Here is a 288358-nt window from a genome sequence, read left to right on the forward strand (position 1 = left end):
CCTCCTCTGTAGGTTCCACTGTCAGCGCTGAGACACCTCCGTTGGAGGTAGCCGCGCGCTTTATAAGTGCACTTGACTTTACTTGACATCATGACATGATGTTGAGGTACATACATTACTTGTCATTAGTGTGACATGTAAATTGCGACCATGTGAAACGTACAGTGTGTTTACAAGGACATGCTATCATCTACCAATTTGGTGCACATCAAATTTTGTTTATGCATGTTTTTTCTTTACTCTTCATAGAATCTGTTTTTGCTATGCAAAAACTAGAAAATTTAATATTTTAAATGTTCTTTCATATCATGTACATTTGTTTGTTTGACAGATTGACCACGCATGTTTTTGGTTCAGATGGGCCTTTATGCTCTGAAACCGTGGCACTTACACATTGCATTCTGTGCTGTGCATTATTGTGTCCTGAATTTACTTCACATGTGACTTGGTGAGTCAAAGTGTAATTTCTGTGACAGTTACATGCGCTTAGCTGTCTGCACACTGGATGTAGCATTTGGATCTATACAGAGTTGGCTGACATGTGAGGGATGTTGTGGTCATATGGCTCCATGCATTTTGAGGGTGCATGCACTGACTATCTACCTGTTAGGTAATACAGTGGAGGGATATTGCTGCCACATGGCTCTTGGGTGGGGGAGTGTTCAATCCTGCTCAGCTGTACAAGGGTGCCTGGTGGGAGTTGGAGTGCTGGCTGCCTATCCACAAACCTGCCTACCTGTTGAGAAGGCTACCTACCTGTACGTTTGAGGAGTGCAATGAAATGGCTGCCACATGGTTCTGGGTGGGGGAAGTGTTCCCTCTTGCTCAGCTGTGGGACAAGGGTGCCAGGTGGGAGTTGTAGTACTGGCTGCCTATCCACAAATCCCCCCTCCCTGTTGAGAAGGCTACCTATCTGTAAGTTTGAAGAGAGCAATGAAATGGCTGCCACGTGGCTCAGGGTGGGGAGAGTGTTCCATCTTTTTTTATTTATTTATTTATTTTATTTTTACATTTTCCAATTCATAAACAATCAAGTACAAGTCAGAAGTTCATCAGTGGGCTCACAAAGTTCAAATTGGCAGCACAATAATATATACTATTCGACAATGGGCAGGTGCATAATTGATACAACAGTAGAATCACATCATAATTAATAGAATGACAAGGCATAGTGTAATACATTAATCATCAGTCATGGCAAGCAAATAGGATGTCAATGGACCCCAGATATCATGTGGTTTAGAAGCACTAGGGAGTTCCTCCGCGTAGCAAGCAAGCTGCTCACGGCAGTACGCTAAATCCTGTAGCCACTGTTTATGTATCGGTGCCGGTCTGCCACCCCAGCACACAGAAACTCTGCGCTTGGCGAACAGGAGCGCAACAACACTAGCCTCCTAACCAGAGCTCGGATAGTGGATACAAGTCCCAACAAACATATTTGTGGGGTGCACGCCACGGGCGTTTCCCACCATGGTGGTCAGGCTTCGTGTGACCTGTATCCAAAATTCTGCAACTTTCAGACAGGCCCAAGCTAAATGTTGCAAAAACCTGCCTGATGGGCATGACACCTGACACAGCTGGCAGAGTCCTTCAAGCCATATTTATTTAGTAGAGCAGGCGTATAATACACCTGGTGCAGGTATTTAAAATGTATAAATTTAAGATTACCATTGGCAGTGAGCCGCTCAGTTAGTTTACAGATTTCACGCCAACCTTCTTCGGACAGTGGGTCAGGGAGAATTACATTCCATTTTGTCAATGATGTTACTCATGTAACTAACCCCTCTCTCTGCGAGATGTGGTATAGTCAGGTGATGAGGCGTGCCTTAGTTTGAGTAGTGTATATGAGTTGCAATGCATCCCGTATCAGCGTTGCCCTCGGAAATTGTGGGTACAATGTACTTATCGCAGCCCTTAGTCTCACCTAGATAACGAAACTCATGGCAGCATTGCCTCCCTCCCCTAAAAATGCTTCAGCTCGTATAAAGTGGAAACACATCCCCCGTCGTGTGCACCCCTCTCTCCTGAAGAACTTGTAGCACACCTTTTTCACCAGATAGAGAAATGGACGATGATGCAAAAGCGGCATGTCCGGCGCATGGAGCGGTAGTTTCTGTGCTCGCTTCCTGAGTTCCTGCAATGCACCGACAATGCATTGCACCGTATCTATTTTGCCGTTCTCAAAGACCGAATGCCACGCTGTGGCAGTGTATAAGTAGGTCATGGAAATCGAATCAAAAGCCTTGGTGGCATCTAATAGAACTGCCACCACAGGCAATGTGGGTTCTAGCACATGCAACGTGGCAAACAGTATGTGTAAATCGAGCGCTCAGGCATGAACCCAGATTGATCTGGCAGAACCATAATAGGTAATAACAATCGCAGACGGGTAGCCAACACTTTTGCTAGAATTTTAACATCAGTGTTCATAAGCGATAAAGGCCGGTATGAGTCACAACTGTCTGGCACCTTACCAGGTTTCAGGAGCGCTATAATTAGTGCTTCCGTCATGGTGACTGGCAGACATTTTTGCTCATATGCTTCAAGGTATAGTTCATGCAAGCATGGTGCCAAGAGGTCAATATACTCTTTATAAAACTCAGCGGGCAAACCATCTGTGCCCGTAGACTTCCCATTCGGGAGCGCTTTAATAGCATCTCGTATTTCATCAAGCGTGATCTGATGCATTCAAAAATCTTGCTGCCCTCGTGAAAGCCAGAGCATCGCAATATCTTCCAAATAGCGCGCAATGTAAGCTTCCTCCGCTGTCTTACGGGTTGCATACATGGCCTTATAGTAGCATACAAATGTGTCAAGAATCCCTGCTGTGTCATAGTGTATGGTACCTTCATCCTCTACAATCTTAGCTATATGTGTTCTACCCCAGGGCTCTGCAATTTTGCTGGCTAACGCTCTTCCTGGTCTGCCCCCTTCATCATAATATCTTGCCGTCCAGAGGCGGGACAAATGGCGCACCACCTGATCAGCTGTATCATTGTACTCCGTGACCTTACTCCTAATAGTAGCCAGAGTAGGGGGATCCGCCCCAATCTCATATTCACGTTCTAACCGACCCAGTTCCTGCTCCAGTGTTCTCATAGTGCCACGCAAAGATCAAAGAACCCCAGCTTGTAAACCTATGCAGGCGCCTCGTATGGTCACCTTGAAGGCCTCCCATAGAGTTCCCAAACTATCTACAGATCCCTTATTATGTTACAAATAATCAATTATAGCTTCTCTCACACCTTCACAGAAAACCAGGTCTAGGAGGGAGGAGGATTGTAGTCGCCAATGAAATTGCGTAGGCGTGTGCGTGGGTATGTTCATTTTGAGGAGGACAGGGGAATGATCTGAAAGTGTCTTGGGCAGGTGGCGAACATCGATGACCCACAAATGCACATCCGCTGTCGCTAACCAAAAATCAAGACGTGACCAGGAATGGTGCACATAGGAGTGGCATGTGCCTTCCTTTGGATTGCGCAGCCACCACACATCCAATAGCCCCAAGTCCTTCATGCCATTAGTGACAGAAAGCGATGCCTTTTTGGGCGCCAATTCAGCTGAGGTCATGCGGTCCTCCCCTAGCACCAGCACTACATTAAAATCTCCCCCACAAACAATAGCAGATGGAGCCAATTTATGTATTTTTCCCCACAATGTCTCAAAAAACCCTGGGTCGTCTGTATTAGGCCCATAATGGTTTACAATTGTCACACGTGTGCCAAATAAAATGCCCTGCACCAGTATATATCTCCCCATATCATCTTTATCCACATGCAAAATTTCAAAGGGGATGCCCTTCTTGATCAGGATCATAACACCCCTCGCATTGGAGGAGTAAGTAGATGCTATTCGCACACCCGCCCATCTAGAGGCCACTGCCTCTGCTGCATGCGTCATGAGATGGGTTTCCTGCGACAGTGCTATGTGCACTTTGTGATGGTCTAAGTATCCCAAGACCTCCCTCGTCTTTTTGGGATTAATCAGGACTCTAACATTTCATGTCAACCATGATACAGTAGCATTTTTAATTTCTACCATTTCACATACTACCTAAGGCATCTGTCCGCCATTGTATATAGCCCAATCTTGTACATGCCATTGACAATTCAAACAAGGTGCCAAACTCATTAGCATTCGTATATAGTTCCCCAACAGTTCCCCCCTCCCACTTCAGCATCCCAATTATGCTAAGGAAACCCCAGCAGACAATAAACACACAATCATGTCGCAACATGACATAGAACGTCAAAACAAAAAAAAGAGAAGAAAAGAGACAGCGTATCAAATTAAACCCACAAAAACAAATTAAAAAAAACAGAGATCAATAAGGCGTGCTCCCTACCGGGCATCACCAGTAGCCACCAACCCCGAGATCAAACCAGGGGGGACAAGGTATGCATATAAATCCTACCCCCATCCAGGGACAACCACCAGAGGCATCGCATAGAAAAAGCATTAAATTTTGCAACCTGACACTATGCATTAGCAAAGCATTAATCATTCCTGGACATCAAAGTTCAGAACAGCAGAGAAAGAACATTTGGCGTTTAAAAAAGATAAGAACAAAGGCGATCAACATTTCAAACTTTGACCTAGCAATCAGCCATTTTGATAAATTAAGCTCCATACGTGCATCCTATTAGAATGAATTACAAATGCACCACACTCGTAACAAAGAGCTCACACGGTCAGTCCTCAGTGTCTGCATCATCATCGGTCGCTCACTTTGTCTCCGGCTTCTCAATGTGGCGTGCACATTGCAGAGCATCCTTGGGTGTCGCAAAGATCTTGGCCTTTCCCTTGCAGTGAATACGCAGGCGCGCAGAATACAACATGGCGTATTGGATCTTTAGAGACTGCAGCTTCTTTTTCACCGGATGGAATTCCCGTCACACCTGTTGCACCGATGTGGTAAAATCAGGAAATAGGGCGAGTTGCATGCCTTGATACGAGATGGTGCCTTTTTCCCGGGTCAGTCGCAGCGCCACATCCCGGTCACAATAATTGAGTAACCTGGCAATCATGGGACGCGGTGGCACTCCAGGCACTGGTTTGGGCCCCAAGGATCTGTGCACACGCTCCACCACCATCATGGCCAAGAAGTGCTCTGCACCAAGCGTATCCTTCAGTAAACTCTCAACTTACAGTTCCATGGGGCCCATATTCGTTGACTCTGCTACACCAGTAATCCGTAAGTTGTTACGGTGCGATCTGGCCTCAAGATTTTCATTCTTAGCCCGGATTACTGCTAAAAGTTTCTCCATACTGGTGCATGTTGCACTGACCACCTCCACCCAGTCCTCAGTAGTTGTGATACGCTGTTCTGCCTCAGAGATAAGGGGCCCATGTTTATCAAGCTTAGATTACAAGCTGTCCATGCACAAGCAATTTTACTGTCGATCGCCTGCAGACTTTGTTGCATAGTGAGCATCATCCTCTCCAACCAACTGCTAGTACCCGCACCCAACTCCAGTTCAGTGTCCGACATCGCAGGAACCTGCGATTTCGAGAGGCGTCGAGTTTCAAAATTAAGCTTTGCCTGCTGCTTATCTGTTTTGCCCATGTCTGCCTCAGGACCAAGGCAATATACCAGTCAGACCAGTGCACAGCTCAGCACATCAAGTGTCACCCAAGGGGCTCAAAAGATGTCCAGCCTGCAAGCACCCACAGCAGTTGAATGCCTCAACTCTCCACAGTCGGGAGATCAATGCAGTTCCGGTATAAATCAGCGCCCACCAATCCTGTATACTGTAGGAGACACAGCCCCACTGCTCCAGAACATGGACAGACAACCAATCGGACCCTGCAACAGAGCAGAAATAGCTCACTGACGTAGCGCCTCACCCTGCTCACAATATGAACAATAATGGGGCACTGACCGATACCCCTCGCACACCCCAGTCAGCAGCTGAATGCTTACAAAGGCAGTAGTATAGCAGGGAAGGAGAAGTAAGCCTCAGAGCCGCTCAGCAGGTAAATGGACACATGCAGCAAGCAGGAGCAAACAGGAGGGCAGCACCATCTTCTGGACAAGGGCAGCTGAAGCACGGCAAATCCCAAAAGCGTAGAGGTAGCATAGGAAGGAAATGGTAGATATGTGAGACATGTGTTGGGAACAGTGTATTGTACGTACGTGCATTTAGGTTTAGGAAGTGCAGCTTTCTAGTTGTGCAAGACAGTACATGGCAGTGTGATGGGAGACATTTGTTGGTACTTACCAGCCTCCACTTCCCCGGATATTCCTGTGAGACTCTCTGAATGCAGTATGGCAAGCACCTTCTCCTCCCATTCAGTGAATGTTAGTGGTTGAATGCGAGGGCCACCACCAGTCCTCTGAGCTGCCTCATGGTTCCTGTTGGCACGGTATTTCACCCTGGTCTTGAGGTCATGCCACCTCCTCCTGATGCCACGCATTGTGCGCAGGGTGGTCCCTACTGCATTGACTTTGTTGACTATCCTTTCCCAGATTTTATTTTTTCTGACTACTGGTGCCTGTTGGACCATGCTTCCAAACAAATGTGGTTCTACTCTGATTATCTCATCTACCATCACTGACAACTCATTGTCTGTGAATTTGGGCATTTTTTTCTGTGCCATGGTGTGTGATGTGCAAATGGGTGACAAGTGCAGGTGGGAAGGTGGTTGTGGAGATGTGTGAGGTGTGTGTTGGTGTTGTTGGTGTGGGTGGTTGTGATGGTGTGATTATTTGCCTCTCCTTTCTTCTGTGGTTTTTGGCCCTTCACTTTTGGAGTTGTGAAAAGGATGCTGGCCAGGGAAGGGGCTGGGTTTATACTCAGCTATGTGGGTGTGTCCAAATGGGGTATTCATGTCAGGTGTGTTTTCTGTGTTGACCTGGGATTTGTATTTTTTTCATGCCATGGGAGTGTGTTATTGGGGTGTGTCAAATGTTTTTGGAGGCAGCAGAAAACAATCAGCCACACTTGGTAGCCTTGTTGTGTTGTTGCATTTGACTGCCATTCTTCTATCCACACAACCACAGCTGTCTGAACGCAATGATACTTCCACTAGCTCTGCCATTCATCTTTTCATGCGACCGCGGTGGTCGGCAACGCCTGATCGTTCCGCTTGCTCCACCATCTTATCATAATTTCACTTGCGGTCATTACGCTTGTTGAGCTGCTTTTTTGGTGCTTTTGGCAGCATTTCTGTCTGCCGCTGTCGGATTTTCTGGTTTTCCGGATGTTGCAGGCAGAGTTTTGTGGAATCCGACAGCTGTGGTTGGATTTTTCAATCATTGCATCGTAATGTGACCTCCGGTTTTTCTTCGGAACATGCAGGTTTTTTCTTTCCGAAACTACGGCGGTCAGAGTGATTTTCTGTCTGACCGCGCCCAAAAGCGCGCAACTCAACCCGCGACGTGGGATTTTGCCACTTCTGCCACTGCTCCAGGGACTTCAGGCCTCACAAGACACTGCTGCCTGAGGAGAGGAGCTGCCCAGACGCCCACGCTCAAAAGCGCGCAACGCCATCCGCGACGTGGGATTTTGCCGATTTTGCCACTTCTGCCACTGCTCCAAGGACTTCAAGCCCCACAAGACACTGCTGCCTGAGGGGAGGAGCTACCCATACGCCCACGCTCAAAAGCGCGCAATGCCACCTGCAATGCGGGAAGTGCGCGGGCCAAGGGCGGGCCCGTCCTAGCCCTTCACAGCCAGGAAGAGGCACGGCTGGGCCACCCCCTGTCATTTCAGTTCCCGTGTAAACATAAGGCAAAGCACGTTGAGAAAATCTAAGGTACTGTACTCCCTTGTTTCTCGACTTTTCTGTGCTTGCCTTGGGACTCCCGGACTAGTGGGCAGTACATCTGACAAAACTAGTTTTCTTATTGTTATTTGTATAGTTTTCATAACGCATTTTTAAATTCTGTATTTCTCCTGGGCCTATTGGGGCCCAGTAGAAGAAGCAGGCTAGACCGGGCGACTAGCCACCCTAGTGTAGCTAGTGTTCGAGCTATTACATCTAGGCCAATGGGGAAGCGGAAGTCACTGGAAGAAAGTGAGGAGGGGAGCGAGGGGGGGGGTAGACGTGACACTAGGAAAAAGGCAAAAAAGTCACGGAAGGCTGCAGCAAATAACTGTGTCATGGATAGAATAGATACGCTTATTAGTGAGTGTGAGGATATTCTTGAATCAACCCCTTTAAAGTGTGTAAATAGCAGCACCAAATCCAACCACAAAGAGAAGTTACCTGCAAAGCATGTAAAGCCTGCTATCCCCGATATGTTTTGCAAGGCTAGAAAGAAACAGCCGTCTACTACTTGCATCGGGGCGCAGGACCAAAGTGCTATTTTGATCAACTGTAATAGAACATGAGTTGGGTGAGCTCTCACTAGATGCTGATCATGTAGCCCATATAGATCCAATTGTTATCTGCGCATATAGATTCCAACCACTTGTAGACATACAAATGCATAATAGGGAGCGGGACGATAATTTAATGCAAGTACATACTCAAACCCAAACAAATAGTGTTCCACATGAACAAATTAATGTTGCAAGAGTACAAGTGCAGTCACTACAAGATATGTCACAAGAAGTAGCGATATTGAGAGCTGAGGTGCAGGTAATGAAGGGCTCATTGGAGGAGATACTAGTATTGGTTAAAACCCTAGTAGCGGAGGTGGGGCCTTAGGGAGAGCATAGCTTACAGGGTGCAAACAACATGGAAACCCGCCTCGGTCCTCCAACTAAAGATCCTTCGGGCCCTCTGATCAACCCATGTTTACATGTTAACAAAGCCTTGAGAGGGGCGAGTGTAAATTTGGAATCTCGCCCAGCTAGTAACGGCTTTAATGGCTTCAATGCTCAACCAGAGAGGCACATAGTCCCCGCCGTAGGCACCACTAACACCACTACATTGCAGAGCACACAACTAGACAGGTCGAACTTTCAGCCCCCCCAGACACAAAGCCCACGCAAACGGGGGCTTAATGCTCCCAGGACTTAGTCTGGGGCCAGATAGAGAGCACAAGCTCTACTTATCAAACACTCCAAAAATCTATATGGTAAATGTCCCAAAACGTGACCCTAATGGTGGTATTGAGAATAGGGACTCCTTAACCAACAAAGCCATTCAATGGATAAGGCATGTGAGAGGTTGTTACTCTGTGGTTAGAGAAGACATTTCAGCCGTGCGTAGGATCTCTTCCCCTAGCCATCCTTATGACAGCATTGAACTTACTATGAACAGCACTGACCTAGTTGAGAATCTTTTTACACTGGAGTTCCGCACTAGCCCCCCTGGGAACTCAAAAATAAAATTCAGACGCTTCCTTCCTGGCCATGACATCATGGCCTCCCAGAGATTGCCTAGATCACAGGGCTGCTCTACTCACGAGAATAATGATTGACTAATACCTAAAGAATTTGCAAGGGTACATAGATACCCCATTATACCATCTTCTAGGGAGGCTCCCCCAAAGAGTATATTCCCTCTTAATACGGTTGTGGTTCCATCTTTAGAAGCTGAGGGTGTGCTAGGATCGATCATCTCACCAGCACTGAATCAAACTACGACTCAGTTTGGGGGTCTTTCATCTCTTGATAGTAGAGATATGAGTGGGAACTTAAGTAGGGCTTAATATTCATTTGGGCACATCTGTAGCAAGTGTGGCTAGCCCTCCAGTTCCGCTTATTATATTGCCCCAGAGATTAGAAATTCCTTCATCAGAAAGTAGCATCTTGAGCTGGAACATCGCAGGTCTTAATTCTAAGAGGAGCTCACTTGAATGGCACACATTTGTGAAGACATATGATATCTGCCTTTTTCAAGAAACCTGGGCCGAAACACCCCAGTTTTGTGTTGGGTATCTGAATTTTATTGTAGCTGCAGATAAGGCAGCAAAGGGAAGGCCCTCTGGTGGCTTATCTATCTGGGTTCGCCAAGAGCTTGAAGCCAACATTAAGGTCATCCCCACTCAAAGTCAGGACATACAGGCAATCAAACTGACCACGCATGTTCATTTATCAATAGTGACATTTAACATCTATGTTAGGGGCACAAGGGGGAATAGATCGAGAGTTTTAGCGGCCCTCGAAGCCCTCCTTGATATGCAACCTGATTCTTCTAAAGTGATAATAGCAGGGGATTTTAATACAACGTTTGAACCCCTCACCCTGGAATATGGTTATTGGACAGAGGTAGACGATAGCAAATGGGGTATTCCACTGCTAGAGTTGAAGCGTATCGGGAAATGGACTGATGTGGTCATCCAATTAAATAATATTTCTATGGAGAAGGGCCTACGGGCTCTAAATGGGCACACCAAATCAGATAAATAGGGAGCAAATACCTTTAATAATGGCTATCATGCTAGTAGAATAGGTGATATATTGGTAAGACAGGACTTATGGCACCTGGTGGTGGACATGAAGGTCATTGATAGGCTAGAAAGCGACCACAACCCACTATGTGGAACCCTGCACTTGATTTGTCAAGTGGCGGATTCACACTCCAGGAATAGGCTTCACTTAGGTGAGGTTGTTCCAACCAACGATCTAAGAAGGCTTAAGTGGGTAAAGATTATAGAGTCGCCAGCCTTACTAAATAACATTGCTCAGAGTTTGGATTACGCCACTAAAGAACTAGAGGCCTGTGTACAGCAAAAAAGAGATCTAGCCACTGTAACAAGCACACATACCAAATTTTTTAAACTCTTACACTCCTACTTTTTTAAATGGGGAAAGAATTCTAAAGTATCTGTCCCGAAAGAGGTGCGTTGGTATAATGTGGATTGCCGGCAGGCGCGCCAGACCTTAGGGAAAGACATAAAAGGGGGGGACCCAATAAAGGTCCGTGAAGCAAGGTCACTCTATAAGCGTACTCAGTCAAAAGCCAATAAATCTTGGGAGATAAAAGATGCCAGGAACTAATGGATGCCTGCGCCACGAATAACCCAAAACAATTCTGGTACGTGAATAAATGGTCCACCGGGGGACAGGCTGAGCGCCCCCAAAATCATGTCTCCCAAACTGACTGGGTAAACTACTTCAAGCCACAATATGCTTCTACCCCATACAATGGTGAAGCTGAATTTACAAGTATGTTGTACATGAAGGAAACTTTCACCAAGGCCGAAGTAGAGACCACATTGAAATCATTATTGGCCGGAAAGGCTCCAGGGCCTGATGGCATCCCAGGTGATGTCTTTCTTCATGATAAAGCCAGATGGTGCAAATATATTTTTTTATTATCGAATGCCATTGCACAAGGAGCCCCAATACCCGCCTCTTGGAAAAGTGCGGAAATCATCCCTGTCTACAAGAAGGGGGACAAATCAAGCCCGGGGAACTACAGGCCCATCAGCCTAATCGATTGTCTCCAAAAAATAATTGGTAGGATGGTGCTAAATAGACTACAGGGATGGATCGAGGACTCAGGGGTTTTATCCCCGTTGCAGGCTGGTTTTCGAGCATTCATAAGCACCATCGACCAGGTGTTCAGATTTATTCTGATACACTGGAAGATTGTGACGTTAGGAAAGGGCAGTCTTTATGCCGCCTTTGTGGATCTCAAGGCGGCATTTGACCTTGTTCCCCGCAGGAAGTTATGGCTTGTCCTTCAACAGCTTGGGCTTCTGCCGGATCTCCTGACACTGATTGTAAGGCTTCATGATGATAATAGCGCCCAAATTAGATGGGTGGGCAGGGGGAAGTTACAGAACTATTCCCCATAGAACGCAGTGTGAGACAGGGTTGCGTTATGACGCATACGCTATTCTCATTATATAATAACGGGATAGTAGATTATATGGGGGTAACGCCAACTGATGCCCCCACATTAGCAAGAGTAAAAACACCAATACTGATGTTTGCTGACGACACGTTGATCTTGTCCAAGACCCCGAGTGGGCTGCAGAAAGCCCTCAAAAATTTTTTTGTAGAGGGGCACAAGCGGCCCCCGGCCCCTACTTTGAGTATCATAGCTGTACAGCATTGCGGCTGCTGAGCATCATGGCTTATATTTTTGTTTAAAAAAATATACATATATAAACACCATTATGAAGCCAACTGTGTCATTTTGTAGGAGCATGCCTATATGCATGCCTACAAAATGCAGAAAGTACTTTTTTTATTTACCAATATCTTATTGTGTGGTAATTGCTTTATATAGCGCTTACTACCCCGGATGAGGGAGAGGCGTTGAATCGCTTTTTCGGCGAGTAGCACTCTACTCCGAAACCCATAAAGGATTAGTGATGAATTAGTATAGTGAAATATGAAAGTAATTTGAGTGGTGGATATGATAGTTAATTATTTGGATTAAAATGGATAGTGGAGGGATAGAAGAGGGAAAAAAGGTTTTCATTTATATAGCGCTTGCTACCCCTGTTGGGGTGTTGAAGCGCTTTTTTGGCCAGTGCTATTCCGGAACCCATAAAGGATTAGTGGTGAATTAATATAGTGAAATGTGAAAGTATTTTGAGTGGTAGATATGTTAGATTGGTAAAAACAGCACGAAACGTGATTTGTTTTTACTTTTAGCACAAAGGTGCTCAAAAGAAAGAAAACCAGTAAGGAGGTCCGATAGAGGTAGAATAGAAGAAGTGAGATAACTGATCCCTGAGGGTCACTGCAGAGTGGGCTGTGGAGAGGGAGTGAAGGTGAGTGGGGGCCTGTTTTCTGGCGTCTGTCTTTGAGGTAACAGGCGATTTCTGTAAATTTCAAGGCTTTCCAGCCTGAGAATGAGTGTTTGGCGATGGGTTGTATCAGAAAGCTTATACTAAGTCCATAAGGCAGCAGTGGAGTTGTTTTGTCCTCTGTAAGTTTTAAGTTCTCCAAGCTTTTAGGTCATTCTGATTTTGTGCCTCTGGCTGGTGGGAATCCTAATGATTCCTCTGTCCGCAGGTCGTTTCCCAGGGTGAGGTTAAGGAGATGTGCTAAGACCTTTTCTAAATTAGCTTATCCAGGCGTCTGGAAACTGGTCTGTAGTTTGCAGGTTTGGAAAGTTCAAAGTTCATGGTTGAGAAGGGTTCTCGTGTAGGAGGCCTTTTGCTTGGATTTTTTTCAGGCTGTTACTTATTACCGATTTGGCACAAGTATTCAGTGTTTGATTCACTCACATCTTTCATTGGTTGGTCGTGGGGTGTGCGAGTCACACATGCGTTGTATCTCGTGCTCCTTCACAAGAACATGCTTGCCTCTCTCTCTCGCTGTCAAAGCGCTTAGAAGTCACATATATTTGGTGCATAACTATGTATAGAAACAAAGTATTGTGTTCTCTCCTAAAGCCTGCATCCACTTCATTCATACTGCAAGTATTTAAATGTCTCACTCATTGCTCCTCTCAGTAGTTTGCTCTGCTGCAGAGAATCCCTATGCCGGCTCCGGCTTTTACCATCGATCCGTACTGTCTTTCTAGCTGATAGACGAGCTTGCCTTTAAAAACTGTGCCTCCTCCAATCGCCTGACCAGAGCCTTACCATACGAATCTGTGGTGCACAGCATGCCGGGAACAGGAAAGATATCAGTGATGAACCCGATAATAATTGTCTTTTTTTTGGAATTGAAAGTGCTGAGAGAGTGGAATTTTGCAGCTGCTGCAAGAGCCGGAGAAGGCGATCTAGATATGACGGAGGTACTTGTGGATGCTGTGAATGACAGCGGTGGAACAAACGAAGCAACAATGAGACACCCCCTGTTGAAAAACTGCAAGGGCCACGTAACACGTGCAGCAACACGCACGCAGACACAGGGGGCGGCCACACACACGCAGACACAGATGCGGCCACACACACATGTGACACTCATGTGCAAACAGGCAGGGGCGGCTGGTGACATTCGAAAGTGGTGGGGCGTAAACTAATTTGCATATTGCACCGCAGCGAGCACAGCGAGCGAGCCCGAACCACCTTGCATCCATCCATACATCATTCATGCATCCACCCATCCATCCATCCACCCACCCATCCTGCATCCATACATCATTCATTCATTCATTCATCCACCTATCCATCCATCCATCAATTCTGCATCCATCATTCATGCATCCACCCATCCATCCATCCATCCTGCATCCATCCTGCATCCATTCATCCATTCACCCATCCATTCATCCATCCATCCTGCATCCATCATTTATTCATGCATCCATCCATCCATCCTGCATCCATCATTCATTCATGCATCCACCCATCCACCCTGCATCCATTCATCCATCCATCCTGCATCCATCATTCATTCATGCATCCACCCATCCATCCACCCATCCATCCTGCATCCATCATTCATTCATGCACCCATCCATCCATCCACCCATCCATCATCCATCCTGCATCCATTCATCCATTCACCCATCCATCCATCCTGCATCCATCATTCATTCATGCATCCACCCATCCATCATCCACCATTCATGCATCCACTCATCCACCCATCCTGCATCCATCATCCATCCATCCACCCATCCATCCTGCATCCTTTCCTGCATCCATTCACCCATCCATTCACCCATCCATTCATTCATCCATCCATCCATCCTGCATCCATCATTCATGCATCCATCCATCCATCCTGCATCCATCATTCATTCATGCATCCACCCATCCACCCTGCATCCATTCATCCATCCATCCTGCATCCATCATTCATTCATGCATCCACCCATCCATCCACCCATCCATCCTGCATCCATCATTCATTCATGCACCCATCCATCCATCCACCCATCCATCATCCATCCTGCATCCATTCATCCATTCACCCATCCATCCATCCTGCATCCATCATTCATTCATGCATCCACCCATCCATCCACCCATCCATCATCCACCATTCATGCATCCACTCCTCCACCCATCCTGCATCCATCATCCATCCATCCACCCATCCATCCTGCATCCTTTCCTGCATCCATTCACCCATCCATTCACCCATCCATTCATTCATCCATCCATCCATCCTGCATCCATCATTCATGCATCCACCCATCCATCCACCCATCCATCATCCACCATTCATGCATCCACCCATCCACCCATCCTGCATCCATCATCCATCCACCCATCCATCCTGCATCCTTTCCTGCATCCATTCACCCATCCATCATTCATTCCTGCATCCATCCTGCATCCATTCCTGCATCCATTCATCCATCCATCCATCCATCCTGCATCCATCATTCATTCATTCATGCATCCACCCATCCATCCACCCATCCATCCTGCATCCATCATTCATTCATCCACCCATCCATCCACCCATCCATCATCCATCCTGCATCCATTCATCCATTCACCCATCCACCCATCCTGCATCCATCATCCATCCATCCACCCATCCATCCATCCATCCTGCATCCTTTCCTGCATCCATTCACCCATCCATCCTGCATCCATCATTCATTCATGCATCCACCCATCTGTATGCGTGTAGTTACACGCATACAGATGGGTGACGTAAATGCTACTATTTCCTCAGAAACCCACATTCTTTTTCTGTTTTATTTTAAGTTCCGTGATTTATTGAAGCGTAAATCTTTGCTCAAACTGAGCCCTATTTGTCTTGGTAAATCGGGCAGACTCCTGCTTATAAAGTCCAATAAGAGTAACAAGGTGAATGAATAAAATGGCTTTGACAAGAGTGTGAACATCCTTCCGACTACAGCGTGACAGTGATAACCGGCCTCAATTCATACGTCTGATTTCCACCTGAACTTCTTTTCTTGCTTTGCTCTCTGAAGCGTCTGCTCTCTGAAGCAGTTCACTGCCGACCACATTTTTAATCCCATTGAATGCTACTTTTCACGATGATACAATGACTCTTCGAGTTTAAATATGTGCCAATTCTTCTGACACAAATCTATACATTCCCCTCCCATTTCACGATTATTTACAATAAGAGGCTCGAACCTGGTTTCCCAGCACCAAAGTCGGCCGCGCTAACCGTCAGGATTGGCTGGGGGGGGCACCATGACTCCTCGCCCAGTCCCCCTGTGTAACCCCGGGGGCTGCGGCCCGCCCCCAGGTCCTCTCTCTAAGGGGAAATGCACAGGGAATCAATCTGCGCATGCGCGAACATGATTCTGCCCATACATCAACTTGCGCAGATGCAGCAGGCCCATCCGCCCCCCCCCCCCCCCCCCCCCCCGGCACGGAAAAGTCGGGTGTCTCCCGTGACGACGCGGTGGGTCCATGGGGCTTAGTGGGGCTACGCCCCTACGCCCCAATGGACGCACCGCGCCTGCAAACAGGCACCACGTGCAGCCACACACACATACGACACTGATGTGCAAACAGGCACCACGTGCACGTGCACCGTGACACTTATCTGCCGACAGCCACACAATTAATTAATGCACTCACATTGGCACAGATGCATGCACAGTGATACTTGCACAAGCAGACTCTGGGACACTCCTACACAACGACACGAGCAGCACTACTAACGCACTCAGCGTGTGTTTTCTACGTAGGGCCCGATTCACAGAACTAACTTAAGACAAAATCCTAAACTTACTACTTTTGGTATTCACAGAAGTTAGGATTTTGTCTTAAGTTTGTCTTGTCCCATTTCACTGTCGAAGCAACTAAACGCTGGATGGTGCCTGGTTGCCCAGGGTGGTCACTCCTTGGTCACAAGGGAGATTCTTCAGTCTTCAGCTCAGGTGAATTTCGAAGGGTCCAGAGTTTCGTCTCGAGTCGATTCCAGGATTAATCAAAAGTCTCCTGGGTCAGCTCCTACCTCTATACAACTAAAGGGGGCTGGTTCGCTAACTAGGTCCCTCCTATGGGTGGGACCAGGAAGGGCGGTGGTTACACCCCCTTTCCTTTGTCCAGTTTGGCGCCAGAGCTGGGGCTATGCATGGAGCACCTAGTGTGCTCCAGGCAGTGTCTGTTTCTTGTCAACCCTCCCTGTCCCAATACAGAAAGTCCTGTCTGGGGTGGTGCTCCCACCTCTCCAGGCAGGAAACCTATTGTCCAGGCCTCCGTTGCTGGAAGGACACCCAGCAGCAGGAGACCAGACTTGTGTCTGTGGCAGCATCCATTTTGTGATGCTGAGGCTCTGGTTAACTTTAACCGGGTAAGTACGTTCAACATGTCTTCTCCCTCTAGAAGGGTGGAATGCTACCCCCGTCACCAGAAATTGGCGAGGGGGTAGTATTCCAAAGTGTATGACACCTTACACGACATGTTTCGATAAAGCCAAACCAAAGTTAGCATTAACCGCGAGGATTATAATGCACTTAAGAGTATATGGTAAGGCGATATCATAGAACAGCTATAAGGACATGGTTCTGAAAGCTGCAGACAGGCTCAGCTCATGCTAGAGCACCATCTCACATATAACCAAGCACTCTGCCTCCAGGATCGTTAAGGCCTGCCATAGGAGTGACTTATACGTTACTATGAGTCTATATATAAGTAGGTATAGGGATACTACACCTAAGCAAGGGGTGATTACACGACCTTGCCCCAGCTGAGTGATCAGCCAGTTGTGTCTATTTGAGTGACCAGCCAGGGGTGGCATAATACATGCTGCAGCCCCTGGTAGGCCTTAGTTACACCTATGCCCTGAGTACCTAGGGTACACTTATTACAGGGGCTGACAAGGTGAACCAATTCCCAATTGTGGTTGTACCTAGGGTATATGTTGAATTTAGAGAGAGTGCATCTGTGCTGGGGGTCTGATTAGCAGGCCCACAGCCATATCTAAGTCGAAAACCAGTAAAGCAAAAGCAAAAAGGGGGTGGCCATAGGAAGCAGACCCTACTCTCCTACAGTGCATAATTAATATAGCACTGTATACCCCTGGCGGGGATGTAAGGCACTATCGTCCTCGCTCACTCTTTTTCTACCCATCGTTTCCTCTTTCTCTCTTTCTGCCGCTATCTCTTTATTCCCTCACTCTTCTTCTTTCTCTCACTGCTTCGCACTCACCCCCTCACTTTGTTTCTCTCTGCCTCTCCCAATCGCTTATCTCTCTTGCTCTACTCCACTTTTCAGTTTCTCTGTCTTTGCTTTTCTGGCTGTCTCTCTGCCTTCTCTCGTGTTCTTATTCTTTCTCTGCCCCTATCCCTCAACCTCGGACAGTTATTGGTCACTTGACTTGATTTGTTCTGTATTGCAGAATTAATGTAGCACTTTATACCACTAGCGATGATGTAAGGTGCCCTCTGATTGCCAACACAGTCCTTATATGGTGTGTTCATGGTACATGACTGATGATCGTCGGGGTCCGGTTTGAGGGTTCTGCAGGTACACAGATGGTGCCTAGCATCAAGGGCGGTGTGCCAATTACGCTTCCACCCCCCTCCCGTGACCCATGGTGTACCATGAACACACCATATAAGTGCTGAAGCCTCCTAAACCAGGAGTAATTGGGAAGAGAACTCTCTCCCCTTTTTTTTGCACTTTATTTTACTAATTTTCACTCTTCACGTCCCTAGGTAAGGGTGGGCCTTAGCGCGCCCATACCGCCAGGGTTTAGTACACCTTTTTAAGTCCTGATGAATGCCTGGTAGCTTTACACCGTTTCAAAGGCAGAAACATGTTGACTGACAAATAACTAACTTTGGAAACAACCACACAATTATTTGTGGACTACTTTCCTACACTTAATTTTAAATATATGTCCTAGTGATCTGATAATAAATAATTTTGATACACTAAAGATATCTTTTTAATTCCCTCACTATATAATATAATTTACTTTCACTGCACGCCCGAACTCACAAAACCTGCTCCGCAGTAATTCTGGCGTCGAAGCACACTAAAGAGGCACTCTGCCTCTTTAGTGGGGCCCAATGATGAAGCATGTCACCACTAGGTGGTGAGTGAGGGCTTTCCTAACTGATCCAAGTGAGGTCTGTTTCCCGTTCTCTTGCTCCTGTTTGTGGTTTCTCAAACATCAGAGAACACTCTTTTGTTGCTTATAAGTGTTTAGCCAGAGATATTGACTTTGCCTATGTCTTTAAGCTGTGCTGTACAGAAGTCTGCATCATTCTGAAAAATTATAATAAAGAAGTGTCAGAAGCATTTTTGTTACCGTATATTTGACCAAGAAAGCATTATGTACAACTGAACAACCATATTAAAAAGTATTAACAATAAATAATGTATAGAGGTTTTTTTGTACTTTCAATGATGGCAACTCCTATCTGCCTCTCCCAATGGTTGCTTGTTATGGTTTTTTAGATATGGGGGGGCATAAATAAATAACAGGAGGGTGAAGGTTGGGAAATAGTACCTGTATAACAATCAGTGAGAGAGTCTGTCAGTTAGTCAGTCAGTGAGAGAGTCAGTTAGTCCGTGAGAGAGAGTGAGAGTTAGTGAGAGAGTCAGTCAGTGAGAGAGAGAGTTAGTCGGTGAGAGAGGGAGAGTCAGAGAATCAGTCAGTAAGAAAGAGAGAGTCAGACAGTGAGATAATGAGAGAGTCAGTCAGTGAGAAAGTGAGAGTCAGTCAGTCAGTGAGAGAGTCAGTCAGTGAGAGACAGTCAGTCAGTCAGCGAGAGAGAGTGAGTTAATTAGTCAGTCAGTGAGACAGAGTGAGAGTCAGTTAGTGAGAGAGAGTTAGTCAGTGAGAGAGAGTCAGAGAGTCAGTCAGTTAGTGATAGAGTCAGTCAGTCAGAGAGTGAGTCATTTAGTCGGTCAGTGAGCGAGAGAGTGAGTGAGTCAGTCAGAGAGTCAGTCAGTCAGTGAGAGAGTCAGTTAGTCAGTGGGAAAGTCAGTCAGTCAGTGAGAAAGTGAGTGAGAGTCAGTCAGTCAGTCAGTGAGAGAGAGAGAGAGAGTGAGAGAGTCAGTCAGTGAGAGAGAGTGAGAGTGTCAGTCAGGCAGTGATAGAGAGTGAGAGTCAGTCAGACAGTGAGAGAGAGTGAGAGTCAGTCAGTCAAACAGTGAGAGAGAGTCAGTCAGTTAGTTAGTGAGAGAGAGATTGAGAGAGTCAGGCAGTCAGTGAGAGAGAGTGAGAGTCAGTCAGTGAGAGAGAGAGTGAGTCACTCAGTCAGTCAGTCAGTGAAATAGAGAGTGAGAGAGTCCATCAGTCAGTCAGTGAGAGTCAGTCAGTCAGTGAAAGAGTCAGTCAGAGAGAGTGAGAGAGTCCGTCAGTGAGAGTCAGTCAGTTACTGAGAGAGAGATTGAGAGAGTCAGTTAGTCAGTCATTGAGAGTCAGTCAGTCAGTGAGACAGAGTGAGCGAGTCAGTCAGTGAGAGAGAGTCAGAGAGTCAGTCAGTGAGAGAGAGAGTTAGTCAGTCAGTGAGAGTCAGTCAGTGGGAGAGTGAGTCAGTCAGTAAGTGAGAGTCAGTCAGTCAGTCAGTGAGAGAGTCAGTCAATCAGTCAGTGAGCGATTGAGCGAGTCAGTCAGTCAGTGAGAGTCAGTCAGTGAGAAAAAGATTGAGAGAGTGAGTTAGTCAGTCAGTGAGAGTCAGTCAGGGAACAAGAGTCAGTCAGTGAGAGAGAGTGAGAGAGTTAGTCAGTGAGAGAGAGAGTCAGAGAGGCAGTCAGTTAGTGAGAGACTGAGTCAGTCAGTCAGTGAGAGAGAGTGAGAGAGTCAGTCAGTGAGAGAGTTAGTCTGTCAGTGAGAGTCAGTCAGTGAGAGAGAAAGTTAGAGTCAGTCAGTGAGTGAGAGAGTCAGTGAGTGACAGTCAGTCAGTCAGTGAGAGACTGTGTGAGAGAGTCAGTCAGTCAGTTAGTGAGAGAGTCGGGCAGTGAGCTAATCAGTGAGAGAATCAGTCAGAGAGAGAGAGTGAGTCAGTGAGAGTCAGTCAGTGAGAGAGTGAGAGAGTCAGTCAGTCAGTGAGAGAGAGATTGAGAGAGTGTTAGTCGGTGAGTCAGTCAGTCAGTCAGTTAGTCAGTCAGTGAGACAGTGTGAGTCAGTCAGTGAGAGAGTCAGTCAAGGAGAGAGCGAGAGAGTCAGTCAGTGAGAGAGAGAGAGAGAGAGTTAGTCAGTGAGAGAGAGAGTCAGAGAGTCAGTCAGAGAGTGAGATAATCAGTCAGTCAGTGAGAGAGAGAGGGTTAGTCTGTCAGTCAGTGAGAGAGGGAGTGAGAGACTCAGTCAGTCAATGAGAGATAGAGTGAGTCAGTCAGTGAGAGAGTCAGTCAGTCAGTGAGAGAGATTGAGAGAGTCAGTCAGCCAGTGAGTCACTCAGTCAGTGAGAGTCAGTAAGTGAGAGAGTCAGTCAGTCAGTGGGAGAGAGATGAGAGTGTTAGTCAGTGAGAGAGATTCAGTCAATGAGAGAGAGGGAGAGTCAGTCAGTGAGAGAGAGTCAGTGAGAGAGTCAGAGTCAGTCAGTGAGAGTGAGAGAGAGGGTTAGTCAGTAATAATAATTCTTTATTGTTGCATTACTTAGAATCTTACAATTTGACATATAACATCTGCTGTAATGTAAAACCACTAAAAACAAGATAAAAAATGCAACATCAAATTCTAAACCAGATACAATAAAAATATACCAAAAGTGTAAACACGGTTTCCTACTGTGCAAAAGTTTTCTTAATTATAATCTCCCAGTTTTGCTTTTACTCTTAATAAAAACTTTACAAAAGCAGAATTCATACATATATCATTAGAATGCGGACACCTTATCAAAGCCTGCCTACATGTCCTTATTCCTTGCGCATTAAAACATGTTTTAAGTAAAGTTTTTCTTTCAATTTGGAGTTCAGGGCAGATACATAACAAATGGACAGTATTCTCCTCTCCGGTTTTACACAATCTGCATACTGTATCCCCCTCTGACTTCATCCATGGGGGAAGATGACTTAGTCCGGGAGTACATTAAATCTTGCTTTTATAAAGATTTGTTTATTTTTTATTGTCCATGGTTTTTCTAAATTGGCTTGAATCTGCTTTTTTGTAAACCCATTAATTATTGGCCATGCATGTTTTCTTTTGGCAAATATATCTTTATTTCTTATGATTGATAGTTGATCTGTTGATTGCCTTTTTGAACAATTCATTGTTCATTGTATTGTTCCAGATTGGCATGACAGCAAATTCTTCCAACGCTCTTTTTAGATAATTCCAGGCTTGTGATTTTCTGTTGTTATTTATGTCTTGCCATAGTAACTGAGGCAATTGATTGTCTTGATCATTTTTTATCCTGTTCCATGCTTTGATAAATTGACCCTTTAGTGCGTACAACTGGTTATTTAGGCCAAACTCCAGTCTTATTTGTGCAGGTGATGCATTATTTGGTAGATGAAAAAGGGATTTAAATGTTTTTGAGACTGAAATATTTATAGTCACAGTATCTTTCCCAGTTAATGCCTCACTACCATATGTAAGAGTGGGGAGGAGTTGTGCCGATATAACCTTTAAAAGGGGATGATAAGTAAGATTTCCTAGTGATTTCTGCAGTATCCTGAATGCTGCAGTCAAAACATTTCCCTTCCTATGTATGTCAAATTTTTGTGGGCGAAAGTTTCCTTTTTCATCGAATAGTACTCCTAAGTACCTGTATGTTTCAACTTGTTTTAGTTGGATATCCTCCATAAACCATTTAGATGTATGTTTTAATCTTACATTTTTAGTGATAACCATAACTTTATTCTTGGTTTAATTTATCACCATTCCATTTTCTTTTGAGTATGAGGATATTCGATTTATTAGGCGTTGTAGTCCCACTTTTGTTTGGCTTAAAAGGATGACATCATCTGCATATAGCAGATTGGAAATTTGTTTGAAGGCTAGTTTTGGTGGATGTGCTTTTATTTTTCATCCAAGGTCGCCGTTAAATCTGCTAGTGTAGTGTAGTTCCTATATTCCCAATAGGCTCTGCGCATTGGAATAGTATATCCTGTAGTTTAGACGTAGGACTGAAGTCGACTAGGTCTCTACTGAATATACTAGACTTAATTGTGTGTGTGCCAGCTAGCTCAGAGGTCACTAGAAACTTTCTTGAATGAACAAGAAGGGATTAGTTTCTGACAACCGCTTAAAACATGACAACTTTGTTTCCCAAGAATAAGAAATATATCTCTAGAGTCGCGGAAACAATAGATAGCTATTTCACTCAGTCAATCGTGCATGCTTCGTTTCACCAGAAGTGCAGAGAAATAGACAGACGGGCGTTTTCAATAAAATATATTTATTGAACAGTCTTCTTTCTCAGGCATAAGAAATGAACTACTGCAATCGTAATACTTGCGGTACAGTACAAAGGGTACAGTACGAAGAGTATTATTAAATAATATTGAAAAAGCATGATATGGTTTCTAAGCCATAAAATACCCAAAACACATACAGTGATAAATAATGACTGAAAGTACTCAACTGGTGTTTCTAAAATACGCCTACCCCGGTGTACCTAACCTAGGTCTAGTACAAGGGAAGAAGTAAGTAAGGTGTAGCCTAGTTTTAGTATTTTTTGCCAAGAATCTAATCCAAGAATTCTCTTAGGGTCTAATCAGCTCTGTACCTTGGTTTTAGAAAGTGGGAGGTCTGGTATCTCTCTCTCAGGACTCGATTTCCCACCAACCCGCAAGGGTAGCCTGGAAACACCGGAGCTGGATTTCTCGGCTGGAGAAAGTACAGCATCTCTCAGTACGTCAGCTGGAGGGACGGCTTCCTTCGGCACTTGCTGCAGCAGGGCGCGTCGGGCAAGTAGATAGTAGAACCATGTGTTTGTTTGGACAAGTGTGGGCATATTTATACCTTGAATGTGCCGAGTTTGGCGTAAGATTGGACATAATAACGTCATAAGAGACTTAATTCTCTGAAAACTCCATGAGTTCTTGGATAAATTAATATTCATGCAGGGGGAAGTCCCTGACTGCTGAAGGTGGGTTTTTCCAAGAAATCGTTGTAGATTTTCGGAACTAGTGGAAGTAGCCAAGCCGTATTAGGACTACTTGAGCAATGTCTTAATATGGTTATGATTTCTATGCCTACATAAGGATACGATATTTTATACCTATATAAGGGCATGAATCGGGAAAATTACACTAGGGTCCTAAAACGCTATACAACACCCACTCCACGTATTATGTCTAATATTACTAAATCTATAAAACAGAACTAGAGCATGTGTTCATAATCCCACCCAAAATAAAAGAAATGCATCAAACATGGTTCATACACATACATGAGTATTCGTCTTGCACGTATTTTATAAGCAAATAGCTGTCATAAAGAGTGTTATCTAAACGATTTATGAAATGACATTTATGAAATGGCTCTTAATTTACAGAAGAAAAAAGTCGAGACCATTCCATAGCATAATATATAAAATGCCAAATATTTTCTATAGGAAGTATCAAATGAATTTCTTGTTCTCTGAGAATAGTTCTACTTCAAGCAGATTACTTTGTGCCAAGTGAAAATAAATTCTTATTCTGGGATGGAGAGAAAAAAAAAATTCAAATGTAGATTGTAGAAACATAGAGTTCCCAAGTTAGAGGGTTTGTTTTGAAAAACCGAAGGCTGAATTTCAGAGTTCATGGAAAACTGTGTGCACTTTCAAAAGTTATTCTCGGTGTTGGGAGAAAACATCAAATCATCTAAGCTGGCAAAAAAAAGTCTACCACAGTTAGTGAAAGTGGAACTACTTCATCAAGTAGATCAAATGTGCATGGATGTGAAGCATCGCCGTCAGCGTCATTCGCATTAGCAATGCTCGATGTACATGGTACCTATGTGCCTGTTGTTCGACGTACCTCACCAATAGCTGGATTCACTGGTGAGATCTCAATGAATGCCGTCATCAGGATTGGCAGCCGTTGGGGCAACACGATGTATGAGTCGTTACAGGACCCAGCAAAGTGTCTGTTGGCAGTGCTGATGGAAGTGTAAGACAGATGTCTAACACGCACTCTTCTCCCCAAAGCAGGCATCATAGAACAGGTAAGATGCAATCTTGCCAGATTGGTCTGAATGAAAGGAACCAAGTGGTATTCAGATCTCTTAAACGAGCCAAGCCAAGAATCTGTGTAATTCTGTCACGATACCGCATGGCCAGGAGAGCCCGTTCCATTGTCTGGGCATCATTGGTGGCTGGACTTGCCATATCGGAGCAGGAGAAACAAAAATAGAATTCCTGCTACGAGTCCCAAAATGAGAGGCAGGCCGCCGAACACAGTGCATGAAATTTGGAAAAATGCTGAGGACTGCTTCGAATGGTGTTAACAGTCCCGAAAAGATTGTCTTAAATACATGTGCGATGCCACTGGTATCAGACATGTTTAAGATTTGACCTAACATTTCTGCGAAATGTACTGGGCAGTTTGTTGATAATAATGCATGTATCTCTGCAGAAGTCCTTGCAGATCATACGTCTCTCTAGACGAGGTCAGTGGCACAGTTTTTTGTAAAAGAATGACTTTCATTCTGCTTAAAGTATCAATTCGTAGAGATATTCAGTGAAGGCCATAACGCCGTCTCCCTGTCTGTATTACTTTTTGGATACAATACTTGCATACAACAAGTGACCCTGGCAGACACACTAACTAGATAGGCTTTTCCTGGCAACATGCCACAGCAGCTGTGATCATTGAGCATACCGTAGCTCCGATTGGATAGCTGCCTGAAAATCGGGTCTATCACGGCCGCTGGAGTACCGTGCATGTGGCAAGAAAGGTTAAGAAATACCTCCTTCCCCCACTCCAACATTTGTGTGTGTATGGTAAATTCCAGGTTGACTTAATGTATCCTTTACCCAACCTTTTATACAGGCCTGCTGGTACATGCTGTAGACAATACTGAAATTGGAAAATTGTCACTGGTATCGTGATGGTGCCATGTATTATCCATTCAACTACAGGTTTCTCAGAAACAGTTAATGGTAATCTTTCCAGTTTTTAAATGTTCAGCACCGTATAGTCTGCTCCTCTTTGTGCCAAAGAGATTTGTTAAAGACAGTAAACAATGACGTGGTATTGATTAGACGCCATGGCACGTAGCCTGAACGGAGATTTTGTAACGTCCAGCCTAGCAGCATTATAGAACGAAGTTTAGACTAGCCATGTTGTAACATTAGCAAGTCCTGCTCTATTATGTCAATGGCAGATGATACAATGCTGTCCAAAGAATACATTCTGGAGGACAGAGTCGTTAACCCATTGTCCACTACAGAGAGAGCTTTCTCTAAATTAATACAATCTATTTCTTGTATTTTTTCTGAAGTTTTCATTTGCGTTATTTTCCAAGCTTTGTTGTACGCTCCGTATATACTGGCGTATATGAAAAGTTTTTGACGTTGTTTACGTGGCCCAAATAAGAAGTCTCGTAAGTCAAAGCCTCCTTTAAGTAAGGTCAAGTGTTGTTTAATTTCTGGAAGTGTGGATTTCTGTAGCCAATCAAGGCATAGTTTTCCTACACTGTATGTGGTGACTATCCCTGGATGTTGTCTCTGGGAGTATCTTGGATCTGGCCTATTCATTTTGAACCCTTGTGTTCTGTTCATGAATCTATCTTGACAGTTGTTCGTGTTAATGGGCCAGATTAACCATTGTTTCCTATCAGTATTGGTTCTGTTGTGTTTTAAAATCTGTTTTACGTTTACCTCCTCATCTGCAGTGCTATTACTGTCAGATGTGAGCTTAGGTATGGACGGTCTGTTTAAATCTTTTATCTTAGCTAAGTCAAGATGTTTGTTGTAATTGCAAAGATTTTAATTAATCACGCAATAAAGATTATTATTATTAGGATGTTTGTTGTAAAGTGTAATTTAGAAACATTATTTGTTCTGGGATAATGCAGGCTCTGAATAAGGCTTCTAAACCTTGCACCTGCCAGTCTTTTGTGCCCCAGACAGTTTTTGTCTCAATGTTGTCTTTCCAAAAGGTAAAACCTAATGTAGACAGCTGAGCATAAAAGTTTGCAGAATAAATTTGTTTAGTATTGGTCAGCATGTTTTTTGTTCCTGTCTTATTCACATTTTTGAAATAAAACGTTTCTGGGTTTGTGACATTAAAACCTGAGAAGTATAGAAATTTTTCATAAAATGTTTTTGAGCTGCCCTTTGGCGGCATTGGACAATGTTCCCATTGATTATAAGTAAAAACATTTCTAGGGTTTGCAGATTTGTTCAAGTAATGGTGACCATAATGATTAAAACAATACATTTGTTCATAATCTGATAAACCTTCTAAGTATTCATGTTTAGTGAATTTAGCTGACATTTTTAAGTCTGACATCATATTATTAACAGTTTCAAAGTCCCAATCATCATAAAAAATGCTTGATGAAACAAAATCACTTAAAGAAACCTTAAATTGGTGTAGAATTTTCAACAATTCCACCGGGCCATAAATGTCATAATCAGTTGTGTCCCATGCTATTCCACCAGGTATAGGAACGGCTGTGATGTTCACTTATGACACGTCTCTTCGCTCACGATGCGATGATTTGTAAGGGTGCAGGAGCAAGTTGATGTTCTTACTTGCTGTGTCCATTGTACTGTATTTTCCATCTATCATCTGTCCCGGACTTAAAATAAGAATGAGCCATAGCAGCAGAAAAAGTACACCTAATCCTATCCAAAATTCAACCCATGGCGAAACCAGATATGTTTTCTCAAGTTGATGAAAGAGTTCGGTTATTTTTTCTTTAAAATGTTTATTTGCTGGCGTTATTTCTGGTTCACTGGGACCCTCAGAATAGTTATCAAAGTTGATAAAATAGCCAGAGGCAGTTCTGTCAATAGTTGGTATTGCATCCGGATTTTTTGAGATCACTGGAGTTGCTTACTCCTTTGACATGTTTGTATAGTCAGATGCTACATCATTGTAGACAGGAGTTTCTTGACGAACTGATATTTAGGTATCAAGAGGGACGAGTTCCATGGCTGTGTTGCAAAGTCCTTCTTTTCTCACTGCAGGTTTATCAAAGGTGATATGTCTTTCAGTTTGAACCTCTTGAATAGTAGCCAGATTTGGTTGTCTGCTACTTCTTGGGAGTCCACTGGGCCTACTACTTATTATCGGCCACATGATGTGGTTTTACCAGGTCAATTGATACTGTTCTGTTCTCCCTTTTTCCGGCAAGCGGCGGTAATAACACTGATCTTGTTCCAAGAATTGCTAAGACAGGTACTGCTTTTCTATAAGAAGGCCCAAATTCCTTCTTTACCGCAATCTTTTCCCTGACTAGATCCCCAATCTTTGGAATCCAGACAGGTCTTGCTGGGAAAGGTGTTTTTTCTTCAGTGTTCGTTGGGCTTTGTGTTGTGTTACTCAGACTTCTTCTCGTTTAATTTAAGTCCTGTAAAACAGACAAACGGTCTTTGATATCAAAGGGTTTCTGTTCCACCACTGAAGTTTGACAATCAAGATCCTGAATTAGCATTCTAGTACCAAATAATAATTAATGTGGAGTGATTCCCCCCAGAGAATTTCTTGGCAGATTGTTAAGACTACTTTGGACACTAGTTAGATGTTTGACCCACCCATCACCCGAACCTAATACCCTAGCTGTTATAGATTGCTTTATGTCACAGTTTTTTCTTTCCACTACCGCATTTCCCTCTGGATGGAAGGGACTTGAAAACCATAATGCAACGCCCAAGCTGGCCATGGCCTCCTTGTAAGCTTTGGAGTTAGCAGGACCCTGGTCAGAATGTAGCGTGCCGGTTGCGTATGTGCCGATAAAGACTCGCAAATCTTTTATAACAGTTCTGGCGTCAGCCGAGCGCTGGGGCCGCATCCAAATTAATCTTGTCTTACTATTTGAGGGACCGCATTCGTCTATACTGACGTCTGCGTGTAGATAGTCTAATGCTGTCTAACAATGGTGTCTGTACTGGGATGGCTACACTGTAGTCAGGAATTTGTTTGTTTTCAAAGCTATGATCCTTGTGACAGGTATCGCAGTCAATTCCAAATTCATAGACTTGGACGCTCATTCCTGGCCACCAGTACCTCTTTTTAGAGACATTAAGATCCCTTGATGTATCAGACCCTCTCCCATATGTGCCTTGTAAACCAACGCATCTCTCTCGTTCCTGTTTGGAATTACTCTATCCCCCACTCCAGGGATTCGAGCAAATGGAACTCAGTTTGCATCAATTATGTATGTATTACCGAGTGAATAATTCAGTGGTAATGCTGCATAGTTTCCTTTCATTGAGGAGTTGACTGCTAGCATTGTTTCACCTTCTAGTTTCGTTTTTGAACGAGTGATTGCAGCTACGGAAGGCGTTTGCACAGCTGCTTTCGTGGTCTCATCATCCAATGAATTCCCTTCAACGTGAACGCCATCACGCTGATGACTAAGTGTATGAATCACGTGAGTCTTTTGTAGTTCTTTTTGCAAAATAACTACTTGTTCCCATAGCAGTTTATGCTTAATTGTGCCACCTTTAGCATCTTTGAAGCCGTCTGAGCCCAGTTCTGCAAGTATTCATTGTAAGATTGGACGCAGTAATACGAATCACACACTATGAGTGTGGGGAATTCGCGATCGGTATTTTCAAGCGCCATCTTGAAAGCCTGTAGTTCAGCTCGCTGAGCTGTACAGTCTCCGAGTGATTGAGTTTTAGTGACCATGGGTCTAAATTTACCTTCGCGCCAGCGACCTTTAACAATCTCGCTCGCAGCACTGTAAGCTTGTTTACCCCCAATTGCGGACTGTGCTGATCCGGCCGTAATGTTCGAGTGGCAGAATTTCAGTCGGCAGAGGACATTCTAATTCATATTGTAGGAATTCTTGTGTTTTTAAATACGGGTCAAAAACGTTGCAGCAAGAGAATTAACCCATTGTATCCATCTTGGATGTAAAGCTTTAGCATTTGGAATGCTTGCCTTTGTCACTGCCTCTAAGGCAGGTACAGGTGTAACGATTTTAATGCGTTTACCCTGTGCGAGGGCTCTTTCTTTCACTACAGCAGTCTGAACCACTGTCAGTATCTTTTCTGTTGAAGTGAATTTCATTTCAGCTTGTGTGTAAAAGTGTGACTTGTATGCTATTGGTACTGTCTCACCTTCGTTAAAGGTTAGGTAAGTGAATCCGCATCTTCCTGTGATTATTCGGATCACTAGATAGCGCACTTTGTCGTGTGTTTGTAACTGTGTTTTTGCTAACATGTCTGTTTGTACTGAACGCAAAATGTCTGTGTGTTTTTGTGTCCAATTAGTAGGTTTGAAATCAGGTTTTATCAGTTCGTGGAGAGGTTTAACCCTTTCTGCGTAATTTAGAACATAAGTTCTTCCAAAATTCAGGAAACCTAGAATTGACTGTAAGTTTTTCAGCGTTTTTGGAGGTTGGAGCAGCGCACATTTCTCCAACAAGTTTGCTGCCAGGCTTTTGCCTTCACTTGATAACTCATATCCCAAAAATAGGACGTTGAGGTGGGCAATTCGTGATTTCTTAAAATTGAATTTATACCCTTCAGAAGCGAATCCCAGTATGATGGTGTTTACTCTCTTCAAGTGTACGTCCAAATCATCATCTGTAAGATAGATGTCATCGACATAGGATAATGCCTCATCATCATACGTTTGTAGTAACTATGTTGCTCTGGCTGAAAATAACCCTGGACTATTCTTGAATCCCTTGGGGAGACGTCAAAATTGTCACTGTGTCCCCATAATTGAGAAAGCGGTCAAATACCTGCTTTCCGGTGCAATGTTTTGACAAAAAAAAACATTTGAGATATCTAATGTAGTTTTATATTTTTGGGGCACTATGTTATTCATCAGTGCCGCACTATGTGCATTTTGTACTGCAAAGGTTTTTCAACAAGAGTTTAGATGTCTGTAATCCAAAACTAGACGATATGAAGTGTCCGGTTTGGAGACAGTAAACAAAGGATTGTTCATTGATGTGGTGCATGTTTCAATCACCCCTTGGTATTCAAGTTGATTTAAGATCTCCCTGGCCTATTTTTTAGCTTCCTGTTTTACAGGATATTGCCTTTGCATTGTTGGTTGAGTTTTCAATTGGATTTTATGGTGAGGGGAATCATCATCATATCCTACATGATTTTTGTACAATGCTGGGGCCTGGGCTACAGCCCATTTCCTGGCATATGTGTATTTTTTATGAATTGGAATGTGATTTGAGAAGGCTGGCATAATTATATCTTCGCCATGTGGGCACTCCCTGACAAATTCAGGTGGCCAGTCTTGTTCAGCTAGTAGGATGTCATAACCCTTAGAGAGCTCTTCCCAAAGGAGTGCTCTAATTTTTCTTGGTTTGTCCCCCTCCATCCGGAGTGTTACTTCATATAACTTATGTGGTACACTAACCTTGGTATCTGCAGTTTCAACTTGGATGCTTTCATTCAAGTCCACTGTCTCCAGATGATCCTTCAGGATCTTGCGAGCTATGGTTATCCTTGCTGGGCTGTCTAACATTGTCTGGGCCCACTCCCCGTTCTTGAGTTGTGTCCTCAAGATCCTCGGCATGTCTGATCTTTAGACTTGCTACCTTCTTTTTGGTGAATTGAGTTTTCTTATCTTTTGGAACGTGCTGTTCGTCTTTGGACTTCACTCGTTCTTCTTTCTGTTCTGATCGTCCTCTTCTTTCGGATTTCTGCGAGGAAGTCTGAAAGGTACGAGAGGAACGTGTATCATTATCTTGATATCTATCAGGTTTTCTCAAATTATCCCTATTTCTAAAGTTGTATCTTTTTTCAGAGGGCTCCTGTTGAGGAGACCTTCCTCTCGTGTTTTCCGTTGGTGTGGGATCTGCTGTGGAATTCTTAAAGCTGGTTGGACTGTTAAAGTCTGCATGACATATTGAACCAACTGCCTGTGTATTTTAATCAGCTGTTTTAGCTGAGCTAACAATTCAGGAGCTGTTATTCTTTCAATGTCACGGTGTGGTGTATAGCTGGCTAGTACCGACTATGTGGCTCCTGGTCTACCTAGTGGACCGAGCCTGGTAATGTGATTTTGATGTTGTAGGGCGCCATTAAACCAGAGCTGATGCTCTTGGTAAGTTAGTGGAATTTCGCCGTCCTCGAAAGGAACGTATTCCGCTGGTGTTTCTCTAATTTATAGTAGTGGAACTCGTGTGTTACTGCATTTGCTGCAGGAAATAGAATCCATGAATAGAATACCTCTGTCTGCCGATATTCATGTGCCTCTATAACAAATATTACTTTACCACCTCTCGATGATACTCCATTTTCTATAAGTTGTATAGTGATTGTTTTCCTTATATTTGCCGGGATGAGTATGGCATCCGCGTCATTTTGTTGGAGATTTGTGTCGTCTAAAACTGCCTGAGCTGCTGCTGCAGCTCTATCCCTTTCGTCGTCACTCATTGTGTTGATCGAAAGTTTGCAGAGCAAGTTTCAAGGAAACAAAGATTAGGTGCACAATATTTTTGGAACACTGTATCCTTCAACGTTGAACAAACTAAAAACTAATATATAGGATTTTCCCGTCCTACTTAGCTTAAAGCGGATATTTTATCCTTTAACCCACTCCAGACGTCTATTGGAGTATTTTTACGGGAAAAAGGGGTCTGTGTGAAAAGCACGACTGAGTTACTTCTAGTATGTAGCGTTAAATTATCGCCTTACCAAACGTTGGGCGCCATGTAGGGTAGTTCCTATATTCCCAATAGGCTCTGCGCATTGGAATAGTATATCCTGTAGATTAGACGTAGGACTGAAGTCGACTAGGTCTCTACTGAATATGCTAGACTTAACTGTGTGTTTGCCAGCTAGCTCAGAGTTCACTAGAAACTTTCTCGAATGAACAAGAAGGGATTAGTTTCTGACAACCGCTTAAAACATGACAACTTTGTTTCCCAAGAATAAGAAATATATATCTAGAGTCGCGGAAACAATAGATAGCTATTTCACTCAGTCAATCGTGCATGCTTCGTTTCACCAGAAGTGCAGAGAAATAGACAGACGGGCGTTTTCAATAAAATATATTTATTGAACAGTCTTCTTTCTCAGGCATAAGAAATGAACTGCTGCAATCGTAATACTTGCGGTAAAGTACAAAGCGTACAGTACGAAGAGTATTATAAAATAATATTGTAAACGCATGATATGGTTTCTAAGCCATAAAATACCTAAAATGCATAAAATACATACAGTGATAAATAATGACTGAAAGTACTCAACTGGTGCTTCTAAAATATGCCTACCCCGGTGTACCTAACCTAGGTCTAGTACAAGGGAAGAAGTAAGTAAGGTGTAGCCTAGTTTTAGTATTCTTTGCCAAGAATCTAATCCAAGAATTCTCTTAGGGTCTAATCAGCTCCGTACCTTGGTTGTAGAATGTGGGAGGTCTGGTATCTCTCTCTCAGGACTCGATTTCCCAGCAACCCGCAAGGGTAGCCTGGAAACACCGGAGCTGGATTTCTCGGCTGGAGAAAGTACACCGTCTCTCAGTGCGTCAGCTGGAGGGTCGGCTTCCTTTGGCACTTGCTGCAGCAGGGCGCGTCGGGTAAGTAAATAGTCGAACTGCTCCAAACCACCGTGTGTTTGTTTGGACAAGTGTGGGCATATTTATACCTTGAAGGTGCAGAGTTTGACGTAAGATTAGACATAATAACGTCATTAGAGACTTAATTCTCTGAAAACTCCTGAGTTCTTGGATAAATTATTATTCATGCAGGGGGAAGTCCCTGACTGCTGAAGGTGGGTTTTTCCAAGAAATCGTTGTAGATTTTCGGAACTACTGGAAATAGCCAAGCCGTATTAGGACTACTTGAGCTATGTCTTAATATGGTTATGATTTCTATGCCTATATAAGGATACGATATTTTATACCTATATAAGGGCACGAATCGGGAAAATTACACTAGGGTCCTAAAACGCTATACAACACTAGAAACAAGTTAAAAAGTAAGGGGGCCAGTACGCATCCCTGCTTAAGACATGCTGTTGTTATTATTTCCTTTGTTAGTGTGTGGCCATCCCCTATCCGCACTCTGACCCATGTATTGAGTCAGTCAGTCAGTTAGTGAGAGTCAGTTAGTGAGAGTCAGTCAGTGAGAGAATGAGAGAGTCAGTCAGTCAGTGAGAGAGTTAGTTCATGAGAGACGTCCTTTCCTACTTACCTCACAGTGTGTTACCCTTCCTTAATGAGTCACTCACGCAGGGCAGGGTCCCTTCCGCTTTTAAGAATGCTATAGTCGTCCCCCTTTTCAAAAAACAGGGGGCTGACCCTGTGAACCTCTCTAATATTCGGCCCATCTCTCTTCTCCCTTTCTTGGCTAAGATCTTAGAGGCTCATGTGACTAAGAGCCTATCCAATTTCATAGAACGGATAGACTACTTAGAGCCGCATCAGGCAGACTTTAGGCCTGCCCACCCTACTGAGGCTGTAATTCTGGCTATGCTAGATACTATGAGAGCCAATGCCGACAAAGGTGACGTCCAGGCGTTAGTGCTATTAGATTTGTCGGCCGCTTTCGACACGGTCGACCACAAAATCTTGCTGGACGGTGTCAAACAGGCCGGCATCCTGGGCGCTGCCTACAACTGGATCAAATCCTTCCTCGAGGGTAGAACCCAAGTTGTTCGTCTCACCCCCATCACTGCTCCTAAACTTGCAACTTCATGCGGAGTCCCACAGGGCTCGTCCATCTCCCCACTCCTCTTCAATCTGTACCTCCGGCCTCTGATTCATTCTTTTAAAAATATGAAGGTTACCACTTTCAACTACGCGGATGATCTCCAGCTGGTCTTTACCCTGGATAGTTCCACTGACTCCATCCTTCAATTCCAAACTACTATGCTCTACATTTAGAGCTGGATGGACCTACACCATCTAAAACTCAACCCGGGCAAGACTGAACTAATCTTGCCTGGGAAGAGCGAACTTTCCTGGGGCCCTCACTATTGGCCGGTGCAACTGGGTCCCTCTCCTGCCCCCTCCTCATCGGTAAAAAGTCTTGGGGTCATCATCAACGCCGACCTCTCTCTTAGAGGCCAAGTGGGGGCAGTGGTTTCGTCCTGCTTATTTCAGCTACGCAGGATTAGGAAAATTGTCCACTTGCTCACCCACTCTGCTCTGATACAGGTTGTGATTACCCTGGTTTTGTCTTGCCTACACTTTTCCAATTCCATCTATCTCGGCCTTCCTTTGGGCCTACTTAAGTGTCTCCAACTGGTACAAAATCAGGCCGTGAGGTTAATTTACAAGCAACCCAGATGGCTATCTGTTAGACCTCTGTTGGACAAACTTCATTGGCTTCCTATTGCCCAACGCATCGCCTTTAAGTCAGGGTGTATAATCTTCAAAGCCCTGCATGGCAGTAGCCCCAAATTTATCAGCTGCCGAATAGTTAGGCATGCACCTCTGCGCAACCTACAATCCGCCCATCTCCAGCTCTTGTCTATCCCTACCTTCAAGCTCAGACGCCAGGGAGGGTGTAGGTTCTCTTATCTCGCCCCTAAATTTTGGAATTCCCTACCACTAGCAATCCGGATGAGCAACAATCTTCTGGCGTTCAGAAGAATGCTTAAAACCTGGCTGTATGAGCAAGCTCTTGGGTAACTTCCCTTTGATGTGACTCCTGCCTGACTAGCGCCATGAAACCTCTGGGTGACCGTGCGCTTTATAAATTCCTATTAAGATAAGATAAGTTGAATCCAAAGACTTTATCCACATAAAGATGTATCCATAAAAGTAAAACATATAGAAGATAAAAACACACTAGGAAAATAAATAGATAAGAATGTCCAATCCATGAAGAAACAAAAACAGCAAGCATAGGTAAAGTGCATATTGTGAATAGTAAAATACGAATTACTTCATAGGTCGCACACAGATTTCCATGCACCCGTGGCTACTCTCAAGAAGGTGCCAACGCGCAAGATCAACTCAACATTGCCCAATTTAAGTATACAGTCAAGAGCATCTGTTAGATTAACAGGTAACAATTTTCTAAAATACGGGATCAACAGCCATTTTGTATATTTCATATAATAATTACAAAAGAATAAAACATTTAAAAGTGTTTGGCCACTATGACCATCACATGGGCATGGCAGGGAGTCACGTTTTGTATTGTACCAATAAGGAAAGCAAAGCAAATATCTTACTGTCCCAGCTCTTACATGGAAGAAGAGACCTCTCTGCAATTGGGACATCGGTAGTACAATATAACTTGGTGGACAATGCTCAGGGTATTCAATGGATATGAATTTCACAACAGTTTGTTTCTTCAATTCCCTTTCTAATCTTTCCGCGCTATAAAGTGCGTACAGTGCTGTCTTTAAAACTTTTTTGTCCATTGTTACAGCTATGTCAGATTAGTAACCAGTCTACCAAAATTAATACTCTATAAATTCTTGGCTACCCCAGCAAGCCATGGAATGTCCATTCCTTTCTCACAACAAAGACAATTGTCTATTATATCCCTTGTGAGAGAAGCCTTGGGATTCTTCATAACGGCTAACCAAAATAGTGCAGGGCGAGCCCTTATGATGTCATCAATATATCCTAATGTCAGTTCGCTGTGGCATATGTACAGAGGGGTAGAGATTGGAGCGCCCAAGAGTTTTCTACAACATCTATTTTCCTCTAATTGGACGCAGGAACATTTAGCAATCCCCCATACCCCTGCCCCATAGGTAGCTATTGGTACGCACTGAGTCTTAAAAATCTTTAGAATAGCTGGAATCGTCCCTGATCTTTTAGTGGGGGGGGAGACTGTGGATTGAATTAAAGGCCCTCGAGAACTTACTTTTGCAATATGCCATGTGTTCATACCAAGTACCGTTCGCAGTGAAGACCCTCCCCAGAAAAGGGAAAGTGAAAGTGCAAGTTAATTTTTGATCGCCCACGGAGATACAATTTAATTGACTTTTCTTTGGCCCACAGGACATTATAAAAGGTTTCTTAAAGTCAGTGAGAGAGAGAGTCAGTCAGTGAGAGAGTGAGTCAGTCAGTGACAGAGATTGAGAGTCAGTCTGTCAGTGAGAGAGAGTGAGAGAGTCAGTCAGTCAGTAAGCGAGTCCGAGAGTCAGTAAGTGAGAGAGTCAGTCAGTCAGTCGGTGAGCGAGTCAGTCAGTCAGAGAGTCAGTGACAGTCAGTGAGAGAGTGAGAGTCAGGCAGTCCGTGAGTCGGTCAGTCAGTGAGAGAGAGAGTCAGTCAGTCAGCCATGTGTTCACACCAAGTACCGTTCGCAGCGAAGACCCTCCCCAGATAAGGGAAAGTGACAGTGCAAGTTAATTTTTGATCACCCACGAGATACAATTTAATTGACTTTTCTTTGGCCCACAGGACATTATAAAAGATTTCTTAAAGTCAGTGAGAGAGAGAGTCAGTCAGTCAGTGAGAGAGTGAATCAGTCAGTGACAGAGATTGAGAGTCAGTCTGTCAGTGAGAGAGAGTGAGAGAGTCAGTCAGTGAGCGAGTCAGAGAGTCAGTAAGTGAGAGTCAGTCAGTGAGCGAGTCAGTCAGTCAGCGAGTCAGTGACAGTCAGTGAGAGAGTGAGAGTCAGGCAGTCCGTGAGTCTGTCAGTCAGTGAGAGAGAGAGTCAGTCAGTCAGTGAGTCGGTCATTTAGTCAGTCAGTCAGTGAGAGAGTCAGTCATTGAGAGAGAGTGAGAGAGTTAGTTAGTGAGAGAGAGTCAGAGTCAGTCAGTTAGAGAGAGTCAGTCAGTCAGTCAGTGAGAGAGATTGAGTCAGTCAGTGAGAGAGAGAATCAGTCAGTGAGAGAGTCAGTCAGCTAGTGAGTCACTCAGTAAGAGTCAGTCTGTGAGTCAGTCAGTCAGAGAGTCAGTGAGAGTCAGTCAGTCAGTAAGTGAGTCAGTCAGAGACTGAGAGAGTCAGTCAGTGAGTGAGAGAGTCAGTGAGAGCCAGTCAGTCAGTGAGAGTCAGGCAGTCAGTGAGTCAGTTAGAGAGAGTCAGTCAGTCAGTCAGTGAGAGAGATTCAGTCAGTCAGTGAGAGAGAGAATCAGTCAGTGAGAGAGTCAGTCAGCTAGTGAGTCACTCAGTAAGAGTCAGTCTGTGAGTCAGTCAGTCAGAGAGTCAGTGAGAGTCAGTCAGTCAGTAAGTGAGTCAGTCAGAGACTGAGAGAGTCAGTGAGTGAGTGAGAGAGTCAGTGAGAGCCAGTCAGTCAGTGAGAGTCAGGCAGTCAGTGAGTTGGTCAGTCAGTGAGAGTGAGTGAGAGAGTCAGTCATTTAGTCAGTCAGTCAGTGAGAGAGAGGGAATCAGCCAGTCAGTCAGTGAGACAGCCAGAGAGTCTGTTAGTCAGTGAGAGAGAGATTGAGAGTGAGTCAGTCAGTGAGAGAGAGTGAGAGTCAGTCAGTCAGTGAGAGAGAGAGAGATTGAGAGAGTCAGTCAGTCAGTAAGAGTCAGTCAATCAGTGAGAGGGAGATTGAGCGAGTCAGTCAGTCAGTGAGCGAGAGATTGAGAGAGTCAGTCAATCAGTGAGAGAGTCAGTCAGTCATTTAGTCAGTCAGTGAGAGTGAGAGTCAATCAGCCAGTCAGTCAGTGAGTCAGTCAGTGAGAGAGTGAGTCTGTCAGAGAGAGTGAGTAATTTAGAGAGTCAGTCAGTCAATCAGTCAGTGAGCGCAGGTGGTGGAGGGCACAGAGAGAGGAGGTGGTGGAGGGCACAGAGAGCGCAGGTAAGTACATTTATTTGCATAGTTAATAAAAATCATTGTAATACAAAAACAGCAAGGTTCAAAGCAATTCAGCATACAATGGAAAACAATTATTTAAGTGTGCCTTTTATTTTTTTTTTAATAATTTCTAAAAATTAATAATTTAAACATCCATAAATAGAAATGCTGTTGAGTTAGGATACCATCTTATAATAAATTATAAAACTGGTGTTGGCATTTTCTTTTCCACCACCCTCATGAATTTCACCAGACTGCAGTTCAACTGTGGGCCATTGGGTGCAAAGCAGGCAAGAACCGCTTGTCTTCGTGAGCGTAACCCACGCTGATTAAAATGGTATTTTAACAAACACTTTCGTTCTTCCAAGAGTTCATTACAGGAACATAACAGATGCAGCAGATCCTCTGGCGATGACCCGCATAGACGGCAGGCGGAGCCCGCCTTATCCTTTAGCCAATGCGGAAAGTCCTGAATATAGGGTAATAGGCCCTGTCTGTACTTCAGGAACTTCATTTAAGTAGTTTTAGCATAGCCCAAGTTGAGGTAGTTCTGTGGTGCTGGTATGGAGTACGTCTTCAGGGTCATTCAGCCATGTGACCTTTTTGAGAGGGATGCCTTGTCCTCGACCCACGAGAGGTGTTTAACTGTCTTCCTGACCAGTTTGTTATGCATTGAGTGGTTTGTAGGAGTATCCCAAAGTTGGTTTAGGCCAGTATTTGCCAGACTGCTTTAGAGGAATTTGGCAGATGGTGAGGCAAAGAGCGCAGGTGGTGGAGGGCACAGAGAGCGCAGGTGGTAGAGGGCACAGAGAGCGCAGGTGGTGGAGGGCACAGAGAGCGCAGGTGGTGGATGGCACAGAGAGCGCAGGTGGTGGAGGGCACAAAGAGAGGAGGTGATGGAGGGCATAGAGAGAGGAGGTGGTGGAGGACACAGAGAGGAGGTGGTGGAGGGCATAGAGAGAGGAGGTGGTGGAGGACACAGAGAGGAGGTGGTGGAGGGCACAGAGAGAGGAGGTGGAGGGCACACAGAGAGGAGGTGGTGGAGGGCAGAGAGAGGAGGTGGAGGGCAGAGAGAGACGAGGTGAAGGGCAGAGAGAGAGGAGGTGGAGGGCACAGAGAGAGGAGTTGGAGGGCATAGAGAGCGCAGGTGGTGGAGGGCACAGAGAGAGGAGGTGATGGCGGGCACAGAGAGACTAAGTGGAGGGCACAGAGAGATGAGGTGGAGGGCACAGAGAGATGAGGTGGAGGGCACAGAGAGGAGGTGGAGGGCAGAGAGGGTGCAGGGGGTGGAGGGCACAGAGAGAGGAGGTGGTGGAGGGCAATGAGAGAGGAGGTGGTGGAGGGTACAGAGAGAGGAGGTGGTGGAGGGCACAGAGAGAGGAGGTGGAAGAGGGCACAGGGAGAGGAGGTGGAGGGCACAGAGAGATAAGGTGGAGGGCACGGAGAGAGAAGGTAGTGGAGGGCACAGAGAGCAGGTGGTGAAGGGCACAGAGAGCGCAGGTGGTGGAGGGCACAGAGAGCGCAGGTGGTGGAGGGCACAGAGAGCGCAGGTGGTGGAGGGCACAAAGAGGGCAGGTGGTGGAGGGCATAGAGAGAGGAGGTGATGGAGGGCATAGAGAGAGGAGGTGGTGGAGGACACAGAGAGGAGGTGGTGGAGGGCACAGAGAGAGGAGGTGGAGGGCACACAGAGAGGAGGTGGTGGAGGGCAGAGAGAGGAGGTGGAGGGCAGAGAGAGACGAGGTGAAGGGCACAGAGAGAGGAGGTGGAGGGCACAGAGAGAGGAGTTGGAGGGCATAGAGAGCGCAGGTGGTGGAGGGCACAGAGAGAGGAGGTGATGGCGGGCACAGGGAGACGAGGTGGAGGGCACAGAGAGATGAGGTGGAGGGCACAGAGAGATGAGGTGGAGGGCACAGAGAGGAGGTGGAGGGCAGAGAGGGTGCAGGGGGTGGAGGGCACAGAGAGAGGAGGTGGTGGAGGGCAATGAGAGAGGAGGTGGTGGAGGGTACAGAGAGAGGAGGTGGTGGAGGGCACAGAGAGAGGAGGTGGAAGAGGGCACAGGAGAGAGAAGGTAGTGGAGGGCACAGAGAGCAGGTGGTGAAGGGCACAGAGAGTGCAGGTGGTGGAGGGCACAGAGAGAGAGGAGGTGGTGGGGGACACAGATAGAGGAGGTGGTGGAGGGCACAGGGAGAGGAGGTGGAGGGCACAGAGAGCGCAGGTGGCCCTCCATTAATATTAAGTATCTATTTTGCATCTTCTAAAAGGAAGAGGGTCAATCTTTTCCAGATTAAATGTGTTAAAGGTTAGAGGTCAGTGCAAGCAGCATGGAACTGGGTTTAAAAGGGAATAATAATTTCAAGGGATGCTGCCATCAAACATCTGTTTTTTAAAAACATAAGTGTAAAACGAAGTTAAACAGTCCTTTGCGAATTGTAGTTATTTCAAAAGTATTTATTCATATTAGAAAGCTTGTATTTTCAAACATATTATTCGAAATTAATGTTTTTCTCACTCTTGTGTTCAGATTATGGCAGCGTTTCTGCCTGCGCGTCCTTTGCCCACATCTTTTTTACCGAAGCTCACTTTCTTAGACGTGTGACCTTGTGCATCTTTGTGTTTTTGCAGCTTTTCTGTTCATAAATCACCCAGCACAATGAAAACAAGATCCCCACAAGGTGCGGGAATTCCTCACGGCGCTGTGCGTGTAACCTGACCCATGAGGAGAGGGATGCAACTGCTAGCCTGCATGCCCCTGCTCGCTCCCGCAAGCAATAGGCTGTGGGAGTGAACATTTGGCAAAAAGGTGGGACATGCGCCTGGCTTTAGCCATTTGCAGGCTACAATAAGAAAAGGACACAGGCAACAGCCAACCCACTGCGTGGGGGGAGTCAGACCCACACATAGAAGTTTTAAGTGCTTACAAGAAGCCTCGCAGAGCGTCGCATGGGCGCTGGCTCAGGCTCGACCTATAGACTGACACACTCTAAGGGCCCCATTCTTGACCTTGTTATCTCCAAAGTAGATATGCTAACTGATGTTTATCCTATACCAATATACTGGTCTGGCCACTTTCTCGTTCCCTTTTCTCTGCACCTATCTCATGCTGTTACTCTTGGCCAACCTAAAAGAACTACTACCTTTTTCCACAACAACAAAAACATCGACCTGGACATTTTATGCAACACAGCTTTGAGCTCTCTTCCAATCTTAGACCCCTACTCTGATGTCAACGACCTGACCACCCAATGTCTCACCAGTCTATGAGCTGTAATTGATAATGTAGCTCCACTGTAAAGTAAAAAGAATAGACCTACTCCTCCTGCTCTGTGGTTCAATAAGTTTTTCTACGAAGAAAGAAAACACGTGAGGAACCTTGAAAGATTATGGGGACATTTTCCTTCCACCACCAATCTATTCAATCTCTGCCTCGCAAGATCCCGTTACTATAAACACATCTTCCATGAAAAAGCGATGCACTTCAGAACCCTCCTAGATTCTGCCAAAAACAGACCTAAAACGTTATTTGACCTTATCAAAACCACCATCAGCTCTCCCTCTCCCACTATATTTGACGACTCCCCCAAGATTGTGGCAGAATTTGCAATATTATTTGATGAAACAGTAAAATCACTTGTGGATCACATTACCCATCTTACCCCCCCTGAGGACCGCAAATCCCGAGTCATGTGGCAGAACTTTGACTTCATCACTGAAACAGCCCTCCTTGAAAGCATTCTAGAAACTAAACCCTCCAACCCTTCTATCAACCCCATCCCCAATGATATTGTCATTGACCTTTACACCCACACACTACCCTACTTGACCAGTCTGATAAACCTCTTCCTCAACCAAGGCTCCCTTCCTGCAGCCCTTAAAACAGGACAGGTTACCTCAATTCTTAAGAAACCTTCTGCTGATGCAAAAGATCTCAACAACCTTCGCCCTATCACTAACCTTCCTTTCCTTGCTAAAATCACACAAACTTGTGTGGCGAAGCAACTTTCCAAACATATCAAGGTCAACTCCCTCCTTGACGAACTCCAATCTGGTTTTACCCAAAGTTTCAGTACCGAAACAGCCCTACTTCAAGTGATGGATGATACCCTGCGAGTACTTGACTCTGGTGAATCTTGTCTCCTGATCGTTCTTGACCTTTCCGCAGCCTTTGACACTGTTAATCACAACACTCTTTTGAACACTTTAAAGCCAAGAATGGGTTTTGAAGGCACAGTGCTCAAATGGTTTGATCATTCCTCTCAGGCAGATCCCAGATGATCAAAGTAGCTAATTGTCTCTCCACTTCAATGGCTGTTGGACAAGGTGTCCCTCAAGGCTCGATCCTCACGACCACTCTGTTCAACCTCTACATTGAACCGCTGAATAATCTCCTAAAAAAATCTGGGATCCATTATCACCTATATGCAGACGACATCCAAATCTACCTAAAGGTTTCTTCCACTCATGACATTTCAACCCTCAACACCACACTCAAATCCATCCACCACTGGCTGTCTACTCATCAACTAATACTGAATCCTTCCAAAACAACATTCCTTCTCTCTACCTCACTATCTCCTCCTCCTACTCAATCTTGGATGAACAATCTGAACATTCTCAACTTGAAGCTTATCATTGTTGACAATGCTAAATCTCTAGGTGTCATCCTAGATAAAAAGCTCAACTTACAGTCCCATGTCAATTCCATCGCCAAGAATGCACGTTATCAACTGCGCCTTCTCTGGGGGTTCTGCGCTTCTTTCACAAGATCTAAATACCTTTGTCCAATCATTGGTTCTTTCCAGATTGGCCTACTGCAACTCTTTCCTTGTTGGCCTCCCCAAATCCCACCTTTCCCCTCTAAAATCCATCCTCCACTCAGAAGCACGCTTCGTATATGGGGCTAAAAGAAATTATTACATACCACCCATACTGTTGCCTCTTCGTTGGCTTCCTATCGAAGCAAGGTAAATATACAAGACTGCCTGTATCACCCACAAAGCCCTGCACACCTCCACTCCAAGCTATAAACTCAGAATCTCAGAAGGCTCTAGACCTTCATGGAATGCGTAAAACGTACTGCTCGAACTTCCTGCCTTCAAAAGGGAAAGATTTATGGCTCAATCCTTCTCTGGGAATGTGACCAGAATCAGGAACTCACTTCCTCCATCCTTCCGAACTACCACCTCTTTCCAGACCTTCAAAATATATCTTAAAACTCTCCTCCAGCAAAGACAGTTCCTGTAGTCACTCAACCTGTTACTTGACCATCTAGCACTCACATGAGGTCTACTGTGTAAATATGTATTTTACTTCTGTTTCAATGTAACACTGTCATATTTCATAGGTTTACAATATGAATATGCAACCTGTTAGCATTGTAACTACATATTTGTAACATGTTAGAGTGATCAGCCTACCTTGTGTACCTGTAACTGTATATATGTAATTTGTCAGCGTGTTTAGTCTATCTTGTGTACCTTTTGTAATTTACCTGGCACTCATTTGAGGTCAACTTTGTAAATATGTATTTTACTCCTGTTCGAATCTAACGCTGACACCTTTTATATTTATTACAATATGAATATGCAACTTGTTAGCGTTGTAACTTGGGGAGAGGGGTTGGCCTAACGGCTAAGGCGCTCGACCTCGGACCGGGGGATCTGGGTTCGAGTCTCGGTAACGACGCCAAAAACCTCCTGTGATTCTAGGCAAATCACTTAATCTCCCCGTGCCTAAAAAAAAATATGAAAGTATGTCCTCATGTAATGTAACTGGTGCTATGTAAAGCGCTCTGATACCTGATTCGGTTCGGGTCTAGTTCGCGCTATATAAAACTCTGCAAAAAAACAAATGTAACATTTTTGAGTGTTCAGCCTATCCTATGTACCTGTGTCCCTATATATGTAACTTGTTAGCATGTTTAGTCTATCTTGATTACCTTTTGTAACTTACCCGGTAGTTTTGTAAAGCGTCATACATGCGTCCTCTAAGCTTAGGGGACGACACTCTGGGCGCTGCAATTTTGATCACGTCTGCGATTTCTACAGTTCATCAAGTTATATCCTCAATGATTTATAAAAAACAATTGTTCATTGATAGTAGGTTTTTTATTCATTTTATTTCATGAATATATCCTTTTGTAAATCCAATGTTTTAATCATCCTCTGATATTATCTGACATTCTTTGGCGATGTTCCCAATGCATTTTGTGCCTACATCGGCACTTCATCAGGGGGAGTCTATATGAAAATGAAATTAATTTAACTAAATGAGGGTCCACATCCTAAAATATAGCAGTCTCGTTCATTCATTATACAAATTGTGGTTGCTGTGTGAATTTAAACTAATGTTGAATACCATGCTTTTGGATTAGTATCTTGCCAAATGCTGAGGTTAAAAATAGTGCAAACATGCTGGATACTCTCGATAAAAAATAATGTGATTTGTCAATAGTGAACAAGAAAATCGTCGTGGTGCCGAACATGCTGATATGTATACACTGATTCTAAACGATCTAATGAGAACTAAAAACTGGGTGAATTGTTGCGCATCTTGAAAGCAACGTTGGTGATAAATTCATGCAAGTTTAATGTGAATGCGGTCTATGTGTTGTTTGGTCAATAAAGTATCCCGATGTGCAATGCGAGTGATTTAAAGGTTATGCTGTGTCCGTGGTTCTGAATCTAAGGGATAGCAGAAAAACGTTCCGCTCCTCATAGTTTATGCTGGGGTCTTACCTGTCGGTGGATGAAAAACTCGTTCTAGCAGTGTGTTCGCAGTTCTCATATGAAACGCCATTCAAATCTGGCGTCTATCTCAGATATTAAAGATGGGCTTGCGGTCACGTGACCCGTTCACAGGAATGCGAATGAGCGCCATCTTGTAATGGGGTATAGTGGCGTCTAACATCAGACTAAATGTGATAAATGTGTACCTTAAAATCAATCGCTATAAAAGCAATGATTCTGGGTGAAAAAACGGCTGTTTTAAGGATGAACAAAACGGCTATTTTGTAAAAATGGTTATGTGAAAAAGCGACAATGTAAAAAAAGTTTATAGTGATGTATGCTATGTGATGTATCAATAAATTTGAATTTCATGTTAAAGAGGGTTATGTTAGTATATTTTACATCACAAATGCAAGCAGATTTTTTTATATGTTATGTGAAAAAAGTGCACAATGTACAAAAGTTATGAAAACATATTTCCAAGCATACATGGCAAGTTCATAGTCCAAAAATAGGAGATCACAGGTAACACGCAAATTCCAAGCGGTCATTGAGACCCTTAGGTTTCATTGAATCTTACCTGTAGATCCAATCATTCTCTCTCTGTAATAGAACTTTGTTATTGTCTTTTGTTGATGGTTGCAACAAATCTTAATGAGTTTTGAGAGCACATTTCATCGCTGCTTGTTGAAGTATTTTCTTCGGGTATCCATGTTCCTGAAAACAACATATCATACTTTCAGTCTGTGTCTGTAATTCAGTGTTATTGGATACTATTCTTTTTACTCTCAGGAGTTGTGAAAGGGGTAGGTGGTTTCTCAATGGGAGCTGGTGAAAACTTCTGTAGTGTAGGAGATTGTTGCGATCTGTGGGTTTTTTGAATAAGGTAGTTTCAATTCTGTTTCCTTTCCTTGTCAAAGATACATCTAGATATGAGATAAAATTGTTATCAATCTGATAAGTGAACTGTATTTGTTCACAGTTGCCCATTGAAGTGCCAGTTAGTTGCAAATAGTACTCATCTTCCCATCTAAAAAAGCTCTGATATAATGTGAAGGTTAAGAGTTCCATCAGGAATATTTGAACATTTATGTTCAGTTTGGATCCTAGGAGGATCTCTTCCACTGCTTCAATCCCCAAGTTGTGGGGGATGGAGGTATAGAGGGATTTCACATCGATGGTGCACATCCATACTTCTTCATTTTCTGGTAATTCAATTTTTTCAATTTTATTTAGGAAAGCCGCGGTATCCTTAACGTAAGTATTCATCTTTGTTACGAACTCTTGCAGATGTGTGTCCAAAAATGTACCAATTGGTTTGTGTGTACTTCCTCTAGTTGTAACTATCGGACAAAAAGGTGGATGTTTAAGGTCCTTATGAATTTTTGGAAGCATATATAAAATTGGTGTTCTTGGATGTGATTGTATTAGACATTTTTTGGTTTTCTCTGTTATTGTTCCTTCTTCGCAGGCCTTGGCTAGAATCATATTTAGTTGTTCTTGGAAGAGTTCAGTTGGATTATGACCTAATGGGATATATGTCTCCCTGTCTTTAACATGTACGTTGACTTGCGATTTATAGAAACTTGTATCCATTAGGACTAAGGTTCCTCGTTTATCTGGCGGGTGATGTCAGGATTGTTCGAAAGTTTTTTCAGTGTATTAAGTTCTTTCCTGGACAGATTTTGCAATATAGAGCGTTTTTTGAAATTTAGCTTCATGATGTCATTTTTTACCAAATTTTCAAAAGAGTTCAACGTCTTGTGACTTACAGGTGCTTGATAGGCGCTTTTGCTTTTTAGGCTTTTAAGTTGTTTGTCTTCTTCTTTTCTTGAGATTGTACAATATTTTCGAAGAAGTGGCGTAATCTCAAGTTCCGCATGAGTTTAAATAGACTAACATCTAATTCTAGCCTGTTAGTGTGATGTGTTGGTACAAAGGAGGTACCTTTTTGTAATGTTTGAACCTCTATTTGATTTAATTTATAAGTAGAGATGTTGATGACTAATTGGTTGTTATTCAGGTTGTCTTCCCCCAGTTGTGTTTGCCCATTTGTATGGGTGCTTTTGAATTTGCGGTTGTTTGATCTGTGCCTTTTGCCCCTCCTGGGTCTTGGCTGTCCTTTTGGACTTCCCCTAAAAAAGGGACACTTGTAGTTGGTTGTGCAGTTGTTGACAGTTGATGGTTGTTGGTTGTTCCATTGTTCCCTTTTGTCTCATGGTTCTAGAATCATCTTCTGAAGAGGAGGTTTCAGTTTCTGTGTTCGCGTTGAAAGGTTTGTTCCGTCTTCTCCTGGCATATACTTCCGTCCATAAATAAACTTCTCCCATCTTGTAATCGATGGTGTCCCTTTACGTCCTATTTGTGAATTTTTCGTTTGTTAATTTCTTCTGTGTTTTTTTCCAAATGTGTGTTTTTTTATCTTCAAGCATTTTCTGCCAGTCTTCTTTATCCATCATTTCTTGTAGCTCTGTTTTTGATTGTGCTATTTCTTTATTGAGATCCTCTAATACTTTGGAAAGTTCTTCTATTATAAGTAGGATTAGGTCTAACGAACATTTATTAAGTATGGCTTACCATCGTTTGACAAATTTAGAGTTGTTCTTGCATAGTAATGGTTTCAAAGGGACTCTTAATCCTCTAGGGATTCGTTGTGCCCGGTGATATTTTATCAAAGTGCTGGTGTGCAGCCGTTGGTTAATCTCCCTCTTCGTGAGGTACAGTAATTGACGTAGGCGTGTTTAGGTACACATTTAGTCTGATGTTAGACTCCAGTATAACCCATTAGAAGATGGCGCTCGCTCTCCCGTAAACGGGTCACGTGACCGCAAGCCCTTCTTCAATATCTGAGATAGAAGCCAGATTTGAATGGAGTTTCACATAAAACTGAGAACACACTGCTATAGCGCGTTTTTCATCCACCGGCAGGTAAGACCCCCAGCATAAAGTATGATTAGCGGAACATTTTTCTGCTATCCCTTAGATTCAGAAACACAGACACGGCATAACCTTTAAATCACTTGCGATGCACATCGGGATACTTTATTGACTAAACAACACACAGACCGCGTTCACATTAAACTTGCATGAATTTATCACCAATGTTGCTTTCAAGATGCGCAGCAATTCACCCATTTTTTAGTTCTCATTAGATCGTTTAGAATCAGTGTATACATATCAGCATGTTCGGCACCACGCTGATTTTTTGTTCACTTTTGAAAAATCACATTATATTTTATCGAGAGTATCCAGCATGTTTGCACTATTTTTAACCTCAGCATTCAGCAAGATAATAATCCAAAAGCACGGTATTCAACGTTAGTTTTGCTCTTCTCTGTTTAAAGTCATGCAGCAACCACAATTTGTATAATGAATGAACAAGACTGCTATATTTTAGGACGTGGACCCTCATTTAGTTAAATTAATTTAATTTTCATATAGACTCCCCCTGATGAAGTGCCGATGTAGGCACAAAATGCATTGGGAATATCGCCAAAGAATGTCTGATAATATCAGAGGATGATTAAAACATTGGCTTTACAAAAGGATATATTCATGAAATGAAAAGAATAAAAAACCTACTATCAACGAACAATTATTTTTTATAAATCATTGAGAATATAACTTGATGAACAGTAGAATTCGCAGACGCGATCAATATTGCAGCGCCCAGAGGGTCGTCCCCTAAGCTTAGAGGACGCATGTATGATCTTATCAACACTCCATGGTCAAGAGAGTGAAACTTCCGTGGCAAGCGACACATTTCAAACCAAATACAAATAAGCTTGTGCGCAGCCAACCCTAATTTTGGTTCTTTTGTAAAGTGCTTTGACACCTTTGGGTACAGTTTGCGCTATATAAAACTGCATTAAAAAAAATGAATTAAATAAATACGCACACTCACCAAAGTAGATGCTTGCTCACACTGCTACCACTGTGAATATGCATATGGCAAACTGCCACACAGCCGGGCCAGAAACAAAATTGACTCGCCCGAAGTAGGATACGCCCACCAGTACTTTAAAAAGAATGAGCGATGCTGTTTAAGAACGAGTCTACTAGAAGCTCCTTTATTTTTTTTTTTTTTTCACTTTCTCTTTTGTCTCTCGACTTGTTTAGATATTTAAAAACTAGATGTTGGGGTCTCCTAAGAATGCATAGGAACAGTCTCCAATGTGAAGATGAAAGGTCACACAAGTTGCAGTAGATAGATTAACTCTTTATTGTAAATTACAATCCAGAGACCCTATCCATCACAGGCTTGACCACTCCAGCTCAACCGCTGTCTCTTTGAACAATCCCATTCTAATCCTGGAGTAGTCATCGCATACAATTCCATTACATATGGTTCCATCCTAAGCATAACCCCATGCCACACATCCCTTCATGTTGGCACTTTCCTACTGCTATCAATCCCCAAATTTAGAAAGCCTTGGTGGGCAGGGTGTAGATGGGGGGGGGGGTTCTCTTTTGATGCCTCCTCCGTTTGACATGCACTCTGGTTTGGCCTGTACAAAACAGAGAACCATTCTATATTTAAGTAGGCTCTTACACTTAATATATTTTATTCATTATCTTCATATTTTTTTCTAGACATAAGTTCAGCCTTAGGTTGTTCATTGTACACTATAAGTAACAACTCAACTCACATCTTGCTTGAATAGATTTTCAATATATTTAGTGGGTGTCCTCAAACATTAAACGCAGGGCCAGTGATAATTTTAGAAGAAATTATGATGATGGAGCACTGTAACCTGAGGGACAGCACTGGTGTCTGATGCCTGGTATATGGATAGACTGAGAGATAGCTCAGCTATACGAGGCCTGAACATATAATTTATGTCTAACCAGAAGCATACATTTACTGTCTAATCAAACACCTCCATAATCAGTTTCCAAGAGTGCACTGAGAGACAGATGTAGAATTTTCTTTAACGCATGCCTTGTATAAATATTCTCTGTGATGAAGTCTATGTAAAGGCTGTACAGCAACACTCCCTTTGTGTAGGCACTGCATCACTGTGTGCTGCCTTGTCAAAGAAGTACAGTCTGGCAGCAAAATGCATGTGATGCTATATTCTGCTGTCAAACTAATCCTGGGTGTTTCAAAAGCAGCATAACCCTGATATTATCTATAATACATCACCAAAGCAAAAGCACTGCATAATAAAAACACTACTTTGTGAACTACTTGTTCCAGTATTACAATGAAAAGCTGATAACCAGGTTGCCTAATTGTTATACTTAGAATAGACATTTAGGAGACTATGGTCTTTCTTCTCAAAGGAATTTTGGAAAAACGCGTGACATCGGATAATGCACACTGCCCTTAAAAGATATATTTTTTAAACATTGATACTTTGGTGCAGTGCTTCCCAAACGTTTTAGAACCTCAAACCAATTTTTACAATGACAACCTTTTGCGACCCACCTACCATTAATGTGCATAAAACAGGCATTTTTTAAATGTAACTAAAGCATTGTGTGGTGGAGAACTGCCAGTTACAGACAGCACATTTGCCATTGAAATTTCCACTGAATCTGCACAAATATAAATATAATGTACACAAATGAGAATTTGTTGATGTTGCAAAGTCATCCTGTGCCCTGGGCACTTCCAACTTTTTGCTGACTGGTACTGGTGGTAACTGACCCTGGGCTCTTCCTAGCCAGGCCCAGGACTATGCTGAAAGAGACACTTAGAATACAGTGAAAACACCTACATACACTAGGGTACACTATGGGTTGGGGTAACCCTGTGATTGGCAAGGCCTACCCTATAAGGCCCTGGTACATAATAGGGCAGGGGGATTGAAACGACCTCCAAGTGCCTAGTATATAATAGGGCATGGCAGTTAAGAGGCCAGCAGCCCTTTCTGCACTTGCATGTGTGCACTGCTGGAGCCTGAGGTCCGTTTAAAAGTAGCTCTGTGTTGCAGGATTGCTGTTAAAAAGTAAATTGTGCCTAAACTTGACTTTGGTATTTGGGGCACTGAAAAATGGATAACCTACAATGTTTGGGCATATTAGGTACCCCCAGGCTCTCCCCTAGGTGTACCAGGGGTGGGGGTGTCAGGTATTTATAAGGAGGACCCTTATCAAATGAGTGTTATATGCTATGGGTTAAGAGAAATTGCACATTTCACTCCCCACATTGTGATAAAGTGCTGCACAAACTCGACATTTGTGCTAGGAGCACTGTGGAGGGAGGATCTGCAATATTTCTAGATAATCAGAACCCCTAAAGTCTCTCCTTGGTGCTCCAGGGGTGGGGGTCCTGTGGATATAGGCAGGGTACTTATAAAATGTTTTTATACGCCCTGGTGCTGGAAGAATCGCCCAAGTCATTTTTCACCTTGCAAATCCCGTGCCACATAGGTTAACATGGCAAGAAGTTATTAACTAATAGATCCTGCTAGGAGAATAATAAAAATAGCATTCAAAGACTACCCAGAATGGTATTGATAAATCCAACCACATTATATTGTTGAATTTCTCCTAAAATGTACAGACAAGAAGTTATAAGACTTCTTGTCTGTCAGTCCAGATTCAGACTTCCAGTGGTCTGTCCTGATTGGTCAGAGTTAAGTGGATTAGCCAGGCTCATTTAAAGAGGTGATAAAGAGTCCCTGGGGTTAACAAGCTCTGCTGGGAGGGCAGTGTTCTGCTACACAGAAATGCGAGAGCAGGGGGAAGAGTGGTAAATAATGGACTTCAATGGAAGGGGAAGACACCAGTGTCATTTACAACTCTACTCTTTTCAACCCAGTCAGATGCTAGGCTTAAGGAAGGGATGAGCAGATGCATGGGGTGAGACTATGAAGATTAGCCATCCGAGAGATGTGTTTAGCCAGCTCCTCTCTCCCTGCTGGAAAATCCACCATGGTGCATTTGGAAGAATTGGTGCACGCTGGGACAAAATCATTCCAACACTCTTAAGGATATTGTTATATCTTGGGGCATTACCCTGTCCCCCATTGGACAGGAGTGCCATCCTGCTTGACCCAGAGAACTTGGAATAAGTATCTGAGAGGGGCAGAGCCGCTCAGATCTGCTGCTTGAAACCAAAGAAAGCAAGAGGGCCATGCTGAGAAGCTTCATGTGCAATCACTAAGGCCTGCACTCTGAAGATTGTGCCTTCTGCACCATCTGGAACTACTGTCCTGTGGACTACCTTACTGTAAAAGTACTAAAGAGTGGACTCCCTGCAAGCTACAGTTTAACAGAGCTCACCTGGAACACCACCACCAAGAATCCTCAACCTGGAGCATTACCAGTGGAATTGTAAGGGTTTTGTTCACGTGGATTGTGGGAACTGAAGTCCGCAACTTTCAAGGACCATCTTTGAGCTCCCAGACCCTTGGAGTAAGTTTGAGACACTTTGGAACCCTTCAAAAAGTTCCTGAAGTTTGGTGCAACTTTGGGAAAAAGCTTCATAAGTGGACTGACTCAACCTGGCCAGAAAAGCCACCTGCCTTCAACCATGAGTCGGCCTACCATCCAGGTTTGTCCAGCTGAAAAGCTCCGTAGGTCCGACTCCTAGCGTTTGACCAGGAGTAGGCGAAATCTGAGGCTGGTGAACCATCACCGAATCTGGCCTGGTGAAGAGCATCGAGGGACCCCGTAAGAAAAAGCTCTGTAAAGGTTCCTAAGTCCGCACGAAGAAAAGGTGACCAGGAGCAACCACAAGAGTCAAGCCGCCTGCCTTTAACCGTGAGTCGGCCTGGATCCTTGGTTTGTTCCGCTGGAACGCTCCGGAAGTCAGACTTCCATGAGTTTGACTGGGAGCTCGCCACAAGGCAATCCGGCAAACCCACACCGAATTCGGACTGGCTGAGAGCTTCGAGAGACCCCGGAAAGAAACGCTCCAGAAAAGTTTCTAAGTCAGAAGGTAAAAACTTTGACTGAGACCTACCGTGATAAGTAGCCGCGCAGGGCTCCATTGTGGTCGGCTGGAAACTTTGACCTGCTCTATCGCGACCAGATGTCCCGATAAGGTGCTATAGGTTTCTATTAGCTATATAATGCTAATTCTTTAAAAATTCATATCTACGGTTCCCTACATTGGTTTTTTGTCGTTTTGGTGTCATTTTAAAGATAAAAATATTTCCTGTTTTTATAAATTGGTGTTGGATTTTTATTGTGCGTTGTGTCAATTATTTACGGAGTTGGTGTTTTTAAATGCTTTACATACCTGTCTTTGAAGTTAAGCCTGCCAGCTCGTAGCCAAGCTACCAAGGGTTGAGCATGGGAATCATTTTCTAAGACCTATTCTGAGCCCTACACTGCGTTCGGGCCTTATTGCCAGTGCCAGATATACATTTGCCCCTACTAATAATCCACTTTCCAACAGTTGAAATCCTGTTTCTTAGCATATTTATCAATTGAGCATCACCAGGTAAAATGTCTTGATTTGTTTTGATCCTATTAAAATCTTTGTTTCCACAACACTTCAGAATTACAAAAAAAGTGCTACATTTTTGTTTTCCTAACTGCTCAATGTGTACAGTTCATTTGAAGATATTTACATTTTGTAGTGCGTCATAAAAAATGACATGCCTTTCCTTTCAAAATTCATGCACTCCAGCAAGACTGCTACATAATTCACTTGACTTTTCTTTCTCTGACTGCAACGTGAGACGAGTTTGTAAACACCATTCCCCATGTTAAAAAAACTAAGAAACAATTTGTCATAAGAAGTAGCCAGTTATTTCACCTCTGGCTTTGAATCTCAGCAAATGTAACAAGATAAATACAGAATTTAAAGGCATCGCTATTTATTGTTTGGAATTTCGCAACCCACCAAAAATCAGCTGGCAACTCACCTGTGGGTCACGATCCAGTAAGAACCACACTGCTTTAGAGATAAACAATGTATGTGCTGCAAGATTCATAACTGTATTAAAAGGACAATATTATTACAGCACATGCTACTAAGATGCCCTATTTCTGTTGGAGTGGCCAATTTTCAGGACCCTGCTCCTCAGCCACACATTGTATGTTTTCTGGAACTTGAAGGAATACTTGCATCCTTTGCATGCTAGAATGATATTCATTGCAAAATTATTTCAAGGCAACTACCTATTTTGCACGTTCTTTAAGCTCATGGATGTAGTTCTGTCAGCTCATAAGAGAACTGCTAAATGCAGGGTTCTAACAACAGCTATTTTATTTAGAATGGCATGAACTCCTGGCATTCGTTAACATGTAGTAATACTGTCATTTGTTTGACACGCACTAATTTTAGACCACGAGTTAGGGAAGATGCATTAGAAATTAAACCGAAGACTTACTAGTCACACGTGCTGAAATAGGCAAGTTCATCCATTACTGTTAATTTTCTGAGACCTGCACGAGTGAAGCCTCAAACAAGCATATGTTACAACATCACTTCTGACCGTAACTTTGGTCACCAGTCATGTGTCTTACCAAAGAAATAATTACAAATATTTTATGAGCTGATTGTTATTGCACGGAAGTAATTTCAGAGATTGACATAAAGGGGCATCATCTTGTAACAACTTGGTAAAAACTGGTTAAGTGCATCTGTATTGAAATCTGTAGTAGCTGCTTTGTTAGAAATAAAACAACTTACTCTTTGCCCTTTTAAAAGATCTCGGACCGTAGACTAAAAACATTGCCATGTCCATTAAAACAAGTCTGTTATAACGTATAACCATATTAAGCGTGACCAAACAGTTTCAGATGGACAACTTTTCTCACTCTATATCGCTTAGCAACCTCTCGCGCCTAAGGGACATGCCCGGTTGAGAGTTGTTAAGTAGGCAAGTGACGGTCCAGCTATAGTTCACTTCTATCACCTGCAGCGCGGCATTAGTGAAACTTGAACTGTTTACCCCGAAACACACAATCCCAACCCGGTAAATTAACTAATTAACTAGGATCAGCTGAGATTCCAGCTAAACCTTAGTTAGTCCCAGTCACTCCAGGAAAGGTGGACGCATCCAACACGTTCGGACTCAGAAGCCAATCAGCACGTAGGAATTCTGTACGACGCACTAGGATTGGCTGGGGTGCTCCTAATACTCCAATGCTAGATAACTTTATACATTGGTGGTACCGCCCATTCCCAGGCGACTACTGGAATACGTTGAGCCTTGAGATTTGCTGTTAAACGTGACCCGGAAGTGCTAAAATTACGGACAAATGACATCCTGAAGATTAGCTATAACGGGTGGATAAATACATGGTTGGTTCGCCTAAGTAGCGGACGGTTGGTGATTGTATTTGGGATCCGCTGTCCTTGTTTCGAGTGACACGTTCTTTTCCGATCCCTGCGCTGTTTGCGCAGGGATCGGAATTACAAGTTTTGTGGTAATTACCTGATAATCTGCAATTTTCCATAGGTAAACATTGGCATCTAAAACCTGCCCAAATTTACCCAGAGGGGAGGAGTGGCCCCATAAGTACCGGTACATGCAGATTTTGATATGTAAAACACCAAATTCGGCATATTTAGCCTCGTTTAAAGAACACAACTTTAAATCGGTTTGTTCCAGCTTGTAATAGCCATGGAAAGGAATGTGGGATCTGCCCCTTACGGACACCAACTGCGGGAGTCGGTGCAAAGGGTCGCCTCTTCTCCGCTTTCCAAGAAGCAGACTCCGTTATAGGTGAGACTCGACTGTTTTTATCTATCATGAGGAGGGAGGTGGTAAGGCTACGTACTTTATTTGCAATTCCTAGCTTTCCATTGGCACGCTGTGTATCTTGGTTGGTTATGCTGTGTCCTCGTCTGTATAAAACATGGGGGTGTATTTTTATAGGTGAGAACAAGTGCAACAAAAAGATGTTCATTAGATTGGAGTTGTAGCCTGAATGTACACTTACGCTTGTGTGACTGTCCAGTGCGCTAAAGTTTGCCATCTAAACAGCCAGGGCAACTGGTGCTCCTTTATGTGAAATTGCAGCTTGTTTTGAGAGTATGCTGCCACAAGCCCTCCTGAAAGTGCATTTCGTTTAGCACAATTGAAACTCTATTTCAAGTCGAGTCGGTGGCTTTTTTTTTTGGTTTTATTTTTTTAACCTCACATGTGATCTGAGAATGCTTTCCGTCTAGTTGAGTTAGTATTTTCATTTACAGCACACTGGTTGAATACCTTCTCCCTTTATGCTTATCCACTCCCTATTCGAGGCATTCTTCTTTGAGATTCACCTGAGGCCTCACTCTTCGTCCTTTGAAAGACATTGCTGCGTATTGTTTGTCCCTACTTTAAGGCCCTCCATCTAATAACATGACCGGTGAAGTATTTTCATAGTGGTGTGTAATTAAATTAGAAAGGCATTGGTAAGTGAACATGGACGGAAAGACCCACCCAAATGTAATTACAAATGGCGGACACTTGCCTTAAAGACTGTGCTCATATACCCAGTATACCATATTTTGTGACCATTTTCTACAGAGTGGGCCTATTTTGTTTATTTGTTGCAAGCTTAATTCTAGACATTTTTAATATAATGAACCATATAGATTGTATAAAGTAGTGTTTTTACATGACTATTGATGATGGAGAGATTTTCTTTGTCTATTTCCTGTTCTGCTTTTTTGTGACTTCAGTATTTGGCGAAGGGGCCTTTATGCCCTTCATTTGAGACATTTAACATATCTATATTTTTTAAGGTGGCTATGTTTAAATGCATGTCATCTGCCTCATTTGCGTGCTTTTTCTTTGACATCTAGCAGACCATACCTAACCACCTTTATTTTATTTATTGTGTAAGACATTATTTTTCATTCTTTACCTTGCATGCCTAATCAAGTGCTTTTTGCAAGTTTATATTTAAGTTCTTGTTGCAGGGCAGGCATTTGGTGGTATGGTTTTAATTACCATCATGCGATCCGTTTTTGGATTGGTGCTAGGGTACCACATCCGCGGGTGGTAAGAGATACAAACAGTACAGTATGCAAGCCGAAATTTAAATGTTTTGAGCAGTTTCATATCTTTAAACTGCATGAAATTTCAAAAAGTCTCCCGCACTAAATTCCTAAAACTGTGCACGAAAAAATTGACAGTTAAAGCTTTTGATTATTTCCCCATCCTTTTTTCCTATTAAATAACCATGCCCTCGGCACACTTTACACTCCTATCAGTCGTTTGGTTGTTTGTCTTACTCTCGATAATTGTATTTATGTAATTTCTCACACCTCACCTCGTAGATCACAACCTCTTTCTTTCACCCTTGCAACCATATCTCTGCAACCCAACAGTACGTGATCTCCTCTGGCCAGAGTGTTCATCCAGCAGTTATTTGAATGATCACGCTTAACTCCTTTACTCCTGACAGAGAAACTGGAGAAAACATATGGACTGGTTTCCTTAAGAGCACACAATTAATACTAGTAATCACTGGATATCCATTAACCTTGGGTTCTTGCAGCTGCGTGCTACCTGAATGCCGTATCAGGGATTGTACGTGTATATATGCAAGTGAAATGCATTTCTCTCACCTTTTTAAGCTCTGATGTTAAAAAGGTGCAGTTTGTATTACATCCTGCCACTCTTAATGCACGCCTTATAAATGTTTCAAAGGCTGCTAACATACATTTTACTTTGTTTGCTCCGCAGTGATTGGTCTGTTGCAGCACTTATGAATTCTTCTAGTGGTTTGCCACGGTAACTAATTTGACTTGATGTTTCCTCTGCTAGAAAGGCCTTTCCCTACGGTTTTGTAAGATGACCAACTGCCAATTGAGATACATAACACCACTGAGACATACCGTACGAACCAGGTATGCAAATGCTTAAGAATTTCACTGTCTACTAATTCAAGGTAGATTGAGTATATAGGACACTTGGGGGCAGATTTATGAAGGCCTTGCGCCGCCGGTGCGTCATTTTTAACATGGGAAAAGGTGACGCACCGGCGGCGCAAGGCCTTCATAAATCTGCCCCTTGGTCTTGGAGCACATTCTCCTTTCACTTTCTCTAGGTTCCGGGGCGCCACTTGATTATAGATTAGATGATACTTTCTCTGAGCAAAGAGCAGACCTTTGAATGGATGGCTCCAGTCTAATATGTGGTAGCGTAAAAGCAAGCAATGAACACATTGGCCTTGCATCGTAAATTGTTTGAAAGTGAACAATTGGAGTAAATTCTTACGCAAATATCTTGAGATAAACGCCTTAAAGAAGAGCAGGCTTCTCCACTCACATTGAGGGCTAAACTCGCTGATGGCTTCATGCACCAAACAAAAGCATTTACATTTAACTGGATCTCCGACCTTTAGGCAGATAAGATTGGATCTTCCCAACTCACTAAAGAGGCGTACTCCTAAACTATTGGCCAGCGCGACTCATCTACAAATAGCCGCCCGCAGCTGCCAAGTGGCTCAGTCACGCGTGGCACCTTCAGCCTACCTGGCGGGTTAGAAAACGGCTGCTTTGCTTGTACCACAATTAACATGGCCTTAAATAAACACTGTAACATGAGCAGTGCTGGCTAGAAAGAAAGCTCGCACTGAATGTGTCGCACGTGACGCCACTTGAAGCGTTGTTGGCCGCACGAAATGATCTTGAGTACATTTTAATCAGTCCTTTAAAAGCGGCTTGATTTATTTGCTACAGTAAGTGGTTTTCAAAGGATTTCCTCCGTATGAACCGAGGAAGATATTGAAAAAATTGAAGTTCACAGTAAACGCGCTATTTCTGTGACTTTGAAACTGCTCTTTTTGGTCCTATACCAAAGATTATTAGGTAAAGAATGAGTGTTCGCATTCTGAAGGTTATTGCAAGATCAAGCAGCGCCTCGTCTACAAACTGGATGAATGCAGAAACACTGCAGGGAGGGGAGGAAATGCCCCTGCAAAAAGATAATTAGAAACCTGCGCCGGCTCCTGCCTGCCTGAGAAATGTTCCGCAGTGTCGGGGGAGGGGAGCGGCGAGGGCTGGCTGGCAGCAGGATTCTTCCACTGAAGGCACCGCACAATGAGGAGAAAGGAGTCCATTAGATTGCACTAGCTCGCTGTAATGAAGCCTCTCCGCGCGCAGGTGATCCATCATTGCTCTGCTGGGCTGTCGACAGCTGATTCCCGGCCTGTCTCGTGGCTGTCTGCCGCAGCTGTTCATGCCGCAAATGCAGATTTGTCCGGCCTTTCTTCAGTGCTTGCGCAAACTTACCGAGCCATCCCTGCACCAGCTTAGCTACTTGACGTACGTCCGTGTGTTAAATATCTGTATAGCTGTCGTGCAGCTTGAAGGTTTTTGATGTTAACCATGGGCACCATGCCACCAGTGTTTTCTATAGATATGTCATACCGACAAGTGTGGGTATTCTCCCGTTTGTAGTAATGCATTCTTCCTGGTACTTTCCCTGTCATGGGGAAGCAATTCAGTACGGGCCCTAATAAAGCTCCACGTGCCACCAAGGGTGCGTTGGGTCCGTCCCAGGCTTTCTTTTAAATTCATAGATATGAGGTGTTTAGTTCGATTGGTTTAAAAGAACCGAGCAAGGACTATAGCAACCTTCTGTGCATTAGTTTGCGAAATGAAAACCCAAGACTGGAGCACAGCGAACTTGGGGACGTGGAGTCGGATCTGGCAAATGTGCGAAATTAGTGTGTAAAATCCCGCAAAAAAATGATGCTAAACACAAATCTAGTATTTTGCACATTGATTTTATTTTTATGGCTATGTTCGTCTTTGCGACCAAAATTGACAGAACGACACACTTCGTGCTAAAAGAAGTAAAAAAAAAAAACGCCAAAAGCATAAGTGCCATGAACAAGAGCCTCTTGTGTTCTTTTTAGTGATGTTGCTGCTTACCCCCTCATTTAAGAAGCATAGTGCTGGACAGGTCCGGCTTTAGCGCTTGTGGTGCCTGGTGCGACAATCATTTTTGGCGCCCCATGACTGCCTCCTCGGATTCTCTCACTACCACGGGGCAAAAGTGCCCCTCATCTCTCCAATCAAAAGTTATTGCTAAACACAGTGCCCATCCTGAGAGCAGCGCCCCCTTCACAGGTCGGCGCCTTGTGCGGCCGCATCGGTCGCACTGCTCTAAAGCTGGCCCGTGTGCTAGAATTTGCATGAATTAAGACGGCTTAATAGCAAGATCTCTCAGACCTTATTAGTAACATTGTGAAGGCTGTGCTGAAAGTCAATTTTTAACAGCGAATGTAGTGGAGTGATGCTCTCTTCTATTGTATGTTAGTAATAGCACAGTGTGGTCAGTGACCGGAATCTGTGATATTGGAGGAGAAGGTGGGGAGAGGGCTATGGGGAGACTGTCATAGTTTATTTAGTCGTTTTCCATGCTACTATTATCAGCCAGTAATGTCTCTGGGTAGTAATGTGCCATAGGGTTAAAACGTGAAATTCCGTCTTTCTTATAAAGCTGTGCACACTTTACCAGATGTGTTGGTTATTTATTAAACCATGTGTTGTTAACTGACTTGGAAGACTCAAGTCATGCTTGACTTTACTGGTGAGACTTACAAAGTGCACTTAATGAACTGAAACGCCCCTAGACACGCCTCATCCAGTGAATATACATAATATTTTGACCTGTCTAGTTTACCCCACCAGCAGTTGGTGTCCTATTAGTAATGCATTTCTATCTTTCACAATTGGATATGGTTGCCATCACTCTAGCTTCATCCCATGACCATTTTTTTTATCCTAACCCATGTGGTGTAGTCCAGTTCAGTTCTGTGCTACTCATAGTCCATGACTGTCTGTTGCTACACATGATGTTGGTGAGTAGCTTCTAATGAGCATATTAACTACAACTGGTATCCTTAAAAATTTCTAGAAGCATTACATTTACAAATGTTTTGAATCAAACCAGGTTAACGCCCATCATCTATGGCAGTGGTTGTTGACTTTTTTGGGCGGTGGGGCTTGGGAGGTGACAGGGAGGCATTTTCCATGACTGTTTATAACATTAAATAATAATTACTAGAGTGTATATAAACAAAGACGCAAAATGTACAAATGATAATTTGAAAACATCCCTGTAATTGTGTAGGAAATGGAAAGCCAAAAATTAGTATCCTAAAATTAATTAATGGAAGTAGTGCATGTGCATCGAACAGAATTCAGTATGGACGATGATTGGTCCCAATTAACTTTGGAAAAGCTACAACCTTCCTATTAAAATGTAATTTTTTTTCACATTTATTTATTAATTAATTAAAATATTTCTTCATTTGTGTATTTGTTTGACGAATGCTTGTTTCTGAATTTTTGTGTGTATTGTTTTGCAGTTCAAATCATTGAAAATGCTTAGTTCGAGGAGGAGCCAAGATGGCGATCAGTGTGGCAGTGTAGGCTCCCGGCTCCGTAAGCTTCTAAGCCCCGCACGATAATCCTGTCCTTTATCCTGGCATTGCATGGCGGCGGGACGTGGGTGAAAGCGCGCAGATACCGATTGTGCGATCCCGGCACCCCTGCCTGCCTCGCAGACGGAGATATTCACGAAACTGCTTGATGGCCTGAATTGACCCGGAGCCGAGACCTCGCTTGGTAAACATGGCCGGGCGCTGATTCCTTGTAGGCGGCCAGCGGGACCTGGGCGGAGTCGGCCCGCCGAGAGGTGACAACCCCAAAGGGGAATTTTCTGTTGGTGCCCTGGCGATCGTACGGTGCGGCTGGATGACATCCTTGATATGAAGGCTCGGTGGATCTCCTCTTGATTGCGGAGAGCGGGAGGTGAGCCTGTCGGCTTTGTCTTTGTTCTTGCCCGGCTATTTGCGGGTCACTCCCGAGTTTTGAGGCTGTTGCCGAGTCGGTGAAAGGATGGCCGCGGCCGTGGACTGTCTTTTAGGCTTTTATTCTGTGAAGCCCCGGAATCCCGTCTGGGGTCTGCCTGAACCGGATTTGTCCCTGCCCTGCCTTTGTTCTCACGACCAGTCGGACACGCCTAACGGGTGCCTGCATAAACGGGAGAGCAACACCCTGCCTGCTGAGGTACTGTGCGAAGGTCCGTATGAATCACCGAGTAGCCCAGTGATGGGGGAAATACAGCCTGCGCTGTCCTGCAGTGATATCCTTGCCGCTTTATATGACTTGTACTTCACTTGGTGGGATGGCTCCCGAGCGCTTGGGGAGAGGCTGGATGCTGTTGTGCTCACACTAGGACGGACGCACACGGATGGCCCCCGGCTACGCAATGAATCGCCTTCATCTACGACTATGGATGGTACTACAATGGTATTTGGATGTGGAGGGGACTGGATGATCTCGGACAGTGTGGGTGCCTGTGTCGGGATGCCCGTGCGTCTCTATTGTTCGGACGGTTGCCTTTCCCAGCGTTTGATGGTGGCCCCGTCCATACTAGCGCCGCTGAGGACTCGTACATTGATCCAGCTATGGTTGCCTCCTGTGACTGCTTCCTTTTTCCTCGCCCTGGTACTTTTGTTGGGTGACGTGTCCCCTGACTTGGATCTGAGAGTGTTGGTCTTTTGTGGGGGGGACTCTATCGGTGGTCTGTGGCATCCATTTTGTACGTGCAAATTGCGCCTCCTCCGTGCGTGGACATTTTGTCTTCATTTATCTGCCGAGAGGATATCTCCTTTGTGGGCATGCCACGGGGGATTTATGAGAATGGGCCAGGGCTAAGTGGTTTTCTTTCATGTTTGATGTCTGTGTGGCGGGTGGGTGGAGCGGGTTGGTGAGTTCTTACATTATACTGAACAGCGCGATATGTAATGTTTCGCCCCCATTTTTATTGTACGACGTGATTATTGTTTTCTTATCGGGTCTGGGGCGGAGTCTACATTCATGGTAGGGGAGACCGGGAACCAAGTGGGATGGCCCTCCTCCGGTATTATTATATTATCTCTTTTTTTTTTTCCCTTTCTCTCTTCTGTATCTAAATTTCGGGTTCTTTCTCGGGCGACAGGCACACTGCTAGGGGGGGGGCAGGCCATAGTCTCTGCATGTGTGCTGGGTGGGGGGTTAGGGGTGGGTTTTTTGTTTCGTCCTTGTTTCTATGGGCCTCTTTTTTCTCCTCCTTTTTCTGGTTCTTTCTTTTCTTCCTTCTTTTTCGGGCTAGTGTGATGCTTCAGTGTAGCGTTTGCTTCTTCTTCTGTTTTTGTGATCCTGGTAATATTAGTTAGGATGTTCCACGTTCACGATATAGGCAATGACCTGTACGTATTGTGCATGCTTGTTTTTTATCCTGATCAGCGTGTTATTAGCTGAACCTCCGATTGTGCCTCTTGGCTTCGTCGATATTCTGTTGGATTCATTGCCCCCTCTTTGATTGCTACGGAATGCATGGCGACTGATCCTTTTATTTATAAAACTTTAAAATTAACCTGATTTATCCTGTTTTCACGGTCATTTTTCCATATGTGTCGTTTCGAATATTGGCTGCCTCTTCTCTGGAGACTGTGAACCCGTTCTACTGATGCATTTGTGCTACGAATTGATTTTGAGGCCGGCCAGAATGGTTGTAGGCCCGTGTCTGTATTCTTTTGTTGCTCAATAAAGGTTTAAAAAAAAATAAAAAAATGCTTAGTTCAGTATCCTCTGTTTCCAGTAATGACTCAGTTGGGGTCACTGGGTTCCAATTATCATTCAGTAAGGTTCCCCAGGCTCTAGTAATGATTTTAGTAGGCGTTCCAGTAACGATTACGTGGGGGGTCCACAGAAGTCAAAAGGTTACGAATCATTGATCACAGAATAGTCTTCTTTCTTCTTTTAACTCTCAACACTGATTTTTCACTCTTAATATTTTCAGTCTTTATAAATGGCATGGCTTATTTTTCAAACATTTTAATTCTGGAAACAGTGAACGAAATTATTAAAGATTAATTGTCAGAATTGTAAGGAAAACACTTGCCTAGGCCTAGTTAATCTATTACAGGATTCCGAAATGAATGAAACGTTCCTGACATTTAGTCCTCTGCAATAGCCTATGCCTCTGAGGATGGAACTCTCCTCTTCAGTCTTGCTAAGTACACCTAGCTAGTGCTTTAAATGCTAGCTGAGAGAGGGCAGCAGTGAGCTATTCCCCCCCCAGTACCATAAACGCCTTTGAGTGCCAAGGCCCACACTTTCATGCAATATGTGGAATACAGGAAATACAATCAACTCTTTGAGGCTCTTTAATCATACCCATTTAAAAGTAAAGCAGCAGGTATATTTTTGCCAAACACCTGGGAGTGGTGCGGAGCAACACGTAGAGCACAGGGGCCAGGTATTTGAGGGCAAAGGGATGAAAGAGGTAGCTGAATGGATGACGACCAGCCGCCTGAAACTGAACTCGGACAAGACGGAAGTCCTCATCCTGGATCCTCACCCTCCGCCTGGGACGACTCCTGGTGGCCCCCCGCCCTAGGCAGCGCACCCAAACCAACAGACCACGCACGCAACCTGGGCTTCATCCTGGACTCCTCCCTCTCCATGACCAGACAAGTCAACGCCGTCTCCTCGTCGTGCTTCAACATCCTACGCATGCTACGCAAGATCTTCCGGTGGATCCCCACTGAGACCAGGAAGACGGTCACCCAGGCCCTCGTCACCAGCCGACTGGACTACGGCAACTCCCTCTATGCCGGAACCACCGCCAAACTCCAGAAGAGACTCCAGCGGATCCAGAACGCCTCAGCAAGACTCATCCTGGACATCCCCCGTCGCAACCACATCTCCGGACACCTGAGAGACCTGCACTGGCTCCCGGTCAACAAGAGAATCACCTTCCGTCTCCTCACCCACGCACACAAAACCCTGCACAACCAAGGCCCAGGATACCTCAACAGCCGCCTCAATTTCTACGCTCCCAAACGCCAGCTTCGATCGGCCACGCCCTCGCCGCCGTCCCCCGCATCCGAAGAGCCACCACAGGGGGAAGGTCCTTCTCCTACCTCGCCGCCAAGACCTGGAACTCCCTCCCGACCCATCTCCGCCGGACCCAGGACCACCTCGCCTTCAGGAAGCAGCTCAAGACCTGGCTGTTCGAGCAGTAGCGGAACCCCCCTCCCCTAGCGCCTTGAGACCCTCCGGGTGAGTAGCGCGCTATACAAATGCTTTGATTGATTGATTGATTGACTAGAGAGAGATCAAGAAAACATATGCATTCTTGTAGTGCTGAATGAAAACTTAAAAAGTACTTTCTTGATAAGGAACTGATGCTTGTTGGGCGCATTTTACTTCTATAGCGCTAGCTCTGAGACACTTTAAGCGCTTTTTTAAAAAAAATCCCGTTTTTGCTCTTTTCATTTCTTTTTATTTTCCTAGCACAGTTTCCCCCTGTTTTAACTCACCGCCCGCATTTCCGCATGTAAATTGTTCCCTCACCGCTGTTTGGCGGCTCTGACCCGGCTCCTCGCTTCCTAGAACTGGTGGGCGCCATCTTGGGTGGGTGTGGGTGGAGCGCTGCACTTCTGGGCGCTCTAGTAGGCAGGCAGAGTAGCTAGAGGCCGTCCCGGACACTCGGACTTCCCCTATAAAATCGGCTTGAGGTAGGAGCGCTTTCTTGTTGGGCGCATTTTACTTCTATAGCGCTAGCTCTGATACGCTTTAAGCGCTTTTTTAAAAAAAATCCCGTTTTTGCTCTTTTCATTTCTTTTCATTTTCCTAGCACAGTTTCCCCCTGTTTTAACTCACCGCCCGCATGTCCGCATGTAAATTGTTCCCTCACCGCTGTTTGGCGGCTCTGACCCGGCTCCTCGCTTCCTAGAACTGGTGGGCGCCATCTTGGGTGGGTGTGGGTGGAGCGCTGCACTTCTGGGCGCTCTAGTAGGCAGGCAGAGTAACTAGAGTCCTATTTAATCCGGACCTATGACGCGCAGCGTGTACGCGCAGCATGTCCGCCGCAGCCACGCCGGAGTCACGCCAGAGTCCAGCCCGTCTGCGCCCGTCCGCGCTAAGGACGGGCTGGACGGCTGGTGTTCTGGGCCGGAACCACGGGGAGGCCCTGTGCTGAAATACTCGCTACAGGATATATTACGCATCCGTCCCGCCATGGCACCGTGCTTCCATAGAAGCACTCCCGACGATCTTCTCCGGCCTTTGGGCTGTGGGTGTTCTCGGGTAGCTACCGGAGTTTGGATTCCTGCCCCCCCCCCGCCTCTCCCCGGGAGGTCCGCCCATCTGTGGTATCTAATGACCTCAGTGTAAACTGCCTCCTCCTCAATGCGCGCTCGCTCATTAAGAATAACATTGTTTTTAAAGAGCTAGTATTGGAGAGGAACCCTACGTGGGTTTTTATTACGGAAACGTGGGCCAAAGACTCTTCAGGCCCAGATCTCATTGAGGCAGTCCCGGCTGGGTATTGCCTGACTAGGCAAGACAGAATAGGTCGAGTTGGTGGTGGATTGGCTATCCTACATAGAGACAGGTTCCACTGTCATATTATGCCCCTATCGGACCCTAGGGATGCTATCCAGGTACTACATTTCTCACTGTGCGACTCCTCTAACTCTCCATTCAATGGGATCTTGGTGTATCGTCCGCCCGGTCCTAGGACCGATTTTAGCCTCAAATTGCTTCAGTTCCTGGAACCTTATTTTGGTCGTGAGAATCTAACGATTCTGGGTGATTTTAATTTTCACTTGGAGCTGTTGGAGGCTCATGATACCTCTGCCTTGTTGGAGGCACTGACAGCATGCGGACTCACCCAACTGGTGACTGGACCTACTCACCGAGCAGGGCACACGCTCGACGGGATCTTTTCCAATGACCAGAGACTGTCCGTAACAGATCCTTTTGTTCTTTCCTGGTCAGACCACCTGGCCGTTCCTTTCACCGTGGCCTTCCCTAGCCAGGAGTCCTCTAGGAAAATCCCGAGTACGTTTGAAGTACGTAGGAATCTTAAAAACATAGGGGAAAATTCCTTTGACCCCTGGATTCCTAGTCTGTCCTCAATCCGGGAGATGGATCTTCCTCTGGCGGTGCCGCTCTACGAGAAAATTCTTACTGAGGCCTTGGATGAACTGGCGCCGGCTCGGTCTTGTTATTCAGCCAGGAAAAGACCCTCAGCGCCCTGGTTCTCTGAACAGCTTAGACTCCTTAGACAGGATGTAAGCAGGCAGGAGCGTCTATGGCATGCTAGTTGGGACCAAAAAGATAGGGAAATCCATAAAACCCTTCTTAAAAGATATAAGCTTGAAGTTATTAGGACCAAGCAAGATTACTTTGTGGCCCTTACAGCCTCGCTTACATCTCCCAAAGAGCTCTTCAGGATTGTGGACTCTCTTACATCGCTCCAGGTCCCCGATCCTGTAATTTCATCCCAAGAGCTCTGTAATGACACAGCGCTCTTTTTTCAGTCCAAAATATCGGACATCTACACCTCCTTGGAGTCACAGAGACTCCTCACGGCTGAGGCACCGGGTTCAGTGATCACGGACACTGTATCGGTAGAGCCTACTTCGACCAGCTGTTTGGACTCATTCCCTCCGCTCTCCTTACAAGAACTGGAGACGCTGCTTGATAAAACTAAGTCAGGGTCCCCGCTGGATGCATGCCCTTTAAAGATCTTGAAGCAGTGTAGAGGATCCCTTTTGCCCCCTCTGCTTGACATCATGAATGGGGCAATGAGGGAGGGTGTCTTTCCTCAGCAGTGGAAAAATGCGGTGGTTAAACCACTGCTTAAGAAACCCTCCCTCGATCCAGGGGTACTGAAGAACTTCCGCCCCATCTCACTGCTCCCGGCGCCCGCAAAACTGCTTGAGGCCCATCTGAACAGGCATCTTGCTGCTTTTGTGGAGAATTCTGGCTGCCTGGATCCTTCCCAGCATGGGTTCAGGAGGGATCATAGTACCGAGTCTGCCCTCACCCTGGTGCTCGATTCCATCCGTACGAGTGTGGATGGGGGTCGGACATCCCTCCTGATCCTTCTTGACCTCACGGCTGCCTTCGATACCCTTTCTCCCCGTGTTCTTACATCTCGACTGGGTGAGATTGGGGTCCGAGGGGCAGCCTTGGATCTGCTCTCTTCCTTTCTGGATCACAGAGAGCAGAGGGTAATGCTGGGAACATTTCTATCTCCATCCCTGTCTGTGCAATGTGGGGTCCCACAAGGGTCGGCGCTTAGCCCTACCCTTTTTAACATCTATGTGACCCCCCTTGCCAGACTTATTAGATCTTTTGGGATGGAGGTAGTCTCCTACGCGGATGACACCCAGATCCTCGTGTCTCTCTCTCAGTCTACCGAGCTGACAGCCTCCAATTTTAGATCTTGCATGGAGGCTGTCAGTAAGTGGATGATTTACAATTCACTGAAATTGAACGGAGAGAAGACCGAGGTTATGGTGTTTGGTGGAAAGGAGGAGATCTGGTCCATGGAGTGGTGGCCAGACTCGCTGGGTGCCTGCCCTAATCCCACATCTTTGGCCAAAAATCTAGGGGTCATTATAGATCCCAACCTCGATATGTGCCAACAGGTCAGCAGGACTGTTTCCACCTGTTGGGGTATAATCCACATAATGAGGAAAATTAGGCACTACCTCTCCCCGCAGGCAAGAAGGCAACTTGCTGTTGCCCTTTTGGGTTCCCGCCTGGACTACTGCAATGCGCTGTATGCTGGACTCAATAAGAGCCAGCTGCAGCGCCTGCAGGTAGTCCAGAATGCGGCGGCCAGATTTGTCCTAGATCTTCCCAGCCGGTCTTCGGCCACGCTAGCTAGGAAGCAGCTTCACTGTCTTCCGATCAAGGAGCGGATAGTTTTTAAGTCCATGTGCATGGTCTATAAGGCTTTGGCGAGAAATTGCCTTACAGGGATTGGATCTGCCCTGTTTTACTATCATCCGGGCAGACACCTCCGCTCCTCCCATCATCTTTTTCTCTGTGTCCCGCGGATCCGGAAAACCAGATGGGGTGGTAGGGCCTTTTCCCATCTGGCCCCCAAATGGTGGAATGATCTCCCGATAGAACTAAGGTCCCTTCCCTCTTTACAAAGTTTTAGATCTGCTCTTAAAACTCGTCTTTTTGTTCAAGCTTATGAGTAGCTGTGCCCTGCATTTTTTATCTTTTTGTTAGGCGCCTTGACACCTTCGGGTTGAGTTTTGCGCAATACAAGATGCTAAATAAATAAATAAATAAATGAAGGCTATAGGTTGCCAAATTAAAATAATTGTAACGAAGCTGTACTCAACGTGAGGAATAAACAAGAGTAAGAAAAGCAATCTATTAAGAAGCAAGCAAATGACTGTGACAAGAAAGCCAACTAAAAGTGAGCAAGGGACTGGTCCAAACCAGACTACGTTTTGGTCCACAAGAGGTATTTAGACAGCAGACAGATGTCTGTATGGGAGACCTAAAAACTTTCTTTAACCCAAGCTAACTACTTACCTTCCCTTTTCCTCATTTCTGTGCACAATCTATTAACCACTTTTGTGTTGGGACCTATTGGAAGTGTTTGTACAAGGTTTCCCCCTCCACTATCCCCTCAATCATATAGACCTCTAATTTGCTACTAAGACTGACGCTGAATAGACATTTAACCAAAAACATCTATGCGTTGTGGAGTCACCAGATTGGTCTTCTCCATTTTATTTCAGACCATATACTACAGTTTGTCACATCCCTACTATTTACTTTGTTTTCAATACTGTGAATCCTGCTTGGATCCAGCCCCACTTACTGTGAGCTGAAACCTCTGCACCACACCTCTTTCCATAAGGAATACCCCCCTCTCTCGCATTGTGTATGCTGCAACTCTTGAGTGTCTTGCGTTCTTCCATACATAACATGCAGTCATCTTGCTTTTGAGACTGTCCTCCTCGTTCATCAGTTCTCAATCATAACCCAGGACTGCTTTTTCTGTTGTTGTTGTTTTGCAGATCGTACTTGACCACCTTTTTATCTGATGTATACTGAGCAACCTTTTTTTGGTGTTCTGACCATTAAACCTTACCTGCATGGGAATGAACAAATGTGCTTCAGCCAGTCCACACTACTGGGTACAGATCTTGTATTAATTGAAAGTAAGTGTTTTAGTTAAAACTTCCCACAAATTTTAAATTTAGAAGAAGCTTTATTGGAGCATCCACATAGTCAACAGACCTTCAAGCAACTGCTTTAGAATGTGGAACTCCAGTTATATGAAAATCGCTCGATACAAATAAGATGGTTGCTAAGCTAGGTTGTGGTTTACAATGCACAGAAACTCAAAAGAATGCAGAATGCTTAACATGAAATATTGTAAGTACAATACTACACACCTCCCGCCTAAAATACCATCTAAACCTATAAATACATGATTAAAATGTAGAAGCAAGATTGAACTAAACTATGAGTAACGAAAGTTGCTTGCTAGCGTGATTATAACTTGTAACATCAATACAATATAAAATTATCAAGTCTTTTAGGTAAAGATTTCTTGCAGTTTAAGACTATGTAAAGATTCCTCAAACATACAGTTTGGAGTCCCTACGTTTTTAACCTCCACAGTGTCACTGATCAAGTCAGTAGCACTACAATTATAACATTTATCTTGTGTGGAGATATTCACCTTGGCCAAACTGGACAAACTCCACCATGAACTATTGCTTAAATACTCCGATGTGTTACCCACTTTCAACACACCAGAAAACTTGGAATAACCTTTCTTCACATGTATAGGTAACTTGATTTTAACATTATCACCTACTTTTAATCAATTTTGTCTACCAACTCTTCACCTACAATGTCCTTTTCCTTGGCCAAACAATTTTCATCAACCATCCTGTACACTTTTTTTAGGTCACTCAAATCTTCTTCGGGCTTCAACCAACTTGGATTCAATTTTTGTCTAGGATTCCTTCCTTTTTTGTGCAAATGATTTTATTTCAAAGTATTTTATTAAGAATTTTACACATACATTTTAATAATCGCTCTTCGTGGGGTAGTAATAAAAGAAACCGTGAATATTTTGTTGTACAATATGGTGAGCAATGATAAGACCACATAAGATCTGCTACATGTTTTTTAACATTCATGCCTGCTTTTATGGCCAATTGAATACCTTCAACCAAAGTTGTATTGAACTTTTCAACTTATCCATTCATGTTTTGTGAATACAATGCTGTCGTCATATGTTGGATGTTGCCTTTCTTAAGAAATGATGTAAATACTTAAAGTGAATTGTGCCATTGTCCGATACTAAATACTCGGGTAAAACCTTCCCTCATGAACATCTTGTAAAAATTCAATAATGGTGTCTGAATCAACTCACGACACCCATTTATTTCCACCCATTTCGAAAAATAATCTATAACCACAATGTAGATTTTGCCATTACAATCCTTTCATAAGGCCCCAACAAATCGATAGCTAACTTTTTCCATGGCTTTTTTTGGATAGAAGAACTAACGTGTAATCTGTTGTGTCTTGAGAACTTTATCAGAGTTTGCACATACTGAACACTCTTTTACAAAACAACAAATATCATGATCCATGTGTGGCCACCAGAATTGCTCCCTGTTGGAACCTGGGATGTCAGGTCACCTAGGGTAGCCTGGCCTAGGGTAAGACACAAATACTAGAGGCACATGTGCGAAGGTTGCAAACCACCCAGCAGTAAATCAACGCAATAACACCTAAAAATGACACACACCATTGTTGGAAAAATACGTGCTTGTTTATAAAAATAATATACTCTGCTTTATACCGTTGGAAATTACAACTCAGCACATACAGTTGTCATGAAATTTAGTGATAGCACTTTCAGAAGTATCAACTTATCTCATTAATCAGCATCAACAGTACATTTCATTTAGTCAGGAATATTAAAAGACTTTCTCAGGTTCACAGCACAATCCCCTTGCTGCTCCATTTTCAGATGCAGAATTACACTTCCCACCAACTCCACTCCTTCTGAGGACAAGCTGCCACAAATTGTCAAGCACCAGAGGCTAGAAGAGAATGTCACAGAAGACTAAATAAGCCTCAGTCTCCTTCTGCCCCTCATGAATATCTTAAGTTTCCTGAGACTGTAGTCTTGGCAGATGTGCGGTTATACCAGTTCCTCTACCCCTTTCCAAGCGCAGGAATCAGTTAGCGCTGCACCACCTTAGTTAGTAGGGAGTTGAACGACCCAGGGCACAGTCAGCTCTCCTATGCCACCCCCTTGGGCTTCCCTGCTTACTTGTCAGTGGGCCGGAAGGTGCGTTCCACTGTAACACCCCCTCGAGGTAGGGTTATTTCTGGGCAGAAATCGGGCCTCTTCGCTCCCTCACGGAGGAGCGGAGGCCCTTGTCAGGGAAACTTGAGGCACTTCGTCAAACACCAGCCGCTCGGCGGAGCCGCTCCTTCCTTGGCGCTCTCTCGCAGGGCCTGCCGACGGTTCTCCCACCAGGGCGCAATCGCGCATGCGCGGAAGAGAGGCGTCTCAGCCTCAGAGACTGCTCCGGCGTCCTGCCACCAAGTAGCGTCTTCACCGCGGGCCTGCTCGACCCTAGGCCCCTCCTGTGCTAACCACTGGCTCAGCTGAAATCATGCGCAGTAGCGCTAGAGAGAGTTGGTCAGCTTGCTAGCTTTTCCCTCTCCATTGGAGGCGCTGACACGGAGCGCGATCAATGCCCCAGGGGTCCCGCTCTCAGTTTAAACAAAGAGAACTAGATCCTAACTCCTCACTCTTCTACCTCATAGGATGAGAGGCTTGCCACACGCCACAGGACCAGTCACTAGTAAGGAAACCTCAATATCATTTAGAGGAGGTGCTTCCTTCTCACACTAGAGAGAGGAGGGGGGAAAAGGGGGGGCTCCTCCAGGATAGAGCCACAGAGCTCTTCTATAGCACTAATCCTCTAACCCTCCTTACTGGACAGACTTAGGGGCACAAGGGATCTCTTAGTTCAGTTCCCAGTGCAGGGTCCTTCTCAGCTCCACAGACTACTGGAATTAACCCCCTCACCTAACTGTCCAGGGTCAGCAGGATGAACTAACTTGGCTAGGACAACAGGAATGGGAGGTAGAAAAGCCTTGACAGAGGGCTACCCTTGTAGAGCAATCCACCCTTCAGGATCCTACCCCTACCAGTCCTCAGCCTTCACTCTAGCTGCTCCTCACTGACAGACAAAATGGCTGTCCAGCATTCCGCCTTTTATAGGCTGACCCTCAGAGGTCCAGAAGGGACCAGAAGGTTCTGGAACGCCCTATTCTACTCTATGGGACAGGTTCTAGGTTTGGCAGTTAGGACAGTTGGTAGCCACCATTTTGTGACTCCAACTATTTCCCTGTCAGAAAAGGCCTCTAGGCCTGAGGTGAAAAACTATGAGAGGGGGAAGAACACCTATCCCCTTGACCAACACCTTGAAAAAGCTAGTGGACACAAAAATTAATAAAGGTTTGAGGGGCAAAAAGGGGACAAAATAAATAATAAATTGGAGGGACTACGCAAAAAGCCAGACAAGTCTAACACGCGTCCCCCCCAGCTGAAAGTGGGGAGAGCTACCCAACCCCTTGGGAGTCCTCATCACTAAGGCGGAAATACCTGAAGAGACCGTCTGCGTTGGCCTGGTCCATTCCAGGCCGATGTTCCACCCGGAAGTCCATTCCCTGTAGGGAGATGGACCACCTCAACAGCTTGGGATTCTCCCCCTTCATCTGCATTAGCCAACGAAGGGGGCGATGGTCAGTCTGAACCAGGAAGTGCGAGCCAAACAGGTATGGCCGCAGCTTCTTCAGAGCCCACACCACCGCAAAAGCTTCCCTCTCAATTGTACTCCACTTCTGTTCCCGGGGAAGCAGTCTCCTGGATAAGAAGACCACAGGCTGATCCAGGCCCTCTTCATTTAGTTGCGATAACACTGCCCCAATGCCATGTTCTGATGCATCTGTCTGGACAATGAACTCCTTGGAGAAGTCTGGGGCCCTCAGGACCGGTGCTGCACACATTGCCTGCTTCAGTTTCTCAAAAGCTTGCTGACAAGCTTTCGTCCAAACTACCCGTCGAGGTTGTTTCTTTGAGGTGAGCTCTGTGAGGGGCGCTACAATAGTGCCATATCCCTTCACAAAGCGACGGTAGTAGCCTGTGAGGCCCAGGAAAGCTCGGACCTCAGTCTGTGTCTTGGGGGGTTCCCAGGCCATGATTGCCTCAATCTTTGCCTGCAGGGGCTGCACTGACCCCCTACCCACCAAGTGTCCAAGGTACACAACAGACCCCTGCCCAATCTGGCATTTGCTGGCTTTGATGGTCAATCCAGCTTGTTTCAGGGCCTGGAGAACTGCTTGCAAATGTTGCAAATGGTCCTCCCAACTGCTACTGAAGACAGCAATGTCATCCAGGTAAGCAGCAGAGAAACCCTCCATTCCAGAGAGGACCTGGTTCACCAGCCGCTGAAATGTGGCAGGGGCATTTTTGAGCCCAAAGGGCATCACGCTAAATTGGAAGTGTCCTTCAGGCGTGGAGAAGGCTGACCTTTCCTTTGCTCCATCTGTCAAGGAGATCTGCCAGTACCCTGAAGTGAGGTCAAAGGTACTTAGATATTGGGCAGCTCCTAGCCGGTCAATTAATTCATCCGCCCTAGGGATCGGATGAGCATCAGTCTTTGTAACTGAGTTCAGTCCCTGGTAATCCACACAGAACCTCAGTTCTGGTGTGGTGCCTGGTGGAGCGGCTTTTGGCACTAGCACCACCGGACTAGACCAAGGGCTATTGGAAGGTTCTATGACTCCCAGCTCTAGCATCTTGGCAACCTCTCCATGGATGCTAGCCTTCACCTTGTCGGACAGCCGGTAGGTCTTCGACTTCACTGGTGGGCTGTCCCCTGTGTCCACATCATGGGTACACAGGTGAATCCTTCCCGGGACAAGGGAGAACAACGTAGAGTACTGCTCCAGTATCTGGTGGCAGTCCTCCCGCTGCTCAGGAGTTAGAGTGGGAGAGAGAATTACTCCCTCCACTGACCCATCCTTCTCTTGAGACGAGAACAAGTCTGGGAGAGGTTCACTTTCCGCTTCCTCTTCCCCATCAGTCACCATCATCAGGATGACCTCTGGCCTCTCATGGTGGGGTTTGAGGCGATTGGCATGCAGCACCCGTAGGGGCTGTCGAGGGGTCTTAAGATCCACCAAGTAAGTGGCCTTACCCTTCTTTTCCAACACCTCAAATGGGCCTGTCCAACGATCTTGAAGGGCACTTAGCTCTCCAGGTTCCATCACCCACACTTTCTGGCCAGGCTCCAACTCCACCGGGTGAGCATTGTGGTCGTACCATTCCTTCATTACTGCCTGGCTGGCCTCCAAGTTGTCAGAAGCTTGCTTCCACAACTTTGCCATTTGGCTCCGGAAGGCCAGCATGTAGCTCACCACATCCTGAGGAGGCTTTCTGGGAGACTTTTCCCATCCATCCTTCACCAGGCTAAGAGGTCCACGCACAGGGTGCCCGTACAACAGTTCAAAAGGGCTGAAGCCCACTCCCTTCTGCGGCACTTCTCGGTAGGAGAACAGCAAACAGGGCAGGAGGACGTCCCATTTCCTCCGTAGGCTCTCAGGCAGACTTCTTATCATGCCCTTCAGGGTCTTATTGAACCTCTCTACCAGTCCATTGGACTGGGGGTGATAAGGAGTGGTGAACCGGTAAGTCACTCCACACTCCTTCCACATCGCCCGCATGTAAGCTGACATAAAGTTGGTCCCCCTGTCGGACACAACTTCCTTGGGGAATCCCACTCGGGTAAAGATCCCCATCAGGGCCCTAGCCACCACAGGTGCAGTGACAGTCCTCAGAGGAATGGCCTCTGGATACCGTGTGGCATGATCCACCAGAACCAGGATAAACCTGTGACCAGCTGTTGGTGGATCCAATGGCCCTACAATGTCGATGCCCACCCTTTCAAAGGGGGTGCTAACGACTGGAAGTGGTTCCAGGGGAGCTTTCAGCTTCACCCCTGTTTTCCCACTGGCCTGGCAGGATACACATGTCCGACAGTAAGTGTTGGACGCCACTTTCATTTGAGGCCAATAAAAGTGGAGGACAAGCCGAGCAAAGGTCTTGTCCTGACCGAAGTGTCCTGCCAAGGGTATAGCATGAGCCAATTCCAGCAGAAAGGCTCGGTATTGTTGCGGGACTACCAAGGCCCTTGATGAGCCAGGTAAGGGTGCCTTGGGTTCACTGTAGAGGAGTCCATCCTCCCAGTAAATATGGTAGTATCCCGTAACATCACCTGCTGCCTGGGCTTCAGCCTGACGCCTCAGTCCCTCAAGGGTAGGGCACTCCCTCTGCCCCTTACAGAATTCCTCTCTGGTAGGTAATCCCTCCACATGCCACTCAGCAGGGATGGGTAAATCCTCCAGAGAGTCTACTTCCCCCTCCACAGACTCCTGGTCCACCACTGCAGGTGGCCGATCCGTCACATGGGGTGCGGAAGCCGAAGCAGGCTCTTCCTGTCTTCGGATCTGTCCCTTTTTGGCAGCGGGTTGGGCCATTGTTCCAGGCTCCAACCCAGGCAAACTCCCTCTCCGGGCAGCCGCAGCCCGTGTGCTCACACAGGCCCAGTCCGGTGTACCCAGCATCGCAGAGTGCGTCCGGTATTCCACCTCTCTCCAAGTGTTGTGCTCCATGTCATTCCCCAGCAGACAATCGACTGGCACGGCAGGGCTTACGGCAACTCGAAGTGAACCTGCAACCCCTTCCCACTCAAAGGGAACCTCAGCCACTGGATAGTGGCCCATTCTGCCGTCAGCCATCGCGGCGGGGTGGAGTACATGGGGAACCACCTGCTCTGGAGATACCAGTTGACTTCTCACCATAGTCATACTGGCTCCTGTATCTCTCAGAGCCTCCCCTCTCTGGCCATTGATGGTGACCCATTGCCCATACTTTGCAGTATTTGAGGGCACCTGGATCTTAGGAACCATCTCCCGTTCTCCCAGGGACACTAAGGTGACACCCGCCCACTCACCCCCCTTATCTAAGGGCAACTCCTCCCCGAGCGCTACACTAGCTACTCCCGGTGGTTTTCCTCCGGTGGGAGGGGGTGGTCTCTTTGGGCATCTGACATCTCCCTTATAATGTCCAACACCACCACACTCAAAACAGTGGAGAACCCTTGGCTGCTGGCTTTGGCCAGGATTAGGGTTTCTGGGCGGGTTTACCTTAGGGGTGAAACCTGTTCCCTTTCCTTGGAAATTGTTTTGGGGACCTTTAGAGAACTCCCTCTTTTTATCTCCCCCCCCTCCTTCTTCTGGGGGGCGCCCTGTCCGGCCTTTTGGGAATCCCCTCCAGTCCCCTTTGAGGACACCCGGGTACTTGCCCAGATGTCCGCCTCCTCTGCAAGCTTCCGGGGATTGGTCAGCTTGCTGTCCACTAGGTGTTGGCGCAGCTCGGGAAAGCATTTCTCAAGGAGGTGCTCTTTCAAAAATAGATCATACAACCCCTCATAGTCCTTCACCTCACTGCCCTTTACCCAGCCCTCTAATGCCTTTCTTGCATAATCAAGGAAGTCCACCCAGTTCTGAGTGCTTACCTTGTGGCTCCCCCGGAACTTCTGACGGTACCTTTCTGGGGTAAGCCCAAACTTCCTTACTAATGCTAGCTTCATGGTGGGGTAGTTGATTTGCTCCTCTGGTTCCAGGGCCAGCAAGGTGTCCCGGCCAGCAGGAGGCATGTATTTATACAAACCACCCCCCCCAGTGCTTCTCCTGCACCCCATGGGCTCTTAAGGAGACCTCATAGGCAGCCAACCACTTGGCTATGTCATCTCCCTGACTAAAGCTAGCAATAAGGTCTTTTAGCAAATAGGGTCTGGACTCCCTAGCTGTTTCTTTGGATTCGCTGCCACCATTTATTACAGGAGAGGGCCCCCTTTGCAGGGCCTGGAGTTCCAACTCTTTCAACCTGAACTCATGAACCATCCTCTTCTCTTCCTTCTCCTGCTCCAGCTTAGCCAACTCCCATTTTAATTGCCTCTTTTCCCTCAGCGAGCTCTGCTTCGGTTAAGCCTCCCCCGGAAACACTACTGCCTTTCCTGGAGTAGGACCCTGGTCCTGGGAGTAGGTTTTCCCCCTCAGAGTGGAATAATCCATCTATCTCCACAACCGGGTCCCGGTCTGTCCCTTCATCCTCCTCCTTCCCTTCTTTGTGTGCCTCCACCCAAGCCCTTAGACTGGTCTGGAGTTCCCCCTTCTTGGCACCATGCTTAAAAAATACCCCCATTTTCTGGCAGAAATCTTTCAGCTGAGCCACAGAATAGGTGTCTAGGTTTTCTAGTGCAAACTCCATTTTACAATAGGCAATACCAAGTTATACACACAAGGAAATTTGAGTTGCAAGGGCAACCTGAAGCTACCTCCACCCCACCACGAGGAACAAATTTGGAAAAACAAAAGCACAAATTAGGAGGGCCGCTAGGAGAAAACTCCTGGTGTAGTCTAGTGAATTACGCTCAATTACCACTGAGTAGTTGCAACCACAGTCAGGATCCCACTGCTAGACACCAACTTGTTGGAACCTGGGATGTCAGGTCACCTAGGGTAGCCTGGCCTAGGGTAAGACACAAATACTAGAGGCACATGTGCGAAGGTTGCAAACCACCCAGCAGTAAATCAACGCAATAACACCTAAAAATGACACACACCATTGTTGGAAAAATACGTGCTTGTTTGTAAAAATAATATACTCTGCTTTATACCTTTGGAAATTACAACTCCGCACATACAGTTGTCATGAAATTTAGTGATAGCACTTTCAGAAGTATCAACTTCTCATTAATCAGCATCAACAGTACATTTCATTTAGTCAGGAATATTAAAAGACTTTCTCAGGTTCACAGCACAATCCCCTTACTGCTCCATTTTCAGATGCAGAATTACACTTCCCACCAACTCCACTCCTTCTGAGGACAAGCTGCCACAAATTGTCAAGCACCAGAGGCTAGAAGAGAATGTCACAGAAGACTAAATAAGCCTCAGTCTCCTTCTGCCCCTCATGAATATCTTAAGTTTCCTGAGACTGTAGTCTTGGCAGATGTGCGGTTATACCGGTTCCTCTACCCCTTTCCAAGCGCAGGAATCAGTTAGCGCTGCACCACCTTAGTTAGTAGGGAGTTGAACGACCCAGGGCACAGTCAGCTCTCCTATGCCACCCACTTGGGCTTCCCCGCTTACTTGTCAGTGGGCCGGAAGGTGCGTTCCACGGTAACACCCCCTCGAGGTAGGGTTATTTCTGGGCAGAAATCGGGCCTCTTGGCTCCCTCACGGAGGAGCGGAGGCCCTTGTCAGGGAAACTTGAGGCACTTCGTCAAACACCAGCCGCTCGGCGGAGCCGCTCCTTCCTTGGCGCTCTCTCGCAGGGCCTGCCGACGGTTCTCCCACCAGGGCGCAATCGCGCATGCGCGGAAGAGAGGCGTCTCGGCCTCAGAGACTGCTCCGGCGTCCTGCCACCAAGTAGCGTCTTCACCGCGGGCCTGCTCGACCCTAGGCCCCTCCTGTGCTAACCACTGGCTCAGCTGAAATCATGCGCAGTAGCGCTAGAGAGAGTTGGTCAGCTTGCTAGCTTTTCCCTCTCCTTTGGAGGCGCTGACACGGAGCGCGATCGATGCCCCAGGGGTCCCGCTCTCAGTTTAAACAAAGAGAACTAGATCCTAACTCCTCACTCTTCTACCTCATAGGATGAGAGGCTTGCCACACGCCACAGGACCAGTCACTAGTAAGGAAACCTCAATATCATTTAGAGGAGGTGCTTCCTTCTCACACTAGAGAGAGGAGGGGGGGAAAGGGGGGGTCTCCTCCAGGATAGAGCCACAGAGCTCTTCTATAGCACTAATCCTCTAACCCTCCTTACTGGACAGACTTAGGGGCACAAGGGATCTCTTAGTTCAGTTCCCAGTGCAGGGTCCTTCTCAGCTCCACAGACTACTGGAATTAACCCCCTCACCTAACTGTCCAGGGTCAGCAGGATGAACTAACTTGGCTAGGACAACAGGAATGGGAGGTAGAAAAGCCTTGACAGAGGGCTACCCTTGTAGAGCAATCCACCCTTCACGATCCTACCCCTACCAGTCCTCAGCCTTCACTCTAGCTGCTCCTCACTGACAGACAAAATGGCTGTCCAGCATTCCGCCTTTTATAGGCTGACCCTCAGAGGTCCAGAAGGGACCAGAAGGTTCTGGAACGCCCTATTCTACTCTATGGGACAGGTTCTAGGTTTGGCAGTTAGGACAGTTGGTAGCCACCATTTTGTGACTCCAACTATTTCCCTGTCAGAAAAGGCCTCTAGGCCTGAGGTGAAAAACTATGAGAGGGGGAAGAACACCTATCCCCTTGTCCAACACCTTGAAAAAGCTAGTGGACACAAAAATTAATAAAGGTTTGAGGGGCAAAAAGGGGACAAAATAAATAATAAATTGGAGGGACTACGCAAAAAGCCAGACAAGTCTAACACTCCCTTACTCTTTTAGGTCGAGCAGTTTATTGCTCGAAACCTATTACATGTGACCAAACTCTCTTGAACAAGCCTCATTTCCTACAATGCATGTTGTGTACTGGAGCGTAAAAGCTTCCCCAGGCGCGTGCTTGGCCTCACTCACACCCCATATGCCTGCTCCGCCTCGCACCAGACTCTCCCGCCGTTCGCCATATGCTTGTTCCCTCCCACTGGCAGCCTGCGGCCACTGATCACAGTAAGGCTTTGATCTATCTCACACCCCTCTCCCACTCCCTCCTCCCACTTGCTCCTATTGACCATGTAAAGGGGACGACACTGGAACAATGGCTGCCTTGCCAGGAATGGCCTTCTGTCGACTCCTTCTTACATCCTCCAGACATAGCTGAGGCAGCTTCTTCCTGCAGTTTGTTCTTTGGGCGAGGGTATTCCTGGGTGTGGCAGAGCTGCATGCAGTGTAGGTCCATGCACACCACAACTTCGCCTTGCTTTGTTGTATTTTTACATTGTTAATGTTCACATTTGTTCGCATTTCGCCATGTGCCATTCATTTCTGTCTCACTCTCTCCTACCCCTTCACTGTCTTGGCCTCTCCACTCTTCCTCTATTTCTGTACACTCTCTCCCACCCCTTCACTGTCTTGGCCTCTCCACTCTTCCTTTGTTTCCGTCTCACTCTCTCCTGCCCCTTCCCTGTCTTGGCCTCTCCACTCTTCCTCTATTTCTGTCTCACTCTCTCCTGCCCCTTCCCTGTCTTGGCCTCTCCACTCTTCCTCTATTTGTGCCTCACTCTCTCCTGCCCCTTCCCTGTCTTGGCCTCTCCACTCTTCCTTTGTTTCCGTCTCGCACTCTTCTGCCCCTTCACTGTCTTGGCCTCTCCACTATTCCTCTATTTCTGTTTCACTCTCCTGCCCCTTCACTGGCTTGGCCTCTCCACTCTTCCTTAGTTTCCCCCTCACTGTCTTGACCTCTCCACTCTTCCTCTATTTCTGTCTCACTCTCTCCTGCCCCTTCACTGTCTTGGCCTCTCCACTCTTCCCCAGTTTCCGTCTCACTCTCTCCTGCCCCTTCACTGTCTTGACCTCTCCTCTTCCTCTATTTCTGTCTCATTCTCTCCTGCCTCTTCACTGTCTTGGCCTCTCCACTCTTCCTCCGTTTCTGCCTCACTCTCTCCTGCCCCTTCACTGTCTTGGCCTCTCCACTCTTCCCCAGTTTCCGTCTCTCTCTCCTGCCCCTTCACTGTCTTGGCCTCTCCACTCTTCCTCTGTTTCTGTACACTCTCTCCTGCCCCTTCACTGTCTTGGCCTCTCCACTCTTCCTCTGTTCCGTCTCACTCTCTCCTGCCCCTTCACTGTCTTGGCCTCTCCACTCTTCCTCTGTTTCTGTCTCACTCTCTCCTGCCCCTTCACTGTCTTGGCCTCTCCACTCTTCCTCTATTTCCGTCTCACTCTCTCCTGCCCCTTCACTGTCTTGCTTCTGTTGATTGTATTTGCACATATCTAATATCTTGGTCTATTCCTTTTCAATAATCGGGCATTTTTGTTTATTAGGTGTTTATGTTTTTGATGGGTTTATTTATAGGCACTTTCTATCTATCGCCCTCACTCTATCGCACTCACTCAGCACCACCACTCAGGGGCACCACATCATCAATCTGTGTAACCATTCAACAACAACTGGTTCAAATATGTTCTCTCAATATCTCAAACTTAATTACAAATGTCACAAAAAGATGTTAATATTTCATTTCTGTTCTAGGATTTTCGTCACAATAAAATACACTCAACACAATCTTCACAAAAGTTGTTTACAAAAGAGTAAGCTATTACAATAAGTTATATTTAAGTATTAATTATTTAAAAACATTAAAAGCCATTGTTATTTGTAATAGCAATACATCTAAGTCACGTAAATACAACACATATTGCATTCCAAATGCTATCGGTGTCACATTTGAGAAAGTTATAACTAGTGGCACTGTAAATGACAAAGCTATTAATGTAGCTATTTTTAAAACCGACACAGAAATAAAAAAATTGTCATTTTAAATACCAATAGCTCCAAATTTCCTAATGCGAGACCTATTGCATTGCAAATGCTTGTTATGGTATTGGTTTGTCCTAAATGTCCCAAATGGGCAATCAACATCAGCTTCCTCCTAATTCCAACCGGAGGAACAAAAACTTAACCTCTCAGTACAACATCATTTGCCACAGATAGATCAAGTCGGACTTTCCAATAAACAGACAAATCTTTGGATAAGTGTTTCTCTAGCGGCCAGCCATTAGTTATGTTATGTTAATAAATTTGTTAAGCGCACGATTATCCGGGGGTGTCTTGGAGCTGGTTTGTGGACTATGCCAGTTTCTGTAAAGATAAAGATGACTATTTATCAAATAGCCATGTTTTCAAGGCCTTCCTGAATGCAAGTTGAGTTGGAAGGGATCTGATATCAAAAGGGAGTTCGTTCCAGAGTTTGAGGGCAGCTGCCCTAAAGCTACTGCCACCCCATGTGACCATAGACTCTCGGAGTTGCTATCAGTTTAGCTCCTTCGGAGCGTATATGCCTTTTTAGAGTGTACCAGTAGAACAGACGCGTCAAAAAAATGGGGCCAGTAGTCTGGAGTGCTCCGTAGGTAATGCAGAGATTTAAAAATAATGCAGTTCCTAACTGGGAGCCAATTCAGTTTATGCAGATGATTTCTGACAGATGGATGCTTAGGAATACCCAACAGAAGACGCGCCGCTGCATTTTGAGTCATCTGCAATTTATTGAGTTGTTTCCCAGGTAGGCTGATGTAAAGACTGTTCCAGTAGTTTAACTTGGCCAGGATCAGAGAAGGATCACTGTTTTTCTGCTGTCATGGGGATACATGGGAGTACTTTTGTGATTATTTTTAACAAGAAAAAACATGATGAATAGACAACATTTACCTGTGATTTAAAATTCAGTTTATCATCAATACACACGGCAAGGTTCTTAGCCTTGGTGACTGGAATCGGAGCCGATCCCAGTTCATCCGGCCACCAGCTCTGTGACCAGTTAGGTAGGAAATTGCCATATGTGATGACTTTTGTTTGGTTTGAGTTTAATTTCAGACAATGAGAGTTCATCCATGAACTGACTGCAAGCATGCAGTCCTTGAAATTTTGCATTTGTGGTCCGGACTTTTTTGATAAAGATAAGACAATTTGTGTATCGTCTGCATAAGATGTCACTGCCAGGCCGAAGGTTCTTACGAGTTTAGGCAGTTCCGATACATAAATGTTGAATAACGCGGGGCTTAAGGATGATCCCTGAGGGACTGTAAGCTATTGTGTAAGCAATCTTCTGAGGAGTCTGTGGAAGATTATATAGCATCTCTAAGAGTTTTAGCAGAGAAATGTGATTTTGGCGCTAATGTGGATATTTTCATAAGAGATCAATTTGTTTTCTATTGTCATTCTAAGAAAATTCAAGAGCGTCTTCTCACTTCTCCTAATCCCGCTTTAGCTGAAACAATTGATATCACCAAAAGCATTGAAAGATCGATTGTTACATCTAAAGTCTTATCTACTCATTCCAATCAAACCACACTTACTCCCACTCAGTCTTCCGTTCCGTCCAATGTAAGTTTGGTTTCTGATGATAATACTGTGTGTGCTATAAATACCAAACACATTTGTAACAAAAGGCCTTATAAAAATCAACTGCAAAAAAGCCAATTTGTTTTTTCGACCTGGTTCTAGGAATCACATAGGAAACAATCCCAGCTGTCCTGCCTTTGGGGGAAAAAATGTACTAAATCCCAGAAATTTGGACATTTTCAAGGAGTATGTAGGAGTGGTATGTATTCTTCATCTAACAGAGTTAAAGTTTCAAACATATCTTTGGACGCTCCTGATGTCCAAGATTGTGCCTCTCAATATGCTAATATAGTAGTTACTGTCGAAGTTCCTGAATCTTCAGACTAACCCATTAAAGGACCTTTAGTTTACATTTCCATTAACAGTAGAATCATTTGAACTATGGCTGATTCAGGAGCTCCTGTTACTATTGTAGCAGACAAAACTTTTTACAAATTTTGGCCTAACACCATGACTCTTCTTAAAATTAACCCCAAAGCCTTCGGGGAACAAGATATTGATCTCCTGGGTTATTTTGGGGATAAATTGGAGTGCTTTGGAAGATCTGTTAAAACCAAAATTTATATAGCCATCAAAGGAAGAGACATTATTGGCTGGAAAGACCTTGCTCTTTTGATTATCATTCTACGTCCTGACCAAGACCCTCCAATTATTTTAGGTGTTCTACCTTTTAGTATTCTATCCGTCAGTCAACCAGACTCCGTTGTTGAAGATCTGTTAAAATCTTTCCCTAATGTATTTAAAAATGCTGTTAGCACTGTCAAGGGATATGAGCACACCATTATGTTAAAGGAAAATGCTGTCCCTATAATACATAAGGTTAGACCAGTACCTCTTAGCATCAGAGAGGACTTGAAGTCATTACTTGATCTCCAAAAAGAAGGTATAATTTCTCCTATAGATTCATCAGAATGGATTTCTCCAGTCATTTTACGAAAAAAAAGACTGGGGACTGGAGGCTCTGTGTGGATTTAACTCCTTTTGGGGCTTTTAAATATTTGAAACTTCCTTTCGGCCTCAGCCGCAAGTGTTTTTAAAAAATGTATAGATGGTCTATTTGGTGATTTTTCCCAAGTGCAAGCATTTCAAGATGATATCTTAATCCATACAGAGGCAAAGGAGTAACATTTACAAATACTTAACAAAGTACTTAAAATTTTACAAGACAAATGTATGACAGTAAAAGCTAATAAGTGTAAATTACTTGTTCACGAAGTTGAGTATCTGGGTCACACCATCTCTAGCAAAGGTATTAAACCCACATTTTGCAATGTAGAAGTTATACGCATGCCCCTCCTCTTTATGACAAATATTCTTTCCGTACGTTTTTTTTACTCTGCGAATACTATGCCAGATTCGTACCTGATTACGCACATTTAGTTTAACCACAAAGAATTCTTCTCAAAAAAGGTAGGTATTACATTTGAATGGAGTGGCACTCTATGCGATACATTTGAGAAAATAAAATTATTAGTAATCCAGGCTCCTGCGTTACAACCGTTTGTCTCCAAAGCCAGTTCTTTCGTGTCTGTAGATACCAGTCAAAAAGGTCTTGGAGCAGGTTTTGATGGCAAAGAAAATACTATCGCTTTTGCCTCCTGGGCCCTAACACCTACGGAATGCAACGAAAGCACGATTCAACGGGAGACCCATGCCATTGTAAGTGTGGCAGGGTATGCTCAGACGTGAGTCCCTTGCTCACTTTGCCACTGGATTCAAGCAAGCCGGGCTGAAGACGGCTGGAATGCCCGAAACCGGTCCTCGGAAGCTTGTTTCCGGTCCAGGGAAGACATGGCTTGGTAGTTCGGGCTGGACTGTTCCCATGAGGCACAGGGTCAGACTGATTTGCATATAGCCATGTCTGAACTGGGGTGGCAGAGTGGGCTAAAGAACGGTGATGGATTAAACCCAGATCTTTTGACTGGGTGTGAGTGTTTAATTGATTCAGATGCTCCGTCCATCACCACCCCCTTTTGTACCGCATGCCATTGTCTGGGCAGTTCAGAAATTCAAAACTTATATTTGGGGTACTCAGTGTGAGATTTTTACTGATCACAAACCTTTGGTCTCCTTGTCTGGCAGTGGTCTAGATAAATCCTCGGCAAGGCTAGTTAGATTACTTTCCAAATTACAAGAATACAATTTCATTGTAAAATATATTCAAGGAGGTAAAAACATCCGAGCTGATTGCCTTTCCTGTATTTCTCTCCCTGATTGCAGTGAAGGTGAAAATGATATCCATAAAGATTGTGTGGTTGGTCTTATAGATGCTGTTTCCATGTGCATGGCAGCATCTCAAAGGATGAATGGGCATCAGCCATGGCACTTCATGAAACTCTCAAAAAGGTGGAGGTTTTCATTAAAAGTAAATGGCCTGCTAATACAAATATGAGTAATGACTTGAAGCACTTTGCACAAATTAGTGGAGAATTATCTTTTGAAAATGGAGTTTGTGTGAGGAATGGTTTGTTTGTACCTCCCATTTCACTTGGAGAAAAGATCATCAATATTGGCCATGACGGCCATTTAGGCATTTCTGCAACCTGCAAAAGAATAAGATATTTACTGGTGGCCAGGCCTAGACAAACAAGTACCTCTTTTTATAGACAAATGCCCTAGTTGTGTTGTTTCTGACAAGCATTGGAAAACCAACCACAAGCCTTTGCTTCCTGTTCCATTTCCTGATTCTCTTTGGGACAAAATTGCCTCTGACTTTTCAGGACATTTTTAATGTATTACCTTCAGACAATAGGCACTGTTTAGTTGCTATTGACTATCACTCCAAATGGATATATTATTCATTTGTACAAGCAGCCAACTCCTCCACTGTTATTTCATTTCTTCAAAGTATTTTTAAAGGTTGAAGGTACTCCCAGTTGTGTTGTCACTGACAATGGCCAGCCTTTCCTTTCTCATCAAGTCACCAGATTCATGGAAAGTTATGAGATTAAACATTGGCAAGTTGCATTGTATAGTCCTTCTAACAGACTTGTGGAGAGGGCCAATCGTTTACTTAAAGAAGGGGTCCAAACCGCTATAGCAACCAATCTTGATGTAGGTGATTTTATTACAAAAAAAAGTTTGGGCCTATTTAACGACACCTCATTCTACAACTGGTGTTACACCTTTTAAGGTTCTCAGGGGCAGGGAAGCTAGGTCCAAGCTCATGCCACAATGGTTCACTGATTTGGCGGTAGGTTCTGCTTTACATCACAAAAGAAATGCCCTGGCAGATCCTCAAATTGTTCAAACCAGAGTTGCTGCCAAGGAATCTCTAAAAAAATCCTATGATGGTCTCTCCACATCACTTGGCCCTGATATCAAAACCAATGATTGGGTTCTCATCAAAAAACCCTACAAAGTTTGCAAGGGCCAATCTAAGTTCATACTACCCGTTCGGGTTGTCAAGGTAACCAAACCTGTTCTTTTAGAGAATAATATATAATATTAATATATGTAACAAAGTTTATGCCTACAGGTCTGATGAAAATGATACTGATTTTACTTTTGGCCCTGGTTTTGATTTCACAAATTTCTCTAATGCTACCAATGTTAGCCCCAATTCTTCATTTTCTTCCCCGAATTGCTCTAACATGGTTTCACCTACTCGTTCTTGTATGTCACCTACTATGGCACCTGTACGTGATCAGCGAGTTTGTAGAATGCCTATCAAGGTTCATGATTATATATTGTATTGAAGTATTTTCTGCATTATATGGGGAAAGGGAATGTAGTAGGTAGTGTTACTTTATTTCTTTAGAACCTTATACTTTAGAATGCTGTTATGTTAGGTCCTTGTTCATGCTTTGCTTGCCTAGTCAGTTGCGGTTTGATTCCTGCAACTGCTTATGTCGTGGGCTCCATCTCTTGTGTACTACTACAATTAAATAGTAGTCTGAATTCATCTTACAGAGTTTCCTGTTTTCCTTGGGGTTCCCTTCCTCCACTCTGGTGTGCACGTCCGAAGACTCTGCCGAAATCAAAGATGGCGGCACATACGCAACGTAAGTATGTGAACGTGCATTAACCATAGACTGGACCGATGTGAACTTCACCATGGTAAATCCAAGATGGCGGCTCTTCATGTGACGTCACCCGTTCCTACGTAATGCTTGCCGAGATCAAGCAACATGCACGTGAAGAGATGGTGTTCTCGTGTATGCAAGGGTCGCCGTTGATCCTAGGCTACCTGACAAAACACCCCAATACACCAAAAATATCAGTGGAAAATATTGAGGGTGTAAGAAGGACTGGGTTGGCCCCCCGCTCACCGGAAGATGCTCTGCAATGCTGCAAGGACTGGAAAAAGTAGCGTAACACACAGCACACAGTCAAAATGCTCTCCGAAGCCCAGCACACAAGGTAAATGCTCCTAGTCGTTGCCCAAATTGTTACATCCACTCTGACTGTAGAGGTTAACTTCTTTATGTAGTGAGAAGGAGGCACGGGCCAATACGTTCAGTCAGGCAGAGCAGCAATCCAACTGACCACTAGAGAACACACACACCATTCTAAGGAACAGAATGCATTCTAATAATAGACCCACATGCGTTCCCTTGAGCCCCAGCTTAGATGAGAGTGAACACAACAGGTACACATACATCACCATGTAAGGGACTTTTTTCTGTCCCAACAGCCAGAAAAGAAGTGTTAAGCAAAATGGAATAAGAATCTGGGGTCACCCTACAGAAGGGTCACATTTCAACTGGATTTGCTTAATGAAACGGCCCAGGAGAGCTGTAACAAAATTATTGCCCCTTGTAACAAAGCAAAACGAAGGTAGATATGTTTTTTTGTTGTTTTTTTTACTTCAGGTTTTTTCTGTGAAGACAAACTCAACAAAGTACACTTCAGATGCTAATCATGTAATCATGCAGTGCCAGGGGTCAAAGAGTAACAGTCTGTAAAACCAAAATTCTTAGTTAAATCCCGAACTTCAAATCGTGTTTAAAAACACTTGAGTATCAGAAGATGATTATGAATTGCTTCCTAATTATGTTCCTTAGCTAGGCTTGTTCAGTGCTTGGCGTCATAATTTAGTTTTTCTTTGCTGCTTACCACTGTCTCAGGTTTTTTGCTTTCTGCTTTATTTCATTGTGTCCCATGGGCCTATTCTACGATAGATTTCTTCATTTCCAAGTTCGATTTTATCCCTTCTAATTGCCTAATGCTCTTTCTACTTGTACTCTTTCTTTTCAAACCTATATCCCTTGTCTTCTCGGGTGTGCTCTTTTCCAGTAGATCCTCAGTACTCTCATAAAGTAGGAGCTCCTCTGACACATTTGAACGTGTAGTACTTTTTGGTTGTTTTGTGTCACTCAAGAATCGGATGTTCTGTTTGGTTAGATTTTCTGCAAATTTTGGTGATTTGTCTTTTAACAACGTAATGAGATCTTTATATAGCTCGCTCTTTCTCTCATAGTTGATTTCGTTAACTGCCTCTGGTTTTCCTCCATTTAAAAAGACACCATAAGCACTGCAAGTGATAAACAAATGCTCAGTATCGTGTGTTGTAACAGCCAAGTAACAGATTTCACCATGAACCTGTCTCCATGGTGGGGCAGAAAATCCATTTGGGTACTTGTGCCCCCCAATGTATTCAATGTTTTTAAGTACTGTATTTTCGCCTTCGCCACAGTAGCGCCAAAGTAAACTCACTTCGTTTGTTACAAGAGTTGGGGTTAAATGTGGTTCTTTGGTGATGTGTTTCAAGGAGTTATTGAGCAGCTGCACATCCAGTTGATGAAGCAGGAGGAGGATTTTCATTTTAATCTTTGCTTCATGACCATCATCTAGCTTTATGGTATCCAGTAAGCGTGAGCCTGCCCGATCGTCACCTTCAATTGTAGCAAATGCTGGACCAAGAATCTTTGCTATCGGGTCTTTGTTGGCCTCAAGACAAGCTTGAGCTTCCACTATCACTTTCTCCTTGGCAATCTGTAGCACGTTAGCAATTTGACCCAAACTCCGTACCTTAATAGTAGATGACGATAGGATAAGCAGCGGGTGCCCTTCTTTGTCTTTTTCCTTTGATTTTACAGTATTTTCAATTACTTCATAATCTGAATTAAATGCCAATGGTTCCAAACGTGTTTTCCATTCCAGTGGTTCCTTGAAAACAAATGCAGCCTCCTGAGCATGTTTAGAGCTAAACGTTTTCATGTATGTTATGATGTCATTTAGAATGAACTCATTCATAGGTGTGATTTCTAGCATTCCATGTGAATAACCAGCAGCAGTCCACTCAGAGGCTCTTATCAACGTCGCTCCCATGATGTTAGTTGATGTTAATGTTTATTGCAAGTCTATGAAGCATAATTTGCCACTCTGCATAGAGCACATTACATCACAGAAAGGCCTGTGATTTTTGCCAATAGCTTATTACATGAATGCTGAGCTCACACAATCAAACATTCCAACTGGAAGGAAAGAAAAATACACTTTGCTCTTTACTAATTGAAACTACCCACAGGTATACTTGGTGTATTGGCTCTCGCTCTGGTGCGAAACTGGACAAAGGACAGGTGAGTATCCACCCCTTTGTTGAGCCCGCCCTTGGAGAGGGACCCCTGAATCACCCAAACCCTTTCCTTAGGGTACTTAAGAGCTTACTGGGGGGTGGGTCCCTAGATTCGTCGTGGGACAAGATTAAATTCAGACACCACTTCTTCAACCGTCTGGTCACTCTGAGCATCAAGGCTGCAACTGGGAAGACTCCTGCTGCTCCCGATTTTGTCGCCCTGCTAGTCTGTTGCACTATACAGGAACCTTCCAAGGCCTGTGGGCATCCAAGACAGTTGACGGAAACTCCCTTTAAGTGAAGGAGTCACTTCCCTGCATCAGCATGCACCGCAACTAAGCTGACCGGTCTGCTGATCCTGGGCTCCCATGTACTCCGAAAGGTTCAGCAACACGGGTGGTGGTTCTTCACATCCCTCGAGGCCTGCCCTGTCGTCTCACCAAGTTTGACACCAGAATCACTCGTTGGAGCCGCAGGAACCGAACCCCTGTGCACCGCATCGACTCGCAGTCGCAAAGGCTTGTTTGCATCCTTCCCCCAAGATCTTCAGTGACGAGATCTTCGTCTTCACTGTATCACTTGCTTGGTCAGCGCGCTCGTTTTTTAATTCCTGTTTTGTATTTCTGTTCGTTTGTTTCTCCTTATTCCCTGTTTTTACTTGGGAGTGCCCCCTTACCTGCATTTAATAGTCTGCCACCGCTGTTTTAGCGGGTCCGGGTCTGGGGCTGTAGGGGTTCTGGAGCGCTTCCACTTTGGGCGCCATCTTGGGAAGGTCAGTGACGCTCTGGCAGCGCCATATTGAGCGTCCTCGTGGGGCGGTCTGTACCTCACCTGGAGGCCCTATTTAAACCTGTCCTTATAGCGCAGCGGGAACGCGCAGCGGGATCGGCCTCGCTTTGCCTGAGTCTTGCCGGGGTCCTGCCCGTCTGCGCCCGTCAGCGTTCCGGAGGCGTTGGAGCGGCGGGAGGGTCTGGGTATAGAGTCTCGTAAGCCGCAGCTGTAAGTATGATACACTATTCGGCGTTGGAACTACGTTCATTACAAAAATCTTCCTCTATCTGTCATACAGTTTTCCCTGCTCGTCATAAGGGCAAGAGGCACTGTCCTGGTTGCGGGTGATCACCAGGGTATGCTCCGACCACTTCACTAGAGAGAGAGAAGTGGCCAATGTGAAACATCTTTGTCTGCTCCTGAATACTAGATCAGTGCCCAGACATGCTCAGGAGATCTTTGATCTCCTCGTTATGGAAAAACCCCTATGTCGTATGTTGACTGAGACCTGGTTAGGGGATCTGTCCAATCCTGATATTGCTGCTGCTATTCCGCCGGACTATAATATATTCCGGCAAGATAGACTGAAGGGTAGGGGAGGAGGGGTGGCCCTTGTGGTGAATAAGCTTGTTACCTGCTCTGTTATTCCTATGGATATTATCACAGGCTCTGAATCCCTGGCCTTCTCTATTTCATTGGCCCCTCATCTAGCTCTTAAAGGGCTGCTGGTCTATAGACCCCCCGGACCGGCTGGATCCTTTTTTGATGAACTGCAGGCAGCTATTTCAGGGCTGGCCTTGAGTACTGAGCATTGTGTACTGGCGGGAGATTTCAATTTCCATTTGGACGAGGGAGAGGATCCGGATGCGAGCAAACGTCTCGATATTACGGCCCCCCTCGGCCTTGTCCCGTTTCTTGCCGGCCCAACACACGATAAAGGTCATACCCTGGATCAGGTTTTTTCCTCGACCCCCTTAGAGGGTATTGAACTTCTTCCGGTACTCTGGTCCGACCATAGGTTGGCTAGGTTTTATGTTCCGGGTTTGAAGAAACTCCCTTGCATTGCGCCTAGACAGCATGGACCTCTCTCCAGGGCATTGCACCGGGTGACTCCTGAGATGTTAGCTCAGGCATCTCTTGACCATCCTTGCCCTCTTTCGGGCGACCTAGAGCGGGATCTAGAGTCTTTACATGCGTGGTTGACTGATAGGCTAAATGATTTAGCCCCTGTGCTAGCCCCTCGGCTGACCTCGAAGCGGGTTTCCGCTCCATGGTTTACGGAAGCACTGTCTGCATCTCGCCGGCAGTCCAAGGTGGCTGAGAGGGCCTGGCGCGCACAATATGATCCGTCGGCCAGACTTGTATATAGAACGGCGATTAAAATCTATCACCGCGATATTCTTCATGAGAAGAGGAGTTACTTTGCTAGGAGGATAGAGGCAGCCTCTAATTCATGTAAGGAGATCTTTACTATTGTGAGGGAGTTCACGACCCCTCGGACTAATCTCTCCCAGGCTGCTTCCTCGGATTCGTGGGCGTGTGACTTGGCCAATTTTTTTACGGCTAAAATTAAATTAATTCAGGAGTCTTTCCCTGAGAGGTTGGTCGAAGTCCCCACCAGTTTTGAGGAGGGGTCTGCACTGCTGGCCACTATGGACCCTGTTTTGGCTGTTTTTCCGCCTCTTTCCATCTCTGCGTCATTGGCATCTTTGTCCACTCTTAAATCTGGGTCACCTTTAGACCCTTGTCCGGCCAAATTCCTGGCGAGGATGGCGGCTGTGGTCAACCCGTTGGTTAATCCACTTTAGAACCTCTCCTTGAGTGAGGGGTTGGTTCCGCAGATCTGGAAGCAGGCGATGGTGATCCCCCTTCTTAAAAAGCCTGGCCTAGACCCTGAGGCGCTAGCCAATTATAGACCTATTTCTCTCCTTCCGGCACTGGCCAAAGTCGCGGAGAAGCACGTGCAGAGCGTGCTCTCTGCCTTTCTGGAGACCAATGACCTGTTGCACTCCACCCAATCTGGCTTCCGCCCCAACCTAAGTACCGAGACAGCGTTGTTGGAGGTGTCCGAAGCCATTAAGGAGGTCCTGGATTCAGGCGGCAAAGCCATGCTTGTTATGCTTGACTTGTCGGCGGCCTTTGATACCGTCCCCCATGAGGGGCTCCTCGCCAGACTTCATGACATCGGTCTGAGGGGGACGGTGCTCAGCTGGTTTACATCTTTTTTAGCGGGCCGTCGACAAACGGTCTGGGCCTCTCCAAGCTCTGCTGAGATGCCGCCATTGGGAGTCGGCGTTCCGCAGGGCTCTGTGTTGAGCCCGACCCTTTTTAACATCTTTATGACTCCCTTGGCGGCTCTGGCTGAGTCCTTTGGGGCCCAGATAGTTTCCTACGCCGATGATACCCAGCTCCTCTTTACGAGTAAGAAGGGTGTGGAGTTTGACGGAGAGAGCATCGGAGAGTGCCTGGGGGCTGTCTTCAGGTGGTTTCATCTGAACAGCCTCAAATGCAATTCAGACAAGTCCGAGGTACTGTTTTTCGGCTGTGCCTTGGACCCTGATTGGCAGACATGGTGGCCAACGAATATGTCCCCCCCCCCCCCCCCCCCCCCCCGCTCGCGCGTCCCAGCTGGCCAAAAATCTGGGCATTAAGATCGATAACGGTCTGACTATGAGATCTCAGATCCGCGGTCTTCGGGCACATGTTTCGGCATTCTCAAGATGCTCCGGGAGTTTCTTCCCTTGCTCTCGGAAGAGCACAGAAGGATCACGGAGCAGCACCCTAATAGGCTCCAGATTGGATTACTCAAACGTCCTCTATCTGGGCCTTCCAGAATATCTCGTACAACGGTTACAAGTGGTGCAGAACTCCGCTGCACGCGCCATCTTTGGCCTTCATAGGCGAGCCAGAGTGTCCGGCCTATTGCAGTCGCTTCATTGGCTGCCTATCCGGAAGCGGATAGTTTTCAAAACGCTGACACTGGCCCATAAGGCGCTCTTCGGTTCAGGAGCGAAATATCTTCAGCGCAGGCTGGGCTTTTATCGCCCGGTCCGTGTCCTACGATCTGAATCTTTGTTCCTTGCGACGGTTCCCCGAATAAAGAAAGCCCGTATTGGGGGGCGTTCCTTTAGGCTTGGGGCACCACAGCTCTGGAATGCCCTACCATTGGCCTTACGTGGTACCTCCAACCTGATGTCCTTCAGGAAGGGCCTAAAAACTTGGCTCTTTACCCTCTAATTTGTTCCTCTGCTGTCTGTTGCTGCCTCCTTTTCTTTTGTCTTGTGTTATGTTTCTTGGTTATGAGCCGCCTATTAAAAGCGCCGGGACACTCCAACGGAGTAGCCGTGCGCTATAGAAATTAAAATTAACATAACATAACACTTGCATCGTGGGCTTGCATCTTTGGTGAGCTGCTCAAGGTCCTCTCGGGTCTGTGGCTCCTCTTGAGGGTCATCTTTGAATTCTTTGGGCTCCCCTGATTGCTCGGGGCCTGTCCTGACTCCCCTGCTTGTGGTGAGTCTCCTGGACCTTGCTGGTCTCGACATTCCACCTTCCTCAACTTCCACAATGGTTGCAGTTGCCAAGGCTTGTTGGTACTCCAGCTGGACACTGACCCCTCAACTCTCGACATACCTCGTGGGTCTGCTCGTGTACGGCTCCTGGTCTTCCACATTGTCACCTGGTCGACACAGCTGCAGTTTCAAGCCACGTCCGCTCTCCTCCAACACTCTACATAGGTGGGCATTCGTATTCCGTGCCTCCTGGTCACACCTGAGTGGCATAGACTCTGTCCCCTCTGCTTGCAGGTTCTTCACATCCTGAATCCACCTTTGGGTTCCACCGGGCACGTTCACCTTCTCCAGCAGCGGCATCTTCCTGAAGTCCCCTATTGAGTTTGTCGGTTTCTGACCCCACTTCAAACCTATGCACCTAGCTTCCCTGGTGCAGGTATCCTGGTTCCTAAGGTATCCCCAGGTGGGGTGGCTCTCCAACCTTCTGTCTTTCACAGGGTTTCCTGAGGGTCCACTGGGAAGTGTTGTTTAAAATTGCAACCGCAACTTATCCATTGACTTGCATTGATCCCGCTGTCGTGTTCCCATTCTTCACACGGCCTCCGTGGGGCTCCTGATTACTAACCTTGGGTGTTTCCTTGGGTCCCCGGCACTTCTAAGTCTTCTTGGTATAGTCTTGACTCGAGTTGTGGTTCACTTACCACTATTATAGTATATGGTTTGGTCTTTCCCTAGTGACCACTGTGTTTTACGTGCTACTTATCTGTTTCTATTGAAAGTATTGTGTATATCTCAATCTAGGAGATATCTGTATGTGTTAGTGAGTGCCTTATAATAAATACATATTTTTATAAATATAATGTGTGGTTCTTTTTTCACTTAATCTATAGTATACCTATAAGATTATGTTCTGGTAAAACAAGCTGTGCTAATCTCGTTCTGGACTAAGCCTGAAGCTACTGCTTAGAGAGCTTTCTGAGGTTGTCCAAGACCACTGAAATCACAATAAGGTTTGTCTGGATTGGTGTAAGGTGCCCACTTACACAAGAGTACACCATATAGCTAGCTAGCTTCTCACAAGCATCATATATCAAATCTATATTTAGCAAAACAGAACTCTTTGTAGTTTATACTGTTTTGTAGCTACATTAATTCGCTCGCATAGAACTTTATTTTATCCCTCTTCAGTATGGGAGGTCTAACTTCAACATCTTCCCGTATTGCGATCGCCTATGGCTCGATAAAGAAAGCAAAAAGGACAAGGAGCAACCCTGACTCATTAATGATAATCTTTGCCTGTGCTTTCATACATTTTCTTTATCGACCTTGTGATATGGGGTGTATATTAAATCTATCCAGAGTACTAAAGAGTCTTCCAGACCAACAGGTCGAAAGCCTTTTTGGCATCCAGTAAAAAGATCGGAGCAGGAATTTGATTACCAGATAAATAGTTCTGCACTTCTGCTAAATAATGCATGTTTGATCCTAGCTGACACCTGTTGTAAGTAGTTCAAGACACTTCCATTTAAGTTACATGTAGATTTCTTTATGGACACAGCTGAGCACACACCTCACCAGCTGACCAGACCATCAACTGACCAGAGGGGAACACTCCGGTACAAGTTAAAACACACAGGTATTCTGAGAGGCTGAAGTGGTAAGAACACAAAGCAAGGCCTAATGACTACAAGTGGCCATGTTGAAAGAAGCACAAATATACAACACATCTTCCTCCTTTACAGAGAAAAAGAAGTAAAGGAACAAAACACAAAATGAAGCTTAATGTATGGGCGACAACAACAATAATAATTAAGACTGGTAAGAGGTCTACGACAACTTGAACCTTTTAGTTCATGGAGGCAAAGGAGCGTTTCAGGGTTGAGGGTGAAGAATGAAGTGAGGGACACCAAAGCAATCGACAGGCATCACCACCACCTACTCCCCTTAGACTGACAAACAGGAAAAGACAGTCTACTTTCTCCAATCTGTCCTTGTCCAGCAAAAACAGGAAGAGACGGTTTACTTTCTTCAATCTGTCCCTGTCCACCACCGCTTTCCACTCCAAGTTGAAGATGAACAGCTCAATAGATGCCTCCGTGCTTTCGATTGCGAATATCTGGATTTAATGTTCCAGAAAAACTTGTGGAAGCCATTTCTTTCTCTGTCATAGTTTTGAACCAGGTGTCCCAGTTCTGATTCTCTTTCTCAGGTTCTAGGCGTCTTTCTCAGGTTCTAGGCGTCTTTCTCAGGTTCTAGGCGTCTTTCTCAGGTTCTAGGCGTCTTTCTCCGGTTCTAGGCGTCTTTCTCCGGTTCTAGGCGTCTTGCGCTGGTTATGGGCTCATTATCGTGGTTCTCCATCGTGGTTCTGGGACCTTTGCCCCCACTTGGTTCTGGGACCTTTGCCCCCTCCTGGTTCTGGGACCTTTGTCCCCGTTTTGACCCAGTCCTGGACTTTCCATTCTTGTTTTGGGCTCCTTGACCCGGTTAAAGGTCTGGGACATTTGTCCTCGTTTTAGGCTCCCAGCCTTAGTTCTGGTTCCTTTTTTCCCCATTTTGACTCAGTTCTGGACTCTCAGTCCTAGTTCTGGGACCTATGTCCCCGTTTTGACCTTGTTCTGGGCTCTTTGTCACAGTTCTGTGGGCTCTCCGACCCGGTTCTAGTTGCGGGATCTTTGTTCCCGTTTTGGGTTCTCTGTCGTGGTACACTGTGTCAATCCTGGGCTCATGGACCCAGTTCAGGACTGTCTCTCCCTGATACCCTGTGCCAGTCCTGGGCTCTCTCTCTGTCCCTGATATTGGGCTCTTTGACACAGATCTGGGAGTGCGTGGCAATGTAGTAACAACACAACATCTGACAGACTCTCCACTTTGATATGAATCTTTAACTTTTGACATAACAATATTAAGTATTCTTCTCACTTTCTCTCGTGCTGCCTTAATTTGTTTTGACTTTCAAATGCAGATTCATACTGTGACATTCCACACGTAAAACACTGTCTACATTTACATTCTCCGTGTCCTCTTAACTGCTAGATGCTATAATTTGCGTGCCACCGCTTACCGCAAAGAAGTTTTTGTCCATAATTGCTGTCCAAAATCCAGCCACAAGAAATTATAGTGTATGATTGCGGCGGTGCGGTGAAAAAAATTACACACAAGATAGCAGCATGATGTAAAAACGCCTGCTGGGTGGCTGCGGCCACGTTAGTGCAAAAAAAGTCTATAAGCAGCACAATTGATATCTTCATCATGAAAGACAAGTAGCTCCTGTACGCAACCGTCATAGAGTAGGTCAGCTTAGTGTTGTAAATAGCTTTAAAGTGTTTAGTCTGTTTTCACTGTTTATTACCTGGAACTCCTAGTGTGTTCCTATGTTATGATTCTAGTTAAGAATTATAGCTTGGTCAGTTGATGCTTGGCCAGATGGTGTTATGCTGTTTATCCTGTGCTGCGAATAAACTTGTTCCAGACAAGACTCAACCTGCTTCAATCATCATTGTTACTTTACTACATTTTGGCGACAAGGACTAGAATCTGGCCAGAGGATCTGCAGCGCAGTGGGACCCATAATCAAAGGTTTACAGGATAAATACGGTTTTCACCGCAAAAGAACTCCGTGTGCATCTAGTGAATCATCGCTATCTCCCCTCAACAGAAAATTGAAATTGCGTTAATCATTTGGAAAGGTGAGCGCTTATCATAAGCTTTGAAAATTCAGCTCATACCGTAGACCTTTCTAAACGGTTGCCGCTGTTGCCTAGTTGCCGCGAGCGTCTCGTAGTCTAGATCCTCGTGACTGCTCCTCGCGCAAGCTACTTCCAGCGCGGTCCTTACCATACGGACCGCAGAGATCACGTCACTCTGGAGTCATACGCTGCTCGTCACACGCACGGTGCACGTTGCTTGCGTGTCAGCTGTCAGTTTCATTTCAACGCTACTCGCGTTGCGCTTCCAGTCACTACTACGGAGCCAGTAAATTCAACGTGATCTCGCCGTGTGATAACATCACATGTTATGCAAGTTCCTGTGAACGAAGAAAATAAGTAAGACTAACATATTACGAGCCTTGTTGAGTTTAGTGTGGAAGTTCATCACTAGAAACGTTTATCAGCCTCAATTAACGTCTGTTGTACATTACCTGTGCAGTTTTACTATCACTTCAAATTTATTCCATTACAAACTACGATGTCACAACAGGTCAATGTTGCACTTCCTCCACAATTTCTAACTGAACCAGGGAATCCCTCCACTTCCTGGGAGGATTGGATTGTAATGTTTTACAATTACATCGAGGCATTGGATGGAGAGGACTTTTCTCCTAAAAGGAAAAAAGCACTTTTGATGACGACATTGGGAAAAGAGGGTCAGCGAATATTCAAATATCTACCCCAAATTTTACCTTCTGGTTCACAGTCCCCTCTTGATGAATATAAGGAGGCCATCGCTAGACTTGAGACTCGCTTTGCCAAAGAGGAGAATCTTGTTTTACAAAGATTTAAGTTTTACAAAAACAAACAACGCGAGGATGAGTTCATAGATGATTTTGTCGCGCGTTTGCGAGAACTTTCTGTAAAGTGTAACTTTGGCCAGATGACAGATGAACACATTCGCGATCAGTTAATTGTTCAATGTAACAATCGGAAAATACAGGAACGCTTATGGGCAGCAAAAAACCCGACTTTAAAAGTTGCCATTGAACTTGCAAAAATTGTTGAGGAAAGCGAGAAATGTATGAAAGATTTACAAAAAAGTGGTATTGATCTTAAAGTTGCAGAGGTTTCCAACAAAACAGTCTCTAGCGACAACAGTGATACTGACAGTTATGCTGTTGCTCTTGTTAGAAAGAAAGGGTATGCTGTTCAGAATTATAGTCAGCAGTACGCTAAGTCGCAATCTAAAGTGTGTTCTAGATGTGGTAGTGATACCCATTCCTCAGATGCGAAGTTTTGTTTCGCCAATAACAAAGAATGCTTAAAATGTGGCAAACAAGGTCACTTTGCTAAAATGTGTAAAAATAGAAGCAACCCTAGAGTGACTGTTGTGAATGATTATAGTGAACTAAATTGTGACGTCAACAAATTGCTAGTCCTACATGATTCAGTATTTACTTGTCAAGACAGAAGAGAAAGGATTGCGCAAGCTGAATTTATTATTCAGGAAAAACCCATTAGCCTTATGGTAGACACAGGCTCTAAATAGACTATCATTCCCTTGTCATTAGTTAAACAACACTGGGGTCACAAAACTTGACTAGAGTGTGATATATTCACTTCTGGTTATCAGGGAGAGAAGATAGATCTTCTTGGATATTTCAAAGCTGAAATCCTTTTTAAAAACAGATCAACACTCGGTAAAGTTTATGTGTCCGTTGATGGACCGGCAATATTAGGTCGTGTTCATCAATATGATCTTCACATAGTCATAAATCCCAGAGCAGAAGATCCCGTAATGGTTGTGGATGATCTTAGTGTGAATGACATACTTTTAAGTTTCAACAATGTCTTTAGAGAACAATTGGGGGAATTACAAGGCTATTCCCATAAAATAATATTAAAAGAGGGTAGTATTCCCATCCAGCATAAAGCAAGAAGGGTTCCATTTACAGTACGGAAGGAAGTGAAGGCTGTTCTGGAAGAAATGCTGCAGGGCGGGATTATCGAACCTGTCGAAGCATCCCCGTGGATTTCTCCTGTGGTTATTTCCCAGAAGCCCGATAACAAAATTAGATTTTGTGTCGACCTTAGGTCATTAAATAAATGTGTCGTTGCAGATGTTTTTCCTTTGCCAAATATTGGAGAACTAGTTTCTACCTTGAAAGGAGCCAAATACTTCAGCAAACTTGATCTGAAACATGCCTACCACCAGATTCGGCTTGAAGAAGGGTCTAAACATTTGACTGCTTTTATTACTGGTGAAGGAACGTTTCAGTTCACGAGATTACCCTTTGGGCTAATTTCAGCCGCGAGTGTTTTTCAGAGAATGGTCTCTGAGGTATTTAAAGGGTTGGAAAAAGTCATCTATTTCCAAGATGATATTTTAATCTTTGGAGACTCAATTGATGAACACAATAATGTTCTTCAAAGGGTCTTGCGCAGAATAGATGAAGCTGGTCTTACCTTGCGGAAGGATAAGTGTGCATTTTTAGTGTCTGAGATGAGTATTTGGGTTTTTCTCTCTCAGCTGAAGGTGTTAAACCAAAAAGAAATTTGTTGGAGGCGATAGACCTTGCTCCGTCTCCTGTAGACAAGGACCAATTACGATCCTTCATGGGTTTAATTGAATTTTACTCCAAATTTGTGAGGGACTTTTCTAGTAAGACTGCTCCTTTGAGAAGCTTACTGAAGAAAGGGGTAAAGTTTTCATGGACCAGTGAACAAGAGGTTTGTTTTAAGTCAATTAAGAGTGAACTCTCTTCTGCTAATGTTCTCACTCCTTTTGATACCAAACGTTTGTCAATTTTAATGGTTGACGCTAGTGGAGTTGGCTTGGGTGCTGTACTTTTCCAACGGCATGGGAACGAAGAAAAGACCATCGCTTTTGCCTCCAGGCCTTTGACTGTGTCAGAATCCAATTATTCCGTCATTGAACGCGAAGCTCTTGCTGCTGTGTGGGGCACCTATTATTTCAGGACGTACTTATGGGGCACTAGGTTTGTGTTGCGTTCTGATCACAAACCTCTAGTAAATATTTTGGCTCCTGGTGGCACTGGCAAGGGCTCACCCAGATTGGCAAGGTTAGCATCACGCCTACAAGATTTTCAGTTTGATGTGCAATTTGTTCAAGGATGGAAGAACATTCAAGCTGATTGCTTGTCTCGTTTACCCATGAAGTCCAGTGGTAGTGAGAAGTCATTGACGATACCCCTGGATGACTGTGCGATTACCTTTACACAAGACGTTTTGTTTCTGTGTGCAGAGTCATTTTCGCTTGATGAGTGGTCTAAGGGTATGGAAACGGATGTCGTTTTGAATCAGGTTGTGGATCTCATTATCAAGGGGTCAAGAAGAGAGAGTACCGTTGAGCCCTCTGTCAGGCCTTACATTAGAGTCCTGGATGAATTGTCCGTGTCTGACAACAATGTATTGATGCGTGGTGACGGGTTTATTCCTCCTTTTTCACTTAGAAAAAAAATACTTGATTTAGCTCATGAGGGTCACCTAGGCCAGAGACTCGCCCAACGAAGAGTTAAAGAGAATTTTTGGTGACCTTCCATTGACACTGATGCTGTGGAGTGTGTGGTGCAATGTTGTTTTTGTAAAGAGGGGGAGAAACGCTTGAAAGTGATTGGTTCTCAGAATGAAAGTAATATTTCTTATGAGAATTTTCCTTGGCACGCTGTGTCTCTAGATTTTATTGGACCCATGAATGAGTTGCAGTTCAATCAACGTTTTGCCATAGTAATCATTGATTGTTTTTCAAAGTGGCTCACAGTTCGGTTTGTTAGAGATATCAATACCGATTCTACTATCAATTTCTTGAAAAGTGTGTTCTTGGATGAGGGTTTTCCTTCTGTGTTAATAACGGACAACGGCACACAACTAACCTCTGGTAAAATGGTTTCATTTTTAAAAGAGTGTGGGATTCGCCATCACCGAACCAGTTTATATAACCCACAGAGTAACGGAATGTGTGAGAGGGTCAATAGGTTAATTAAGGGGATTATACAGATGTCTGAGTTTGGTTGTTTTTCTAACGATAAAGTTCAAGAACTTGTTTGGGCATATCGTTCAACTCCCCACAAACATGAGTGTAAGTCCCCTTTTGAGTTGATGCGTGGTCGTCCTCCTATAACTAAGCTGACACCTTCTTGGTTAAGGAATCTGGACAAGATTTCCCCGGTGAAGCCTTCATTAGATGGCATGTTGTAATAAAGGAAGATGCACAGTCCACTGTTTGTCAAGATCCTTTATTGTAAGTTCCTTCCAAGATAAGTACAGAAGTAAAACCCCACCAGGAGCCAGCTGTTAGCAGCTCAGCCTGAGTTAACCAACTGCCACAGTCGGGTAGAGAGAGACCCTGTGAGCCAGAGAGTCACCCAGGCATTCTATGATGTCACAGATGACATAGTACAGTCTATCTAGTGAAGAACAGTGGAGAGGACATTTACTACACATCCTCTTCCCTTATGGAATAGGAACAGAACATAGAACACAATAGGCAAAATACCTCAAATGCAACATCAGCAGAAAAGTACAAGAATGAACCAAATGAGATGTACACAGATAACATTAGCATGAGGTATCATTAGCAGAAATGTGAACAAAGAAAAGTAAATTTAATACTAAATGCCTCATCCCCCTCCCTTAACGAACCAAAGCAGCTAAGCTAAGTGGTCCCACTCAAAACCTCCCCACACACATGGGTACACCACAGGGTAAGCACCCTAGAACAAAAGTGAGTGTAGACAGAGACGCTAGAGAGAGACACAATAGGGGTAAAATTTACTCAAGACAAAAGAGAGCAAACCCCTTTCACAAAAATTCACCACAGATAAACAATCTTTTCAAAGAACTAGAGCTTCCCCTGATAAAGACGTGCTGACACTGAAGATATGATAAATTCACAGCTCAAAGTCTTACCAACGTGAAACCCTGGCCACGAGTTACAAGAAGATAGACTTAGAGCAGAACATAGTGCACAAACAGTCTACACCAAAAGCAGGGGACAGCGTAGAGTATGAGGAATGGACTACCCGCAAACACCAACTTCCCCTGAAAAGGGTACACCGCAGGACAGTAATTCTGGGAACCAAAAATGGGGCGTGGACTACCCGCAAAAACTCAACCTCCCCTGAGAAGGGTACACCACAGGAAAATGGTCCTGGGAACAAACATGGGGCATGGACTACCCGCAAACACTCAACCTCCCCTAAGAAGGGTACACCGCAGGACAGTGGTCCTGGGAAGAAAAATGGGGCATGGACTACCCGCAAAGACTCAACCTCCCCTGAAAAGGGTACACCACAGGAAAATGGTCCTGGGAACAAACATGGGGCATGGACTACCCGCAAACACTCAACCTCCCCTAAGAAGGGTACACTACAGGAAATTTACACTGAGAACTGATATGGGCATTGACTACCCACAAACACTACCACTTCCCCAAGGTAGGGTACACCACAGGAAATTAACACTGGGACCAAAACTACAACATCCCCTACATAGGGTACACCATAAGGTTCAACATTTCCGTAGGAAACAGAAATGGGCATGGACTACCCACAAGCACACAACCTCCCTTAGGCAGGGTAAACCTACACTGGATATACAACAAAACTGGGAAACTAACTGTCCGCTCAAGACACTGTTATACACTGAACACATACCACCAAATTGAAGTATAGTGGTATACAGGTCATGAATGATGAGAACAGACGTTGTAATCACAAAGCACTAGTTAAGCACCGGTGAGCGGTATCTCACCCGGGATCCATACACACAGACCATATACCAAACATGACATGCATTATGTCAACTTGCTGTGTGTTCCAGTAAAAGAAAACTGATCTTCATACAGTTGCTCGTGTAGTCATCGGGAGCAAAGTGAACTTCAGCAAACAAGTGCAGCCCAACCTCGTCAAACAGCATAAAGTAAATACCACGGGAATTGATTTCTCACTTATGCTCCTGTTACTTGCGAAACAATGTCCTTTCTTGTGCCAAATAATTATCCTCTGTCCAACTGGTAATCCCGGAGAAGTGCGCAAAAATGTTGGAGCCAAGGAAATCGTAGGAGGACTGCCATGATAAGGGTGATTGGCAAGCAGGCAGCGCAAAGAACATGTACCGTCAATTCCAAAATGGCAGCACGCTGCCTCACGCCGTGCCGAGTGGCTCACGGCACGTTTGAGCAGAGGAGTGTTGGTCAGCAGCTGTTAGTATGTGAAGACAACGAAGTGTCACTGGTGATGTCACGAAGAATGGCAGTACGGAGGTAGGGGCGCGCGCTGTGGTATGAATAAGAATATTTGAAGAATGCAGCACGTGCTAAGGATTTGAAGTCAAACCGCTTCGCGGAAACGAAGCTCTGCATACACCATGCGCAAAATTAAAAAACAAATTTACCTTGTTAACACTGTCCAGGTCACACAGCCACTGTCACTGCCTTTCCAAATACGTGCAAGAACTCACCATAAGGACCGTTCCTTAATAATAAATGTTCCGCTTTCCCCCACTCGCTGTACAACAGCTGAACACAGTTCATGGACAAAAAACGAGCTTTCCCACGACGCCGGTCCCCGAATGAGCTCCCCCAGAAATGCGCTGCCAAAGTACTAAACCAGTTAGAAAGCACTGGAAAAGTACTGAAGGACCAGTAATCGATGTCGCCACATTTATCGCAAAGTGACAAAAGCTGCCACGCTGTTTACTTCTTCCCACTAACTCGAGCAGCTCACCTCTCGCCGGACACAATGCCTTCCTCCAAGGTGCAGGGACAGTGCGCCGAGTCTAGACAGGATGCCTCCCAAGTGAGCGCCCGTTTCCAGACACAGGGCAGACACAGGCAAAGAAGGCAGAGGCCGTGGGAAGGTCTCCTTCCACAGAGAAAGTCGATCACTTTGGTAGAAACTTTGATGACAAGACTAGCTGTTGAACAATGACAATTCCCACACAGGTTGAAGTGTATAAATGGATTCCACAGATATGTGACAGCAAAGTCTTGAGTGATGAAACCACAAACGCCCAGGTTGCAGGCTGTCCTGGTAGTATAGGACACTGGTGGGGTTAGCCGGGCGTTACTTTTGGGTTTCAATTGAGGTAAAGAAAATCCTTAATGTATTCAGTTCCTTGGGTTTTGGTTCCTTAGTTGGCCTTTATCCTTAGTTCACGCGTAGGTTCATCCTTTTAAGAAACGTCGCCAAACTGTAGTAAAGGAAGATGCACAGTCCACTGTGTATGTCAAGATCCTTTATTGTAAGTTCTTTCCAAGATAAGTACAGAAGTAAAACCCCACCAGGAGCCAGCTGTTAGCAGCTCAGCCTGAGTTAACCAATTGCCACAGTCAGGTAGAGAGAGACCCTGTGAGCCAGAGAGTCACCCAGGCATTCTATGATGTCACAGATGCCATAGTACAGTCTATCTAGTGAAGAACAGTGGAGAGGACATCTACTACACATGTCTGTGTCAATTGGTGTGGGGGATTTGGTCAAAGTAAAGCCGGGGAGGTTTTCTAAGGGTCTCTCGAAGTTTAGGGGTCCTTTTTCTGTTAAGCTTGTTGGTCCTCATAGTGTTCTTCTGGACAATGGCGAGTGGTAGAATTTTAGGAGGGTAGCTTTGTACAGGAGGCTGTGTGAGGTAGATGTGAAGACTACTCTACCTTCTGTTTCTTCTAACAATGGTTACATGTTATCTGCCCATTGTGATTGGAATTCTGGTTCGCAAACCAGTGTAAGGGGGGAGGTAGGTAGTGGTGATACTTCTTCATCTTCTGTTTCTGTTAATGACGTGTCTGTTCCTACACTTTCATGCTCTGGTGACACTGTCTCTTCTTCTACACCTTTGCTTTCTAATGAATCTGTTTCTACAAATGAGATTACTTCTAGAAATGTTAGATTTCATCGTCCGCCTATATATCTCAGTGATTATGTCCAATAGCTGTTTTATTTGTTTTCTTTATGGGTTTAAGGGAGGGGATTTCTTTATGGGTTTAAGGGAGGGAGATATGTTGTAAATAGCTTTAAAGTGTTTAGTCTGTTTTCACTGTTTATTACCTGGAACTCCTAGTGTGTTCCTATGTTATGATTCTAGTTAAGAATTATAGCTTGGTCAGTTGATGCTTGGCCAGATGGTGTTATGCTGTTTATCCTGTGCTGCGAATAAACTTGTTCCAGACAAGACTCAACCTGCTTCAATCATCATTGTTACTTTACTACACTTAACACGCTTCAACTGGCTCACGCAACATAATTGAAATGGCACAGTGACAGTTAAATTGTCCACAGCAGCAAAGGGGTATGGAGGAGCAAAAAGTTTAATCAAAATAGCTCATAATATCTCCCCACTGACATTTCCCACGGTCACAGCTCTGAAAAAGCCTGTTACTTTCAAAATGAACTGTAGATAGATGCTCAAGAGAGAGGATGAAAAGTGCCAGAGTCGCTGATTTGAGAAGTAAGTTCTGAGCTTTGCCCTCACTTTTCAAAGTAGACATACCAATACATTACCCTGGGCCCGGATTTTCGCCCTGATCAACACTTAATAGCGGGACCCGATCACCATATTTAAGAGTGTGAATCTTCAAAGTGGTCAGCACTTCAAACCGGGGTACAATCTTTGCCCCTGATAAACCCATTTTAAGATATAAATCATCCCTGTGAAACACCATTAGATAACACCGGGGCCCAATCTTTGCTCCTGATCAACTGTTTTTCACGGTGTCAATCATCACTGCCAAACAACGGGGTCCGATCTTTGCCCTCGCTCTGCATTTTTTCCAAGTATAAATAGACCAGCAGTTGACTCACAGTTGGAGCGAGTGACGTAAGAGGTACTTGCTTCTTCGTTTCTTTTCTTGGTTACGTTTTTCCTAGTTTTCTCTCGTTTCTCAGGTTTCTTGTTTCTTATGCTCACGTTACTGGCAGCAGATGGGAGGACTGCCGTGGGTTCTTGGTGCGAGGTGTTGCTCGAGGATGTGCAGGGGACGTTCCCTCTCTGGTCTTGTCAGCCAAATTGTCGCCAAATTGTTGTAAATATATTCAGGACACTTTCATTTAAGTTGCATGTAGATTTATTTAAGGACACAGCTGAGCGCACACCTCGCCAGCTGACCAGATCATCAGATGACAAGAGTGGAACACTCCAGTACAAGTTAGAACACTCTCGGGTATTCTGAGAGGCTGAGGAGGTAAGAACACAAAGGAAGGCCTAATGACCACACATGGCCATGTTGAAAGAAACACAAATATATAACACCATCCTGCAATAAAACCATTCTGATCATGGTGTTCGTGTGTATATTGATGCGTTTATTGATAAAAAATGAACTATCATCCTTATTGATGGAATCACCCGTCCCAAACTCTACATCTAAGTCGACACCCAAGTATGTAGTCAGACAGGCCCTGCAACCAAGGCCTGGGACAACTGATTGATGGGTCACAGGTGGGAGTCTACACAGCTGGCATGCAAACACATGGGCAGGAATCTCTTGATCAGTCCCACAGATGGGCACAGCGTTACTACAATGGTCTAGGGAAATTTCCCCCAATAAATCACACATGGCCCGAGGTGGTACGTGCGCTTCTTAAAACATCAAAGTCAGACACCACATGAGTTAGGAACACATAGCTAATCGGGACCTAGCACACACCGTGATCACACGCTTCCCTTGCAAGATATCTGGACACATACAGCACAGGCCACACTGTGTCCACGCCACATCGATGCCCACCTACAGTAAACATTTGACCATTAATTTATGACTTTAAGGCAGCAACCAATATACCTCACCATATAAGGTACTACAGAACCGTTTATTACTTGTTGCAGAGGTGTATACAAGATGTACGTGAACCTAATGTAAATTGAGACATTCCTCAGACATTAAGCCTGTAACGGTTCACCCGGCCGCATTGTTTAAAAACACGCTGTTCCTGTTTTGCCAAACACCTCTTGTCTTCTGTTTTTTGTTTTTTTTAAGGTAAATCGAAGCCCAAAAACATTTTGGCGAGACAAATATCAGCATCAGGTATCTATGACTACCACCTTGGTCTAGGGGCGGGGAGTGGCAGACTATTCAGCTCACTTAGGAATGTGTTCCACGCTAGTCTTCTCTTGCTAGAGGATAAATGACAATGAACAACTAAGTTTTATGTTTTGGGCAAAGTCTTTTTTTTTTTTTTCTGTCGATCATTGATGAAACCCCGGCAAGACCGAATTAGTCCTCAACGTCAAAAGCCAACTATTCTGGGGCCCACACTATTGGCCACCAGAGCTCGGCTCCCCTCCCACTCCCTCCACCTTGGTCAAAAGCCTGGGGGTGTCCATTGACCAAGATCTGTCACTAAAAACCCAAGTGAGCACGGTAGTGTCCACATGTTTCTTCCAGCTCCGTAAGATCAGGACGAATGCTTACCCAGCCAGCTCTGATCCAGGTGGTGATAGCTCTCGTAATGTCACACCTGGATTACGCCAATTCTATCTATCTGGGCATCCCTATCGCCCTCAGTAAGTGCCTTCAGATGGCTCCAAATCAGGCCACCAGATTGATTCATCGATTGCCACGCTGGCAGTCAGCAGGGCCGCTATTAAAACAACTTCACTGGCTCCCCATTCCCCAACGAGTCACATTCATGATGACAGAATGGTGCTTAGGACCAGGGCTGCTTTTCTGCCTAAGGTGGTAACTCCCTTCCATCTGGGGCAGTCCATTACCCTTCGTACATTTTATCCTCCCCCCTCACCCTTCCAAGGAGGAGGAGCGGCTTCACCGCCTAGACCCTAAGAGGGCGGTGAGTTTCTACCTCGATAGGACTAAAGACTATTGTGTGGACGACCAGCTTTTTGTTGGATTTGCTGGCTGTAAGAAGGGTAAAGCGGTGCACAAGCGCACGCTGTCGAGATGGATTATCCTGTGTATAAAGATCTGCTACGCCCTGGCTGGTAAGGAACCTCCAGAGGGTATAAGGGCTCATTCTACTAGAGCAAAGTCATCAACATCTGCTTTGGCTAGAGGTGTACCTGTAGAGGATATTTGTAGAGCCAGAACTTGGGCCTCCCTCCACACTTTTGCGAAGCATTACTGCTTGGATACTGAGGTGAGGAGGGACGGCCACTTTACGCGCTCTGTCCTCCAGAATTTCTTGGTATAGCAGAGTGAACACCCTCCTCCGGGAGTGGGGACTGCTGTGGGATTCTATTCACAAGGTGAAGAATCCTCTGGCAGATGGATCTATCAAAAGAACAAGTTACTTACCTTCGGTAACGCTTTTTTTGGTAGATACAGTATCTGCCTGTAGATTCCTCACTGACCCACCCGCCTCCCCGTTGTCCACTCTTCTATTCCTTCTTTGTGTATATTTGAATGTTTTTTATAATGGATGTATTATATATTCATGCATATTGCATTGTTTTCACACTATGTGTGTTGGTCTGAATACTGTGTACTATGTATACTATTACTGTTTGTCGGTCCGTCCGTGTGCCTCGGGGGCACGGAAAAAAAGACCGGAACTGACGTCATCACGCCGACGAGGCCCTGTTATGGATCCAGTGATGTCAGCGTGGTCGCGAGCGGAGTCGTACCCTCTGTGACGTGGTCCATGACCTCGCCGGCGTGGAGAGCTACAAAAGTTTCCGATTGGCTGCTGCGCAGGGGATATTCACAAGGGGAGGAATCCACAGGCAGATACTGTATCTACCAGAAAAAGCGTTACAGAAGGTAAGTAACTTGTTCTTTTTGTATTGAGTGTCATTTATTAAAATCGTTTTTATACCGAATATGACCCTTGCGGGTATCAGACCCTTTACAAATTTACAGCGAGCAGAGTAGTAGAAACAGTAATATCAAATTCACTATGTTGTAGCATAGACATGTTGGTCCTCAATAAATCTCTACTTCAATAAATCAAGATATTTTACCCCAGAATAACCTCCGCTACCATACTAATCTTACTAGGTCCTCAGATGGATCTGGTTCTGTACTGGAAGGGACTAGAGTTTTTAGGGGATGAACTATTATCATATTCTGGATTAAAAAGGGTAGTGGTATTGAGAAATCAACCATGTAACTATTGGTTTGTATGGCCACATGAACAAAGGTTAATAAAAAGAGTTTAAAAAAAAACAATTATCATACGAGGACGTGGAATAAGATAAGTTAGCATTTATTCATTACAAAATGGATTTACTTAGGCAAAATCTATCTTTGTCTGTGAATCTTGAAAGTGGATAAACTATCCACAACAAATTGAACTGAATCAGCAGAATAGTTATCTCAGTTGATATCTTTATCGCATTTAAAGAAACCTGCATGGCGAAATAAATGTGCATCTTAAATGAATTTCATAAGCATTAACAAAAACTGTTAGAATAAAAGTTGAAGGGAAATGTATCTTCCTCCGCCTAGGGAGATTGTATCCTGAGAAATGAATACTTTAAGCAACTAACCCTCAAACAAACCCTATAGTATAGAGGAAAGTTCAGTAATCGCAAATGACCATTTCCAGTTCGTCTGCCCCTGACCGCACGGCAGCATCAATGCCGCCGCTGTTGTTGGAAACCTTCCAGTCGGAAAGATTCCACTACTGCCGGTAGCAAAGGCTGAAATTCGTCACAGTTCGCGTTAGTTTCTGGTAGTCCAAATTATCAGTCTGTGTACTGCTAGGAGGGTTGAAAAGGTGGACAAGACCGGAAACCGCCCCGTCTGCACTTTGGGCAATTATACTCCATCGATTTCTGGTTTACACCCCTGGACATCACCAATTTGGTCAGACCACTCTGTTCCATTGATTGGTTTTAGTATGAATGAATTGATGGTGTGAGCAAAAAGTATACAAATCCGGACGAATTAAGTAATCCATTACTTTGTATCTCCTTAAGACCAGTGTCCTCAGTCATACGATTGGTTGGGTCATCTAGTAAATAGGCGAGTCCTTTCTCTCATCCTTTCAGTTCTTTCCCAAGCATGTGTTTTTCTCCAAGTACAATAGAGTGACTACAAACATGAAAGGAATCATTGATTGTTAGAACATAAGTAGAAACTTTACGAAAGTTTCCCATAGGCCTCAGACTATTCAGTTCATAAGTTCATTCTAGGAAAGGAAAGCAAGTTTTAGGCCTTCATGAAACCGCTTGTGCACAATGAATTTATGCTAAAATATAATTTTGAAGTTATTGGAAACCAGGCATTAGTTCTTCAATTTGGCAAGCTAATGACTCACATATATATCCTGCAGTAAAAAGTTCCATTTCACATTCTATTCAGTAGTTTTCTATTTCACGTTCTAGGTTAATACATCACTTAAAATTCAAAAGCACATTTAGAATATACTTTTTCATAACGCAAATCATTATAACATCTATTTCTCTTAACTGTCAGTGTTGGTATTGCACGTTCTACGGTTAACAACCATGTTCATAACACATTACATTTTTATTCATTCATAGATTTTTCTACGTTATCTTTTATTTATTACATCCATTTATGCATTGAGAAACCTCTTAATATATTTGTTTAATTTTTCATTAGTTTGTTTACGATTAAATGTCATCAAACTCCTACATCTAACATTGTGCATGCTTTTACGATGCAGTACCTAAATCCAGTCTCATGTGTGTTTTTTCTTAAACGTGGTAACCTAACATGCAATTGTCATGATATTCGAAAATAAATGTCATCATTTTTTCTACGGTGAATTTATAGAGATAGACAGAAGATAATATCCATGCTTTATCAATTTCCTCTTTTGTGGCGAATCGGGCCATCACACTTCTCTTTAGCTGATGTTACACTTATAAGGTGGATGTCTTCATTAGTTTAGCCTGGTCTGTTCTAAGGCTTTCAATTCATCGTAATATCCACATTATCTGGTAGTTCAATTCCTGCTTTCTTTCACTTTATTCCCCTAGTTTATTTTAAAAATTTGGTACATTTGCAATATCTAAAGATTATTATTAGTATTCGTATGCCAATAGCAATAGTTAGTATCAGTGTTAATATTTTTCCCACTAATCTACCTCCCAATGTTGCAAACTGTTTTCCCACTGAAGTAAACCCTTTTACAATAGATTCCCATGCACCATCAGCTTTCAATTTGTTCAAATCTTTTCCCAATTAAGTGATCTTGCTGATGTATCCGTCCAAATCCTTTATTTTGTCAGGATTAGAAGTGCAAAAGGTCCCGTCCAAAGAAATATTTACAATAATATACATAGAGATCAAATAATTTCTATAACTTTAAAGAGAATCAAGTAATGCATGAATTTAATAAATAATGGAAACAAACAATTAGATAAACAGAACTCCAACATTTACAGAGTAGCTCCACAGACACTTAACTGTTAGTGGCACTAGTTCTTTATAAGGTACCAATGTTATCCTTCTCAAGATAAAGAATGTTTGCAATAGTCATAGTACTTGGTGTTGACGTTTCAATCCCTCATTAAGATGTGGGAACCATCATCAGGACTGGTAATATATGCCTGAGAGAAGAAATGCCTGTTCATAAAGAAATTCACAGAAAACAAGGAGTACAAAATGTAAGGGGGGGGGGGTGAAAAAATCAAGGTGAGAATCGTTAGTAAAATAATTAAGATGATAAAGGGTGGCCTCCCATACCATGAGCACACGTGTAAGAATGACTTGCATCCATAGACTATGAAAGTGAGAACTGCTCTTGCAACCTTGGAACATGCTCACATGTGATTAACTTGCCCTGCTGTGAGCGTGGAGTGGGTGGGTCGCTATACCAGGACTGCGAGAATAGGGTGCTAACCTGTGAGAGGAAATAATCCAATTGGGATTGACGGCAAGGCAAACAAAATTGCAATGCCCAAGATAGGTGCTGCTGCGAGGGCGCCGGTTCTGGCATCCAACTGTCCCCGTCAATCATACTGGGAAGGAACGAATGGAAGGTTGTGAGCAAATACTTAATGTACGTGAGCTCTATTCCCACCAGGATGGGGGCATATGGCTTGACCTTACCAACCAGTTGCTAATGGCGTCTGTGATATGCGATCACGACATGAGCAGACCGAGGTCCTGGAGGATGGTAGGTCCATTGCGGCTGGTGCGATTGAAAGGGTCATGAATTAATTACTAAGGTGAAGAAAGACTGCGTCGCTAGGTTAAGGTAGCCGCATGTGACAATTAATCTTACCTAGTTGGGCAGAAATCTGTGGCAGCGAAATGCAGTAGCCATATGGCTTGCAGAGCCGAAGGGTGGCAGCAGCAGCTGTGATCCGTTCCCTCCTGCAGTGTCGGTGGATAAAGTCTCCTAAAGGTTACAGATACGCAGGGTGGGAGCAGAAACGTGGGTCTAGAACAGCTGTGTGCAGCTCTCGGCCGATGCGGCAGTACTTCCAAGCAGTGTGTGTGCAAGAGCGCGCTAGTAAAAGCCCGTAAGTGGGCATGACTGCGCATGTATAATCCGGGAAAACACGGAAAAACAAACTGTGTCCCAGAGTGGGAAGGGTGGCGAACATCTGAAAGAGGGAAATGGATATATCCATGATGGAGAAGAGGGGACCATAATTAGTACTTAAGTAGGCAAACAAGACAGTGTACACATACAGGATACATGTCCATTTAATGTGTGGATAGTAATGTACAATGATGTAAAATGCAAGAAATGCAGTCAAACCAAATGTATCCTAACATACTATGTTTTTGTGAATGCCAATAAAAATTTCAACTAAAAAAAAACAGTATACACTAATTTACATAAAATTACAGTGGTTGGTTTATTTATTAGCAGTTTTATATAGCGCATACGTGACCCATGGGTATCAGAGCGCTTAACATCATGTGGTATAGAATACATATGCAGTGTACAAAGAGCAGAAAAACATGCTGACTTAGTAAATGGCGATTTAGACATATTAATTACTAAAGGTTAATATCTTGATAAGCAACATGTAAGGTATTGATTCAAGACCTGAGTAATAAAATTCTGAGGTAGTTTTTTTGAGGTTAAATCAGATCCTATGGTCATAAAATCCATGATAAGTCTTCGGTTTCGAAAATCTTGTTTATGGGAGGAACTTGCTCATAAGAAAGATCTTTATTTCTTTCTTGAATGTTGTCGTGTTTCTAATTTTTCTGATGTTTGCAGGGAGGGAGTTCCAAATCCTGGGAGCTACGCCTGAGAAAGTCCTTACATATGGTTTTTTTCTTCTTAAAGATAGGAGGTTTCAGGAGCAGATAATTGGCATTCCTGACAAGTCTGTTTCTTCCTGAGATTTCTATTTTGTGGGCGAGATATTTAGGTGTGTTGTGATGAATCGCTTTATGGGTTATACAAGCCATTTTCATCTGTACTCTGGCTTAAAATGGAAACCAATTTAAGGCCTTCAAGTGAGGTTTTATGTGGTCAAATTTCCTCGAGCCTGTAATTCGCCTTGCCGCTGCATTGAGGCAGGCTTTTAGGGGTGCAGTTGAAATTTTTGGTAGCCCAGTCAGTGTAGTACAGCCGTATTAGATCCTGGAGATAACCAGTGAATGCACCGCTAGTTTCAGATCTGTCTCCGTTAAAAAAGATTTCATCTTTCTCAGATAGTTCAAGTGGAAACGAGCGTTTTTGCCATGGAGTTAATGTGCGTTTTCATATCCAGGTTCTCATCCAGAGTGATTCCGAGAGATTTCGCAGAGTCCACTAGGGTTGGGATGCAATTTAAAGCTGTAATCATTTTGGACCATTCTTTCACTAAGGATTGATTTTTAAGTGGTGAGATGAGCAAGAATTCTGTTTTGTTAGCGTTAAGCTTGAGATGATTGTTCGTTAACCACTTCATCGATATTTGGTTCCATTCTGTGTATATCCATATAGAGACCGTTAATTCCAAGAATTGTCAGGAGCTGGTAAGTTAGTGCACAAAGGTAACACCTCAACTACCAAGCCTATAATAAAATACGAAAAGTCACCATATTAAGAGAGAAAGTTACATTATTCCCAGGAAATTGTATTGTCCAATGCAGAAATAGATGGTTATAGCAGAGTTGTCCAGTCCTCTGATCGGTTTAGCCCGTTAGGTAGGCTGTTGAATCCATTCAGCTCTTCTTTGTTCAGAAGCAAATTAATGTCAGTGCCTCTCGGTGGGGTTTTAATCTCCACGGTCACCTGCCAGTGTAGATCATCCTCTGTGTGGCCTTTGAGTTGAAAGTGATCTGCCAAGAGCGCGCCGCTCACTTTGCGTCAAATGCGGCCGCTGTGTTGACAGACTCGTATGCATACTTTTAGGTTGTCTATCCAATATAAATCAATTGACAGGGTCAGGTGATTGGTCGAACACAATGTTAACATGGTAATAGGAAAGGTTTTTAGTTTTGGAGGTGAATGGACAGACACTACAATTACCACATTTGAAATGCCCCACTCTTGGTGGCAATCCCCAAAGCACTGGTAAATTACGTGATATTTTGATCGGGGGAAGGCTAGCTCTTACCAAGTGATCTTTAATACTCTTATTCTTGCAAAATGCGAAACACAGTTTTTCCAATTGCAATTTGCCTGCATTGACAGGTGGCCAATGTTTTAGTTTGCATTTTTTAACTTGATTGTATATTGGGGAAATGGTAGTGACACAGACCAACCAATTTATTTTTGACCTTTTTCTTGGGATAAGTAGTACCTCAAAATATTTTCAATATGTATTAAATTCATGCATTACTTGATTATATTTAAAGTGGTTATAGAAATTATTTGATTACTATGTATATTGTAAATATTCCTTTGGAAGGGATCTTTTGTTCCGGTATAAAGAACTACACCCATGGTGGCCCTGATACAACTTTAGGTTCCCTTGTCTATGACAACAGGGATATTAGTACAGCACTTTTGAATTTTCAGCATGCTACAGACTCCGCCCTCTTTTACGAGTAGGATGTATAATGCAAGTCAGTTTTATAATACCATAGATCTGATAGCAACCATTTCAGTATCTATAACAGGGAAACCTCCTGCTGTATCAGTTGACAAACGATCAACTACAGTAGAGAGTTTTCGAATTTTGTGGGAATTTAGAATGACCACAGCTGATGGTGTTATCACACCAAAAATATCCCCAATTATTTCAGCAGCACTTTTTCCCCTTTCTTAAACGAGTATGTTTAAGTTTGTTGGTTCCACTAGCCTGATTCACATTATAAATTTTGGGAAGTACTATTCCCATTTAGCAACATCCATACCATTGTTTTGGTAATCTATAATAGGCATTTCTCCCACAAATATCGTACACCTGTGAGAAAAGAGGATCAGATCCTCCGAGATATAAACACCATTCTCCCACAATTTGGAAAGTATGATCACACTCGCTAGAACCGACAAATTTATTGTTAATCTGTTTTCCGGAGCCTAGTCGCGCAGTGAAATGACCGCTCAATAGAGGGGCTCCGCCGGCTGACCTCAGAATCCTCTATAAATCTCTGCCCACTGGTCCCCAGTGCCACGACTACTACATGCCTAAGTGAAAGGACGAGGCTGCATACAGGAGCAGCCCAGAAAAGGTGCGACATACTTGAGCCGCTGCGGCGAGAACACACTGAGAACCTGTGGGCCTGGGCAATGCCATATTGAGGTTCCTGCCAGCCGCAGCTGCTGGTGACGCCTGCTGAGGCGTGGCGGTGCGCTGAGTGTCGTGACACTGGACCCCATCTGTCGCAGCGACCGGAGCTGCAGTGAGCCTGGCCGGCGATCCTTGGGCGGCTGGGTGGACTTGGTGAGGTGAGGAGTATGCGGGCAGACCTGGGCTGACTGGCTGGAGCTGAGCCTGGTAAACACAGTAAAGTTGAGCGTCTCTCGTGGCACACTGGACTCATTGAACTGCTGCGGGGGCTGCTCGTCCACTTCGGTGCTGTTGCGGCCCACACTGGCCTATACCGTATACACACTGCGCTCCCCGTGCTGGGCATTTGCGCTTGGGCCTCCCGGCACTACTTGACGTGGATCCGTGGCCTTTACGCCAATGGGCGTTGCAATAGACCTTGGGCCGCTGATTGTGGGAGCGGACCTAACGAGTCCTGCGGAGTAATCTGCCCCAGCTCTACCTGGGAAGCCCTGAACTGTCTTGCCTGGAAGGTAGGCTGGGGAAACTAGGGCTGTTTGGTTCCCAAACCTCCCCCCTCCCTTCCAAGACTACACCTCTGGGTCGAGTCAGAAGGTTATTGTAGGAAGGGGGAGTCTCTGGTTGGCGCAGTGCAACACTGGCGACAAGCAGGGCCTCTCTCTTCCTCGTCAGGGCTGAGGGTTACCTTCAAGACAACCTCTGCTTACCCTCTAGGTAGTGTGGCTTAAGCAGTCTTAGGCTAATCTCTGGGGCATGTAGGGTTAAACATTTGCAATATCATACCATCACAACCAACCCACCACACAATGACACCAAACTGTATTTGTAAAAATATATGTTCTTTATATAAATCTCAAGCAGGCTTGTAAATACAGTCTTGGTTACTTCAAATGCAGGTTCCAGTTACTCTTTATGAAAAAGGCACAGTTCTTGAATAAATGCGGTCTTTTGGGCCTTCTGCCCAGCTTTACGAAGGTTCAAGGGTCTTAGAGCGCTTCTAGGCGCTTTCCGCTGTCTCAGCTGCCGAAATGAGCTACCCGGCGGGGCCTGACTCGGGAAGAGGGGGCCGCGGGCCTTCGGGAGCGTCAGGCGGGGCCTCGGGGGCCAAGAGCAGAGCGAGCCTCTGCTTCAGGGGCGGCTCGCGCTGCCAGCGGTTGTGCGGCTCCCGGGGTGCCGGAGATCAGTCAGCGCGGTGCGAGCTCGGGTTGCAGGACGCTCGCACCGCGACGGGCCAAAGACAGTACCTTGAACTTCTTGGGGTGATCTTTGAAGAGGACGGCTGCAGGGGAGGGAGCTGTCCCACGTCGCGTTGCTTCCTTGACGGGCGAGGCGAGCTGCGGCTCGAGGCAGCAGGTCACGGGTCACCCGGGGCGGCGGTGCTCGATGGGGTCTCAGGTCCTTCGCTCAGTCTCCTCTTCGGTCCTGACGGCGGCGGCTGGGTGTGGCGCAGTGGCAGTACGGTCCCCAAGTGCGGGACGTACCCAGCCAAAGTGCCGGTCGCGGTGCTGTCCCTTCAGCGGGGCGGCAGGCCAGACGCTGCTAGTGAGGGAGATGACAAGGGCGGCAGTCCGTCTTTGCGGGGGAATCTACGGCGCTTGGGCCCAGTAGACTTCGGTGCTTGGACCGGACGGGTCCTCCGTTACTTTGCTCTCGTGGGGCCAGGTGCAGATGCCGTCACGGTGTTCAGTCCAGCGGCGGGCTGGGCTTCACGTTGTTATGGCGATCTGCTCACCCACGGTCACGGTGTGCAGGGGGCTTGATGCTCTTGTCTTCCTCAGACAGCGCTGCAGCGATAAGCAGCACACACAGCAGATGCTTTGGTCAGGGGTTAGCGCTCACTGTTCCTGGAGCGCTGGTCAGGGGGCAAGTTCAGCAGCAAGCCCTTGGAGATCTTTTTAGCAGAGTTTGGCACAAAGTTCAAAAATACAGCAAAAGTCTCTTGTAGTCTTTTCTTCTCCTCTCCTTTGGCAGCAAGGCACCAGACACAGGCCAGAGTCAGCACTCCTCCTTGTAGTCCTTCCAGGTCCTTCTCTTCGGGCAGAGTTTCTCTTGTAGCACAAACAGGATCTAATTTACAAGGAGCAGGGCTCCTACTTTTATACCCAGTTTCTTTTGTTCTAGCAAGCCAGGGGGGCCTCTGCATAACTGCTCCAGTCTCTGAGTACTTGTTGTGGGTACTTGTGACTTCTGCATTCAGTGTGAGGGCAGGCACATCAGCCGCTCCCCAGGGGGGCGGAGCCGGCATTGAGAGGGCAGGAGTGGCCTGAGCACTTTGTTTACAAGCTTCGGTCCTTCTTGGGCCAGGTGCAGGCTGAGTCATCAGTCGCTCCCCAGGAGGGCGGAGCCAGCATTGTGGTGGCAGGGGCACAGCCTGATGCATCATTCAGGGGAAACTCCCACCACCCATTAAGGGGTCCTCCTGCTAATCACTACCTGTCAACTCCCAGCCCTGTCACTCACACACACCAGACAGTCAGATCCACATCCAAGCAGAGGCGGGCTGAAATGGTTAGGCAAGCAAATGCTAACTTTCTAAAAGTAGCATTTGCAAACACAGGATATTAAAATAAACTTTACTAAAAGAAGTATTTTATTATTCTGAGTTCAGGCATACTAAACACGAATCTCTACCATGTTCCCTGAGCCTGCTGGGATTATAGAGTGTAATAATTCCAGCAGCTCATCTGGCCTAGAAGGGAACAGGTAGCCTTACAATAGTGAAAAACGAATTTGGCAGTAATTCACTATTAGAACATGCCACACACATCAGGGCATGTTCTACCTTACACTTACAATGCACCCTGCCCTCTGGCCTACCATAGGGGTGACTAACATGAAGGTTAAGGGAAGGTTTAGGGGCTGGCAAGTGTGGGCACTTGCCCAGCCAGGGTGACAGTACCAGACTGCACGCAGGTTCTGCAATGGCAGACCCTAGACACATTTTAAGGCTGCTTCTGTGGGTGGCGCAACCAGCGCTGCAGGCCCACTAGCAGTATTGGCATTCACAAGCCCTGGCACTCCTGGTGCACTTTACTAGGGACTAACAGTAAATCCAATGAACCAATCATGGACATCAATCATATGTACACTTTACAGTAGGGAGCACTTGCACTGCGGCACGGGTTGGCCGTGGCGCAGCGCCCTGAGTAGCAGACACCATCAAAACATTGGAGGCACAACAGCAAAAAGTGGAAGGGAAACTCACGCCAAGGTGCCAGGTCTAACAGTTATTATTGTTCACTTCACCTAGGGCAGAGCCCGCCCCTTGCACAATGGCAGGCTGACGAACTGCCATCTGCGCCAAGTGACCCCCTACTATGTTCTTGGATGCAGTGTAGCATTTACTGTACTGTTCTCTTGACTATCGTCCTAGTTTATAAATTTCAATCCCACTCATTTCGTCTTATCATTATTACTAGATTAATAAGCATTCTGGTTCACAGGCTTATAAGTGATAGTTTTGTTTTTGAAAGATCATGCATGTAATATATACTAAATATATTAGGTACATATTACGATAACCAGTAGTGCAAGCGCCATTATCCTAAGAAGGTGGAGTATCTCCAAGGAAAATGCAAAGTCAATTCATTTGTGCCAAAGCCTGAAAATGTCAAATGGTTATTAAGCACACGTGTTGACTGTATTTGCCACACACACACACACATGCTTGGTCGATTCCTAACATACAACAGGTCCTAAATTCTGATGCAAAGGATACGAATACTGGGCATGCTTGGCTAAAAGATGTTTCTTGCATCAAGGCACAATCACTCTGTCAACCTCACACAGGGTGATCCCTGTGCACACTATATGCAATGTGAAACTGTGGCCAGTGGATATGTTGGACATACATCACACTTGCCTGTTTGTTGTTCTGAAAATTCTGGACTCGTGAATAAAACTTCGTCGTAGCATGACGATTTTTTATATCAAAGACCGAAAATGGCTAGTACACTATGTACAAGCATTTTCGTCATATTCGAGTGACGATTTCACCTCAATCGTCATTTTCGTCTTGAACCCTTGGCTTCCATTTTGTGTACGGCAGCCATTTTGTGGGTTGCCCTCACATAGGCTTATAATACAGCTAAATTCGATATCAAAGGACACGTACACCTTGATTGACTTTTCTCTGACCTGGGCAAGCTGAAACCATTGTCTCAGGCCGAACCTGTTTGGTCAGTTCCTCTTCCAGTGGCCGAACGAGATAGCATCAAGGCACAACATGTCATAAACCCTTTCCATCGCACACACACCCTGCCTAATCTTGCTCCCACCTGTCCCTGTTCCTTTCTCTCTGACTTGCTTTACGAGGAGGAGGTGCCCGTTTTTATTGGGGGTCCACCGATATCTGATGAAACTGTTGGGCCTTGCCGGGTAATTTATTGTGGGCTGAACAAATTGGAATGTGGGCTTGTCATCATGACTCTGCTTTTTCTTTGTAGTGAAATATGTGAATAGTCTACTGTAAATGTAAGAATGTTTGCCTAGAGCTGAATATTTTGTATAAAAAGAGAAGCCTGGCTTTGTAAGATTGAGCAGTCACCTGAGAATATACATCCTGTGCTGTTGTACTTGTAGGACGCCTGTTTCTTGGTTGCAGCCAATAAAATCGATCCTTGACTTCACCTAGAAGACTCTGAGTTTCTGTGGTCTAAATCAGGAAAGTACTCGAGGTCTTTGGGTGTTTTCCCTGACACCACTGGGTTACCGGTTCGGTACCGGTTCTGAAAAACCCAGAACCTCAGTTGGCGCCCAACGAGGGGCGATACCAGCGGTACCGGTCCAGCCAGAGGTTCGTGAGGAGCTTCGTGTGAAAATTCTGGAGGAAGGCCAACCACTTCATCGACCCCTGCATGTCGACGTGGTCCGAAAGTCTTTGCTGCGTGGTTCCCCGCTTCCCGACGGCTACAAAAGGACTGCTGCCCTGGCTATCGCCCTGATTTGGACCCTTGAAGTTTGGTAGAGCGAAACGATAAGACGAGTCTTCTGGTGACTTCATCGATATCTCAGTTAAGTATAAGTGGAGCGTCTCCCAGTCCTTAGTTGGTCTTAGTTTGGGTATCCCCTTTTGGGATCACTTTGTTTGGAACTTGCAAGTGCCAAAGCCGAAGGACTCGTGTATTCACGAGAATATCGTAATCGATAATCCTTTGAAGTTTGAAGCTAGACTAGAGAGCGAAGATGCCTGGTCTTAGCAGACTTGGAAATTTGTTTTGTCTTGGTTGTAATAATAGGGATTCCCGATTGGAGGACTCGTGTCCGGTTCCTCCGATTGGAACTCCAACTTATGAATTGTATGTGAAACATGGAGTAGGCCCCATCACGTATAATGAAGTGTGGATCAAATACACCAGAAAAGATGGTGTTCTAAAATGGCCCCAATATGGTAGCTTTGACACGGAAATCCTAGATAACCTTGAAGTTAAACTTTTCAAGAAGAAAGCCCGGCCGGCGATGTTTGACTCTTTCCGCCTATGGCGTAAGGATGCCAAACAGAAGGAAATTAAATTAGCGAAGAAAAATAAGAGAGAAAGGGGTATTTCGATAATGCAAGCTGCCATGCAGTATAAAGACAATGAAGAAGAACAGATGAGTGAGCAGTTGCACAGGCAACGTAAAATGGTAATAGATAAATGTTATCCAGTTTTGCCGCCTCTTCAGCAAGATGCAGCAAAAGAGCTTGAAAAAGATCCGTTAATGGCGCATTTGTTAAGTTCGCCACCCCCCTATGCGCAAAATGCTACGGCACCTCCGCAACCTTTAGTTGCACAACCCGTGGTTGCATTGCCTCCTGCTCCTCTACAGCACCCACCAGCTACTCTTCAGCTGGCTCCTGCTCCTCCGGTGCAGCCTCCTCAAGGGCCACCGGCTTTTACATCTGCTCCTCCTTTACTTCCTACAACTTTGACTACTATAACGACTACCACTCCTGGTACTCCTTCTGATACTGCCGCTGCATCTGCCTCGCCTCACCCTGTTTTTCCGCTTGTTTTTTCATCGACTTCTCCTTCTGTTCGTCAGAGTGACTAGTACTGTTTCTAGTCTTCTGTATCCTTTCTTTGGTGCAACAAGTTTAACTCCTGACACAGAGCGTAAGCAATTGCGTAGTCAACTGCCTGATTCTAGGGAGAAGGAAACGTTGAATTGTTTGGCACATAAATGGGTTGCTGACCCGGAAAAATATGATTTAGAATGTGTTATGGATGTCTTCACCCAGTGGGAAACATCGAAGCAGAGAAGTTTTTGAGAAAATGTGTGTTTTCCTGTGTGAGGATTTAGAGGACAATGATTTGGACTCTAATCCGCCCGAGTTGAGCCATGTACGGTTCGAGTTTTCAAAAGGCGCAATTGTGGGTTCAGATGTTAAGAAAGCAGTTGCGACGTTATCGCTTAGGACTGAAGGTGTTTCTAGGTCGTTGTTTGAATCTGATTCTTCTGTTAAGAAGAAGGGAAGACAATATCCCATGAGAGAAGTTCCCCCACAATGGAGGGAAGGGGACCTACAAGCGAACCCACCTATTCAGCCTCATTTTTAGCGTGTATGGGTACATGTCCCATGGAAGCGAGCTGAAGTTTTGGCCCTTAAGCAGACATTACCTGATCCCCGTAAAAATCCCGCAGGGTATTACAAAGAGTTGTCAGACTGCTGGGTCCTGCATCATGAATTTAGCGGATATAGACATGTTGTTTGGGAACGTTGTTCCACAGCCTTTATGGGGAAAGATCCGTCATACAGATCATGATCAGGAGTTGGGTGACTCATGGGCTAATATTGCTGCTGCAGATGCCCTACAAATTGGTGGTGCTAAACCTGAGCCTTTAGTAGCTGAACTTCCTGGTAAGATCATTGATTACATGAAAACTATAATGCCTGTAAATTGGGATAAATTGTCTGCGTGTAAGCAGAAGAAAGATGAAACGGTGTCAGATTTCTTCACCAGGTTTGAAGAAACGTTTGTCGACCACAGTGGTCAAGATATGAGCACAGAAGGTGGTCAGCGATTGTTCGTCGATAAATTTGTGCACAATCTGCTTCCAGAATGAGAGAAGGTTGATTTTATAATAGAAGAAAGGGTGTCTCAGAATAAGGGCAATCCGTAAAGTCCAGAGGGCCGTGGTGGGCCGCGAACAAGCAGAAGTATCGAACACAGGAAAATTCAAAAAGAACAGGTACATTTTGGCAAAGGCAGAACGTGAGTCCCACAATTATAAGCAATTGCAACCGCTGCCCAGCGCCCTCCCACCACTACGAAAACACACAATAATACACAAAACTAAAATTAGGCTTGCAAAACAAAGAGCCCTCTGCCACAACAACCCGGGGGAGAAAAGAAAAAAAGGTGGAGAGGGGAAAAAAGGAAAAAAAAAAGGGGGGGGAAAGGACATAGGAAAAAAAAAAAAAAGGGGGGAAAGTAAGAACGCAGCATCACTGCACGCGCCCCACGGCTAACGAAGCACTCAAGAATAGACCAGTACATGGAACCAGTGGTAACAGGAGGAATGAATGCGTAGTAAACCGTGACGGCAAGAATACCAGAAGGCCCATGCTAGCAAAAACACCCCAGGGGGCCACATGCCGACACCGCGTCTTGAAAAAAGGGGATACATAAGAGCCATAGAACCAAAAAAGAATGAGGGGAAAACACAATATGACAGACCCCCCCCCACCCCGCACATCCCACCCTGCAGAAGGCTATGGCCTACCCCCCGGCAGCGTGCCTGTCGCCCTAATCAGAACCCGAAATATAGAAGAGATAAAAGTAAGAAAGAACGACAAAGACAAAAAGAAGAAGGGAAAACAGGGAAGTAGCAACGGGAGAGGAGCCATATAATCAAAACCCCCATCAGCTCCCACCCTCCCGTCCGAAAATACTCAGAGCCCACGGGAAGATAAGAAGAACAAGGATAAGCTCCAGGAACATGCAGGAGAATCGAACACAGTCATACAGTTACAAACGGATCATCCGACCATACCGCAAGATAACAGTCCACCGAGGCAAGTTCATCTCAACCCTGTCCTTGTTTATCCCAAGCTGTAGTCGTCCAACGCACAAGGAACCAGATCATGTGGAACAGGAGGTGAATAACAGGGAGTCCGATCGGCAATCCACACAAGTCATATCGATTGCGACCCGGATGAACAGGAAAGGACGGCAACCACCTCAGGCAATGCAGGCACAGTTCCGACGACAATATGAGGGAAGCCGATCCGGCGGAGCAATCACAGGATCTTCGTTCGGCCATTCGAGGCAAAAAAGGAAAGGGAGACCCAACAAGGCCGGTCCGGACGGGACCCGGCCGGCGGACCCCCTGCACAGGGGGGAGCACAGGATGAAGGAGGGCAGCGGACATCCGTACACCCACACCAACGGCAGCCGCCGGGCCCACGACCTCCAGGAAAGTTCCAGCAGCACACAACAGAGATGAAGCCGCACACACCGGGGGGGGCTCAGCAGGCCCGGCAAAATGATCCTCCTCCAGGTCAATGATAGGTGCGGCCATGGGAGCACTCCAGGAGCGCAAGGCGGCGAGGATGTCGCCAAGCGTAGGCTCACCTTTACGGTATTCAGCAAACGTGCCATGCGGCGGACCAGCGTCGCCAGTCTCGGCCAGGCCGAGAGACATGGGGTCGGCCGCCATCTTAGAAGCCCGGCGGGGCCGCGGCAAACTCCGACCCCCGTCCGGACACCAGCGGGGCAAACAGGATACAGCCGACCACCAGCAGAGGCACCACCAGAGCAGGAAGGCGGGTCGCCGGCTCCCCACACGCTACCGGCTCCGTTCTCCGAGTCCGGGCGGAGGGACTCAAAATGGCCGGACCGGAGAACAAAGGGGAGACGAGCCACATACACAGTCAACCCCGTCCATGGAAGGCAGCGCCCCAACACCAGGCCGCACGACCGCCGGATCAGGCCCGGATAGCCGTAACCGGTCTAATTGCACATCGGCCTCTCCGACCGAACCCACACCGCCACCAAGGGCCGGCCACAGGGCTCCGTCCCGCCCGGGCGCCGCCAAGGAGTGTCAGGCCCGCTCGCTCCGGAGGCCCCGAAGCAGACAAGGGTGCAGCTCAGGATCCGCGGCACCCAGGAACAAACGGATCAAACGGTAAGTGCCTGTGAAATGTCGTAGTTCCATAGTCTATCAAAGAATACTTCCCGGGGCAGGATAAAACACAGGATAGACGTTCCAGACAGGACAGCGAACGGAGCCGAGCTAAAACGCGGCCATCTCGGACGCGAGCTTGGCTCCTCCCCCCAGTAGGGATATTTTTGGCTTCAGTTTAGGAGGACGAAGCTTCCGCCTTAAACGCGCTCCACAGGGCTACTGTGAAAGTCCATCAATATATAGTCAAGCTCTAAAAACACAGCTTGATACGATTGTTTTACCTGATGGCGCTACCCTCATTCAGTATGTTGACGATTTGCTTGTTGTTGCAGATACTGAGGAAATCTGTAAAGAAGCCACGTTGTCATTGTTGCGTCATTTGTGTGATTTGCATCACAAAGTGTCTCTCTCAAAATTGCAATATTGTCGACAAGAAGTGACCTACTTAGGTCATCTCTTATCGAAGGAGGGAAGGAAACTGACCCCAGAAAGAATTCAGGCAATAGCGAAATTCTGTGTGCCAAGAACACAGAGAGAAGTGCGTGCTTTCTTGGGCATTACATCATATTGCAGGCAATGGATACCATATTTTTCGTTATTAGCCAAACCTTTGGTAGCATTAACGTGTAAAGATACACCCAATCCCGTTCCTTGGTCTGAAGAGTGTCAGAAAAGTTTTTTTGAATTGCGCACAGCATTATGTTCGGCTCCTGTGTTAGGTACCCCCAACTACAGTAAGCCCTTTACATTGTATGTCCATGAGAAAGAGGGTTGTGCATTATCAGTGTTGACTCAGTTGTTTGGAGACGAGCAGCGTCCATGTGCATATTTTTCGTCGACTTTGGATCCGGTAGCTAAAGCATTGCCAAGTTGTTTAAGAGCAACAGCGGCAGCAGCTGTTTCTATTCGACAGTCTGCTGGTCTAGTGATGAATAACATGTTAGTTGTGATGGTTCCACATGCAGTAGACACGTTGTTAAACAGAACCAAGACACAGCACTTAACTAGTGCTCGATTGTCAGGTTACGAATTAACCTTGTTAGCGAGTCATGTGCACATAAAAAGATGCAACACACTCAACCCAGCTACGTTGTTACCAATTGTAGCGGAATTAGATGATTCAGAACAGCATGATTGTTTTCTTAGAACAGAAGAAGAAACGAAAGGGAGAATAGACCTCCAGGACACTTCTCTTGCAAAGTGTGATGGTACATTATGGGTGGATGGTTCATGCTTCAAGCTTCCGAATGGTGATACGACTGCAGCATATGCTGTCACGACTTTGCATACAATTGTTGAAGCTGCACGTATTCCACATAATTCAGCTCAAGCAGCAGAGTTGATTGCACTTACGAGAGCATGTGTGTTGTCAAAAGGAATGAAAGTGACCATCTACACCGATAGTCAGTATGCGTTTGGAGTGGCTCACAGTTTTGGACGATTGTGGAAAGAACGTGGGTTCCTGACTTCGCATGGAGCTAAGATTCAGCATGGTCAGTTGGTGAATGAGCTTCTTGAATGACTGACCTTGCCTCTGCAAGTGGCGATTGTGAAATGTAGTGCTCACAAGAAGGTGACTGATGATGTTGGTCGTGGAAATGCATTTGCTGACGTTATCGCAAGGAATGTGATGAGCCGAATGTATGTTGCAGGCCCTGCAAGATGGGTTGGTGATGTTGGAATGTGTGAAGACACGATAGAGTGTGAAGTCTATTCAAGCTGAGGCTACAGAGAAAGAGTTGAACATGTGGAGAGAAAGTACGGGTAAAATGGATGCCAATGGTTGCTGGATTGAATTGTCAGAGCATCAGAGATGGTTGTTACCCGATGCATATGTGCTTGCAGTGGTTACAATGGCTCATGGAATGGTTCATATCAGCGTGAAAGGGATTTGCAAGTTGTTGGCTCCAGTATGGCAAAATTCAGGAATTCCCAAGTGTGCAGAGAATGTTGTCAAGATTTGCATGGTGTCTGAAACACAATCCTGGTAGGGGAACCCCAACTCCAGCTGCACCTCCTACGTATCCGTTTGAGGTTTTGCAGCTAGATTTCATCCACATGGAGAGGTGCAACAACTTAAAATACGTACTCGTTGTTGTTTGTGCCTTCTCAAGATGGGTAGAAGCATATCCCCTAAAGGACAATACTGCCTTGTCCACAGCGAAAGCCCTTGTGAAAGAGTTCTTCCCCAGATTCGGAATGCCTAGAATGGTCTGGAGTGACAATGGAAGTGAATTTGTGGGTCGAGTGATGAAGAAAGTATGCGAAGGGCTAGGCAATCATCAGAAATTTCACGCTGGAAATCACCCCCAATCAGCTGGACTAGTAGAATGCTATAATGGCACGCTAAAGTTAAAATTAGCAAAAATTCAAGCGAGCACTGGTCTTAAATGGCCTGATGCTCTACCCTTAGCACTCCTATCAACCAGAATGACTGTGCATTCGCGAGTGGGACTTGGTCCATATGAGATAGTTTTCGGCCGCCCGGCCAATATATGGGGAGTGCCAAGGCCCACAAAGTTCAGTGAAATCGAACACCCTGTTTTGCTTGACTATTTGTACGAATTGACGGCTAAATTGCGTGTTTTACACCAACAGGTCCATGACACCCTGCCTCCGGTCTCTGAAACTCCAGGTCACCCCATCGACCCTGGATCCTGGGTTCTCGTGAAGAATTTCCAGCGAACCAAGAACGACCAGCCCAGGTGGACCGGACCGCACCTCGTCCTTCTTTCCACTAGATCAGCTGTTCGAGTGGAAGGGAAGAAGCACTGGATCCACGGAGTCCACTGCAAGAGGGTACCTTTACCTCTGCCGTACGACCAGTGGGTCCAGAAGGGTGTCGCCGACTCAGAGACTGAAACTGTGCCTCGTTTTCTGCCTTTCAGTGATGCACGAGTAAAAGGAACACTTACTGAACAAGAGAGCGACAACATTTTGCAACCAGCTGTATCACCGTCAAATCCATTGGACACTACAGAGCCTGAACTCCTTTTCCGAGATCATACCATACCTGGAAAGCAAAGATACAATTTGAGGCCGAGACCTATGGACAAATAAAATTCTTTTTTCTCCTCCAAGTACTATTTTTGAAAGCGCAGCTCTCCCATCTGAGAAACTTGCTTATTTTTTTTTTCGAACCGCCATCCGGGTTCCGCTGCTAGGGCCGCGATTGCCCAAAGTCTTTGGGGTGCAGCTGACGACGTTAGGTCGACAGTTCTGGTTGGTCCAAGGGAGTTGCCCTAGACTGACAGAAGCATTCCTTAGCAGAAACAACCTCCCATCGCGGGCAGCACTTTAGAGAGGATGGAGTTTTTCGAGATGGAGAGACCTGCCAAAACAATGAACTTTAAAGCCAGGATATGTAAAATAATGACAAAGAAAAGCTTTTTGATATTGTGCATTTTCATGTTATTCAGTGTGATGATATTTTTAATAAGTTATGTGTTATTCTATTTTCGAGTAACATTTGCACCCACTACATCGCCTATACCTCCTCCTTCTACTGTTTCCCCACACTCTTTCCAACCCCTTCCTGAACACGAATCCGCCAGGAGATTAGAGTTTATTAATAACTCCTTTGTTCAGCTTTTGCACCAACACCAAATAGTAATGAACACAACTAACTGTTGGGTGTGTGGTCTTATGCCTCACACAACGGATAAAGGTATCCCTTATCTGGTCCTGCCTTTCAGCCACAATGGTTCTGTGTGGGCATACAGACCAATGTTCATCTATGCACATGAAGTCTACCCCCTACGTTCTGTGGAAGACAATCCTAAGAATAGTGCTCTAGTCAAGGGTATAGTAGACATGATTAAGGAAGATATTTCCTACGAGACTATCCCTAGAGATAAGACACTAGTATACATAGGATGGAACGTAACCGGATATGGAGCTACTCTGAGTGAGAAACAGCAAGCTAAGAGATCTTCCCCGATTTGGATTGTACCCCATCAGGGTCACCTGTGTCTGCAAGGTACTGGCAAGAATCCCAGAGCTCAGCTAGGGAAAAGCATCTGCACTAAAACATATGTTTTTGCATCTCAGACTTCCCCTCCGTTCTTAGCAGCTAAGGGTACCTATTTCATCTGCCATGATAGAGCCTATACATGGTTGCCCCCTGACTTTTCGGGCACATGTTTTGTTTCGTTCCTGCTGCCTCCCACCTACACAGCGGCGGCAGATTACCACAAGACAAGGATAGTTAGAGGTGTCTTCAGCGAAGAAGACACTGCAGGACAAGAATTTGGGGACTTCGTAAACATTTGGGGACTTCGTAAAGGGTTTTCTGCCGTTCTGGGGACCCATGGTTAACAGCAGGAACATAAGGCAATTGACAAGGGTGGTTGAGTCCACTGTAATTGAAACTGCTGGTGCCCTTAGTAACTTGACTGCTGAGCTCCAGTCGGATCGTCGTATGACCCTTCAGAACAGGGTCGCATTAGATGTCATACTTGCAGACCGAGGTGGGGTATGTAGATTGATCCAATCGAGTTGCTGTGTTTTCATTCCAGATAACGCTCCAACAGTGTACTAGGCCATCTCTAAACTGCATAAGATTTCCGAATCTATTCATGTGGATAAAGGAGATTGGTCTTTGATGGGATGGTTCTGGGAACTGATATCCGGCTGGGGATGGAAAATTCTGATGGTCATTGGGATGGTCTTAGCCATTCTTTTCCTGTTCTGTCTGTGCGTGCAGTGTGCTCCTGCAATATGTGGCCTCTGTGCTACATCATGTGTAAGGAAACCTGTATCAAGAGACGAGCTAAGTACTAGAATGATGTTACAGCAACATCTCAATGACTTTAGGAATATAGACCTGGACTCAGATTAGCATGAGATTAGGTTAAATTGCCTATGTGAGGGCAAAAGGAGGGTTTGTAGTTCTGAAAATTCTGGACTCGTGAATAAAACTTCGTCGTAGCATGACGATTTTTATATCAAAAGATCGAAAATGGCTAGTACACTATGTACAAGCATTTTCGTCATATTCGAGTGACGATTTCACCTCGAAATCGTCATTTTCGTCTTGAACCCTTGGCTTCCATTTTGTGTACAGCAGCCATTTTGTGGGTTGCCCTCACATAGGCTTATAATACAGCTAAATTCGATATCAAAGGACACGTACACCTTGATTGACTTTTCTCTGACCTGGGCAAGCTGAAACCATTGCCTCAGGCCAAACCTGTTTGGTCAGTTCCTCTCCCAGTGGCCGAATGAGATAGCATCAAGGCACAACATGTCATAAACCCTTTTCATCGCACACACACACACCCTTCCTAATCTTGCTCCCACCTATCCCTGTTCCTTTCTCTCTGACTTGCTTTACGAGGAGGAGGTGCCCGTTTTTATTGGGGGGTCCACCGATATCTGATGAAACTGTTGGGCCTTGCTGGGTAATTTATTGTGGGCTGAACAAATTGGAATGTGGGCTTGTCATCATGACTCTGCTTTTTCTTTGCAGTGAAAATATGTGAATAGTCTACTATAAATGTAAGAATGTTTGCCTGGAGCTGAATATTTTGTATAAAAAGAGAAGCCTGGCTTTGTAAGATTGAGCAGTCTCCTGAGAATATACATCCTGTGCTGTTGTACTTCTAGGACGCCTGTTTCTTGGTTGCAGCCAATAAAATCGATCCTGGACTTCACCTAGAAGACGCTGAGTTTCTGTGGCCTAAATCAGGAAAGTACTCGAGGTCTTTGGGTGTGTACCCTGACACCACTGGGTTACCGGTTCGGTACCGGTTCTGAAAAACCCAGAACCTCGTGTTAAGACAAACTACCGTGCCTTTAATGTTGGATACTGTTGCAGAGCTACCCAGCAGCCAGATCACTCCCTGGTAAGGCTATACCCTGGAGCGCTAGGACCCTTTGGGTGGAGTTTGAGCTAAGTGAGCTGTTTCAGACCTTGACAAGTCAGGTACCTGAAAGTTGTTTTGCCCCGAATCCATTCAGGGTTTTGAGTTTTAAGGGGTGTATCGAGAAAGGGGGAATTTATTTTTATTTTTTATATTGTTTTAAAGGACTAGAATGTGGGGGGCAGTTTCCCATCAGTGGGAAGTGTACTTTAAATGTGGAGCATAGCAGTATGAAGCTTGTTTTCCTATTTGTTAGCCCTTCTATAGACTGCTTTTAGCTATGTGTTGTCAAAAGACCTATTGTGCACAATACCAATTTTGTGTATGTTTTTGGTGAGCCTACTGCTCATGATCGGTTGTCTTTGCTGTTTTTGTCCTGCCTTTCTTGTATATCCCATTTGCTTGCTTTTTATTAAGGGTTTTCCCATTTCTCTTTTTGTTTGTCCCTTCCTTAGAACATAATGTATCCTTCAACTGCTTACATTCAGGGAACTACCTTTTTCATGTCAGTGCGCTATGAGCTCCAGTCTTTATTTTGGAAAGATGCATTTAAACGAGGCAAAAAAGGCTGTGTCAGCATCATGGCGTATGTGAACGTTTTTGCCCTCATACATAATGTCATTAGGACCATTTTGAGGTCCTCCTGCCTTCCCAACCCCCTGATGTTTAACATTATCAGCAAAAAATATGTCTTCCGTATTGTTGAGGCGTTTAGCATCAGCAACAACATTGGTAGAGCCAAGAAACCTCGAATAACACCTTTTGAAGATGAGACCTATTTGCTTTGGTGATGCTTATGCCTTTTTACGAAGGGAATCTCCTGCTGTTTTCACTTGCTCTTTGAAAGGAATGGATTGATGCAGACTTGGTATTGTTGGAGAGGGAGGGATGAAGTCTGCCAGCTGCACATTATATCATTCTTTTATCTGGGGTTAGAGCTTGCATGTTTTTGAGAATTAACTCTGCAATTCCCAACTTCCCACAGGCAGCCAAACCCATGCTGTGCACTGCATTTGGCCATGCACCGGTTAAACCCCTAGCAGGCTGCCAACACCACACCATGAACAGCGTTTGGCGTGCGCATAATGGTTGGCCTTTGGCCCCGGAGAACCCATCCCCTGGGGCCAAAACATGTATATTATGGGGACGAGGTGTGCTAGCCCCTCCCTGTCCCTTAATTGGCCCCAGGACCCAGTCCCCGGGGCCACTTCCAATAAATATGGGAGTGAGTCCGTATGGGCTCTCCCTTTCCCTAGTCTTAAAATGCCCGGCAACCCTATCCCCCGGGGCCAAATACAATTAAATAGGGGAAGAGGGCATACAGCTTGCATCCCAGAGCCTTAATAGGGCCCAGTCCATTTAATATGGGAAGGTGGCATGCAGCCCCCTCCCCAAGCCTGTTTTGCCCCCCCATGGAGCCCATCCCCCTGTGCCCAATTTACTGAGTATGAGACTCACTGGGGCTCACATCAGTACTAGGTGGGTGCTCCGGTGCCCACCCAGGGGACCCACGAAGCACATGTTTAAGGCCGCTTGGGAGTCTCAATGCCTCCACAACCCCAGGCGGCTTCTCGTATGGTGCGGGAGCCGCATTGCTCCTGCCCGGAAGCAAAAGCGGTTTATGTTGCTCCCTCCAGGCGGAGCAATCTGTAATGTTTCCCTGCCCGCATCAGTGCGGATTCATCAAAAAGAAAATCATATAGGTCTGAACAGTTTTGCGGCGATTCTTCAAAGGGGCGGAAAGTTATTAGGAAGCAAAAATAAGAGTAATTCCTAGCTCTTGGAATCATAACTATAACTACAGTGGCAATCGGATTTAATGTAAATTTTATTTTTGATCTATTGTATTTGTTTATTAATTTACATAATCAAGTGGCCATAAATGTCTTTTAGTTGTTCATGTAGTAATTCTGAGACTACATTTACTGTTTAGTTTAGTTTTTGAGCTTCCTTACTACTTCTAAAAGTATTGTGCTACATATGAAACGCAAAGTGGGCAACTATCATGTTCTCCATATAGTAGTTTGTGTAGCTCAATGCTAGATCACTTTTCCATTTTGTTGCATGTAGGAGGAATGGGCGGATATATGGTTGCTGAGGCTTTGTTGATTTGAATCTTGATATTTTATTATCGCCGTAATGAATTAACAATTGAGGGTATCAAGGGTACTTTTTCCAGACTGATGATAGAGGACGTTTTGATGATGCAGGTTTTCTCTCCTTCTCTGTAGGTCTTCAAGGAGGCTGTCGCTGCCAGTAACCTAAGAAAAACAGGTAAAAGGACGGTAAGTATTGTGATCTGACTAATACAGGTTGTTTTTATTCCCTTCACCAACACAGCCGTGCTTGATTAACTAAACCCCCATACAGCAAGGGTTGGTCTCGTGTCCTAAATCCGGGGTTGTTGGAAGTGCCCCTTTCCCTTGTTACAACCTGCATGTCCACTAACAAGGCAGTTTTTAGGATCCAGGAATATTTATAAAGAGATTCCTTCCTTTGTGTAAGGTGGAAAAACACAGGCCCTTGCATCCAACATAGGGAACACACCATGTCATGACGGTATAGTGCACACCTGCGTCCATTATCAAAATAAATGAGACACATTTACAATGACCTTGGTTCTCCCCCCCTACCCCTTTTAGCAAACCCTGTCCATTCCCTATGATTGTATTAGTGCGCCCTCTTCCCTGTTGCACTCAGAGCTGACAAGTGCTGAGTTGTGGCAGGCAAGTAGGCGTCCTCCGGCAGCACCCACCACTCATCCGACCACGTCTTCTGGAACTTCTTGGGATTTCCAACATCGCTCGTCCGAGCCTCTGACTCTTCCTCAATGGCCTTCACACGTTCCCAATACCTCAGGTCGTCTCTTCCTCTGGCGCTCCCTTCTGGCACTCTTTTCTCATACTCGTTGGCATCTCTTTGGGATTCAATTGCGCACCTTTCCCTTCAGCCAGCTGTCATTTTGAAGATATATATGAAGAACTTAACAAGTCCCAGTATTCAACTCTTGAAAAGACCTCTTATATATACCCCTCATAACTCAAGATACCAACCACATAGAAAAGTATACAATTTTAACCATACTGTTTTTTTTAATTCATTGTTTATATTGTACGTTTAAAATTGTATACTTTTCTATGTGGTTGGTATCTTGAGTTATGAGGGGTATATATAAGAGGTCTTTTCAAGAGTTGAATACTGGGACTTGTTAAGTTCTTCATTTCTACCCTCCTTGTCCCAAATTGGACTAGTAAGGAGACCTCCCTTCTTTTGTTAATTTTGAAGATATAGCCACCACCCTACCACAAAAGAGAAGTACTTTCTCACGATGTGTGGTGTGTCTCTGTTCCAGCCCCTCCTCTGCCTGATGGTCTGTTTTCTCCGTTTTCTCCCAGGTTTGTCGGCATTTCCTATCTTCGTAGCATCGGCACCCGCTGCTCCCCGAAAGTAAGTAGAGGGGTGGTTCTCTCCATTGCACCAATGCATTTTCCATAGACTATTGTATTCAATGTAGCACGAGAACGGCTTAACAGATTTACATGAAATTTGGCAGATTATTTATGGTGCCCAGATGATCCTTTTAGACAACTTTAGGTAAGTATATTTTAAGTTATTAAGCATTCAAAGTTTGTGATAACTGTGACTGTGGTACTTATGTGAAATTTCCTGAAATATTGCGTAACTATCCCAGTACATGCAGATGACAAGTCATTATCAATTATTTGATTGGATAATACCTGTCTTTACAAAAATTGAAGGCAGCCTTGTTGTTTTAAAGCCACCTTATCTGTGTAATGGCTTGGGGCCTGTAATATAGGTAAGTATTAGGTTTTATATTTTCCCCTACCTATTACCAATTTAGGAAAGTGATAATAGGTGGGAAAAACTAATTGTAAGATTGTGTGTGTGTGTGTGTGTGTATATGTGGGTTATATGTATGTATGTATATGTGTGTGTATATATCCAAACTTCAAGTTGCCCTGATACAAAAACGCCTCCAACAGGAAAATGCTACAAGCCTTTTAATGTCAAAACCGGCAAACACAGCTTCGTGAAAAAATGTTCTCCTTACGCGTTTCAGAGCTCAATGGCTCCTTCGTCAGAGGATGACAGCTGGTAAACTGATTCAAGCATCATTAGCAGCATGCATTCAATTTCAAGCCCCTCCTGGCTCTCTCAGGTGAGTTTCCGGGTTTTAGCATGCTGGTACCTGTAGTTCGAAAATCGAAAATGTTGCCACAGTGGGCTCAGTGTGATTCAGTGTCCTTTAAAATTGATGAATAGCAATAGCCCCAGTGGGCTCCAGGGCAGAATTTCCAGTTCAAATAAATGACCTTTGCTGTGCCAAAGGCTCCGACCTCTTCGAAGCCTCTGAGGCCCCCTTCACAACTCCAGGGGTGGGGCGCTCTTCACGGCCAGGCTGCCGTGTATTAAATCCAAACTTCAAGTTGCCCTGATACAAAATAGTGTGTGTGTATATGTGTATATGTATGTATGTATGTATGTATATATATATATATATATATATATATATATATATATATATAGTGTGTGTATGTGTGTATATATATATATATATATATATATATATATATATATATATATATATATATATTTTAGAGAACCACGTTACTACCTAGAAAGCACCACATTGCGTAAAAAAATAAACATAAATGTTTTTTAAAAATGTAAATCTGATCGAGAAATCCAGCCGCAGATTCCTTACCTTTGGACTTCAATGCGTCAGACTGGATCCGGAAGATTTTTGATAGCAGAACCCCTGTGCGCTGATGGGTGGTGTTGGTCGAATCCACATGACTTCACATGAGGTCGTAGTCATGACTTCCGTGTCATCTTTATGGTCTCCCCCTCGGCACGCTTTCAGTTCTTATTTTTTCACGCCAGCCAACGCAGATCCATCGAAGAGATCTACCCCCTGTCACTTCAAGTTTTTGTCGACTACGTTTTGTGTGCAGCAATGTCTAGTGAGAAGACCTCGGGGTTCAAGCCGTGCACCGCTTGTCACCACACCATGTCGGTCACAGAACTCCATTTGATGCGTCTCTGCTGCCTGGAACGTGACCATGACAAAAAGTGGTGCTCTGATTGCCGGGCCATGGCGCCGAAGGCTTTGAGGTAGCAGTCCCTATATCTGATCGCAGCCTAGCGCCACGGAGGTCACCTCATCGATCTTGCTCTCGGTTCAGAGGAAGGTCTGAGCAGCGCTCCAGGGGTCCAAATCTTCTTCCTCCAAGTCATTGCGGTAAGGTAAGATGCACCATAAAAAGCACAAGAAGTGGAAGCATGGGTAGACTTTGTCCTGTCCGCCACGAGATGGAGGAGCCTTGGCGTTTGAGGCCTGCTTCTCAGAGCGGTTACCTGAGTAGGCTCCTGTTTCCCTCTTTCTGGAGCTGGGAGTGACCCCCGCCCAATTGAAAGAATATTATGACACTATGTGCACCATATTTGGGCAGCTTGGCCCTGCCGGTGCGCCTTAGAGCCCCTCAGGCTCAGCTAAAGGAGATCCCGTGGGTTTTGCTTCTCCGACCTTCTCTTGGATCCGGACCAGCGCTGGTTATCTCTCTGCAACCTTTCCCGGTACTGCATCAGACGCCGAGGCCCTCTGCATCGCTGGCACCCACCTGTGGCACCTCCCCATCATTCCAGACGAGGTGGGCCCAGTTGGGCATCCACCGACGCAGAGACTAGCACCGACCGAGCCGTACAGCTGCCTTATTCTGAAGGGATAGGCGTTGATGATTAAGATTGGGAGGGGATCCTGATCCCTTATAAATCCTGCAACCCAATTAAGACCTGGACTGGTATGAGGACCTGGGTGATTCCAGTGGCCTGGACACTTCTACATATTCTGGCATGCTGTTTCCCCCTAACCTGGCTCTGGAGGAGAGAACTTCGTTTGCAATGGTGGTGCGTAGGGCTGCAGAGGTCTTGGACCTGCAGCTTCCTACAGTGGCAGTCCCTATGAACGTCTTGACAGAGGCCCTGCAGCCTGGTGTCTCCTCCTCGGAACCCTTGCTGCCCTTCGACAAGACCTTGACTGATGTTCTTCTGGGCACCTGGTCCAAGCCCAGCACAGGGGCTCATGTGAACAGAACGATTTACCACCGCCCTGCACCGGGCGACCCAGTTTTCCTCTCTTCCCACCCCACAGAGCTTGGTGGTCCAACCCGCCACTTCCCATAGCACATTCCCATCTGCACCTCCGGACAGGGAATCCAAAAGGCTGGACAGCTTCAGTAAGAAGATCCTTTCTTCCACAAGCCTAGCATTGTGTTTGGTAAACACTGCATGCCTCTTAAGCCATTACTCTTATTCAATATGGGAAATGGTTCCACAAGTGCTGCCCAGAGTCTCAGAGGAGGACCAGGCTCTCCTGTCCCAAGCGGTTACAGACAGGAGAGATGCAGCAAAGTTTGCTATACAATGTGGCTTGGACACAGACTTTCTGGGCAGAGCCATTTTCTCGACAGGGGCTGTTACGCACCACGCCTGGTTGAGGACAGCTGGCTTTTTGAGAGAAGCCCAGACTAACCTCATGGACATGCCCTTTTATGGCTCCCGTCTCTTTGGGAGACAGGGTAGATGCATCGCTTGAGCGCTTCGTGGACTCGCGTCCTGTCGTCCAAGTCCCTGGGCCTCATCGCCTCATCCTGGCATATGTGTGCCTCTCACCCCTTTCGTGGCAATGGAAGGGGCTTCCAACTGTGCCAACCCTATTCCAGCCTGAGGACCCCGGAAGACCAACGACCTCTGCGGGCCGTGGACGCCGTTCACCCCGACCTCGCGGGTCAGGTGGCCAGAAGTCCGATCAATAATGAAACAAACCGGGTCTGGCGTGTAGCACAGTAAGGCTACGCCAATTCAAGTAACAAACAAAACAAGATGCCAGTACTGTGCAATTTTTTCAATTTTTAGTTGAAGAGCTACTAATTGCTCTCCCGACAATGACCACTCTTTCAGTCCAACCAGTTTATGAAAACATAGTTCTTTATTTTTTTGTTAATTTGAGCTGTTTTTTGGGGATTTATTTAGAAAAAACATGTATTTTGCAGTGTTTATTCTGCAATATTTTTCGAATACATCAATGTACTTAATACAGAGGAGGAACAGTAAATTAAACGCAGAACATGATAAATCAATTGATTGTACAAAAATTTTAAACAATTAACACAACACATAGACACTGGACAACATTGAACACTCATAGATATCTAAGAGAGGTTGGGGCGGTGGGGGTTGGTGGTATTTCTCTCAAACTGTTTGTCATGGAACAGTAGATTTAAACTTAATTGAATTTACAATTTGACTTATTTAAACTCAAATCATAATTAAATCTAGCTGGATAATTACTTTCATTAACCACAGTAAAAGATCAAGTCCGATCAAGCCACAACCCCCTACTCCACCGCAAACCCTCCTAGTCCGATCATTCCAGATCATGGACACCCAGTTGGTGGCAAGATATGCCATCACTTCCATCACTGGCGAGATCTAGCCTACGATCGGTGGGTGCTGCAAAAAGTCCAAAGGGGCTACTCCTTCCCCTTCGACACTACCCCTGCCTCCATCTTGCGATCGGCTGACGGAGGATCACCTTGTCCTACTCTGTAAGAAAGTCAACACTCTTGGCCCTGGGCCAGAAATAGGCTGTGGTTACTATTTTCGCTATTTTCTGGTTCCAACGAAGGACTGAGGCTTTGTCCTATCCTAGACTGTACAAAGCAGTCGTCGTCCACCTCCAGACTATGGCGAACCTTCTGCAATCACTGGGGTTCATTATCAACGTGCCGAAGTCACGCCTGACTCCCTCTCAGATGCACCCTTTCATCGGAGCAATTCTGGGCACTACAGTTTCTGGCTTATTCTTCCGAGTGGTGAGTCCAGGCTATTCAGGCTATGATACCGATGTTTCAGCCTCTATCCTGAATTTTGGTGAGAATGACTGAGGTTGTTGGGCCTCATGGCTTCCTGCATCCTGCAAATGCGGGCTCTACAGTGGGACCTGAATTTCCAATGGGCACAGCATTGGGGGAATCTCACGACCTAGTTCAGACTTCGGAGTAAACCGCGAACCACCTGCCGTGGTGGCTGACAAATCGTGATTGGGTCAGAGCCAGACCCCTCTCTCTTTCCCACTCAGATCTCATAGTAGTGACAGAAGTGTCCCTTGCGGGGATAGGGCGGCCATCTGGGAGAGGTGGAGATCAAAAGACTTTGGTTTCCAGCAGAAGCCAAACCTCATATCAACCTCCTATTTGAGCTTCGTGCGATTCAGTTGCCACTGAAAGCTTTTTTACCATCCCTCAAAGCAAGGCTAGTTCAGGTGTTCAGACAACACTGCTGCCATGTGGTACTGCAACAAGCAAACGGAGTGGGGTGTGGACCCTCTGTCAAGAGGCCCTGCGTCTCTGGTCTTGTCTGGGACAACCGGGCATTTTTCTGGTGGTTCAACATCTGGCCGGTGCTCTGAAGACCAGAGCGGACAAATTCAGCCACCGGTGCCTTACGGCTCACGAGTGGCGTCTACATTTGGAGGTTGTGCAAGGTCTCTTTCAACAGTGGTTAGATCTATCAGACTCCGAAGAGTATGCGGAATATCAGCAGTTTTGAGTGGAGTTTTCAAGGCGAGACTCTGCAACGCTTTTCGTTGCTAGTGAGAGCACAGGCCTCTTATACGTCTTTCTGCCCATATCACTCCTGCTCAGAGTGCTCACGTGGATCAGGAGCGGCCAGGCCCCAGTCATCCTTGTGGCTCCGGACTGGTCATGGAGAGATTCTGCAAATGAGCACCGATCCTCCGGTCAGGCTGTCTCTTTGGGAGGATCTTCTGTTGCAGCAGCAAGGGAGGATCCTCCACCCAAACCTGTCCACTCTCCGGTTTCCTGGGCAAAGTAGTGCTCCGCACTAGGTCATCTTTTCTAAGTAGTAACACCTTTCCATCTGGCTCGGTCTGTTACTTTGCCCACTTTCTATGCACCTCCGCATCCTTCCAAGGAAGAGTAGCGTCTCTACCGTCGAGACCCTAAAGGAGCATTATCGGTCCACCTTGATCGTACTAAAGCGTTCCGTTTGGACGCCTTTGCAAAGAAACAACCTCCTGAAGGCCTTATGGCCCATTCTTCCCGGACGAAGGCATCCACCACCGCTCTTCAGCATGGCGTCCGGTTACTGACATGTGCCAAGCGGCCATGTAGCATCTCTGCATATGTTTGCCATACACTACTGCCTGGAGTCTCCGGTCCGCAGGGAGGGCCTCTTTGGCCGCTCTATCTTGCAGGACTTCTTAGTCTAAAACCTTTCCGCAGTCCCTCCTCTGGGCAATGGTATTGCTTGGGTATCCGTTAAAAGGTAAGGAATCTGCGGCTAGATGTCTCTATCAGATGGACAAGTTACTTACCTTCGGTAACGCCTTATCTGATCTAGCCTCAGATTCCTTATCGACCCACCCACCCATCCTCCCCACACTGCGGAATGGTTTAGTGTCAGGGCTGTTCCCCCCCCCCCCTTCAGGGCCCTAGTTTTTGGCACACCAGTCAGTCACTTCATGGCCCGCGCTGCTGGCGTGGAAAGTCATGAATTGTACTGAAGTCATCCCACCAAGGTGGCGCCTATATAGATTAATCAGATGTCACAACGATAAACCCGACACCACGCAGAGTCGACCGACGCCACCTATTGGCGTGCAGGGGTACTGCTATCAAAAATCTTACGGATCCAGCCTGACGCCTGGAAGTTCAAAGGTAAGAGGTCTGCAGCTAGATCATGTCTCTGCCAGATAAGGCGTTACCGAAGGTAAGTAACTTGTCCAATACTGTAATACACCATTTAAAAAATATAGTATATTTTATTTACAATTAACACCTATAATTCAGTTAAAAAAAAGTACTGCGGAAATACCTAAAATATACCACTTAATATATATACATATTTTTTAAAGCAAAAAATAAGAATCCTTTCCTAAAACAATATGGTACTTGTTAGGTACTGGCAGAGTGTTCCATAAACTTATTTAAAAATGTTTAAAAAATATAATATTTCACTACCTTTTTACCACTTCTTTAATAAAGTGCTAGTAGGTGGAGTACTACAATAAAACCTACTACTTACCTATATCTAAGGCCCTAACACGGTCATGGTGTATTAAAAACAATATCACTGGCTTTTCATTTGCTAAAAACAGCCATTACCTAATTACTAATTATATACTGGCTTGTCATCGCCTTGTGCCACAGTATACCACAAAGTTACTGCGGTATAAATTGGCTCAAAACAGGACTAAGGCCTGACTATATTATTGTATTATGTGTCCCTGCGTTGATTGTAAATCTGGGGAAACGCAAGGCAGTTTGTGGTTTTGCGATACTCTACACACCATAATCTAAATTTCACATAGATCTGTGCGCCGCTCCACTCTATGCACTCCACTCTATGGTATTCCAGTCTATGCCACCCCAGTGTATACCACTCCTCTTCACTATACGCTATTCCACTCTACGCCTCTCCACTATACTATACTAAACTAGACTCAACTCCACGCCTCTCACTGTACCCCACTCCATTATGACACTCCACTTCAAACTACGCTATTCCATTGGACACCACTCCAGCGTACACCACTCTACTGTACGCTATTACGCTCTACCCCACTCCACTGTACACTTCACATGCTTTAATTATTCCCGTCGTCGTAGTGGGAGATCCACAATATACATATAAAAGCAGTAGATAAAATTACCATAGGCTACCATGCAATGAAAAGTCAGTGCAATAGCCTATCCACCACCTTTAAAAATAAAATAAAAAAATAACCAAATCCAACCAACAGCCAATCAGGCGACTGCACCCTCTAGAACAATCCCAAGAAAGGCTAGGTTCCACAGATTTTCTACCGCACATCATATGAAAGGGAGTATCCATGAGCTCTGCTCAGTTTTCTCTGGCTTTTAAGGTCTCGGCTAGCGTAGGCTGCGCACATGCGCAGTCTCGCTGGCGAGATTTAATGACTTGGAGTAGCGAGGTTAAGCCCCGCCCCTCTTTTCCATTGGCTGGCCTCCTAAACGGTGGCAAGCCATTGGAGAAGAGGTCCCAGTGACGTTCTTCTTTGGATCCAAGCCCCGTCCTTTTCGCATTCGGGGGGCGTGGTTTTTTTACTTTCTTTCTCCCCTCTTCTCCATTGGTTGGAATGTAAACGACCGTCGAGAACACGCCCCCCGCCCCCCCCTCATCCGTCGATCTAGAAAAGGGACTCATTATCAAAGGCGCTTGCTGTAGAGTAGTTTCAGACTTGTGGATGCTAGGCGTGCATGTCAGAACGTGACTGTAAATGTGCAACAGTTGTTGCGAAAAAAACAGAACGTCGTTTAGAGAACAGAATTTAGATAATGTATACACATCAACATGCGTTAATAAGTGGCAGGTATCTATTTTAAAAATGTGGAACCTTTTAAAATGTATCAATGTTGAATCGTTATATACCTGAATATAACTAATTAATTGAAGTTCAGTTTATTTGATCTGTAATTTAATAAAATATTTTGTTTGCGTCTGTTGTCGATCATTGACTTTTTAAAGATGCCGCCTTCGCAGGGGAGAACAGTGGCTGCAGACAGGGCTCTAGTCCGCTCTCTGTCTACATCGTGGGCTCTACTCTAAGTGTTGTCGGTTGGGGGTGTGCTCAAGCGCTGGGCCCGGTCTTTGGTGGTTGCGAATTGGGCACGGGGTCGGGTACTAATGGGAGAGGGCAGGAGCGGATACCCAGGGGAGTGGGCCACTCCGCACTGACGAGCGGTGTCGGTTTCAAGGGGGCCAGAGCCAGCAGCCTTCAGGCGGACATTAACGTATCCCACTGCATGTGCAGGATGAGAAGTGACCGAGAGAACGGGGCGAACAGCATCTTTTAAGCGCCGCCCCCTGCCGATGACTGAGCCGCCAGCATAGCCGTAGCCATATCGGCTATCTCTGCAGCGGAGAAGGTGGACGGATTCACACGCAAATCTGTGCGCAAGGCGCAGCGCCAGAAGCGCTCCCAAGGCTCGTCGCAGTTCCCCAGTCAGGGCAGTGTGGTGGAGCTCTCACCACTACCGCAGCTCTGAGGTGAGGGGGCCTTGTGCGTGTACTGTGCAGTGGGAGAGGAGGCTTGAAAGGCGCTTCCACTTAGTATAATAGTATCATTTGTACGTCCTCTCCAGCACTCTTTAACATGTAAGCTCAGTATGTGATGTGTGAGTAGTTTATCCAGTTGTGTTCTGGTACCTATAGTTTACTGCCACTCTCGGTATCAGTTACAGCCTGTCATTTCCAAAATACAGGAAAGAGCAGAACTATGCTCTATCAGACCAACGACAATTTGAGGATCAACGGGATTATTGACGCAATTCTGGCATCCCCCGATTTTGATTCGAGGGCTAACAGGTCAATAAAGAACAACTAAGTAACTGGACGAAATTTTCTCACCATAGGCTTAAAAACCTGCTGTATACGTCGAGGTTTGTGCTTGAGTGGATGGGGATGTCAAATCATGTGCTCATGTACAGGCTGACATCGTGTGTGCTAGATACAATTAGTTTTTATAAATGCATGTATAAGTGAATATAAGTTTCTGCTGGGTGACGCCGTGTTCACTCTTCTGTCCACTTAGGCACAGACAGGCCAGTAACACTTTGTGTACGAGATTACTACATCATCTGTGTGGCTCTGTGTCTGTGTGGCTCTGTGTCTGTGTGGCTCTGTGTCTGTGTGGCTCTGTATGGCTCTGTGTCTGTGTGGCTCTGTATGGCTCTGTGTCTGTGTGGCTCTGTGTCTGTGTGGCTCTGTGTCTGGGTCTGTGTTGTCTGGGTCTGTGTGAATGTGGCTGTGTGAATGTGGCTGTGTGAATGTGGCTCTGTGTGTGTGGGTCTGTGTTTGTGTGTGGCATTTGCGAGAGATTAAGCTATTGGCATTGTAAATGACAATGCCATTTATTTATCTGTTTTCAAAACCAACACATAAATAAAAATGTTGTCATTTACAATGCCAATAGCTCTAACTTTTGCAAAGGCGAGACCGTTGCATTGTAAATGCTTGTTCCAGTTTTCTAGCATTATTCTCATCAAATATGTCTGAATCTTCAAAGAAAGGTCTCTTCAGGTTGTGTGGATCATGGGAGAAAAAAGAGGCTGCATGCGAAGGGTTCACAACAGAGCTGCATCTACTGCCTTTACCCTCAACACAAGGTAAAAGACTGCAAAATCTGTAGAACTTTCCCTACAAAAACCCTCAAAGATAGGGAGGGTAGATGATTGATTTGGCTACAAAACTGAAGTCAAAATCTGATCTTCTCTCTGAGGATGAGGAGACCTCTACCTCGCTGGCTTCCAAGGAAACACCTAAAGGGAGAGAGAGATCTCTTGAATCTCCTGAAGTTTCCAAGAAAAATACATCAAAAAGGTCTTGTCATGAAGAGGAAGGTACCTCACAAAAAGGAAAGCTTCCTTTTCCTACTGAGGAGAAAAGCCATAAGAAAGATAAATATTATTCTATCCAATCTATAAAGCTATCTGTCTCAAAGAAGCTTGTACCACCGACTGTGTTAACTTCAGGATCACAGTCGACGAAAAAAACATCCTCTAAACCAGTTTCTCCTTCCTCATCGTCGAAAAAATCTCAGACGACGACTATTGCTGTACTGCTGTCGACCTCATCGTCAACGGCAACACAGACGACAACTACAACCTTTTTGTCAGTTCAAAACCAGGAGGTGGGAGGGAGTGATTCAAAAGTCAAAGTAAAAAGCACACTTTATTCGATTTTAAAAAAACCATAAAAAGCACATACAATACATATACATACATTAAAATCACAGTTCATTTATATACAAAGTCAGTGTGGGCCATAATTTAGCTGTACTGCGTCTAGTTTGGCTCCTAGAATTAAAATCTTTAAAACAATACCATATTTACTATAAAATGTTCAGTGGTACACGTTTGTTCCTAGTTCTAAAAGCTTCTGCTAGAAAGCTAGCAACACTAAAAGTAATGTAAATATTGCCCAACATCTGGAGGTAGATTAATGCGGGTCTGACTTGAATAAAGCCAGCCTCCCTCAAAACGTGTGACAGGTGTTTTTTCCTAGCGGCGGTATAGAACCCACAAAACATCATAAAATGCATGGTATCTTGCTTTGAGAAGTTATCACACTCACAAGGGGGGGGGGCATCTTTTGTTTTTTCCCATGATGGGTAGCAACCTAAAGAGAATTGAATCAGATTAAACCTGAATCTTACTAATAGGAGTCTGTGGAGAGGTCTTGTAACAAATTTCAGGTATGGTTCCAAGGAGGGAGTAGTAATTAACATAGAGTGTGCTCTTACAGATGGTTTCATTATTTCCTTCTCCTCTCTGTTAAGACGGACTCTCTCCATAAAATGGACCTTGATCCACTTTACATCTTCTCTCCTGATATTAGATGGAGATCAGAAAAGTTCAGGTCTACCTAAAGCTGAAAATGTGTTTTTTAAATACTTTAGCCACGGTATTTTCATGGCATGGTCCAAAGAAGTGACATCCTCCAGAATAAGATGGTTCAAAGTTAACTCTGGATTTAGCCATGTCTTTGCCCAGAATAGAAGGGGTGCCAGGTTCAACTTATCTATAATGTAAGGCAGACCCACTTCCTCGTGGATGGAAAAGGTAGGGGTCGATTTGGGGACTGAGAGCAGTTGTCTTAATTATCCCATTTTCTACCCTTTGGATCTTATCTTGGGTAGCGTAGCCCCACAAGGCGGCCCCATAGGTGGCGATGGGAATACACTTGGTGTTATAAACTTTTAAAAGCGCTTCCATCGGCCTAGCCCCCAACCTTTTTGTAAAACCCATCAGTGCAGATGTCGAGCGAGCCAAGGACAAACTCTTCACCTTTATCTTGGGGGCCCAGGACCCCCTTTCATCAAAGAGGACCCCCAAGTAAGGGAAGACCGGAACCCTTGAAACCATCTCGCCCTTACATATGAAGGTTTTAGATCTAAACTTTCCTCTCTGTTTACCCACAATCATAGAATGAGATTTTTTGGCATTTACCTTCAGGTCAAGGTTTTCCATAAAAGAACCAAAACGATCCAATAATGTCTGTAGACCGATACCTGTGTGGGCAATCAGTACGGCATCGTCCGCGTATAGGAGGGCCGGAACCTGCAGTCCTCCCACACGCGGAGCGTCTACCCCCCCCTCCTCTAGATGTTTTCCCAACCCGTTTATGTAGATGGTGAAAAGGAAGGGGGCCAGGATGCACCCTTGACGGACCCCTCTCTCCGACCTAAATGTGTCCGTACACCTCCCCTCATTTGTGACCCTAACCTTGGCGAATAGCTCCTGATGTAAAGAGGCCATGAAGGTGACCAGGGAAGGATCTATTCCCATCTCTAGAAGGATTAGCCACAATTTGGACCTATTTACCAAATCGAAGGCCGAGGAGAGGTCCATGAAGGCCAAATAAAGAGACCCCTCCCCGGCCACCGCATATTTGGCGATTAATAGATGCAAATTCAAACATTGGTCCAGGGTACCTCGTTTCTCTCTGAAGCCGTATTGTATGTTTGAAAGCCCCCCACAGACCTCCAGATTTCCACTAAGTTTAGACAAGAAGACTCTGCCTAGAATTTTGATGGCGAGTCTAAGAGGGAAATTGGTCTGTATCACCCCGGGTCCTCCCGTTGTCCCTTTTTAAAAATTGGCACTATAATGGAGGTTGCCCAGGTATTGGGGAACTCGTTATCATTTGCTGCCCTAAAGACTTTAGTTGGAACCTTGGACCAAATTATCGGAGAATGTCTATATAGGTCTGCAGGTACGCCATTGGCGCCCGGCGCCTTGTTTTTTGAGGTCTCCAAAATGGCCTTCAACACCTCCTCCTCCGAAAACTCTACCGGGGGACACCCGAGCAACCATTTGGCTGCCCGGGGCTGTACTATTCTTGTCACCATAGACGTCTTTGAAATGAAGGACCCACCTCTCGTCCGGAATGACGCAGTCAGTGGCTACATTGTGAGTCCCGGCAAAAAATGGGTGATTTATGATCTCCCAAAATTTCTTGCTGTCTCGCAAAACGTCAATAGAGAGAAGTTTGTCCCACGCTTCACTTTTAATTACATCTTTTCTCCCCTTTAGGGTCAGTTTATATTCCCTCCTCAAGTATGCAATTAGAGCCCTATCCCTCGGTATGGCTTTTAACGCACGCCTCAGACGAGTATATATTCGTGAACAGTCGGCGTCAAACCACTTTGATGTTCTAGGCAATCTCTTGGTGGGCTTGACTGTCAGGTCACTCGATATTTGGGCACATATAGATTCAAAAGCCTGTATGATTGTACGGTTGGGTGCCTCCCGATTTAAGCATGTCTCTGTCACCCTCGATTTTGGGCAATAAAGTTGCCATAAAATCATCTGGGATCACCTTGCCCCACTTGAGCCGCCTACCTTGAGCAATAGGCGCAAGTACCGCCTGCACATGGGGGCGGCCCAAGCCCTCACATTTGAGGTCTCCCCAACACATCACCAATAGCACAGGATTATGATCACTATAGGATGAGGGAATTGTCCTATAGGTTTTCACCTTGGTGTTTAGCCCAGGGGTGGTAAATATATAATCAATTATGGACCCTTGAGGCGTTCCTTTATAGGTGGGGACTCTATTTCCCCCCCCCCCCCGCCTGTGTTGAGGTATTCATAGAGATTAAAACTGGCCAATAGTACTTCCAGCGCTTCACCTGCTTTTGTATGTTCGAAATGGGGGATAAATACCCCTAAAGGTCCCGCGTGTTCACCTATATAACATGGAAGATTACATAAATGAATATTAAAATCGCCCAACACAATGAGCTCAAAAGAAGTGTGCTTATTAAGACTGAAATTATATAAAAATTTCTCTAGGGGTGCAATGTGATCAATGTCCATAGCCCTCTCCCAGGAATTCTAAAAATTAATAAGTATGTTTTTTTGTTTAGCACGCAAAGATTAGAGCAATCATACATACACTGGTTTTAGGAAAACACAAACAAAGTTTATTATATCAAAAAGAAATATTTTTTTTGCTTTTTCTTTTTGTTAGGTTTCTTTTTCGTGACAAAAACCTTAATACAAACATATTTAAAACTTTTTTATGACAATTTACTTGAGACTATGTACAAAGACATCCCAACATGACATACATTACGTAAATTACATGAAACTTCATCTGGTTACTTTTTGAAAGTCCTACTTTATTTTTAAAGTATTGGGTTATGTTAGTTTATATATCCTCAATACTGTGATCATTCCCAGGTCCAAAGTGATGAGGTCAGGGAGAACCTGTCAAAGTTCATATCTGGCCTGTCTAAATCCAGCCTAGACTAGGTGTCTTTCAAGGTCTGTGTGGTTCCAAACAGGGAGACCCTTGCCCTCCGTTAGGGGGGTGCTGACGTGTTTCGACCTTCGTGGAAAGCAGTTTCCCTATTCGAGCGCTCGTCCATTCTGAAACGCCGTCGGCTAACCAGAAGCAGCGAGATACTGCAGACGGAAGATCCAAAAACCAAGACTAAACCGAAGAGGGTTTATCCCCCAACAGACAAGCAGTAAAAAGCTCCCCACACTCTCTGGATCAACATACCAGTTTAAGATACATGATGCCACCCCTGAATGTCCTACACATAACCATCCAGCACTGAGGAAGACCCTCTGAAAATCCTCACGGTCCCCACACGAAGGTTTTCGAGGACTTAGAGTCACTCCTTTGGGACTCTGTCGACTGTCTCGGTCGCTGTCTCTCTTACCGCCTTCAGAGCTCTTTTTTTTTTTTACGGCCTGGGCGTGTGAGTCCTCGTCGCCCTTCTGCGTCGACGTTCTCTTCCTCACTGGAGAGGCCCAGGTCTCGATGTGATGGTGGTGATCCTTGACCCTGCATGTTGTAATTCGCTCTCCTTTGACTTTCCCTCACCCTCAAGGTCTTCGGGGTGAATGCCGAGCACTATTGCAGTCTTCGGATCGGTGGTTGAGCGGCAGGCAAAGGTTACAGACCGGCTGCTGGTCCTTCTGTGCGTACTTGTGGTGGCAATTGTAGCAGCATTTGAATGGTATCTTGTCCATTACAGCGCCCAGGGAGCCCCCTGTGTGCCCATTCTTTTATGGACATCGAAGTTGTAGTGTTCTTTTCCTCTTCTCTGCGTCCCGGCTCGAAGGCTGGTGTCTAAGCTGTTTTCCTGTTCTTTTAGTTGATTGTCGTGGATTCTTCTCTTCAAAGTTCTGGAGCTCCTCCCATCTCGATCCAGATCCAACGGTGGGGAAAAAGACTCTGAAGATGGCGACCAAAGGTGGTAGCTACCGGAGGAAGCACGTCGACGTCACAGAAGGACACCAAATGGTGGTATGTTGACGCCCACCAAGCCAGGGGAGAAAAAAAATAAAAATGAAGAAATACTACAATTCCGGACGCAACAACAGATGGCGGAATAATGCACAGCATAGTGAATCCAGAACAGATTCACGCTGCAAAACCACCACCGTCGTTGATGAGGATGCCGACGAAAAGGTTATAAAGCAATGAACATGTGCCTCTTGGACCATCAATACTCTATTCTTTTAGTCTCTCAGGGAATCTAATCTCACCTGCAGGTACATTTCAATTAATGAACTTCATTTAACACATTTTTGTTTCGAGCGCAAAGATTAGAGCCATCATACATACACTGGTTTTAGAATACACCAATATAAAGTTTATTTTATCAAAAAGAAATATATTTTTTTGCTTTTTTCTTTTTGCTGGGTTTCTTTTTTGTGTCAAAAACATTTATACAAACATATTAAACTTTTTTCCGACAATTTACATGACTCTATATACAAAGGCATTACACCATGACAAATATTATGTAAATTACATGAAACTTCATCTGGTTAGTTTTTGAAAGTCCTACTTTTTTTTTAATGTATTGGGTTTTGTTAGTTTATATGTCCTCGATACTGTGATCATTCCTAGGTCCAAAGTGAGGAGGTCCGGGAGAACCTGTCAAAGTTCATGTCTGGTCTGTCTAAATCCAGCCTAGACTAGGTGTCTTTGAAGATCTGTGTGGTTCCAAACAGGCAGACCCTTGGCCTCAGTGAGGGCGATGCCGATGCGTTTTGACCTTCGTGTGGGGACCGTGAGGATTTTCAGAGGGTCTTCCTCAGGGCTGGGTGGTTCTCAAAGTCCTCAAACAGCACCGGCGTCGGAAATTTCGATGACCGAGAGCTCGTCCAAGGAGAAACAGTCTGTTGGTTCCTTTGACAAAGACTCCCAGGCAGCGAAAACCCCTGACAAGACTGTCATCGAAGAGCAGTCACGAGAAGGACTCTTCGATGTCGAAGAAAGAGAGGGTGAAGCAAGCTTCTACTTCGACAAGCGCCAAGAAAAAGCCCGAAGATCTCGACCCACAAGCGCCAGAGCTCAAAAAGAAAAAAGGAGGCTCAAAGTCGAAATGGCAAATATCTTGCAGCGCAAGAGAGATTTCGACGAGACAATGAAGCACTTCAAGATTCCGCAGAAAACTTCGCCCCTTCCCGAAAGAGACCTCGAGGAACTACAGGTTCCTGCAACCCCAGAACCGGCTGTCGAAGAGGGGAAAAAGAAATCTACTTCGAAGCCGAGGGAGAAAACGAGGGCCAAACCTATCCGGGATCGGCAACCTAGGAGACACAAGACACTCAGTGGCAAGATCTCAACGCTAACTTGCCAGAAGAAGGGGTAGATACTTACCCTTCGAGGCCCTCACCCCCCGACGACATCGGGATGTACAATCCAGTAATCAAGAAGACTGCTGACACCTACGGAGTACTGCTAGAGGAGGAGAAGCCACATTCATTCTTTCTCTTAGAAACCTTGCTGCCCACACAAACAAGAAGCCAATTCCTGCCCATGCTCCCAAGTGTGCTGGACCAGGGAAAAAGAAGCTTTCAAGGAACGTGCCACATACAAGGCAGTAACACCAAGGGGTGAGGAAAAATACACGCTCTCCTCCTAGGACCCAATGTACATCGGGGGTTCAGTGCCTGCTCACTCAATAATAGCTTCCACAGCTAGTAAGAGGGCTAATGTAACCACTAATGTGAGCTCACCACCAGACCAGGAGAGCAAGAGAATGGATCTCACAGGAAGTAAAATAGAATGAAGTGCCGCGGTTCTGTGGTGCATAGCCAACTCAAACGCCTTGATCAATAGGCATGCATACCAGCACTGGGAGGAGGTAGGCGAACTGCTCAAAAATCTGCCAGAACAGTTCCAGAGAAGGGCTAGCCAGTTGGTGGAAGAGGGGAAGAACATGGCCAATACATGTTCAAAATCAGCCCTAGATGCTATGAAGACCGCAAGAAGGCAGATGATGATCGAAGTTACGGAGAGAAGACGTGCTGGGATACGAATCTCAGGGTTCAAATCAGAGGTTCAAAGTAACATCTTGAACTCTCCGTTCAATGGATAACAACTGTTTGGAACAGCTGTGGGCGACAAGCTAACTCAGCTGAAGTAAGAAAATGAAACCACAAGGTCCATGGGGGCTCTAAAATTCAGAGGTATATGTAGGGGGACACCATTGCGGAGACGCAACAGGCTGGGGGTAACCACCAGCCAGTTACCCACACACCAGACCTTTCAACCAGGTTAACAAGGAGGGAACCAGGGTCCTTAACAGGGTCAACAACAGCAAGATTGGTAATACCAACAGGGGAGGCAATCCTTTCAAGTGTGCACTCGAGGAAGAGGCCAGCAGCAGAGAGGGGGGACAGTAGCCCACCTCCAAGTGACTGCACTGCAACCTGTTTGTGTTTGAGAATATCAAATGTGTATTGAGAGAATTTTCCAATTGTAACACCAGCAACTTGATCTATGCCATCCTGTGCCTGTGCAACAAGATCTACTTCGGCCATACACTAAAAGTGCAGATCAGGATCTGTCAACCTAGGAGTAGTCTACGCTACAACATACCTAATGCCCCTCTAGTAGAACGTTTTCAAGCCATGGGCCTTACGGAGGACGACATACGCTGGACAATAATAAGCGTTATCAAACTACCACCACGCGGAGCAAATTTGTCCACTCCTAAATAAAGAACTGAAATGGATCCTGCGCACAGGTTTGAACCGCCTCGAGGACTGGACCACATTTATCTAATGAGTCATTTAGTCACTGCAATCTACAATTCTATCAATCTTCTTTAACTCCAATGAATTTTGACTGTATATATACCGCACTTTAATGCATCATCCAATTGTTCAAATGCCCTAATTCTCCCACAGTTTATTTAAATTGTCTCTTAATTTATGATGTCATATTGCGTTGTTATATAGACAATGTTTATTTTGGCTATACTTCGTTGTAATTGGCATACCTTCCCTATACAACTATTATTCTTTGCTTTTCCCTCTCTATGCTTTCTTCATCAATTACTGCTCACTTGCTCTCTGACGTCTAGCGTTACCTTTACGCCCTATTCAATTTTTCCTCCCCAATATGGCCGCCACGCTAGTCCGATCACATGACCACGGATTATTCTATTTTATTCTTGAGCCAGTCGGTTTTCCGTACTTTCGAGTCTGGAGAAACTGGAGCCATTATGCTGCGCAATCACGACTGATCGGTAAGCACGCTATCCCTGGGCTTAGTAAGATATCTAATCCAGCACACACCGGATTACTTCCCATTGGGCACACCTCATGAGACTTGCATCTACTTTCCTTCTAGGTTATTCCAACCTTGTGCTTGCGTATTCTACACCAACCCTGGACCCCCCTCCAATACCACAGCAATCTCTAAGGGTGGGTCACGATTAAGGTTCGCCTCCACTTATTACGCAGGAGTCGCTCTCACTACACTTACCCAACTAGGTAAAATTTCCCGCAATCTACTTCAGTATTTATTCCGTCAATCGTTGGCACCCCGTTAACCAACGGCCATGCTTCTTCACCAACAGGTTCGAGGGTTGCTCCCTGTGAGCACCCAAATCACGTGTTCTCCGACTTAACTGCCATACACCCTCCAGCCAGAAACTAGGTAAATTTGAAACTATGCTCAGGTTACGTTACTAGCTGCGTACTTGTAACACAAGTCAATTATTTCGTCCGCACCACGTACGTTTTAACTTGGAAATCAACCCACGCTCACTTCCTGGATAGTTTCTGCTTTTCACCCACCTCATGTGGATTAGTATTTTCACTTCCAAGCGGCATGCATCTTGGCATATGTCCCCGCGTACAGTCTAACTGGCCCTCTAGTCTTCATAGTCTGGTCTTTTAACTGTGTTGGTCATCTGATTAAAGCCCTCACTTACTATCTTAGTTTATTTCTCTCCCTCTTCCTTCCCCAATTATTTGTACTTTCTTTTCTCTTGCAATTAATAAATTCAGGCAATTGTTTTCAGGCACCATATTCATGCAGTCCTGATGATGATCCTATAACCCCTGTAAAGGATTGAAAAGCCGACAAGTTGTCAACCTTATACATAGCAATTTGTATGTTTTATTATGTGTAAAGGTGACCTTTTTCAAAAATGTTGTTTGTTTTACCTTTACCATGATTACTCGATGCAGACAACCACATGCTGCCTGAGCCTTATTGTTTTTGTTTTCCCTTTTATGTGAGTTCAGGGATACAGGCTTGTATCCCACTGTAATTAATTCATTTGTTTAGTTTTTCATTTATCTGCATATTAAACAGCCCTTGTCCGGCTGGATAACGGCTAAAATATAGAAATATAGTACCGATTGGGGCTATATTTATTTCTTCTTCACTTTTTGTTTTCTCAGAGACCACTGTTTCCTATAAAAATGCACTGCAACCTTGGCGCACACTCTAAAAAGATCTCAGAGGGTGCAACAACCAATAAACATACAAAAACATCAGGTCACAAACAACAAGGAATACCTCCAACACCAGTGGGAGGAAGAATAGGAAACTTCTTCCAGGAGTGGAAAAGGATTACATCTGGCAAATGGATATTAAACTTAATTCGATACGGATACTGCATAGAACTGGCAAGACAACCGCAAGGCGGACAAACCAAAGAACAAAGTTCATTCAAAGAGAGAACTGTCTCATTTGCTCAAAGAGGCACAAGAACTTCTACACAAGGGTGCCATACAAGGGGATGTATTCAACGTACTTCCTCATATAGAAGGTAGACAGAACATTAAGATCTATACTATACTTAAGGTTCCTCAACAAGTTCATAAAAACTCAAAAATCCAAGATTGCACCCTTACAAGAGGTGATACCTCGGATACAGGTAGGGGACTACATGGCAACTATAGATCCAAAGGACACTTTCACATCCCCATGAACAACAGACACAAAAAACTACTCCGATTCGTAATCCACAAAGTGCACTACCATTTCACAGTGCTAGCGTTCTGACTCGAGTCCGCACCAAGAGTGTTCACAAAATGTCAACCACCAATAGCAGTCCACCTAAGAAGGTAGGGAATACACGTTTACCAATACCTAGAAGACTGGTTAGTAAGGGCAAGCACATACAACCTTTACAAACAGCACATAGAGAGGGTCATAGAGACCTTATTTGAGCTTGGTTTCTCAATACATTGGGAAAAATCATCAATAACACCAGAGCAAGTGAAGATTTTCTTAGGGGCAGAAATCAACACAACATTAGAGAAGGTGTTCCCAAGCTCAAAGAGAACAGTAGCGATTCTGAAGGAGACACATCTTTACCGCAAGGGGCAAGCGCTGACAGTGGGGAAACTACTAGGGATGGTGGCGTCAGGCATTCATCTAGTCCCAAACATTCGACTGCACATGAGACCATTCCAGGAATCGATTCAGCAACAGTGGTCACAGACAACAGGGAGATGGGAGGAGCTAGTGGTTGTTACACAAACAGTTATTCAGGAGATGACATGGTGGAATAGCAAGAGCATAACACAGGGGAGACCTCTCTCACAACCAACTCCAACAGTGACCATTACAGCAGACGCGTCCCAATGGGGTGGGTAGCCCACATGAACAACGTCAGGGTAAGGGGTCTATGGACCCAGCATGATGCGATCAAACACATCAACTTCCTAGAATTAAAGACTGGTCCTAGCCTTAAAAGCCTTTCAGAAGGAGCTTTACGGAAAGAGGGTGTTGATTCAAAAAGTTAATACAACCACAATGTTTTACATCAACAAGCAAGGAGGAACACAATCATTAACACTGTTAACCCTAGCCCAGTAGCTATGGAGATTGGCTAGCCCAAGAAACATAGACCGATAAGCAATCCATCTACCAGTGAAGGACAATGTAGAAGCAGACAGACTGAACAAACGTCAGCATCCCACAAATTGAGATGAATCGATCAGAAATTCTGAAAATCTTCCAAAAATGGGGGACTCCGGGGGGGGTGTGGCCAGCAGCCGAGGAAGATGGCGGCGTAGTCCCGGAGCTACGCTAGCGACCTCATTCTAACCCTCACAATCTGGCTAAATCTGTGCACCGGAGCGGCTGCAGTGGACGCCCGAGGTGGTAGGGGATGTCCGGCAGCTGGCGACGGCGCTCTACAGTTACCTTGAGCGCCCTGAGACGATGCAAGTGGCCTGGAGGCGCTCGGCCGAGTGCACCTAAAATGTCGGCTGCCCGGGAGTAGTAACTTGCGGCTCCCCAGGATTAAGTGACGGGCAGGTGCACCGCATTCTGCTGTGAGGGCCCCAGCATCGAGGCTTCTTTGGGAACATAGCCGCTATTTACATTGGACCGGAGCCTGGTGGAGAGCAATGCCTGCCGCAGGGGGGCTCTGACGTCTCCCGGTGCGGCTGCGGCAAGCAGGCACAGGGGGCCTGTGAGCGAGGAGCGGCACTTTGCTGACGGCCAACTTGGAGCCTTGGCTGGACGGACTGCATCCGGAGCGGTCACCTCCGACGTTGCTGCCCTAGTAAGAGTCGGGGTGCTGCCCTGTGGACTGCAATACTACAGCGGTGAGTGGCAGCAACGGCGCGGGGGTCCCAGGTGGAGGGCTGCACTCTGGAAAAGATCAGTCTGGGAGGCAGCCGCGGCTGGGAGTTAGCTGGCGGTCTGAGACCGAGTGGACGCCCATAAGCAGGGGAGGCCCTTCCTTGGCACCTGGTCTGGGGCCCTCCGAGACGGGCTGCAACGCGTTGGGCGCAGGAGTGGAACCTAGTGCCTTGCGGACTGGACCTGATTAGCGGTCCCCTCGCTGGAACACCTGTCTTGGCCTCGCTTGCACTGGTTGGAGTGCCTTTGTGGAACGGGGGTTTTGTTAGACTAAAGAGCCGGCCGTGGAAATCTGGTGGGGAAAGGAGGCTGGTGACTTGGAGACTTGCGAGAGGCGCCTGGCGTGAGCGGCCCCGGAGGGTCTGATGGCGGCGAAATGAGTGGCTCCCTGGACAGTTGGAGTCCTGGTGTGGTGGGGCAGCTACGCAACAATTGGGTGGAATAGAGGGCTGGGCCAATCCAACCAAATTGAGAAATATACAGTGGCGTTGACCTGAGACAGGTGGCGAACACGACATTGATCAAGACAACGGGGGCCCGGACCGTCCCTGAAGGGCATCATGAGGGCCATTAATGATTTTCGGGGCACCATGGAGCCGAAACTTGATTCGGTGACGGAGGAGGTGAACCTTCTGCGGGCGGACTTCCGCAAAATGTCTGAAAAAGTGGCGGCGGCGGAAACCGGCATCGGCGGGCTACAGGCAAAGACGAAGCGACTGGAGGAACAGGTGGCCGTGCTCACCAGGAACCAAGCCGACGTGTATGCACGACTGGAGGACCAGGAAGGCCGTGCTAGATGGAACAATATTCGCATAGTGGGTGTGCCGGAGGGAATGAAGGGGCCCTCGACAGACTACTTTGTGGAGGACCTCATTCTGAACCACCTGAAGCCGAAACGCCTCTCAAACTTCTTCTCTGTGGAACGGGCACACAGAGCCCTGGGTGGTAAGCCAAAGCCAGGAGAGCTCCCCCCCCCCCCCCCCTGCTCACGATCATCGCCCGCATCCTTAATTATCGGATTTCACACTACAGGTGCAGTGACAGCGGCGCTCCTTTGATGAGATAAAGAGGGCGCGCCGAGATAAGGGGGTGAAGTATATGATGCTGTTCCCGGCGCGACTAAAGGTTCTTGATGGAGACCAGTCTTATTTCTTCGACACGCCAGTAAACGCTGCCGATTGGATGGAAGGATGGCGCACGGTCCGTCGATGTGGTCACAATGTCGGGGGAGGGGCACTTGGGTTGCATTGCATGTGAGGTGGAGTGATCCGTTATGGTACATATGCATCTTCCGTTGGTCAGCAGTCCCACATTTCCTCAAGCATGGTTTTTGTTGTGGTATCGGGGCGACGGGCACTCTGCATGTTTTATTGGCAGGTGGTTGGAGGCTCACAAGGCAGGGAGGTCGGAGCCTACAATCACAGGTTAAGGTCTGGACGTGGAACGTCAATGGTTTGGGCAACAAGATTAAAAGGACCCTAGTGCTGCAACATCTGAAGCGACACTCCCCTGACGTGGTTCTCCTGCAGGAAACACACCTGCGTGGGAACAGATGCGTGGGAACAGACGCCAGGCACTGGACCGCTTTGGGTACAAGATGGCTGCTCATTCGGGCTTCACGTCTGGCTCCAGGGGAGTGGGCATCCTTTTTGCGTAAGACCTTTCCTATGGTGATCACCGGGACATGGACGGATGACTCTGGTTGCATGGTGGCAGTGGCGGGAGGGTGGGAGGGACGGACGGTTGTGTTTTGTTCATGCTATGTCCCGCCGGACCTACATTCAGTTACTTACAAACGACTGGGTTCCTTTTTGGCAGAGCTCTCCCTGGGGACACTCCTGGTGGGTGGGGACATGAATGCTGTTCTGGCCGCGGACCTTGATAGGTTGGGAGGGGGCAGGGTCATCGGGGGGAGTGGGGGTTGAAGGGGTGCCTGGAGTCTTTTGGTTTGAGTGACTTATGGCGGGCACACCACCCTTCCTCGAGACAATACACATTCTACTCGGCCAGACACGGGTCCTTCTCTAGATTAGACCACCTGCTGACACGTACTGATCAATTGGGGGACTTTTCGGAACCCCAAATTTTGGCCAGGGGTCTTTCTGACCATTCCCCGGTGGGTGCGATCCTGAAGGGACTGGTGGTCAACAGGGCGGCGTTCCCTCGGATTGATCCGTGGCACCAGCGGGATGATCCGATCGGCGACAAGCTCAGGGAGTGCTCTTAGTTCTATTTTGAGGAGAACCAGGGGTCAGTCACGTCACATGTTACACTCTGGGAGGCATACAAGACTGTCTTAAGGGGGCAAGTACAGGCCCTGATTGGAGCCAAAAAGGAGTCCTTGCAGATTAGGAAGTTTGAGGAGGAGGTCACTGAGTTAGAGCGCAGGGTGGACGTGGAGTCCTCGCCAGATAGTCGCCATGCTCTGGCCCTTAAACAAAGCGCTCAGGGCCCTAGCGGAGGGTGAGGCGAGGGCCTTTGTCCTGGCCACGCAACGCCGCATATATGATGTGGCGACAAAGCCCTGACGCTCCTGGCTTGGCTGGAGCGTAGAGATAGGGAGCGTTCTTGGGTGGCTGCGGTGCAGGATAAGTCGGGCTCCCTGGTCTCCACCAGTACAGACATTGCGGAGATGTTCGCGACGCACTTCGAAGAGGTATACTCCCCGGTATGTACCAGGATGGAGCAGGACTGCGAGGAATTCCTCCGCGATTTTGCGCTTCCCACTCTGTCACAGGCCCAGAGGGATGCGCTGGAGACAGCCTTATCTGGTGAAGCGATAGGGGTGGCGCTCAACTCCTTGCAATCCGGGAAGGCACAAGGTCCCAACAGGCTCCCGGTCGAGATCTACAAGAGGCAGTTGAACACGATTACAGGGCCCCTTCTGCGCACGTCCGGTAGGATTGTTGCCACCATACCAGAGGGAGGTCACGATTGTGGTGATCCACAAAGACGGAAAGACGGTCGATTGTTGCTCCTCCTATCGGCTGATTTCTCTCCTAAATGTGGAGGCAAAGGTGTTGGCAAGCTTCTTGCAGACAGGTTGATCCCAGTGCTGCCCGACCTGGTACACGTATACCAGTCAGGTTTCATGCCATGTAGGAGCACGAGACAATCTGTGGCGCCTGTATGGGCTAATGTATATGATGGAGGGTGAGGTGGACACACAGACTGCGTTGATGGCGCTGGACGCCTCCATGGCATTCGATAGCATCGAGTGGCCTTACCTATTCATGGTCCTGCAGCGACTGGGCTTTGGTCCGACTTTTTGCAGGTGTGTGCGCCTCCTGTATGAACGGCCGATGGCATGCGTGCGGGTCAACGGCACGGTGTCCGGAGCTTTCCAGCTCCTGCAGGGCACGAGACAGGGGTGTCCTCTCCCCCCGCTTGTTCGCTTTGGCGCTGGAGCCATTGGCCAATTGGGTAAGGAGGGACAGGTCGTTCTGGGGCCTGTCATTGACCGATGACTGGGAGGAGCGCATTAGCCTGTACGCTGATGACATAGGGCCTTGCCATATAAGCACAATCAGTTGATGGCGCAAGCGCTGCACCTTTTTGAGCTCTTTGGGAGCTATTCGGGTTATCGTATTAATTGGGCAAAGTCGGTAATTTTTCCCCTCTCAGGCCCTCCTCCGCAGATACCGTCCGGGTGCCCTGCGAAGGTGGTGAGTGATGGTTTCAAGTACCTGGAAGTCTTCGTCACCAGAGACAGAGCTGAGTTCCTTGCCAGAAACTTTGAACCTCAGTTGTTGCGCCTTCTCACTGATGTCAGTCATTGGCGTGCACTGCCTCTGTCTCTGTGTCGTGCCGCGATGTTTAAAATGTTAGCGTTACCTCACCTTTTGTATGTCTTGCAGAACACACCGTATCAGATCACGCAGGGGATCTTCAAGCGAATATCTCGGGCAGTGAGGACGGTCCTATGGGATGGGTGCAACCCTCGGATTGCGTTGCGGAAGCTAACAAGTGGGGGTGTACGACGGTGGGCTGGCCCTGATGGACGTGCAGTTATATTATTGGGCGTCTCAGCTACAGGTATCCTCCATCGGGTATAATACCCTCGCACCCTACTACATCCCTAGGGAGGGTGCCAGTCTGCTTTGTGCACGCGCGGGTGTGTGGGAAAAGGGTCCTTCTACCATATACTGTGGGAGTGCCCGGAGATTGGACTAGGGTCACGGACATAATGGCGGTGGTGGTGGGCTCTCCGGTCCAGAGGGAGCCCAGATTGTTACTCCTAAGGATAAAAGGCCCCACTGATTGGACCAGGTATGGAGAACTCTGGCTGGCAATGGCGGCGGGAGTTGTAAAACGGAACATTGCCAGGGCCGGGAGGGCGTCGGCTCCTCCACAGTGGGACCAGTGGGAGCGGGACCTCGATTGGTGTCAGAGGGCGGAGGAAACCATTTACAAAAGTAGGGGGTGCCCCAAAAAGTGTAAAGATGTGGGGGCCCTGGAGAAGGTACAGGGGAATGGGGGGTGGTCTGGGATAATGGTTTCCACATTGAATGTTCAGTTAATGCTTAATGGTGACTATCCTGTGCACTGTACACTTCCTATTTGTCTGATGAAATGTGACCAATGGATTGACTTGTCAAATGAAATGAGCAATGTTAATAAAAAGAGTTAAAAAAAGAAAAAATTTAAAATGGGGGACTCCGCAAATCAACTTATTTGCAACTCCCCAAAATGCCAACACTTCGCATCCAAACAACCACGCGCACAGTCTCTAGGGAATGCGCTATGGATAGATTGGTCAGGGACATGTCCTTATGCTTTTCCCCCTGATACCTCTGCTGCACAAGGTACTCAACAAGTGCAGAATTAGCCGCATGACTGTAATCCTCATAGCACCACAGAGGGCCAGGCAAACCTGGTTCTCACTGATAATGGAAATGGCGCTAGGCGCTAGGCACAAGGCACGAGATCCCCAACAGGAAGGACCTCCTAACTCTGTAAAACGGAAAGGTGCTACACTCAGAACCAGAAAGCCTAAGCCTAAGCCTCGCGGCGTGGCTCCTGTGGACTTAGAATTTTCTTACCTCAAACTACCGAGAGCACAATGGCAGTACTCTGAGAAGCAAGAAGACCTACAACAAGAAAGTGTTACACAGCAAATTGGAAACGCTTTTCACTTTGGTGCCATAGGGTAAAACCTTCAAGGAAGATCACAAGGGACTCAACAGTACTAAAATATTTGACATATTTGCTACAAGAGAAACGAAGCTACGCGTGTATAAGGGTACACTTAGCAGCAATCGTAGCTTACACAAGAGGAGAAACAGGAAAGAGTTTCTTCACATCACAAATGGTCAAGAGATTCCTGGAAGGAGAAAAATGAGTAGCACCTCCAAAGAGGGTGCCACCACCCACATGGAACCTCAACGTGGTACTTGCTCAAATGAGGGCGCCATTCGAGCCAATACAAAAGGCAACTTTACACATGCTCACCCTGAAGACAGCGTTTTTAGTGGCAATAACATCACTACATAGAGTAAGTGAATTGCAGGCTCGAACATTACAGGAGCCCTACTTCCAAATACATAATGACAGAATCGTCATGAGAACGGATCCACATTTTACGCCAAGGTTCCATATTAACCAAACGATACAAATACCAAGTTTTTTCCAAAACCGAAAGACACAAGCAGAAAGAGCATTGCACACCCTAGACGCCAGAAGGGCTGTCATGTACTACATTGAGAGAACAAAGGAATGCAGAAAAACAAAGCAATTCTTTGTTTCGTTTGCAAACAGTTTTCTGGGACAACCAGTCACAAAGAATACCATTGCAAGATGGATCGCACAAGCCTTACAGTTGTGCCACAAACAGTGAGGTCAAACCTTGCAAGGAGCACCGCACCCATACTCAACAAGGACAAAAGGATTAACAGTGGCTTTCCTCGCAAACGCATCAATTCAGGACATTTGCCAAGCAGCAACATGGTTTTCAGTGCACACGTTCACAAAGTACTACTGTTGGACATTCAGATGAACAAGGAAGCACAAGTAGGACAGAAGGTCTTACAACATATATTCACAAACCAGTGTTCATCTTCCACCCAGCCACCACTGGACTAGCAAACCGCTACAAAGTCTATGCACAACATAGTGAATCCAGAAAAGATTTACGCTGCAAAACGTATAGTTTCTTACCTGTTGGTGTAGCTTTGCAGCTGGAAGACTTTTCTGGATTCACTAGCGAACCCACCCACCTCTGCCAAGAAGATGACACCGGAAGAATAAACAAAGAGAAACTGAAAAAAAAGGAATCCCGAGATGGCAACCAAAGGTGGGAGCTTCTGGAGAAAGCATGTCGACGTCACAGAAGGACACCAAATGGCGGTATGTCGACTCCCACCAGGTCACGAAGAGTAAAAAAAAAAAGAGAAGAAATACTACAATTCCGGACCCAACCACTAGATGGCGGAATAATGCACAGCATAGTGAATTCAGAAAAGCCTTCAAGCTGCAAAACTACACCCACGGGTAAACTATAGGTTCCATCGATGACCTAGTCTACGACAATCTTGTTGACGATGCGGACAATGACTTCATCTTATTCGATCATGTCCTTGGAGATACTAGTGGGCCGCAACAACATCCACATACCTCTGATGAGGTACAGAGTTACATCTTCGATATGCCGTTTGATGGTGAAACACTCTTTGGCAAGCATATTGATGACGGTTTTGCAAACCATCAAAACAGATATGGACACGGCTAAGGCTCTGGGAACGCGCCAATATAGTGTGGTGTATTTATTATGGGTACTGTATCGATCCCCCTGTTTCTGACCCTTGTCTGGTTAATAATTAACTAGCAGCCATTCAACTGCACAGAGATCCGTTATCTGATTAGCCACACAACGGCACAGAAGCCCGTTATCTGATTAGGTCATAGCACATGCCATCTCATTAGGCAAGCACTATTCCTCCAGCCCCCTAATAGGCATACGGTGTTATCAAAACAAATCAAACCTACCACGATCTGGGAAATCCCCACAGCCATTGTTTTGATTTAGCCGAGAACTTCAGTAAAGAATGTGCGAACGATCAAGTTAGTATGACATCTTTATTGACGTATTTATGTCCATCCTTACGTCAATCCCGGCACCTTTCAGGTATAAATAATACCGACATTGCCTTAAGCAAACACACGAGGTGGTGACAAGATTGGAGCAGCGAGACTTGCCGCGGAGCCCAGCTGACAGCGAAGCCCACAGACGCTGCCCCTCCTTTCTGATGCGCTGAGAGAGAGAGAGAGACGCTGCCTTTTCTCCTGCCGAGAAATCCAGCTCCGGCGCTTCCAAGCAGCCCTCGCAGGCAGCTGGAATATCAAGACCTGAGATAGAGATACCAGCCCTCCAGCCTTCTAAACTCCCAGGTACTGAACTGAATCCTCCTTTGTAGAGAATTCTTGAAGCAGACCCTTGGCAAAACAAACTTAACTTAAACTGCTACTTATCTACTCCCGCCACGTATTAGGCTTAGTTCAGGTACATTGGGGTAGGCGTAGTTAGAAGCACCAGTTGAGTACGATTAGTCAATGTATATATGTATGTATCTATTTTATCCATTTTAAGTATCATATGGCTAAGAAACCATATCAATGCTTTTACAGTATTTTATAATTCTGTTATTACTGTATGCACTTTCCTTAACTCGAAGTATTGCAATCATAGCGATTCATTTCTCTTGTATGAGAAAAGAGACTGATCAATAAATAACATCTTTTTATTGAACACGCCCGTCTCTTCCTTTTCTCTACAATCTGGTGAAACTAAGAATGCACTGAACTGACTGAGTAAAATAAGTTGTCTTTTGTTTTCACACGACTCTAGAGATACACTCTTGATTAGGGGAGAGCAAAGTTGTCATGTTCTATGGTTGTCAGAAACTAAATCCCTTCTTGTCTATCCAAGGAAGTTAAACTCCTCCTTGTCTATTCGAGAAAGTTTCTAGTGAACTCTGAGCTAGCTGGCAAACACTAAACTTTAAGTCTAATATCGACAGTAGAAGACCTAGTTAACCTCTGTCCTACGTCTATACTATTGAAGATATTATTCCAATGCGCAGAGCCTATTGGGATGATAGGAACTACACTACATGGCGCCCAACGTGTTTGGATGGGCGATAAATCTAACGTAAGACATTAGAGTAACTCAGTCGTGCTTTTTCACACAGACCCCTTTTCCCCATAATACTCCAAAGACGTCTGGAGTGGGTGAAAGGTTAAATCCGCCAAACTTAGTAGGAGGAGACTCCTATGTATGGTTCTTGGTTTATTCAACGTTGAAGGATACACTGTTCCAAAATATTGTGCATCTAATCTTTGTTTCCATAGAAACCTGATCTGCAAATAAACAAAATCTTCTTGACATTAGAATGTCAGAAACTGAAGAAGAAAGGGAGACAGCTAGAATAGCAGCTGAACTCATAGCAGCTGACAATACTCTGCTGCAAAATGACCCGGAGGCAATACTCATCCCGGTCAACATAAGGAAATCTATAACTTTAAAACTTATAGAAAATGGGCTGACACCGAGAGGTGGTACAGTCATATTCGTAATCGAGGCACACGAATATCGGCAGACAGAGGTATTCTATTCATGGATAAACTTTCCAGCAGCAAACGCTGTAACAAAGGACTTCCACTATTACAAAATAGAGGAACCTCCTAATGAGTACACTCCTTTCGAGGAAGTGGAAATACCACTCAAATACCAAGAGCACCTGCTCTGGTTTAATGGCGCCCTAAAACATAATAATCACATCACCAGGCTTGGTCCACTAGGTAGACCAGGAGCAACGTGGCCGGTCCTATCCGGATACACACCACATCCAGACATTGAAGAAATGTCTGCACCAGATCTTTTAGCACAGCTAAAACAACTAATTAAAATACACAGACAATTAGTCCAATATGTAATGCGGACTTCAACAGTCCTACCAGCTATTAAAATTCCACAGCTGATCCCTCACCAAGGGAACACAAATAAAATTGCACCACAGAACATACAGTCCTGTCTAGGTAAAGTACCCACAAAACGGGAACAAATTCCATTCTGGTTAGCACAAAAAATCACTCAAATAGAGGCGGTATTTCCAGATGCCACCCCGGTTGAGAAACACCGGATTCTGACTATCTGTCTTCCAATGGGAATCGCACCACATGTGGAGGACTGTGACACTTGGGGTACAGACTTTGCTTCCATTTACACAAAAACACATGGTGTTCCATCCATGTCAGTAATACCAGATGTGCTAAAACAAATTCAAGATGAATACGGTCCAGAACCTGCTTTAACTCTTGGTATGAAATTACTAAAAGACTTCAAGCAGGTCTCGGCAATATTACTAGCCAATATAAAGGGAGAAGCAGCAAATGTGGCGATCCGCCAGAGGTTGAAAGAGACAGATATAGCAGACCAACCATTTGAAATTGCCAGAATCATAGAAAAATCCTATGAAGAACTAGGAAGAGATAGTTTGGGTGGAAAACCGGTGAAACCCCAACTTATTGAAAAACCTGAAAAAATATTTATTAAAAATAATCTAAACACTTCAAAAAAGAGCTGGGATGGAAATAAACAATCCACTCATAAAGAAAAAAGATTCCAGTCCAGAGGAAGGTCTCCTCGGCGGAAAGAAAGCTCTCCGGACCAAGGACACAAGTCTCCCCAAAAGGAGCCCTCTGAGAGAAAAAATACAACCTTAGAAATAGGGATAATCTGAAGAAACCTGATAGATATCAAGATATTGATACACGTCCCTCTCAATCTTTTCAGACTTCCTCGCAGAAATCGGAAAGGAGAGGACGATCAGAACACAGGGAAGAGCACGTCAAGTCCAAAGACAAGGAACCTGCTCATCAAAATAAAAAATTACAGTTTCCAAAAAAGAAGGTAGCCAGTATTAAAGTAATCAACCATGCCGAGAATACTGAGGACACAGCTGAAAAACGGAGAATGGGCTCAGACAATGCTAGACAGCGCAGCAGAAGTGAGCATAGCTCGCAAGATCCTTATGAATCATCTGGAGACAGTGGACATGAATGAATACATTCAGGTGGAAACTGCAGATACCAGAGTTAGCAAACCTCATACAATATATGAAATAACATTGCGTATAGAGGGGGATAAGACTAGGAAAATAAGGGGTCTCTTTTGGGATAATCTCTCCAAGGGCTATGACATCCTTCTAGCTGAAAGAGACTGGCCACCAGAGTTTGTCAGGGAGTGCCCTCATGGCGAAGAAATAATTATGCCTGCCTTCTCAAATCCTATTCCAATTCATAAAAAATATACACTTGCAAGAAAGTGGGCAGTAGCCCAAGCTCCTGCATTATATAAAAACCATGTGGGATGGGATGAGGACTCTCCTCCTCACAAAATCCAGTTAAAATCACAACCTACTGCACAGAGGCAGTACCCAATTAAGCAAGAAGCTAGAAAACAGGTAAAAGAGATCCTAGATCAACTTGAATACCAGGGGGTGATTGAAACTTGCACCTCACAAATGAATAATCCTTTGTTTCCTGTCTCCAAACCAGACAATTCATATCGTCTTGTTTTGGACTACAGACACCTTAACTCATGTTGCAAAACCTTTGCAGTACAAAACTCGCATAGCGCTGCACTAATGAATAACATAGTGCGCAAAAAATACAAAACAACATTAGACGGGGAGGAGCCAAGATGGCGACTGAGACGGACGTGTAGGCTCCCGGCTCCGCAAGCCTTTGTTTCCCGCAACGATATCCTGACCTTCATCCTGTGATAGCGCTGCAGCGGGACGACTATGAGAGTGCGCTGTTGTGGTTCGCGTTCCTCCGGTGTCCCTGCCTGCCCGATAGCCGGAGATATCGACGAGACTGTTTGGCGGCCTTTGTAGCCCTGGAGCCGGGACCTGTGCTACCGTACGCCGCCGGAGGCTGCGGGGGTGACGACGGACGGTCGAGCCGGGGCGGAGCTGGCATCTTGGGACACGCTGCCTGCTGTGGGGGAAATAGATGGACCCTTCTGCTAACTGTGCACATCGGCCGAGTGGGAGTTCATTCTGTTCCTTTCTCCTTGTGGAACGCTGAAGGTGAGCTGTGCTGTGCTGACCACATTCTGGCGCTTGCCTGGCTACCGCGGATCACCCCCGAGTTTGCCCCCGTCTTGAGCCGCAAAGGGGATGACTCTCACTGTTGGTTGCCCATTATTAGCGTGTCCGGACAAAATCGGCAGCTTTCACTCCAGCCTCTCGGTGCCGGTTTCGCCCCCACGTTCCTGTGAATCCCCTGACGGGGTGGCAATGGCGGCTGGCTCCTTGGTTGTGAGGGTGAGTGTCACATCGATTCCAGCCTGTGTCGCCCTGCATGGATTTGAGCGGTGTGTTAGACCGTGTGTCACGTCTCGTACCATGGAGTTGTTGGAACAGCAGCCTGTGTTAACTTATGGATCTGTTCTTGCCGCTCTTGCCGATTTGCGATCTGAATGGGGAGAGTGCTACCGAGTGCTGAGTAGGAAGCTTGATGGTGCTACGCTCGCTCTGGGATGTGCGCCTCTAGCCTGCTTTCAACGATGCGCTGATCTGCCTCCGCTGATTTCTGACTGGGCTACAGTGCTGCCACACGAGTGCAGAGAGGAGCGGTCTTTTGGCTGTGTTGGTGCTTACGGACTGCCGTCCGCCTACCTCAGCGGTGCTACAATGTTTCCCTCTCTACTGAAGCCTGCGCCCTCACTCGTGATATCGCTACTTTTGTTTCTGACGCCGCTAGTACAGCTACTGATTCCCTTTGTTGCCTTCGTCTCGCAAGCTTGGCTATCCCTACAATGTACTGCACACCATCGGGCGAACCTGGAGACACCCCTCCTTTGGGTCAATGGAACTATTTGTGACTGGCGATGTCCATTTTGTTTTGGTGCACACCTCCTCGGCCGAGTGCGGCCATTTTGTTCCTTTGTTCTGTCTGGGGCGGGTCCTCTTCTGGAGCTCTGCTTAGGGGGACGCCCACGAACTGGCCAGGGCTGGGAGATTCCTCCTTACAACTTGTGCTTGATTCGCCGGTGGGGACCCGGTTTGGAGCGCTTCCACAACGCGTACTGCTGTGATATGTGATGATTCTCCCCATTCTATCCTGTGCTTGATTCATTTTGTTGTTGTTTTTACAAATGGGGTAGAGTTCAAATGTATGGCGGGGGAGTCCGGGAGAATTTAGATTTGGCCCTCCTCCGGTCTTCTGTGGTTTCTTTTCTTTCTTGCTTTAGTTTCTATATTTCGGGTTCTTTATCGGGCGACAGGCACACTGCGGGGGGGGGGGGGGGGGTAGGCCGTAGCCTCTGCATGCGTGGGGGGTAGGGGGTGGGGATTTTTATTTTTTCCGTTTTTGTTTCTATGGGCCTTATTTTTCTCCTCTCTCTCACACTCTTTTCTTCTCTTGTTTCTAATCTGGGTCCGTGGGTTGGTTTGGTCCGAGGTGGGTAACGGTAGACATGGTGTATAATGGTGGTTTGATAATCCTGTTGCATATATCCTTGTGCCGCCATGCTGCTTGGGGGGATTCTACTGTTTGTTGATATTCACTCCACGATGTTGCCCACTCATGTTGTAGGGGGATTGTACGGACTCTCCTTATCTTTGTTTATTATAATTAAAAACGCTTATATTGGGGGGTAAAATCCTTAAAATTAACCTTCATTGCTCCTGTTTCTCAGTAACACGGTGGTGTCCAGTGTAACCCTGCTTGACGGTCAATTTGTATCGAGGTGCTGCTGAGTCACCGCATTGTTTGCAAAAGTGCTTCAACTGGTATCGTGGCCGGCCGGATGGTTGTGGGCCCGTATTTGTTTTTCTGCTATCGCACAATAAAGGTTTTCAAAAAAAAAATTTTTAAAAAAAACATTAGACATCTCTAATGGATTCTTCTGTCAAAATATAGCACCAGACAGCAGATATTTGACCGCGTTCTCAATAAATGGCGCGCAAAAAATGTCTTTCGTTTGCCCCAGGGGTTTAAGAATAGCCCAGGATTATTCTCAGCAAGAGTAACAGAGTTACTACAAATATATGATGATGAGGCATTATCTTATGTCGATGACATCTATCTAACAGATGATGACTTGGATACTCACTTGAAGAGAGTGAACACCATAATACTTGGGTTCGCAGCAGAGGGTTACAAATTCAACTTTAAAAAGTCAAGAATTGCCCATCTAACTGTCCTGTTTTTAGGATATGAACTATCAAGTGAAGGCAAAAGCCTGGCTGACAATTTCCTAGAGAAATGTGCTGTAATCCAAGCACCTAGAACACTAAAAACTTACAATCAATTCTAGGTTTCCTAAATTTCGGAAGAACTTACATTATAAATTATGCAGAGAGAGTTAAACCTCTCTATGACCTTATAAAACCAGATTTAAAAAGAATCAATTGGACTCAAAAACACACAGAAATTTTGAGATCTTTACAAACAGATATGTTAGTTAAAACAAAATTACAAACACGTGACAACACACGCAACCTTGTGATTCGAGTCATCCCAGGAAGATGCGGATTCACATACCTGACCTCTAATGAGGGAGAGAAGGTACCAATAGCATACAAATCACACTTGTACACAAAAGCTGAAATAAAATTTAGCCCAACGGAAAAAATTCTAACCGCGGTACAGACTGCAGTAGCAAAAGAACGAGCCCTAGCACAAGGTAAACGAATAATCATCGTGACACCGATACCAGCCCTGGAGGCGGTAACCAAGGCAAGCATTCCGAATGCTAAAGCACTCCATCCGAGATGGATACAATGGGCTAATTCTCTTGCTGCAACAGACGTGGCATACGAATTTGATCCCAACTTAAAAACACAAGAGTTTCTCCAATATGAATTCGAATGTCCTCCGCCGACCGAGATTCTGCCTTTAGAACATTACGGCTGTATAATATATACAGACGGATCAGCACAACCCGCAGTGGGGGGTAAGCAAGCTTACAGTGCTGCGTGCGCGATTGTAAAAGGTCGCTGGCACGAAGGAAAATTTAAACCAGTGGTCACTAAAACGCAATCTCTAGGAGATTGTACAGCTCAGCGAGCTGAACTACTAGCATTCAAGATGGCGCTTGAAAATACCGATCGAGAATTCCCCACACTCAGTGTGTGCGATTCATATTATTGCGTCCAATCTTACAATGAATACTTGCAGATCTGGGTTCAGAACGGTTTTAAAGATGCAAAAGGTGGCACAATCAAGCATAAAATGCTTTGGGAACAAGTAGTTCTTTTGCAAAAGGAACTACAAAAGACTCACGTGATACATACACTGAGTCATCAACGTGATGGCGTTCACGTTGAAGGGAATTCATTGGCTGATGAGGCCGCGAAGGCAGCTGTGCAAACGGCTTCCGTAGCTGCCATCACTCGGTCAAAAACAAAAATAGACAACGAAATATTACAGGCTGTCAGTGCTACAGTAAAAGATGAGATAGAAACACTCCCGAAAGGCTTTCCAGTAAAGTACTCATACATAACTGATGCAAATTATTATTATTAAAAAAATTTATAGAGCGCGTAGTCACCCGTGGGTATCCCAGTGCTAAAGATCCAAGCACCTGAGCGTAAGAACGGGGGGCGGGGGGGGGGGCAGGGGGGGCAGAAAGGGGGGAGTCAGAGTTTAGAGAAAAAGATGGGTTTTAAGCCGCTTCCTGAAACCTAGGTAGTTTGATTCTGTTCTCAGGTTGCGGGGAAGAGCGTTCCAGAGGCGTGCGGTGTGGACCGAGAAGCGCCTTCCGCCCGAACGTGCCTTCTTGACTCTGGGGATGATAATGAGGCACTCGTGATCAGATCGGAGGGATCTTGGGGCTTTGTACGGTCTGATAAATTTTCTTAGGATAGGGGAATAATGTTCCGTTTGCTCGAATCCCTGGAGTGGGGGATAGGGCAATTCCAAACATGGAACATAGGTTAGGACTCATCATAGCGGCACACGAGGGGCTTGCTTCTGTACATGCTGGCGTTTCAGCCACAGTATCATTATTAAAACAGAGATACTGGTGGCCACAAATGCGACGACAAACAAGGAACTATGTTCTAGAATGTGAAATATGTCAAAGAATGAAAGTATCAACAGTGAAACGACCAGCACAGACGCACCTTCTAATCTCAGATAAACCATTAGCCTGTGTTTACCTAGACCACTGTGGTCCCTTACAATGGGATGGTAACTATAAATATATCTTGGTCGCAGTGGATTCATGCACGAGATTCATATGGATGTGGCCCCAGCGATCGGCTGACGCCAGAACTGTTATAAAAGATTTGCGAGTCTTTATCGGCACATACGCAATTGGCATGCTACATTCTGACCAGGGTCCTGCTTTTAGCTCCCGGGCTTATAAGGAGGCCATGACCAGCATGGACATTGCATTGCGGTACTCTTGTCCATTTCATCCCGAGGGAAACGGAATCGTAGAAAGAAAAAAACGTGACATAAAGCAATCTATAACAGCAAAGGTATTAGGTTCGGGAGCTGGGTGGGTCAAACATTTAATAAGTGTCCAACGTAGTCTAAATAACCAGCCAAGAAATTCTCTGAAAGGACTCAGTCCGTACGAACTATTGTTTGTTAATCCAGGACTTAGATAGTCAGACTTCAGTGGTTAAAGAAAAATGCTTTGATATCAAAGATCGCTTGGCTATTTTACAGGACTTAAATGAAACACGAAAAGACCTGAGCAACATAAAGTTGAAACAGCAGCCAGCAACCACTGAAGAAAAACCACCTGTCCCAGCAAGGCCTGTCTGGATTCCAAAAGTCGGGGATCTGGTCAGAGAAAAGATCGCGGTAAAGAAGGAATTTGGGCCTTCTTACAGAAAAGCAACTCTTGTCTATCAACGGGACAAGATCAGTAGTACTACCGCCCCTTGCTGGTAAAAAGGAGAACCGAGTCATATCCATCAACCTGGTTAAACTACAATCATGTGGCCGATAACAAATAGTAGGCCAAGTGGACTCCCAAGAAGTAGCAGAACACCAAAGTTTGCTACATCCACAGAGGTTCAAACTGAAAGATTGATCACATTTGGAAAATCTACAGTGAAACAAGGACTATGCAACAAAGCAATGGAACTTGAACCTCTTAAAACCCAATTCAAAGCTTTTCATCAAGAAACAACTACCTACGATGATGTAACTACAGAGTTTTCTAATGAAACAAAGCAAAAGCAAAAAGTAATCCAGAAGCAATTGGAACAATTGACAGAACAGCATCCGGCTACTTCATCAACTTCGATGATTTTTCAGAAGAACAAAGCGAACCAGAAGTACAGCCATCAACAAAAACTTTTAAAGACCAAGCAAAGGAACTTTTTAATCAACTAAAGAGAACCTATCTGACTTCTCCATGGATTGAAATTTGGGTGACATTAGGTGCATTTATCCTCATACTTTGGCTCATCATGGTACTATGCTTGGGACATTTCATTGAGGGAAAATATGCTAAAATGGACACAGCAAGCCAGAAAATCAACTTGGTCCTTAAACCACACACAACTTCACATGTCAAGAAAAGAGAACTTTCTTCAGTGAACTTCACAGCCAACCCTATACCAGGCGGTGTAGCATGGGACAATACTGATTATGAAATCTATGGCCCGGTTGAAATCCTGAAGTATCCACACCAATTTAAGATCTCGTTAAGTGACTTTGTAAAACCAAGCACATTTGCTGATGATTGGGACTTTGAAAGTATTAATGATATGATGTCTGACCTAGTAATGTCTGCTAAATTTACAGAACATGATTATTTGCAGGGTTCATCTAATTATGATCAAATGTTCTGCTATAACCACTATGGTAACCATTATCTCCATAAATCTGCACAACCTAGAAATGTTTTAAATTATAGCCAATGGGAACATTGTGCTACTCCACCAAAGGGTAGTTCCAGAACATTTTATGATAAATATTCATACTTTTCAGGGTTTAACACAAGTAATGCAGAAACATTTTATTTCAAATTGTCAAATAAGACAGGTATGAAGACCATGCTTACCAACAAAAAATTTATATATTCAGATTCATTTTTTGAGCAAATGAATACATTTGGTTTTGATTTCTGGAACAGTAACATTGAAACAAAAACTGTTTGGGGTACAAAAGATTGGCAAGTACAAGGTATAGAATCATTTTTCAGAGCCTGCATGATCCCAGAACAAAATATATTTTTGAATGACACTATTCAACAAACTACCTGTCTTGGCTTAGCCAAAATCAAAGACTTAAATAAACCGTCTATTCCAAAGCCAACAACGAACAGTAATAGCTCTATAGATGCTGAGATAGACGTAAACCATATTTTAAACCAAAACAGAACACATCCTGATTGGAAACAATGGTTGATCTGGCCCACAGACACAAATAACTGTCAAGACAGATTCCTGAACAAAATACAGGGGTTCAAATTGACCCGGCCAGACCCTAGATATTCCCAAAGACAACATCCAGGGATAGTAACTACTTACAGTGTGGGCAAGCTCTGCCTTCAATGGCTACAAACATCCACACTGGCAGAAATTAAGCAACACCTAACTTTACTTCAAGAAGGTGCTGACTTGCGTGATTTCATTATGGGACCACGCAAACAGCGTCAAAAACGTTTCATAGTGGCCTCTATATATGCAGCTTACAATGAAGTTTGGAAAGTAACTCAAATTGAGACAGCAGAAAAAATACGGGAAATTGACCGTATTAATTTGGAAAAATCACTTTCTGTTGTGGACAATGGGTTAATGACTCTGTCCTCCAGAATATATTCACTGGACAGTATTGTATCTTCAGCAATCGATATAATATCGCAAGACTTACTGATGTTACAACACGGTCAGTCCCAATTGCGCTCTATTGTACAGCTTGGCTGGACGTTACAAAATCTGCGTTCAGGCTATGTGCCTTGGCGTTTAATCAACACAACGTCACTATTTAATATCTTTAACCTTACTGATAAACAAATCAGTTTGGCACAGAAGGGTGCTGACTATACAATTCTGAGCATTGAAAAACTTGAGAGATTAGCATTGACAATGTCAGAACGACCTGTCATTGAATGGATAATACTTGGGATAATAAATATTCCGATAACAACTTTCCAGTTTCAATACTGCCAAAAATATATACAGGCAGGCCAGTATGAAAGGTTGGGTAAAGGATACATTAAGTCAACATGGAACTTGCCCTATACACACGCATGTGTTAGTAATAAAGGACAAAGTGTGTTCCTTAGTGGCAATAATTTTGAAAGGTCACTAAGCGGTACACTTTTGTGTCAGGGTATTAGTTTACATGGAGCATGTGAAGGGAACTCAAATAACCTTTCATGTCACCAGCTAGGCACACCTGCAACACAAATAGAACCATTCTTTAGGAGACTCTCGAACGGGAGTTACATTCTAATTGTAGATCGCAGATGTTGCAGTCTGCTGCCCGGAAAACCTTATCTCATAACCGTGACTAGGAAGGTCATGTGCTGTGAACGAGTATTGTACCAGAACGATGCCTGAGACCGGGAGGCAAGGTTGTGGCCCAGTTTGAAAATTTCTTCTATTCGAATTGATACTTTAAGCAGAATGAAGACAGTGCTCCTACAGACGCCAACCATGTTATCATCAAAAGAAACATATGATCTCCAAGTTGCAAGGACAACGGCTGAGATTCATTCACTGTTATCAACCAATTCCCCCATACATTTCGCAGAAATACTGAGCGAAATCTTAAATATTTCTGATACAAGCGGAATCGCGAGTGTATTTAAGACAGTGTTTTCAGGAGCTTTAACCCCATTCAAAGCCATCCTGGGTATTTTTCCTGAATTTGTCCATTCCATCTTTGGCGGACTTCCTCTCCTTTTGGGACTAGTGGCAGGCATCCTATTTTTGATCCTGTTACTTCGCTATGGCAAACCACGTCACAGACAAGACACCAGCGATAATGGAAGAAACAATCCGAGCTATTGGCTACCGGGACCGCATAACTAAAGTCCTTGGACTAGCACGACTACGAGATTTGAACATGACTTGGTTTCTTTCATTCAGACCGATGTGGCAAAGTTGTGTTATGCCTGTATTAAGGTGCTTGCTATGCGGCGAAGAATGCGTGTTGGACACCTGTCTGACACTACAATCGGATGTGCCAATGGACGCAGAGACTTTGTTGGGTCCGGTAACGGCTCATGCATTGTGCTGTCCCCAGCGGCTACCAATCCTGATGACGGCATTCGTGGAGACTTCACCACTACGATTGAAGAGTTGTGAAGTACAAGATGAAAGCAGCATCGATCAGGTACAACCTTCTGTCAGCTATGCTGATCGAAACATCAATGAAGGCAATCATGCTCATGAATGCATGTTACAAAATTTACCCGAGTTAGTGGAACTTTCACAAGAAGCAGTTGACAGTTTTTTCGAAAGTCTCAACAATATGATGTTTTCACCAGAGCAGAAAGAATGACTTTGAACAAACTAGCACACGGCGTTCCATACACCCTGTATTTGGCCTTCAACCTTGAAAAAACAGCAAAAGAAATTTTCTCACCAGTTTTTACAGAGAGCGAGACATTTTTCCCCTTCCATTCCAAAATATTTACGATTTTTTTTTTTTGGGACACTTATCTTCTGCTTAAAGTAAGACTATTCTTAGAGAACAAAATTTCTATATTTAGCTCCTCAAGACACATTAGCTACCCTCTAGCATGTTCACGAGTATTATGAATTTGTGATGAGATGGTCTCGACTTTTTCTTCTGTATTAAGAGCCATTTCATGTGTAATTTCCGCATTTCATTCATGCTTATTTAAAAATATGCGTTTAGATTTAGCATTTATTATACTGCTTAAAGTGCATATAGTAATTATACTCATCTTTTCGTGTATTTCGCATTTCCAAATTTCATTATGCAAATGATTGTATTTTGGGGTGGTTCGGTATACACATGCACTACTAGTATGTTTACAATGCCTAGACTTGTAAATATGGACATAGACTACGTGGAGTGGGTGTGGTGTATTTATTATGGGTACTGTATCGATCCCCCTGTTTCTGACCCTTGTCTGGTTAATAATTAACTAGCAGCCATTCAACTGCACAGAAATCCGTTATCTGATTAGCCACACAACGGCACAGAAGCCCGTTATCTGATTAGGTCATAGCGCATGCCATCTCATTAGGCAAGCACTATTCCTCCAGCCCCCTAATAGGCATACGGTGTTCTCAAAACAAATCAAACCTACCACGATCTGGGAAATCCCCACAGCTATTGTTTTGATTTAGCCGAGAACTTCAGTAAAGAATGTGCGAACGATCAAGTTCGTATGACATCCTTATTGACGTATTTATGTCCATCCTTACATCAATCCCGGCACCTTTCAGGTATAAATAATACCAACATTGCCTTAAGCAAACACACGAGGTGGTGACAAGATTGGAGTAGCGAGACTTGCCGCGGAGCCCAGCTGACAGCGAAGCCCACAGACGCTGCCCCTCCTTTCTGACGCACTGAGAGAGAGAGACGCTGCCTTTTCTCCTGCCGAGAAATCCAGCTCCGGCGCTTCCAAGCAGCCCTCGCAGGCAGCTGGAATATCAAGACCTGAGATAGAGATACCAGCCCTCCAGCCTTCTAAACTCCCAGGTACTGAACTGAATCATCCTTTGTAGAGAATTCTTGAAGCAGACCCTTGGCAAAACAAACTTAACTTAAACTGCTACTTATCTACTCCCGCCACGTATTAGGCTTAGGTCAGGTACATTGGGGTAGGTGTAGTTAGAAGCACCAGTTGAGTACGATTTAGTCAATGTATATATGTATGTATCTATTTTATCCATTTTAAGTATCATATGGCTAAGAAACCATATCAATGCTTTTACAGTATTATTTTATAATTCTGTTATTACTGTATGCACTTTACTTAACTTGAAGTATTGCAATCATAGCGATTCATTTCTCTTGTATGAGAAAAGAGACTGATCAATAAATAACATCTTTTTATTGAACACGCCCGTCTCTTCCTTTTCTCTACAATCTGGTGAAACTAAGAATGCACTGAACTGACTGAGTAAAATAAGTTGTCTTTTGTTTTCACACGACTCTAGAGATACACTCTTGATTAGGGGAGAGCAAAGTTGTCATGTTCTATGGTTGTCAGAAACTAAATCCCTTCTTGTCTATCCAAGGAAGTTAAACTCCTCCTTGTCTATTCGAGAAAGTTTCTAGTGAACTCTGAGCTAGCTGGCAAACACTAAACTTTAAGTCTAATATCGACAGTAGAAGACCTAGTTAACCTCTGTCCTACGTCTATACTATTGAAGATATTATTCCAATGCGCAGAGCCTATTGGGATGATAGGAACTACACTACAGTAGAAAGACCCCATTTCGTGGAGCGCACAGCAGAGGAAATTATTCTTTTCGAGGAGGTTATCAAAGGTACCAGCCTCAAACCTACACCTCTTACCAGCCATCTTAGCAACAGCAATACCGTGCACCACCAATAGCTGCCTACTCCAGACAGCCTTGACGAAAGCAACAGGCTCAGCCCAGAGATTTGGGCCGTAAAGAGTGACGACGCTTCGCCGCCTGCCGCTCCTCTATTCTCTGAAGAAAACCCCTCTCTCACATTTTCTGCATCAATGGCAAGATATAACATCAGACAAATGGGTCCTAGATATAAGAAGGTATACCTTAGAGTTTACCACAACGCCACCTCATCACCTGCCTCAAAGATCAATACCACCCCATCTTCAGTTGTTAAAGGAGGCATTGATAATGCTTCAAAAAGGAGAAATGGAAAGTGTTCCACGCTGACAGAAAGGACAAGGTTCTACTCTCACTTTTTCCTGATAAAAAAGAAGTTGGGGGAATGGTGTCCCACTTTAGACCTCGGGAAACTCAACAAATACCTGCTTAAGAAATCCTTTGGTATGGTTACTCTTCAGGAGATTTTACAACTTCTGAACCATTCTGATTTTTTGTAGTAAGCCTGGATTTGGAAGATGCATACTTTTTATATCCCTATCCACCCCAAACTTCAAAAATTTCTGTTTCTCTGTGGCAGGTGCACATTATCAGTTCAAGGTCCTTCCCTTTGGCCTTTGCTCAGCTTCACGGGTTTTCACCAAGTGCCTTTCTCTCGTGGCAGCATTCCTACGGCTGAAAGGCCTACAGATATTCCCATACCTCGACGATTGGCTGGTAAAAGCCCCTTCTCTTCGTCAGGCTTCAGAAGACATCTCTTTCTCCCTGCAACTATTCCGCTCTATAGGGCTGGCAGTCAATCTTTGAAAATCCATTCTAGCCACTTCTCATCGGCTAACGTTTCTAGGAGCACTAATGAACACTCTACAAAACAAGGTATACTTGTCAACAGAAAGACTGAACACCATTTTATCTCTGGCTCACGACCTTTACAGAAGAAAGTGTGCTTCTGTACGTCTCCTCAAATCCTTTCATGGGATGAGGTCTTCCGCCATTCTCATGGTACCTCATCCTTGGCTAAGGATGAGAGCAGTTGGGTACCCAATGGCTTCAAATATCCAGGTCATTCGACGACCGTTCGAATAACTCCGATCATGAAGGATGCACTTCTTTGGTGGCAATCTCCTCGTAATCTCTCTCTGGAACTGTCATTCCTTTTTCCTTTTCCAGAGTTTGTTCTGACAACAGATGCATCTTTGGAAGGTTGGGGAGCACATCTGCAAGACCTTCAAATAAGCAGCAAATGGAGGCTCTCTCTCTCTACCCAAAACGCACATCAATTTGTAGGAACTACGGGCAATTTTTCAGGCCCTTCAGTCATTCCTCCCAAGGATAAGACCATCCTCAGTCCTCATACGCATGGACAACACCACCTGCATGCATCGACTTGAGCATCCGCTGGAACACACGTTGGGAACTCTGTTTCCACAACAACCAAATCCACACTGCAATGCTGGTCAGCAGGGAGCACGCCTTAGAACACGCGTTAGCAACTCTGTTACTACAGCAACAGCGTGGATAAGAAAGTAACGGCAAGTAGATGAGATTCAAAGAATGCAAATCTCTAAAAATCTGTAAATTTCTTGACGTAAGAAGGTAATAATAGGTTCGGAGAAGAATGATGGAGTACACACAATAAACTCCACAAATAACGGAGCAATGTTAATCCTTGGTAAATTCTGGTAAAAATGGAAAAAATCCCAAAGTAATTGTACCACTCCTGTGCCCCTCAGAAGTAGCTGGTACAGGTCCCCCGTCGCTGATGTAAAGTTCTAGTTGTAAATAAGTCCAATAAATCCAGAATAAGGTAAAGCATTTTGATGGATTGGGCACAGTACTGCTTGCTGAGAAATCCAAAGCAGAATGACATTAAGAATAATTCCATATGATGTCACAACCAACAGAAGGGCATGAGCTCCACTTGAAAATATACAAAGAAATTTAAAGGAACAGGTGAATATGACAGAAACCGGGAATTAAACATAACAGATAATATAACCTATCTTTTGGATTTTTTGATCCTTTATTTCAAAAAGTGTCAGATAGAAAGCCAACAATTCAACAAGCATTGGCATAGCCGATAGGTCTCGCCTTTGGGACCTTATAAGTGTTTAGCCATGCAACAGTTGATGTTGCACCAAGGATATTGTACTGCATAACTAAATACTTATAAGGTCCTAAAAGCGAGGCCTATTGGCTATGCCAATGCTTGTTGAAGTTTTTTTTGGGCTTTGTGAAGGGACGGGTATGGCAGTGTCCGCACAAGTGTGGATGTTGGGTTGGAGAACGTCTGTTCCATACAAGCCTCTGTTACAGCAATCACTACTGTTCACAGTAAGCTGCAAATCCGATTTCCACCCAATTAGGAAGATGTATGAGTGCGGTTAACACCAAACTGTAAATAGTCCCTAGGCACTTGACAGCATCGCTGCGTATGAGGCAAGACTCCTAAGTGTATAGCTGCCAACGTTTCAGATTGCTTATGTGTGACATTTCCATAATTTCAGTGTAATTAGGAGTAACATTTAACGATTATGAGTGACACTTTCTCACAAACAAAATCAAGCAATGAAGATGAGGGAAACATAAATATCAGAAATTACACACATTTGAGCAACAAGAAACTCTAAGAAGAGCTTAAAACTGCTGGAATGCACCTGAAATGGAAGGGCACTAGTGCACTGGTGACCTGATCGTACTGTTAAACAAATGTAACATAGGTGGGCCCACCTATAAGCAACTACCAGAAAGCTGTGATTTTAAAGTGTGAAAAATGGACACCCTAATGACCCCTGCATTGTAATGTGCAGCTGCAAGTGGCGCAATGCCCACTGGGCTGAATGGGATTTAGCCTTGTCTGTGCAGCTTAAGCTTCAAGGATCATAAGCAGTTCTTGAGCTGTCATGGGCTCAGACCGGGCAGGAGTTCATGCCTCAGACTCCGTTCTGTCTGGTCAAAATATACACTCATTACAGGGTGACTGGTGGGCTCTGTAGTTTAATGTTTGAATAGCCGCCTATGAAGCTGTGTAAAACCAAAAGGAAAAGAGAATATTGTCTGCAAGTCTTTTCTATTTGCGGTCCTCGGTTACCCTTTGTAGTATAACCCCTTTGTGTTCTGCTTACGGATCTTCCAACAAATACTGTACCATAGGTCTTTTAATAACTATTATAATATTGTGACAGTTCAGACCTTGAATTTAAAACTATGCCATCTGTATATCGTTCTTGACCCCTTCTGTTTTACCCAGATTTAAAACCTAAAAAACATGCTAGGAATTTCTGAATCTACACACACACACACATGCACGCACCCGCACCAGTGAGCTGCCGTGCCACAGTGTTTGGGAGGAACTCCAAACTAGTTTCCACCTGTCGAGTTGGCACAGTACCACAGATACTAGATGTATTTGTGCCCGCCACAAATATCACACAAGTGTAGCACGCTAGTGGGCATCGGTAAAAGGTTTGTGTGATGAAGTGTTGGTGGCAGGCTGTGAATATTAAGGGAGTGCTTTAGGTCGAATGTACGTAGAAGAAATAAGGAGGGGGTGATTGTGTCTGCTGTAAATAGTAATTTGAGATTCTTTAGGAGAGTATATAGACAATTGCGGTGAACGTGTGTGTTATATCCTACATAACTATATAACATGTATTCTAGCCCTGCTGCCTCTAGCTGCTCAGCCAGAGTGTGTCTTGTTGTTAGAATGTTGGTGTGCCTGTGATGCGTGGAATGCCTGGATGACTGAGTGGGTGAATGTGGCAGTTGGAGATGGGCTGAGCAGCTGGGAGGCTGCTCCTGGTGGGGCTGGTACCGCACTAGGCTGACTGGAGTCATCTAATATGTAACCTGATTTGAAGACTGAATAAACTAGTCTTGAACATACTACCTCGTTCCTGGTATCTTTCCACCAAGGATACAACATTATTTTGGTGACGAGGACAGTCTTGAACCCCAGTGGCTCTTGGTACAGCTTGGTACAGCTAAGCAACAAGGAAACATTGAAACTGAGGAAGTAACAGAACAACCAAGAGATCCTTCAAGCAACTTCAAGAAAAAAAGAAGGTATTTCCAGGCAAGCCAGCGCCAGCCCCACAAGTGTCCTTCTAATGGACAGCCCCAACAAGCAGTGTCACCACAAACTGACACTACAGCCTGGGAATACAACAGCGACTGCGAGTTGGAGGAGTAGCAGAGCTACAACCGATTTAGGATGTTCCAGCCACAGCGGTCTACAGTGAGTTAGTGGAGTAGTTAAACTACAACCTCACCTGGAGTTCCAGCCACTTGGTAATGAACAGGATTGACTGCGAGTTGGATGGGTAGCGTCGCTACAACCAGGTGTTAGTGTACCAGCCACATCACACTATTGTGTGAAGTGTGCCTTTTTAAGTAAAGTGACTGTAAAGAGTTCAAGGCACAATTCTTTGGGATGTTCTGTCAAAAAAGGACCAGATGGTGGAGTTACACTCACAGCGCTCTCCTGAGCTTATGGTGTATTTAAAGTCAAGATACTAATTTGGGATGTGCAGTTACAAAGAACAAGAACTCATCTAACAGCTTGTAGTGACAACACATAGTGTGTTTTTGTAGTAGCAACATTTTACTGCGTGGAATGGCTGCACAGAGGAAGTTAGCTTTTGTTGTGTTTAATGGCAGTTGCAGCGATCCAAAGAGCCCTTAAAACTACAATGACAGTGTTATTAACGATCGGTTTCAAAAGTTTTGCAGTCTTCATAGCCTGCTTGAAGTGACTGTGCTGATGTGGAAATTACATCTTGCCTGGAGATAATGATAGCTGTAATAGTTTTTTTTTTTTTTTTAAAACACACATTTGCCAGTCTGCATGACGCTGTGGAGTCAGACTACTTCAAGTGGGACAAGGTGCCGCTGCTGAGTTTTGCGGGCGACTTGGATGTGTTTTGCATGCACAGCGTGTGTTTCTGCCTCACATGTGACAATCAGCGTGGCAATCGTTTTGGTGTATTTGCTGTTCACCAGTGACATGGTGTATTTTCGAGGCACTTTGAAAATGGTTTTTGGGAGCCCCGCCGGACTGCTGACGGTTATTCTCCAGGTTTCAAATTCAAATCTGCATTCACGCGATTACCTGCGCGAGCTTCTGGTCACGAGCAGTCCTCCGGCACAGTTTACAGTCTCTACTTCGTCATTCGGCTCTTCTGGACGTTTGGTGCATGGACGCACCGTGAGCCACTCTGTACGACGTCGATAAAGTGCTGCCATCTTGTGGTGTCACCTTCAAGTGGTTCCTTTCTGAAGCAATGCAGTTTTTCTTATTTCATCGGAATGTGTTACTGCATCGTTTTGCCAACCACGGTGTTCGTGCCTTATGTTAATAAAGGTTTTTTTTTAAAGCCGACATGAGTTATGGTACAACGTGGAGTCCTCGATCTCCTTTGAATCTGATTCTATTTAGAGTTTATTATGTTTTCTGACGGCCTATTAATGTTGTTATGCCACGGGTTAAAGTGTTTAGAGTGTGGTTTTCACTGTTCCCTTACATGAGGGATGGTCTTAATCCTCAGTCCCCATTTTGTTTGTTTTCAATGGGAAAGTGTCTACTCCAACTCTGGGGTATGTACCTTCCACGACTGGGTTTCTTCAAGAGTTTATTAGTGTGTTACTCCTACTTTGGGGTATGTAATCTTCACGAGGAGGTTACTTCATGAGTTTGTTCTCATAAGTGTGTATCTGGGTGAACTCCTACGGTTGGTTGTGGGATCCCTGTTTTAGTTGTGCACAGTACCTTTATGGTTGGAAATATGGGTGACGACCCATTTGGTTGGTTTTTCCTATTTTTGGGACTAAGTTCTAGGTAATTTTACCTTTAGCACAGAGTATTTGGAACTTAATTCAATGTTCTGATGTGTTTTAAAATTTCTCTTTTGAAGGGGGATGGGGGATTTTGCAATTAAGTTGTATTTATTTTAACCATCTTTCCTTTATTGCGTGTTTTTCTCCTCTGATATATTATTGTCATCTCTGCATTCTAGAGTTTAGAAATATGTTCTAGTAATGATTTCTCAGCGCTGCTTTCTAGAGTTTAGAAATATTTTCTAGTAATGATTTCTCATCGCTGCATTCTAGAGTTAGTAATTTGTTCTATTATTGATTTTCTCCTGCTTTAATGTTTCCATCGTCTTTGATGCTTTTTCCATTTGCTGCATCTTTGAGATTTGTAATGTAATTGTATTGCAAAGTAATTGTTTTCTTTTGTTTAAGGAAAAATAGGTAATTGTATATCCTACATAACTATATAACATGTATTCTAGCCCTGCTGCCTCTAGCTGCTCAGCCAGAGTGTGTCTTGGTGTTAGAATGTTGGTGTGCCTGTGATGTGTGGAATGCCTGGGTGACTGAGCGGGTGAATGTGGCAGTTGGAGATGGGCTGAGCAGCTGGGGAGGCTGCTCCTGGTGGGGCTGGTACCGCACTAGGCTGACTGGAGTCATCTAATATGTAACCTGATTTGAAGACTGAATAAACTAGTCTTGAACATACTACCTCGTTCCTGGTATCTTTCCACCAAGGATACAAGTGTGTTTCGGGACAAAACCTGTATGTTGAATGTGATGGGCATGCCATGGGATTTATTACAGAAGCAGGTGGTGGTGTTGTTGAGGTCCAGTTGAACAACTGATAGTGCGGGCAGATGGGCTGTAGGAAGTGTGGTAACTTGTTTAGGTGTTTGCAGGAGGTCTGAAGGCAAGGGTAATTATGGCATGAGGTTATTTTTCCTATATGAAGGAAGATGTGTGTGGGGCAGAGGGATAAAAAAACGAGACACAGCCCGAAACAATACAACAGTAACCAGATATTTCCGAGTGGAGAGATGGACAGACCACATAGGAGGCAGGGTGCCATCAAATGGTGGTAAAGAATTCATAGGGGCGAGGGAAGGTATTTTGTGGGGTAGAGACGGGTTTGGGTGATTTTGGAAGAGTGGCAGCACATTGTGCATTCGTTGCCTGTTGTGGTGAGCGGGAGAACTGCCCTTAGCAAGCAGTGTGAATCGTCTCTGCTGCATCAAGAACGTGTAAGAACTGTGCAGGAGGACAAATTTCGGCGGGGAGCGGTCATAGGAGTAGCTGAAAGCCTATCCCTGCAGAGGAGGGAAGGTGGCACGGGGAGGGCAGAAGGCACGAGTCGAGAGAAACCTCTCTGGCGCCGGGGTGGACCTCCTCACCACGCGCACACTAGCGCAGAGTTTGAGAAAGAAGCGGTGGCCTTTGAAGGCAGGGCTGTTGAAAAGGAATCTATTTTTCTTATTTTTTTGCCTGGAGTACTGAGTCCTGGGGCAGGTGAGCCACGTTAAGACCCAGCCAACCTGCTCCAAACTGTGCAGATGCATTCATTTGGGAAGGCTGAACACGCAGCCTGTCGCAGAGCTAGGGTGTAGGACTCTGGCTGCCAAGTGACGGGAGCAAATTAAAAAATAGCATCATTGGGGGGGGGGGGGCCTGGCAGCATCCGTGAAAGCATGACATCATGCTACGGGGCATGCTAGCGATGCATGATGCTACAGAGCACGCCGGTGCAAGCATGGCACGGTGCTGTGGGGCATGCAAGCGATGCATGATGGTACACCGCAGGTCATGAAAGCATGGGATGGTGCTGTAGTGCATGCAAGCAATGCATGATGCTACAGTGCATGTCAGTGCAAGCATGGTACGGCGGGCATGCAAGCAATGTATGATGCTCCAGCACACATTGGTGCATGCATGGCACCTTGCTGTGGGCATGCTTGTGATGCATGATGCTACAGCGAACGTTGGTGCAAGCATGGTACAGCGCTGTGGACAAGTTGAGATATACCACAACATTCTGAGCCTAGTAGCTGCCACGGCATGATGGCAAAAGTCTTCAGTACATCTGAAAAAATAAACATAAGCGCAAGATATACTACAAATAAAATAATGTTAGTAGCTGTAAACTGTTTGGAGGGCTGTGGGTGTACGTTTAATTCTTCTTTCCGTATAGAGGAATACTTTTGGGAGGGAGAGGGCCAGTTACAGAAATGATATAAATATAGGTGAGTCTTCTGAGCGCATGCAGCAAACTGTCCATAAGAAGACCAATTGAAATTTAGATTTATCATTTTAGATTTTGAAAAGGGAAAGAGTGAGAGAGAAAAAGAGGGGGAGAGACAAAGAAAAAGAGAAATAGAGAAAGTGAGAGGAGAGCGAGAGATAGAGCCCGGGAGTGCTGCGTGCATGTGCACGCAGTCTGCTCTTTTTGGATGCACATACTCGTGCTTGTGGCGCACCCCTGCTCGCTTTCGAAAGGTGGATGCCGCCACAAGCACAAGTATGTGCTTCCAAAAAGAGTGTAGAGGTGGGTCTCAGCAAGACCTACCAGTGCTAGGGGTTCGCCCTTCTCTGCACACAAGTCCTCAGACCAGTAAACAGAAGTTGGTACGGAAACTGAAATGTCAAAGAGATAGTTTATTAAACCTCATGAGGTGGAACTACATTCACACAACACCCTTCGGTAGAGTATGAAGTAGCACACGGAGTAGAAGAACCATGGGTCTTTTATACCCACACAGGGGCTCAAAAGAAGGCAGTACTAGCACAAATACGAGAGTTACATACATAGATGGTCATACAAAAAATGCACAGTCAACAAAGTAGGAGGAGCTAACAGTTGCTAACTTTAGTAGAAACATCCTGACAGTAACAAACCGAAACAGGTGCATGGGCAGCTACAGACCCCTCGGGGCATGCTCAGAGTAGCGGAAACTAAGTATAGTCAGTTCTTGTAGCAGAATACAAGGGCAAACGACAGAGAAGAATGAAAGAGCACATGGTCGGCAAAATGTCTGCCGTAAACAAAAATGGCTTCAGCTAAATGCTAACCGCGATCTCTGCCAAATTTCCACAGACGACCCTTTTAACATTAGCTGAAGACATTCATATTCTAGAGGAGTCCAAATATACGTCACTTACATCGATTTGCATCAATTGATCAACTTCTTTGTCTAATATATACTGGGCATTTATTTGTACAACTTCACGTTTAGCAGGTGTACAAGCAGTAATACAGATGGAGCAAAGCATTGGACCACATTGTATACATAGACAGCATGTCAGTAGAATTGCAAATAATATACACAGAACTGTCAACAGATTCCAGCCCCAGGTAACAAACCGTGTCCAGAACCAATTGGCAAAAGTCCATGTGCCAGTATCAGGATGGATCTCAGCAGCAATTTTATGATGTTTGGGGATCGCATCAAAAACTGAAGGGGCATGATCCGGTATATACACACAACAGCTCCTTCCGATGATGCAACATGTCGTGTAGACATTTTTTAATTGACTCTGCCCGGTCGTGAGGCCCAAAAACGATACGGGTGTGCTCTAAGATGTGGAGGACAGTTCCACACCTTTACGGCAGTCTGGACTTTATTCCAGCGAGAACAGGTTCTACGTTTACAAAATCGCATTTCTGCAGCATTATTTTGAGGCTCTACATGAGACACACCACTCTTCAATACTGTCTTGCCAGGATTGGATTATAGTAAAGATTACCCTTGGCGCATACCGTGGATGGTCCGTTTTTCTCCTCGTTGAATGCCCTTAAGAAGCCCGCCACGGGTGAAATGCGTTGGCTGTATTGGCTTTCTATCTCACACTTTTTTTTAAATAAAGGATCAAAAAATCCAAAGATCTCCTCTCGTCCTATGTGCTTGTGTCTAGCCTTTGTGCTGTTTATATTTGATTGCTTGTTTATGTTGCCTCTCCGAGCTTCTGTTTGATGTTTAAATATTTGTGGTTTATTGGTGGCAAACCATAATCTGAGGTGGGCAACCATAAACTAGTTATTGTGTTCTCTTGAAGATTCAAATTACATGAGTCTGTTTGATAGTATGTTCCCCTGGCCATTATTGTCTGTTTGATCTCATGATTGATATGTTAAGTATTATCTCATTAATGTTTTTATATTGGCATGTATGTTATAACCCACCATCTTCTAAGGTACAAAGGTTTATATTACAGTACTATGAAACATGCATGTTTATGAAACTGCTAGCTACTCTGATTCAAGCATGTGAATCTATGAAAGATCCAATACTGGAGAAGAAAACGAGTTACTTACCGGTAACTACAGTTCTTCAGTGTTGGTATCTTTCTTAGATTCACATGCGACCCACCCTCCTCCCCGGAGAGGCTTCCTTTAATCTCTAAGGTTTATAATTGCACACTTGTGCTGGAAAATCTGTGGAACCTAGCCTCTCTTGGGATTGTTCTAGAGGGTGCCGTCACCTGATTGGCTGTTAGTTGGATTTGGTTCTTTTTTTAAATAGGTGGATAGGCTATTGCACTGACTTTTCATTGCATGGTAACCTATGGTAATTTTATCTACTGCTTTTATATGTATACCGTGAGACTCCCACTACGACGACTGGGATGATTCAAGCATGTGAATCTATTAAAGATACAATAGTGGAGAACCATAGTTACAGATTAGTAACTCATTTTCTTACACGCTATTAAACTGTATACAACTCTGCACCACTTGTGTATGCCACTTCTCTGCATGCCACTTTAGTATACTCTATTCCACTGTATGCCACTCCACTGTATGCAGTTTCACAGTATGCCACTACACTGTATGCCACTTCATGCTAATGCTTGTCACTCCACCTCACTGCAATCTACGCTAGTCCATTGGACGCCAGTCCACTGTACGCCATTCCACTGTATGCTATTACACTCTACCCACTCCAGTGTACCCCACTCCAGTCTACACCACTCCACAGTACACTATTCCACCATACGCTAGTCCATTCTACCCACTCCAATCCACTCCATGCTATCATACTGTGTGCAACTCCACTCTATACCACTTCAGTGTATGCCACTTCTCTGCATGCCACTTTAGTATACTCCACTATACACCATTCCATTGTATGCTATTTCACCATATGCCACAGCACTGTATGCCAGTTCATGCTACTACTTGTCACTCAATGCCATTGTATTCTATGCTAGTCAATTGGGTGCCACTTCTCTGTATGCCTCTCCACTGTACGCTGTTACTCTACCCACTCCAATGTACGCCACTCCAGTCTACACCACTCCATTGTATACTATTCCACTCTACTCCACGCCAATATATAGTAAGTGTTGTCTGGTTAGCGAGCTGAAAAGCGTGTGTATGGATGTGCGCTACTTGTAACTTTCATTTAAAATTGATCTCCTGCCTTCAAATTATTCTAACTATAAATTTAGAACGTCTAAAGTTTGGGTGGTTTTAAGTTTTTTTCGATAGAGGGAAACGTTTTTCTAACTATAACTAAGCTATAACCTTTTTTTTAAATGTATTTATATATATATATATATATATATATATATATACACACACACCCACATATACATACACATTAGCTTTAAAATGGTTGACAGTTAATATTTTTTCCGAAAACATATTGATACCACATTAAATATTCATAACCTTGCCAACACAGGTGTAAGTGAGGTACTCCCAAAGTAGTGGCTGCCATGCAATGACTCCCATTGTGAAAACCTGCAAAGTAACAACTGATAATCGAGGGATAGAAAGCATTCACTTTACCTTGTTTTGGTTTTCACTTGAACTATATGTGAAGTGTTTTGGTATTGTAGGAGCAACAACCTACATGAAGGCACTAGTTACAGGCAGGCAACTTAATTGCTCTTTGGAGTACATGGAGGAGCAACAAGGGTATTGCAGTAATATACATCTAGGTTTTCATTCTTTGGTGTAAATGATTCAGTTCCTAAAAATGAATCATGACAGATTCACTGTGCAGTGTTACGCTTTATGTCCTAATAGTTATTCTGTGCAGCCAGTGTTGTTTTCGTTGCACAAGTGTACATATTGACTGGCATTTTTTTGCAGTGGGAGGGGGGGGGCATCACTGTTCTTTGCAATCCATCAGGCAGTGTATGTTCATGGAGTCCTTAATGTGAACCAGTGGTTGCAGTGGGGACCAACGGGCACGCAAAAAACAGTGACAAAGGTACAAAGCAAGGTTGAAAAAGAACCTATGAGAGAAACAGGCAGGGAGTGTCTAGGGATGGGTTGTAAGGCCTGAGGTGGAATCCAGACTAGGCATCCTTTGTATTTGGCATCCCGAAATTTGATATCACTGGCTGTGAACGTCCGAAAAAAACTTTAAACCCACTTAAAAAAAATGTTTTTTCAAATTAAGCACTGGGTTCACTGCGTATAACCACTTGGAGGTGGAAATGGTGATAAAGGAGCTAGGAACAAAGAGGCTATCACAACTGTTTTGCTCATTGCTTGTTAAGTCCCTGGGCCTGCTGATGATATTTATGCGAAAATAGGAGACAGATGTGAGCCTGTTGGAAGGCAATGATTGGGCAGAGGCAAAGATGGCAGCTCGAACGCTAGCGATTTCCTCCCGCCTATGCCTGCTGCAGTTTAAATATTTTAAAATATGTTATTATTGCCCTGAAAGGTTATGAAAGATGGGTATGCTCCCCAGCCTGGGATGCACCAGGTGTGACTCTGCAAAAGCTTCTTTTATCATGTAATTTGGGACTGCCCAGAGGTACTTATATATACTGGAAACCGGTAGTCTGGACACTGGCTGAAGTGACTGGGAGGTCGATCCAGATGGATCCAAAAATACTAATACTGGGAAACCTCGGCGGGTGGAGGGATACATGCTACGAGTAAAGAATCTGTAAGATTGAGTTCAATAGTAACAAAAAGACATTACAAGGTATTGGTATGCAACCGAACCCCCCCACCCGAACCACCAAAAGCCCCCCGGAAGTTACGTAATGGCTCATTGCTCGACTGCAGCACAGAAGAAATGGGTTATAAAGCATGTGTTATATACGGTTCCTATAAATAGAGTAGAACTGTGTATTTAGAACAACAAAATGTCATAAAACAGAGACTAAGTCTTCTTTTTTAATCAGTAAATGTTGGTCTGTTTGGCTCGCTCACAGTACCGCACCTAAACTCCTAAACCTACAGTTGTCGATGCTATCCGTAACCTAGAACATGACCCTGAGATTCCCAAGGACATTGTGGTCACAGATCTACCCTCTTGTTTTGTTACTTTTGCATGCCCAATGTGTTCCCAAAAAAAAGATCCAATATTTCACTTTCAGATGTTTATTGAAAGGCTACAGTCTTTTGTAAATAAAACATGAACTGTGATTGTAAGAAAGATGAGACCTACTATTAAGCATTACTAGAATAGTGAAAAGCACAAACTGTTCAATCATGGTAATTGTTCATAATATTGCCACAGTTACTTGCCTATATGCTTGAGAGAGCTTTTTGTGAGTGCCCTATATGCCAGGTCGGTTGGAATTACCGAACGCCATACCTTGTTGCTGTATGTCAGGAAGCCAGGCTTATTGCAGCCATGGATGCACCTATCTTCCTTCTCAGGATGAAGGTTCGTGACGGCGAGACTGCATTGCAGCAGCGTTCTATGATGACTCAGCGGTACAAAAGGGGGTGGTGATGGACGGAGCATCTGTACCAATCAAACACTCACACCCAGTCAAAAGATCTGGGTTTGATCCATCACCGTTCTTTACCCCTCTCCGCCACCCCAGTTCAGAAATGGCTATATGCAAATCAGTCTGACCCTGTGCGTCATGGGAACAGTCCAGCCCGAACTGCCAAGCCATGCCTTCCCTGGACCGGAAACAAGCTTCCGAGGACCGGTTTCTGGCATTCCAGCCGTCTTCAGCCCGGCTTGCTTGAATCCAGTGGCAAAGTGAGCAAGGGATTCACGTCTGAGCATACCCTGCCACACCAATGGCGTATTCAAGAGTAAGAGCCATTGTGGTGAGCATTGTGGTACTACTATTCAATATATCTGACAAGAAACCACAGCGGATATATCTAGACTAATTGCAGACTAAATATTGAAAGACTTCCGCTTTAAGAGCTTTGGGTGAGACCACTAAGGGAATATAAACTAGCGTATCCTATAGGAAGCATTTTATTTGTGCTCCTACAAGCAGAGGGTGTACTGCATTGATTTACTTAATGTACACCATTTGAGAGTTAATTCCCTCTAAGTATGGATTAACCATCTTTCAGGCAGCTCACCCTACACCCCCGCCCCCCACCATATTCCCAATTCCACCTTTCAGCCCCTCTACTTCACACTCACCACCATAGACTCTAGCACTACCATCTTCCAGCCCACACCCCCTACTCGCCAGCCCCCACTCTCCCACCTCACAGTCTCTCCCAACACCTCCCTTCAGCCCTCTAACTCCACCTCTACTCCCACCTCTACCCCCTGTGTTCCCGTCTTAGCTGCCTCTTTGCCCCTCTCTACCCGGTCAACCCCACCTTTACCCTTATTGATCTCGACTTAACCGTCTCTCTGCCACCTCACCCTACACATACCTCACCTCTCCCTTCAGCACTAACCTTAGCCCCCCCATCTACCTAGCAACACCACCTTTACCCCCACTGATCACTCAGCAGTCCTTCAGATCCCCCCCCCCCCCTGACCTTCCCGGTCCCCCCTCCATTGTCTTACTCTCAGATAGAACACCTTGTTTTACCCCCGTTCAAGATTACCCCTCAATCGACCCCAAATATGCTAGTGCTCCTCCTATTTCCTCTGCCCATCTTTTAAATTTGGAAACTCTTACAACTGATCCCAATCTCGACCAGATACTATCAGCCCTACAACAAATCAAATCTGACATCCGATCTGATCTCTCAACAACCCAAATTTTCTTGCAACAAACAGGAATACAGATCTTTCCCCCGATCCAAGAACTCTAGCCACACCCAACATCCACCTGCAAGTTACCAGGTCACTCCTCGTTGGAGTTCAGTGCCGCACCCCAATGCTTCATCCCGCCCCAACAGGATGTTAAACCCTCTCTCTACCATAGAAATTGATGCCCTCCTTCGCTCATAGGAGCTTCCTCCCCCTAACATCACTAGTAATAACAAACAAATCTGCTCTTTTCACACTTTCTACCACCCTCCAGGAGATAACCTCACATCCATCGAGCAACTCATGGATATTCTTGCGTCAAATAGCCATCAACATAAGCAAATATTCCTGGGGGACTTCAACCTACATTGGGATGATCAGAACGACCCTGGGGTAAACAGCCTCAAAGCCTTTCTCGCTGACCTCAATCTCAACCAAATATGTAACATCCCTACTCACGACAAAGGTGCTATTCTTGACCTCGTAATTTGGAATGTGGATCTCACACTACTTGACTCAATCCTCCCTTGCGATTGGTCTGACCATCACATTATCACTTTCCAAGTCTTAGAAGATGTTAAATTCCTCCCAACACAACCCCTGAGACCTAAGATCTGAAAGAGAAACCTGAAAAACGTTGGTTTTATCCCTTTAGCATTAACTAACTCTAACCCTCTATGCCCCCCGGATGACCTAAACGATGTCCAGGGTATAACCAATCACTTCTTTCACTCCATGAACAATCTTCTTGATAACATTGTCCCTCTCCAACTGAAAAGAGTCTCCACAAAAGACTCAAAACCCTGGTATGACGGGAGGCTAAATGAAGATAGACGCTCTCTCAGATTACTTGAACGACGGTGGAGAGCCGCTCCCTCAGCTGATCTCCTTAAGCTCCTAAGACGCTCCAGAAACTCTTACTTTAGGAAAATCAGAAAGTCTAAAACCGACTTCTTCAGGTCGCACCTTGACCAAGCCAAGAACCGACCCAAAAAGCTTTTCGACCTTTTTTAAATCCCAAACTAAGAGCATACCCATTCTCCCGAATGCCATCCCTCTTAATCTACCCAATTGTGAAGAATTTGCCTCTTTTTAGCTTCTAAAACAGAATCCATAAAATCAGATCTACTCAAGGACCTCTTAGCCATCTCAGACATAGATAAGAATGCATCTTCGGACCTGAATGGTGCGCAAACTATCATCCTCCCTAAATTCAAACTCAAAAACAACGCAAATTGGTCCCACTTCAACACGTACAGTGAAGACTCTTTACTAAAGACACTAACCTCTCTAAAACCTTCCAACCATTTCACAGACCCGCTCCCGGCTAACTACCTAAAAGACTTAATTCCCCTGTTGCTACCTCTCTGGACCAAGATCGTAAACACGTCCCTCCTTCAAGGAATCATTCCAGGCATCCTGAAAACTGGTCAGGTTTCGCCAATCGTAAAGAAGACAACAGCGGACCCCTCAGACTTAAATAACTATCGGCCGATTTCTAACATGCCTACGTTAGCCAAACTCTTGGAAAAAGGTCATAGTACCGAATCAGCCATGACTCATATAATTGACGACGCTCTAAAAATTCGGGACCAAAATGAAGCTTGTCTTTTTATCCTTCTAGATCTGTTGTCTGCTTTTGACACCGTCAAACACGACAACCTGCCTGAACTCCTGAAACACAGAATGGGACTGTCTGACACCGTATTTAATTGGTTCGCCTCCTTCCTTAAAAACAGATCCCAAAGATTCAAAGTCAACCAAACCCTGTCCAATCCTTTGCCTGTAACTCTTGGAGTCAAGCTATCCAGGCTGATGACGGCTGATAGCCAGAAACCGGTCCTTGGATGCTTGATTCCGGTCCAGGAAACACATGGCTTGGCAGTTCGGGCTGGACTGTTCCCATGAGGCACAGGGTCAAGGCTGATTTGCATATGGCCATGTCTGACCTGGGGTGGTGTGGAGTGCAAAAAAAAACTATGGATTTAGGCCCAGATCTCTGTACTGGGGTGAATGTATGACATTGTTCTGCATTCTGTCCATCAATTGTTATTTTTACTCTTGGGAGTTCCACAAGGATCCTCTCTCTTACCAACCCTTTTCAACCTTTTCATGGAACCTCTTACAGATCTTCTCAGCCTCACCAAGACCCACTTCCATATGTATGCAGACGACACCCAAATTTATATCAAGATCCACTCACTCAACATCAAATCACTCAACTGCACTCTACAAAAAACCCAAACTTGGCTGGCCGAAAATCATCTGAAACTAAACTCCCTCAAAACTGAATTCCTCCTAATCGCCCCTCCTAACACACCTCCCACTATCCTTGATTGGCTGAAGCACCAAACAGCTCTCAAAGGTCAACCACTCATCGTCGACTCAGCTAAATCACTTGGGATATCCCTTGACAGTAATTTAAAGATGCAGAAGCACATCAGCACTTCCACTAAAGGAGCCAACTTCCACTTGAGGACCCTGCGAAAACTGAAACCCTTTCTGCCAGCCTTTGATTTCAAACAAGCTGTCCAAGCCCTAGTTATACCTAGAGTGGAATATGGTGCTGTAACCTTATGCGGCCTCCCAAGGTCATCGACAGCCCCATTAAGAGCCACCATCAACTCTGCTGCGAGACTCATCACTGGCTCAAAGAGAAATTCACACATATCTCCTGACCTCAGAGCCCTCAATTGGCTACCATTTGAAGCTAGAATTCATCTTAAAATCACTGTATGACTAACAAAGCCCTGCACCACAATTCCCCGCACTATCTAGCTCAGAAACTGGAGCTCTCTGCTGGCAGCAGAATCTCCAGGAGTGCCAAGACACTTCTTCTAAAACCACAACGATTTTCCAAGAAAAAAACCTATTCTCACTCCTTCTCTGGCATGGCTCCTAGGATTTGGAACGCTTTGCCCACGTAAACAAGAACGAACCCGTCCCCTGCCTCCTTCAAAAAAGAAGTGAAAGCGATCCTCATGGTTCAATTCACATGATCTTGACCTTTGTTAGCTCCTGTACTATTGTACCTATCTATGTATTTGTCCTCAATCGGCTGACATTTGTTCCTCCATGATAACTGACTTTACATGTTCAAGTTCTGTACCATGGCTGCACCTATCTCTTGTTCTTGCTACATTTTAGTTTCTGTCTTACATTTTTCTTGTAAAGCGCTCTGATACTCGCAAGAGTCTTGTTCGCACTATATAAAACCCTCAAAATAAATTGATAAATAATTCACGGTCTTGATAAAGATGGTCTTACCCTGACAACACCATTGAAATGCGTTGGTGCCTTGATACCTAATCTGTGTTGTTGGCGGCACAATAGATATTTAATAATTGTCAATACATTGGGTTCCAGTCTTAACGCCTCTTGAACACGGATATGGTTCTGTGATGACAAAGTGTATTGTTTTTTAATACTCCTCTTTCTTCCTTCTATTTGTTTTATTTTTGATATTCAGCTCTGACAATTTCTTTGCTGTATGTTATTAATATTGTGTTTTCTGTACATAGATATGAAATATATGCGACCAAATTTGTGATTCTTGTTTTTAATAATGATAACATCATTTACAACATTTTAATAGAGATATACAATTTCTACTATTACCGTTGCGTAATTGGCACACTATTTTTGAGTTGACAACTATATTCCCCACTGTGAGTTCGGCTTTGTTTTGAGTGGTATGTTGGGTGATTGTGAATAGTGGATAATATAAGGAATACCAAAGGATGAATTGATATTTTTGATGTGTTTGATTTAAACAGATGTAGGAGTGGCTTTTACGCAATGCACAAAGTTAGAGAACAACTCTGAAAAGGATTAGTTGTCCGCGTTTTGTTTGTTTTATTAACCAGCTATCACCATTAGGTTTGAGATTTTTTCTGTTGCCCGACTTGTTCAGAAACTTTTTTTCTAGCTTTGCAATATGTTCCGTACCTGATACTTATCATATAACTTTTTTATAGGTTGATTGCCTCAGTTTGTTGCAGAGCAGCACATGATGATCCCAATGTGTGAGTTATGGCATCGCCATGCTTGTGTGGACCACAGAGGCAGAGAACGCAGCCATACTCGTAGACCTTGGGATGCACCTGAGGAGAACCCCGTCTGTCATCGCCTTATGAAGACTTGAAGACAAGCCTATGTTACCATGAGATGTTGCTGTGCCTCCAGCCCCTCTAATGCTGGGCAATCCCTGTCAAAGCCTTTCCACTTATCCAAATAGAAAGGAAACAACTGAAACATAGTACCCTTCCTGGACTACCTCGAAATATGCATGTTGAATTCGGATCTAAAGAACGACCAGTGATCCACACCCCCGTAATGTTGCAATTAATTCTCTGATGTCAATAGGACCATCCAGTAATCCCACCGTACAGCAGCCTAGGTCTGAAACCGCATGATGGGAGCGGTCTGTTTGGATGGTCTTCTAAGCTGGTGATTTTGGACATTACCAACAAGGCTACCTGACACACTCTTCATCTCTGATAATGTAAAGCATAGCAGAGCGAGTAGCTCATGATGGAGGAAGACCGGCTTCTGCAAGTGGCTTGCTTTCACCGTGCTTGCCATGTATGCACAGAAACCAATATTTTGATCATGTGTCAGGATTTCTGTGTGCAGTGTGATGGCCAGTTGGCACAATTCAACTAAGCAAATTTGTTACATAGACAGTAATAATAGTATAATTGTTTCTTTTAGTTGAGTTTGTTTTGCAGGGAAAGCTGGACTGGCACGGACGATGGCCAATCGAGTGACATTCATGATTAATGTGAACAACCCTGATTGAAAAGTGTCAAAGGCATAAAGCAAGTTTCTTTGGAGAAGTTACTAATCCCCTTCGCAGTGGAAGAAAGGTCATTCGTTTTGGTTGTGGATCCTGCTTTAACATTTTTTGGACAATTGTACCTGGTTCATGTGATTGCAGTGATGCTTGAGGATTATTTGCATACATTGTGCTTCTCGAAAAGCCACTGTAGTTCAGTGCTTAGACCAAGCAAGAGATGTATAATTGATTGAACGGTAAAACAATGACAAGCAGGTAAAGGGTGGGCTTAGAGAAGATCTGGACACAGAAGCATGCTTTGTGAGTTATAGAAAAAAAATAGGATTATTTTCCCATTTGAGTTGGCACACTGGCAATGACACTCCAGATCCAAACATGAACACATTCTCTTGTCTTCAATCTCAGTGAGTTGTAGGAGAATCTGTAAACTATCACCACTGACAAGAAAGGGTAGCTAGGTATGTTGAGTTGTGCTGCATTGGAAAAGGACAGCAGACTAGAATTGCCCTGACCTAGGTTTAGCATCCAAATTTAGTAAATGTCAAATGTAATCTTTGAGTATCTGGCGAAAGGTAGATGAATGAGAGAACAAAGATGTTTTTTTTCTTTTCCACTGCAAAGGGGAAAACAAAGAGAGTCACCTCCTTGTGGGTGCTTGCAGAGTGTTTCTACCTAGTCCTCTCCAATCCTTATTTTGCACCCAAAATGTCAGTGCGGTTCTTAAGACATGAATCAGCCCATTTGTCCATTGCCCAGGATGAGGAGCTACAGGACCCCAACATGGCATTGTTAATGGCCCCTGGTAGAAAAATCTGCCCTCCTGAACCTGAAATCAGGATTCGGACTGATGCCACGGGGCTTGATAATTGCTTTTACATGCAGTTGATGTACTCCTGCCTTTAGACCATGCTTTGTAACTGAATCTTTGCTTTTCTGGCTTCATGCATCTATATCGCTAACACACTGCACTGTAATGCGGTCACCAGGAATGGAGAGAGGACTAAAAGCTACTCTTACTATATTGGAAGAATTTGCATAGAAAAAAAGCTGCTTGATGTCAGAATGCTCTCTATGGGAATAATCTGCACTGTTCTTCTGCGTAACCATCTGCAGTTCTGATAAAGAATCACTTTTGTAGTTGCTGTTACTGGTCCCTTAAAAAGGGTTTGAAGCACTATTTTTTATGAGTGAGCGATTAAATGGTCTTGTAGAGAGCTGGTTAAGCCAAACCTTCAGGAGGCCGGGAGGCCCATGCCTCTGTCCTCAAATTGTCCAGCTGGTCCAAGAGGTACCTTTTAGAAATCTTGCCAAATCTGCCATTTATCCCACCCAGTTGTTTCTACTAAGTGCATGCTATATTGGATTGCATCACATGGGCTTGTCTCAGTCGATGTTTTTTGTTGAAAGCAGGCCTTTATGTTGCAGGGATTGTAAGGCCAGAAAGCTGTCCCTCTGCCATGAAAGATGGTGAAGCAAGTTCGGGCACTTTCCGCACTGGCAAACGCTCCAGAATCTCAGTAAGAGAAGTGGCTACTTGCCCCCTGACAGTGTAGAGGATGGCACAGGGATTTGAATCAATTATGTGTTGCAGAACCACCTGGGGCAATCGTGAGCAAGCTCAAGAGATCATCAAGCACTTGCATCCTAAATTTAACACTATTCTTCTAAACGTGAACACTCATGGCCATTTTGCCTGCACTTAATGTGTAAGTTTTCTTCTTTCCCTTGAGAATTTATCCGTGGTAATCTGACCCCATTCCCTCGGAAAAAAATAGAATTATGACGGGCATGTGCAATATATCAGTATGTTTGTACATATATATTTTAATACTTGTGGACAAATGATGTAACACGTTGTCTAAGAACAACAAAATCACCAATGTCTTCCATTTTGAATTGTGCATAGTTCCATAAGCATTAGTGCTTTGTAGCAGATAGTGCCACGTTAGGACCAGTGCATGATATCCTAGGTGTAATTTTTAAAATTTCAGAGTGACAAAAAAAAACTATTTGTACAAAAATGAGCGTGAAAGAGCAAAAGAAAGTGTCACTTATATAGTAGGAAGATGCAGTACCTTTGAAGTTAAAAAGCAACCATTCATTCCTATGGACAACGCATGGCTGAGTTAATCTGAAATGGCCTAACGAAAATTGCAAAGAACACATGTGAATGTTTCAATGACTGCAGCAAGCACTACTCCAAACAAGCGTTTCATGCAATAGTGAGGGAACAGATGTGCTCTCCATGTGACTGCTGATGTTGCTGATATTTTAGGCAGAAAGCAACAGCTTCAGGGGCTCTCTTCTGAAGCGGATTACATTTGCACAAATATTGTATACATTTGAACAAATATAAACACAATATTGGTTCTATTCATTGAATACTCACCAATCCTTAAGGTTAACGGACCACGGGAGGCGGTGCTTGATGATGCTTCTCTTAGGAGCCAAAATGGCCGCTGGTTGCCTTCTGTCTCTGTTTCATCCTCCTTCCTGGCCAAAAGTAGTTCATCTACTGCCGTGTCCTTCTCGGAGGGGCTTTGGCTGCATGGACACGCGACTGCAGAATGTGATGCTCTCATCAAAGATGGAAGCTGTTGAAGTTGAGAGTACATAAAGAGCAGGCGAGTAGAGGAATGTCTGTTCTTTACTCATCACTGTTTGAAGTTACCACACGCTTCCAAACTGATTACAGTAACCGTAGCGTATCTGCATAGAAGGGTAAGGCTGCTTTTTAAAACATAGGAAATCCGAAGAGTAAAGGATAAAGAAGAAAGAATGTGTTCGGGTAGGTGTTTTGCTTAAAAGGATACTGCACCTTTCAGTTTCCATGAACCCTATCTGTTAACCACCCACCTAAGGGGAAAATGTTTAATTCCTCGACTTGGTTGTGACTTTGTTCAAAGAGAAGAATGAATGGTTGCCTTTTTTTTATTTAAAGAATTAGTGATTTGCACGTCTGTTTTTAAGGTCTGAATGATTCACTAATCTGTTTTTAAAGTGAACAAATTGCACTCTGGTGTATATATCTAAAATAATTTTTAAAATGTGTTTATGGAGGTGGTGAGTCTTTTCCGGCATGTCTGTGGATGGCCCTCGAGCATCCATCACAGGGTTTGACTCAAAATGCACGAAAGTAGTAGTGGTAGTAGTAATATTATTAGAAGCGTTGATTTCAGTAAAACAGTGCTAGAAAAAGTAAATATGTTGCCTAGATTAGGTGAAAGAGAAAATAAATACCTCTGAAACAGGAATGCAAAATAGCACAGTATATAGGAACACGAAAAATACCTGATGCAATCAAAGCCATAACATGAATTATTAAATAGTATAGGTTTAGTAGCAATAACTGTTTTGCATGTGATCGCTATATATTGTCTCAGCGAGACTTTAGAGTAGATCAAAAGGTAATAACCAAATGCATTTGTGGTGCTTGGTGTGGTGAGGTGTGTGCAGGGGACAGTCCGCTAGCTTCATATAAGGCAGAGTGAGTGAGCCTAAGATGTATGAGGGAGCTCAATCAGCCCTGTTCAGTCTAGTACAGTAGGTTGGTGTGCAGCCTAGAAGCCCAGTGGGATGAGAGTTCTTGTGCCTTAGTTCCAAATTAGATCTGTTGTAAAAGTGTGCCCCGTAGTGCAACCAGATGCTGCAGTTGCTGCTTTGTAATTAGAAGGGCGAAACCTGCATCTGTCAAACCTGATGTATAAGGCTTTTGTGCAGCGGTTGGAAATGGTGATCTATCCTTCTTTGGAACATTGCCCCCACTCAGTGGAGTAGAGGGTCCATGATTACTCAAACTTTCAATTGCTGAACATTTCTGGTTGGTACAGCATTTGTAGAGCTTATTTCTGCCATTTGTTTGGCCACCTAATATTTCATATTCTGGTACTTTAGTAAAAGAAAGTTACTAATTCTTCACAGGTGGCCCTCCCGTTGCCCAGGGCTCAGCACAAACTGGTTGCAGAGCAGTGATGAACAAATCTGTTTTATAACACAAGGGATTCCCCAGTGTGTTTCCAAAGTAAAACCAAGGTTGTCATTTAAGTATCACAGAACAGAATCGAGGGAACTCCTTGAAGGTCTGAGTAAAAAGTGTTTTCTTCTCTTTTGACTTAAATATATTTATACTTGTATCTTAATATTTACCTCAAATCTTGATATTTAAATTGTTTGAAGCATTATGTAATCCTGCTGTAGATATCGAACTAATGTCCTCCACCGGCATGCATTAAGAGTTTGATAAATGTGTTCACTACTCACAACATTGATATCTTAATTGAACTGTTATCTTACCAAGATGGGAAGCCAGAACCATTGGTTAATGGCTGGCTTTGTCCGAGTTTACAGCATTGCTGTGGTATTGATCGTTCCAGTTACTCTCATTTTATTAGGGTATTTTCAAGTGGCAGAGATGACCTGGTTTTCACGCGATCTGGTTAGTTTTAGCTTGTAGAGCAGTCATTCGGAAGTTCTGAAGTCACATCAATGACCCAGATTTTCTACTTTAATATAGCTTAATTTGACCTTTTTCACACTTATTATCCCAGCCACGTCCATACAAGCTAAGGGGAACAAATAAATACCCCTGATTTGTGTCCTAAATCATCTTCACAGCTAGTCCCAAATGTTGGCATACATCACTCAGTACATGTTCTTGTTAGACAATTCAGACAGCAATAATGTTGACCTAGCTCACTGCTATCCCCAAATTCTAGAATTTATGAAGACCTCTATCTGGTACACTATCTAGCCCCTTCCGTCTCATATTTGACCAACCTAACAATGTGAAGAATGACTTTTCAGAATCTGATTTCTTCTAACCAGTCCGTAAGCACTGACCATAACATTGCTTAAAGGACGTAACTCGGCGAGAGAACGCCTCTGAGTTGAGGTTTTGGTTTTGATATCTTTTGACATGAAGGGTGCCTGCTGTGCTCTGAGACCTACAATGCGATGTTTTGTCCACATTGTATACCATAACCTGATGGGTCAATGAAATGATGGCTAAATAACAAGATACCTCTTGTGGTGTGATGGCTGTTTATGAATGTTTACTAAAGATGCAATCCTTTAGATCTAAAATAGAATTATGGATTAGGTAGGAACATCATGCTCTGAAGGATGCATGTAGTACCAGGTTGGAGAGTCTTCCATTCTAGACTGAGCTTGCCTCCTTTTATGATTCCTGTTAACTCTCGATCAAGACTGGTGTTCATTCTTAATGTAGGCTGATGATTTACCAGTATGATTAGCCCCTTCAGCCTGTTTAAGTGCATTTGATCAAATTATATCATCCGGGCAGGGTGGATGTTGCACACCAACCTTACAGTATTGTACACAAAGCACAGACTCCTCTGGCCTGGTATCTGTTGGAATACAGGACCCTCTTTGTGCGAGAGAGTTGCACACTTTGCTCCTCTCCCATTGCATAGGTGTTTTGAGGAAGTTGTGATGAAATGCAAAGTGATTGGAAAAGGCAGAGCCACTGTCCCATAGAGCTAGCACTCTAATTATGCATGATTAAATGTGTAGTGATGTATAGGTATTAATGAGTAAATGAATAAGATATGCATTTATACAATAATGAAGCAATATGAACTAATATACAATAGCTTGAATTTAACTTTTTTATTACATTTGTTTTATATATGTAGTATCCTGCTTTCCAGTGGGGAAAGTGGGATAAAATATTGTAAGTTCAGGAGCATGGCACTGAAACTGTATAACCCTGTGTGATTTACAGATGGTCTCCGGCTTGTGTAGACTGCACTCACTGCAGCCTTCCTGTTGATCTTAAACAGAACAAGTACCCCAGCCGACACTGCTGTAGCAAGTTAAAGGGTGGTTGTTTTTTTTGGACAGATGTACAGGTGGTAAAAACAACTATTCTGGGTTGCATTTCATGCTCGAGAGACCTAGAGGATTACAGTTCTCTCAAAGCAGGTTTTTTTAGTATCTGAGAACGATTGTGTTCTTGATTGCACAAGTCTCCAGGCATTTTTGTAAAAGACACCTGCAAAAATCTAGAGTGACCTTTGCGGACCTGTTTTGTTAAAGTTTACATAGATTTGCACACAACTGATTGGTTTAATTTTTGCCAATGAGAGGAAATGGGCAGCTACAAGGAATACACTGAAATTTAGCTTTTGGGTGTTTTGTGAATATTTGCATTTCTGTAATCACTGTCTATAAACGATAACTAAGCACATCTTATACTGCTAGGCTTTGTATTTCAGTGTGTTGGTATCAATCAGCAATAAAGGTGATAAGCATACTGTAAAATTTTAAGGCACCAGTCTGAAAACTCTTGCATTTTTTCATAGTCGAAACGTATTGATGTTCTTTTCAATCTATTGTTTTCTTCTTTCATACCTTGTGGCATAAGTTTTTCCCACAGCTCTCCCTCCTGTTTGCCACGTAAGAGCCGTTTGTTCGTCTGGGAGGACAACCTGGCTAAATGTGATGTAGAGTATAACATCAATTTAGAATGGTGGCTGGCAGGGAACGGGGGTGGCAGGGCGGTGAAGAAAAAAATATATTTAAAAAAACACCTTCCTGTTCACTGCTGCCATCTCTCCTCTGTCGTTTCTCTTCTTGACGAGTATCGGAAGCAAAAAGCACACAGGCATCCTATAAGCCACTCACAATGTTGTTGTCAGTAGCGTTGTGATTGGTCTGAGCACTGTGGCTTGGTGCTCTGATGGGGACTGGGAGCCTGTGCATATGCTCCACCCAGGCTTTGTATTACAGTCCGGTGGCGAACAGTCTAAGTGTGCATGACTGTTTAGCCGGCCAAACCATCATGTGCGCAAAACACTCCTCGCCACTAGGGTGTGATATTAGCCCCACCCGCCATAACCCAGCCCTGTAACTGTGGAATTTTTTTTTAGTAACTATGTAATTATTTTCTTTTTCTACCTCTTTGAGAGCAGTGGGGTGACGCTCCTTCGCCTTAGGGGAGGAGCCACCCCGTAAGTTTAGAATCCTGTTAAATGCGCTGTTTTGAAGTGCCTCAGCTTGCAATGGTTGCCATCCCCTCGTTGGCATGCCCCCCCCCATTGGCATGAGATGATGGGTAAGAAAGTGTTCTTCATACATAAAATCAGAGTATCTGAAAGAGACACGTTGGTGATAGATTCCTTACCTTAGAATATCCCCAGGCGTCAGACTGGATCTGGAAATATTTGCGTAGCAGTACCCTTGCGCGTCGGTAGGCGTCGTCTGCAGCTCCGCGTTCGTCATCGGCGCCGTGATGATGTCGTCTGAGTACTTAGACGCCGCCTCCGCGTGCTGACGTCCGTTCTTCTTTTTTCCCCGCCAGCAGCGCAGATACTGAAAAAGTGGTACCTTAGTCATATTTTTACTAAAACTTTTTACGATCCTTTTTGATCTTTCCTTCGAGTCTTTGACTCCGAACGGTGCCGGTAGGGATGCCAGGTTTTAAGCCTTGTGAGGATTGCGACCGACTGATGTCGGTCACCGACCCTCACCGCCGGTGTCTCCACTGTCTCGGCATCGACCACGACGACAAGACCTGCTCCGACTGCCGGGCCCTAACCTCAAAAGCTAGACGGGAGCGGTCCCGCAAGTGACTAGAGCTCCGGCAGTCGGCCGGGCTCCGTGAGAGGTCCCGGTCCGGACGGAGGTCGAGGGACCAGTCGCGGGAGCGGAGCCACCATAGCTCCGGGAGTCGACATCACTCCTCAGGGTCGAAGTCATCAGGTAAGCACAAGAAGTCGAAGAGACGTCATCGCTCTTCCGACTCCCCCCGATGTTCGCACGACGCGGCCGGGGGTTCGGGTGACACCGCCCACGCGGCTCCGTCTGAGTCGAGGGCGTCGCGTCCGGCCCCACACCCTCTGGTCCCTGGGCCACGCGCGACGCCGGAGGAGATCGAGCGGTTCCTCGTGGCCATGAGGTCCCTCACCCCTCCGATGCGCTCCGCGGTGCCTTCGGGCCCAGCGGACCCGTCTGGGGGCCCTAGCGGGCCGCTTCTGGATCCGGGTCGTCGCCGGTTGACTTGACGACCTCACCGACGCCAGTCCCGCAGGTGTCACCTCCGGCGCCGTCCCTGATACCTCCCTCGCTCCGGTTCCGGCGCCGCTCGGAGAATTCATCTTCCATGAGCCGGCCCTATCATTTGACACCCCTGAGTACCAGGAGATGGGTGATGAGGAGTATTGGGAGGGGTCTGAGGACCCTCTGACACGGGCGTGTCAGTCCCAGGAGGACTGGACAGGTGAACTTGGGGAAGCCAGTGGTCTGGACACCTCGCCAGACACTGGTTTTGTCTCACCTCCTACCGTGGCTACGGAGGAGGGGGCAACCTACAGTGTGGTGCTGACGCGGGCGGCCAAGGCCTTGGGCCTTGAACTCCCTGTCGCGGCCGTGAGGACTAACCTCCTCACTGAGGTCCTTAAACCGCAGTCAAGCTCGGCTGCGCCTCTGCTGTCGTTTAATGAGGCCTTGACCGACGTTCTTTTGGGCTCTTGGTCCAGGCCCGCTACAGGTTCGCCTGTAGATAGGAACGTGGCCAGACGCCACCGCCCGGCCCCAGGCGACCCTTGTTTCCTGTCCATCCACCCCACTCCTGAGAGCCTGGTGATCCAGGCCTCCAATTCCCAGACCGCATTCCCGTCGGCTCCGCCTGACACGGAATCCAAGAGGTATGAGCAATACGGCAAGAAGGTGTTCTCCTCCCTGAGTCTGGGACTGCGGTCTTCCAACACCGCATGCCTCTTGGGCCGTTACACCCACTCTCTGTGGGATACGGTCGCGGACGTGCTGCCAGAATGCCCGTTGGAGGTACGAGCCAAACTCGGCCAAGCCCTTGTGGAAGGCCGAGATGCGGCACGTTATTCTATCCGGTGTGGACTGGATACCACCGACTCACTGGGCAGAGCGATGGCAACGACGGTGGCGATTCGGCGCAAAGCCTGGTTGAGGTCCGCCAACTTCTCGGCTGATGTCCAGAACACACTCATGGACATGCCGTTTGATGGACGTCGCCTTTTTTGGCGACAAGGCAGACCATGCGCTTGAGCGCTTTAAGGACTCCAGGGCTACGGACAAGTCCTTGGGCCTCTCGGCCCGGCGCCAGCAATCGGGTGCCTTTTGCTCCTTTCGTTGCCAAGGAAGTGGTGTACCCACACGTGCTGCCAGCAACGAACCGCAGAGTAATACCCAACGCGGTGGCGGCCGAGGAAACCTCCGTGGCGGCGGTCGGGGACAACGGCGAGGACAGTCCACACCTTCCCCCGCAGCATCCGCCTCAAAACCCGCCTAGTCCGGGCTTTCAGGCCCATGTGTCACCAGTGGGGGGCAGGGTTCGCCATCACCTACTCCACTGGCGCACTGTCACGTCGGACAGGTGGGTGCTGCAAATCGTCCGAAGGGGCTACTCCCTCCCCTTCGAGGCGACTCCTCCAGCCATGCCACCGCAGAACCACCGTGTATCGGGGGAATCATTTGCAACTTCTGCAGGAGGAATTACGGCCCTCTTGGCCAAGGGGGCCATCGAGCGTGTTCCTGGGCCAGAAGTAGGGTGTGGTTGCTACTCCCACTACTTTCTGGTACCCAAGAAGGGCAAAGGGGGCCTACGCCCTATCTTGGACCTCCGGAACGTCAACGGCTTCCTCTGGAAGGGGAAGTTCAAAATGCTGACACAGGCTCAGGTCTTAGCTCCCCTGGACCCAGGAGACTGGATGGTAGCGTTGGACTTGCAGGACGCTTATTTCCACATTCCCGTCCTGCCGGCCCACCGGCGCTACCTACGGTTCACGGTTTGCCACGAGCACTTTCAGTTTACCGTGCTCCCCTTTGGCATTACCAGCGCCCCACGGGTGTTCACAAAGGTGATGGCGGAGGTCGCAGCTCATCTGCGCAGGTTAGGGGTTTGTCTTCCCCTACCTCGACTGGTTGTTGAAGGCGGGCTCGCCCCAGACAGTCGTCAGCCACCTCCAGACAACGGCAGACCTCCTGCACCAGCTAGGGTTCTCCATCAATGTGCCGAAGTCACACCTGTGCCCCTCTCGGAAGCTCCTCTTCATCGGAGCGGTTCTCGACTCGGCGCAGTTTCGGGTTTATCCACCCGAACAGCGGGTTCGGGATATTCAGGCTCTGATTCCACTCTTTCAGCCTTTATCCCGGATCTCGGTCAGGTTGACGCTGCGGCTTCTGGGGCTGATGGCCTCCTGCATCCTTCTGGTGCATCACGCCCGGTGGCGGATGCGGGCTCTGCAGTGGGACCTGAAGTTTCAGTGGGCCCAGCATCAGGGCAACCTCTCCGACCATGTCCTGATGTCGGAGGGCACTGCGAGACAGCTGCAGTGGTGGCTCACGGACCGCGAATGGGTCAGCGGCAGATCCCTCTCCCTTCCCCAACCGGAGCACGTAGTTGTGACGGACGCATCCCTCCAGGGCTGGGGAGGCCACATGGGAGAGGCGGAGATCAGAGGCCTCTGGTCTCTGGCAGAGTCCCAGCTCCATATCAACCTTTTGGAGCTGCAGGTGATTAGTCTAGCACTGAAGGCATTCCTCCCCTCTGTTTGAGGGAGTGTAGTGCAGGTGTTCACGGACAACACCACCGCCATGTGGTACTGCAACAAACAGGGCGGGGTGGGGTCGTGGACCCTTTACCAGGAGGCTCTGCGCCTCTGGCAGTGGCTGGAACATCAGGGCGTGACCCTGGTGGTTCAACACCTGGCAGGTTCCCTGAATGCCAGGGCGGACGAGCTCAGCCATCGGTGCATGATGGATCACGAATGGCGTCTGAACTCAGACGTGGCACAAGGCCTCTTTCAGCAGTGGGGAGAGCCTTGGTTAGATCTATTCGCAGTGGGGAGAGCCTTGGTTAGATCAGTTCTGCGCGTTGGAATTTCCAAGGCGGCACTCGCTCTGAGACGCTTTTCGACGCGAGTGGAGTTGCGGTCTGTTGTATGCCTGTCCGCCTATACCACTTCTGCCCAGAGTGCTGAATAAGATCAAGCGCGACCGGGTCCAAGTCATCCTTGTGGCTCCGGACTGGGCACAAAGGTATCCAGAGCTACTCAGTATGTCAGTCGATCCCCCGGTTCGTCTGCCTCTTCAGGAGGACCTTCTGTTGTAGCAGCAGGGGACGGTCCTCCACCCGAACCTGTCCAGTCTCCACCTCCATGCTTGGAGATTGAGCGGCGACAGTTGAGGCCATTTGACTTGCCTCCTGAAGTGTGTAATGTCATTCTGGCAGCCAGGCGTCCCTCTACAAATTCCGTATACGCCTGCAGGTGGAATAAATTTGTGGCATGGTGCACAGCAAAGGCTGTGGATCCACTTTCTGCCCCTCTTTCTGAGGTTCTTCTCTTCCTTCTTTCTCTTGCTCAGCAGGGCTCTGCTCTGGGCACTATCAAGGGCTACCTTTCTGCCCTTTCAGCCTTTCTAAGGCTGCCTGATCAACCTTCTTTGTTCAAGTCCCCTATTGTAAATCATTTCTGAAGGGCATCCCACACACGTTCCCTCCTGTTCCGTTTGTGATGCCTCAGTGGGACTTGAACCTTGTTCTTACATTCCTGATGTGCGCTCCCTTTGAGCCCCTTCACAACTGTCCTCTCCGCCTTCTCACTCTAAAGACTGTTTTCCTGGTTGCCATCACCTCTGCCACGAGAGTGAGTGAGCTCCAGGCTCTTTCATCTAAACCCCCTTTCCTTTCTGTCCATCCGGACAAGGTTGTGTTGCGGACTAGGCCATCTTTCCTGCCCAAGGTTGTCACAGCCTTCCACATCGGGCAGTCTATTACCTTGCCTACCTTCTTTCCGCCACCGCATCCCTCTAAAGAGGAAGAGCGGCTCCACCGTCTGGACCTAACACGTGCGCTCTCTTACTATCTGGATCGCACACGCCAGTTCCGGGTGGATGACCAACTCTTTGTTGGTTACGTGGGCGCTAAGAAGGGAAAGGCGGTGCACAAGCGGACCATCTCCCGGTGGATCATCTTGTGTATCCAGGCATGTTACTCCTTGGCTAAAAAGGAGATCCCTGTTGGATTGCGGGCTCATTCCACTCGGGCCTCGGCGACTACAACTGCCCTGGGCCGGGGAGTGCCATTGCAGGACATCTGCCAGGCAGCTACGTGGGCCTCGCTGCACACGTTTGCAAGACACTATTGCCTGGACAGTCAAGTCCGGAGGGATGGCTTCTTTGGCCGTTCCGTCCTCCAGGACTTTCTGGTGTGATTATTGGTTCGCAGACCCACCACCGGGGTTGGTATTGCTGGGGTATCTATTCTAAGGTAAGGAATCTATCACTAACGTGTCTCTTTCAGATGCACAAGTTACTACTTGTGTAACGATATATCTGTAAGAGACATTAGTTAGTGATAGATTCCTTACCGACTCACCCATCCTCCCCGTTCTGCGAACCGATATCTAGGGTTAAGGTCATCCCCTTTCAGGGCCCTAGTTTCAATGGCACCAGTGTTGGTTTTTAACATGGCTCTGTGTTTCTGGCGGAAAAGCTGTGTCTAAGAACTGACGTCAGCACGCGGAGGCGCCGTCTAAGTACTCCGACGTCATCACGGCGCCGACGACGGACGCGGAGCCGCAGACGACGCCTACCGACGCGCAAGGGTACTGCTACGCAAACATTTCCGGATCCAGTCTGACGCCTGCGGATATTCTAAGGTAAGGAATCTATCACTAACTAATGTCTCTTACAGATATATCGTTACACAAGTAGTAACTTGTGCAATGTTTCAAATTAAACATCCTTTGACACATTATATAACACAGAGCTGGCTTCTGTTGACGGCTGTCTCTACCTAAATTGTGGACCATTTGCCGAAAACCATAAACTCCACCCAGCAGCAGTGCATGAAATACCTGCATTTGCCAAGTGATTACCAAGAAGTACACGTGTTTCTTCTAATACATAGCTCATATGCCTATTAATCACTTCCTTCTTTTGTTGTTTACTTCTGGTCCACTGATTAGATTTCTTGAATTACATGTTTAAAAATAATATTAACCATGCATCTGAACGTTTTTACAATCATTCAAGGGATGACTATTACTTTTTTCTCCCAATGTACTAGTACTACACCCAATAAACATTTGGGTGAGCCTTCACTAATCCCACTCTGTTCACATATCAGGCTATCAATGTGCTCTCCCTGTTTAGCAATAACACTTTGCAAGATTTCTGTTTGGGTACTTGTAATCTCAGCAAGTTATACTGTTTGATTTGTTTGTCAAAAATCTTTGGGCCTCATTTATGAGGTTTTGGCGTAGGGAAGCGCAGCAGGCCTTCCTACTGCGCCTTCCCTATGGCAAAAGAAAAGGGCAGGAATGTGCAGTATCTATATGATAGGGCGCATTCCTGTCCTTTTCCCCTGCGCCGGCGCACAATGGGCTGCCTGCGCCAACGCAGGCACCTTTGCACTATGATGCAAGGGTGCCTGCATTGAGGGGATGATTATTTTTGTACAGGAAGGGAAACCAGTCTGTACAAAAATAATCATAAGAGGTTTTTCCTCTTTCTATGTGTGCTGCAGAATGCACCACACATGGAAAAACGATCAGAAATAGATATTTCTCCCTGTTGCGCCTCCCCTGCGGAGGCATAAGCTTTTGGCACTGCCTCGGATTTACCTCAGATTTACGATTTTTCGTAAATCTGGGGCAGTGTCAAAAGGCCATGGATGTTGCAACATCCTTTGCACGCCCCTTTAAGGCAGAACATTGTGTTAAAGTGACTGAAATTTATCAGGCAGCATTAAGCCAAAAGAGAGGCTTAGTGCTGCCTGATCAATATCACGCAGGCTTCTGCGCCTCGGAATGTCACAAAAAGTGACTTTCGGGTGGAGCATAAATGAGGCCCTTCCTGTCTTTTTAATGACTTATTTTTTTCTGGCTCTGCAATTTTTTTTCTGCCAAGCACAGGCTGCAGTGTTTCCAAATTGAGATTCCAGATGGAATTTTGGGGCATATTATGAAGGACAGGCGATACATTATCGCCGTTTTTATCGGCAGGAAACTGCCGATAAAGCGGCGATAATGGCCTGATAATAGGATCTATGAATTCCAATCGAAGCCCATGTTAGATGTGTTCATAATATGCCCCTTTATATTCTGATTGTACGTTTGAAACCAGGAAATAAGAAGTCAGGCGAGTTTCCAACTGAAGAATAAAGAATCGCTACATGTCAAAAATATTAACCCCTAATATAGCTTCCGAAGTACTTTGTATCGTTGTGGTGTGACAATTTCAAACAAATCAAACATTTTGTTACTTTTTTCTGGACTTGAAAGAAAGCGTTTAATCAATTGAGTCTTAGACAAGTGGACTTCCCATCATTTCATCAACATAAACAGTGTCTTATCTACTATATAGCAACTATATGTTAAGTTTTGCTTTTTCTCCTTAAGTTAGTCAGTGGCATTTTTAGGTTGACCTCTGCCAATGCGCTTGCACATTGCAGATGTTGATCTATTGTAGCTGAAACAAACTCTTTGAACCAAGCGCGGATTCGGATTCCATGCAGTTCATGTGCCCGTGCACGCGCTTCAGACTCGCCACAGCAATGCAGAGAGATTCACACTTCAAAGGTTCCCTCCCACCCTTCTGACTTCAGGCATTCAAGCGTGAATTTTCCACAGCGCGCAATGCCGAGGGCTTGTTGTTTTTACCAGCATCCTTCTATGCCACATGCCTTGTTATTTTATGGATAGTGATTGGTTCATTTTATTTTCAGTCATTTCAGGGAGTCTCCTAGGTCTGTACTTGCAGTGTTTGATGCATCACTTCTACTATATCAAACAACGAAAGAGTAACCAAATAAACAAAAAATGGGGAGTTAGTAAAACAAGCATTTACAATGCAACGGTTTCGCCTTACAGAAAGTTAGACACGCTTTCAGTTTTAGTAGAGGAGACCCCTTGCCTCCCACTGCAGCTGAAGCATTTCAGCGCTGTGAATTAACCCCCTCCTGGGAGAGTTAGCTCTACTTTTTCAGAGAACTTTTAAGGCATCTGCAAAGTGGACTCTGGCCCAGGGCCCCAGCCTTTCAAAGGGGGTGGGAGTGAAGGGGAGGTGTGGTGTGAAAGAGCCAGCTCTGTTCTACAGATTTTTGCGCTCATCACTTAGATTAATTTTTAAAGACAATCTTGGAAATAGTTTATTTTTCTATTTATTTTTAATGTATATTACAGACATTTTGCAGACAAAATGTGTTATACAAGGAAGCCATAGCTGGATGGATTAGTGAAAGTATGAATGGATGAGTGAAGGGGTGAATGGAATGATGAGGGAAAGGATGGATAGATGAGTGAATGCAATGGGGGGCTGAGCAGAGAGTGCATCAGTGAAGGGACGGTGCAAGGAGAGGCTGAGGAGAGTGCAGCAGTGAAGGGACAGTGCAGGGAGAGGCTGAGGAGAGAGTGCATCAGTAAAGGGACAGTGCAGGGAGAGGCTGAGCAGAGAGTGCAGCAGTGAAGGGACGGTGCAGGGAGAAGCTGAGGAGAGTGCAGCAGTAAAAGGACGGTGCAGTGGGGGGCTGAGCAGAGAGTGCAGCAGTAAAAGGACGGAGCAGTGGGGGGCTGAGCATAGAGTGCAGCAGTGAAGGGACGGTGCAGTGGGACTGAGGAGAGAGTGTAGCAGTGAAGGGATAATGCAGTGAGAGGCTGAGGAGAGTGCAGCAGTGAAGGGACGGTGCAGTGGGGAGGAGGAGTGAGTGCAGCAGTGAAGTGACGGTGCAGTGAGAGGCTGAGGAGAGTGCAGCAGCGAAGGGACGGTGCAAGGAGAGGCTAAGGAGAGAGTGCAGCAATAAAGGGACGGTGCAGGGAGAGGCTGAGGAGAGAGTGCATCAGTGAAGGGACGGTGCAGGGAGAGGCTGAGGAGAGAGTGCAGCAGTGAAGGGATGGTGCAGTGAGAGACTGAGGAGAGTGCACCAGTGAAGGGACGGTGCAGGGAGAGGCTGAAGAGAGTGCAGCAGTGAAGGGACGATGCAATTGGAGGCTGAGCAGAGAGTGCATCAGTTAATGGACGGTGCAGGGAGAGGCTGAGGAGAGAGTGCAGCAGTGAAGGGATGGTGCAGTGAGAGACTGAAGAGAGTGCAGCAGTGAAGGGATGGTGCAGTGAGAGGCTGAGGAGAGTGCAGCAGTGAAGGGACAGTACCGTGAGAGGCTGAGAGAGAGTGCAGCAGTGAGTGATGGTGCAGTGGAGGAGTGAGGGCTGCAGCCTGGATGGGGGGGCTGAGCAGAGAGTGAAGCGATGGCGCAGGGAGAGGCTGAGGAGAGAGTGCTGCAGTGAAGCGATGGTGCAGTGAGAGGCTGAGGAAAGTGCAGCAGTGAAGGGACGATGCAATGGGGGGTTGAACAGAGAGTGCATCAGTGAAGGGACGGTGCAGGGAGAGGCTGAGGAGAGTGAAGGGACGATGCAATGGGGAGCTGAGCAGAGAGTGCATCAGTGAAGGGACGGTGCAGGGAGAGGCTGAGGAGAGTGCATCAGTGAAGGGACAGTGCAGGGAGAGGCTGAGGAGAGAGTGCAGCAGTGAAAGGATGGTGCAGTGAGAGACTGAGGAGAGTGCAGCATTAAAAGGACGGTGCAGTGGGGGGCTGAGCAGAGAGTGCAGCAGTGAAGGGACTGTAACAGGGAAGAGACGGTATAGTGGAGCTGAGGAGAGAGTGAAGGGATGGTGCAGTAAGAGGCTGAGGAGAGTGCATCAGTGAAGCGATGGTACCGTGAGAGGCTGAGGAGAGAGTGCAGCAGTGAGTGATGTTGCAGTGGAGGAGTGAGGGCTGCAGCCTGGATGGGGGGGGGCTGAGCAGAGAGTACAGCAGTGAAGCGATGGCGCAGGGAGAGGCTGAGGAGAGAGTGCAGCAGTAAAAGGACAGTGCAGTGTAAAAATAAAAATATGCCTTACCTCTAACATAAACTAAAATCAACATACATACCTGTCTGAACAACTCCGTGCACAGTGGTGCACATCGCTGAAGGGAATCGCCACGGGCCATGTTGAACCTAGAAAAGAGAGAATAAACATAAGATTAGCAAACAAAAAACAAAATGCTTACCTCTGAACGAAAACAGAGACAGAGAGTGAGGTAGTGAAAGAGAGTGAAAGTGACTTAGTGATATAGAAATAGAGAGAGTGAGGTAGTGAGACAGAGAGAGTGAGGTAGTGAAAGAGTGAGTTAGTGATGGAGAGTGATTTTGGTGGTAGTGAGATAGAAACAATGAGTGATGTTGTGACATAGTGAGATAGAGAAGGACTGAGGTAGTTTAAGAGAGAGTGAAAGTGACTTAGTGAGATAGAGAGAGAGTGAGTTAGTGAGATAGAGAGTGACGTAGTGAGTTGGAGAGAGAGAGTGAGCTAGTGAGATAGAGAGTGAGTCAGCGAGAGAGTGTTGTAGTTATTTTTTGAGTGAGTGACTTGTGTTATAGTTGAGAGTGATATGGAAAAAGATAGAGTGATGTTATGGAGAGAGTTAGTGAGAGAGAGTGAGATAGTGTTATAGATATAATTTGAGTAGTGATGTAGTTATTTTTGTTTTGTGGGAGAGTGAAGTAGATATAGAGTGAGGTAGTGAGAGAGAGTGAGGTAGTGAAAGAATGAGGTAGTGAGGGTGAGAGTTGTGCTGTATTGAGATAGAAACAGAGAGATGTTGTGAAGTAGTGAGCTAGAGAGAGAGTGAGGTAGTGTATGAGAGAGTGAAAGTGAGTTAGTGTATTTGAGAGAGAGAGAGAGAGAGAGAGAGAGAGCGGTAGTGAGATAGAGAGAGAGTGAAGTAGTGAGTGAGAGTGAAGTAGTGAGTTAGTCTCATGCGCTGTGGCTGTGTCTGATGGCACTCAAACACTCAACCCAACCCAACCCAACTTGGAACAGCCCACCTGGCAGTCAGGGTCCAGCAGCAGGTAGGCAAGTACCAGAGCAGGTTTCTTAACGTATTTGTCACCCTAGAGAATCTGAAGTTTCCCTTAACCCTGGAGGCCACATTGTTCCAAAGGTTACCTAAATAACTTGGCCTGTGGCCATTTGAAGATACCTCGGTATTCCTAACACAATACACAAATTCCCCATAATCCCAACAGAGACAAAACATGTGGCTACGATTAGCCAGTCCTAAAATGCATGCAGAGCCACTAAATTATGTGATTCTATAGCGTGGACGCAGCGCTTTCAACATAATTATAGATTTGCCTCTTTTGCCACATATTCCATCATCTTCTGCATAATTTACAGATTTGCCAAAAGAAATAATTATTCTAGCTCAAACAGATCATAAATTAACAAAAATGTGGGGGCGCGAGTTGCCACGCAGAGGAAGGCCCTACCTGCGAAGTTCCACTGATCACATTTCGATTGCTTATTGCTGCATGTGAGTGATAAACTGTTACTAATAATTCGGAACCTTTGCCCATATAGTGTTAGCATGAAGCAAAAAGACAAAATAATGCAAGAATACTGTCACAAGATGCGCTTCATTACGCCAGATAATCTGTCTTTTCTTGCTATATAATTTAGTTAACACTGAGCATAATTTGACCCCCGCCACTAAATTGCTGGTGCCCATGATACAGGATGATGAAAAAAGTTGCTCACGTAACCCGGAGCCCTGAAAACAAACCTTAACAGAACTGGCCACTTGCGACCTATTGGTTTATTTATCCACTTGGTAATCCCAATCGGGAAATGCAAGCCTTGTAGGCCCCTCAGCACCGTCGAACAGTTACAAAATATGCACACAAAAAATCCAAAGCCCTTTTAAACAAACAAGCAACTTTCAAAATAGGTTTATTTGACTTTTACTAGACTTATGGCTCAAAACATCACAGAAACATCTGAACCAATTGAGGTGCCACGAATGCCTAGTTTTGATGCGCCTGTCTTGTGCACTGAGACACATTCTATTCTTTGACTGACTCTCAAAGTCATTCTCAGAGTGATTCTCAAACACCTGAGCGGTTCTCAGTGACCGGAGGAACCAATAGTTTAATGTTAGTATTGTTTTATAATAACTGCTCATCTATCAATAAATAATAATAAAGTACCACTGGACTGCACTAGTAACATATTAGGGTGCAATGGGCCTCAATTCAAGCAAGAGAAATTACTCCTCCAGCCTCCGCATGTGGAGTGAAAGAGAGACATGGTGGTGGTTCAGTGGACCCATCATACACCTGTGCGCAGGTGCCGCTGCACCTGTTGCACTAATAGCAACTGCTGCACTTAGGTAGCTGCGTCTCTGCACAGTGCCAAGGATGGACGTCCGACATTTTGTTGTATGCAACATGATTCGTCTAGTTTTCAGTTTTTCACTTTAACTAGTCTAGATTTTTTACTATATATAATCGACGCATTCTTTTGCTGGCGAATTCCCAAGGCTGTACTTTCGCCATTGCTGTGACAACGTATGTTTGAATATGTAGTGTAAAGTATATTCGTAACCAACGCTCACGCCATCGCCTCGCAGTAGGCCCTGGCTGCTCGGCTACTGCTAACCCCGGGGTGTGAGGGGGCTACCAATGGAAACTAATGGAGGTGTCGTGGATAACCTTCCCAAGTGGTAGTACCCGGTCACCGGGGCGAGCGGTGAGAAAGGACCGTTGTATTACAACCTGATAAGTGCTCCCCTTTAAACCCCCATGCTTATATATAAAACCTGACTCTTCTCCGCAACCCCCAACCCCGGTGTCATCAAATAACCGAATCACCGCCCTCCTCACCACCGCTCCCCTCACGCCACTACCTAAAAATCGCCCTCCTTTGCCCTAGCCACTTTCCATCTCTTTATCCTATCTCCAGCAAATCACCTCCCTGTTTTCACACAACCATCTCACTGCACCAAATCAGTCTCTCTCCTTCGCCCACCCCCTCATAGTACCGCACTTTCTCACTCCTAAACCACGTCCCTTCCTCTTCCCTACTCTCCCTGACCACCATGCACCCTACCACACCACCAAACCAGACCCATCGCCCAAAACTGACAAAACATCACTACTACGGCCTCAGTTCGCCCCCCCCTCCTCCACCTCCCCTGTATATCTGTCCCTTTTCCCTCAGTACTCCCTCAGTACTCCCAATAGCTCTTCTTCACCACTCCTTTCAACTGTCTCTTTCATCTCCCCAAACAAGTCTTCCTTTGCTCTCTCAAACCTATTCACCACTTCTCCCTTCATCCTTCCTTCTCCCCGCAGCCCCACACATCCCATTTCCTGCAACTTGCTCGAGACACCCACTACTCCTTCTACAACATCTTACATCACTTTCACGCCACCCCTCTCCTCCTCTACCACTCACCGCGCTGATTTACTACCACCAACATCCTTCCGCCATACTCCCATAAACTACCCCTCCATCCACCCCACTGCTCCAAGTCCAGGTGAGCCTGCCCTTCTGCCCCCACCCCGGATATATCAGGCATTCCCCATACTCACCGCTCCATGGGGGCGCCGCTGCCTTCACACGAGAAGAAGGGTGGAAACTGCCGCATGTAATCCACAGTGCGCCTAGAGACGCGCTTCTCTGCGCCCCAGTGTCTAAGCCGCCAGTGCCCGCCTCTCTAGCTTCGGTGGCTGGGGCGGGAATGTGCGCGCGCCCACCTGTGGACCGCAGCAAGGCCCCCCGGGGTACGTTCAGGTCCTCCGCGCACCTGGCTCCCTCCTCTCCGGATCGCCTCGCGCTCACTCCACCGTTTCCCAGTCAACTGCTGCAGAGATAGCGGGGAGGCAGCCGCGCGCGAGGGTGGGGGCAGTGGGAGAAGACAGGAGCGCGAGAGGGTAGAAGGAGAGAGCAGCACGCGAGGGGGCGCCGCGCGCAGGAGGGGGCAACAGAAAAAGCTGCAAGGAAAGAGGCGGGAACGGCGGGGATTGTGAAGGAGAGGTCCTGAGAGGCGGGAAAGAAAGGGACAGATGGAGAGGTGACTGCACGAGAGAAAGAGAGAAATGTGAAGGCAACAGTATGGGAAAGAAGCGCACAACAGAGAGTGAGAAGAGACGGGCGGTAAATAAAAACAAGTCAGGTCCCGGGCCGCGCTGTGATTGGCTGACGTCACGGGGGTGTCCCGGCCGGCAGCCAATCACAGCGCAGCCCTGGAATGACGTCACGGGGGTGTCCCGGGCCGGCAGCCAATGGCAGCGCGGCCCGGGACAAAGGGGCAGGGCTTAAAAAAAGCACCAGAAACGCCCCCGAATCGCGTTTTCGAGAGAAAACGCGATTGACAGCCTCTGCATCCCAATGGCTAGCCTCCATTTATGGAGCTAGCCAATTGGAAACAGAGGCTGTCCTAACCTCACTATTAAAAACAACAGATTTCGATCTGGGAGGGGCTTCGCCCCTCGCCAGGTTACGAAACCTAAAAAGTCAATTACCACAACCACAAATAATAAGGACTGGGTGGAATGAGTCAGTGCACACTGAGAAAAAGGAACCCTCAGGCACCAACGAAGTCAGTAGCCAGTTTTCATCATTGGGTTCTTGTTACAGGTATGTGCATTAGTACCATATAGTAAAGTGAGTGAATTATAAAAGGAGGTGTAACTGTTCCCTAATATAGAGAATTCCTTTTAATAGAGGGACAGTTCATCTCTACTAAAAACAAAGTGAGAAAAGGACAAAAGTTGGTTGAGTCAATTTGAACCAAACGTGTCCTAAAAATTGTTAGAAATTGGTCAACATGTTTCTGCTATCACGAGCCGTGTCAGCTAAGCATTCGTCAGGACCATACATACCCCAGCTGGTGTTCGGCGCACGCTAAGGCGCAAACTCCAAGATGGGGAAAACAACTAACTTAGTGAACAGACTCACGGAATTCCCGTGTAGGAGCCCTTGTAAATGTAGGGGGATCCAATCTGAAAAGAAACACAAAAACATTTTGTGACTTGACCTCTTTAGCATCGCAAAGTCGAACATACATTCCTGAGGAGATAGAAAGGCTATAGTCCCATCCTCAATTGAGGAGGGTGGACTAGGTCTTCCAGTGTAACATAATTGACTGCACCCAGTGAAACGCGCGCATTCAGCACGTGAACAATCAAATACTCGAGTCAAGCCAAACGGAAAGTGGAACAGGCCCGCTCGACTTGAGGCTGTTATACTCTAATAAGTATCTCTGCATGCCACAAGAAGAAATGGCTGGCTCTTTTATTCATGTATAACGACATTGCAAAATTATTCACCTTCTGTAAAGAATCATCACCCTTAATGGTGTATGACAACAGAGGTTCACCTTATCAAGTGCCGGTAAACAATACACCTTATACCATGGAAGAAAGTTGAAATTAAAACATTTTTGTCTAAAAATAGACAGAACGTCGGGGGACTCACTGTTTAAGTTCGTTATAAATACATCGTGGGCTCGTGGCAGGGGAAACCTTCACGCCCAGAATCGCTGTAAAAGTAAAACACACCGGTCACTTGAACCGCTCGGGAACCGTATTTGGCATCTTAAATATGTTTCTCTTCATTAGATGGAAAGATGGCACCTTATTTCGCTCACACAAGAACACTCACTTCTTTCCGAGCGACAACCCGCCGATACACCTACTGCGGTCACATCCACGGCCCGAAAACAAATGGTGCTTGGCGCCGGTTGTTTTTAGGAAAGAGGTAAGCGACATCAGTGTGGCCCACGTGACTTCGAAATGGATTCAATTCTTAAAGCGGTATGCACCATAAGAAAACGGGCTGATTTCTTTCACATAACGTGAATATTGCAACCCAGTATGTAAATGTGTCAACTGTTTTGAACAAATTACAACAAATTCGGAGCACGGTGTGTCAATATTGTTCTTCGCTTGAATAGATTGTAAATGAAGCGAGGGACACTTTCTTATGCTTATCTTCACAACCAGAACTTTATTGACAAATACTCCGTGGACAAAATCTCATTGGACAACCTTCATGCAACTGAAGGCCAGAATCAATCATGACCCTGACCTGAGAGAGCCATTGCTCTCCTTAATTAGCCCTTGAACCATGGGGTAGGTAACACAAGATCTAGACATAGTCAAGAACAAGTTTTTATATTGTGCCCCCAAATGTGCCCGGAAATCAGCGTGTCATGACCGAGCCCCACGGGATGGCATCATTGAGACCTAGCGCAAACGTGGAAAGGCGGTAAATCCACCTCTGTTCCTTTTCAAAAATACTGCCTTCAGTACCTTGTCTCATCTGCTCAATTATTATTATTATTATAAATTTTATAAAGCGCTTGGTTACACCAGCACGTGTGTCCCCGCGCTACTAAGTGCTGTTGTTTCCCATTGCGCCTTTGGAGCTGATTGTGGAGGGAGGGCCTATTTAATGCACTGGAGCTTGGGGAAATAGAAATGTTTTCAGTTCTTTGCGGAATGTAAGCTCCGCGTTTTCCAAGCACAGCTTTTCTGGCAGCTTGTTCCACAGCCTAGCAGTCAAGGGTCTGAAGGATTTCCCCGCCATTCTTGCTCTTTTTACCTTCGGGACCTGTACCAGCCCCACTCCAGTGGATCTTAGTTGGCGTGTTGGTTCATACCGCTTGAGATAATTACTCAGGTACCTGGGACCTTTCCCCTGAAGGATCCTGTGTCCTATACAGAGGGCTTTAAACTTCACCCGTTCCCTAACAGGGAGCCAGTGGAGTGTTCTCAGGGCTTTTTGTGATGATGCCATTCTGGGTAGTTGAAGAATCAAGCGGGCCGCCGCGTTTTGTATGCGTTGCAGTCTAGAAACGCATTTTTCGCTGGCTCCTAGGTACAGAACGTTTCCGTAGTCCAGCCTGGATGTTATCAGTGCATGGACTAGGGTCTGGCGCACCGGCGTGGGCATAAGATCCAGTGTTTTCCTAAGGACCCGAAGTGTGTGAAAACAGGTGCCTGGCACTAATTTGGTCTGGTGGTCGAAGGTTACATTTTTATCCAACCAGACCCCTAGATATTTCACTAGATTGCTGGGAGTGGGCAGTTCACCCATCTCGTCCGGCCACCACGCTGAGGTCCACACTGACGGGGATTTGCCTATGATCAGTACCTCCGTCTTGTTTCCGTTAAGACGGAGGCAGTTTTCTGCCATCCACTTGGCGAGTTCCTGCATGCAGCTCTTGAAATTGGCCGCACATTTCTCTTCTGGTTGCGTCAGCGACACATTCAATTGTGTGTCGTCGGCGTACGCTATTGTCTCAACCCCAAATTTGTCTGTGATTGCTCCAACCGGAGCCACATACAGGTTAAATAAAGTGGGGCTGAGACTGGAGCCTAGTGGGACTCCCTGCTTGAGTTTTATTTCATTAGACCTGAGCTGTCCTTGAGCAACCTGGAAACTGCGGCCAGTGAGGAATGATTTCAGCCACTCCCATGCCTTGCCTCTCATTCCTCCCTTTTTAAGACACTGTAGCAGTGTGTAATGTGCTACAGTGTCGAAAGCGGCATTGAGGTCTAATAGGATCAGTGCCGCTGTCTGGCCTTCGTCCGCATGTCTCCGTAGGGCTTCCGTTGAGGCCAGCAGAGCTGACTCCGTGGAGTGTAACGCCCGGAATCCCGACTGAGAGGGGTGGAACAGTCCGTTGGTCTCCGCGAATGCAGAGAGCTGTTTATTAAGAGCTTTCTCTGTGATTTTGGCAAAATAGGGGAGAAGGGAGATAGGTCGCAAGTTTTCCAGGTTAGCAGGGCTAATGTTCGGCTTTTTCCTTAAAGGGAGAACTATTGCTTTCTTCCATGCAGCGGGTACTTGTCCTGATGCGAATGAGAGAGCGAGTAGGTGACTAATATATGGCTCCAGAGTGGTTAGGCTGCCATAGAGGTTTTTTTGGGGGGGCTGGGTCATTCGGTGATCCTGATTTAATGCTACCTGCTATTTGGCATATTGCTTCCCGTGCGGGCACTAGGAATTCCGAGAGACAGTTGCTATTCTGTGCAATTAGGGGAGTTCCCCCTCTCCCATCACCCACTCTAGCTGCCTCGGGAAATGCCGTATAGATTTTATCCACTTTACTGGCAAAAAACTCTGCTATTTGGTTACAAGCTCTCACTGATCCAGCTATCGGGGCTGCCAGTGGGGTAAGGTCCGACAGTTCCCTATATACTAGGAACATTTCCTTCATGGAGTTGTTCGCATTCTTAATTCTGGTGCAATAGTATGTTTTTTTCGTTCTTCGGATTAGGGCGTGATATTCTTTTAAGCCTTTCTTATATTCGGCTCTCTGTCTGTCTGTGAATAGAACCTCCTCCATTTCCTCTCTAAGTTTTTACATGTGGCTTTTTGTCCTCGTAATTCAGTGTCGAACCAAGGGGCATTATGGTCCATTTGATATCATTGGGGCTATGCTTCATTTGTAAAAAATGGGGTGGTCAATTTGGTTGTACTTTTGCGGCATCTAACATTACTGCGATTTTAGCAAATACGTTGCTTAATCTTTCTGGTGGTCATCCCCACGTACTTCAAATTGCAAGGGCAGATGATTAAATAAATAACGTTACAGGAATTGCAATTTGTATGGCTCCTCTGGTGTCAGAGTTTGCCTGCCTCTAGATTCAATGTCTTTGTAGTTGTAGTTAAATGGCAGACACTGCATCCCCCACATGGGAAATGCCCAGTCACTGGTGGTAGGCCCCAGGCTGTCAACACATCATGATCCTATCTAGTAACATTAATTTTTGGACGGGTATGAACCAAAGAGTATTGCAGGCTCCTTTCTCGTTTGTATGAGAATAGAGGTTTTTGCCAATTGTGTCTGTTACTGGTGAGAATTTTCCAATGTTTCCCTATGCAACGACTCACAGCATTCGAAATGCTACTGTAGGTATCAGATACCCCACAAGGCTTACCTTTGCTTGTGAAGCGGTTCCGCAGAGACGACAAGAGCCACCGCCCCTGTTCCCACCTAACCCTGTGCAGAAGTGAAAACCCGGCAGGGAGTAGATGGACCCAGGGAAGGCAGCCAAACTATAAGGGGAAGGATGACAGGAGGCTCGCGGCTGTAGGCACTTGATGAGGCAGTGGTCAACAGCTGGGGAGACAAGAGAGACCAGGTTAGAGGGTTCCCGCACCTCCCACGTCCTGTTCCCACAATCCGCTCAAATACAGAAGACCACACCTCTAGACCACTTACCAAGACAAATGAACGCAGGAGGTCTCCTAGTCTAGAATGCAACATAACATGAGCGCTCCTGCGCTAAACAGAGTTAATGCAACAAGTGGTTGTTAGGCTTGCACAACCACTCCCGAGTCGTTGCGTGTATAAATCCTGGAACCAACGGTATGCACCCATAGGTAGCTCACCAGCGCTATTGCTGTTACCACATTCGGGTGTCTTTGCTTGAGCCAGCAAAAGTAAAGAGGAGAAGCGCCCCAACACAGAGCACAGGAAAGTAACCGCGCTCCTGCGCGCAAGTGACCGAGCATGAGGGGAGAACTGTACCCCTGAGTTTGTCCTAAGGACCTAAAAGTGCTCCTGCGCGGGTAAAACCTATAACAAAAGAAAAGCGCTGAAACGAAAGGTACCTGGTAACACTGTGGCGCTAGGAGAAGCACCGGCTCCGGCCGGAGCAGAATGGAGGTCGGAAGGCAGCGGTAGGTCGGCGCTCGTCAGCGCTTGCAGGACAAGAGGCGCGATTAGGAGAAATCAGGCTCCAGCAGATGGAACGCTAGGAAAGCCGTCGAAGAAGCGTCCCCTACTCGGCAGCCCCCAGCTTGGAGTGTTCGCAAGACGCGAACCTGGAATGGAAAGAATCCAAAGCGCCGACCCGGAGGGAATCGCTGGACTTAAGCGATTCCCCCGGATACGCTGCAGGGCGAGTGGCTAGCGAACAACTAGACCGGGACTCTGCTTCTGCCCGGAAGTGAGGGTCTCGGTCTCCTGTATTGAGCGGCGGAACTTTTCCGGACTCGGCAATCACCGAACATGACAGTAGGTCGTTACACATGTCAGAGGGACATTGGTTTCTGTCTCCTTGTTGTATTCCTCCAAAAGGGCTTCCCTGTTTTGATTTTTTGCCCTCTTGCGACTCTTGTCTAAAATCCTGTTCGGATAGCCTCTTTTCTGCAACTTAGCCGTCAGATCTTTAGATTGTGTTTTAAAATCAGACAAATGGCTGCAATTTCTGCGAATACGCAGATATTGGCCAAAGGGAAGATTTTCCCTAAGGGCACGAGGGTGAAAGCTCGAAAAGTGAAGAAGATTGTTCTTACTGGTAGGTTTGTAATAAGTCTTGGTGGTTAAATGATCAGCATCCCTGGTGATTGTGACATCCAGAAAAACAATGGAGTCAGCATGGTATTGGTGAGTGAATTTAAGATGTGGATCACACGTATTCACCCAATCAAAGAATGCTAGAAGACTATCTTTTGGGCCTTGCCAAATAAGAAACACATTATCAATGTACCTCTGCCACAGGATAACATTGGATGTATAGGGGTTGGTGGCAGAAAGGATGTGTGTACGTTCGAAATTATACACGTACAGCCCCGCTATACTGGGGGCGAAGGTACTGCCCATCGAGGTACCCGTCTTTTGTAGATAGATTTTATCTGGTATTCAAAACAGTTGCGTTTGAGTGCTAGTGTAGCACATTCAATAATAAATGTGCGAGAAGTGGTGTAATCCCAAGTCGCTTGGTCCAGGACGTCGGCTAACACTTTAATAGTCGCGTCATACGGGATGCAAGTATATAGGCTTTCTATATCTAGGGAGACTAGAAAGCAAGGTTTCTCTGGCATCTTCACTGTTAGAAGCAAGGCTAGGAGGCTTTTAGTATCTTTAATGTACGTACTTGTAGCCTGGAGCAAAGGTTTTAAGAAGAAGTCACAATATTTGGATAAGGGTTCCAAAAGAGAACCCATACCCGAAACTATGGGTCTGCCAGGTGGTGGAAGGCGATTCTTATGAGTTTTAGGTAATGTATAGAAATACAGAATCTTGCCTTCCGAGATGGTGATGAAAATCGGCTTCATGTTTACTTATCAGGCCATCACGTTCCGCTGTCATTACTAGGTCAATAATCTCATCCTTCAAAAAAGGGGTAGGATCTTGACTGAGGACCACATAGTTGTTGGTATCATCTAGGAGGCGTCTACATTCTTGATCGTAAGCTAAGGCATCTTGAACAACAATGCCACCCCCCTTATCCGCACTTTTAATGACTATATCAGAATTCTTCTGAAGTGATTGGATGGCTTTGAATTCATCCGCCGTAAGATTTTTATAGGGCGTCGGTTCGACTAGTGCCTCCACTTCATGATATACTGCTTGCTCAAACGCAATAATTTCTGCGGGTACTAAATGCGATGGGGGTGTGAAAGATGATTTGAGCCTGAAATCAGTGTCACTGCCTGAGCCTTGTCGGTTCTCAGGAGACTGGTTTTCAAAAGAAAATGTTAATCTAAGTTTCCTAAAAAAATCATTTAATTCACAATGTAGCTTAAACCGATCAAGACGCGGTGTGGGTATAAAACCAAGTCCTTTTTCCAAAACTGTGATTTCAGCTGGATTTAGAGTTATGGAAGATAGATTGGTAATCAAACTCTCGCATTGCTGGGGCCTGCCCTCTGCTCCAGGGTCTTGCTCCTCGTGTTGTCTCCCACAGATTCTATTGGGTCCCAATATACCTGGTTGGCACCTCTCCTTCTGCCCCTGCCCCTCCGGCCAGACCCTAAAAAAGGCTGGGGATACATGTTAGGTTGGAAAAGGGTAGGTGGTGCAAAATGTCGGTTCCAGCCCATTGATGGTGGGAACGGAGGCTGTTGGTACATATTGGGGTGAAAACCCTCACCTCCTTCCTTGTTGTTGGTAGGGATACCACTGCTGGATATTATGGTATTTCCTACCCCTGCCTCGCTGTTTGTTACCCATGCTACCGGAGCTAGACCCACTGGAATTGGTGTCATCTGAAGCATCAGAATTGTAATTTGTACGATCTGGTGGGGTATATTCTGCGCTAGCATAGGGGTAGTTTTTTGTGTAGGACCACCTTTTCAAATCTTTTTGAAATTTCTGGACTTTCGATTGGGCTAAGTTATCTTTGTATTCATTGAGCTCTTAATGGAACTCATCAAGTTTCTTTTTATAGCCAGTTATCGTGGTTTTTATATGATTTTCTGTTGTCTGAATTTCAATTAATAAAGCTTCTGAAAGGCGAAGTGCTGTTTTGATAATCAGAATTGCCCAGTCATGTGTGCAATGCCAGGCAATCTGCGCCCTTTCTTCCCTAAACACGCTATCTTCCAAGAAGATCCGTGGGGCATTTGTCACTAAAAGGCCTTTGGGAGCAATGTTATTCGATACATTTCTTTCATCATAGTGCCATGCAGAATGGCTCGAATGCGATTCCTTTTTTGTTCGCCCAACTTGTACCAATCTGTAGTTTGCGAAATCGCTTGGGAAACAAGTGGATCAGCAAACAAAGAGGGGTCGTTTAAAATTGCATCAGCCTCCTCTTTGGAATAGGAGAGTCCTGAATCTTCCATCGTAAAGGTGTAGACTGTGCACTTAGTTAAAAATTAAACTCTCGCAGATGCACGCTGCCAAGCATAGTTAAACAACAAGAGAGAAAAGGGTCAGTCTGCCACTCTTATACCCCTTAGAGTTAGAGTATCAAACAACGAAAGAGTAACCAAATAAACAAAAAAAGGGGAGTTAGTAAAAAAATTCAATTACCACAACCACAAATAATAAGGACTGGGTGGAATGAGTCAGTGCGCACTGAGAAAAAGGAACCCTCAGGCACCAACGAAGTCAGTAGCCAGTTTTCATCATTGGGTTCTTGTTACAGGTATGTGCATTAGTACCATATAGTAAAGTGAGTGAATTATAAAAGGAGGTGCAACTGTTCCCTAATATAGAGAATTCCTTTTAATAGAGGGACAGTTCATCTCCACTAAAAACAAAGTGAGAAAAGGACAAAAGTTGGTTGAGTCTATTTCAACCAAACATGTCCTAAAAATTGTTAGAAATTGGTCAACATGTTTCTGCTAGCACGAGCCGTGTCAACTCAGCATTCGTCAGGACCATACATACCCCCAGCCGGTGTTCGGCGCATGCTAAGGCGCAAACTCCAAGATGGGGAAAACAACTAACAGTGAACAGACTCACGGAATTCCCGTGTAGGAGCCCTCGCCAATGTAGGGGGATCCAATCTGAAAAGAAACACAAAAACATTTTGTGACTTGACCTCTTTAGCATCGCAAAGTCGAACACACATTCCTGAGGAGATAGAAAGGCTATAGTCCCATCCTCGATTGAGGAGAGTGGACTAGGTCTTCCAGTGTAACATAATTGACTGCACCCAGTGAAACGCGCGCATTCAGCACGTGAACAATCAAATACTCGAGTCAAGCCAAACGGAAAGTGGCCCGCTCGACATAGAGGCTGTTATACTCTAATTTGAATTTGAATTTGAAGGGATTTGTATAGCGCTCATACACCTGGCGGTTTCTTGGCGCTTACTAGCAACTGCTACTCGGCGGGTCGGAAAAGGGGGGGAGGTGAGCATTCAGGATGGGAAAGCTTGGGTGAAAAGGAAAGTCTTAAGGTCTCTGCGAAAGAGGGGGTACTGGTAATAATAAGTATCTCTGCATGCCACAAGAAGAAATGGCTGACTCTTTTATTCATGTATAACGACATTGCAAAATGATTAACCTTCTGTAAAAAATCATCACCCTTAATGGTGTATGACAACAGAGGTTCACCTTATCAAGTGCCAGTAAACAATACACCTTATACCATGGAAGAAAGTTGAAAATAAAAAAAATGTGTTTAAAAATAGACAGAACGTCAGGGGACTCACTGTTTAAGTTTGTTATAAATACAACGTGGGTGCGGTGCTGCTTGGCTCTAGTCCCGGTCATCATGCAACAAGGGCCTTTTTCCTGATAGCAAGGCTACGAATTTTGTTAAATAATTTATTTTTAATTTTTAAATGGTGCAAGTGGCCAAAATGGCACTGGCGTATCAGCTAGCCCCCCCCCCCCTTTGTTTATGCTGTACAACATGTGCATTTTTGCTGACATTGAAAGTCAAGAAAAAAACAGTGCATGGTTTCACACCAGATCATTTACAATTTTCTTAGCATGGAACATTACTGAATGGCATTAGAAGTTTGCCTGAAATACAGCAACTTAGCCCCATCAAGGAATAGCATGCTAAATGTTATGGGCTTCTCCGCCATCCAAATGTATTCTGGGTCTATAGTGTCGAACACCTCAAAATCTGACACTGTCATAGTGCATTGCTCATGAAACATGCCATGCATTCTGCCAAGGGCAGCTCAAGTTATGTAGACTGATTCTATGAAGTGCAAATCCACTCTAATGATTATGGACCAACGAATCAACTCCTGGCTTCAAACTATCTGCTAGAGCGTTGATTATGGAGTTAAAGCAAAACAATGCCTCTCTCTTGGAGCTTCTTACGACACTTCCAGAAAATCCTGTTACAGTCACTCAGTGTCCCAGCAAAGGCCTCAAAGCTCAGTAAGGAAGCCACTGCTTCCCTGAAATTTCTCTCTGCGTCTTTGTAAGTACTTTTTTTTTTATCAGATCCTTCATGTTTAGCGAAGCATCCAACATGGCCCTTTGTTGATTTGTAAGCCTGGGTAGGGCAACATTGGACTTTCTGACAAGTGCCCCAACACAAGAAAAAAGTTCACCGCCTGCCTACACAAGGTTGCGACAACAAGTAGTGATCTTCAAGAAGAACACCACACCATGGGACTCCAAATGGTGGCCCATCGAACTTGGACCTAGAACCCACAGCATGGACATCAGAATAAGCAAATAATAATAATAATCAAATAATCATCGACCGCGAGCTTAACATGACCGCAGAAGTCAACGCTGTAACTGCATACTCCTTCCTTGAGGATGCTGAGGAAGCTCTTCAAATGGCTCCCAAACAACACTAGAACAAACTGTTAATCACGCCCTACTCATCAGCAAGTTGGAGTAAGGAAACACCCTGTGTGCTGGGATCACCAAGCACTTTACTAGAAGATTGCAAACCATCCAGAACTCAGCAGCCAGACTCTTCCTCAGTCTCCCACACAGAACTCACACCACACCTTAGGTAACTACACTGGCTCCAGATACAGAAGTGCGCTCAAGTCAAACATTCAAGGCACTACACAACTCAGGCCCCACCTATCTGAACCATCTCATCTCCTTCCACCAACTACTCAGACACCTCCACTCCTCTGGACTCCTACTCGCACACATACACAGAACCAGATCTGGAGGTCGAGCGTTCTCTTAACATACATCCTAAAGCACAGAACTACCTCCCACTCCACATCAGAGCCTCCTCCTCTCTTGAATTCTGGAAAAAGGGAGTTTTAATTTACCAACATGCCATAGGGAGGACTAGTCATACACACCTGCTCAGTACCAGGATAACTTTGCAGATGATAGTGTGCTTTACAAATACACATACCAATGTCATCAAGGTAACCTTGTACACTATGCCTGTTAACCAGGTTCAGCCTTATTACAGCAAGGCAATCAAAACATTCTCCAATAATTTCTGCTTGAGTATCAATAGGACACGTATTACATTTAAAGGGGAGAACAGTCTCTTTCCTCTCAACAGTAACCAGATAGGAAGCCGTCCCACGTTGCCCCCTTCAATGTGGCAGCACTTCTTGTGTTCACAAACTTGTCAAGCACTGCCCATGTTGCCCCATGCGGTACAAAAGGGGGTAGTGATGGACGGAGCATCTGAACCAATCAAACACTCACACCCAGTCAAAAGATCTGGGTTTAATCCATCACCGTTCTTTAGCCCACTCCGCCACCCCAGTTCAGACATGGCCATATGCAAATCAGTCTGACCCATGCACTCTCCCATAACAGTACCCTTGTTTGACCAGTATTAAGTCGAGCTGCCTTAGGTGTTATGCCTGGGAGAGCAACAATAATATTTCCTCTCAAATGGATGCTGCTTTCTCCAGATACCTGCTACATCCATAACCATTCTCTCCTGCTAGCTTTATCTCTATCCTTCGGCAGAAATCTTGGGGCATACTAACAAAAAGGGCGATAGGCGAATATCGCCGCGTTAGCGGCCGTTTTCGGCCGCCAAGCGGCAATAATCCTATCGCCCTATTAACAAGCTGTCGCTAACAGCAGTTAGCGACAGTTGTAGGCGATAGCGAGCGGTTTGGGGCCCGCTTTGCATGTCAACGATATTTATCGCTAATGACATGCAAAGTGGACGTACCCAACCCGTTAGCGACTGACAGCAGTCGCTAACGTCGCTATCGCCTATTAGCAAGGCAGGCGTAGCGTTGGAAATATTCGCGCTAAGCGCGAATATCTCCAAATACTATCACCTGCCCAGACCAGTTCTTAGCCATGTTATCCAATGGGAGGTTAATAACATGGCTTAGAGCATTTTGTCGCTAATGCGTGAATATCGCTGTATTCACAGCGATATTCACGCATTTCGCTGCTATCGCCTGGATTATTATCGCTTTTGAGATAAACCTTGCTAATAGCAAGTTATCTCAGCGATAAAAACCGGTGATGCACGGCGATAAAAATATTGCCGCTAACCCTACTGAGCGATAATTATCGCTATTTGTTGGTAATATGCCCCCTATTCTTTTGCATGTTATGTGCCTCGTTCATACTCCTTGCCCTTATGGGTATTTGGTGAATATACAGTATCGTTGCCCTAAGGAATACTGGCAAAACTGTTTATTTTCTATTTTTCATATATTTACATTAACATTGCATGTATGCATTCTGTGGCTATGTTCGCAGTGTATTTTACTGACATATTAAAGAAACAACATCTATTGTGTTTTTTTTTTATTGTAGATGCATTGTTCATCTTTAATTCATTATCATCGAATGGTATATATTTTAACCTGATCCAAAACTGAACAATATTCTTTTTAACAAACATTTTACTATAGAATTCTAGTTTACAATTAAAATATAATGAATGTTTATAAACTAATTTACTATACTGCTTTTAACCTTTATTGCTATTACTAATTGTTCAAAAAATAAATGTGTTTTTTTTTTAAACTAATTGATGCCAGTCAAATCAAAGTAAGTTGTCAGGAAGAATAATATTTATAAAATACAATATCATTAATATTTTCCTTTTAAATTACTACCCACTCTTCCCACCTATATCACCAAATCCACCCGATTTTAAATAGTGTAATTTGTTTAAAAAAATTATTACAAATTGTTACCTAGAATTTGAAGGTTATTTAAATTTTATTATACTTATTACTTTCTAATTAAATTACTACCCACCCTATCCCCAATATCAATTAAATTACCCTGCATAAAATTCAAATGAAAATGAAATTAATCGTTCTAATATAGAACGAGCATCTAATAATTATTAAATATATTTACTAAAATGTTCTCATTGAATTGCTTCCCTTCCTTTACCACTATACAACTTTTCAAACCCTATTCTAAAATAATCGATATTCTTAAATTAAATTATAACATTAATTAGAAGATTATTAAATAGAAGGCATTCCTCTGTTAAATAGAACACAAACACAGCTTTAAAAATAGACTGACAGCGAAAGCATGCAATGAAAAATAAAAATGAAATTACAAATTGTACAAAACGCAATGAAAATGTAAGTCTATAAAATGACTAGCAATGTAAAAAATGTTAGGTAAATGTAAGTCTCTATTAATGAATCACTGTAACGGTAACATACATTTCATTCTAACATACCACATAGTACAGACACTTCCCTTCAGGATCTGCCTTATCAAACTTGATTTGAAACAGAACTTCAATAGCCAACTAGATCAGCACCCCTTCTGCATATGTAGAAAGCTGCAGTACAGAAGCAACTCTGTCTTCTTTTACATTGCCTTCCTGCCTCTTTTCGGGTGAGATGCATTTCATGCATGGTCATTACAGCACCCCGTCTTTTTAGGGGGTAATGTACTCAAAGTCAAAAGATAGGGCTCATCGTGATGGAATGCGGGCCAGTTACAGGGACTAGGTTCATCCCAGTAAAAGCTTTACCTTCTGACTTCGTCAGACTGCCGGCTGAGTCTGATCGATGGCTCAACGATGGTGGGGTGCTGCTCGGCACTGGTCCTGGTGAAATCCTCCAGCTTGGGACTTTGAAACGTTTTGGGAAGTAGAGCTTCTTTCAGGGCGAGGGAAACCTGCAAAAGTTGGAGCCTACCATTGGTGCGATGATGGTAACCATATACTAGGGACTTCTAGGTAAGTTAAATATCTTGGAATAGTCATCAAAGCTTCTAATATTTTGTAATCAATGTCCTTAAACGTCCTATTCTCGCATCAGCTCATGGTACCCTAGTCTTCTCCCATCCGGCAGCGAGCAGCTTTCAACTCTAGCTCTCCATGTGAATCCATCAGAAACTTCCACGACTTCTCCATTTTGTCAGTTCTTGTTTGATCTCTTTTTTTTCTTTTCTTTTCAGTGCATCAAGCCTTAACCTGAATTTACCCTCCCCAATCCATGTGCTGGCACCAATAAACTACAGATTACAATGGCTGAAGGGTACGCCCACAAAGTATCAAGAGTACAGACCCTCTAAAAGGAATCCACTGCTTACAATCCGTCCCCTCACCACCTCAATACAGACACATTCGTATCTCTGCCTAAAGACAATTCGCTTTTCCAATATCTTTTGTAGACAAGAAAGGGTGAACAACGTAGATCATCAACCAGTTCTATCCTTTAAAAACATCTCTTCTTAAATGGGAAAAAGAAATCTGTTGCCAAAGCTCTCTCTTCTGTCTCGATAGAGAAACCTCTACAACCAGCTATTCACAACCTCCCTACACACCTCTCAAAAATCAGGCAAGGCCTTGTCAAGTCCACAAAACAGTACCCGCTGACTGCCTAAGAAGCAGCTGTTCACTAAACAGTATCAGTCAGCCATAATAACCTGTTCCAGACATCTCGCTCCATCTATTACATTACCGAACAGTAAACTGAATAAGTAAACATCCGACATCCTCACCTGTGATTCTCACTCTCGCTTCACAGCTGAATATGTATGTTTACTTCAGCAACACATACCCAGTTATCGCTTGACACCCTTGCAGCACTCTCCTTCAGGCAATATTCAGGTGTTCTTGTTAGGTGACTTAAAAACCATCCAGTTTGTGGATTCCCCTTGGCAGCAGGTGTACCACCTTCCTGATCCTCCATTCTACGGCAATGCTGCAGTTTTCTTTACTCATTAAAGAATCTATGGTTTTGCAGGCCACCCAGTCCAAGCATTGTTTGTCCAACTCTTCATGCCACTCCCACAGGCCCTGTGGACGGAGGACCTTCATAACATGTTGCAAAACTACAAATATGTCTCTTTAATTTACATGAGTATGCAATAATGGCATTGGAAAGGAAAGCAGGAAGTGACAGCAGTACTCTGTACACTCTGGGGCATATTCTCAAGGAACTATCGCTGAGTTAACGGCACTTTATCGCAGCCAAAGTCGCGATAAATATATCACAAGCTGGTGCTAACAGCCCATAGCACCACTTTACCTGTGATATCATCCACAAAAAACATTGCCACGGAGGACCCCCATCTGTTGCGAATGAGATGCAGAGTAGGCGTTCCTGAGCAAAAAGCCATGACAACACCACTCCGCAACATTCTCAACGACCAGCCACATCGGTGATAATATCCCAAAACATGTGATAAGGCTTGTTAGCTGCAGGAAACTAACACCTGCTCTGACCTGGTGTAAAGTCGGATCACAGCCTGCACCACGAACGGGAGCCCTGCCCGCAGCCACACCTAAAGAACAACAGATGCCATAGAGCCACTCATCATGCAGCCCGGACACCCAAGAGGGCCACAACGCCCACCGCCACCACCCCCATGACCCCCCTCCCCCGGACAAAGACATGCTACATCAACTACACGGAATCATGTACCAAACATTCCGCTGATGGCGCAGAATCACATCTGGTTACATGTATGTGTCGACAGAAAAATGAACATCACACATTCACCTTCGAAGCAACAAATGAAAATGTATTAAAATAAACCCAGAACAGAAATGAAGACGCATGGCGGCACCCCTCGGGACACTCCGTAGGTCACAGCCTACAAGACAAATATCATGATGAGAAGGTGTGTCCTGCACACATCAAGGGACAGAGAGAGGGAAGAAGAGAGAGAGAGAGATAGACGGACATAGAGATAGACAGACAGAGAGATAGACGGGCAGAGGGTGGGAGAGAGACGGGCAGAGGAGGGAGAGCGAGAGATAGATGGACAGAGAGGGGGAGAGAGACACAGAAAAGAAGAGAGGGACAGGGAGAGAGAGTGCCGACACTGCGCACCCAGGCCACAGTACTCACCTGCTGCCACCGGTGTGTCTCCAACCACGTGCCAGTAAGTAGTGTAGTTCACCAGGTCCCACATCTGAGACAGACCCGTCATCTGAAACAGTGTCCATATACCTGAATGGCAAAGTACATACAACTGCACACAACATCATCGCCTGTCTGCCCCCTGCGCACCCAGGCAGCGGCATTCCAGCCCCTCCAGCCGCCCAGGGGTGCATGCCCACCCCTGCGCACCCAGACCTCACTGCTCACCTGCCGCCTCCGGCGTGTAGAAATGAGGGCCAACCACATGCCGGTGCAAGCCCGTGGCCCGCGGACATGACACCCTCCACATCATGCTGCTTTGCGGGCCCCCAGGTCTCACATTTGGTGTTGGGTCTTGATTTCTCCATGGCAGAGGAAATACCAGTGCACACCGCATCATCACAGGCTGCACACCTGCTCAGCCTCATGGGTGCCACAAATTCTGTGATCCAGGAGGTGATGCCACGTGGCGGTAGGCCCACGCTGCCCGCTGGCTCAGGCCGACACTGCGGTCCAGCAGGGCACCCAAAACCTGAGCCGTCTGGACCGTCGGGACGGGTCATCATCGCAGGCTGCACACCCACTCAGCACTTAAGATGCCCTTATCTCAGTGCACTGAAAGTCACCGTCCCGTGGCGGTGTGCCTGTGCTGGCCGCAGTGTATCTGGTGCCACCAAGTCTATGTCCTGCTAGTCATGGACCCTCTATGATTGGGTATCGTGGTGCGGACGCCATCATGTCACCTCCAGGCCTGCCGAATGTGATGTTGCAGGCCCCTGGGCCCTCATGCACACCACACGGATACACCCGAGAGAGGTTGGAAATGACGTTGTGCACGTGCGCACGGCCCTTTTTATTGGCAGGGTCACATACTGTGACGCGTGTGATGGATGGTTGTGGTGTGGGTGTAAACCAGCCGTGAGGGAGTGGCTGTGACATGCTGACAACTAGACCTGTGAACAGCAGATCACTACAGGGGAGACCTGGCACACATAGCGATGTAGTCCTCCCCCCAATCCCCCCTGTGAGCGTAAGCGTAAGCGTAGTGGGCTGGCCTGGCGTATTGTCAGTTTTTTTCCCACTTTTATGGTGGTTTTTCCCACCTGGCGCGTGTGACTTGCAGGCCTGTAGCTGGTTTTTGCTGATTTCAATATCTCGATTGGCCTTATCACAGCTTTTTTCGGGTCCGCGTTAATTTTAACGAGGTCAGTTGACGCGTTATCTGGAGACTATCGCATGGTACCACTGTGTTGAGAATCTTGGTTAACACAGAATAATTTCCCCACGATACACTGCGATGTTGGAAGTTGCGTTAAGTAACTTTTGCGATCGTTATCACACGTTCTTGAGAATATGCCCCTCTATCTTTCATGAAGAAGCTGAGCTGAGGATCTGCTCCTCAAGAACACCTAGGATTGTCCTCTTTCCTGGAATCACAGGAACCTTGAAAAAAATGTTTAGGGCCTGCCCTCTGCATCCGTGTCTTGTTGCTGCTTCACCTCATCCTGTAATTGTCCAACAGTTTCTTCTGTGGTGTTCGCTCTCTCTCAGACTCCTCTTTATGGACTGTTCAGTAAATCCTTGTGCTGTAATGTTCCTCTGCGCCCCCTTGCCCCAACTGTCGTTGAATGGAAATAGTGAGTTCTATGTTGGAGCCAGGCCTATTCCACATCTTGGAGCCATGCTGGCTGGTCTTTCGTCAGGCGATAGGTCCACGCAGTTCCCACTATGTAAGGTCTCCAACCATTTCTAAACGTGCTCTGCCCACATTGAGTTATGTGAGTCTCAGCAGTAAAAATCCACATGTGATCTACCACAGTTTACTGGGAATAGCACTGCCATGTAAGAGGGCCCCACACTATCTACCCTCCAGTGGTTCATCTTCATCACTTATTTGAGCCACAAATCTCCTCATTCTATGTAAGAACATGTAGTGTAGTATATCATGTGGGTTGATGGGCCTCACTTACCAACCTCTTTAGGACGGAGTAGTTTCTTACCTGTAACTCCAGTTTCTTGTAGGGGTATTTCCGTGATAGTCATAATCATGTGGTTCTTTCTCAACTGATGAGGGAACCGCTTGAACCCATTCATAAGGCTTCTCTTCAGCATCTGTCTTGGAAGATTGCTTTCCTTGTGGCCATAACTTCTGCCCGCAGGGTTAGCGAATTTCAGGCACTATGTTGTAAAGAGCCTTATGAAGTTTTTCATTCATCTAAGGTTGTTATGAGGATTCAGACTAAGTTTCTCCCTAAAGTAGTTTCAGAGTTTCATGTGAACCAAGGAAGTAGCTCAAGGATGCTGTGGATGCGAAGCAGTCAAATGGTCTTCCTCAGTCCAAGAAGGAGGTGAGGCGGTCATGGTCACAGGGTTGACATCCCTCAACGTCCTCTCAGTACTGGTAGAATAAAAGTCACCTGGTGTCACGGCTACAGCCAAATCCTTCCCTGGGTGAGATCTTGGCTTCTGGGTGACCAAGCTGCACTCCAATGACTCTCCTGAACACAGGTGCAACTTTGAGGGGTAGGGGGGGGGAGGGTTTGGTGGTGCTGCATGGCGGCAATATAAAAATTCTGGCTACCAACCTGCCCCAGCAGACTTCTAAGCTGTTGCGGTCCCTTGTTGTAAACAGGAGGTCAGCCAAGTGAACTTTGGAGTCTGATTTGGTTGGGCTCTGGAGACTACTTCTCCATGAGTAGGACACCGCAGGTACAGTCCCTCTCCCATGCCGGTGCAACCTCTATTGCTGGTTCCATGGTGCAGAAAGGTGGTCCTTCCAGTCCAGACAATATCAGAGTTCCGGGTGCCCTATTTATGTTCAGAAAGTGCCCGTAGGGTAGATGTGATCAGTAGCCAATGGGCTACTAGGTTCCCTCCCTACTGATCACAACTTCCTAGAACGTTTGACATCTGTGTATCCCAAGATGCACAAATATGCTCACTCTCAACACGGCAGAACCCCTATCTCAGCATCCAGAGCTCCCTAGCCCAACACGGAGGTGTGGCTACCAAGGAGGCTGCAAACCCCTGAAAATCGGTTTGACAAACTGTTTCCCTTCTCCTTCGCTGGTGCTAGCTAGTCTGCCTTAAGAATGGGGTTGCTCCTCTCCGGAGTGTTCCCCATTTCTTCTTCAAAGATGGCTTCAGCCTTGAAGCTCACCTTTTGAGCCATCACCCATGTGGCTTTCTGAAGGAGAGGGGATGACACCGCTCTCAAAAAGAGAGGAAAGCTGCCTCAAGTTCAAGCTCCATGTGTAACTGTTAAGGGCCCAGGAGATGTTACATGAATTTTGACTTGATAATCAAGATGGGCTTAATATAAGCAACTGTTTGATACCTTGGAGTACCAAATTTGGTTGCACCATTCAAAAGTTAGCACAGCTGAGGGGATGAGTGTGTAACCCCAAAGAGCTTGCTGGGGCAATTGCGGCTTTCCACCGTAAAAACAACAGTTTTGCATGTTTACTGCCAGAACACTCAAAATACATGCTCTGCCCATGAAATATGCTACACCCTGCCTTAAGGCTTGGTAGGCCAACCATAGGGGATGACTTACACATGTTTCAGAGGAATTTCACTTTGCCATGGCTTTAAATGGTAAAGTCGGGGCTGGTAGACTTGTTTTACCTTTGTCACACTCATGGGTTGGCTCTAACAGGCCCTGGATACCCTGGGTACCATATAGTAGGGACGTACAGATAAGTTAACCTACGCCATTGGGTATACCTACTGTAACATACACTTTTTGGGGTCAGGGCACTGGCACGGATGTCTGGTTAGCAGGCCTCTGTGCACTTAGTTAGAAATCTAGCAGCATCAGTCAAAACACTTTGGGGCAATCATGCAAAAAAAGAGATTTCATTACAACCTACATATACTGTATCCTCACCGGTGTTGTCAGCCATCTCAGCAAGTCGCTGATACACTTCCTGCAAAAGCAAGACTGTTCCCACTTCCTGCTCTGTTGTGGGTTCCAGCCATCTCCCACCTCTCAGCCTGACCCCCCTTTAGCATCCTGACCGTCAAGAGCTTGGTCGGCTCATTTGTCTCCTTTTAGCCAGAGGGCTCAAATCATATCTGGAAGGTGCACATTACCAGCCATGCTAACAGGGGCAGCAAGCCTAGCTTTCCCTCTTCATCCCAGGCATAGACCCTGTCAAACATTTTATGTCGGTCGCGGGCTGTTAAGGCAGCACAAACCCCTTATGCCAATATAGACCACTGATCTCCAACCCATTAGGTAAGCATCTCTCCAGGGAGGCTGGCTGTGTAGCCCTCCCCAAGAGGCGCAGGCCTGGGTCGCATGCATTTTCACCAGCTGCGATTGGGGCACATCCTCCAGGCTTTTATGCACCTTTTTCTTGGCCTTGTAATTCACTTTATCTGTGAATTCCACAGAGTGATCGCTTCCCACATACGATCTTGCCAATGGATTAATTATGCAAAGCTAAGCCGGCAGGATGCTTAGGAAACCTCAAAAACATGTGCAGTTTGCTATCTTCCAAGACCTGCACTACGTTTGATGAACATTTGCAGGTTGAGCGAAAATCCTCCACTCATCGTTCACATGTAAATTAGTATCTGGATTGAGTTGGAAAGGACTACTTCTGCTTTGTATTACATTCTAGCATTGGAACCAGATTAGTCACTTTAGTGTCAGAGAGGTCATACATCAAAGCAGGTGTTGCTCTAGCCATAACTGTAGATTTCATTCGTTTTTTAAGAGGGTTTGAAAGTTGGAACATCTGCCCAAATTTAAAATCAGGTGCTAGGAGTTAAGTACCATGACTCCTCAAGAAATTGTACAAAAATGGCCAATATCCAAAGTTCCTCTTTTGAAAAGAACAGAAAGACGCAGCACTGATTTTCTATATCAAACCTAAGGAATTGTTGATGCTTCTTGATGGCTTTGAGTAAATGGTGGAATTGGGAAGCGTGTTCTACCCCTAAGAGAATTCTGCCTGACAACCAAAGTTGGAAATCGCCCATCCCCACTGCAGTGATCCAATCTTGAATCCATCTTAGAGAGGTGCTGCTGGGATGGGGAGAGCTTACAGTTCCCCACACAACTCCTGAACCAGCCATTACTGGAGGGGCTGAGCTTACACCCCTGAGTGCCACTCCTCCTTCCAGCTACTGAAGCCAAATGGATTTTCGGGTGCCAGCGGGGAAACCCTCCTGTGTGTGACCTGAAGTTTTTTCAAAGAAGAGGGTGTTCAGAGAATCACAATCTCTTGCCATGGACTCTAGCTTTCTTTATAAGCCTTCTATCCCGCGCACGGTACTATTTATCAGGCTTTACTCCCCTTTTGACTCGGCCGGCCCAGTTGGGCTTGCTGTGTTTAATGTCTAGTAGCCTACTTTGCTCATAGCCCTGCCTTTGCATTCCATTCGCAGCTAGCCGGCCCGTTGGGTTGTAGGCATTCTGCTCATGTTTCTCTGACGGTGTTATGTTAATAAAAACAGATTTAATACAAAGAAGTGGGTGACTAGGATACCAGAATGTGATTACTTTTCACCTGGACCTGGGTGGAGGAGAGGTTTTCAACCAACGTGCCACTTATGGTGACCTCCTTCCCCAGGTCTAGAAGGGCCCGTATGATATGAGCCTGACAGAGGCTGGGGTGGGCCACCCCCATTGGCCTTTGCTTTACAGATTGTGGTGACAAAAAATGGGGAAATGTACATTAATTTCTGCCTCGTCAGGTAGAGAGAATCAATCCAGCACTGCACCTTATCTGGCTAATGTAATGGAGGTGGGGGGGGGGAGGAAGAATGGAGGGGTTGATCAATAAGGAAATCAAGTGTGTAAACTAAAGTTTAAAATCTTGAATTTGTGACTGTATTGATTCGATTTCCCATAACAGCTTTTTAGAAGGTGCAGCTGTGGAGAACAGGAAGGTAGCCCCCACATTCGTTGAGTGCAGGGATTCTCAGGCTGAACCTTCTCTCATATTTATTTATTTATTTATTTATTTATTTATTTATGCGATTTTTAAAGCGCTGCAATTACCCATAGGTGTCTCGGCGCTGAGAACTAGGTCTAATACCAGTGATGTAGAACTCTAAAGCAGTATTTTATGTAATTTACAGATGATCAAGTCGTTGAGAAAACAACCATGTCTTTAGTTGCTTTCTAAAAATAATCAACGTGGGACTGGATTTTATGCTTAGAGGCAGGGAATTCCATAATTTTGCAGCTGCGATGGTAAAACATCTGTCTCCCCGGTTAACTTTCCTTGTTCTGGGTATATGAAGCAGATGAGCAGTATTAGAACGAAGCGTTCTGGGGGTTAATAGAGGCTTGAGTGAGTTTCTAAGAAATTTAGGTCCAGTATTATTTATTGCCTTGTAGACAATACAAAAGGACTTGAACTTTGTGCGACTTCTGATCGGAAGCCAGTGCAGTTGGTCCAAATGTCTGGAAACAGCTGAATTTTGGAATGCCCAGTAAAACTCTAGCTGAGGCATTCTGTATCATTTGTAGTTTGGAGATTACCTTTTCTTGTGCATTGAGGAAGAGGGCATTGCAGTAGTCAGTGCGTGAAAACACCAGTGTAGAAATAAGTGTTTTTCCTGTAGTTGTGGGAAGATATGGAAGAAGTTTCTTTATTTTTCTTAAGATGTTAAATGATGATGAAACTACAGAATTCACGTGATGATGGAAAAGGAGTTTATCATCAAATATTACTCCTAAGTTTCTGACTTTACTGACTGGTTCAGGTGGAGTGCCCATTTCCTCCGGCCACCATAAGGGAGACCACAAAGGCTGAACCTTACCAAACAGCATTACTTCCGTCTTTGATGAGTTCAATTTTAGACAGTTGGAAGCCATCCAACTGCTGATTGCCCTCATACCATCTTTGAAGTTTGCTGCTATCATGGGACCGTGTTTATGTATGGATAATACCAGCTGTGTATCATCGGCGTATGTTGTTAGGTTAATGTTGTATGCTTTTATTACCCTCGCTAAGTCCAAAACATAGATATTAAAAAGGGTCGGACTTAGCGAGGAGCCCTGTGGAACTCCGCAAGGAAGGGTGAAGGTAGGGGAGGTGAATGAACCCAACTTAACTGCCTGTTTGCGGTCAGCCAGGAAAGATGCAATAAGATCTTTAGCCTTGTGTTTAATACCGATGGCCTCGACACGGCCGATCAAAGTAGAGTGATCGACCGTGTCGAAAGCCGCCGATAGGTCCAGCAAAATCAACACAGCCTGTCCGCCATTGTCCATCGTGGTTCTTATTTCGTCTGCGGCCTTAATCAGGGCAGTTTCTGTCCCATGACCTTGTCGGAATGAGGAAAATTGAATTTTGCCTTGTCATGTGTGCCTACGTGTTCCCCATCCTATGTTATATGTGCATGATCGATATGCATACATATCCCCTTATGATCGATTAAAGACGCAATTATAGTTGTGTCCAACGTTAGTATGTCAGTTATCCAGTCCTCGTGAAAGCAACGAGTATTAGGCCTATGTTGCCAACGTTTTACATTATGCACGTTAATTCATCAAATTGTCCCCGTTTCTAGGCCTCAAAGGGCCTGCACACCAGATTCAAGCTCTAGTCTCCTGAACCCACTCCGAGGAGCGATGCAGCCCCCACCTGCATCCCTGACCCTTCGCTTACTTCCTGCCGAGCAGCGCGGTGCCCGGCCAGGCCTGCCTGCCTGTCTGCCAAGAATATGTTATGCCTACAGTTATCAGTTCAGCTCTCCGTCTTTACATTCCTAAGCTAACGAACCGCATAAACATCTTCAGCTATAGTCTAGTCTTCCTGTCTCCATGCAAGTGAATTACTGAATTAATATCCATAGAAGATTCATAGCACACGCAATACATAAAGAATATATGCATGTACCAGCCTTAGTGTCAAGTAGCCTTTGCTCTGATAACTTTTAGATTCTATCAACATGTTCTCCAAACACCAGATACCAGATATGATATAGGTACATGTCGTCCTGACATCTCAGACTTTAGTCTCCTCTTCTAGTGCAGAAGACAGAGCCCCCAGCTCTCCCTAGTTACACGTCATGGCCCGTTTGTGCACACCACTAGGTTAAAGGTTCCAGCTGCCCAGGTAGCCCCCCTCCATGTATCCACCCATTTATGACACTTCTGTGACGTTTTCATCACATGTCTACGTACACGCCTTCTTTGTACGCCCATTTGTTCTTATCTTACGTTTGTCACTTGTTACGCCTACTGTATGCAATGTAATTGTACTGTTTTACTATATATATCATGTACTGTTAATGAAACGTGGCAGCTGCCATTCCATGCCATTCTATTTCAGGCTGTTCCGATCCTGTCCCTTCCCTTATGCCTGATTAAAGCCTGTTCGACTCAGATACCCCGGATCCTGCCTCTTATTTATTGAGCTATCTGTTTTATTTTATACATAGAAAAATAGTACCGGTAATTAATTATTTATTTACCACATAATGGCGCCCGAACAGGGACGAGCCCCTTCCCCACGCGCCGGCGATGTAACGCAGGCCCCCTGACCCTTCTACAGCCGTGACGGAACTCTACCGTGCACGTGCAGATATTTCTGCTTCATCAAGTCTCCCTCAGGCCCACGGAGGAGACGGAGACTGCGGTCCGGCATCCAGACGAGGCGGTGAGGAATGCGGTTCGTCCCGACCAGAGCCCAAGCCGAGAGAGCAAGGTCCGAGGTATCCGGAGGCCCACCTGTTTCTGAAGCCCGAAGTTCGAAGCGCATGCGTAGTAACCAGACGTCGTAGCAGTCCAGTCCAGTCCGAGGCCTTCAAGTTTTGCTTCCCGGTGAGTACCGTTGCTGGGGGAGTATCTAGACGGGGTCATTAGTTTGTCTCCGGTCCGATGGGTTTGGGTACACAGATCCAGTCCGACGTGTCCATCTAGGTGGATACGGTATGACGTGTCTCTTTATGAGACCGGTATGTTCTGTACTGTTTTAGCAGTGCATCTAGTAATTCTAGTAAGTCCGTTTCTCGAGAAATTCAAGTGTTATGTTTCTCAGTGTGTCAGGTAGTATTCTGTTCGAACTGTTATTAATGTATTTCTATGTCGTGGTATGAGTGATTTGTTTGCCATTTCATTACTGTGATTATTGTGTATTGTGTTAATTCAAGTACGACTCGATTATGCCTCTGTTTTCAAAGTTACGTCAGATAAAAACCAGAAAAGGGTTACTCGAAGAAGCAGTTCCTGTCCCTCCTAGGGACAGTCCTGGACACTTTATGTATCACAAGCATGGCTTAGATGCCATATTATATCTAGACTTATGGGTGGATTATACAAAGAATCTTGAAGAGAAATATAGATGGCCTGTATCAGGTACATGGGATGCCGAGTGCATCATGCGAGTAGAAGAAGCATTATGGAAAAAGAAAGCCAGACAGTCCCAGAAAGATGCCATAGAATTATGGCGCAAAGAATCTCGTAAAAGAACCGAAAAAGAATTCAGAAAAGCAGAATTAAGTAGAGAATCCTCAGAAAAAGCCCAAGAAAGGGAACTTCTAGAAGAAGGTGAACGAGTTAGAGCAGAACAGTCAGATAGACAGAGAAATGCCCTTATTAAAGGTATGTATCCTCTTCTTGCCGAGGGCTTGCCGAAGGCAACCCCGGAAGCACCCTGTAATTTACCGCCACCATTGGTCCCGATTAAGCTACGTCATAAACCGACTGCAGCTGAAATTTTTCTTTCGTCCTACTTGGACGATACAGTCCCAGAATATGCAAATTCTATTCCGCCTGCTCACCCGCAGCACCCTGTTAATAATGTAATTCCTGTTCCTCCAGTCACTGGTCCCGGGGACCACGTTAATGTGCCAGTACCCCCGGACCAGCCCACATTAAGTGTGCCCGTTTTGCCAGTCACTTTACCAGCACGTACAGTATTAACTGACGATTCCAGTTCAGGAGGAGCGGGGGGAGGTGCTCCTATCACCCCGCCTCAAGTAAGACGACTGACGCCGCGAGAAGCAGCGTTACAGCGTACGCCGAAAGTGGCTACATACGCAGACCTCAAGCGACATCTTACTGACTGCATATACGATTCAGTTCCAGGCGAAGATCACATGATATTATATTCAGTACGTTTAAGGCGAGTTGCCAACTTTTTGGTCACCCTGTCTGATATGAAGGAACATCTAGACAGAATATATCATTTTGTACGTACAGGGGAAAATCCAGGAAGTATTCACGAAGCTATGGTACACAGGAAAGCCGAGATTCAAAATATGATTTTACAGTTCTTGATTAACTGTTTAATAAGAGAACAAGATTATCCTGATAAAGACAAAGACGAGATGAAAGCCCTGACTAGGTGGAGTGACAATATAGCCGAGGGAAAACACAAGTCACAAGGTAGTATAGAAAGTATGTACAGGAAAATTCGTAAGGAAATTATAAGTATACACCAGAAGGAGGAAGCAAAAAGAGCAACCGAGAAAGAGAATGACTCTTCAAGTGAAGAGGTAGACAGCGAGAATCCTGCCAGAATAGCGTATGTAGGTAGAACTAGATTTTCCGACAGACATTCACGCCTAGATTACAAGAAAGTTTTTCCTCCTCCCGTACCAGAACAGTGTTCTCTAGAACAAGTATTCCAGGCTACCGATAAAATTCTGAGATTACGAATAGGTTATAGTGAGCTTAGTACCATGCATGAACAAGAACTAGCCCGATCAGCAGTCCGATGGACTAGTGATTCTACCACGTTTCCAGATGAAATAGTGGTCCAAACGTTTCTGAAACTGCCCCCAGCCGAGCAGCGTCTGGTGGGTATGTATATGATCCAGCACCTCATTACACTGTATGAGGATCAGCATTCTGATCCAGGTCCTTTACATGATGTACTGAACGAGTTACTCCTAAACAGATGGAAAGGTCTAGGTACCGATTTAATTAGTGTCATTCTAGAACAGCGCCACAAATACAGAACGTTCCTGAATCCACATTTTGTTCCTGTTCCACCCCCAGTAAGAAAGTCATTCTACATAGACAGACAGAATCCGTTGCGAGAAGTACATCCAGTTAAGGGAGAGGGGGGTGATCTAGAACGAGTATTTGTTTACACCCCTATCACGAAAATAGAACTTCTAGAAATGAAAAAGTTAATACCCTGTCACGATAAAGATCCAGCAGGGTTCCACCGTGAATTAAAGGACATGCTCCGTATGGGAGAATACACGTATCCTGATATCATTAAAATGTTAAAGGTCCTGTTGCCTGCGGGCATATATGAAAAACTTAAAGAAAAAGAATGGGAGGTGGGAGAGAAAAAGATAGATTGGACCGCATTAGAGACTGAAGATAATACACGAGTTCCAGGTACTGGTCTTGGGGAAAAAGCTAAAGCATTGCCCGAGTTGTTAATACAAGTCTTGCCAAGATTACTAGCCACGAAAAAGGAAGACTGGGATGCCATCTCAGCCTGTAAACAGAAACAGGACGAAGACACTAGTGATTTTTATTCTAGATTTGAGAAATGTTTCATTATTAATAGTGGTCTGAAAACAAGTAGTGAATCGTATCCACATCTTTTTGTTACCAAACTAGTTGAGAATTCTGTACCGCAAGTTAAAAATTGAGTACTGAAAGTTGAAAGTACCTGGCAAGCTAATACTCCGTCACAAATGCTTCAGATGCTCCAGTATCACCAGAACAGAATTAGGGAGGAGCAAGAACACGAAAGGAGACGTATGAAAGACACGAAAATGAAAGTACTAGTTGCACAGTCTGTTCCACAAGACAGTCAGAAGAGGGGTCCGAATCAAGCCAGTCATCCTGCAGCTCCCGTTAAAGGGACATGCAATTACTGTAAACAGCCAGGTCATTATATAAACGAATGTGCAGTTCTGAAACACAACATAGCTACAGGTAAAACGAAAGAGAGACCACGTCCTCCTAGACAAGAACAAGTTCCGCAGAATTCCCAGCCACCGCAGAACGCACAACAGACAGTTACAGCACCGCAGCCTATAGCTGCCACACAACACGTTACACAGCAGATGTACCAGTATGCACAGTCAGAATATCCAGACTATCAGCAGTACTCATGAAACAGCCTAGAGAGGGAGGTTGGCTTGCCTCTCATCGAGATTCCTGTAGATCAAGAGGGTCCCTATGTACATAGTCAAGTATTAGGGAAAGACAGAAAGTTTCTGATTGATACATGGGCAAGTAGGACTACCATCAGTCATGACGAGGTTCCAGGGGCTCCGCTCTCAGGCTCTAGAAATGTTTCCCTTGGATTTTCAGGAAAGCCTATTGTTAATGAAATATCGAAACCAGTTTCCCTAGAAGTCGGTCCATTGTCCCGAACTACAGACTTGTTACTCACGAAATCATGTCCAGAGAATTTACTAGGTATTAAGACCCTGAAAGAATTAGGAGCAGTTATATGCTGTTCCCCAGAAGGAGTGAGTTTGTTTTTGCGAGATTTTAAAGGTCATTATGTATTACGTGATTTTGATCCAAGATTATTGAATGTACCTCAGCATTTATGGGCGCAAGGTCCAACTGATGTAGGTTGTATGCACATTACACCATATCGTGTCACTCTGAAGCAAGGTGTTGTATTACCACGAATCCGACAGTACAAATTGCCACCTGAGGCTGTAGCAGCCTTATCCAAAATTATTGACGAGCTCATTGCTCAAGGAGTGGTTGTAGAAACTGACTCCAATGTATGTAATTCTCCTATCATTCCGATTCTTAAACGTACTGATCCCAATGCACCTCCAGTTTATCGATTAGTGATCGACCTTCGAGAACTTAATAAATGTATCATACCCCAGTACCCAGTGGTTCCAGATATTTCTTCCCTATTAACTGCCATTGATTCTGAAGCTACGTTCTTTACTGTTATTGATCTCAAGAACGCATTCTTTAGTGTCCCCATTCATCCAGACAGCCAATTCCTTTTCGGTTTCTGTTTAAATGGAAGAAGCTATAAATTCACACGAGCTCCTCAAGGTTTCACAGAAAGTCCTAGCATTTACAGTCAAGCACTTAAAAGACAACTAGACAATATTCACATGCCAACTGACACTGCCCTGCTCCAGTATGTCGATGATCTATTAATCACAGCCCGTTCTGAACGTGACTGCGAACGTGCGTCGCTTACAGTCTTGTATTTCTTGGCGGAGATGGGGCACAAGGTGTCCCCTTCGAAACTGCAATTTTGTGTCCAGCAAGTGGTGTACCTTGGACACTTACTGTCCAAGAGGGGTAGGCAGTTGACACCAGACCGTATCCAGTTAATAGCACATCTTCCACAGCCCAAGACTCAGAAGGAGGTACGAGCTTTTATCGGCCTCACTTCTTACTGCAGACAATGGATTCCTCAGTACACGCATATCTAGCCAAGCCACTGATACAGTTAACGACACAGGAGGCAGCCGCATCGACTGTCCTCCCTTGGACCCAAGAACATACACTTGTTTTCAATGAATTAAAGAAAGCTTTATGCCAAGCACCTGTTCTAGCGACACCAAACTACAGTAAGCCTTTTACACTTTTTGTTACTGAACGTGATGGTACAGCATTATCTGTTCTTACACAAGACCAAGCAGGACAATACAAGCCCTGTGCTTATTTTTCTAGCACATTAGATCCAGTGGCCCAGGCTCTGCCTGCGTGCCTCAAGTCAGTTGCAGCCACAGCTCTAGCTATCAGACAGAGTGATTCCATAGTGTTAGGACACTCCCTGATAGTACAAGTTCCACACTCTGTGGAAGTTCTCTTAAACCGAACACAGACTCAACACTTGACAATTGCACGTTTAACAGGATATGAACTGACATTGTTTCAGCCACACATAGAAATCAGACGCTGCAACATTTTAAATCCAGCTACACTGTTACCCTCAGTTACTTCAAATCCTGCCACACATGATTGTGTGGAAGTTGTTAACACCATGACAAAGCCAAGACAAGACTTGACAGACATTGCATTATCTGATCCAGACCTGACACTTTATGTGGATGGTTCATGTATGAGAACAAGTACAGGAGAGTTAGTAGCCGCGTATGCAGTGACTACTGAAACTGAAGTTATAGAAACACATCGTATTGACACCCTGTCTGCTCAAGCAGCAGAGCTCGTCGCTCTGACCCAAGCCTGCATACGAGCCAAAAACCTGAAAGTAAACATATACACAGATTCACGTTATGCATTCGGAGTCGTACACGACTTTGGAGTGCTCTGGCAAGAAAGAGGTTTCATGACTTCTCATGGAACCAAGATTCAGCATGGCCCCCTCATTCAAGCTCTGTTAGATGCAATACATTTACCGACAGCCATTGCCATTATGAAGTGCAAAGCACATACGAAAGTCACTGACATCATTTCCCAGGGTAACGACCTGGCAGATCGAACAGCCAAGCTTACAGCTCAGACTCCAGACATTCCAGTTAACACGGCACGGACAGACATTCCCGTTCAGACTACTTGTATGACAGTTAAGGACCCTACACAAGACGTACTAGATATACAGTCACATGCTACTCCCGACGAAATCAAGAAATGGTCTGAACAAGGAGGGGTCCAGACAGATCAAGGATGGGTGACGTAGGGAAAAGCCACATGGTTTCTCCCCGACTCTATGGTTCAAGTCATTATTAACACCGCACATAGTCCAGCACATTTAGGAGAAAAAGCCATGTTAGACAGTATTCAGAACTCTGGTTTAACAAGCATTTACGAGCAGCAGCCAAGCAGAAAGTGCGTACCTGTATGATTTGTTGTCAGTTCAATCCAGGTAAAGGTGTTCCGGTGGAACAAGGTGGATTCCATCCTCCTGACCACCCTTTTGAAGTCCTCCAGATGGATTATATTCAGATGGATCGATGTCGAGGTTTCAAGTATGTCCTCGTAGTTGTATGCGCTTTGTCCAGATGGACAGAAGCATATCCAGTCCCAGATTACACTGCCGCGACCACTGCCAGGCAGTTGGTTCGTGAATTTTTCCCGCGCTATGGATTACCGAGGGTCGTGTATTCAGACAACGGCCAGCCATTCTCCTCCGAACTCATGAAACAAGTATCCCTTCTGTTAGGGTACCAGTGGAAGTTCCACTGTGTACGACATCCTGAAGCAGCTGGCCTCGTAGAGAGACATAATCAGACCCTGAAAATCCGCATTGCCAAGGTATGCGCAGAGAAAGGCGTAGATTGGATAGTAGCACTGCCAGTCGCCCTTTTTTACATGAGAATGGTCGCTCACTCCCGTTCAGGTCTGTCCCCTTTCGAGGTTGTATTCGGTCGTCCCCCAAACATGTGGGGTACACCTAGACCACGTACAATTACCGATGTTGACAGTAATATGCTGACAGATTACCTGGCTTCCTTGATGTCTGCACTACTCTCGTCGTTCACAGGTTGCCGCTGCTTTTCCAGAAAACACCCAAGTGAAACCGCACGAGGTCATACCAGGCGACCTCGTTCTGATTAGGAACTTTGATCGTTCAAGTCCGCTGGAGCCCCACTGGAAAGAACCAAAGCTCGTTCTGATGACAACAAGGACTGCAATCAAGGTCGAGGGCCGAAAAGGCTGGTTGCATTCCAGCCACGTGAAACGATTCCAGGAACTCCGTCCAAAGACTCTTTTCAAGGACTGCCCCGTTCTCAAGGACTGCCCAGATACTGACTCTAAACTTCCCCTGTTAGAGAAAACTCCACAACAGGAGTATAAAGAAAAATTAAGGTCTAGTAAGTCAGCCAGTTTAATTGTCTAAGTCCCTCTCGGGTGAAACGGTTAGACAGGTTCCTGACATGTATGAGATAGACCCACATAGTGAGAGAGTTAGTCGAAACTCTAAGAGAATACGTTATCAGAAAAATCTTCGAAGTCGATGCATTGTTATTCTATTTATCATGTTATTTCTGAGTCTTACGATTACAGGCATAAGTTATGTTTTACATATATATTTTCCTCCTATCGTTTCACAAGTACATTTTTCCTCTAATGTTACAGTAGAGCACACATTTAGTGAACTGCCTCCTCACGAGTTATCCTATCGTCTTGCAATGCGCAACAATACTTTTATCCGTATGTTACACTATTCACACCAGACTAGCAATGTTACTAATTGTTGGGTGTGTGGTCGACTCCCCCCTTTCCAGACACCGAAGGGAGTTCTGCCACTCTTTCCCTATCCGTTTTCACACAATGGTTCGTGTGGAGCATGGTCCACGTTAACGTCATCCTCAAACGATATGTCCCTTCTGAATAGAACATGTTTCCCAGACAAGGAAGGACTTTCCCATAGAACAGGGTTAGATCTAGAAAATGAAGTATATGATCTAGGTAATTATTCCTCAAATTTCATGGTTTTGAATGTTCAGTCCGAGACTACTCCGGATTTGCCTGCTATTACAGTTCTACCAGTGAAAGGCGAATTATGTGTCCGAAAGAATGGTTCAGTACATCTAGGACACAGTGATTGTACTACTGTGGTCGAGTATAGTGACAGTGGGAAATCTACTTTCAAAGCCTCACGTCATTCTTATTTTGTGTGTGGTCAGACCGCATATGTTCGTCTGCCCCTGGATTGGGATGGAACATGTTACATTGCCTTCCTACTGCCACCAGTTTTCCTAGCCCCATCCGATTATCACAGAAATACACATCTAGTACACGTCAGACATAGAAGGGAGATCGAGTCCCCAATTGTCGATCAAACTGAAACTGCCTTAGAACAGTATCAAGATTTCAATAAAGGTTTCTTTTTCTTCATAGGTCCTGTCCAGAATAGTAAGCTAATACGTAGGCTAACCAGAACCCTTGAAGCCGTAGTGAATGAGACTACTTCCGCTCTAGGTAACTTAACTGAAGAACAATCTGCTATGAGATTTGTCGTGCTTCAAAATCGTCTCGTCCTTGACGTCATACTGGCCGATAGGGGCGGAGCTTGTAGAGTCATCGGATCTAGTTGCTGCATTTTCATTCCTAATAACGCACCGTCTGTTTATTCAGCTATAACCAGACTTCACAAAATAGCCTATCAGTTACACCAGAATCCAGGCACCTGGACATGGTCCGGTTGGCTCTGGAGTATAATATCTGACTGGGGATGGAAAGTATTGTCATTCCTGGGTATAGTAGTAATGATCATATTCAGTTGTTGCCTATGTTTACAATGTGGCCCTGCGATTTGCGGCTTGTGCGCTACATCTTGTATTCCTAGTCCTAAGTCCCGTTCCAAGAAAATTCGAGACGAGCAAATGATGCTCTATGAACAGATAGATGGTATCATGAATATTGATGTTTCCTGATGGAAACGTAGGGCACAAGGAGGGAATGAGGAAAATTGAATTTTGCCTTGTCATGTGTGCCTACGTGTTCCCCATCCTATGTTATATGTGCATGATCGATATGCATATATATCCCCTTATGATCGATTAAAGACGCAATTATAGTTGTGTTCAACATTAGTATGTCAGTTATCCAGTCCTCGTGAAAGCAACGAGTATTAGGCCTATGTTGCCAACGTTTTACATTATGCACGTTAATTCATCAAATTGTCCCCGTTTCTAGGCCTCAAAGGGCCTGCACACCAGATTCAAGCTCTAGTCTCCTGAACCCACTCCGAGGAGCGATGCAGCCCCCACCTGCATCCTTGACCCTTCGCTTACTTCCTGCCGAGCAGCGCGGTGCCCGGCCAGGCCTGCCTGCCTGTCTGCCAAGAATATGTTATGCCTACAGTTATCAGTTCAGCTCTCCGTCTTTACATTCCTAAGCTAACGAACCGCATAAACATCTTCAGCTATAGTCTAGTCTTCCTGTCTCCATGCAAGTGAATTACTGAATTAATATCCATAGAAGATTCATAGCACACGCAATACATAAAGAATATATGCATGTACCAGCCTTAGTGTCAAGTAGCCTTTGCTCTGATAACTTTTAGATTCTATCAACATGTTCTCCAAACACCAGATACCAGATATGATATAGGTACATGTCGTCCTGACATCTCAGACTTTAGTCTCCTCTTCTAGTGCAGAAGACAGAGCCCCCAGCTCTCCCTAGTTACACGTCATGGCCCGTTTGCGCACACCACTAGGTTAAAGGTTCCAGCTGCCCAGGTAGCCCCCCTCCATGTATCCACCCATTTATGACACTTCTGTGACGTTTTCATCACATGTCTACGTACACGCCTTCTTTGTACGCCCATTTGTTCTTATCTTACGTTTGTCACTTGTTACGCCTACTGTATGCAATGTAATTGTACTGTTTTACTATATATATCATGTACTGTTAATGAAACGTGGCAGCTGCCATTCCATGCCATTCTATTTCAGGCTGTTCCGATCCTGTCCCTTCCCTTATGCCTGATTAAAGCCTGTTCGACTCAGATACCCCGGATCCTGCCTCTTATTTATTGAGCTATCTGTTTTATTTTATACATAGAAAAATAGTACCGGTAATTAATTATTTATTTACCACAGGAAGCCGAACTGAGTGTCATCTAAAAGATCGTTACTTTGAATGTAGTCAGACAGTTGTTTATTTATGACGGATTCAAAGATTTTAGCTGGGAACGGCAATGAAGCGATCGGACGATAGCTGGAAGATAGTAATGGATCAAGCGATGGTTTTTTTAGAAGTGGTTTAATAATGGTATTTTTCCAAATGGTTGGATATAGACCAGTTGAAAACATAACGTTACAAATGTGTGTCAATGGTAAAGTAATGATGTCTGGAATAGTGTTAAGTATAGAAGGGTGACAAGGGTCCAATGGGGAACCAGATTTAATTGACGAAATTAATTTATGGATGCATTGTGGATGAATCTTAGTGAATTCCGTTAGAGCTGGGGAATTCACGTTTGTTTGTATGTTGATTGGTTCAATGATATTGGAATTTGGGGTAAAGTCCTTGAATATAGATGTGACCTTTTCAGAAAAAAAGTCAGCCAGTGTATTACAAAGATTTTGAGATGTTTCAGTGGGCGGATTTGATGGTTCAGCGAGATGGTTAACTACTTCGAACAGTTTTTTCATGCTGCATTTAGCCTGATCTATTTGGGTGGTATAATAGATGTTTTTTTCTGTAACTATTCTCTGCTTATAGTTATGGAGTGCAGCTTTGTATATTATTTTATCTGATGGATTATAATATTTGCACCAATGGCGCTCTAAATTACGGCAGTGTTGTTGTTGTAGTCTAAGGTGTTCAGTGAACCAAGGGGCCGAAGGGGTTTTCATATTGTGTCTGGGTGGAGCTAGTGATTCGAATGCCTCTTCCAGAATGGAAGTGTATCTGGTGGCTGCAATATTTGGATCAGTTTCAATATCTGTGCCCGCAAAAGCATCAGTAAGAATCTGTGCAAGATGAATATGATCTAGATTTCTCCAGTCTCTAGTAATTTGATAGGGATTATGTGATGTGTTTTTACATGCCAATGATTTAATCTTAATGTCAAATAAGATGGCGGAGTGGTCAGACCATGTAAGGGGTAATATTTTATTCATGGTAATATGTGGGTTGTTGGTGAAGATACCCTCAAGCGTATGTCCTGCCTTGTGTGTCGGCGCCGTTATGAATTGCCCAAGCTCCACAGAAGAAAGATCGTTGATGAGCTGATCTGTGTCTTTATCAGTCAGGGATTCTAAATGGAAATTAAAATCACCTAATATGGTGAAATATTTATGTTCAACAGCTAACTCACTCAGTTGATGAAGTTGTGAAAGGAATGCCTTGCGAGAACCTGGAGGTCGATACAAAAGGGTGCCCGTAAATGACTGATTGGTGGCAAGCGTGACAGTGAAGGCAAATGCCTCACAACTCGCATGCTTTAGATCGATAGCTTTGACTCGGAGGCTGTTACGATATATTATAGCAATCCCTCCACCTTTTTTTGTTAGTGTACGATCCTGTCTATACATACATTGCCCCTTTGTGTTCTTAATCCCCATAAAGGGAACATCTCCTCCAATATCCTGCCAGTGGGTGCCCCAGACAACAGAGTTCAACCACCGGCTATAAAAGCCAAACCCACGGCATGCTCTTAAAAAATATTCAGAGGGCTGCAATGTGGAATTCAAGACAGAACAATGGGCATGAGCTTGCGGAGTCAGAACTTTGAAGAGGCTATAATGAGTAGTATGGGCAAATACATTGTCTCAGATTTGATTCTATCTTCAGTATGTTGAATGCTTTGGAGAAGGAATTGGGTTTATGTTTTGCCTTGTTAAAAAAGTCATATGTGGAGCAGCTTCATCACTCTGGTGGCTGTAGTGGGCCCAGGGGGGTCCTGTTTGAATGTAGCCAGACAAGCCAATTTTGCTCAATGCTCTGAACCACTATCCCAAAGTTGCCTCTTCAACTGAGGTAAAGAATGCACAGGCTTCTGAATTCAGGACACCATCAACTGTGCAAACATCCCAAGTAGGGCTCATTCCCTCAGGCCATATTGAGCCCCTGCTCCTCAGCGTGCAAATTGCCAACTGACTCAATGATTCAGCAGAAGGAAAAGCTGGGTACCACTGCTCCCACTTGTCTCCAACTTCCTCCGGCTGCGACCCCTTATATCCTAGATTTAAAGGATGTCCCACACCTACGTAGTGATTGTACGGAGAGCTGAAGAGAGTATTGAAGGAAAGAGCGGCATTTGCTGGGGGTTACATTGGTTCAGAAAAGGGGGTGGTGATGAACAGAGTGTCTGAATTAAGCAGACCACTCTTACCCAGTCCAAAGATCAGGGCTTGATCCATCACCGTTATTTAGCTCACTGCCCCATCCCAGCTCAGAACCTGGCTATATGCAAATTAGTCTGTCCCTGGCCCAGTGCATCATGGGAACAGGGCAGACCAAACTACCAAGCCAATTCTTCACCAGAAAGGAGACAAGCTTCCGGGGACCGGTTTCTGCCATTTCAGGCGTCGTCGGCCCGGCTTGCTTGAATCCTGATGGAGCAGTGAGCAAGGGACTCATGCCTGAGTATACCCTTCCACGCTTATGGTGGACAAAATGATTCAGAAAAGGGGGTGGTGATGAACAGAGTGTCTGAATTAAGCAGACCACTCTTACCCAGTCCAAAGATCAGGGCTTGATCCATCACCGTTATTTAGCTCACTGCCCCATCCCAGCTCAGAACCTGGCTATATGCAAATTAGTCTGTCCCTGGCCCAGTGCATCATGGGAACAGGGCAGACCAAACTACCAAGCCAATTCTTCACCAGAAAGGAGACAAGCTTCCGGGGACCGGTTTCTGCCATTTCAGGCGTCGTCGGCCCGGCTTGCTTGAATCCTGATGGAGCAGTGAGCAAGGGACTCATGTCTGAGTATACCCTTCCACGCTTATGGTGGACAAAATGATTCAGAAAAGGGGGTGGTGATGAACAGAGTGTCTGAATTAAGCAGACCACTCTTACCCAGTCCAAAGATCAGGGCTTGATCCATCACCGTTATTTAGCTCACTGCCCCATCCCAGCTCAGAACCGGGCTATATGCAAATTAGTCTGTCCCTGGCCCAGTGCATCATGGGAACAGCGCAGACCAAACTACCAAGCCAATTCTTCACCAGAAAGGAGACAAGCTTCCGGGGACCGGTTTCTGCCATTTCAGGCGTCGTCGGCCCGGCTTGCTTGAATCCTGATGGAGCAGTGAGCAAGGGACTCCTGTCTGAGTATACCCTTCCACGCTTATGGTGGACAGAATGATTCAGAAAAGGGGGTGGTGATGAACAGAGTGTCTGAATTAAGCAGACCACTCTTACCCAGTCCAAAGATCAGGGCTTGATCCATCACCGTTATTTAGCTCACTGCCCCATCCCAGCTCAGAACCTGGCTATATGCAAATTAGTCTGTTCCTGGCCCAGTGCATCATGGGAACAGGGCAGACCAAACTACCAAGCCAATTCTTCACCAGAAAGGAGACAAGCTTCCGGGGACCGGTTTCTGCCATTTCAGGCGTCGTCGGCCCGGCTTGCTTGAATCCTGATGGAGCAGTGAGCAAGGGACTCATGTCTGAGTATACCCTTCCACGCTTATGGTGGACAAAATGATTCAGAAAAGGGGGTGGTGATGAACAGAGTGTCTGAATTAAGCAGACCACTCTTACCCAGTCCAAAGATCAGGGCTTGATCCATCACCGTTATTTAGCTCACTGCCCCATCCCAGCTCAGAACCTGGCTATATGCAAATTAGTCTGTCCCTGGCCCAGTGCATCATGGGAACAGGGCAGACCAAACTACCAAGCCAATTCTTCACCAGAAAGGAGACAAGCTTCCGGGGACCGGTTTCTGCCATTTCAGGCGTCGTCGGCCCGGCTTGCTTGAATCCTGATGGAGCAGTGAGCAAGGGACTCATGTCTGAGAAAAGGGGGTGGTGATGAACAGAGTGTCTGAATTAAGCAGACCACTCTTACCCAGTCCAAAGATCAGGGCTTGATCCATCACCGTTATTTAGCTCACTGCCCCATCCCAGCTCAGAACCTGGCTATATGCAAATTAGTCTGTCCCTGGCCCAGTACATTGGGGCATGAGATGGACCTTTTAAATTAGATCAGTATGGCACGATGAGTATCCTGGTGAATATGCTGATGTGAATAAGGGTTTACCCGTTACACAGGGTGCAGGGGAGAAAAAGGTCACTGTGGGGATTCCAAGCTGGAATGTTGCGGGTAGCACATCAAGTTAGATAGTCCTGAATGGAGGATATTTATTGATACCTGTTGGACCCGGCCTCGTGGCGTGGTCTCCTCTCTCCCTCATGGCGGGCCCTGGACAGCAGCAAACCTGACCTCACCGACGAAGCTACATCTTCAACCCTCCCCGAGAGCCACCACTCCTGGCGACCCCCGGCTCTCCCCCTCAGAGTCACGGCGACCCCTACTTGCCCCACTCTGCTGGTCCGACCCCTATCCCGGGCCGGCCCGACTCCATCTTGGACCCCCCACGTCCGGACCACATGGCCTCGGCCCGACCTCGGCTGCGGTCCCAGCGAAGCCCCGACATCGAGGCACCAAGATCCGACCAGGTGGTAAAGCGGCCACTTGACGGATCAAGGAGGCGGGGACTTTCGATGGCCCTCCAGCCGTCCCCGGACGCCTGGTTTCGATCGCCCTCCGGCCTCCCTGGGAGCTGGCTCCACCCCCCTGCTGGGTGTCTGGACACTCTCATCCCGGCCCCTCTAACCCCCAGGCGCGAGGGTCCGGACATCAAAGGACTCCAGACCTATATCTGGGGCAGCTCTGGAATGGGTCAGCAGTTGTATACTGGAGTCGAGAGCCCTGCTGACGTTGTCGGGGCTGACCCTAAGAAGAACTCCCATCTCTGAACCCTGCACCTTCGGAGCCTGCTGGCGCTGCCGCGGCCCAACCTCGCAGAAACCATCTTCCGAGCCTGCTGGCGCTGCCGCGGCCCAACCTCGCTGAAACCATCTTCGGAGCCTGCTGGCGCTGTGGCGGCCCAACCTCGCTGAAACCATCTTCGGAGCCTGCTGGCGCTGCCGCGGCCCAACCTCGCTGAAACCATCTTCGGAGCCTGCTGGCGCTGCCGCGGCCCAACCTCGCTGAAACCATCTTCGGAGCCTGCTGGCGTTGCCGCGGCTCGACCTTGCGGAACCCCCCAGCTCGAGGATTGAGGGCTGTGCGCAGGGTATCCCCGTACCAAGCTGACACTAAGACTGTCCCGCTACCCCCCTTTTTCCCCTGTTACCGAGACTTTAAGGATCCCCCGATCCGTATGTACATAGTGCCGAAGGCACCCATCGTTATTGCTGATAAAGATTCTAAGAAGTTATCCTCTTGTGTGGTGTCCCTTTGTAGTGGTGTGATTGCTCTGCTGTACAATTCTAAGAGAGGAGCCTCCCGCAGGTGGCCTCTCGACGGCGCTCGGCCCACTTCCATACGGAGAGGTGGAACTCGGGGTGCTCAGTCAGACATCTTCTGCCTCCCCAGGAACCGCCTTTCTAACATTGGTGGCAGGCGGTGCGATCCGAGCCGACGCAAATCGTAACAGAGAGTGACTCACCCACTACTGACAGAAACACACCACAACCATGACCACCAAAGAAACCAGACCAACCGCGGAGTTCCAGAAGGAACTGTTGGAGGATTATAACCACAAAGAATTGAAACAATTCTGCAAGGACCTGGGCATCGCTACCACTGGACGGAGCACCAAGGAGGATTTCAAGCTGCCCTACAAACCTGGGTGGAGGGAGGAGCTGTGAGAAGTTGGCCTGATATATAGATCTCACTATTCTAGTGATCACTTTGTATCATACCAAACAACCCTTATTGATGATTGGTTGTAAGTCAACCTTTTAGACCAGCTATCCTAGTAGCATGGACACGAGCAGTCTTCAGGCTAAACTCTAGAGGGCGTGTTAAGCCAGCTGTTTTACCATCACATATACCCCTTGAACACCAAGTGAAAGGACACCACACAAGTTGTTATAAAAATATAGGATATTTATTAATAACAGTTCTACCCTGAACTCTTTATGAGTCAGGGAGCTAAGCACAATACAAAACTTTTACGAAAATACTTCAAGTTGCACAATTTACACAAATGCCCGAGGGGCACGAAAAACCATATACTACAAAAGTGGAATGCGAAATACTAGCAGGTAAGTAACAAGATCCAGAGGCTTCAGGATCGCTAGGACTACACTACTAAACCCTAAGGTTAGGAGCAGGGGGCCTAGGGAGATCGGGTGCAGAGTGTGCACTCTCACGCGGGATGCGGGACAAAGTCTATGGATGCTAGATTTCGTAAAGTTAGTGTTATCGGACGAATCCGACTAGTTAGGCTGAAAACGAAAAAGGATCTGGACACTTAGATAGTGAACCTACGTTGGAGCACTGAAATGCTCGAGTTACCTAGCCCAGGGGCTGCGGCTGCATAGGGTTCAAAAGACGTCGGGAATCCTCGTTACAGTCTATGGAGCCTGAAAGAAGAAGTTGCTGGCAGGCGACCAGTGATGAAGTTCGATGGGATCCAAGCCTGGATCGGAGTTGAAGATGACCTGAAAGCAGAGGAGACTCAGTTCTTGATCACTAGCCAGTGATCAGATGGGCACCAGGATCAATCAATCAATCAATCAATCAGGCATTTATAGAGCGCACTACTCACCCAGAGGGTCTCAAGGCGCTTGGGGGGGGTGGGGTGACGCTACTGCTCGAACAGCCAGGTCTTGAGCTTCTTCCTGAAGGAGAGGTGATCTTGGGTCAGGCGGAGGTCGGTAGGGAGGGTGTTCCAGGTCTTGGCGGCCAGGTAGGAGAAGGACCTTCCTCCTGTTGTCGCTCTTCGGATGCGGGGGACGGCGGCGAGGGCGTGGTTGGTCGATCGGAGGTGGCGTTTGGGAGCGTAGAAGTTGAGGCGGTTGTTGAGGTAGCTCGGGCCTTGGTCGTGTAGGGCTTTGTGTGCGTGGGTGAGGAGACGGAAGGTGATTCTCTTGTTGACGGGGAGCCAGTGCAGGTCTCTCAGGTGTCCGGAGATGTGGCTGCGACGGGGGATGTCGAGGATGAGTCTGGCTGAGGCGTTCTGGATCCGCTGGAGTCTCTTCTGGAGCTTGGCGGTGGTTCCGGCGTAGAGGGCGTTGCCGTAGTCTAGTCGGCTGGTGACGAGGGCCTGGGTGACCGTCTTCCTGGTCTCGGTGGGGATCCACCGGAAGATCTTTCGTAGCATGCGCAGGATGTTGAAACAGGACGCGGAGACGGCGTTGACTTGTCTGGTCATGGAGAGGGAGGAGTCCAGGATGAAGCCCAGGTTGCGTGCGTGGTCTGTCGGTTTGGGTGCGGTGCCCAGGGCGGGGGGCCACCAGGAGTCGTCCCAGGCGGCGGGTGAGGATCCCAGGATGAGGACTTCCGTCTTGTCTGAGTTCAGTTTCAGGCGGCTGGTCGTCATCCACTCGGCTACGTCTTTCATCCCTTCGTGGAGGTTGGTTCTGGCGGCGGCGGGGTCGTTGGTCAGGGAGAGGATCAGCTGGGTGTCGTTGGCGTAGGAGATGATGTTGAGGTTGTGCTGGCGTGCGATGGCCGCCAGGGGGCTCATGTAGACGTTGAAGAGGGTGGGGCTGAGCGAGGAGCCCTGAGGAACGCCGCAGATGACTTCCGTGGCTGCCGATCTGAACGGTGGTAGGCGGACTCTCTGTGTCCTTCCAGCGAGGAAGGAGATGATCCACTCCAGTGCCTTCTCCTGGATTCCGATGTTGCTGAGGCGCTGCACTAGGGTGCGGTGGCAAACAGTGTCGAACGCCGCGGAGAGGTCTAGGAGGATGAGGGCCACTGTTTCACCGTTATCCAGCAGGGCTCGGATGTCATCTGTGTCAGCGATGAGGGCGGTCTCGGTGCTGTGGTTGGCTCGGAAGCCAGACTGTGAGGGGTCGAGGGATCCATTCGTCTCGAGGAAGGCGGCCAGCTGCTTGTTGACGGTCTTCTCGATGACTTTGGCTGGGAACGGGAGGAGCGAGATGGGGCGGTAATTCTTGAGTTCGGTGGGGTCCGCTGTTGGTTTCTTTAGTAGAGCGCTGAGTTCGGCGTGCTTCCAGCTCTCAGGGAAGGTGGCTGTGTCGAAGGAGGTGTTGATGATGTCCCGCAGGTGGGGTGCGATGACAGCGTCGGCCTTGTTGAAGACGTGGTGGGGGCAGGGGTCGGTCGGAGATCCGGAGTGGATAGAGTTCATCGTGCAGATGGTGTCTTCTGTGTTGATCTGGGTCCAGGCGCTGAGGGTGGTGGTGGGGGGCGTTGGTGCGGTCGTGGGGAGCGTTGTTTGTGGGCTGAAGCTGTTGTGTATGTCAGCGATCTTGCTGTGGAAGTAGGAGGCGAGGGAGTTGCAGAGGTCTTGCGAAGGGGTGATGTCGTTGTTTCCGGCGTTGGGGTTGGAGAGCTCTTTCACGATGGTGAAGAGCTCCTTGCAGTTGTGTACGTTGTTGTCCAGTCGGTCCTTGAATGCTGTTTTCTTGGTGGCGTAGATCAGTTGATGGTACTTCCGGGTGGCGAGCTTGAGGGTGGTCATGTTGTCCGGTGTTGGCTCCCTTCTCCAGGCTTTCTCGAGGGCTCGGCAGTTCTTCTTGGAGCTCTTGAGTTCGTCGGTGAACCATGGGGCCTTCTTGCTGCCGGGTCTGCTAGGCGGGGTCCTCAGTGGGGCGAGGTCGTCTGCGCAGTTGCTGATCCACTTCGTGAGGTTGTCGGCGGCCTGGCTGGGGTTCGCTGAGCTGGCGGGAGGGTGCTGGCTCAGGGAAGCGGCGAGCTGGTCTGCCGTGATCTTCTTCCAGTTTCTTCGAGCAACCTGTTGCTGGTGGTGGTGGATCGTGGTCCTTCTGAAGCTGAAGTGGACGCAGCTGTGGTCCGTCCAGTGGAGTCCGGTGGTGTGGCTGAAGATGATGTCCTTGCTGGATGAGAAGACAGCGTTGAGTGTGTGTCCGGCGAGGCGGGTGGGGGTGGTCACCAGCTGCTTGAGTCCCAGGTTGGCGAGGTTGTCCAGCAGGGTGGTGGTGTTGCGGTCGTTGTTGTTCTCCAGGTGGAAGTTGATGTCCCCCAGGAGGATGTAGTCAGCGGAGGGGAGGGCATGCGGGCAGATGAAGTCGGCGATGTCTTCGCTGAATTGTGTGCGTGGTCCCGGGGGTCGGTAGATGAGGGTGCCTCTGAGGGTGTTTTTTGGGTCCGTGTGGATCTGGAAGTGCACGTGTTCGGCGGTTTTCAGGGTGTCGTCGGTGTTGGTCGTGATGCGGATGGTGTCCCTGTAGATGATGGCGATGCCTCCTCCAGTCTGGTTGCCGCGGTCTCTTCTGGTGATCTTGTAGCCCTCTGGCGATGGCGATGTCGGGCGCTGAGGAGTCGTTCATCCAGGTTTCCGTGAGGAAGGCGACGTCTGGGGCTGTGGTGTCGAGGAGGTTCCAGAGTTCGATGGTGTGTCTGTGGACGGAGCGGGTGTTGAGTAGGATGCACTTGAGGTGGTTGCTGCTGGTGTTCGGCTTGGCGGGTGCTGGAGCGGGGCAGGTCCGGTTGCAGGAGAACGTGCAGGCGTGACAGCTGAAGGGTCCGTGGGTTCGTCTCGGGGTGGCTCGATAGCATCCGGGGATTCGGCCGGTGTTGAGTGCGTTGAGGGTGGCGGCGTCGTACGTCCGGCGGGTGGGCTGGGGTCTGCGGGAGCCAGGGGTCCTGGCCCTGGGCGCGGTCCAGGCGCGGACGGGCGCAGACGGGCTTACCTTTGGCGTGCCTTCGGCGCACAATCGGCGTGCCCGCTGCGCGTGCGCACGGCCGCCATATATGGCGAAGTGCGGGGAGGAGGAGCAGCTGGGAGGCGGGAGCGGGGAGGGAACAGAAGAAAAAGGGGCGTGGCTTCACTCCCGGCGGCGGGAGGAGGGGACCGGAGCTGGTGGGCGCGTGGGCGGCGAGGCACAGGGGCACAGGGCAAAAACAAAGCAGTGGAGAAAAACAGTGGAAAAAACAAACAGTGCAGACAGTAACAATAAGCTAAACAACACTTGGGCTACTAACTAGCAGAGGGCAAGAGGCAGCGAGGCAGCGACGAGCGGCGGGGGGCGTGGCCAGCCAAGGGCTTGGTCACTCCTGTGAAGCGGCAGGCGGGGAGAGCACTCGGCGGCTGGTGGCCGTGTGGTGCAGGGAGCGTCCTCACGAGGAACACCGGGATGGCACCGGAAGAGGGCACCTCGACCAGGTGAGTGGGCGACGCTTGGCTCTGCAGTCTCTCGGACCAGGAGGCGTTGTCGGCGACCAGGATGGAGGGGCGAGCTGTCCCACGAGGGTGTCTGCTGTCGGCGCTGCTGAAACCAGGATTGGAGCAACAAGCCTTGGCAAAGGCAAGCCCACGCGGTGGACTCAAGATGGCGTCTGGAGTGGACCAGGAGGGTCCAGGGTGCTCCTCTGTTGGAGGGGAGCAAGGGCCAGTCCGGAGCAACCAGACCAGCAGTGAAATCGTCGTGGTACGTCGTCAAGAGGGTCACTAGCCAACGGGCAGTGACTGGACAACGTGGCAAGCAGCAAAGAAGCAGAAGGGCCCCACGCAGATCTCGTGGATGCTGGGAGGCTGGACTTCGGTGCTGGAGCTGCTTAGGGTTAGGGCTTCTCAAACCCCAGTGCACTTACTCGAGGGTCTCTCGGGGGTCGTGCTGGAGAAGCGTCGTGCAGGTCTTGAAGATGGCCGGTCCCACGGGTCTCGTCGCACCCACGAATCTCAGCTGTGCTGGATGATGTAGGTAGAGGTCAGAGATGGCAGGGAATCCGGGTCTCGTCGAGCTGGGCAGTCTTGATCCGGAGCAAACCGCAAGAGCTTCGATGGTGCCTGCTGGTGCAGGGTGGCTACTCCTTAGCCACAAGGGAGAGTCTTCAGAAGAGTCAAGAGTTCCTTTCGTGGAAAGTAGTTTCAAGATTCAGAATTATCTAATTTGGGAAGGGGGCCTGCTCCTACCTTTATCCTAAGAAAAGGGGCTGGCACGCGACTAAGTCCTGCCCTATGGGTGGGACTAGGAGGGGGGTGGTTACACCCCTCTCCTTTGTCCGGTCTCTCCCCAGTTCAGGGGCTGGTGTGCCCCAGGAACTGGTTCGAGCCGGCATATGCACAGTGAGCACCGGGGTGCCACTTGCAGTCACCTTCCTTTCAGCCCTGCCTACCTGGAATACACAAAATCCTGTCTGGGATGGTGCTGGCACCGCCCCTGACAGGAAACCCTTTGTCCAGGCCTCCGTTGCTGGAAGGACTCCCAGCAGCAGGAGGGCAGACTTGTGTCTCGGTGGCAGCATCCATTTTGTGGAGCTGAGGCTATGTCTGACTTTAACCGGGGTTCAAAGTTACATACATGTCGTGTCCCTCTAGAAGGGTGGAATGCTAACCCCGTCACCAGAATTGGCGAGGGGTTAGTATTCCAATTCGTATGACACCTTACTCGACATGTTTTGATAATGCTATGCCAAAGTTAGCATTTAACCGCGAGGATTATAATGCACTTAAGAGTATATGGTATAGCGTTATCATGGAACAGCTATTAGGACTTGGTTCCGCAAGCTGCAAACGGGCTCAGCTCATGCCAGAGCACCATCTCACATAATTCCAAGCACTCTGTCTTCAGGATTGATAAGGCCTGCCATAGGAGTGACTGATAGGAATATATGTGTCCATTTTAGGGTTAGATATAGGAATACTATATCTAAAGCAAAGGGTGTTTACACCACCTTGCCCCAGCTGTCGTGCAGCCAGTTGTGTCTGTTTGGGTGGCCAGCCAGGGGTGGCATAATACATGCTTCAGCCCCTGGTAGGCCCTGGGTACACCTATGCCCTGGATACCTAAGGTATGCTGTACAGGGACTGATAAGGTGGCCCAGTACCAATTGGTAAAATGCACCTAAGGTACATGGTTGTAATTTAGAGAGAGAACAGCTAGGCTGTGGGTCTGATTAGCAGGCCCACAGCCAGGGAAAGTCGTAAATCAGTGAAGCAAAAAGCAAAAATCTGGGGTGGCCATGGGATTGCAGACCCCACTCTCCTACATAACCCCACCCCCCCAAACTTAGGGACATTAAACTAACCTTGACCAGGTGAGTCTTCTTGCTCTAAGTGGAAGTACCTGGAGAGACCATCTGCATTACCATGGTCAGTTCCTGGGCGGTGCTCCACTGTAAAGTCCATCCCCTGTAGGGAAATGGACCACCTAAGAAGTTTGGGGTTTTCACCCTTCATTTGATTTAGCCATAAGAGGGGCTTATGGTCGGTCTGAACTTTGAAGTGAGTACCAAACAAGTATGGCCTCAACTTCTTCAGGGCCCAAACCACAGCAAAGGCCTCCCTCTCAATAGCTGACCAACGTTTCTCTCTAGGGGTCAGCCTTCTGCTTATAAAAGCAATGGGCTGGTCATGACCATCAATATTCAGCTGAGATAGAACAGCTCCCACACCCAACTCAGAAGCATCTGTTTGGACAATGAATGGCTTGGAGTAGTCTGGACTCTTGAGAATAGGTGCAGTGCACATGGCCTGCTTTAGGTCATCGAATGCCTTCTGACAGCTAACTGTCCACTGAATTTTCTTACTTGTCAGGTCATTAAGTGGGGTCACAATGGTCCCATAATTTCTGACAAATTTCCTGTAATAACCAGACAGGCCCAAGAAAGCTCTGACCTGTGTCTGGGTGGTTGGAGGAGCCCAGTCCTTTATGGCCTGTATCTTGCTCTCCAGAGGTTGAACTTGGCCTCCACCTACAAGGTGGCCCAAGTATACAACTTGACTCTGCCCTATCTGGCACTTAGTAGCCTTGATAGTGAGGCCTGCCTTTTGCAGGGCCTCTAAAACTTTCCTCAGGTGGATCAGGTGATCCTCCCAGGTGGAGCTAAAGACAGCAATATCATCTAGATATGCTGCACAAAAGTCATCCAACCCAGTGAGAACTTGGTTCACCAACCTTTGAAAAGTGGCAGGGGCATTTTTCAAACCAAAGGGCATCACCACAAATTGGTAATGACCTCCTGGGGTAGAAAATGCTGTCTTGGCCTTGGCATCCTCAGCTAACCTGATTTGCCAATAACCAGCTGTTAGGTCAAATGTACTTAAGAAAGTTGCAGAAGCCAACTTATCTATCAGTTCATCTGCCCTGGGTATTGGATGGGCATCTGTCTTAGTGACAGCATTGAGACCCCTGTAGTCTACGCAAAACCTCATCTCTCTCTTACCATCCTGGGTGTGAGGTTTAGGCACTAGAACTACAGGACTAGCCCAAGGGCTCTCTGAGGGTTCAATGACTCCCAATTCCAACATCTTTTGTACTTCAGTTTTTATGCAGTCCCTGACGTGGTCAGGTTGCCTGTAGATTTTACTCTTTATAGGCAGACTGTCTCCAGTGTCCACCTCATGTGTGCACCAGTTTGTCTGACTGGGGGTCAGAGAAAACATTTGTCTGAAGGATTGCAGGACCTGCCTACAATCCTGCTGCTGAGGCTCAGAGAGGCTGTCAGAAAAGATTACACCATCTACTGACCCATCATCAGGGTTCTGAGTGAGCAGGTCTGGGAGAGGGTCACTCTCTTCCTCCTGTCCCTCATCTGTGGCCATGAGCAAGCCCATGTCCTCCCTGTCAACAAATGCTTTGAGCCTATTCACATGAAGTACTCTGTGAGGGCTCCTGGGAGTTCCCATGTCCACCAAATAGGTGACTTCTCCCTTCTGTTCAATGATGATGTGGGGTCCAGACCATTTGTCTTGGAGAGCTGCTGGGGCCACTGGCTCCAACACCCACACCTTCTGTCCTGCATGGTATACAGTTAGGACAGCCTTTTGGTCATGCCAAGCTTTTTGAAGTTCCTGGCTGGCCTCAAGGTTTTTAGATGCCTTCTCCATGTACTCTGCCATCCTGGAGCGGAGACCAAGTACATAGTCCACTATGTCAAGTTTAGGCTTTTTGAGAGGTAACTCCCATCCTTCCTTCACAAGACATAGGGGTCCTCTTACAGGATGCCCAAACAAAAGCTCAAAAGGGCTGTAACCAACCCACTTCTGTCGGACCTCTCTGTAAGCAAACAGAAGGCAGGGTAAAAGGATGTCCCATCTTCGCCTAAGCTTTTCTGGTAACCCTTTTATCATCCCTTTGAGGGTCTTGTTGAATCTCTCAACAAGCCCATTGCATTGTGGGTGATAGGGTGTGGTGAATTTGTAATTGACACCACATTCCTTCCACATAGCAGTCAAGTATCCTGACATAAAGTTTGCACCTCTGTCAGAGATCACCTCCTTAGGGAACCCCACTCTGGAGAAAACTCCAACCAGGGCCCTTGCCACAACAGGAGCTGTAGTGGTTCTAAGGGGAATAGCTTCTGGATACCTGGTGGCATGATCCACTACCACCAGTATAAATCTGTGCCCAGATGCTGTTGGGGGGTCCATTGGTCCAACAATGTCAATCCCCACTCTTTCAAAGGGAACCCCCACCACAGGTAGTGGTATAAGTGGGGCCTTTGTTGTGCCACCTGATTTGCCACTGGCTTGGCAGGTGACACATGAACGACAATAGTTCTTGGTGTCCTCAGACATGTGAGGCTAGTAAAAGTGTGGGGCAAGTCTGTCCCAAGTCTTGTTCTGGCCTAAGTGACCTGCAAGGGGAATTTCATGGGCCAAGGTGAGAAGGAAACCTCTCAGAGTCAAGGGGATGACCAGCCTCCTGGTAGCACCAGGCTTGGGGTCTCTTGCCTCAGAGTAAAGGAGTCCATCGTCCCAGTATACTTTATGGGCACCTGTGGCATTCCCTGCAGCCTCAGCAGCAGCCTGCTGTCTGAGGGGTTCAAGAGAGGAACAGTCTAACTGTGCCTGCCTCAAGTCTGCCCTGGAAGGGCCCCCTGTCCCAAGAAACTCAACCTGTTCAGGCTCAAGTTCCTCTAGGACAGTTCCTTCTGGGGTCTGGGGGTCAGTCTCCTGAGAGAGCTGATCCTGTTCCTGAGGCAGGGGGGAAGAGTCAATCTTACCCCTACTGCTCTTTCTCTTGGGTAGTGTCTGGTCCATTGTTACAGGATCCAGCACTAGTTCAGCTGGGCATTTCTTTGCCTGTGACCTAGTCACAGCAAGGACATGTGCTGACAAACCTAACATTTCCACATGAGTCCTATACTCCACATCTGACCATAAGGAGGATTCCAAATCATTGCCCAAAAGACAGTCCACAGGGAGGTCTGAACTAACAACAACCCTTTTGAGGCCATTTACCCCTCCCCAGGAGAAGTTAACAAGTGCCATACTATGGGAGGTAGTGGCATTGCTAGCATTGGTCACCAGGTAGTCTGCTCCCAGTATTACCTGGTCAGGGTCCACAAAGTTAGGTGTCACCATGGTGACACTGGCACAAGTGTCCCTGTAGGCCTGAGCCATTTTTCCATTAATCAAAGGCGTCTGCCTGTACTTGCCCAGAGTACTGGGACTTATTGTAGGGGTCATATTCATGTCCCCAGTACAAACAAGAACAGCCTGAGTAGGTGTTCTGACTTAGTCAGAGCCCGCCTCAGTTCCCAGGGTTAACCGCACTATAGCCTTAGGAGGATTACTACCACTACTAACTGTACTAGGGGGTGCAGGTGCCTTAGGGGAAGTAGTGGTAGGAGTTGGGCCTTTCTTGGTGCACTCACTAAACCAGTGAGTATTACTTTTGCAGTACTGGCACCATGGTTTCTTCTGACCATTCTTCTTCTTTTGGGAATTCTGGGAATTCTGGGACCCACCCTCTTTAGATTGTTGGGGCCCTGTTGAAGACTTCTGGTCATTTTGCTTGTTCTCGTTACCCTTGGGATCTGCTTTCTTCTGGCCACCACCCTGGTTCTGGTTCTGCTGCTTGACCCTTGTCCTGACCCATCTGTCTGCCTTCTTTCCCAATTCTTGGGGAAAGGTCAGATCTGAGTCAATAATGTGCTGATGCAACAACTGATTTTGACAATTACTTAAGATTTGCTCTCTCATAATTAGATTATACAATCCTGTGTAATCAGTAACTTTACTTCCCAGTAACCAGCCTTCAAAAGCCTTAGTGGCACAATCTACAAAGTCAGCCCAATCTTGAGACTGAGTTTTCTGGGTGTCTCTGAACAGCAACCTGTACTGCTCAGTGGTTAAGCCAAACCCATCAATCAGTGTATTTTTCAAGACTTGGTAATTGTTAGCATCCTCAGCTCTAGTAGTGAGGAGCTTATCTCTACCTTTGCCTTCAAAGGAGAGCCACAAAATAGCTGCCCACTGACTCTGGGGGATGCACTGGACAGTGCAGGCCCTCTCCAAAGCAGTCATCCATTTGTGGATGTCATCCCCTTGTTTAAAGGGGGGCACTATTTTACTCAGGTGTCTAATGTCAAAACTCCTGTCTTTATCCTTAGGGATATTGCTGCCACCAGTGGGGACTACCCCACTTAACTGTTGCTCTCTAGCAAAGGCAAGCTTTTCCTTGGCAAGGGCAAGTTCTTCCCTCTGGATCCTCAAATTAGCTTGTTTCATCCTTGCTTCATGTTCTCTTCTCTGAGGGGAAGTCAGTCTCCTCTGGGGAGAGATCATTCTCCTCTGAGCAGAGGCATGAGAGTGCACAGAGATGTTGGAGTCCCTAGAATGAGATCTATCTCTTCTAACTCCAAAATTAGGCCTGCTTAGGGTCAGTACTGGGGGTCCCCCAGATCCTTCCCTATGTAGGTCTAAGTTGGCCCTAGTAAGCCTGACTAGCTCAGGACCATTGTCTGCCTCATCCCCAGAGACTTCCTCTACCTCCTCCTCCTCCTCTTCCACCTCTTCTGTTTCAGGGAGGTTGGAGTCTGGGTCACCACGAGTACCTTCTAAGGGAGGCATGCTCCCATCTGTCTGAGAAGCTTTCCTAGCATCATAAGTCTCTAAGAGACCTAACAGAAAAGGAGTGGTAGGGTTAGAACCCTGTTTTAGTTTCCTGGAGGTACACAATTGTCTCATCTCCTGGAAGCTAAGGCCTGCATATCTGGAAGTGACCTGTGGAGGGTCAACAGCCACAAGGGGAGTCTCTGAAGACTCTCCATGGGTAGACATGCTTCTAGTGTGGTGTAAGTGATGCACCTACCTACACAATGGGTTTACCTACTGATCCCTTGCTAAGAGTTGTAGACAGGGTGTGCTAAGCCCTGTTACACTACAACAGCTGGTTCCGTAGAACTCAGAGTATTCTAAGTTAAGTTATATGTACCTGGGTACTTATGTGATCTTTCAATTGATATTCTTAGGATACGTGCGAGGTAAAACAACAGCAAGCTCAAATCCCAACCGCTGCACACCAATTTGAGAAGTTGGCCTGATATATAGTGCTCACTATTCTAGTGATCACTTTGTATCATACCAAACAACCCTTATTGATGATTGGTTGTAAGTCAACCTTTTAGACCAGCTATCCTAGTAGCATGGACACGAGCAGTCTTCAGGCTAAACTCTAGAGGGCGTGTTAAGCCAGCTGTTTTACCATCACATATACCCCTTGAACACCAAGTGAAAGGACACCACACAAGTTGTTATAAAAATATAGGATATTTATTAATAACAGTTCTACCCTGAACTCTTTATGAGTCAGGGAGCTAAGCACAATACAAAACTCTTACGAAAATACTTCAAGTTGCACAATTTACACAAATGCCCGAGGGGCACGAAAAACCATATACTCCAAAAGTGGAATGCGAAATACTAGCAGGTAAGTAACAAGATCCAGAGGCTTCAGGATCGCTAGGACTACACTACTAAACCCTAAGGTTAGGAGCAGGAGGCCTAGGGAGATCGGGTGCAGAGTGTGCACTCTCTCGCGGGATGCGGGACAAAGTCTATGGATGCTAGATTTCGTAAAGTTAGTGTTATCGGACGAATCCGACTAGTTAGGCTGAAAACGAAAAAGGATCTGGACACTTAGATAGTGAACCTACGTTGGAGCACTGAAATGCTCGAGTTACCTAGCCCAGGGGCTGCAGCTGCATAGGGTTCAAAAGACGTCGGGAATCCTCGTTACAGTCTATGGAGCCTGAAAGAAGAAGTTGCTGGCAGGCGACCAGTGATGAAGTTCGATGGGATCCAAGCCTGGATCGGAGTTGAAGATGACCTGAAAGCAGAGGGGACTCAGTTCTTGATCACTAGCCAGTGATCAGATGGGCACCAGGATGGCACCGGATGAGGGCACCTCGACCAGGTGAGTGGGCGACGCTTGGCTCTGCAGTCTCTCGGACCAGGAGGCGTTGTCGGCGACCAGGATGGATGGGCGAGCTGTCCCACGAGGGTGTCTGCTGTCGGCGCTGCTGAAACCAGGATTGGAGCAACAAGCCTTGGCAAAGGCAAGCCCACGCGGTGGACTCAAGATGGCGTCTGGAGTGGACCAGGAGGGTCCAGGGTGCTCCTCTGTTGGAGGGGGAGCAAGGGCCAGTCCGGAGCAACCAGACCAGCGGTGAAATCGTCGTGGTACGTCGTCAAGAGGGTCACTAGCCAACGGGCAGTGACCGGACAACGTGGCAAGCAGCAAAGAAGCAGAAGGGCCCCACGCAGATCTTGTGGATGCTGGGAGGCTGGACTTCGGTGCTGGAGCTGCTTAGGGTTAGGGCTTCTCAAACCCCAGTGCACTTACTCGAGGGTCTCTCGGGGGTCGTGCTGGAGAAGCGTCATGCAGGTCTTGAAGATGGCCGGTCCCACGGGTCTCGTCGCACCCACGAATCTCAGCTGTGCTGGATGATGTAGGTAGAGGTCAGAGATGGCAGGGAATCCGGGTCTCGTCAAGCTGGGCAGTCTTGATCCGGAGGATGGACTTACAGCAAACCGCAAGAGCTTCGATGGTGCCTGCTGGTGCAGGGTGGCTACTCCTTAGCCACAAGGGAGAGTCTTCAGAAGAGTCAAGAGTTCCTTTCGTGGAAAGTAGTTTCAAGATTCAGAATTATCTAATTTGGGAAGGGGGCCTGCTCCTACCTTTATCCTAAGAAAAGGGGCTGGCACGCGACTAAGTCCTGCCCTATGGGTGGGACTAGGAGGGGGGTGGTTACACCCCTCTCCTTTGTCCGGTCTCTCCCCAGCTCAGGGGCTGGTGTGCCCCAGGAACTGGTTTGAGTCGGTATATGCACAGTGAGCACCGGGGTGCCACTTGCAGTCACCTTCCTTTCAGCCCTGCCTACCTGGAATACACAAAATCCTGTCTGGGATGGTGCTGGCACCGCCCCTGACAGGAAACCCTTTGTCCAGGCCTCCGTTGCTGGAAGGACTCCCAGCAGCAGGAGGGCAGACTTGTGTCTCGGTGGCAGCATCCATTTTGTGGAGCTGAGGCTATGTCTGACTTTAACCGGGGTTCACAGTTACATACATGTCGTGTCCCTCTAGAAGGGTGGAATGCTAACCCCGTCGCCAGAATTGGCGAGGGGTTAGTATTCCAATTCGTATGACACCTTACTCGACATGTTTTGATAATGCTATGCCAAAGTTAGCATTTAACCGTGAGGATTATAATGCACTTAAGAGTATATGGTATAGCGTTATCATGAAACAGCTATTAGGACTTGGTTCCGCAAGCTGCAAACGGGCTCAGCTCATGCCAGAGCACCATCTCACATAATTCCAAGCACTCTGCCTTCAGGATTGATAAGGCCTGCCATAGGAGTGACTGATAGGAATATATGTGTCCATTTTAGGGTTAGATATAGGAATACTATATCTAAAGCAAAGGGTGTTTATACCACCTTGCCCCAGCTGTCGTGCAGCCAGTTGTGTCTGTTTGGGTGGCCAGCCAGGGGTGGCATAATACATGCTTCAGCCCCTGGTAGGCCCTGGGTACACCTATGCCCTGGATACCTAAGGTATGCTGTACAGGGACTGATAAGGTGGCCCAGTACCAATTGGTAAAATGCACCTAAGGTACATGGTTGTAATTTAGAGAGAGAACAGCTAGGCTGTGGGTCTGATTAGCAGGCCCACAGCCAGGGAAAGTCGTAAATCAGTGAAGCAAAAAGCAAAAATCTGGGGTGGCCATGGGATTGCAGACCCCACTCTCCTACAGGAGCGACGCCACCCCAGAGCGAAGACAACACAGTTCCGAACATGCAACCAGAGACCGACACAACCCCGGCGGAAAAAAGACCTACAAACATAGACGCGGGCCTCTCCCACGAAGACGCCCGAGAGCGAGAAAGGAGCCGGCTCCACGAATTGGAGCTCGCCCGACTCCGTCTGGACGGAGAACTACAGCTGGCCGAGAAAAAGATGGCCCTTGAGCAACTACGGCTGCAAGGAGACCTGGAGGAGAAAAGAAGGCAGAGAGACTTAGAGGAGAAGAAGCTCACGTTCGAGCACGGGCGTGGCTTAAAAGAACTTGAGATCAAGGCCAAAAATGGTGAGGCCAGCGCCTCCGGGAACCGAAGCCCACCTCCTCCTGTGGACACGAAGGTCCACATCCCCAAAGACGTCGTCAAAGAATACTATAAAAACGACGACATCCAACAGTGGTTTAAGGCCTACGAGGTAGCCATGACCTCTCATCGAGTACCCCAAAAAGACTGGGGTGCCGGCTTATGGGGGAAGTTCATCAACGAAGGGAGAGACGCCCTGCTGGAGCTCCCAGACACCGAGATGACATTTTACGAACACATGAAAGCCGCCCTCCTTACTCGCTACGGACTCACCCCCGAGATGTACCGGCAGCGATTCCAAGACTGTAAGAAACTCCCCGGAACTACATGGGTGGAGTACGTGAACTTCTATAGCAGAGCCCTAGAGGGGTGGATCAAAGGCAGCAAAGTCACCACATATGAGCAGCTGTTTAACCTCATTGTATGGGAGCACCTCTCCAACAACTGTTTTATCGAACTGCGGCAGCATCTCCTCGACAGCAAACTGACGAGCCTCGTAAACTCGCAGTCGAGGCCGATAGATGGGTGAGCACCCGAGTCCCCCGGAACCCGATGGGAGACTACGGCCGAGGTTCCCCGGGGAACCACCGGCCCCGAGGCGGCGGAGGATACCAGAACCGGAGCCGAGACTCCCCCACGGGGCCGCCCCCGAACTCCACTTCGCCACCACTGGCCGGAAGAGGGCCCCCCCCCGGCGCGACCCGGGCCCCGCCCGAACGTTACCTGCCACAGATGCCAGCGGCCCGGTCACTATGCCAATGATCCCCTCTGCCCCATGAACCAACGACCGGGCACCACCAGTCCTCCAAACCGCCAGATCGCGGCCGCCTCCCTAGGGGAAGAGAGGGGCGAAGAAGAGAACTATTCCGAAGACCAGACCGAGTGGGAGCCCGCCGCCATGTCCCTGGTGTGTCTAGGCGAGAGAGACATGGTCCCCCGGGCCCCGATCCTGGGTAACACTCAGAAGTATCGCCAATGGGTCATCATTAATGGGCACCGGACCGAAGCCCTCCGCGACACCGGAGCCAGCGTGACGGCCGTCCGCTGCCACTTGGTAACCCCCGACCAAATCCTGCCCCACGTGCTGTGCCCAGTACGGTCGGCGGACAATTCCGAGAGCCTGTGCCAGATGGCCCGCATCCCCTTCGGATGGGGAGGGGTGTCCGGCATGCTGAAGGTGACCATCCGGGACGATGCCCCCCTGGGCCGGCGTCTAGCGGAGTGAGCATCTGGGGATGCTAGGCCTTCCCGAGTGGGCCTGCGCGACCACCCGATCCATGGCCGCCCGGGCCCCCACCCAGACGGAGGCCGCCCCGGATGAAGATCCCGAGTGGCCTGCACCTCCGCCGCCCGCCGTATCCGAAGACACCGACCCAGAGCCCGAACCCCTGGGGCTCAACAGTGAAGAAATTGCTGAGCTCGGCAACATCCCGGAACTAGCCCAATGGCGCCAAGAAGGTGGCCCCACACGAGAACAGTTCCGGCAAGAACAGAAAACCTGTCCCTCCCTCGAGGGAATCCGACAGCAAGCCGCCGCTCAAGCCGCCGGAGACCCCTCGGGATCCCACTGGGTCTATTGGGACCACGATCTCCTCTACAGTGAGCAAAAGGTTGCTGAACTGGGGGCCGGCCAGGTGCTGGTGGTCCCCCTCCGATTCAGAGACTTCCTCCTGAGCCTGGCACACGATGTGCCCCTGGCCGGGCACCTGGGGCAGGACAAAACATACAGCCGCCTGGTGACCCATTTCTACTGGCCACAAATGAAGAATGATGTGAAAAATCACTGCCGGACTTGCCCTACCTGCCAAGCCAGCGGGAAGAGTGGAGGGAAGCACAAGGTCCCCCTCCAACCCTTCCCAGCCGTCAGCACCCCCTTCGAGCGGGTGGGAATAGACATTGTGGGGCCTCTGGAACCCCGCACTTCCCAAGAACACCGGTTGAGGGAGAGGTGTGGCGCCAGGGCGACTGACGCTGGAATCTGGGCACCACGGTTCGATCCCCGGCTCCGGCGGCAGGTTAGCCCAGCACCATGTGACTCTGGGCAATAGCTCGCTTAATCTTCCCGACGGCCCCCAGCGCCTAGAGACCCTTACGGGTGATTGTGCGCTTTACAAATGTGGACTTTACTTTACTTTATTCTCGTCCTGGTGGACCATGCCACCCGCTATCCTGAAGCCATCCCCCTCCGGACTGTGACGGCCCCCGTGGTGGGCCAGGCGCTGATGGGGATCTTTTCCCGGGTGGGCTTCCCTCGAGAAGTCGTCAGTGACCAGGGTACGAACTTCATTTCCCGTTACATGAAGTCCCTGTGGCAACAGTGCGGGGTCACATATAAGTTTACGACCCCCTACCACCCCCAAGGGAATGGATTGGTGGAACGCTTCAATAGAACACTCAAGGGCATGATCATGGGCCTGGAAGAGCCCTTGCGATGCCAATGGGACGTGCTGCTGCCCTGCCTCCTCTTCGCCTATCGGGAGGTCCCTCAGAAGTCCCTGGGATTCAGCCCCTTCGAACTATTGTACGGAGACCCCGTCCGGGGTCCCCTCAGCCTAGTCAAAGAAGGCTGGGAGGTTGCAGTCAAAGGGGTTCCCCCGACGTCTACCGATACCTCCTGACCCTCCGGAATCAGACTCGGAAGTTCCGGGAACTTGCAGAAGCCAACCTCGAGGCCAGCCAGGAGGAGATGAAACGCTGGTATGACCAAAACGCCTCTTCCATTGAGTTTGAGCCGGGCCAACAGGTCTGGGTCATGTCCCCGGTCGAACCCTGTGCCCTCCAGCGCAAGTGGACGGGGCCCTTCAAGGTGGTAGAACGCAAGGGCCCGGCCACTTACCTGGTGGACCTGGAGTCCCCCAGAAACCCCCTCCGGGTCTTCCACTCTAACAGGCTCCAGCCTCACTTTGCCCGAACGGAGCTTAGCCTGCTGATGGCTACCGATGGCGGGGCCGGAGACGACTCCGAGCCTCTACCGGACCTCCTGGGCACCTCAGAGAAAAACGGCTCCATCGAGGGGGTCGCCCTCTCCTCCGCCCTGACCCCAGAACAACGCCAGGACTGCCGAACATTGTTGGGTCAATTCGCAGACTTGTTCTCCCTCACCCCCGGCGTCACCCAGTGGTGCGTCCACGATGTCGACACCGGGGACAGCCCGCCTGTGCGACACCGGGCCTACCGAGTTCCCGACCGAGTTCGGACCTGCATCCAATCGGAGGTCTCCAAGATGCTGCCCCTGGGGGTAGTGGAACCCTCCGACAGTCCCTGGGCCAGCCCTGTCGTCCTGGTCCCGAAAGCCGCCGCCCCTGGTGCCCCTCCTGAACTTCGATTTTGTGTCGACTACCGGGGGTTGAACGCCGTCACCCGGACCGATGCACACCCCATTCCCCGGGCCGATGAACTGATCGACCGCCTGGGGGCGGCCCGCTACCTGAGCACATTCGACCTAACCTCCGGCTACTGGCAGATCGGACTCACCCCGGGCGCCCAAGAACGCTCTGCTTTCTCAACCCCCGATGGCCATTACCACTTCAGGGCGATGCCCTTCGGGATGAAGAACGCCCCCGCAACGTTCCAGAGACTGGTGAATAAGGTGCTGGCGGGGCTAGATGAGTTCAGCGCCGCATATCTGGACAAAATTGCGGTGTACAACCTCCACTGGGCCGAGCACCTCAAGCACCTCGGGGAGGTCCTGGCGGCCCTCCGACGGGCCGGACTGACCATCAAAGCGAGCAAATGCCAGATAGGCCAAGGTTCCGTGACCTATCTGGGACACCAAGTGGGGAGCGGCCATGTGGCTCCCCTCCAACCCAAGATCGATGCCATCATGGCCTGGGAGCCCCCGGTTACCCAGACCGCCGTCCGAGCCTTCCTGGGGCTCACTGGGTATTACCGGCGCTTCGTGAAGAACTATGGGAGCATTGTGGGCCCTCTCACCGAACTCACTTCCAAAAAAACAGCCACAGAAGGTGCACTGGACCCCCGAGTGTCAGGCCGCCTTTGAGACTCTGAAGACAGCGATGTGTACCGCCCCCGTGCTCCAGGCCCCCCGACTACAGCCGGGAATTCATAGTCCAAACAGATGCCTCGGAGCACGGTGTCGGGGCAGTCCTGTCCCAAGTCAACCCCGAGGGAATTGATCAACCTGTGGCCTTCATCAGCCGATGTCTGCTGGCCCCAGAACAACGCTGAAGCACCATCGAACGAGAGGCCTTCGCCGTGGTGTGGGCCCTCAAGAAGCTCCGACCCTATCTCTTCGGCACCCACTTCCGGGTGCAAACTGACCACCGGTCCTTGCGGTGGTTGATGCAAATGCGAGGGGAAAACCCCAAGTTGCTGCGATGGTCCATCTCCCTCCAAGGGATGGACTTCACTGTGGAACATCGCCCCGGCAACGATCATGCCAACGCCGACGGCCTGTCCCGCTTCTTCCGCCTCGACGAGGAGAACCCCCAAGAAGATGGGTGACTCTCCCCGCCTTCAGCTGGGGGGGACGTGTGTTGGACCCGGCCTCGTGGCGTGGTCCCCTCTCTCCCTCATGGCGGGCCCTGGACAGCAGCAACCCCTGACCTCACCGACGAAGCTACCTCTTCAACCCTCCCCGAGAGCCACCACTCCTGGCGACCCCCGGCTCTCCCCCTCAGAGTCACGGCGACCCCTACTCGCCCCACTCTGTTGGTCCGACCCCTATCCCGGGCTGGCCCGACTCCATCTTGGACCCCCCACGTCTGGACCACATGGCCTCGGCCCGACCTCGGCTGCTGTCCCAGCGAAGCCCCGACATCAAGGCACCAAGATCCGACCAGGTGGTAAAGCGGCCACTTGACGGATCAAGGAGGCGGGGACTTTCGATGGCCCTCCAGCCGTCCCCGGACGCCTGGTTTCGATCGCCCTCCGGCCTTCCTGGGCGCTGGCTCCACCCCCCTGCTGGGTGTCTGGACACTCTCATCCCGGCCCCTCTAACCCCCAGGCGCGAGGGTCCGGACATCAAAGGACTCCAGACCTATATCTGGGGCAGCTCTGGAATGGGTCAGCAGTTGTATCCTGGAGTCGAGAGCCCTGCTGACGTTGTCGCAGCTGACCCTAAGAAGAACTCCCTACTCTGAACCCTGCACCTTCGGAGCCTGCTGGCGCTGCCGCGGCCCAACCTCACTGAAACCATCTTCGGAGCCTGCTGGCGCTGCCGCGGCCCAACCTCGCTGAAACCATCTTCGGAGCCTGCTGGCGCTGTCGCGGCCCAACCTCGCTGAAACCATCTTCGGAGCCTGCTGGCGCTGCCGCGGCCCAACCTCGCTAAAACCATCTTCGGAGCCTGCTGGCGTTGCCGCGGCTCGACCTTGCGGAACCCCCCAGCTCGAGGATTGAGGGCTGTGCGCAGGGTATCCCCGTACCAAGCTGACACTAAGACTGTCCCGCTACCCCCCTTTTTTCCCCTGTTACCGAGACTTTAAGGATCCCCCGATCCGTATGTACATAGTGCCGAAGGCACCCATCGTTATTGCTGATAAAGATTCTAAGGAGTTATCCTCTTGTGTGGTGTCCCTTTGTAGTGGTGTGATTGCTCTGCTGTACGATTCTAAGAGAGGAGCCTCTCGCAGGTGGCCTCTCGACGGCCCTCGGCCCACTTCCATACGGAGAGGTGGAACTCGGGGTGGTCAGTCAGACATCTTCTGCCTCCCCAGGAACCGCCTTTCTAACAATACCTATGCGATCATGTGTCTACAAGAAAAATGAGTAACAGCCCCATTTTTTAGTGATGGTTTTCCTCCTACTGTACGATTGCGACCCAGTCAAGTCATGGCAGGGCGAAGGGGAGAATTTAGTGATCTTGATGTTAACTATGACTCCTTGGTCCGTGGAGAAAGTGGTTTTAATCTCACATTTTTAGGTCTTGGTAAGACAGCGCATGCTCCCTCACGAACAGACATGTTCAATATACTTAGTGGGCTTCAGCCTGCCCATCGGCTTCCCATTTGCTGGCGCCATCAGTGCCCTTCCATTCTTTCTCCCCATTTCTCCAGGGCACGCATGCTTCCTGCCTTTTCCTGTGTTTGCAGCCTCCCCGAGAGCATTGACCAATTACTACTATCCATCCAATGCTCCCATTCTAGCAACTGTTTTAGGAACTACTTTTGTCAAAAACACTTTACACGAGTGCTTTACTTGCTCCGTGCGACGTTTCTGTAAACAGGAATTTAAATCTTGTTCTTATAGAGTTGTTGTGCATCCAAAGACAAAGATCAGATGTCAACGCTGTTTTTGGAGGGTGACTACTTACTTTTCTTTGTCTAAGTGCTTGTGATTTCACCAGCTTCATCTAGCACCATAATCACTGCCCGTCTGCTGCTCCTGATGTGATAGAGACTATTTACTATTTATTCTTCCCCCTGCCTGCTGCTCCGTGCATAGTGCTTGCATGTGTTGTGAAATCGCTGTCCCCGACTCCACATTTTTTCTTATCCCGTCCACCAGTCACCCTACTCCTACTATTGCTTGCTCCCCCCGTGCCCCATGTGGATGCTTGCCCTGTGCTTCTCTGTCCATCATGGGGTTTTGGTTGCTCCTTCCCTCCCCCCTCCTGCTGCCCATCGACTTATTTTGAGCTTGCAGTCCGTCCCTCTCCATAATCGCTGTATATAGTTATCAGATAAACATGGTGTCCTGTGATAGCTCTGACATGCAAGTATTTGTTTATGTTTCTGCATGGTAGGAGCTATAATGCGAGGCAAGACTAGCATGTGCATTAATACTGTCTCTTGCTCAAGCAGCGCCCGATGGGAAAGACCAAAACAAATTGTCTCTTGTCCCGCACTGCCCTCAAAGCTGCTAATGCTCATTATTTGCTGCTCTTGTTTAAGCAGGGCTGTGTGGTTGTGGGAGAAGGAATTCTCTTAAACGTCTTATCTGATAAAGACATCTAGCTGCAGATTCCTTAACTTAGAATATCCTCAGGAGTCAGACTGGATCCAGAAATGTTTTGCAGCAGCACCTCTGCGTGCCAGGGGACGGCGCCACACGACACCGCCCTGATGTCGTCCACGTACGTGACGTCAGCGAGGTCATATAAGTCCCTCCCGGCGCACTGACGGCAGTTTCTTTCTTTTCCGTGTGCAACGCGGATCCCGAGTGAGCGGTTCCTCTGGCCTGTTTTCAGGCCTCCTTTCGACCTTTCGCGTCAGGAACAGTGTGCGATGCCTTTGGGCTTTAAAACTTGTAATTTCTATTTGCAGCAGATGTCCGTGACGGACCCGCATCTTATTTGTATGTGGTTTCTGGGCGAGCACCATGACTCCACGGACTGCGAAGCCTGCCAACGCCTGAAGAGGAAGTCTCGGCGGGAGCGCCGTATGAAGCTTCTCTCGGCACGGCTGTCCCGATCGGAGTCTTCTCATCACCCGGCCTCTTCATCGCCGGCAGGTCCCTCTACTGTCCGGTTCCGCCGTCGATTGCCCTCTGCGGCCCGTGGCCGTCGTTAGCTACTTGGTAAGTCGAGGCGCATGTTGCTGAGGTCTTCGACCTCGCTTTCTTCTGTTGTCAGGGGCACTGGTTCCCGGAACATTCTGGACGTGAGCTCCCGACAGTCGCCCCCTCTCTATCCGCCCTTTCCGGGTGTGGTTGCGACTCAGGCCCAAATGGAGGCATATGCCGCGGCTTTGCAGGCCTCCTTTGGGTCCTTTCCCATTCCTGGGACGTCCTCGGGGCCTCCGCTTCTTCTGGGATCCCCGACGGACTCGCCGCTGTGTTCGCCCCCGGCGCCAATTGAGCCTTTGTCCCCCCAGGATAGTCGGAGATGTGGTGTCGTTAGGGCGTGGCCCGGTTGGGTCCCCCTCTACGGTCCACATGGAGTCATCAGGGCGCGGCCCAGCTGGGTTCCCCTCTACAAATCACGGCGCGCATAGCCCTGCTGGGCTCACTGTGGCTTCGCAGGTGGCTGATGGTGCTCATAGCCCTGCCTTGAGCACACGCCGGACTTCAGGGCAGGCGGCTGCCTGTCCGGAGCCGGTGTCGACGCCGTTCCAGAGCCCTAGGCTCACCTCCTTGGCTCCGCCTCCGCTTCTTTCTACGGAGTCGTAGCCTGTCGCGGTTGAGGCAGAGTCGGCGCCGGAGTGGCACCGAAAGCTTACCTCTCCGGCTCCAGCACCTTCTCCTTCTTCGGGAGGGGAGCTTGTCATGGTTTTGATGCCAGCAGCGCCGACTCGACACCGGGTGCAGCCGAGTCGGTGACTGACGAGGCACAATCGGCGCCAGCACTCGTCGTTTTGGCGCCGTGTCAAAGCTGGGTTGTGGACTCTTCTCTGGAGGCCTCTGGAGAGAGTTTGGCATCTCCCTCACGTCCAGCGACGCCAGAGGTATTCTTGCCAGTGCCCCCCGTGGAATTTGTGGATCCTCGTCAGGAGCTCCTAGATCCGGCAGGCTCTTCGCCTCCCCAGGAGCCCCATCAGGATCCTCATTCTTCAATGGGGCTCCTTTCAGTGGGGCATTGGTCGCACCCTCAGTGCCTTGGGAGGGTCAGCTTACAGCCCTCCCCCACTGATGAGCTGTTGTCCCCTCCGCGGAGGGCTACCGAGGCTAGTGCGGCTTTTCTGAGAGTGTTCTCATTGGCCACTCGCATTTTAAACATGCAACCCCCTTCTGCCCTTTGTCTGTGGACCCCTTGCTTGAGGTCCTTCACCGTGGGTCCGGGAATGTGGAGCCGCTTCTCCCCTTTGAGGCTTCGCTTTAAGATGCCCTTTTGAGTATCTGGGTTTGGCCTGCTTCAGGTGACCCAGTGGCTCGTTCAGATTTGCACAGCCACCGTCCAGCTTCACATGATCCGGTTTGTCTTTTTATGCACCCTCTTGCGCAGGGGTTTGTTTTAAAGACTGCCTTTCCTTCCCTGCCCCCACTACCGCTTCCTCACTCTCGGGAGTCCAGATGGCTTGAGTCATGGGGTAGGAACATCTTTGCATTCACTAGTGTAGCCCTACGATCTTTAAATACAGTGTGTGTTTTGGCTCAAGCTACTTCTGCCCTGTGGCCCTGTGCTTTCTGCCACCTCTGAAGGTGCTCACGTTGATCTCCTTCACCTCCTCCAGGACGGCCGTGACCTTGCAGAATTCGCAATCTGCTCAGCCTTATATACTGCGGATTCTTTAAGCCAAGCTATGGCGGGTTCTGTTGCCTTAAGGCGTCATGCTTGGTTGGGAGATAGCGTCTTCCCTGGAAATATCCGGGAGTGACTGGTTGACTTACCCGTTGATGGGGTTTTGCTGTTTGATGCTCATCTCGAATCGGTGGTTCACCAGCTCCTTGTGGGCTTTCGTCCTCCCACTTAGGTCTTCTTAGGCCTGTCTTCCGTGGTGGTACTTTTTCATTTAGCATCCTTTAGAGGCGCTCTGCGTTTACCATGGGCAGTGAGCCTTACGTCTTCTTTTTCTGTGGTCAAGGATAATTACCCGTTTATTGGCATCCCTTGGATATGTTTTGCTTTGAGCTAACTGTTGGCCTGCTGTGGCAGTGTTCCACAGGTTGCTGTGTCTGGTCCTCTGACTGTGGTATTGAGCCGGCGGCTCAGCTCGGTAATGTCATAGGGCTTGGAACTCATGTTTACGGGTTTGGTTCGTTACTGCGCTCCTTTGGCTTGGCTTTATTACCCTAAGGAGAAGTGTGGCTCAATGGTTAGAGTGGCAGACCCAGATGCAGAGGTCTGGCCCGGGACCAGGGTTCAATTCCCGCCTCGGCGGGTCTTGGGCTCAATTTCTTCGGACCTGATCATTCTCGCCTCGGTGCCTAATCTAATCATGGGTCCCACTCTGCAACTCTGGGCAATAGCTTGCTTAATCTCCACAACGGCCCCAACAGCGCTGGGATGCCTGGCTTCACCTTGGGGGTGCCCAGGAGTGGGCATTTCACAGGTAAAAGCCAGGAAGGGTTCTACAGCGGTATGCGTACAGCGCCAAGACACCTCAGGGTATAAGTGCGCTATACAAGTACGAATTCATTTCATTCATTTCATTCATTTCAAGAGGTGTTCCCCATTGTTTGGGGTGTGCATACTCCATGTGGGTTACTTGTATGCTATTATATAGCTCTGCTTAACTCACCTGGGCCTGGAGAACCTATGAGCTCCATGCGTCCCTTGGTGGTCCGTTGTATGGTGTTCTTTGTTTTTCCCTGGTGCCATCTTCTTTACGCCATGGGTTATCCTGCCTGTTGCCTGTTCCACCTTCTTGGGAGGTTTCATGATCTCCTCTTCTAAGCGGCTCCTGCCTGCCCTTACTGTGCAGGTATGATCCGGTAAGGACATATTTCATGCTCTTGGCTAGTTCTGTCTCTACATATTTATATGTTATACATTTATGTATACATGCCCGTTGCCATGCTATTTCTTTTCCTGCGTCGCCACCTCTTTTCGAGGCTGCGAGGTCTGGACCTATGTCTCCATGTTTGGGGGAGATTTTCTGAGTTGTTTGCAAGTTGCCCATAATGTTCCTCCTTGCTTCCACTTACTGGGGTGATTTCCCAATTTGACAACTGCTCCCTTTTTAGTGTTAAGACACTGTATTTGTCTTTTCTGGAGTGTTTGGTCTCAGGCTCTGAGACTCTTCCCCCGATTCTTTACAAATTGTCTCCTACTATTGTAAAAGCTATGTCTGCGGGACAGCTCTTCTGCTGGCAGTGGTCTTTGGCTACTACCTGCAAGTCTATCTTGCGGGTTGTTTCTCACATTGGCTTCATACTGCCCAGGTCTCTATGGCCGTTTGCCTGCTGCATGTTTCTACCTGCTTCAGCGGGATTAAAATTGCTGCTAATCGCCCGTTTCCCCTTTTTGAAATTGGGTGTGCACTTGGCGTGTTTCTTGTCCCGCCTGCTATTCCCAACACATTGCTTGGGTTCTAGCTCTTGCTTTTGGGCTCTTGGAACCGGCTCCTTCAGCCTTCCTTCTATAGGCTAGTCTGTTAGGCTCTGGTTGCATCACTTCAGGTTCTTTTTGACCTTGGGTTGGTGTACTAATTGTGCGCCATTTAGCGGAGAGTGATCCTTCTTCCTCTCTATCTCTCTCTTTATTTGTTCGGGTATATGGCTCATGCCGTTCTACCTGTCATTTTCATATGGGTATGGTGTAGTGCTATTCTGGCATTTTTAGGATGTCTACCACCCGTTATTTCTGCTCTTCCGAGCTGCTTGGGTTGCTGGTTGGCTGTTCAGCCACAGCCTCCCCCTTATCCGTCACACTGTTGCCGGATCAGATGCTTGGCGCTTTCAGTTGGGGTATGGCTGTGGTATCTATTCTAAGTTAAGGAATCTGTGGCTAGATGTCTCTATCAGATGTATGACTTACTTACCTTCGGTAACGATGTATCTGGTAGAGACGTTGTCAAGCCGCAGATTCCTTAACGCCCACCCAGCCTCCCCGTTCTGCGAGAACTTTGCTGAGTGGTGTTCTACACTTGCCTCTTCCGTTGCCATTGGGTTATCTCTCAAGGGAGTTCAGATTGTTGCACCCCTTTGAGTGTTTCCATATACAGTTAACTTCTGATGAAGAGCTTCTTTCCTGTAATATGGTGCCTTTTGATTCGTTTTTCTCTCCAGTTACCTTCTCTTCCTTCCGTCTTCTCTATTAACTCGGGGTCCTGGTCTCCTCTTGGTCATCCTCCTTGGGGGTCGGTTGTGCTCTGTTTCCAACCTCTGTTATTATAGGGAAATGGCCAGTCTTTTCATACCTTCCTACAGTGGACTGTTGTTCTTTCTGTGCTCCGTTCTTACTAGACGGCACAGTTCTACATGGCAATATCAGTCTATTTCTGTCTGTTGAGATGTTCTTCCCCTGTTGCACTCGGGGAAGGGTCTTCGCTTAGCTTGCGGGACTCTTTCTCACAGCTTTTCACTTATATTTATTTATTTATTTGACCAGTTTTATATAGCGCTGGCTAGACCCGAAGGTATCAGAGCTCTTTACATTAGGAAGGGCAGGTTACATACATACATCAGTAGAATCAAAGAATCACGTTAGAATCAGCAAGTTACAGTTAACATAGTTGCATCATTTGATTCAAAGAAACACAGTGGGGGGGAGAAAACAGACGAGGAGACTAGGAAAACGATGTCAAATGACCGGCTGGGTAGAATATGGCCAAGGGGGTAAGCCAGAGCCAGACTCCTCTTTAGCTGTATAGGACAGCTCCGCCAGGCATCCGCCAAGGTTGCTCGGGCTCCGCGCTAGTAGCAAACAGTTTAGATATCCGACCGGTGTGCAGAGGTGCTGCTGCAAAAAATTTCCGGATCCAGTCTCACGCCCGGGGATATTCTAAGTTAAGGAATCTGCGGCTAGACAACGTCTCTACCAGATACATTGTTACCGTAGGAAAGTAACTCGTACATCTGTCCACCAGCAGCGATACATACAGCATTCGCAGAATAGTTGGTATATCTGGGAGACCTGGTAACCCCAGTGACAGCCGGAGCTCTGTCAGAAGTGGCAATTCCCTCTTCCTCTGGGTCACAAACCGCCTCTTTCCAATCCTTACCCTCTCAGATTAACAGGCTGTGACAAGTTTACGTGCTAACGGTTTAGCAAAACAAATCATTTAAAAATAAGCAGAAAGGGTGTGTAGACCCATCCTAATTACGAGGCCGTCTCCTCCACATGCAATCTGATTTTGGTAATCCAGTCTCTTGGGCCCCATGCACATCATAATGTTATACCTGCTCCTGCTAGAATAAACATTTTAATGTAATGCACTCTGCTGCACCCACGGGCCAGGCCCGATTGACATCAATTAGCTGGAAAAATAGCAATGACGCTTTTTCTTCTACATAAATAGTGACAAGTGTTCGCTTGAAGGGTTTGGTCCATTATAAGTTAGTATGCGTCAAATAAAAGCTAGCTACATCATGTAGGGTGTATGGTTGGGAGGGTGTTGTTTGTAGGGCTCGGCTAGATAGTGCTTGTTGTATTCAGTCAGTGGGCTTCAGCCTGCCCATGTGGCTTCCCATTTGCTTCTTCGACAATGACGGGGTTTTGCTTACTCCTTACCTCCCCACTCCTGCTGCCCATTGTCTTGTTATTTTGCATGTGAAGTGAAAAACTGCTCTTCCCCCACTCCACATTTTTTCTGGTTTTGTCCCCCAATCACCCCCTCCCGCTGTCGCATGCTTCCTCCAGAAATTTTACCAAAAGCGCTCTTGCAATCAGATAGCAGGAGCACAGTAATGTGCAGACTTCATACACAGGCCTCATTTACACAAGTAGTGACCGTGCCTGCCTGATGTCTCCATGCTTGACCTATAGCTGAACTCGCTTGTCACCAGCCACCTTGTCTGAACTTGCACGTGCAACAGTAGAGCTCCACCTTTGCGCTGTCATGCTCAAGTTAGTTGAGTTAAGCTCCTTTGTAATTGGACCACTGTTGCTGCAATCCTCCAGTCACAAAGCAACGCAGCTCACGGCCAGCAAGAGAGGCTGTGAAGACAGACTTTAAATGAGGCCCTTGAAATCAGTGCTTCTCTTTCTCCTGCCGGGATCTGTATTTTTTATTTACTTTTTATGACCACCCCAATTAAAGAAAAAAAATAGTGAGCCATGTCCAAGGCAAAAAACAAACATTATCAGTGTTAGGTTTATTAAAATAAATGCAACCGGTTAACTAGCTGTCTGCTCACTTGCATTATGTATCATCTACAAAATTCGACACTACACCACATAATTCCACTCCACAACACACAATACCACTCCACATCATTAAACTCCATGACACACATTCCTATTACGCATAATTCCACTACACTCAATACCACATAATTGCTACCCAAATAAGTCCAATGCACACCATGCCACATAATTCAACTGCACATACCTCCACTCAACACCAGACAATTCCACTCCAACCCACACAATTCCACTCCACACCACATACATCCACTCCATACCATCACACCTAGCTGAAAGGCATTAACATTGACAAAGCCTAGACCCATTGGCTTTGCCAATGCTTGTTATTGGTTTCGGCTTTTAGTACGTTGGGGAGAGCAAACCTTTGTGTTTATCAATTTCTATTTTAGTCTAGAGCCAGTGTGATTTGTGAACTAGAATGTATTTTTTGTATGACTAAAGGACTCAATGTACATAAATGTGAATACACCGCAAGGGAGGCGTATGGTTGGTGGATCGTAAGGATATTGATCTGTCCCATTTTGTGCAT

General features: G+C 46.3%; 1 long non-coding RNA gene across 2 annotated transcripts; it reads left to right on the forward strand.

Annotated features, from left to right (window-relative positions):
• Window positions 1-55295: 55295 nt before the first annotated feature.
• Window positions 55296-204385, forward strand: LOC144781008 (uncharacterized). Of its 2 annotated transcripts, XR_013600859.1 has the most exons (6): window positions 55296-55796; window positions 87974-88065; window positions 134291-134344; window positions 135455-135506; window positions 136141-136239; window positions 197277-204385. It is a non-coding gene; the product is annotated as an uncharacterized LOC144781008 (long non-coding RNA). The 2 variants fall into 2 exon arrangements; XR_013600860.1 differs by lacking the exon at window positions 87974-88065.
• Window positions 204386-288358: the final 83973 nt, after the last annotated feature.

Source organism: Lissotriton helveticus, chromosome 9 (genome assembly GCF_964261635.1).
Source record: "Lissotriton helveticus chromosome 9, aLisHel1.1, whole genome shotgun sequence".
Classification (NCBI taxonomy): Eukaryota; Metazoa; Chordata; class Amphibia; order Caudata; family Salamandridae; genus Lissotriton; species Lissotriton helveticus.